The sequence below is a fragment of the Lethenteron reissneri genome, chromosome 29 (assembly GCF_015708825.2).
Source record: "Lethenteron reissneri isolate LAM-NWPU_2019-01 chromosome 29, ASM1570882v1, whole genome shotgun sequence".
NCBI lineage: Eukaryota > Metazoa > Chordata > Hyperoartia > Petromyzontiformes > Petromyzontidae > Lethenteron > Lethenteron reissneri.
The window spans coordinates 9,932,347-10,220,704 of NC_083807.1; the positions used below are offsets into that span (position 1 = coordinate 9,932,347).

Below are 288,358 nucleotides of genomic sequence, written 5' to 3' on the forward strand. Positions count from 1 at the left end.
CATAACAAAAGGCTCAGTCCCATTTACACGCACCTTTACATCAGCCGCACCTAGTTTACACAACAAAGGCTTATTCCTAGCAGCGTGCTTCAGCCGCACCGAACCTCACAAAAATAATATTCAGGGCCTGCCTTGGCTCCTCCCACCCTCAACCAGTATATATACAAGGACTGTTTTCTTGGAATTTCTCTAACTTGATACAGCTATCGTGCTGTGACGGTTCCACACTGATACTTACTTATATGTTTATAGGCATTGGGTGACATGGGAGGCTGGATGAGTTGGGAGGACTTCATCTTACATACACACCAGTGCATCGAGCCAGCAGCTTCATATTTTTGGTTTGACAAATGGCAAATGGACAATGGAGCATGACCTGCTTCGTGTTTAAAATGTTCATAACTGCAGACAGTTTGATGGCTTAGGTATTATTACCAAGAAATATGGCCTTCGGAAATAATGCGAGCATCTCATTCGGTCATACTTATCTCTGAGATAGAGACAGATGGCTGATGTTACTTGTGTAGTGTACTAATTCAGAGACACTAGTAGGAGGCGTTATCCCTCTTGTTTATTCCGGCTCTCACAGCCATAGGGGATATCTCCATACTGAGTTGGGACAGCCAACATGCTTCCAGACCCACAGCTTGAAGAGGCGAAGACCATGATGACAGCATGACGAGTTCCATTCTCGATGGCAGCAGCCCCGACTAAGTCGGAGCTCGCCTTTTATTCTCCCCAGCGTGGCCAGGCTCCGCCCTCGGCCATGCACCCTTCTGGATCCCCCAGAAGGCTCCGGGCTTGGCCCACGGGTCCAACAGGTAGACCGGGCTGCTACCCCTAATTCCATTGTCGACCAATCTCTCAGCACAACGCTCTACAGTGACTCATTCAATGTCACTACATCACCCCCCCTAGAAAAAAAACAGCCATCCCAGCTGACCTTTATACGTCACGTATCGGGACGACAAACACAATATCCATGCAATATTCTCAATGCATGCCAACAATACAACCCCCAAAATAACAGTAACCGAACGACGAGTAGGGGCGGTCATCTGAACCGAACCGTTTTGGAACACATCCTTGTCGCCAGCCCCTCGTATGGGCCCGGCACGGGTCCTCCGGGGACCCCGGGGGTAACCCGAGGATGGCCCAATGAGCGCGGTCCCTCCGGGATGAAGATGGAGGAAGAGAAGAACCGGGTGGCGCCGTCGGCGGTTCCACGGGCGTTAGGCCCTGGGATCCTGCAGATGGAAGAACAGAGCCTCGCTGAGGTGCATCATCCATAACCGTACGTCCAGCTCCGTCGGACACATCAAACACCCGGCCATTATAAAGGTGGAAAATAGGGCTTCAGTCATGACGGGTGCACATACCAACGCCTGCAAACAACCTGAATCTGCACAAAATGCGGCCTCATTACCTCAATTACCTCCACCGGGCCCTGCCATGGCCTATGTAATTTAAGAGATGTGCCTAGAGGTACCTCTGTATCCCAGCGCATTAGTAGCCAATCTCGGAGGACCACAGGGGACATACCCCCCAGACCCTTCCTATTGCTTGGCGCACCAAAGCAGCGCCGTATTTTCAGTAAGGAGGCGTCTTCCGCCTGGAGGCGCCCCCATTCTTCATGCGCAAGACCAATGGTGTTATCGTGTGCCACCTCCGCTATGGGGGGCGGAGCATCCACTGACGCTACAACATTGCCTGGCTCCCCCACCTCCACCTGCTTACAACGGCCGGCACCCATAAAATACGCGCGCACAGGCTCTTCGGCGATAAACGTGACAGAGCGTCCTCATTGCAGTGACACAACCCTTTCCTATAGGTGACTTCAAACAAATAATCTTGCAAAATTTCCAACCATCGCAAGAGTTGCACAGACGGCTGGTGAATGCGTAGCGCATATTGCAAAGCCACGTGGTCCGAGCATACCACGAACTGCCTGCCATAGAGGTACGGGCGGTACTGCTGTACAAAGTGCACGATAGCCAACAACTCGCGGCACGTGACACAATAGCACTGCTCTGCGGAGGACAGCACTCAGCTACCATAAGCGACCACGCTCTCCACCCTGTTCTCCACCTGTGACAATACGGCACCGATCCCGGTATCGCTAGCATCCATATCTAACACAAACAGCAAGGTGAAATCAGGGTACCGAAGGGGGGGTGCGTTCATGAGGCCGTCGCGCAGCGTAACAAATGCGGCCTCCTTCTCCTTCCCCCACTGAAACCTCTGGCCTTTTGCCGTGAGAGCATGGAGTGGCTTTGCGATCGTTGCAAACCTGGGCACGAAGCGGTGGTAATACAACACGAACCCCACAAAAATGCGGACCTCACCAACCGATGTGGGGGTCGGCCACTCACGCACGCAGTCTTTGCAGGGTCCGTGGCTATCCTGGACTCGCTAACAATGTGACCCAGGTAGTGAGCCAACTTTTGCAGTAGGTAACATTTCTGCATCTTGAATTTAAAATTAGCCGCTCGCATTTTAACAAATACCACACGCAACCACTGCAGATGTTCTGGGATCATCTTACCGAAAACAATCACGTCATCTAAATAGATCAAACATAACTCCGAATAGAGCCCCGACAGTACCAACTCCAAAAGTCGCTGGAACGTAGCCGGAGCGGAGTGAAGCCCCATCGGAAGCACGTTAAATTGAAACAGTCCTTGCGGTGTCCGGAACGCGGTTTTAGGTTTTGAACTTTCATCCAGGGGCAACTGCCAAAACCCCGACAATAGATCCAGGGTGGAGAAAAACCACGAGAGGGCATCCAACGAATCGTCCATCCGTGGGAACGGATATGCGTCCGCCACGGAGACTTTATTTAATTTCTGAAAATTCACACAAAAACTGCAAACTCCTGTCCTTTTAAACCAGGACAATGGGAGCACCCCACGAATTGGTTGACGGGGAGATTATATCGGCGGCCAACATCTCATCGATCGCCTGACGAATGTAGTCCTCCTCCTTTGGGCTAAACCGAAATGAGTTCTGATGAATGGGGGCGATGCCACCCGTATCAATATGGTGATGCATCAGGGACGTGCAGCCCACATCGAATTTACCCTTGCTAAATACATCGGAGAATTCCCGAAGCAATGCCCGCAACTCGCCCCTCTGCTCCCATGACAAATCCGGATTACCCGCACACAAAAGATCCATCCACGAGTCATCTGACACCGCTTCCTATTCAACCGCGGCCACGACCCGAGTGGTTATATCATCCGTTTCACCACAACATGCCACTATCGCGTGGGCCAACACGTACCCGCCTGTATGACCACGGTAACTCGCCCAGCATTTCATACTTGCAGGAAGGGCTCCTGATCCCCCCTCACTATCGTTTGGGCCCCTTTCAAAGTGAGACCACAAACTGCTCTATTCGAAGGGGTTAAAAAACCCCACCCCCAGTGATTTCCTGGTCGAGCCGCTTCTGCAGCCTCAAGGGTATGAGCATCTGTACACCTGGGGGAACCCTAACAGTTTCATGCACCAGAGCCCGAACCACAGCATTAGCCATACACAACCCAGTAGGGGACTCCAAAAATCTCAACCGAAGCCCCGACGGTAACTCAACACAATCCTGGTCAATCAAAATCTGGAGGGGCATTCTCTTCATAAAAAAATCGGTCCCCAATAAACACGGCACCGCCAATGAACTTAATACCGGGCCCGTGCATTAAATATCTCCAATCCGTATCGACGCCACAATTTGGCCCACAATACCTAAGCTCCCGCCATTAGCGGAACACAGGGACTACCCACAGGACCAAGGCAATCCACCGTCGACGGCAACGTCCTGTAAACAATGGTGGCGAATGCTCCTGTATCTATGAGCACCCACACCTCAGCACCCTGCACACATCCACTGACTGTGGATGATCCTGCTCTCGCCGCCATAACACAATGTGCCAATGCAGTCCATTGCCCGGATCCCCGTGGCCAACATTCACACACCGAAGCACCATCTTCGCACCCCGTATCTCTATGGGGGCGATGGCGTGAGCACCCGACACCAACTGCAATGGATATGCATGAGGTGGCTGTGTCAACCGGGTGAATGATGTATCGCAACCTGCCTTTGGGTCTAGAGGAGTGGAGGCCGGTGAAGCCAGGAAAAACTGCCCCCAAATCAGCATGGCAGCCCCTGGAGATGTGCACCGTGGGCCACATCGTCATCCCGCGCCGATTCTCCCGAGCGGGCTCCAACTCCCCGATGCGCAGACCTGAGAAGACTCTCGGTGCTCCTCATCGCCCTCTTCTCACAGGAATCAAGCCCAGGCCGCTACCCCGGCACGCCATTGCAGGTTACAATGGGCCTAGATGCATCGGGCGACCTGAATCGAGGACAGGTCGTCTTCCTCCGTGGCCCACAAAAAACACTAATTTCTTGAGCGGCGCCAACATTTTCTCCAGCACCAGAGAATCTAGTCCCGCCTGCTCCATCTTTGGGTACACAGCCTAGGCCAGCGACAATAGTGCGCTGCGGAAGGCGAGGGGTGTCTCGGTCTCCCCCCCGACTCCGCATCACGAATTTCCGCCGTACGTTGGACTTTCGGGTCAAAAATCCCTGCCAACTGTGCGTATGCTTGCTGCAACATCGGCCTGTCCACCTGGGGAATGGCAAAAAACGCCGCCAAGGCATTGTCATCTAGCACGGTGGGAAGAACACGTAGTGCCTCTGCGTCGGACCACCCTGTGCGCTCGCAAGTGGTGGCGAAATGCCGCTGGAAGGCCAAAAATTCTGGTGCCCCTTCTGCACAAGGGAAGGCGCCCCCAGATTAGCTGTCAGCGGCAGGTTTAATTCGGCGGGACTCGATTCCCACCCTTGGTCGGCAGTGACAGCGGAGTCGCCCGTTTGCTGCCACCGAGTCGCAGCCCTCTCCACCTGCTCTTCCTTACCCAGCTGCCCCATCAGCACCGTCACCGCGTAGAGCAGCTCCATGATGCACGTGCTAAGTTCCCGCAACCTCTCTCCAGCCAGCGGCGGTGCGGGATCGTCATCCTTCGCCCGCTGCCTCGCCAGGACCGCCTCTCCGGGTCCCCTCACTGGGGTCCTGGCTGCCGGGGCTGCCCGGGAACCCTTATCGCTCAAGGATCTGCCGATGTGGGCCCTCCTCTTTGTGGATTTCAGAGCCTATTCCTCCCACAAGGATTTAGAAAGGAAAAACTAATTCTTAAGAACCCTCAAATACATTTTTTGTTAACACTTCTTACACCAAATGTAGTGTACTAATTTAGAGACACTCGTCAGAGGCGTTATCCCTCTTGTTTATTTATCCAATAGGGGATAACTCCATACTGGGTCGGGACAGCCAACATGCTTCCAGACCCACAGCTTGAAGAGGCGAAGACCACAATGACAGCAGCATGACGAGTTCCATTCCCGATGGCAGCAGCCCCGACTGAGTCGGAGCTCACCTTTTATTCTCCCCAGCATGGCCAGGCTCCGCCCTCGGCCACGCACCCTTCTGGATCCCCCAGAAGGCTCCGGGCTTGGCCCCCGGGTCCAACTGGTAGACCGGGCTGTTACCCCTAATTCCATTGTCTACCAATCTCCCAGCGCCACGCGCTACAGTGACTCATTCAATGTCACTACACTTGTGTAGATAGGTAGAACCTTCTGTAAAACATCTGGTGACATGAGCCGCAGTACAGTAAATGCCTGAGTCACCAGCTTATGCCCTGGAGTATCTCAGTCAAGTGTTGTTACCTGCCAGGTGGTTATGCACTGCTGTAACGCTGGGGCTACAATGATAGAAAGGCTTCGACTATGATTACCAGTGCCAGTAGCGCAAAGGCAACATTTGAAAAAGACAAAAATGAAATCCTTCATGCAGAATTAATTATGCTGTCCAAGAATATTGCACTGACAGCAAGTCAAAAGATAAATGTTAGACCGCAGCGTATGAGTGTGGGTCTTGGTTGAGGATTGCTCGACTGCTCGAGGTGAAATGGATGCCCTATGATGGCAGTCTGCATGTGCAAGAGGTCTTCAGGCAACACCCTGTCGAGTTCAAATAAATAACCAGCTTATCAGGACTGGTTCCTAGGATTTTATTATTTAAAGACAGTATGGATTCCTGCAGTCACTAAAGCTTCACATCTAGATTTATTTTTTTGTCAAAAACCTAACATTAATGAATCTAATTGCACGTGTCTGTATAGTCCAGCAACCAAAATAACAAGAGCCATTTTTTTTTATTCAGTAAAAAACTCAATATTTCAATAGACGCAATGCATGTGAATAAGAGACGGTCCTTAATAACGTGGCGAAGCAGTCCTTAAAGAGCTGCATGCGGCTCCGGATCTGAAGATTTCTAATCCCTGGTATAGTCATCATACTTTACAGTGAGGCAGCAATGTGTTTTATGAGATTTAGATTGAAGCATTGTGTAATACACGTTTTATAGGGTTTAAAAAAAATCTTGTTGGAGAGACAACTGGAAAAACAGTGGAATGCATACGTACATATTTATATGTGTACGCAATTATTGACAGGAGATCGGGAGTGCTTTTGGAAAAAAAAACATGAATTATATCAAGAAAATTGGCATACTATTGTGCCTGAAGGGGAAAGTTTGAGTTTATGCATAATGACACTGACAAAAACAAATGGGGAAAATAAATATCAGAATAGTGTGCAAATAAGAATGAATACCTGCCATGTTTTATAATTATACTAAGACTGAATGAAAAACATCTGGAAATGGAATAAAATAACATGAATAATGACATTAAGCAGAAATCAAGAACAGATTGTAGTGCTTTTTGGAGAAAAAAAATGAATTTGGTAATGAAAAGGAACATCATAGAGTGCCTAAAGATGTGTTTGGCAATCAACGTATATTGTCAACGGTGGTGAATGGATAAAAAAAGACACACTGACAAAGACAATGGAACAAAAGCTGAAGAATAATTTGCAATTAAGCATTTGCACTAAGATACATAAGTAGGAATGCATCGATTGGGTAGCAAATACACATCAGAGATGTAATATTGGCTGTTAAGAAAATGTAGTGGGTTTGGCAGGACACATTGCTAGGACGGCTTGTGTAATGCGAGCGTATGCTGGGTTTCGCCGCCCCAGCCCCTAAGCCAACCAGGCGTCATTAACCATCGGGGGAAGTGGTTAAGGGTGGAGCCCGCGGGCGTTAGGAGGTGGTATAATCTGGAAAGTTTTTAAGGGGTGTGGTGAAGGGCGGAGTCTGGGTGACGTGGGAAGAGGATATAAGGGGGAGCCGGAAGGGGCTCGTGGTCAGTTGGTGGAAGCTGGAAGCTGGGCCACGTCGGGGGTCTCCGCGAGCCATCGGCCATGTGGCGACGTGTAGACGGCTCCCAGCGCGCCGTCTGCCAGCGGTGCGCGGGAGCGGGGGAAGCGAGAAAGCGGCGCGAGAGCGGGACGTCAGCTCCCGCGACGTGCCGCGGAACAACCGGGAGAGCGGAACGTGAGCTGTCCAAATAACGAAGAAATAAATAGATGGAGACACAGTCGCTTGTCGTCGACCTGTTTTAATACACTTGTGTAGTGAATTCAACTGAGTCGCAGATGTAGTCTTGGAGGCAACACATTTATTTAACATCAACACATGGGTAACTGCCCCTTAACAGAATAACAACCTATGGTGGTGACCACCAGGCTAACTACACTAATTACAACATAACTAGCTACAACAGACCCGACCACAGCTCGGGTCCAGGTCCACGTGTTGGAGACTTGGTAGAAGGTAGCATGTAGATGAAGGCTTCTTAATGATGAACAACCCCAGTCCCTCTGGGGACCCGGCTTATATTCTCTGCAGCATGGTTGGCTCCGCCCTTGGCCACGACCACCTTCCAGAATCCTAGAGCAGGATCTGGACCCAGACCACGTGACCACCCCTAGCCCCCATTTGGGGCCCCTTTGTAGACTTAACCGGCCACGTGTCCTCTCGGATCAACCGGAGTGCCATGGCCTTTAGTAACCCCGGCACACCCACACCCTATCCTGTAGGGCTGGCACTGCACGCCAAGCGTGGTGCCACCTAGCGCTATCAACCAGCGCTCACCGAGCCCCTCTAGGGCCGGTACTACACCAACATCATAGTGGTGTCCGCGATGTCGTTACATTGCACGCCGTGCTTCTCTAGGGCCGGCACAGCATAATTACATCCCGCGATGTCACTACACTGGTAACAGAATGACAGCTAAAGGGGATATTGGACTCAAGAGGACGATCACCACAGGGGGTGGCGATGGTGTGGGCAGGCCTTCATCCAGCAGTGGATAGACTGAGACTCGTGGTGATGTTTAATGCAGATCTTCTTTCACATGTCCCCATTTATATCGCATTATAATATTTTAAGGCATGAACAAATACACGAAGGGGAGAGATCATGCTCTGACTGCAAGGCTCTTTCTACTACACCTGTGCGTTAAATATATTCTTAGAGCTGAGGACATCTTTCATTAATTTTACAACAACATTTTTGGGATTGAAAATGTTTGTGCAGTCATCAGTGACTGGGGTGAAACCATCAAACGCTCTGCATGTTATGTTCTTTGCAGCGGTGACTGTATATTTTTATTTTACTTGTCTGCCACAGGACCAGAACCCAAGTTCTGAAAGGTGCTGGTTCAGTAGCTTGACATGGGAATTAGTCCCGAGTCATTCGGCCGCTTCAATGAATCTGATTATAGCTAAAATGGGAATTTGAAAAGGCTATGAAACAAATTGGGTCGGAAAGTTTCAGAGAAAATAAATGATCCCTTGAAAAACACTAATAGACGAAAGGCTCTGGTCTGTGCATTGCATACTGACAATGCCTATGCCAGGAACTCAGAATACAAAGGGAAGTGAATGTGTCTCAAAATGAAAGAGCTGTTGACATTGGTTGCCACCTGCCCTCGTTTTTTCAGGATCATCCTCTTTTTGAAGAAGCTGCCCCTGGGAAATAATTCACCACTCAATACAATGCACATTTATATATATATATAGTTCTTGACTCTTCTCATCTTGCGATATATTCTTCCCATACATCTCGTTTTTTTTTACATCAGATATGGCAACCCTAGTGTGAGAGAGTCCAACTCTGGTTGACGACCTTGATAGAATGTCCAGTCGTGGAAATTCCACTTTCATACAGGATTAGTTTATAAACAGAGCACGATTAACTTCCCACTGTGGTACCTGCTTCTCAACTTCAAAGTGAAAATGGGTTGAGTCAACCACTGCCCGTGATTTCAGCTCCAACCACGGATCCACTTGGCTAAATTGTCCATGCGTACTGGTATAAAGTGGTATGCACACTGCTTTACTGAACTTTAATTTAACTTGATGGGAATGCTGCACATCACTTGCAAGAGATGCAGCACTTATAATATGGGAACATCACAGCGATACATTCCACTAGTCCTAATGCAGCCATTTAGCTCAACCACCTCAATGTAAAAGTTCAGTTGTTGTTCTGTACCGCGGACCATTCAGCCCACTCCTGGTGATAAAAACCCAATCACATCTCTCTCTAAATGCCAGAAATACAAAATGATTCGTATCACTGGAACATAAAAAACATTTTATTTTAAACACAACTTTTTTTTTACTTGTGAGGGGGGGGGCCTTTAGATATTTGGGTAGTTTAATCCAGATAGTTTAACTTGATTATGAAACTAAACATCACGAGTAAACCATGAATTAATGCTTGAAACAAAAGGTAGAATAAACATTGTCATTATTTCCAGATCAACCTGCATTTGCATCACAGCTACGCGGACCACCTGGAGGACCGTCGCAGATCGCCGGTGGTACAAGGGACCTGGGGACCAGAACCACTGCTCTACATCGACATCAGCCATACCAAGAAGACTGTGTGTGTCCTATTGAAGTGCATGACCAAGGGTTACTAACGAACACATTCATGCGTGCGTGATGTCATCATCAATCTTCAGGTCCACAGCTACGTGGCGTCATTAAGGCAGCATGTGGTGTCTTGCGTGTCATAACCAGTTGCAGACGTTATCGTTATTTTATAATCTCGTGTGACGTCATTTGGAAAGTAATTTGCACAAAGGCCTCATATTAATCACATAAAAAACAAGGGTTTTTATACAGAAACAAACATTTTTTCTCCAGTTATTTGCATCCATAAATTGTTGAAGACATAATTCGACCACTCTTTGATGACTGTGGCCCTCTTTGATTTACACTGGATGTACCATACAGGACCCACCATTGTGACATCTACTTAAAATGCAATCTCACATCACTTGATGCAAGAAGAACTCTACATTGTGCCCTGTTCATCTGAAAAATCTTTATTGGTACATTTTTATATACTTAGCTAAATCAGTAACCCCATTGTCAAACCCACGAAACCTAATACATCCATTCAATTTCCTTTTGAATATCCCAAGGACAAGAATAGGTGACAAAGCATTTTCCGTTTGAGCACCAATGCTTTGTAACAACCTTGTTTCCTCCTTTAGCATAGTAAATCTTCCTTCAAAAAGTATCCTGAAGCAGAATATTAGTGCTGGATACAACTGCATTTGCACATGTGATTTGTAACGTTCATCCATACCCATGTGTAGTGTACTAATTCAGAGACACTAGTAAGAGGCGTTATCCCTCTTGTTAATTCCGGCTCTCACAGCCATAGGGGATAACTCCATACCGGGTCGGGACAGCCAACATGCTTGCAGACCCACAGCTTGAAGAGGCGAAGACCACGACGGCAGCAGCATGACGAGTTCCATTCTCGATGACAGCCAGCCCCGACTGTGAGTTAGAGCTCACCTTTTATTCTCCCCAGCGTGGCCAGGCTCCGCCCTCGGCCACGCACCCTTCTGGATCCGCCAGAAGGGTCCGGGCTTGGCCCACGGGTCCAACTGGTAGACCGGGCTGCTACCCCTAATTCCATTGTCTACCAATCTCCCAGCGCCATGCGCTACAGTGACTCATTCAATGTCACTATACATGTATCCATAGCTCAATTTTAATGTGCAATTGTATTGAGGGACTGTGTTGTCTTGGTGTGGTCTGGGACTCTTCTTGCTATTGTTTTTATGCCTTGCCTAAGCCTGGGAATTGATGTACTTATACAATTTAAACGAATATACTTGGTTTATTTCATGGATTTATTTTTAGTGATTTTTTTTCCTTTCCTATACTTTGCACCCCTTGAGAAAAGCAAACACCAGGAAGGAGTTCCAACCACGCGGGAAGAGGGGGGGGGGGAATGCAAACCAGAATAAACATGGTGATGGAAAACAGCCGGACAAAGGTCAAAAGGGAGAGGGCAACCAAACAGCTGCCCCTTTGTGAGGAGGCGAGCTGAGGTGGAAGATTTTCGAATATAACGACGAGCAGAAACCACGCACATCAGTATTACGAGGGGCAGGCTCCGGGACATGGCCTCGAGATCAACCATGGGTGTCGTGTCTCGCAGAGGAAAGGGACGATGTATTGTTAAGAGCTGAGTTCGGGCATGGACCGACAGAGTATTGCTATTCTACATTGAGTGCGCGTGAAGCTGGTAGCTGCACGCCAAGTGAGAGAGCACGGAGAGAGCACGGAGAGAGCACGGAGCAGTGGAAGGAGCCTGAACCAGTGCAGCCCTGAAGGAAGGGCGGGAGAGGCACCACCGGGTGCCTTCGTGAAGCTGGTAGCTGCACGCCAAGGGAGAGAGCACAGAGCAAGGGAGAGAGCATGACCAACAACCGAGAAAGAGTGTCAGCACTGGCGACCAGCGGACGAGCTGCGAGCGCTATCGGGCACCGCCGAAGACGATCATCGTGCCGACTCAACAATCATCCAGCAGTGGAGAAGCCTGGAGCTGCCACCAAGAGAGAGAGACAGCTGTGTGTATGACACGCCCACACACACACGACTCATCACCCAGCAGGGAACCGAGGTAGCAGTACAAGTTTAATAAAGGACTCGACCACTGTGTCTGTCTTCGTTGTCCTTTATTCGGGTTCTTTACACTTGCCCCACACGGCTCTCTCTCCGAGACTCCCCCGCTTGGCAGCCCGATGCTGCCATCGCTCCCGTAGCCTCTCACTCCACTCTGATGCAGCTCCGCTGCTGATCTCCTCGTGCAGGCCTCCGGCTGCCCTCACTGCAGCCTCAACCGGCTCCCTGTTCCTCCGTGCTCGGTCACCGCTGGCCGACGGTGCCGAGACTTATCCTGGGTGTGTGGCGATCTCGCCACCCTCCAACTCTCCACCCTGCGTGGCCTCACTCTCTATTTCTCTCCAACTCTCCTCTGCTCTTTCGGTTTCTCCCCCTTAAGACTTGATCCCTCTCTCCCACGTGACCTAACTCCTCCCCTGTGACGTCACATCCGCGAGGCCGTTTACGCCCGCATTACACCACCCTCCCCCATAGAGAAAAATCCAGCCGACCTCGGCTGAACAATAACGACAACAAGTAATGCGAGCGAACACGGCCGAGAAACATTGAAGGACAACGAAGCATACAATAAACATAACAGTAAGAACAAGAACACAACAATAAAATTCAACGAAATGTAAGGGATTTCGAGCGTGTGCGGGTCGCCGGCCCATCCCGGACGGTCGGCGGCCCTCCCGCAGACCGGGAACATGACGGGGTTTTAGGAGCGACAGGATGAAGTCCTCCTGTCGCTATTGGAGGCCCGCCAACGTCCCGATCCCGAATCCCCGAAGGCTCAGCGTCGGAGGTGTCCCGCACTCGTGTCTGCAGCGGGGTCGGAAGGGACGCGGGGCTCGGAGTTCCCGCAGCCGTGGCAGGCACCCCCCGAGCAGAGCCCCTCGTCCCCTGCGGTGTCACGGCCGGCTTGTCTGTCCTGGAGGATCCTTCCGCGGCGCGTCTGTTGACGAGGCCTCCTGCTGGGGTGGACCTGGGACACGGGCCCAGCAGTCCCTGGCGTAATGGCCCTTACACCCGCAGCGGAAGCAGTCGATGTCGTTGCGCCGCGCCGCAGGCCCCCCATCCCGACGTGCCCGTGTCGGCGGCGCAGCTCGCGGCCCCGGCCCACTCCAGCCCGACCACAAAGCAGAGGCGGCTGTCAGCTCCTGCGGGCCCCCCCCCCCCCCCCCCCCATCAGGCACGTACACCGCCTTTTTGGGATCCCAGCCCACGGCACCTCCTTCGACGATGGGCCCCCCCGTCCACGCCGTGACTTGCCTCCAATGGCGCAGGTTGAACTGGGCATCCAGACACTTAGCGGCCGCCCGAGATGTCAGCTATTCGTGGCCACACACCGGCATATGAATCCCCAAATCCCGGGACAGCTCGAGCATCTTACCCAAGATGAGAGGTTTGAGCAGGTCAGGCTCCGTCTCCGGGTATGCGGCCATAGCCAACTCCAATACCGCACCCCTGTATACCACCGGCGACTCCTCGGGTGCTCGCTGTCGTTGAACAAACGGGCGATGAGCGTCATCCGGTGGCTCGTATGCATCTGCCATCTCGTCGAAAACTCCACTCAATGTTTTCTTCTTCTCAGCGTTTATAGAACGAAAGAATCTCACCGACTCGTCGTCGAGAAGAGTCGGCAGAACCTCCAATGCCTCAGCATCAGTCCACCTTGCAGAGCGTACTGCCACCAAAAATCTGCAGGCGAAAGCGCTCCAATCGCCACCGATGGAGAATTCCTTAACAGTTGTAAGATGACGACTGCGACTCCTTGGCGCGCCGTCCTCAGCCGATGACTCACCAGGCGGCATATTCAAAATGGCGTCGCATCGCAACGTGTTCAAGATGGCGGCCTCCCGCCGCGGAGAGCGCAAAATGGCGGCTTCCCGCCGTTCTTCTCCTGCCACGCCCAAGATGGCGTCTTCGTGCCGCGTGGCCGATGGCGCCGACAGCGAAGGTAAGGCCCGCGGACCACCATCGGCTCTCCCCAGCGCCGTCCTCGGCGTGACGAGCTCACACAATTGCGCCAGCACGATTTTCAGTGTCTCCAGCTGCGCCGCCATCTGTCCCCATCGCAAGTCCGCGTCCTCCGGTGCAGACGAGTCCCCCGACGCGGCGACATCTTGGACTCCCGGACCCGCACTCGTTCCAGCACGGATCTCCTCCTCCATCGCAGGCAGGTCCACCGCCGTAGGAAGGTCGTCGTCGTCGGATGATGTAGCAGATGATGGCGCAGGAATATTCTTTTTTCTCAGTTGTTTTGACATGCCGTTTCACTTCTGACACCAGTGTAATAAAGGACTCGACCACTGTGTCTGTCTTCGTTGTCCTTTATTCGGGTTCTTTACACTTGCCCCACATGGCTCTCTCTCCGAGACTCTCCCGCTTGGCAGCCCGATGCTGCCGTCGCTCCCGTAGCCTCTCACTCCACTCCGATGCAGCTCCGCTGCTGATCTCCTCGTGCAGGCCTCCGGCTGCCCTCACTGCAGCCTCAACCGGCTCCCTGTTCCTCCGTGCTCGGTCACCGCTGGCCGACGGTGCTGAGACTTATCCTGGGTGTGTGGCGATCTCGCCACCCTCCAACTCTCCGCCCTGCGTGGCCTCACTCTCTATTTCTCTCCAACTCTCCTCTGCTCTTCCGGTTTCTCCCCCTTAAGACTTGATCCCTCTCTCCCACGTGACCTAACTCCTCCCCCCGTGACGTCACATCCGCGAGGCCGTTTACGCCCGCATTACACAAGGAAAGCACCACCTCGGCACCCGAGTCACGCATTTTATTATCACGATTGTAAATACCCCTGGGCAACGAAGCAGAGCCCAATTAGCATAAATTCAGTATTTGCCTTATTACATAAATTAGCATAATTTAGGAACTTACTTATTTCCACTTTTCATTGATTTTTTATTATTTTTCTCATTTTTTAAGACCTAATATATACAACAATTTGCCCGGAACCTCATGTATGCGAGAGAGATTAATGGCTGGACAGACGCACAAGCGCTGCGCAATTAAACATGCATTTGGATGGGCTGGCAGCCGACTTTGTGGAGGCACTATGCACAAGTGCCTAAGTGCATTGGGGTGAATTAATGCACTGCTTCAGCCAATGCTCCAGTGCGTACAACTGTGAAGAGGCGAAAGCAGCGTTAAATGCATGCCAATGCCATTCCGGCAAGGACCGCAGTTAAGCTGAGAACGCTAATGCAGAGCGTGCACCCGGGGTACAATGCCGAGATCATCGACGATCTCACCGCCGAGGAGAAAGTGCAGTGGTTCTTGACCAGCATGGTGTGGTGGTAGCCACATGCGAACTGCCCGCGTCCCCCATTTAATACCCTTGTCGAGCGGGCACGTGAGAGATTCGCTCATGAGCACACACAGTTCTGAGGGTTGGAAAGGGAGCGGGCCATCGCAAACATCCTTCCAGAGGAGGAGGTAGAGGAGGAGCTCACCAGCACCATAAGGATTGGGACAAGGGAGCCTCCGGGAACCAGCGAGGCCACCCCGGGATGGGTGGCGGTTTTACAGACCGGGATAGGAGATGTTGCAGGCAATGTGACCCAATTACACTGGAATGTGACCAAGCTGCAGTCCACAGTAGAGGCAGTCCAGTCCGAGGTGGAAAGATTAGGCTCCATGATTGGGGGGCTAACCGGGTGAGTGTCTTGACTGGAGACAGAGTTCGAAGAAATGCGCATTGGGACAGGAAGGGGGAGTGGGCAAGAGGCCTCCTATGGAGCTACCGCCCTTCCCCGTGCGTGCTACCTGTGTGACCGATGGGGGCATCTCATGCAAGACTGTCCATAGATTGCCTGCGCTAGGTAAAGCGCCAGGGTTAAACCCCAACGCCCCCTAGAGAGTTGACCACTTAGGGGTGCAATTGATGTGGTCCCAACACAAGTAGATGATAATAACAATACCGAGCGAGTGACCCCCATGCAGATGCCTACAACAACACCCGAGAACGTGGTGACTGAGGGCTACTCGCTCCGGTCGTTAGTGGCAGGAATCACGGGGGCCACGTAGTTGGTAGAAGAGCAGGTGAACGGGCGGTTTACCCGGATTCTACTGGACACGGGAGCTGTAGCCTCGCTCGTGAGCGCAACACATTGCACGATGGTCAGGGTCGACTTCGGCCGCCTACAAGCCCCAGACCGCGCATTGTACATTGCGAGTGGAGCTGGAATGGGCCTACTGGGGAGAATCATGCTTGAGTTCCGTCTCAGACACCACGTGTGTAACCAGGAATTATATGTGTTGAGCGTGTTATGCCACAAGTGCATTGCAGGTACTGGCCTCCTGGAAAAATTGGGGCTCAATGTGCAGCCCCACCAGCGATGCGTTACCGTAGAGGGCAGCGGGGAGAGGATACCGTTTTTGGGACAGGAGCCGGATCACCTCCACTTCGAGTCCGTGGCCGCCACCCTGATGTTAGCCATTACCATTGGCCCTCTTGCTGAGACGTTGTTGCCGGTGGTGACGGCCCCCACCGACCTCTCTCACCGACCATCAGGTGAAGTAATGTTGACCCCTCACCTAGAGTTGGCGGTATGGTACGGGATCGTGGGGCCGGCCATGTTGGTGAATGCTGATGGGGGCCAGCTGTTTCTGTGAGTCTTTAACCCCCATAGCACCTCGTCAAGCACCAAATTGATACAGGTACAGCCATAGCCACTAAGCTCCCTGCTTACTGAGTGGGATATGCTTCGCAATAACATAATCCAGCCTTTATCCAGCCCCTGGCCCGCCCCAGTTGTGCTAGTGACAAAAAAGGATGGGTCGAAACGGTTCTATGTCGATTATCGGAAACTGAACGGAGTTACCCTCGGCGATGCCTTCCTCATTCCCCACATCGATGACAATTTTGACAGCCTCGCGGGGGCATGGTATTTCTCCACCCTAGATCTGGCATCCGGGTAATGGCAGGTGGAGATGGCAGAGGAGGTTTGGTTGAAGACTGCATTCACCACCCCGATGGGACTGTTCGAGTTCCGCATGCTCACTAATGCACTGCTAACATTCCAGTGGTTGATGTAGTTGGTGATGAGAGGCTTGCAGTGTGAACAGTGTTTGATTTATCTGGATGACATGATAGTGTTCAGTAGATTCCTGCCTGAACACTGGTCCAGGTTGCGGGAGGTGTTCCAATGACTGTGAGCGGCCCATCTCAATCTCAAATCAAGTAAGTGCTATATTGCGCAGCGCGAGGTGGTGTACCCCGGATACCGCATCAGCGAGGCAGGGGTGCGCACCGACCCGGAAAAGGTACGCTCCGTGGTGGAATGGCCGCGGCCAAGGAACCTGACAGATCAGGTCATTCCTGGGGCTGGCCACTTATTATTATCGGTTTGTGAAGGGATTCAGCGAGATTGCACGTCCACTAACCCAACTCACTTCCCCCAAGAACCCTTAAGTTGGAGAGAGGCGAGCCTAAAGGCCTTCACCACCCTCAAGGCCCACCTCACCCATACCCCCACCCTGGCTTTCCCTGACTATTCTGCAGATTTCATCCTGGACATACCACGCATGCAGCAGCGGTTTGGTAGCCATGCTGTCATAGGTGCAGGATTGGGTGGAGTGGGTCATCACATACGCCAGCCAGACCCCGAGCGGGGAATTACTGTGTGACTTGGCAGGAACTGTATGCCGTGGTCTTCGCGTGCAAGCATTTCCAGCTGTACTTATATGGGCGGAGGTGTCATGTACGTACTGACCATTATGCCTTGCAATTCCTCCTCACCTTCAAGGAGCCATGGGGGAAGATGGCCCGGTGGCTGACACAGCTGCAGGAGTATAACCTGCAGATCGAGGACAGGGCTGGACGGATGCACGCGAATGCTGATGCTCTGTCAAGGTGACCTGTGGTGTGCCCCAAGATACAGGCCGCGGAGACCTACCCGTGTTTTATGGGGGGGGAGGGGGGGGGGTGCTGCCGACAAGTGGCGGCCCCTTTGGGGGGCCCAGAGACTAAACCCCTTATATCAAGTGAGAGTACGTCACCGAGGTCCCTGCCGGGGAGACCGGAGTCCCGGGGGGGCACCCTGCCCATACCCATGGGCCCGGTGGGACACTCTGGCCAACCTGGTAGGATCCAAGAGGACATCGGCTGCGCATTCCCTGGCTTGGACAATGAGCGACCGTGGTGTGTGCTGATCCAAGGTGGGGAGAGGGGTCGAGAAACGGTGGTAAACATCCACCGATTGAAAACCTAGAAGGCGATCCCTGCCAGGGAGGCGCCCGCCTCTCGGGTGCCCCAAAACCCCAAACCCCCAATGCTTCTCATACCTGACGGCTTCACTCAATACATGGGCCCCGCTAGGCCCAAGCCCCCAGCGGGCCTAGGCCCAGCAAAGAGGTGGGCACGGCGGCACCTAAACCCCTCATACGTGAGTTTGTTCCCCAGACAGGTGACATCGCGACCCCCTCCCCCCCATACTAAATACACACACCTCACACACATATAGTGTCCTTACATCGCAGCACCCCTGAATTAGTTTTAGCATAACAATGTAAACCCTCCCAGATTGGCTACGATAAATTAACATTCGGTGGGGTAAAGAAGGCAGGGCAAGGGGGCATGCACTAGTAGCATCAGAGGGATCCGTGGGAGGGGCGACTTAAACCCCTGGGGAGCGTGCGATTGGCCGCACGCAATCACGTGACCCGGTCCTCGGGGTCGAATATAAAGAGGGCCCTGGGGGCGGTAAAGGGAGAACTCATTTTTGAGGGTGCCCAGGAGAAGTCGCGAGCCCCTTCTCTCCTCGATTGACAGCGTCCTTGAGATGCCGACGGTTGCAGTTGTGAGATACGTAGAGAGCACAGGGTATGTTGATTCGGTCGGCAGAGTTAGCCCCACCGCTTTCCACTGCCGAGTAACACCAGTGAGATTGCTGGTTTTTATAGCCCTGTGTTAGCACGGATTGCATGTAGCGTGGTGTTTGCGCTTTCCGTGTGGAGCGACCACGTGTAAGTCCTTTGTGGCGGTGGGTGACCGTGCAGGGAGGGTGAACGCGTGGTGGTGATCGCCTGGTAGCTACCACGTGTACGTGAGGGAGTTAATTGTGTGGGTGGTTGAGCGTCAGGTGGACATTTTGCATCAGCAGCCATTTTGCATCGGCTGCCACGCAGACTTGCTAAGTCGCCGTACGAGTGACCATGTGCTTGCCCGCCATTTTTAACCAGCTGCGGTGGGTGCGTGGACAGTCATTGTGCAGGTGGCAGCGCGTTTCACGCCCTTTTGCTAGCAGCAGCTGCTGTGTGCGCGGGCGTGTGTTTTAACTCCATGCAGCCCCGGCCAACAATAGAGCATGTCTCTTAGGGACGGCGCTAACAAAGGGGACCGAGTTACTTTATGGGCGGGTGACAGGCAAGAGCAGCCCGACGTGGTGGCGGAGGGGGAGGAACGGGCGGATGTTGCGCCCCACACAGCATCCTTCATGAGCCTCCTCCTCCACAGAGGCCGATCTTGATGTTGCGCACTCGAAATGAAGGACGTGGGCAGGTGCTCCAAATCGAGGGCAAACACATTTATTGTGGTAATCTGTAAAGTGCAACAGCATGCGTATAACACAGCAGTTTCCAACCGAGTCACCATTAACCACGTGACTGGTGTACAGGTCAGGTTACTCAATAACAGTTTCCCTTAAACCCATTCTACTATTGAAAACCCATCTTTGTCTTTAATCATAAACTTTACATTTCACTATTCGAATATTACTTTAATCCTAAGCTGTATGTATATCTATACGATGCACTTAAATTAATATCTTACACCGATTATTGTACTGTATATGTATTGTACTTGTCACCATTGTACAAATTCTGTACATGTGTTCTATTATTAAAAGCATTGCAAGTAGTCATACTCTGTGTGCATGGGCATGGTTATAGAATAAACAGTATTAGGGTTAGAGAATTACCAGTATTAACTACAGTATGTCATCCTTTATCGTGTAGAGTGCTAAACCCCCTCCTATTGAACATATCACAAACTACCAATTCAAAGCCAAGCTTGAAGACTATAACATTTGTCTATCAAAAACAATATTTGGGTCCTTTACCTGTGTAGTGACATAGAATCGGTCACTTCGCAGCATAGCGCTTGTTGCTGGCAGGGAAGGGGACCTGCAGTTACAGCAGCCCTGACTGATAGCAGGTCACGTGATAAACCAGAGAGAGGGATGTAGGGGAAAGGTTACAGAAGGGGCACGTGGGAGAAGCCCGGGAACCCGCGAGTAGGTTCTAGAGAGGGGGCGGAGCAAGGCCACGCTGAGAGGATAAAAGGGGGCCTTGAGCGAGAGTTCAGGGCTGTCATTTGGAGTGGGATCCCGTCGTGCTGCTGGAGGCTTCGTCATCGTCACCGTCTTCACCATCTCGGCGTCGTCAGTCAGGCAGTCTGCCAGCTGCCCAGACTGGCAACCGTAGTTACTAAAGTGTGGACTGTTAAGGCTGTTAATAAACAGAATGCCTCTACTCTTAATGTCTCTGATTCAGTCACTACACCTGTAAAATGCAACAGCACGTCTATCACACACAGCAGTTTCCAAATGAGTTCCTATTAACCACGTGACCTGTGTACAGGCGAGGTTACTCAATATCCCTGCCAGTCACCTACAGGCCCAACTCAGTATCGCATGCTGGTGTACACATGCGCATTGATGCCCTGCACAGCACATAAGGACCTTCACAAAACCGCACTTTACTCCATTGCTGCACGAGGAAATAATTCAAAGAGTGGTCCATTCCTAATGTTCCACATTGACACCGCTAGTACTCACAAAAGCACACACACAGCGACTACAGGATTATAAGACGCTACCTCCAAACTTGTTTTCTTTAAAATCACAGAGGGATCACCTTCAGAAAAGTCCCTGTTGAGGTTGAAACCTTGAGGCCTTTGCAGGGAGGCAAAAACATTATTCCAAATGTTCAATGTTATGGCAAAGCTCTTGAGCATCTTAAGTGCAGAACTAAGAGGCAGAGAGGAAGCTTTCCATCAAACATGTAACCGCTTCACTAACTCTCCTCCAGTGTGCATTGATTCTTAAGAGCTTTCATAAGAGCATTTAGGCACTCCTGCCCTCTCCTTTTCTTCTTGTTCTTCATGGGTATCAGAGCTTAGGAAGACACCAGAGTTGTAGAATGTATTCAACAGTTTATTTAAACATGCGGTTCGGACAGGTTTCCATTGCACTGAAAATCCGCAAGGTGTGTCGTGCTGATGTCAACCTCACTTTCATATCCCTGTGTTGTGTACTTGCATTATTTTGTTAATAAAAAATACTTTTGAGAGCTGCGTCTATATTCAGGAACGCAGGTAATGAGTGAAGCTGGACCCCAGATTGAGGTACGGAGAAGAATAAGTATAACCCGTAAAAACAAAGTATTTCACTATAAATCCTTTATATGCGTGGCGACTAGAGTCCTCTCGTCCTCTGGCTTGAGATGGCTGCCACCTATGGGTCAGATGATTGTCTGCGTATTAAACAATTGGTAATTAAATATTTAATTTGTTTTCCCTAAACAGTGTAAAATTTAGGAAACATTTTTTTTCACGAACATTAATTGTCACGCACAACGAGTCTGTGTGCAAAATGTCAGCTCGATTGGATCACGGGAAGTGGGTTAAAAAACGACCGAAAGGTTTGCACGGTCGTAAGCAAGCAAGCACGCAAGCAAGCAAGCGAACTTAATATAAAGGATTTAATAAAGGATTTAAAAAGGGTTGCGCATCGAAGAAGACGACGTTGATGATGCTTGCAGGCAGTGATGCATAGCTGTCAACCCATAGGGTTTACCCCGTATTCTTGTACAAGGAAATTGAGTTTTAAGGTCCATACAGCGTACAGCCGTTTCAATATGGGCAAAACATGTCTGTATTTCTCTTTTGTGATGGGACTTTGCATGATTAACGTTGAGATTTATTCGAGGCACGGGGTGACCAATAAGGTCTGAATTAAGTCTAATAAGGTAGGCACTGATAAGGGGTTGACAGGTATGTTGATGAGAAGGAAACTTTCCACTATTTTAACACATGTAGGCTGGACTACAATGGGAAAATTAAAAGTGTGTTATTGTTCGGAAAAAAAAAACCCGAAAGGAACCGGAAATAGCGAATGACCTAACAGAGAATAGCTTGACGACAACATAAGAATTAGAACATGTAAGAGCCGAATGGCTCACAGGGCTATACCTAATAAATGAACTTGAACTTGATGTGGCACTACTTGAGCTTATTGGCACTCCAAACAAGACAGCGAAAAAAGCGGAGAAACATCACGGGCGAATTTCGACTTAAAGCTTTCGTGACTGCAGGGATTCATCTTCTTGGTTCTTTCGGTAAAGTCACGTAGAAGGGAAGTAATAAAATAATACAAATAAAACATAATAAAATAATTCTCACGACGTTTCGGCCACAACGCAAGCAGCCGTCCTCAGGTGAAGAATGAAACACCACCAAGCTTGGAGCGTACATTTATGCTGGGTTGGAGGGGGGGGGAGGTGGGAAGAAGAGCGCCTAGACAAAATAATTTGCATATCAAGAGGACGCTCCAAGCTTGGTGGTGTTTCATTCTTCACCTGAGGACGGCTGCTTGCGTTGTGGCCGAAACGTCGTGAGAATTATTTTATTATGTTTTATTTTTATTATTTTATTACTTCTCTTCTACGTGATGACTTTACCGAAAGAACCAAGAAGATGAATCACGGGCGAAGTGCCCTCGTGCGGGATCGTGACGACATCAATGACGTCACAACCCCGAACACAAATCCTTCGCGATGACGTCATTTCTCGATAGCGTTCGTCGTGCGTTTGGAGACGTGACGTCACTTTCTAATTTCCGGCGGCCGTCTCGGTCACTTGCGTCTCTGTCGCCCTGTGTGCGAGGGGTAGGCTGTTGTTGTTTGTGGGCTTCCCATTCATTTAAACGACAATTATCGTACGCAGTCTCTGTCAATAGACAACGTTGCAGCAAACTTGCAACGTTGGTGCGGTGGGCAGGGCGGCGATGACGACCCGCTCGGAGAGGGAGAAGGCTCAGAAGCTGAACGAGCAGCACCAGGCCATCCTGGCGGCCCTGCTGCGGCAGGAGGACAACAAGTACTGTGCCGACTGCGAGGCCAAAGGCGAGGCCGACACGCCCCACACGCACAGCACACACACAGCATACACACCATACACACACCACACACACACTGTCCATATACGCCACACAAACCATACACACACCACACACACAGCATACACACCACACGCACACCACACACACACCATACACCCCACACACACCATACACACCATACACACCACACACCATACAAACCACACACATCACACGCACACCATACACCCCACACACCATACACCCCACACACCATACACACCACATACACCACACGCACACCATACACACACACACACCATACACACACCATACACACACACCATCATACACACACCACACGCACGCCATACACACCACACACACCACACACACACCCCACATACACCACACACACCACACGCACACTGTCCATATACGCCACACAAACACAAACCATACACACAGCACACACACCACTCATGAGGCCCCTGTCAAAGGTGTGCGGGCTAGATTAGAGGCACCACCTACGTTCGTTTTGCGCCGGTGGGTTCATTGACATTAACATCCGGCTTGGATTAAATTACAATGGGTTCATGTGTCATGGCTTTACGTGTCATTGCTTGATGTGGCTTTGGGTTAATTTACTATGGGTTCATGTGTCATCAGTTTATGTGGTTTGGGTTCATTTACCATGGGTTAGTTGATCATGTATGGGTTCACGTGTGACGGGTTCATGTGGCATTGGTTAGTTGATCATGGGGTCAATGTGTCAGTTTCATTTACTATGGGTTTGTCACGTTTGAATCTTATCACGTGTTCATAAGTCATTGGTTAATTTACATTAAGTTAGTGTGACATGTGTTCGTGTGTCATGGAATAATTTGACATGGGCTCATTATTGGTTCATGTGTTAATGGGTTCATCCGTCATGGTTTTTATTTTATTTACCATGGTTTCATTTGCGATTGATTAGTGTGCTTTAGCTTCATGTGTGATCGGTTAATATATCGTGTTTTAATTTACCCCAAGTTTATTTGCCGTGGTTAATCTGTTATGGGTGCATGTGTCGTTGGCTCATGTGTTGACTGGGTAATTTGCAATGAGTCATCTGTCAGGGTCTAAATTATCGCGGTTTATTTTCTATTGGTTGATATGTTTTGGGTTCACGTGTCTTGATCCGAGTTCGTGGCACTGTGATTAGAGTGCTGAACTTGAAATTGTAACGCATGAGTTCAAATCCCAGTCAAGGTCAACTCATACCATTCATCATTCAATCCACTCTGGCTGGCAATGAGTGTCATGTATTGTTTTCTATTTATTTACAGAATATGTGACATCTTCTCAAGATAATGTAAGGTGTAGATACAGTTTCTTGTTCATAGGATGCAGTTAGGAGCATATGGCACGGCAGACTGGCTCCTGTAGTGACTGAATTTCCACCACTGGCTCATGGCTTTCAACAGAGATGAGCACTGCCCATTGTGTGTTGTGTTCTTTGTATGCCAAGATTGTTGAGGGCCATATATGATGTTTTGTGAGTACAAAGTCCAGTTATAATCCACATTATACATTTTTTAAATGTTTTAATTACATGTTACTTCAAAAGAATGCGTGACCAGATAATGCAAATATAATTAGTACTAAAATATCCAAGTTAAGATATTGACGGTCTAGCCACTTAGGAATTGATCATTAATTTGTAAGTAAAACCTCATACAGTTGAACTTAAGTTTCAATAAAAAAATGTTAATCAATCATAATCACAATCTTTATTTATACTGGAGGAATCTAATGAGTGATCAAGTTCTTTTTCACACCTGTCCAGTAGGGGCGGGTCATAAAGTTACAACAAGAGTTCACTTGCCTCCCATAAAGTGTACACAAGCATGTACAATTTAAATATGCTGTATATTAACACCCCAGATAGCTGGACTAATTGAGAGGAGACCTGGCCCAAATAGCTTAAATTCCCAGCTACCTGCGAATGAAACAAAAATAAAACTTGCAATTCTTATTTTACATTTAAACACATGGCACAAGTGAAACTAAAGCCCTCGAAACAATTAAAATTAATACAAATGTATTTTTAATCAATTTACTCTCCTGTAAGGACGAAAAACTTCAGCAAATAAAATACAGACTACAAACCGAAAAGTAATGCACTCTTATGTATTATCTGTTCTCTTTGGTTCTTTTGGTAAAGTCACGTAAGTAGTTAAGTACTGTACTCACCACTGAGGTGATGCAGTTGTGGTGATCAGGCACAAAACTGAGTGGACAATGTGCGCTTAACTACTCTACACGGACATTGCACATGGACCATATATTGTTTTATTGGTCAGCCCCAGTCCAGATAAGTGTGAATTCCAGGTCCCCAAGTTTCAGATAGACTGGTAGTTTGCTGTATTGGATTTTAGTGAATTCAGAGGAGACAACTTTTTTGCTTTAGCTTGTATTCTGAGCATATACATTTTCATACAAAATCACATTCTGACCTGGTAAAGACCAGATATTCAAGGGCAACTGCACTGTTTTTTTTAAAGATCGATTTGCATGAAGAGAAATGCAGTATTACAGTACATTGCGTGACAGTGCATGTTTGTGTTTGATTAAGAGGGTTGGAATGTGCACTACGTCGCCATGATTTTCTGGCACTTGCCTGCAATCCAGCACTTTACAGGCAAGGCTGGTGGATCACGCAGGTTTGCGAAACTTCCAAATCTGCTGGGCTGCAAGGTGGCCAGGAGATGGCAGCAAGTTCTCCTTCAACACACAAAGTGCTCCTTAAAACTGTATTAGTCAAATACTCCAATGCAGTAAAGATGTAAAAATCTTGACACTCATTGGCTAAATAACATTCATATTACCCAAGAGGCGTGATTCAGTGATATATCTCTGTAATAGAGCATTGTTTTCCAAATGCTCATTGGTCAGTTCTATGCACTGAGATCTCGCTGTCACATCCCTGTTTCTTGCATTTTTCTGTTTCGTCTTATTTTTTACATCTGAAAACATATTGACAGTGTTATTTATTTTTCCATTACAAACACCTCCCTAAGATATTCCCGCATTTATTGTGAATAAAATTATATTCATACCATACCTTTCCTGTACGTTTTCTGCTGCTTTATTGCATTTGTGGGTTTTCCAAACCACAATGTTTGTTCCATTGTGACGGCTTGTGTTGCACATGAGTTGAGCATCGGTGAAACATAGCAATGTGCCGTGTCCCCACTTATAGCCACGCATTTCCAGTGTTGCGTCTCCACCTCTTCTACTGCAGATATCCCTGCACTTGTGTCTTTCTCCTCTTGAATCGACTTGACCCCTGCGGTCTATAATGATGCTTCCTTGATGACGTGGTTACTATGATGCATGTGAAGATAGTTTGAGACCGGCACAGAATGAGAGATGTATGGAGTGAGAGAAGCAAAGAGTGATGGTATGGAGACAAGGAGTGAGAGAAGCAGACACTTTATTGGAGATGTACGGAGTGAGAGAAGCAGAAAGAGAAATTGTATGGAGTAAGAGATGCAGATACTGCACAAAATATATATTAGGCAGATATAACATAATAGAGAAGCTTTGCAGAGCGTGACAAACTATATGAGAGCTAGTGAGAGACAAAGGGAATCAAAGTATGTATCACAGGCAATATGACATTTGCTTTTTGTCGCAGGAAATAACTTTCTCGAACGGCAAGATGTTGTATTTCCATTGCCCCTAAGAACAAAATCATGATTTTTACTGCATACAGATTCATTTACAATTGTCAAAATATGAAAGATGTTTTTACGTAACCAATGTAATGATGCCCACAAATTAGTTTCTCAGTGAAACAATGTCAAAGTGTCTGTTCGAACTTATCTTGAACTTTCCTTTTACATTCGAAAATGTCTATGGCTGTTCACTGTGATGTAAACGTTGCCTGGCCCTGTGTACTGTTTATCATTGTCACATAGTACTTCTCTCATGGAGAGAAAGAAAATGAAAGCTACATTGTTTTTTTAGGTGGTAGTCGTGCCTGCAGTCATTCTTGCATGCCTGCAGGCAATGAAGTCACTGTTCACGAAAGCAAGCCAGTATGCACCTGAGACTGCAGACATGTCAAAGCTAAAGAAAAAAAAAAGTTTCGATTTAAAGCTTTCGTGACTGCAGGGATTCATCTTCTTGGTTCTTTCGGTAAAGTCACGTAGAAGGGAAGTAATAAAATAATAAAAATAAAACATAATAAAACAATTCTCACGACGTTTCGGCCACAACGCAAGCAGCCGTCCTCAGGTGAAAACCAGGTCCGTCGAGGCGACAGAGTCTGAATGAAACAGCACACGAGCTTGGAGCATATATATAAGCTGGGCGCATTGACAAAGGAATTTGTATATCAAAAGGAATTTAGCATATTTATGCATATCCCATAAATATGCTAAATTCCTTCCACTGACTGTGGATGATCCTGCTCTCGCCGCCATAACACAATGTGCCAATGCAGTCCATTGCCCGGATCCCCGTGGCCAACATTCACACACCGAAGCACCATCTTCGCACCCCGTATCTCTATGGGGGCGATGGCGTGAGCACCCGACACCAACTGCAATGGATATGCATGAGGTGGCTGTGTCAACCGGGTGAATGATGTATCGCAACCTGCCTTTGGGTCTAGAGGAGTGGAGGCCGGTGAAGCCAGGAAAAACTGCCCCCAAATCAGCATGGCAGCCCCTGGAGATGTGCACCGTGGGCCACATCGTCATCCCGCGCCGATTCTCCCGAGCGGGCTCCAACTCCCCGATGCGCAGACCTGAGAAGACTCTCGGTGCTCCTCATCGCCCTCTTCTCACAGGAATCAAGCCCAGGCCGCTACCCCGGCACGCCATTGCAGGTTACAATGGGCCTAGATGCATCGGGCGACCTGAATCGAGGACAGGTCGTCTTCCTCCGTGGCCCACAAAAAACACTAATTTCTTGAGCGGCGCCAACATTTTCTCCAGCACCAGAGAATCTAGTCCCGCCTGCTCCATCTTTGGGTACACAGCCTAGGCCAGCGACAATAGTGCGCTGCGGAAGGCGAGGGGTGTCTCGGTCTCCCCCCCGACTCCGCATCACGAATTTCCGCCGTACGTTGGACTTTCGGGTCAAAAATCCCTGCCAACTGTGCGTATGCTTGCTGCAACATCGGCCTGTCCACCTGGGGAATGGCAAAAAACGCCGCCAAGGCATTGTCATCTAGCACGGTGGGAAGAACACGTAGTGCCTCTGCGTCGGACCACCCTGTGCGCTCGCAAGTGGTGGCGAAATGCCGCTGGAAGGCCAAAAATTCTGGTGCCCCTTCTGCACAAGGGAAGGCGCCCCCAGATTAGCTGTCAGCGGCAGGTTTAATTCGGCGGGACTCGATTCCCACCCTTGGTCGGCAGTGACAGCGGAGTCGCCCGTTTGCTGCCACCGAGTCGCAGCCCTCTCCACCTGCTCTTCCTTACCCAGCTGCCCCATCAGCACCGTCACCGCGTAGAGCAGCTCCATGATGCACGTGCTAAGTTCCCGCAACCTCTCTCCAGCCAGCGGCGGTGCGGGATCGTCATCCTTCGCCCGCTGCCTCGCCAGGACCGCCTCTCCGGGTCCCCTCACTGGGGTCCTGGCTGCCGGGGCTGCCCGGGAACCCTTATCGCTCAAGGATCTGCCGATGTGGGCCCTCCTCTTTGTGGATTTCAGAGCCTATTCCTCCCACAAGGATTTAGAAAGGAAAAACTAATTCTTAAGAACCCTCAAATACATTTTTTGTTAACACTTCTTACACCAAATGTAGTGTACTAATTTAGAGACACTCGTCAGAGGCGTTATCCCTCTTGTTTATTTATCCAATAGGGGATAACTCCATACTGGGTCGGGACAGCCAACATGCTTCCAGACCCACAGCTTGAAGAGGCGAAGACCACAATGACAGCAGCATGACGAGTTCCATTCCCGATGGCAGCAGCCCCGACTGAGTCGGAGCTCACCTTTTATTCTCCCCAGCATGGCCAGGCTCCGCCCTCGGCCACGCACCCTTCTGGATCCCCCAGAAGGCTCCGGGCTTGGCCCCCGGGTCCAACTGGTAGACCGGGCTGTTACCCCTAATTCCATTGTCTACCAATCTCCCAGCGCCACGCGCTACAGTGACTCATTCAATGTCACTACACTTGTGTAGATAGGTAGAACCTTCTGTAAAACATCTGGTGACATGAGCCGCAGTACAGTAAATGCCTGAGTCACCAGCTTATGCCCTGGAGTATCTCAGTCAAGTGTTGTTACCTGCCAGGTGGTTATGCACTGCTGTAACGCTGGGGCTACAATGATAGAAAGGCTTCGACTATGATTACCAGTGCCAGTAGCGCAAAGGCAACATTTGAAAAAGACAAAAATGAAATCCTTCATGCAGAATTAATTATGCTGTCCAAGAATATTGCACTGACAGCAAGTCAAAAGATAAATGTTAGACCGCAGCGTATGAGTGTGGGTCTTGGTTGAGGATTGCTCGACTGCTCGAGGTGAAATGGATGCCCTATGATGGCAGTCTGCATGTGCAAGAGGTCTTCAGGCAACACCCTGTCGAGTTCAAATAAATAACCAGCTTATCAGGACTGGTTCCTAGGATTTTATTATTTAAAGACAGTATGGATTCCTGCAGTCACTAAAGCTTCACATCTAGATTTATTTTTTTGTCAAAAACCTAACATTAATGAATCTAATTGCACGTGTCTGTATAGTCCAGCAACCAAAATAACAAGAGCCATTTTTTTTTATTCAGTAAAAAACTCAATATTTCAATAGACGCAATGCATGTGAATAAGAGACGGTCCTTAATAACGTGGCGAAGCAGTCCTTAAAGAGCTGCATGCGGCTCCGGATCTGAAGATTTCTAATCCCTGGTATAGTCATCATACTTTACAGTGAGGCAGCAATGTGTTTTATGAGATTTAGATTGAAGCATTGTGTAATACACGTTTTATAGGGTTTAAAAAAAAATCTTGTTGGAGAGACAACTGGAAAAACAGTGGAATGCATACGTACATATTTATATGTGTACGCAATTATTGACAGGAGATCGGGAGTGCTTTTGGAAAAAAAAACATGAATTATATCAAGAAAATTGGCATACTATTGTGCCTGAAGGGGAAAGTTTGAGTTTATGCATAATGACACTGACAAAAACAAATGGGGAAAATAAATATCAGAATAGTGTGCAAATAAGAATGAATACCTGCCATGTTTTATAATTATACTAAGACTGAATGAAAAACATCTGGAAATGGAATAAAATAACATGAATAATGACATTAAGCAGAAATCAAGAACAGATTGTAGTGCTTTTTGGAGAAAAAAAATGAATTTGGTAATGAAAAGGAACATCATAGAGTGCCTAAAGATGTGTTTGGCAATCAACGTATATTGTCAACGGTGGTGAATGGATAAAAAAAGACACACTGACAAAGACAATGGAACAAAAGCTGAAGAATAATTTGCAATTAAGCATTTGCACTAAGATACATAAGTAGGAATGCATCGATTGGGTAGCAAATACACATCAGAGATGTAATATTGGCTGTTAAGAAAATGTAGTGGGTTTGGCAGGACACATTGCTAGGACGGCTTGTGTAATGCGAGCGTATGCTGGGTTTCGCCGCCCCAGCCCCTAAGCCAACCAGGCGTCATTAACCATCGGGGGAAGTGGTTAAGGGTGGAGCCCGCGGGCGTTAGGAGGTGGTATAATCTGGAAAGTTTTTAAGGGGTGTGGTGAAGGGCGGAGTCTGGGTGACGTGGGAAGAGGATATAAGGGGGAGCCGGAAGGGGCTCGTGGTCAGTTGGTGGAAGCTGGAAGCTGGGCCACGTCGGGGGTCTCCGCGAGCCATCGGCCATGTGGCGACGTGTAGACGGCTCCCAGCGCGCCGTCTGCCAGCGGTGCGCGGGAGCGGGGGAAGCGAGAAAGCGGCGCGAGAGCGGGACGTCAGCTCCCGCGACGTGCCGCGGAACAACCGGGAGAGCGGAACGTGAGCTGTCCAAATAACGAAGAAATAAATAGATGGAGACACAGTCGCTTGTCGTCGACCTGTTTTAATACACTTGTGTAGTGAATTCAACTGAGTCGCAGATGTAGTCTTGGAGGCAACACATTTATTTAACATCAACACATGGGTAACTGCCCCTTAACAGAATAACAACCTATGGTGGTGACCACCAGGCTAACTACACTAATTACAACATAACTAGCTACAACAGACCCGACCACAGCTCGGGTCCAGGTCCACGTGTTGGAGACTTGGTAGAAGGTAGCATGTAGATGAAGGCTTCTTAATGATGAACAACCCCAGTCCCTCTGGGGACCCGGCTTATATTCTCTGCAGCATGGTTGGCTCCGCCCTTGGCCACGACCACCTTCCAGAATCCTAGAGCAGGATCTGGACCCAGACCACGTGACCACCCCTAGCCCCCATTTGGGGCCCCTTTGTAGACTTAACCGGCCACGTGTCCTCTCGGATCAACCGGAGTGCCATGGCCTTTAGTAACCCCGGCACACCCACACCCTATCCTGTAGGGCTGGCACTGCACGCCAAGCGTGGTGCCACCTAGCGCTATCAACCAGCGCTCACCGAGCCCCTCTAGGGCCGGTACTACACCAACATCATAGTGGTGTCCGCGATGTCGTTACATTGCACGCCGTGCTTCTCTAGGGCCGGCACAGCATAATTACATCCCGCGATGTCACTACACTGGTAACAGAATGACAGCTAAAGGGGATATTGGACTCAAGAGGACGATCACCACAGGGGGTGGCGATGGTGTGGGCAGGCCTTCATCCAGCAGTGGATAGACTGAGACTCGTGGTGATGTTTAATGCAGATCTTCTTTCACATGTCCCCATTTATATCGCATTATAATATTTTAAGGCATGAACAAATACACGAAGGGGAGAGATCATGCTCTGACTGCAAGGCTCTTTCTACTACACCTGTGCGTTAAATATATTCTTAGAGCTGAGGACATCTTTCATTAATTTTACAACAACATTTTTGGGATTGAAAATGTTTGTGCAGTCATCAGTGACTGGGGTGAAACCATCAAACGCTCTGCATGTTATGTTCTTTGCAGCGGTGACTGTATATTTTTATTTTACTTGTCTGCCACAGGACCAGAACCCAAGTTCTGAAAGGTGCTGGTTCAGTAGCTTGACATGGGAATTAGTCCCGAGTCATTCGGCCGCTTCAATGAATCTGATTATAGCTAAAATGGGAATTTGAAAAGGCTATGAAACAAATTGGGTCGGAAAGTTTCAGAGAAAATAAATGATCCCTTGAAAAACACTAATAGACGAAAGGCTCTGGTCTGTGCATTGCATACTGACAATGCCTATGCCAGGAACTCAGAATACAAAGGGAAGTGAATGTGTCTCAAAATGAAAGAGCTGTTGACATTGGTTGCCACCTGCCCTCGTTTTTTCAGGATCATCCTCTTTTTGAAGAAGCTGCCCCTGGGAAATAATTCACCACTCAATACAATGCACATTTATATATATATATATATAGTTCTTGACTCTTCTCATCTTGCGATATATTCTTCCCATACATCTCGTTTTTTTTTACATCAGATATGGCAACCCTAGTGTGAGAGAGTCCAACTCTGGTTGACGACCTTGATAGAATGTCCAGTCGTGGAAATTCCACTTTCATACAGGATTAGTTTATAAACAGAGCACGATTAACTTCCCACTGTGGTACCTGCTTCTCAACTTCAAAGTGAAAATGGGTTGAGTCAACCACTGCCCGTGATTTCAGCTCCAACCACGGATCCACTTGGCTAAATTGTCCATGCGTACTGGTATAAAGTGGTATGCACACTGCTTTACTGAACTTTAATTTAACTTGATGGGAATGCTGCACATCACTTGCAAGAGATGCAGCACTTATAATATGGGAACATCACAGCGATACATTCCACTAGTCCTAATGCAGCCATTTAGCTCAACCACCTCAATGTAAAAGTTCAGTTGTTGTTCTGTACCGCGGACCATTCAGCCCACTCCTGGTGATAAAAACCCAATCACATCTCTCTCTAAATGCCAGAAATACAAAATGATTCGTATCACTGGAACATAAAAAACATTTTATTTTAAACACAACTTTTTTTTTACTTGTGAGGGGGGGGGCCTTTAGATATTTGGGTAGTTTAATCCAGATAGTTTAACTTGATTATGAAACTAAACATCACGAGTAAACCATGAATTAATGCTTGAAACAAAAGGTAGAATAAACATTGTCATTATTTCCAGATCAACCTGCATTTGCATCACAGCTACGCGGACCACCTGGAGGACCGTCGCAGATCGCCGGTGGTACAAGGGACCTGGGGACCAGAACCACTGCTCTACATCGACATCAGCCATACCAAGAAGACTGTGTGTGTCCTATTGAAGTGCATGACCAAGGGTTACTAACGAACACATTCATGCGTGCGTGATGTCATCATCAATCTTCAGGTCCACAGCTACGTGGCGTCATTAAGGCAGCATGTGGTGTCTTGCGTGTCATAACCAGTTGCAGACGTTATCGTTATTTTATAATCTCGTGTGACGTCATTTGGAAAGTAATTTGCACAAAGGCCTCATATTAATCACATAAAAAACAAGGGTTTTTATACAGAAACAAACATTTTTTCTCCAGTTATTTGCATCCATAAATTGTTGAAGACATAATTCGACCACTCTTTGATGACTGTGGCCCTCTTTGATTTACACTGGATGTACCATACAGGACCCACCATTGTGACATCTACTTAAAATGCAATCTCACATCACTTGATGCAAGAAGAACTCTACATTGTGCCCTGTTCATCTGAAAAATCTTTATTGGTACATTTTTATATACTTAGCTAAATCAGTAACCCCATTGTCAAACCCACGAAACCTAATACATCCATTCAATTTCCTTTTGAATATCCCAAGGACAAGAATAGGTGACAAAGCATTTTCCGTTTGAGCACCAATGCTTTGTAACAACCTTGTTTCCTCCTTTAGCATAGTAAATCTTCCTTCAAAAAGTATCCTGAAGCAGAATATTAGTGCTGGATACAACTGCATTTGCACATGTGATTTGTAACGTTCATCCATACCCATGTGTAGTGTACTAATTCAGAGACACTAGTAAGAGGCGTTATCCCTCTTGTTAATTCCGGCTCTCACAGCCATAGGGGATAACTCCATACCGGGTCGGGACAGCCAACATGCTTGCAGACCCACAGCTTGAAGAGGCGAAGACCACGACGGCAGCAGCATGACGAGTTCCATTCTCGATGACAGCCAGCCCCGACTGTGAGTTAGAGCTCACCTTTTATTCTCCCCAGCGTGGCCAGGCTCCGCCCTCGGCCACGCACCCTTCTGGATCCGCCAGAAGGGTCCGGGCTTGGCCCACGGGTCCAACTGGTAGACCGGGCTGCTACCCCTAATTCCATTGTCTACCAATCTCCCAGCGCCATGCGCTACAGTGACTCATTCAATGTCACTATACATGTATCCATAGCTCAATTTTAATGTGCAATTGTATTGAGGGACTGTGTTGTCTTGGTGTGGTCTGGGACTCTTCTTGCTATTGTTTTTATGCCTTGCCTAAGCCTGGGAATTGATGTACTTATACAATTTAAACGAATATACCTGGTTTATTTCATGGATTTATTTTTAGTGATTTTTTTTCCTTTCCTATACTTTGCACCCCTTGAGAAAAGCAAACACCAGGAAGGAGTTCCAACCACGCGGGAAGAGGGGGGGGGGGAATGCAAACCAGAATAAACATGGTGATGGAAAACAGCCGGACAAAGGTCAAAAGGGAGAGGGCAACCAAACAGCTGCCCCTTTGTGAGGAGGCGAGCTGAGGTGGAAGATTTTCGAATATAACGACGAGCAGAAACCACGCACATCAGTATTACGAGGGGCAGGCTCCGGGACATGGCCTCGAGATCAACCATGGGTGTCGTGTCTCGCAGAGGAAAGGGACGATGTATTGTTAAGAGCTGAGTTCGGGCATGGACCGACAGAGTATTGCTATTCTACATTGAGTGCGCGTGAAGCTGGTAGCTGCACGCCAAGTGAGAGAGCACGGAGAGAGCACGGAGAGAGCACGGAGCAGTGGAAGGAGCCTGAACCAGTGCAGCCTTGAAGGAAGGGCGGGAGAGGCACCACCGGGTGCCTTCGTGAAGCTGGTAGCTGCACGCCAAGGGAGAGAGCACAGAGCAAGGGAGAGAGCATGACCAACAACCGAGAAAGAGTGTCAGCACTGGCGACCAGCGGACGAGCTGCGAGCGCTATCGGGCACCGCCGAAGACGATCATCGTGCCGACTCAACAATCATCCAGCAGTGGAGAAGCCTGGAGCTGCCACCAAGAGAGAGAGACAGCTGTGTGTATGACACGCCCACACACACACGACTCATCACCCAGCAGGGAACCGAGGTAGCAGTACAAGTTTAATAAAGGACTCGACCACTGTGTCTGTCTTCGTTGTCCTTTATTCGGGTTCTTTACACTTGCCCCACACGGCTCTCTCTCCGAGACTCCCCCGCTTGGCAGCCCGATGCTGCCATCGCTCCCGTAGCCTCTCACTCCACTCTGATGCAGCTCCGCTGCTGATCTCCTCGTGCAGGCCTCCGGCTGCCCTCACTGCAGCCTCAACCGGCTCCCTGTTCCTCCGTGCTCGGTCACCGCTGGCCGACGGTGCCGAGACTTATCCTGGGTGTGTGGCGATCTCGCCACCCTCCAACTCTCCACCCTGCGTGGCCTCACTCTCTATTTCTCTCCAACTCTCCTCTGCTCTTTCGGTTTCTCCCCCTTAAGACTTGATCCCTCTCTCCCACGTGACCTAACTCCTCCCCCTGTGACGTCACATCCGCGAGGCCGTTTACGCCCGCATTACACCACCCTCCCCCATAGAGAAAAATCCAGCCGACCTCGGCTGAACAATAACGACAACAAGTAATGCGAGCGAACACGGCCGAGAAACATTGAAGGACAACGAAGCATACAATAAACATAACAGTAAGAACAAGAACACAACAATAAAATTCAACGAAATGTAAGGGATTTCGAGCGTGTGCGGGTCGCCGGCCCATCCCGGACGGTCGGCGGCCCTCCCGCAGACCGGGAACATGACGGGGTTTTAGGAGCGACAGGATGAAGTCCTCCTGTCGCTATTGGAGGCCCGCCAACGTCCCGATCCCGAATCCCCGAAGGCTCAGCGTCGGAGGTGTCCCGCACTCGTGTCTGCAGCGGGGTCGGAAGGGACGCGGGGCTCGGAGTTCCCGCAGCCGTGGCAGGCACCCCCCGAGCAGAGCCCCTCGTCCCCTGCGGTGTCACGGCCGGCTTGTCTGTCCTGGAGGATCCTTCCGCGGCGCGTCTGTTGACGAGGCCTCCTGCTGGGGTGGACCTGGGACACGGGCCCAGCAGTCCCTGGCGTAATGGCCCTTACACCCGCAGCGGAAGCAGTCGATGTCGTTGCGCCGCGCCGCAGGCCCCCCATCCCGACGTGCCCGTGTCGGCGGCGCAGCTCGCGGCCCCGGCCCACTCCAGCCCGACCACAAAGCAGAGGCGGCTGTCAGCTCCTGCGGGCCCCCCCCCCCCCCCCCCCCATCAGGCACGTACACCGCCTTTTTGGGATCCCAGCCCACGGCACCTCCTTCGACGATGGGCCCCCCCGTCCACGCCGTGACTTGCCTCCAATGGCGCAGGTTGAACTGGGCATCCAGACACTTAGCGGCCGCCCGAGATGTCAGCTATTCGTGGCCACACACCGGCATATGAATCCCCAAATCCCGGGACAGCTCGAGCATCTTACCCAAGATGAGAGGTTTGAGCAGGTCAGGCTCCGTCTCCGGGTATGCGGCCATAGCCAACTCCAATACCGCACCCCTGTATACCACCGGCGACTCCTCGGGTGCTCGCTGTCGTTGAACAAACGGGCGATGAGCGTCATCCGGTGGCTCGTATGCATCTGCCATCTCGTCGAAAACTCCACTCAATGTTTTCTTCTTCTCAGCGTTTATAGAACGAAAGAATCTCACCGACTCGTCGTCGAGAAGAGTCGGCAGAACCTCCAATGCCTCAGCATCAGTCCACCTTGCAGAGCGTACTGCCACCAAAAATCTGCAGGCGAAAGCGCTCCAATCGCCACCGATGGAGAATTCCTTAACAGTTGTAAGATGACGACTGCGACTCCTTGGCGCGCCGTCCTCAGCCGATGACTCACCAGGCGGCATATTCAAAATGGCGTCGCATCGCAACGTGTTCAAGATGGCGGCCTCCCGCCGCGGAGAGCGCAAAATGGCGGCTTCCCGCCGTTCTTCTCCTGCCACGCCCAAGATGGCGTCTTCGTGCCGCGTGGCCGATGGCGCCGACAGCGAAGGTAAGGCCCGCGGACCACCATCGGCTCTCCCCAGCGCCGTCCTCGGCGTGACGAGCTCACACAATTGCGCCAGCACGATTTTCAGTGTCTCCAGCTGCGCCGCCATCTGTCCCCATCGCAAGTCCGCGTCCTCCGGTGCAGACGAGTCCCCCGACGCGGCGACATCTTGGACTCCCGGACCCGCACTCGTTCCAGCACGGATCTCCTCCTCCATCGCAGGCAGGTCCACCGCCGTAGGAAGGTCGTCGTCGTCGGATGATGTAGCAGATGATGGCGCAGGAATATTCTTTTTTCTCAGTTGTTTTGACATGCCGTTTCACTTCTGACACCAGTGTAATAAAGGACTCGACCACTGTGTCTGTCTTCGTTGTCCTTTATTCGGGTTCTTTACACTTGCCCCACATGGCTCTCTCTCCGAGACTCTCCCGCTTGGCAGCCCGATGCTGCCGTCGCTCCCGTAGCCTCTCACTCCACTCCGATGCAGCTCCGCTGCTGATCTCCTCGTGCAGGCCTCCGGCTGCCCTCACTGCAGCCTCAACCGGCTCCCTGTTCCTCCGTGCTCGGTCACCGCTGGCCGACGGTGCTGAGACTTATCCTGGGTGTGTGGCGATCTCGCCACCCTCCAACTCTCCGCCCTGCGTGGCCTCACTCTCTATTTCTCTCCAACTCTCCTCTGCTCTTCCGGTTTCTCCCCCTTAAGACTTGATCCCTCTCTCCCACGTGACCTAACTCCTCCCCCCGTGACGTCACATCCGCGAGGCCGTTTACGCCCGCATTACACAAGGAAAGCACCACCTCGGCACCCGAGTCACGCATTTTATTATCACGATTGTAAATACCCCTGGGCAACGAAGCAGAGCCCAATTAGCATAAATTCAGTATTTGCCTTATTACATAAATTAGCATAATTTAGGAACTTACTTATTTCCACTTTTCATTGATTTTTTATTATTTTTCTCATTTTTTAAGACCTAATATATACAACAATTTGCCCGGAACCTCATGTATGCGAGAGAGATTAATGGCTGGACAGACGCACAAGCGCTGCGCAATTAAACATGCATTTGGATGGGCTGGCAGCCGACTTTGTGGAGGCACTATGCACAAGTGCCTAAGTGCATTGGGGTGAATTAATGCACTGCTTCAGCCAATGCTCCAGTGCGTACAACTGTGAAGAGGCGAAAGCAGCGTTAAATGCATGCCAATGCCATTCCGGCAAGGACCGCAGTTAAGCTGAGAACGCTAATGCAGAGCGTGCACCCGGGGTACAATGCCGAGATCATCGACGATCTCACCGCCGAGGAGAAAGTGCAGTGGTTCTTGACCAGCATGGTGTGGTGGTAGCCACATGCGAACTGCCCGCGTCCCCCATTTAATACCCTTGTCGAGCGGGCACGTGAGAGATTCGCTCATGAGCACACACAGTTCTGAGGGTTGGAAAGGGAGCGGGCCATCGCAAACATCCTTCCAGAGGAGGAGGTAGAGGAGGAGCTCACCAGCACCATAAGGATTGGGACAAGGGAGCCTCCGGGAACCAGCGAGGCCACCCCGGGATGGGTGGCGGTTTTACAGACCGGGATAGGAGATGTTGCAGGCAATGTGACCCAATTACACTGGAATGTGACCAAGCTGCAGTCCACAGTAGAGGCAGTCCAGTCCGAGGTGGAAAGATTAGGCTCCATGATTGGGGGGCTAACCGGGTGAGTGTCTTGACTGGAGACAGAGTTCGAAGAAATGCGCATTGGGACAGGAAGGGGGAGTGGGCAAGAGGCCTCCTATGGAGCTACCGCCCTTCCCCGTGCGTGCTACCTGTGTGACCGATGGGGGCATCTCATGCAAGACTGTCCATAGATTGCCTGCGCTAGGTAAAGCGCCAGGGTTAAACCCCAACGCCCCCTAGAGAGTTGACCACTTAGGGGTGCAATTGATGTGGTCCCAACACAAGTAGATGATAATAACAATACCGAGCGAGTGACCCCCATGCAGATGCCTACAACAACACCCGAGAACGTGGTGACTGAGGGCTACTCGCTCCGGTCGTTAGTGGCAGGAATCACGGGGGCCACGTAGTTGGTAGAAGAGCAGGTGAACGGGCGGTTTACCCGGATTCTACTGGACACGGGAGCTGTAGCCTCGCTCGTGAGCGCAACACATTGCACGATGGTCAGGGTCGACTTCGGCCGCCTACAAGCCCCAGACCGCGCATTGTACATTGCGAGTGGAGCTGGAATGGGCCTACTGGGGAGAATCATGCTTGAGTTCCGTCTCAGACACCACGTGTGTAACCAGGAATTATATGTGTTGAGCGTGTTATGCCACAAGTGCATTGCAGGTACTGGCCTCCTGGAAAAATTGGGGCTCAATGTGCAGCCCCACCAGCGATGCGTTACCGTAGAGGGCAGCGGGGAGAGGATACCGTTTTTGGGACAGGAGCCGGATCACCTCCACTTCGAGTCCGTGGCCGCCACCCTGATGTTAGCCATTACCATTGGTCCTCTTGCTGAGACGTTGTTGCCGGTGGTGACGGCCCCCACCGACCTCTCTCACCGACCATCAGGTGAAGTAATGTTGACCCCTCACCTAGAGTTGGCGGTATGGTACGGGATCGTGGGGCCGGCCATGTTGGTGAATGCTGATGGGGGCCAGCTGTTTCTGTGAGTCTTTAACCCCCATAGCACCTCGTCAAGCACCAAATTGATACAGGTACAGCCATAGTCACTAAGCTCCCTGCTTACTGAGTGGGATATGCTTCGCAATAACATAATCCAGCCTTTATCCAGCCCCTGGCCCGCCCCAGTTGTGCTAGTGACAAAAAAGGATGGGTCGAAACGGTTCTATGTCGATTATCGGAAACTGAACGGAGTTACCCTCGGCGATGCCTTCCTCATTCCCCACATCGATGACAATTTTGACAGCCTCGCGGGGGCATGGTATTTCTCCACCCTAGATCTGGCATCCGGGTAATGGCAGGTGGAGATGGCAGAGGAGGTTTGGTTGAAGACTGCATTCACCACCCCGATGGGACTGTTCGAGTTCCGCATGCTCACTAATGCACTGCTAACATTCCAGTGGTTGATGTAGTTGGTGATGAGAGGCTTGCAGTGTGAACAGTGTTTGATTTATCTGGATGACATGATAGTGTTCAGTAGATTCCTGCCTGAACACTGGTCCAGGTTGCGGGAGGTGTTCCAATGACTGTGAGCGGCCCATCTCAATCTCAAATCAAGTAAGTGCTATATTGCGCAGCGCGAGGTGGTGTACCCCGGATACCGCATCAGCGAGGCAGGGGTGCGCACCGACCCGGAAAAGGTACGCTCCGTGGTGGAATGGCCGCGGCCAAGGAACCTGACAGATCAGGTCATTCCTGGGGCTGGCCACTTATTATTATCGGTTTGTGAAGGGATTCAGCGAGATTGCACGTCCACTAACCCAACTCACTTCCCCCAAGAACCCTTAAGTTGGAGAGAGGCGAGCCTAAAGGCCTTCACCACCCTCAAGGCCCACCTCACCCATACCCCCACCCTGGCTTTCCCTGACTATTCTGCAGATTTCATCCTGGACATACCACGCATGCAGCAGCGGTTTGGTAGCCATGCTGTCATAGGTGCAGGATTGGGTGGAGTGGGTCATCACATACGCCAGCCAGACCCCGAGCGGGGAATTACTGTGTGACTTGGCAGGAACTGTATGCCGTGGTCTTCGCGTGCAAGCATTTCCAGCTGTACTTATATGGGCGGAGGTGTCATGTACGTACTGACCATTATGCCTTGCAATTCCTCCTCACCTTCAAGGAGCCATGGGGGAAGATGGCCCGGTGGCTGACACAGCTGCAGGAGTATAACCTGCAGATCGAGGACAGGGCTGGACGGATGCACGCGAATGCTGATGCTCTGTCAAGGTGACCTGTGGTGTGCCCCAAGATACAGGCCGCGGAGACCTACCCGTGTTTTATGGGGGGGGAGGGGGGGGGGTGCTGCCGACAAGTGGCGGCCCCTTTGGGGGGCCCAGAGACTAAACCCCTTATATCAAGTGAGAGTACGTCACCGAGGTCCCTGCCGGGGAGACCGGAGTCCCGGGGGGGCACCCTGCCCATACCCATGGGCCCGGTGGGACACTCTGGCCAACCTGGTAGGATCCAAGAGGACATCGGCTGCGCATTCCCTGGCTTGGACAATGAGCGACCGTGGTGTGTGCTGATCCAAGGTGGGGAGAGGGGTCGAGAAACGGTGGTAAACATCCACCGATTGAAAACCTAGAAGGCGATCCCTGCCAGGGAGGCGCCCGCCTCTCGGGTGCCCCAAAACCCCAAACCCCCAATGCTTCTCATACCTGACGGCTTCACTCAATACATGGGCCCCGCTAGGCCCAAGCCCCCAGCGGGCCTAGGCCCAGCAAAGAGGTGGGCACGGCGGCACCTAAACCCCTCATACGTGAGTTTGTTCCCCAGACAGGTGACATCGCGACCCCCTCCCCCCCATACTAAATACACACACCTCACACACATATAGTGTCCTTACATCGCAGCACCCCTGAATTAGTTTTAGCATAACAATGTAAACCCTCCCAGATTGGCTACGATAAATTAACATTCGGTGGGGTAAAGAAGGCAGGGCAAGGGGGCATGCACTAGTAGCATCAGAGGGATCCGTGGGAGGGGCGACTTAAACCCCTGGGGAGCGTGCGATTGGCCGCACGCAATCACGTGACCCGGTCCTCGGGGTCGAATATAAAGAGGGCCCTGGGGGCGGTAAAGGGAGAACTCATTTTTGAGGGTGCCCAGGAGAAGTCGCGAGCCCCTTCTCTCCTCGATTGACAGCGTCCTTGAGATGCCGACGGTTGCAGTTGTGAGATACGTAGAGAGCACAGGGTATGTTGATTCGGTCGGCAGAGTTAGCCCCACCGCTTTCCACTGCCGAGTAACACCAGTGAGATTGCTGGTTTTTATAGCCCTGTGTTAGCACGGATTGCATGTAGCGTGGTGTTTGCGCTTTCCGTGTGGAGCGACCACGTGTAAGTCCTTTGTGGCGGTGGGTGACCGTGCAGGGAGGGTGAACGCGTGGTGGTGATCGCCTGGTAGCTACCACGTGTACGTGAGGGAGTTAATTGTGTGGGTGGTTGAGCGTCAGGTGGACATTTTGCATCAGCAGCCATTTTGCATCGGCTGCCACGCAGACTTGCTAAGTCGCCGTACGAGTGACCATGTGCTTGCCCGCCATTTTTAACCAGCTGCGGTGGGTGCGTGGACAGTCATTGTGCAGGTGGCAGCGCGTTTCACGCCCTTTTGCTAGCAGCAGCTGCTGTGTGCGCGGGCGTGTGTTTTAACTCCATGCAGCCCCGGCCAACAATAGAGCATGTCTCTTAGGGACGGCGCTAACAAAGGGGACCGAGTTACTTTATGGGCGGGTGACAGGCAAGAGCAGCCCGACGTGGTGGCGGAGGGGGAGGAACGGGCGGATGTTGCGCCCCACACAGCATCCTTCATGAGCCTCCTCCTCCACAGAGGCCGATCTTGATGTTGCGCACTCGAAATGAAGGACGTGGGCAGGTGCTCCAAATCGAGGGCAAACACATTTATTGTGGTAATCTGTAAAGTGCAACAGCATGCGTATAACACAGCAGTTTCCAACCGAGTCACCATTAACCACGTGACTGGTGTACAGGTCAGGTTACTCAATAACAGTTTCCCTTAAACCCATTCTACTATTGAAAACCCATCTTTGTCTTTAATCATAAACTTTACATTTCACTATTCGAATATTACTTTAATCCTAAGCTGTATGTATATCTATACGATGCACTTAAATTAATATCTTACACCGATTATTGTACTGTATATGTATTGTACTTGTCACCATTGTACAAATTCTGTACATGTGTTCTATTATTAAAAGCATTGCAAGTAGTCATACTCTGTGTGCATGGGCATGGTTATAGAATAAACAGTATTAGGGTTAGAGAATTACCAGTATTAACTACAGTATGTCATCCTTTATCGTGTAGAGTGCTAAACCCCCTCCTATTGAACATATCACAAACTACCAATTCAAAGCCAAGCTTGAAGACTATAACATTTGTCTATCAAAAACAATATTTGGGTCCTTTACCTGTGTAGTGACATAGAATCGGTCACTTCGCAGCATAGCGCTTGTTGCTGGCAGGGAAGGGGACCTGCAGTTACAGCAGCCCTGACTGATAGCAGGTCACGTGATAAACCAGAGAGAGGGATGTAGGGGAAAGGTTACAGAAGGGGCACGTGGGAGAAGCCCGGGAACCCGCGAGTAGGTTCTAGAGAGGGGGCGGAGCAAGGCCACGCTGAGAGGATAAAAGGGGGCCTTGAGCGAGAGTTCAGGGCTGTCATTTGGAGTGGGATCCCGTCGTGCTGCTGGAGGCTTCGTCATCGTCACCGTCTTCACCATCTCGGCGTCGTCAGTCAGGCAGTCTGCCAGCTGCCCAGACTGGCAACCGTAGTTACTAAAGTGTGGACTGTTAAGGCTGTTAATAAACAGAATGCCTCTACTCTTAATGTCTCTGATTCAGTCACTACACCTGTAAAATGCAACAGCACGTCTATCACACACAGCAGTTTCCAAATGAGTTCCTATTAACCACGTGACCTGTGTACAGGCGAGGTTACTCAATATCCCTGCCAGTCACCTACAGGCCCAACTCAGTATCGCATGCTGGTGTACACATGCGCATTGATGCCCTGCACAGCACATAAGGACCTTCACAAAACCGCACTTTACTCCATTGCTGCACGAGGAAATAATTCAAAGAGTGGTCCATTCCTAATGTTCCACATTGACACCGCTAGTACTCACAAAAGCACACACACAGCGACTACAGGATTATAAGACGCTACCTCCAAACTTGTTTTCTTTAAAATCACAGAGGGATCACCTTCAGAAAAGTCCCTGTTGAGGTTGAAACCTTTAGGCCTTTACAGGGAGGCAAATACATTATTCCAAATGTTCAATGTTATGGCAAAGCTCTTGAGCATCTTAAGTGCAGAACTAAGAGGCAGGGAGGAAGCTTTCCATCAAACATGCAACCGCTTCACTAACTCTCCTCCAGTGTGCATTGATTCTTAAGAGCTTTCATAAGAGCATTTAGGCACTCCTGCCCTCTCCTTTTCTTCTTGTTCTTCATGGGTATCAGAGCTTAGGAAGACACCAGAGTTGTAGAATGTATTCAACAGTTTATTTAAACATGCGGTTTGGACAGGTTTCCATTGCACTGAAAATCCGCAAGGTGTGTCGTGCTGATGTCAACCTCACTTTCATATCCCTGTGTTGTGTACTTGCATTATTTTGTTAATAAAAAATACTTTTGAGAGCTGCGTCTATATTCAGGAACGCAGGTAATGAGTGAAGCTGGACCCCAGATTGAGGTACGGAGAAGAATAAGTATAACCCGTAAAAACAAAGTATTTCACTATAAATCCTTTATATGCGTGGCGACTAGAGTCCTCTCGTCCTCTGGCTTGAGATGGCTGCCACCTATGGGTCAGATGATTGTCTGCGTATTAAACAATTGGTAATTAAATATTTAATTTGTTTTCCCTAAACAGTGTAAAATTTAGGAAACATTTTTTTTCACGAACATTAATTGTCACGCACAACGAGTCTGTGTGCAAAATGTCAGCTCGATTGGATCACGGGAAGTGGGTTAAAAAACGACCGAAAGGTTTGCACGGTCGTAAGCAAGCAAGCACGCAAGCAAGCAAGCGAACTTAATATAAAGGATTTAATAAAGGATTTAAAAAGGGTTGCGCATCGAAGAAGACGACGTTGATGATGCTTGCAGGCAGTGATGCATAGCTGTCAACCCATAGGGTTTACCCCGTATTCTTGTACAAGGAAATTGAGTTTTAAGGTCCATACAGCGTACAGCCGTTTCAATATGGGCAAAACATGTCTGTATTTCTCTTTTGTGATGGGACTTTGCATGATTAACGTTGAGATTTATTCGAGGCACGGGGTGACCAATAAGGTCTGAATTAAGTCTAATAAGGTAGGCACTGATAAGGGGTTGACAGGTATGTTGATGAGAAGGAAACTTTCCACTATTTTAACACATGTAGGCTGGACTACAATGGGAAAATTAAAAGTGTGTTATTGTTCGGAAAAAAAAAAACCCGAAAGGAACCGGAAATAGCGAATGACCTAACAGAGAATAGCTTGACGACAACATAAGAATTAGAACATGTAAGAGCCGAATGGCTCACAGGGCTATACCTAATAAATGAACTTGAACTTGATGTGGCACTACTTGAGCTTATTGGCACTCCAAACAAGACAGCGAAAAAAGCGGAGAAACATCACGGGCGAATTTCGACTTAAAGCTTTCGTGACTGCAGGGATTCATCTTCTTGGTTCTTTCGGTAAAGTCACGTAGAAGGGAAGTAATAAAATAATACAAATAAAACATAATAAAATAATTCTCACGACGTTTCGGCCACAACGCAAGCAGCCGTCCTCAGGTGAAGAATGAAACACCACCAAGCTTGGAGCGTACATTTATGCTGGGTTGGAGGGGGGGGGAGGTGGGAAGAAGAGCGCCTAGACAAAATAATTTGCATATCAAGAGGACGCTCCAAGCTTGGTGGTGTTTCATTCTTCACCTGAGGACGGCTGCTTGCGTTGTGGCCGAAACGTCGTGAGAATTATTTTATTATGTTTTATTTTTATTATTTTATTATTTCCCTTCTACGTGACTTCACCTGAGGACGGCTGCTTGCGTTGTGGCCGAAACGTCGTGAGAATTATTTTATTATGTTTTATTTTTATTATTTTATTACTTCTCTTCTACGTGATGACTTTACCGAAAGAACCAAGAAGATGAATCACGGGCGAAGTGCCCTCGTGCGGGATCGTGACGACATCAATGACGTCACAACCCCGAACACAAATCCTTCGCGATGACGTCATTTCTCGATAGCGTTCGTCGTGCGTTTGGAGACGTGACGTCACTTTCTAATTTCCGGCGGCCGTCTCGGTCACTTGCGTCTCTGTCGCCCTGTGTGCGAGGGGTAGGCTGTTGTTGTTTGTGGGCTTCCCATTCATTTAAACGACAATTATCGTACGCAGTCTCTGTCAATAGACAACGTTGCAGCAAACTTGCAACGTTGGTGCGGTGGGCAGGGCGGCGATGACGACCCGCTCGGAGAGGGAGAAGGCTCAGAAGCTGAACGAGCAGCACCAGGCCATCCTGGCGGCCCTGCTGCGGCAGGAGGACAACAAGTACTGTGCCGACTGCGAGGCCAAAGGCGAGGCCGACACGCCCCACACGCACAGCACACACACAGCATACACACCATACACACACCACACACACACTGTCCATATACGCCACACAAACCATACACACACCACACACACAGCATACACACCACACGCACACCACACACACACCATACACCCCACACACACCATACACACCATACACACCACACACCATACAAACCACACACATCACACGCACACCATACACCCCACACACCATACACCCCACACACCATACACACCACATACACCACACGCACACCATACACACACACACACCATACACACACCATACACACACACCATCATACACACACCACACGCACGCCATACACACCACACACACCACACACACACCCCACATACACCACACACACCACACGCACACTGTCCATATACGCCACACAAACACAAACCATACACACAGCACACACACCACTCATGAGGCCCCTGTCAAAGGTGTGCGGGCTAGATTAGAGGCACCACCTACGTTCGTTTTGCGCCGGTGGGTTCATTGACATTAACATCCGGCTTGGATTAAATTACAATGGGTTCATGTGTCATGGCTTTACGTGTCATTGCTTGATGTGGCTTTGGGTTAATTTACTATGGGTTCATGTGTCATCAGTTTATGCGGTTTGGGTTCATTTACCATGGGTTAGTTGATCATGTATGGGTTCACGTGTGACGGGTTCATGTGGCATTGGTTAGTTGATCATGGGGTCAATGTGTCAGTTTCATTTACTATGGGTTTGTCACGTTTGAATCTTATCACGTGTTCATAAGTCATTGGTTAATTTACATTAAGTTAGTGTGACATGTGTTCGTGTGTCATGGAATAATTTGACATGGGCTCATTATTGGTTCATGTGTTAATGGATTCATCCGTCATGGTTTTTATTTTATTTACCATGGTTTCATTTGCGATTGATTAGTGTGCTTTAGCTTCATGTGTGATCGGTTAATATATCGTGTTTTAATTTACCCTAAGTTTATTTGCCGTGGTTAATCTGTTATGGGTGCATGTGTCGTTGGCTCATGTGTTGACTGGGTAATTTGCAATGAGTCATCTGTCAGGGTCTAAATTATCGCGGTTTATTTTCTATTGGTTGATATGTTTTGGGTTCACGTGTCTTGATCCGAGTTCGTGGCACTGTGATTAGAGTGCTGAACTTGAAATTGTAACGCATGAGTTCAAATCCCAGTCAAGGTCAACTCATACCATTCATCATTCAATCCACTCTGGCTGGCAATGAGTGTCATGTATTGTTTTCTATTTATTTACAGAATATGTGACATCTTCTCAAGATAATGTAAAGTGTAGATACAGTTTCTTGTTCATAGGATGCAGTTAGGAGCATATGGCACGGCAGACTGGCTCCTGTAGTGACTGAATTTCCACCACTGGCTCATGGCTTTCAACAGAGATGAGCACTGCCCATTGTGTGTTGTGTTCTTTGTATGCCAAGATTGTTGAGGGCCATATATGATGTTTTGTGAGTACAAAGTCCAGTTATAATCCACATTATACATTTTTTTAATGTTTTAATTACATGTTACTTCAAAAGAATGCGTGACCAGATAATGCAAATATAATTAGTACTAAAATATCCAAGTTAAGATATTGACGGTCTAGCCACTTAGGAATTGATCATTAATTTGTAAGTAAAACCTCATACAGTTGAACTTAAGTTTCAATAAAAAAATGTTAATCAATCATAATCACAATCTTTATTTATACTGGAGGAATCTAATGAGTGATCAAGTTCTTTTTCACACCTGTCCAGTAGGGGCGGGTCATAAAGTTACAACAAGAGTTCACTTGCCTCCCATAAAGTGTACACAAGCATGTACAATTTAAATATGCTGTATATTAACACCCCAGATAGCTGGACTAATAGAGAGGAGACCTGGTCCAAATAGCTTAAATTCCCAGCTACCTGCGAATGAAACAAAAATAAAACTTGCAATTCTTATTTTACATTTAAACACATGGCACAAGTGAAACTAAAGCCCTCGAAACAATTAAAATTAATACAAATGTATTTTTAATCAATTTACTCTCCTGTAAGGACGAAAAACTTCAGCAAATAAAATACAGACTACAAACCGAAAAGTAATGCACTCTTATGTATTATCTGTTCTCTTTGGTTCTTTTGGTAAAGTCACGTAAGTAGTTAAGTACTGTACTCACCACTGAGGTGATGCAGTTGTGGTGATCAGGCACAAAACTGAGTGGACAATGTGCGCTTAACTACTCTACACGGACATTGCACATGGACCATATATTGTTTTATTGGTCAGCCCCAGTCCAGATAAGTGTGAATTCCAGGTCCCCAAGTTTCAGATAGACTGGTAGTTTGCTGTATTGGATTTTAGTGAATTCAGAGGAGACAACTTTTTTGCTTTAGCTTGTATTTTGAGCATATACATTTTCATACAAAATCACATTCTGACCTGGTAAAGACCAGATATTCAAGGGCAACTGCACTGTTTTTTTTAAAGATCGATTTGCATGAAGAGAAATGCAGTATTACAGTACATTGCGTGACAGTGCATGTTTGTGTTTGATTAAGAGGGTTGGAATGTGCACTACGTCGCCATGATTTTCTGGCACTTGCCTGCAATCCAGCACTTTACAGGCAAGGCTGGTGGATCACGCAGGTTTGCGAAACTTCCAAATCTGCTGGGCTGCAAGGTGGCCAGGAGATGGCAGCAAGTTCTCCTTCAACACACAAAGTGCTCCTTAAAACTGTATTAGTCAAATACTCCAATGCAGTAAAGATGTAAAAATCTTGACACTCATTGGCTAAATAACATTCATATTACCCAAGAGGCGTGATTCAGTGATATATCTCTGTAATAGAGCATTGTTTTCCAAATGCTCATTGGTCAGTTCTATGCACTGAGATCTCGCTGTCACATCCCTGTTTCTTGCATTTTTCTGTTTCGTCTTATTTTTTACATCTGAAAACATATTGACAGTGTTATTTATTTTTCCATTACAAACACCTCCCTAAGATATTCCCGCATTTATTGTGAATAAAATTATATTCATACCATACCTTTCCTGTACGTTTTCTGCTGCTTTATTGCATTTGTGGGTTTTCCAAACCACAATGTTTGTTCCATTGTGACGGCTTGTGTTGCACATGAGTTGAGCATCGGTGAAACATAGCAATGTGCCGTGTCCCCACTTATAGCCACGCATTTCCAGTGTTGCGTCTCCACCTCTTCTACTGCAGATATCCCTGCACTTGTGTCTTTCTCCTCTTGAATCGACTTGACCCCTCCGGTCTATAATGATGCTTCCTTGATGACGTGGTTACTATGATGCATGTGAAGATAGTTTGAGACCGGCACAGAATGAGAGATGTATGGAGTGAGAGAAGCAAAGAGTGATGGTATGGAGACAAGGAGTGAGAGAAGCAGACACTTTATTGGAGATGTACGGAGTGAGAGAAGCAGAAAGAGAAATTGTATGGAGTAAGAGATGCAGATACTGCACAAAATATATATTAGGCAGATATAACATAATAGAGAAGCTTTGCAGAGCGTGACAAACTATATGAGAGCTAGTGAGAGACAAAGGGAATCAAAGTATGTATCACAGGCAATATGACATTTGCTTTTTGTCGCAGGAAATAACTTTCTCGAACGGCAAGATGTTGTATTTCCATTGCCCCTAAGAACAAAATCATGATTTTTACTGCATACAGATTCATTTACAATTGTCAAAATATGAAAGATGTTTTTACGTAACCAATGTAATGATGCCCACAAATTAGTTTCTCAGTGAAACAATGTCAAAGTGTCTGTTCGAACTTATCTTGAACTTTCCTTTTACATTCGAAAATGTCTATGGCTGTTCACTGTGATGTAAACGTTGCCTGGCCCTGTGTACTGTTTATCATTGTCACATAGTACTTCTCTCATGGAGAGAAAGAAAATGAAAGCTACATTGTTTTTTTAGGTGGTAGTCGTGCCTGCAGTCATTCTTGCATGCCTGCAGGCAATGAAGTCACTGTTCACGAAAGCAAGCCAGTATGCACCTGAGACTGCAGACATGTCAAAGCTAAAGAAAAAAAAAGTTTCGATTTAAAGCTTTCGTGACTGCAGGGATTCATCTTCTTGGTTCTTTCGGTAAAGTCACGTAGAAGGGAAGTAATAAAATAATAAAAATAAAACATAATAAAACAATTCTCACGACGTTTCGGCCACAACGCAAGCAGCCGTCCTCAGGTGAAAACCAGGTCCGTCGAGGCGACAGAGTCTGAATGAAACAGCACACGAGCTTGGAGCATATATATAAGCTGGGCGCATTGACAAAGGAATTTGTATATCAAAAGGAATTTAGCATATTTATGCACCATAAATATGCTAAATTCCTTTTGATATACAAATTCCTTTGTCAATGCGCCCAGCTTATATATATGCTCCAAGCTCGTGTGCTGTTTCATTCAGACTCTGTCGCTTAGACGGACCTGGTTTTCACCTGAGGACGGCTGCTTGCGTTGTGGCCGAAACGTCGTGAGAATTGTTTTATTATGTTTTATTTTTATTATTTTATTACTTCCCTTCTACGTGACTTTACCGAAAGAACCAAGAAGAAAAAAAAAGTGCTACCATTTAATTTAGTTTCACTTGGTAACTACACAAACGCCAATTCAGCTCATAGGAAATTAGTTATTTGGGGATAAAACTACGTTTTTGGCACATCAAGCCTGGTTTCCTGAAGTTACTGTCGACAAGTTCCTCATCTCTTGCTTGCCACCACAAGTCCTGCAACGAAATACACACTCGTGCGCACTGGGGGCAATGCACACTTACACAACAGATGCCCCACGTCGCGTCCACCCACGTGGACATCAGTAATGAAACAAGGCCTAAGCAGAAAATAAGCTTGGCGCGATCTATTCCGGCACACACAATCCCACACCTGGCCCAACAGCACAAGGAGCAACAACCAACATCAGCATGAACCCTCTTCCCTCGACCCTGAACGCGAAGGGGGTGGGTAGGATTGGGACTCTTAACGACCACTGCAGGAATCCAGGGTTAATGCAAAGCCTTGTTTACCTTTCAGTTACCATTGAAATCTTGCTTTGCTCTTGAACCCATGTCAGAACATTAAACAGGAAGAGGGAGAAGAAACCAAACGCAGCCCCATCCCTGAACTCCCAAGCATGGCCCCGTCCAAAGCCAGCTTCCCTGCATGCCACCATCCACAGCCTGTTCTACTTCACACACATCATAGGGGAGCTCCAAGCTGCTGCCCTTGACACCCCGACTCTGCTGGCCCAGGAAGCCACCATTGTTTTTGTTGATGAGCCTTGCATGCCTCCAGCACAGGAACCCTTCTTGTATGCCTCCACATTGCACTCCTTGACCCAGGTCAAAGAGGACAATGAATTTGAAGAGGGAGAGGATGAAGAAGTACGAACTAGACTAACGTCACTTCTCTATCCTCTTGTGAGCCTTCTTTGCTCTGCCCCTCTTCATCGGCTACTTATTTTCTGTACACCTCTTCAACCCCCACCCTGCTCCCACGAGAGGCCTGAGAGCCCTCCAGCCCCTCTCCTCTGCAGCAAAGCCCACAACTGTTGCTCCAAATCTAACACCAGGACACTAATGATGCTCTTTGTCAGGTGATTATAAAGTCGCGTACCCCTCCTCTCGCTGCAACAGCTCATTCTCCCAGCCATCGTCCATCGAGAGAGACTCACCTGTCCACCTTAACTCTAGGAGAGAAGCTGCTCCCTCTCTCGAAGGCCCCACCTGATCTGCTGATCCTCCTCTCCATACCCTGCTGATGCTGAAGCTGCCCAGTCCCACCTCGGCATGGGCCTCGGCACTGACTGCCCAACCCCCCCTCACATGGGAACCCCTAAGGAGTGCAGGGATGGTGTGGATTGCTTGAGGGCTATCCCCTTGAGAGGATGAAGTGGACTGATCATTGCAAGCCGTCGAACCCGGGATCTGCCAAACCCCTGCTGATATTCCTCCCCCTTGACATTGGCACCAAATTTTTATTTTTAAATCCTTTATATTAAGTTCACTTGCTTGCTTGCTTACGGCTGTGCAAATCTTTCGGTCGTTTTTTAACCCACTTCCCGTGATCCAATCGAGCTGACATTTTGCACACAGACTCGTTGTGCGTGACAATGTATTTTCGTGAAATTTTTTTCCCAAAATTTTACACTTTTTAGGAAATTTTTTATTATATTTAATTACCAATTGCTTAATGGTGGCAGCCATTCATCTGACCCATAGGTGGCAGCCATCTCAAGCCAGAGGACGAGAGGACTCTAGCCGTCACGCATATCAAGGATTTATAGTGAAAAAATTTGTTTTTACGGGTGAATTTTTTATGAGTCAGGCTGGCCACTTCAGTTGCTATCCTGGTGCACCGTGCCACCAGGTGAAGTCCCCGTGTGTCTTCTCCTGCACCAGCTGCAACTTGCATTGAGCAGCTTCAGCTGCTTAAGTCTCTGCAAGCATTGCAGAGTGCTGGTGATTGAAACTAGTCGCAATACGAATGTTATATGATCTGTGTGTGTATATATGAGACACTTTTTGCTCTCCAAGTGTAAAAAGATGTAGAGTTCAACTTTATTCCACTGCGATTTACAAAAAATTGAACACTGGCAGCCAAAATATGATGTAAGTGCCCTATAAATTATATAATGCAATAATGAGCTTGTGTCCTTAAAGTTATCTATCGCATGGTCATATAATTAAACAGGTATTATTTTGTCAACCATATAATTTGACAGTTTCATAAAAAACGTTACTCTTAACATTACAACTCATGGTTAATCGGATGAAGCTAAACAGACATACATTCTAAAACAGCAGCATGCCAGAAATAAGGATGTTACAGTGACTTGTGGGTAATTGTAAGCTGTTATAAGGCATAGAAGGGGGAACGGAATTTAATTTTGATATTGAATGAGTCTTTGCATAATTTTTTTTTATAATGAAGAAAATAATTGTGCAGAGATTAAAATCCATCTTGAGTTGAGACAGGTTCTTTTGAAAAATGTAAGATGGCAAAACTGTAGAACACTTTTTAAACATGTTAACATTAAACACGCTGACAGAATTGAGCCCCTCGCTTGACACACATTGTTTGATTTTAATCTCTGCAGATGGCACTAAATATATTAAGCTGCATTCATCTTGGGAAGGTCGAATCAAGTTCCTTGCTCTGTCTGAATAGGTAATAGCAATTTCCGGGCAATAAATGAGCCCGCCAGATTGTATAAAGCGCCAAACAGGTGTTGTTTTTGCTGCTAGCAGAGGAATCTTAATTGGATTCTGTGTGAGCCAGACACAATGATTGTAATAAGCTATTTAGCAGCCTCAGAATTTGTATGAATGGTGCATTCTCTTGCGAATTAAAAGATGCTCTTGACCTGCAACAACATTCATCTGGTGCTGGGCCCATCGCTCAGTGGAAATAGGAATGGAATTACCTGTTTATGTAACGCTCAGTCATTGGTTTTAAATTGCACACAGTCTCCTGCATGACATTGAGATGGCGTCCTGGGTGCACTGCTGGCAAGTGGAGGATTGGGGGCAGCGGTGTATTTGCGTCTGCTTGTGCATGCGCAAGTGCATGTGTGTATATCACCATGTGTTTCAACGGAAAAAGGGAGGCGGCGTTGACTGGATAACCAGTTCCGCCCGAATCGCTGTGAGCACGCTCGTGACGTCCCGTTGCATTGGTGAGCCGCGTTGACGTTCTGTGCCCGTTTTGTCACCTGTCAGCGTGCGGTGTATGATGCGCCATTCCCAGGAGGTGGCTCACAACCCGTAAGGCGCTTCCACAGCCAGCAGCATATCGATGCCGTTCGTGATATGAATGTGGGCAACAGCTTATCCTCAATTTACTGATGTTGGCAGCGAATGTACAAGAGCTGTCACGCAAAATGAATTGCACAGGCATACGTAAGGCTGGTCTAAAACACCCCAACAATGTTAGAGTATTATAATAATGTGCACCCACACTTCCGAGGTTTTTTGGATAGTCATACGTAAAATGTTTATACTAATTTTATTCCTAACACGTAGACTTTCGCGACTAATCTATATATATAAAATCGTTCATGTCTGTCTGTGTGTGTGTGTGTGGACTTTGGCCCATACGCACTTTCATTGGACGGCGGTTGCCCCTGGCAACGGCTAGCCACGCCTTCGCCGCTTTCATTGGACCTGGCAACGGCTAGCCACGCCTTCGCCAAGGGCTGCAGTTTCATTGGACGGCGGTTGCCCCTGCCAACGGCTAGCCACGCCTTCGCCACTTTCATAAGCTCCGTATTTAATTAAATAATAGCCATTACACAGTATTGTTGGAGCGCTAGGGGGGGGGGGAAGGAACGCCACCCGTACCCTGCCTCTTCCAAGCCGACAATTTTAGGCAAGGCCGCAGGCTTTGCACGCTACTAGGCCTCGACATCCACCACGCCACTCTGAGGTAAATTCATCAAAGTTTTTCCTACTCTTCACTACACCCCCACCACAATGTGTGCTATTAATATTACTTTTAAACCCAACGCGCCAACAATCGATTACTTTAATGTTCACTGTACAAATACTCATTAAGCTGGGTGAGCGTACTGCCAGTCTATCATGTACACTGTAGCCTGCTTATTAAGCTCGGTGAGCGTACTGCCACTCTATCATGTACACTCTAGCCTGCTTATGAAGCTGAGTGCGTGTACTGGCAGTCTATAATGTGGACTCTTGCCTGGTTATTATAATCGATTCTTTATATGTTCTTTGTACAAACAGTCATTAAGCTGCTTGAGCGACCCCAGTTCGATTCCAACTCACGCCCACCACCGCTGACGATTATTTGAAACGGACCTGGCCCTCCCCTAGGTCCACTCAGCCTCAAAAGCGTAACTGCTGTCGTGTGTGAACATCGTCACTGGGGAGACAAAGGCGGCGGGGCATCGTGGATCCAAGTCCCGGGCGAAGCCGGGTCATGTGTATGTGTGTTTGTGTTTATGTGTATGTCTGTGTGTCTCTATGTATGTGTGTATGTACGTGTGTGCATGTGTTTGTGTGTATGTATGTGTGTGTCTATGTATGTGTGTGTCTATGTATGTGTGTGTATGTGTGTGTATGTATGTGTGTTATGTGTCTGTCTGTGTCTGCATGTATGTGTGTGTGTATTGTGTATGTGTTTGTGTGCATGTATGTGTGTGTTTGTGTGTATGTGTATGTCTGTGTGTATGTGTTTGTGTGTATGTGTGTGTATGTATGTGTGTGTATGTGTTTGTATGTGTTTGTGTGTTTACGCTCGCATTACACAAATGTGTTGCTGGTCTAAGGCGTTCCTCGCACAGCATTGCCGCTTTATTATTTCAGTCGTTTACTGCCTTACGCACCCTGAAAGTCGTGTGTGTCTGCAGCAAGCGCGTGTATGTGTACCTATGGACGCGCGCGCGTGTGTTGTGTAGGGGGAACGGTAGTGTAGTGCTTAGCGTGCTGTCTGTGTCTGTGTGTGTGTGTGTGTCTGTCTGTGTCTGTCTGTGTGTGTCTGCGTGTGTCTGTGTGTGTGTCTGTGCGTGTGTGGTGTGTGAGGAGCGGTGGGTGTAGTGCTTAACGCTACGCTGCGCTACCAACCCGGCGAACCCAGTTCCATTCCCGCTCACGGCCACCACCGGTGACGATTATTTGAACCTCCCCTAGGTCCACTCAGCCTCAAACGAGTAACTGGTGTGGCGTATTAACATCGGCACTTGGGAGACAAAGGCGGCTGGGCGTGGTAGATCCAAGTCCCGGGCGAAGCCGGGTCATGTGTATGTGTTTATGTGTATGTCTGTGTGTCTGTATGCATGTGTGTATGTATGTGTGTGTATGTGTTTGTATGTATGTCTGTGTGTGTATGTATGTCGGTTTTGCCGCCGTGGTGGATCCAAGTCCCGGGCGAAGCCGGGTCATGTGTATGTGTGTATGTGTTTATGTGTATGTCTGTGTGTCTGTATGCATGTGTGTATGTATGTGTGTGCATGTGTTTGTGTGTATGTATGTGTGTGTGTATGTATGTGGGTTTTTTTGTATGTGTTTATGTGTATGTCTGCGTGCCTGTATGTATGTGTGTATGTACGTCTGTGGATGTGTTCGTGTGTATGTATGTGTGTGTCTATGTATGTGTGTGTATGTGTTTCTGTGTTTGTATGTGTGTGTATGTATGTGTGTTATGTGTCTGTCTGTGTGTCTGCATGTATGTGTGTGTGTATTGTGTATGTGTTTGTGTGTGTTTGTGTGTTTACGCTCGCATTACACAAATGTATAATGCGGGTCTAAGGCGTTCCTTACACAGCATTGCCGCTTTATTATTTCAGTCGTTTACTGCCGTATGCACCCTGAAAGTCGTGTGTGTCTGCAGCAATGGACGCGCGCGCGTGTGTTGTGTAGGGGGAACGGTAGTGTAGTGCTTAGCGTGCTGCCTGTGTCTGTGTGTGTGTGTCTGTGTGTGTGTGTGTCTGTGTGTGTGTCTGTGTGTGTGTCTGTGTGTGTGCGTGTGTGGTGTGTGGGGAGCGGTAGTGTAGTGGTTAGCGTGCTGTCTGTGTGTGTGTTTCTGTCTGTGTGTGTCTGCGTGTGTCTGTGTGTGTGTCTGTGTGTGTGTCTGTGCGTGTGTGGTGTGTGAGGAGCGGTGGGTGTAGTGCTTAACGCTACGCTGCGCTACCAACCCGGCAAACCCAGTTCGATTCCCGCTCACGGCCACCACCGGTGACGATTATTTGAACCTCCCCTAGGTCGACTCTGCCTCAAACGAGTAACTTAACTACTGTAGCGTATTAACATCGCCACTGGGGAGACAAAGGCGGCCGGCCGTGGTAGATACAAGTCCCGGGCGAAGCCGGGTAGTACAGCTAGTATCTATATATAAAAGGGAAATTTGTGAATGTGTGTCTGTTCGAAATGTTTAGCATATTTCCCGAAATGCAACAAACTTGAAATTTGGCGTGTGGGTAGCTTCCAGACTGTACGCAATGCAAAAAGTATAAAAATAGACTTTGTATTTTGAGGGGGGGGGGGGGGGCGCAATAATGGATATATTTTGTACAGCAAGTGAGCGGTGACGTCACATCTGTGATGTCACCCGCATGTGGCAGCGTCACACAGTGTGCCTGCTGACGTCACGCATCCCCTCCCCCCACCCCCCGCGTAGGCCGTGTATTAATCCAAGACAAGAATCCAAGTCCCGGGCGAAGCCGGGTAGTAAAGCTAGTTCATAATAAAGGTTTTTGCAACCCTCCACTACCCGACACGGCCAATCAGTAAAAAATGTGTCTCGTTGACAATAGACAAATAGTGCACTACTTTAGCCCACCGGTGCGTTGAAGAGTGAATCCACAACACGTGACACATTTTTTACTGATTGGCCGTGTCGGGTGGTGGAGGGTTGCGACACATTTATAAATAACGCGATCTAACCCAAAAACCTTTATTATGAATAATTATCTTCCTGTGCAGTCAAGTCGTTTTTGAAGTATATTTCTGCTCAAATGAGCAGTGCCATGAAGTTCACTCATTTCCATTCTGCAGTGGGATAGGGTTTCAGGCAAGACAAGGGAAAGTGGTGTCAATGTTGTCCGTAAATGTGTCCTGTGTTGACAATACTCAAACCAGAGGCACCTTTTACTGGAAGGAACCCACTGGTTCCACCAGCCCACAGGGGATTGTTGTGTCCGCCCGTCGTGCAGGGAGGGGCTGGGTGAGGAGGGAGGGGCTGGGGGAGGGTGGGGAGGGGCTGGGTGGGGAGGGTGGGGAGGGGCTGGGTGGGGCTGGGTGGGGAGGGGAGGGGCTGGTCACCCCGTGGTGCCCTTATAAAACTCAACGTTTAACCTACTAACGCCGGCTTGTGCCCGCCCTCTCAGTCGGGCATATTTGCGGAATACACCACGCCGCCGTTGACCCTGGCCATTGACCGAGCAACCCAACGTTCCTACCAGCTCCCTCCGCAGGAATGTGTTAAGGCTCTTCAGGTAAACCAGCGTATCCAGACCGACAGCATAACCACCTTGTTTTTTTGTAGGGTTGCACCGAATGAGCGCTGACCAATATCGTACAGTTAAGAGGGTCTGTCTCACCAGGGAATGTTACTCCTGTACTGTCCATTTGTCATACGGGTGACACCTTCACTTTATTCCCCAGCAAGTGTTGCTCGCTTCACGCTGTTAGCACGCACTCCTGCTGATGCGCTCAATCGAGATTTACGGTTATTTCGTTTATTCATCACGAGCCTATGACCTCGGCTGATGATTATTGCTTCGTAGTACATGACAAGACCAAGCAAGTTTCCGCCTCTCATGTTGATTGTGAATCTATTGTCTGAATGAATCTCCCCCACACCAACCCCCCCTCCTACCCCAATACATCCAGAAAATGCCATATCCTAGAATAGCCATTGCTTCGTAGCTAACAGAATGGAATGTACATTTGAAAATTGTTCCTAAATGTGTTTCAAATGAGGCCATTAGAAATGAGCAAGCGGGGCCTTATCATAGCTGGATGGTCGTGAGTAAAAAAAACTGGCCTCGGGTCAACCCAGCCAATCATCCCTTTATCTACAGTAAAATGGCTAATACCTTGTTGGAGTATCAACAGTCATCATCTACAGATATACTGGCCCTTTCAATAGGGACGTGCATTTGCCATGATTGGCTCAAGGCAACCAGTGTAGACGAGCAACATTCTATGCCCTTAAGAGTCCATAGATAACAATTACTTTTTATGTTCATAAATAATAAATATCTCGCGACACTTTTTTCTTAATAATTTATTGAGCACCAGAGAGCGTTGCGCACCGTCATCCACATGGCCTTCCACGGGACTGGAGGCAACTTCGGAGCAGAGCTAGTTTGACATGGAAGTGCACTGCGGAGGCTGAAGTCAAACACCACGGTCTTGGATTGTGCTCAGCGTGGCATCCTGCTCAGGGATAGGGTCACCTGGAGGCATCCCACGGGGCCCGCTATGATCCAGCCAGGCGCAAGTTGCTACTGATTGATGATGACGCAAGTTGTATATACTGCATTTATTTGATCTCAGGTCATCTTTTACGTAACATCTCTATCAAACTCTGTTCACTGTGTTATACGTTTGTAGTTTAAATGTTGGTAACATCTGAAACATTTTAGATTTGGCATTATGGTTAAAACATCCAATATATTCAGACAAGGTCATAAAGAAGGCTTCTCAGGTGTAGTCCAAATAGTTTCAAAGACAAAGAATATATTATCAGAGCATGTTTGTTTGCATGTTTTGCCACAAGTACGTGTGGTTAATGCAGACTTGATTCCTTGCAAACGGTATCTTTGGTGGTTGAACATCTGAACACCCGTTTTATTGCCAGAAAGGTTAAAACCCCATTGTTATTTTTCATCATATTCAGCCTCCAGCGCCACCTCGAGCGTGTGTTTTGCAGTGCACGCTTCCACACAGCCAATGATCGTGTGCGTTTTGTAGCCCCCTGTCTCTACTCAATACCGTATGGTACGGATGTTGAACTTCTTTCGCACCGTACGAAGCCAACCGTGCTAATCGGATGCACGGGGAAGGACAACAAACTAAACACAAAAAGCAGTTCTAAAGAAATGAGTTTTCAATCTCGATGATTTAAAAGTTCACAGCTCCAGTGACTTCCAGTGTTTGTCTCTTCTGCTTTCTTTCATGCAGGATTTTCTTGCATAAACACACCTACATTCTGAGTACATTACAGTGCAACACTACATAAATACAATGTTCCATTTTTTATTATTATTATTCCATAATGTTTAAACAATTTAACTGTTTTTAGGTTTAAACATTTGTATCTAGCACCCCTGCTCGAAACTATATCAATGAAGACTCACTGCAGGATACACGTGAAATAGAACCTCGCAGCTCATTGGGCCCTTCCTGCTGAATGATAAAATCATCTTAAAATATATTTTATTCAGGATTTGTTTTAACTGCTGACAAAAATATATGACAATTCAACTTAGCAACATCGTATAAAACATCAGCCAGCTCTGTTTTTTTATCATTAGTCATTGTTACGATGAAAACAATGGGTTTTTTTTCCTCGGACACCAACTGACAATGCCGTCCTTTATTATTCACAACTAATTGACGGTGATTGTAAAACGTATTCATCGCAAAAATAAAACATTTGTACTTTTCATTTTACCATTGTTTAGCCACGAAAGCCTCATTAACTCTCGACTTTTTCATTAAAGTCCTGCCAAGTTATCACCAGTATGGGGGCAGTGTTGCTATGTATAGTCCCAAATGAGTAATTATTAGGTTTCTTTTGCACTGGGATGTTTTTTGCCAATACAGTTACATTGTGTGGGGTTGTTGTTGTTTAAGCTGTTGAAGGAAATTGAACTCCTCGGTGAACCCATGCAGAACAGGGGGAGAGCATACTCCACAACATACGGGGGCCTGAAGCACAGATCTCATTTATACTGTAAATCACAAGTGCCATTACTGCACTACCCTGCCGCCCCAAACGTAACTCGGGGTTCACCAAGTGCAGACGTGTGGACACTTGAATACAGACCACCCGTTTCTAGATGGATTCGCCGCTATTAATGCTAGCCCCCCACAGTCCATGCTCTCATTCCCAGAATCATTTTCCTTCGGCAAGAACCAATCTACAAATCCTGTGTGATGGAGCCACTTCGTACGTTATTATTGGGGTTCCGCCTCAATTTCTTGCCGAGATGCAGTTGGATTTACGGGAGCTTTATATAAAGCGTGAGGCTGTGTGACCTTGGGCAGTGTGCTGGTATAAACATTTTTTATATATATATGGCAGATGCACGGAGGTTTTGGGAATGTTTAACTTGGGTTCTGTTTTCCACCAGCCACACCTGACACAACTGTGACCTTGCGATATGAAGATCCTGTGCCATGATGGGTATGGAAAGGCCATGCAATGCAGAAAAATGAGTTGCACAAATTGGTGTGCTTATGAGGCTGATGTCATGGGGTCATTTGGTATGCCGTACATCAATTTCCCAGCACACAGCACACTTTAGGAATGCCACAGAAATGCAAAGTGGCTCAGTAGCAAGTGCTAACCACCAGACTATCCAAGAACATTTATTCCATTTTTTTACTCTTTTTTTATTGTCACATTATGCATTGGTCCTACGTTGCATGCACTTTGAAAGCGTGTCTCCCATTTACCATTCTTAAATCACGGTAAATCTGAAAACAATAGCCTTCATGACAAGAATATTGTTTTGCTCATTTTAAACTTATTAGTTCACAGCATGCCTTGTAGCACCATTTTTCATTTGCATTTGCCGCCTTCATACCCTTTGTGACATTAGCTGTTTGCAACTTGCTTTTGCACTTGGCAAATTATTACGATTAATAATGTGTAATATCATTATCTTAATATTTTCACATGATAACGAAAGCAAAGCATACGTTACCATCAATAGTATAAAGATTACAACTCTAAATTGTCCTGAATTTCACTATGAATCACACTTTCTGTGCATGGCATTTATTGTTCCTTGGCCCAGCTACTTTATCTAGTTCACTCAGGGCACACACACATTTTTTTATCGATGCTCTGGATCAGAAATGTGGTCGTTCACAAAGAAAATGGAACAAAGTTGAAGAGTACACACAGCAGCACAGGGAGGTGCATGCTATAGATTCACCCTTTCCCATTCCGATGACGTATATTTTACGTAAGTGTCATCAGTTTTTCTACCCCGATTCCGTTCCGGTAACGTACGTGCGTTTGTGTCATCAGAACGGAACCAGAAGAAAAATAAAATAATTATCGGTAGACCGAGGCTCCCACAAGGCCATGCAGGAGGGCGTGTGGCACACTTTAGTGCCAGTATGGTTCTCTGCGGTGAGATCAATGTCTTTAAAAACAACGGAGCTATGCCTCTCTAAATAATATTAATGCTGAATCGCTTGTGCATTTTGAGATTCATCGGTGAACGGGACCCACCCTGCAACTTGCAGTTGTCTCGAAACAGAAAAAGTGTTATACTGAGAGACAGAGAAACGCATGACTTACGTAATGTGAGTAATTTGGAGACACTATATTTTAACTAATCAGATAGGTGGGGGAGCTGAAGCAGGACACATCGCTAGGAGGGCAAATGGCCAATAGTCTAGACTAAATTAAACTAACCAGATAAGGCCCACTGAGCTATATAGCCACAAATAATTGCTCCACGAAGTGGCTTATCACGTGAAAATTCATAGCAGCCAAATACTCTTACAACGCATGTTGATTCTAAATGTGGAGGGAAACACCGGAGGACCCGACAAAAAATCCACGCGACCATGAAGAGAGAGACATGCATACTCCAAATATACAGGTGTCAGGGTCAAGATCGAAGCCAATGACCTCCTGCATACTAGGCAAGGGAGTTAACACTCACCCCAATGATAAAGTGACTAATGACGGAGTGGCAGCCAGAGAAATGCACGCATCCGAGAGGGAGACCACCATGGAGATGGATCGATACAATTGGCTCGTGTGTGGGTACTGAATGATGCGTCGAGAAACTGAGATATGGCAACGGCTTAGGGAGGGAGGTCTTGATCCAGTAGTGAATCGATTGTGGTTGCTGATGATGCTTAATGCTGAATAAGCATAGCCGCTAAGTGCTTGCACCTTTCCCCCAAAAGGGACACGTACTACATTATTTCTAATGCATTGAATTTCTCCTTCATAATAAAAACCTTTGATATGATGGCATTAAACTAAAGGAGAAATTTGAGAAAAAAATATTTTCCTCGAGTGTTGAAAATACTTAATTTATATGCAGTACTTTAGAACTGTTGCATTATGTACTGTCCACCTGTGCATTAGTAAACAGACATTAATTCTAGATTTGAAGCTTTCGTGACTGCAATGATTCATACTCTTAGGTTTTTCGGTAAAGTCACGTAGGTAAAAAATTTAATAAATGAAAAAACTAAATTAAATCACGACGTTTCGGGCGCAACACAGAGGGACACTTGTGTTGTGCCCGAAACGTCGTGATTTAATTTAGTTGTTTTCATTTATTATATTTTTTACACAAACGTCCCTCTGTGTTGCGCCCAAAACGTCGTGATTTAATTTAGTTGTTTTCATTTATTTAATTACATTTTTTACCTACGTGACTTTACCGAAAAACCAAAGAGTATAAACGGACATTCCCTAATCAAATCTTTAAAAGGTTAATGTAAACAGTAATTAAATGTGAACTTCCTCTGGTAGTGGATAGCGCTTCGCAAATCACAGTTGGCACATTTTGCATACGGCCAACTTTACTACCAATGAAACGTTTAGCTGGCTAAGTTACTTCCTCTTATCCATCATGACCAGTTAGTCACACACTAACCGTGGCTGGCGAAATGTATTTTTTGCTGCAACTTTAAGAACCCATAAAGGTAAAGATAAACTGCAATTTCAGTGCAATTTATGGGTTGCAATCCTAACGGGCTGCCATTTGCATCACTCTTGATTTAACAATTATTACAGCGTGCAGTCGGCGGCTACGTGAATGCACACTTTTGCGCCTGATTGAGATGGCTTCCAGTTTTTTGTAGTTAGGTGTGATCGCATTTCAACGTGCATCCATTCAGTGGAACGAGTTATAATCCCGTGGCCACATAGCTAGTGCTTTCTATGTGTGTGTGAGCGTGAGTGTGTATGTAGTGGAGTGGTTAGAGCAATGCGCTACAGACCCGGCGACCCAAGTTCGATTCCCGCTCACGGCCAATACCAGTGATGGTTATCTGAATTGGTCCTGGGCCTCCCCTGGGTCGACTCCGCTTCAAATGAGTACCTGGTGGTGTGTGTAAACATTGGCACTGGGGAGACAAAGGCGGCCGGGCTTTGTGCTGGCCACTCAACCCCCTCGTGTGCTGTGCTGGCTTTCATAGGTGCTCGATAACAGCACTTGCCCCAACAGTCTGCTCAGGCTATATGGGGTATCTTTTTTGTGTACGTGTATGTATGCACATGTGTGTGTGCAAGTTAATGTGTGTTTATGACAGGCGTGTGTGTACTCTTAGGCTTTTTCGGTAAAGTCACGTAGGTAAAAAAAAATAGAAATAAAATAATAATAAATGAAATTAAATCAATTAAATCACTATTTATTTTTTACCTACGTGGCTATACCGAAAAAACCTAAGAGTATGAATCCTTGCAGTCACGAAAGCTTCAAATCTAGAATGAGGCGTGTGTGTATGTGCCTTTGTGTAACTTCTTTATTGGAACACCTGTGCCGGCCTGAAACATTCAGGCTGGTGGTGCCTAAGATCCATGCTGGGAATAACCAGGCTGGATTGTGTGACGAGCTCACAGATCATTGAACGTTTCTCCTCCAGTCGGCCAGATTGCATTAGCTGGGTCATGCAGCCCACAATTCCCAGGCACCATATGCCCAAAAACAGCTTTAGTTTGGTTGCATAGAGGAGTCTAAATGGGCACAGCATGGGCTGGAGAGGACATGGATTGATGTTGTATAGGAGAATTTGGAACTGATTGGACTTGCCTATTACTGGTACCAGCACTTTCAAGATTGCCCTCTCTGGAGGAAGCTCGTGATAGATGTCTCCGGGCAATTGGAGGCAGTCGCCCTCCGGCAAAAACGCAGGGCGGTGGAGAAATGCTCACAATATCAAGCAGAATGCCAGACGGCTAATACACAGAGTTGGCACACTGGGGAGCACAGGTGGTATATCTTGCCAGTCATCTCAGTCAGTTGCATGATAACTCCTGAGTCTGTAATACTTTGAATGCCAATGTTTTATTCCTCTGAGAATTTTTTTTTTCAAATGTCGTGCATGTATTGTAATATGACAAGAATAATTGTTAATCATTGCAAGCAATTTAAAACAATGGAACTAAAACATTGTTTTGAGAGCACACTCGAAACGTAATAGTGAACGCATCACTAGATACAGACGAATGGAGAGATGGAATGACATAAAACCAAGTGCACGGAAACCCAACCTTAAAATTCTTCCTAAATTATTATATAAAAGTGAAATTATGCTCATACCGAGGCCAAAATGGAATGCAGCACGTTTGTGAATATAAATGCCAAAGCAAGAGGTCATGTCACTCAATTGCTGGCATAGCGCTGTTGAGTAAGTGGCACATGGGGCCTGACAGCTGAGGTAAGGCAGGGTGGCTCATAGATGTTGTAGCCATAGCTTGTCACAATTGGAGACTGAATAATATCTTATCGCTCATTCTTCCCACCATCTGGCATCATAGAAGTCATTTCTACCCACAGCCTCCAATGTGCACCTGATGAGTTAATGAGTTAATGATGACGTCACCCTGCTGCTGCTCTATATAAGAACGGGAGACACAGCAGAGCCTCACCATTCTGGCGAATTGCCCGATGATGCTGGATGCAATTACCAGCGAAACGTCGTACTCAAATTCTAAATGTTGTGGCTTCAACACACCGGTGGGCTAAAGCAGTGAACTATTTGTCTTTGTCAACGTGACACATTTTTTACTGATTGGCAGTGTCGGGTGGTGGAGGGTTACGACATTAGCAAAGTTAATGGGCCCCAAAGTGTGGATGTTGGGACTGCACATTTATTGATCCCAGAGGCAGATTTGGCAGCAGTGATCTTAGGTGACTGTATAGTACTGACAAACCCTAATGAGGATGACACTAGTCCATAGTTGTCTATGACTGCATCAATGCTGCTCTGAGTTGGTCACATGTGCTCAACATTTTTTTGATGATGATCTTAGACAGGAAATGCTGATGGTTATTTTGCATATGCACACAAGGCTGTGTGCTTTTTACGCATTTTTGAGTCCTGTTTGAAAAGTATGACTTTCCAAACTGCAGTTATTCTCTTTTCAAATTTGATTGGTCATTAATTTCCACCTCGACATAAGGAAGTTTGTCATAATTTCGTTTCCTAGAACATCAATGTGTGTTATTAAATACTTGTGGAAAGCCTGGGTATTATGGCACCTTGACTCCCACGGGAAGGGAGTTTTTCCAAATATGTGCAATCCACCAACCCTCACGACCTCCATCGTGCTGGATTACAGGCCACGTTCGTAGCCTCTACAGCCCGACATAGGGACCTTGTCAACAATTGAGTTCACTCAAGAGAGTTTTAAATCATTTAATCAGAATTCTCCTTGTAGAACGAATACATTCTATCAATAATCGTGGAATGACCTGAATTATCCTTTTGTGTTAACCCACGTTTTCAAGTGTGCATTTTCGACGGTGTAGATAATTGAATTACTGTATAGATTCTTTTCCCACCTATATAAGTTATTAGCTTTCCTGATGAGCTCATTACTGGTTGGTCCTTGAAAATTGCACAGGGCATGAATTGGATTTGAACGATGAATATGACATATTCCTTAGAATAATTTTAAAAGGCCGTATGTCAAGCCCGCATGTTTGACATTATTTATGGCAAATGTTTATCTATATTCAGTTGTACAAAGTGGTGCATTTTAGAAAGGTAAGCGTTAATCATAGCTTCATTATAGGGGGTGGGGGGAATTGTGGGGGCATCACTGCAGTCAATTGCATTTAAAGAGCATATGGGTGTCACTTGATTGCTAAATAAAATTGTTGGGGCCGTGTAAGGTAGCACTTAAACGTGGCATATCGGATTGTTGTTTGTAGCAGGAAGCTGAGATTTCAATTCAGTGAAAGTGATACAAGCCATGTATAATGCATTCAATAAGGGCATATCTCGAAGAGGCCTATTGATTTGGGTTTTGCAATTTAAGAAAGACGGATGGTTTGGGACAAAAAGTACGTGGAAAATAGCAATGAAAATGATCTCCGGATTGAGGCCGACGAGCTGCAATGTATAACCTCGAGAGGCATTCAAAGACCCAGGAATATTTCCATTCCAGCAGATGAGACAGCTGAGTAAGATTGATGGTGACATAAAACTATGAGAGGCTTCAGTGGTCGTGACACAGTTAAGGTGTCGTAGCTGTACACAACTTCTAACACTTGAAAGCCTTGCCTAAAACACCGCTTAAAGCACAAGCATGGATATGAGTTGGAGACGCAACATGTTCACTGTGATCTTTGTAAATAGGCTGTCTGCACAATGTTGTAAATCTTGTGCCCCTTTATAATAACGTGTTGTGACGTATACAGATCTTTGAACACACATGCATTTTGGAATTTGTATGGATCTAGCGGAGCACAATTATAGGTAAAGCGCTTTTATCATAAACTAGCGGGAAGTACCCGGAATTGCCCGGGCGAAAAAGACACACACACATCGACTTAGACACACACAGACATCGACCCACACACACATCGACCTACACACACACACATATGGACTCAAACACAGACATGGACTCACACACACACATTGACTTACACACCAATCCCTGATGATGCCACAGCTAGAGCAATTTTCTCCCTCTGGCGAACCTTAGCGAGGAGCAGGTTGAGAACAAAGGTCTTCCCAGTACCGCCAGGTGCATCAAGGAAAAATATGCCTCCATTTTTAGTCTCAATGTCTTCCAAGATTTTCGTTTGGGCTTCTCTTTGTACATTCATCAGCTTTGGTTAATTTTCCTCAATACATTTAAGAAGCTCTAAACCATCATAGGATATTTCACGTAGCATCTCTTGAGCAAGGGGGCATGCAGGTTGTCCCTGTAGGGTGTTGGTAGTCCGATAGACGCGAGGTCTTTTCCACCAATGGAGTGCAGTTTGTCTTCAAGGAGGATGAGGGCCTGGTTAAAGATGACATCAGAAAAGGTGATGTCGAGGTTTGGATTTTCTCGTAGACCTCTGGAGGATGTCCTCACGCATGCCCACTTTGTATTTTTGCCAGAGTCCAATGGGGTTAGATGGGCTGCAAACTTGAAGACTTATACAGAAGAGCAATCTCAGTTGAGAAGGGGACTGACTCACAGAAGCTTCTGTGATAGCTTTATCAAGACGCTGATCATCCTCAAGAATTCCACAAACATTGCAAGCTTTCCTGTATCTTTGACAAACAACTAATTCCACTGTTTTGAGGTCTATGAAAGATGTGGGCCCTTTGACAACATGGAGAAGCATTCGGAGAAAGTAGCACTCCTGATTCTTGGGATGAACTGTGTAGAATATCCTAAGGCATCAGGTTCACCGTCACCAGCACGTCGCTTCCATTTTTTTAGCAGTGCATGTTTAGTAGGAGGGAACTTCATGCTAGAGCAGATTGGCAGCAAATGGGTCACTTTGGCACAGAACAAAGAACGCCATGAAGGTGGTATGTTGTGGAGCCAGGGCCTGTTGCTGGGCATTTCCTTCGGTGAAGTAGATGCGTTGACCATTTTTGAGGTGAACTGCCAAATGGATGACTGTGGGGGAACACTCATGGATGGGGAAGCCAATAATTCTCCAAATGGCCTCATTCCTTGGAAAAAAAGTTTTATCCTCATCCACAATTTTCCACTCTTTTTGTAAGGCAAAGACAGCCATGTCAGAGCCTTTGTTGATGTATTGACAAACATATTTGATGGCTTTCACAGAATTGCAGATTTCCACATTAATGTGTGCCTCGAACGTCTTGCACGGAAGAGGGCAGTAGGGAACGATGCACCGGTTGTCAACCTTTATTTCAGAGTTAGTGCCAGGTCAGAGCGTTGTTTCAAATCCACCATGCTCAGTATTTCTGCGACGATATAGAGGATAGCCATCATGGCCTGAGTGTCTCAAGAAGTTTCGTGGATGCTTCTTGGTACACCTGCGGTCTTGCATAGATGGCGAATTAGGATTGAACTGCCCACATGGACCATGGACCATTTGCTTGCAGGCCACATCAACAAGGGCAGGGTCTTGATGGGGGTCAAGTAGCTCAGCACTGACAAATGTGTCAATGTCACTTGTATGAATTTTTTCTCTCATCCATCGCAAAATGTGAGCATGAGGAAGATGACATTGTTGGCACTCAATGGTGTGCAAGTTGCTGCTTGTCTTTACAAAGACGCCGCCTTCGTTCGTCGTAATAAGCCTCATGAGTTCATCAACTTTGAGTTTGAAGAGCCTTGCAATGATGTCATGTCTGTCTGTTGGCTTTTGGTTTGGAAAAAGCTCAACCTGGATGTCCTTCCATTGAGGATTGCAAGTGAAGGTGATAAAGAGATCGGTCCTGCCATATTGGCTGATGAACGTCATGGCATCCTGGGTCTTCTCATGCCTGTATCTTGGTCCACCTGTGAAGGATGAAGGCAAAATAAATAATCTGCGCACATTCTGAGCGTTTGCATCTACGTTGGCATTGATAGCATCCCTGAGATGAGCATACTGTTCTACACACAGGTGTTTTTGATGAAGTTGAATGCCAAAAAGGAGCTTACTCTCAATTTTGGCATACTCATCGACAATATACTGGTGAAATAGGTTGGCACACTGTAATATGGGGTTGCCTCCTTTTGTCCATGAACATGAAGGAATAGAAGTCTTTAGAGGAGACAGTTTTGTGAGGCTGTCTTTGCCATGTAGCTTTGATAATTTGAGGAATCTGGATGTGGTACCCATCTTGGATTTGCCACAGTATAATGGGGTATTGTAGGGCATCCTATGCTCTGTTTGTCTCAGGAATTAGTTTGATGGTGTTGTCTTGGTATCGAAGCACAATGTCTCTCTTACCATGTTCCTCATCCACCGTAAGAACAGGAACCTCAACAGATGTTGTGGCATTGAACCTCCCTGCGTGCTCCCCGCTTGGGTGGAAATAAAAGGTGCAGTACGCCAAATTGAAAATGGTTGCTTTTCCCAACAATGTAACAAAATGATCGACGAAATGTAATCAGCTGTCGCAAAGAAAGCCCAACGTAATTAGCAGTATAACATCGAAATCAGCATCGCAGTACTCTATATCAGTAAATAGCGTGACGTGAGCAAACAAAACAATAGAAATGCATTGAAGAAAGAAGCTAGAATAAGTATACATTATAGAGCAGCAGTCCGCACACTTAAGTTAAGAAGCAGGCTACAGTCTAGATTATAGACTGCCAGTACGCTGACTCAATTACATAAGCATTGCTGCAGTCGACATAATAAGCTGGCAATTCGGTCAATAGCTTATAAAGCAGGCTACAGTCTACATGAAAGAGTGGCAGTACACTGACCGAGGTAAAGAACCGGGCAACAGTGCACATTATCGACTGGCATACACTCACCCTGCCTCATAGCAATATTACCAGTGTAGAGAATAGACTGCCAGTGCAGTGACTTTAATTAATAAGGGGCCGTCCATAAATGATGTCACACATATGGGGGGGGGGGGGGGCAGACATTTGTGACGATGTGTGACGAGGGGGGGGGGGGGAATTGAGAAATGTGACGTCACATCTAAATGCGCAACTTTTAATAAATATAGTATAAACACGTTCTACTTAATTAAATATATTTTTAAATAAATGTTTTTTCCTACAACATCAGAGTGCAGCGCCACATTAAATACGCACTACAATGACAATAGTTTAAAGCGATTTGAAGCATGTTTTATTTTGTGGGGGGGGGGGGGGGGCAGAGCTTTGTGACGTCATATTTGAGGGGGGTCTGACTTTTTGTGACGCCGTGTGACGAGGGGGGGGGGGGATCAAAATCGTCCAAAATCGCGTGACGTCATTTATGGACGGCCCCTAAGCAAGCAACAGGCCACATCACAGAGTGCGATCAAGAAGAAGGCTGCAGTGTAGAGAAGTGGAAGTGTTTTATAATTGTAATAGTATTTGTATTAATTTATTTAGTAGTCACATTAAAAATGTAATGGCAATTGGTGTATGTTGGTGACAGTAATGAAAGAAGCAACGTACGTGACGTTAGGGAAAGTTGGAAATAAGAAGTTAAATGAATGTGTTAAAAAAGTGAATTAATAAAGTACGTTGACAATGTTGTTGCTGCATGTTGGTTTGCAATTTGTCCAGCGAAGGCGAAATGGAGATAGTTATTTAATTAATGCTGATGCATTGCAATATAATTTCCAGAAGCGTTACTGCACATTGCAGCGCACACACACATCGAACCTGTTGTAAGGGAGCTGTGAATTCATATGCGTTACCTCGCGCAGTGTCGACACGAAAGTGAAATGGCCCCTCACCCCCACCGAACGCGTGCGAGTTGGTAGGGGCCGTCCCCCCCCACCGAACGCGTGTGACTTGGTAGGGGCCGTCCCCCCCCACCGAATGCGTGCGAGTTGGTAGGGGCCGTCCCCCCCCACCGAATGCGTGCGAGTTGGTAGGGGCCGTCCCCCCCCACTGAACGCGTGTGACTTGGTAGGGGCCGTCCCCCCCCACCGAATGCGTGCGAGTTGGTAGGGGCCGTCCCCCCCCACCGAACGCGTGTGAGTTGGTAGGGCCCCCCCACCGAACGCGTGTGAGTTGGTAGGGGCCGTCCCCCCCCACCGAACGCGTGTGAGTTGGTAGGGGCCGTCCCCCCCCACCGAACGAGTGTGACTTGGTAGGGCCCCCCCCCCCCCACCGAACGCGTGTGAGTTGGTAGGGCCCCCCCCCCCCCACCGAACGCGTGTGAGTTGGTAGGGGCCGTCCCCCCCCCACCGAACGCGTGTGAGTTGGTAGGGGCCCCCCCCCCCACCGAACGCGTGTGAGTTGGTAGGGCCCCCCCCCCCCACCGAACGCGTGTGAGTTGGTAGGGCCCCCCCCCCCACCGAATGCGTGTGAGTTGGTATGGTCAAAAGCTGCGCTATTATATTGAACTAGGTTAGGCGCCCCCCAACAACATAGTATGTGGTTGTTCGGGGGCGCCTATGGCACCCCTGAACAACCACAGGCTGTGGCGCCCCCGAACAGCAGTGGACAGAGCACGCCTCTCCCTCAGGGCAGCTCTCCCTCAGGGCAGCAGTGGAGAGAGTGCGTTTGGCTCCCTCACGGCAGCAGTGGAGAGAGCACGGCTCTCCCTCAAGCCAGCAGTGGAGAGCACGGGGGTCCCTCAGGGCAGCAGTGGAGAGAGCACGGCTCTCCCTCAGGGCAGCAGTGGACAGAGCACGGCTCTCCCTCAGGGCAGCAGTGGAGAGAGCCTGGCTCTCAGGGCAGCAGTGGAGAGAGCGCGGCTCTCCCTCAGGGCAGCCGTGGACGGAGCACGGCTCTCCCTCAGGGCAGCAGTGGACGTAGCACGGCTCTCAGGGGAGCAGCGGAGCGAGCACGGCTCTGCCTCAGGGCAGCAGTGGAGAGAGTGCGTCTGGCTCCCTCATGGCAGCAGTGGAGACAGCGCGGCTCTCCCTCGAGCCAGCAGTGGAGAGCACAGGGGTCCCTCACGGCAGCAGTGGACGGAGCACGGCTCGCCCTCAGGGCAGCAGTGAAGAGAGCGCGGCTCTCCCTCAGGGCAGCAGTGGAGAGAGCGTGGCTCTTCCTCACTCTCACTCACCCGTCTCTTCACTCTCACTCACCCGTCTCCTCTGAGCTTCATGCGATTGTGTGTGAGTGAGTGTGAGTGAGCTGTGTGTATGAGTGAGCCGTGTGTGAGTGGATCGACCGTCAGCTTTCCGTGGCTGTGTCTCCAGCGCTGTGGCCATGATGTTGCTGCTTCTCGGGGCTCCGAGGTGCGGGGCGCACCACAACAACACGAAGTGGGCAGCTCGCGGTCACGTGACGCACTTCAACCAATCCGTGCCGCGTTAATCACAGTCACAGAGTGACAGAATGACAGAGCTGGGTGTTTATACTGGTAGGAACGAAGTGAACCAGCCTACAATAGATTATATCGTCCGTCCGTCCGTCCGATGTCCGATTACGTGTAGCAACATCGCCCCCCACTGCAAACACTTGGCAGGACCCTACAAAAATCTTTAGACTCAGTGAGGCTTTCCTGGCTAAACAAGTGTAGCATTCCCTTATAATTCCCTGAGATAGCTTTTAATTACAACATTTAAATTAAAAATTTGCTCGCAGCGGCCTAAAGCCTACAGCTAGTTCCCTGAGATAGCTTTTAATTAAAACATTTAAATTAAATATTTACTCACAGCGGCCTAAAGCCTACATCTAGGCCTAAAGCCTAGAACTAGGCCTCAAACTCTCCCTTCGTATCGTACCCCCGCGTATGTGAAAGGGAGTTAATGTTTAACAATGTTACATTCCCTGCTGTTTTTAAATAGAAACATTTAAATTAAAAGCTTTTACATAAATAATTAAAACATTTAAATTAAAAATTAACTCACAGCAGCCTAAAGCCTACAGCTAGGCCTAAAGCCTAGAACTAGGTCTCTAACTCTCCCTTCGTATCGTACCCCCGCGTGTGTGAAAGGGAGTTAATGTTTAACAATGTTACATTCCCTGATGTTTTTAAATAGAAACATTTACATTTAAAGCTTTTACATTAATAATTAAAACATTTAAATAAAAAAATTAACTCACAGCGGCCTAAAGCCTACAGCTAGGCCTAAAGCCTAGAACTAGGCCTCAAACTCTCCCTTCGTATCGTACCCCCGTGTGCGTGAAAGGGAGTTAATGTTTAACAATGTTACATTCCCTGATGTTTTTAAATAGAAACATTTACATTTAAAGCTTTTACATTAATAATTAAAACATTTAAATAAAAAAATAACTCACAGCGGCCTAAAGCCTACAGCTAGGCCTAAAGCCTAGAAATAGGCTTCAAACTCTCCCTTCGTATCATCCGATTAGGTGTAGCAACATCGCCCCCTACTGCAAACACTTGGCAGGACCCTACAAAAACCTTTAGACTCAGTGGGGCTTTCCTGGCTAAACAAGTGTAATAATACATTATGTTTATATTCTTTGGTTATTCGTTCCTACCAGCCGACCCCGCAGGGTCCTGTTATATATGTATTACTAGCTTTACTACCCGGCTTCACCCGGGACTTGGATTCACCACGCCCGGCCGCCTTTGTCTCTGCCAAATGGATGACTGGGGGAACGCTCATGGATGGGGAAGCCAAGAATTTTCCAATGGCCTCATTGCTGCTGATGTATCTTCCTTGGACAACATGTTTAACCACATCCACACTTTGCCCCTCTGTTTTGTGAGGCAAAGACAGCCATGTCAGAGCCTTTGTTGATGTATTGGCAAACATATTTGATGGCTTTCACAGAATTGCAGAATTCCACATTAAAGACCATTCTGGCCAGATGGCCAGAATGGTCAGAATGGTCTTTGTGTGCAAACATCTTAGGGTTCTTATGTTCTTCTAAAAGATTTGCATGAAATGCATATTAATTTGATGTGACCATGGCTGGTCTGGATATTGGAAGAATATGTTGCTCATGCATTTGGAAATTTGGGTTGGGGTTAATGTTAATAATATAATAATTTTATCAAGACATACCAACAAGTCAAACGTGCACTTTCTCAGTTAGTACATTTCTATAAATGTTCAGTTCATTTAAAAACACTCAACATTTATATGTTGATGAAGTATTGTGAATGTCTGAAACTATTTATAGATGTCCTGTGTCCATTATGGCTGCATCGTGTCCCCAGGTCACTTGTTCCTTTATTACAAGCATGTGTTACCATGCCTTGCATTAAATTACAATTAATAAAAAAACAGTATGGTGCAGTGTCTGGATATTATCTTGTAAATTATTAATGTCCATAATTTGCTTTAGTGAACTAATTAATTTTAGACATTGATGAATATATAATAATTAAAATGTCTCAGGCTGCTGTGGTATGCATGACTTGAAGGTAAGCTTCTGTTTATTGGTCGGGAGGTTGATAAAGTTGCTTTCTCGTGGATGAAGCAGTCGACATGTAGAGAAGCACACATTTATCAATTAATATTGATTGTAACGTCCAAGAGCCATGCATTGATTCATGCTCGTAAGAATCGATTATGTAAGATTATTTTAAATTGTATGATAATGCTCAACTGAGGCTTTTGCGGTGAAGAAAGCGGTACAAACGAGTAGGATTTTTTTTTAGAAACAGTCCAAACGAGAGAGGAAAAAATACCTGACGCAATACATTTGTTTGTGACCCTGATTCCTGACAGGAGAATTGTCTTGGGGTAGGGCTTCGAGGAGGCGTTTGAGTTGGTATATGTCTACGCGCCTTTGAAGGCATGACTCCTGTTAGCAGAAGCGTTTCTACCGATAAGGATGAGTGCAATCGAAGTTTTGGGAAATCACTCTTATTTATCTGCAGATTTCTGTTTGACATCACTGAGAAACACAGATAATAGACTTCGCAATTGAAACCCACCATGGTTTAGAGGAATTTGGTTTATGTGTTTAATGTTATGAATGTTGTTCAAACAGTGGTGCCATGATGGAATGCTGCTGTTAACGTTTTTTTTCAGGATATTTTATTGTTTTAGAGTAATTATTATTTCAAATAGAATATGTGAAATAAACTGTTTCACAATGCTCAGGTTACTACAGGGACACTGAGGATTTATGATAACCTGAAAGTGCATTAATATAGTATTTAGAGTGAATAATACACGAGAAGCTTGCCTAAGAGCGATTAAAGATAATCTCAATAATTCTGCAGATGTAGGCCTGTTCATTCTTATGGAAATAGCATGGTGCTTTTTTGCAGTAGATAATGGGTATTAAAACGTGCTTTACAATGGCTGCTCCCTTTTCTGAAGAAACGTTTGAAATGAAAAGTGTTGTGATTGTCACAGTTATTAAATTGGCGTTGCTTGCTGCCTAATGCCTAATTTTTTTTTTCAAAACTCTAATTCCACAAAGCAAATATATGTATGTGCCTGCCATTTTGTTGATTAAGTCACCAGATTAAGTGACTTTCAATATCTGTGTAAAGCAAACATCAGTATTAGAGGTGTGGATAAAAAAGTGACATATGCTTTCAAAATGAATGACTATTTGGAACCAGGCAGTAGCTTATAAGGTAGAGCAGGAAATTGGATGCTATCTGCTCCATATAATTTTGAGCACGTACGTTGAGATATGTGCGTGTTAGAGATCTCTTTGGTGATAAGCAATTATGGTCTTTGCTTTAAAATGGTCTTTCACCAATATTGCTTCTTGTGGTAATTTAACATAACCTTATTTAAATTATAAAACTTCTAGTGACAAAGTATCACAAATCCTCACATGTGACATCCTTGGAACATGGTGTCACAGAACTGTCTCATGTTCCTCAATTGACCAACTTAGCTGCCCGAAACAGAGCTTTCATTGCAGTCGCATGTATTCAATTTCGTATACCTTTAAAACTGTTTCCATTGCAAAGGGCAATTTAAAAATAAAATTCCTAATTTATTTTGACTTGTTTGAAACCATCAAACTGACCAGAAATGAATTGCATTTTTCTGCAGTGGTTATTTTGGTCCTTCAATACAGGTACTGCGTGGTGCACCTTGAGATGCAGTGACATTTAGATACTACATGAATGCAAATTGTTTGTTTTAATCATATTGTATAATTAGTGACTTAACATACCTGTTAGCCCCTTGAGCCACACAGTCACCGATCTTACGATTACAACTGTAGATGAATAAGCATGATTTATGCTGACCATGTTTGCTGCTCCAAAATGAGGAGAATAGTGGCTTCCAAAGACATATAGAGCATTTCCTGTGCCAAATGAGTCACTTGAAAGCATTGTTTTCCAACATTGTACCGTTTTATTGATGTTGACAAGAAGCTACCGTTTTGATGAAAATGTAGCTGTTGAGGCACTTTGCTAATTCCTCTGCATTTGAATAGACACACCTTATCTTCCTGCCACTGCTGTTGGAATGAAGCCCTTTTTAAATCCTTTATATTAAGTTTGCTTGCTTGCTTGCGTGCTTGCTTGCTTGCTTACGACCGTGCAAACCTTTCGGTCGTTTTTTAACCCACTTCCCGTGATCCAATCGAGCTGACATTTTGCACACAGACTCGTTGTGCGAGACAATTAATGTTCGTGAAAGAAATTTTTTTTCCAAAATTTTACACTGTTTAGGGAAAACAAATTAAATATTTAATTACCAATTGTTTAATACTGCAGACAATCATCTGACCCATAGGTGGCAGCCATCTCAAGCCAGAGGACGAGAGGACTCTAGCCGCCACGCATATAAAGGATTTAGAGTGAAAAACTTTGTTTTTACGGGTTATACTTATTTGGCATTCTGACACCAACTCTCACACTCGGTCTTTATAGCAACATTATGTGCCTGCTCATTTGTTGAGGCCCCTCTTGACAATAGCATATCCCCAGATTCCCATCAGCAGTGTGACTTATAAAGTTCCCCAGCCTAGCTCCTTATCAAAGCACTTTGCTTTTAATAAAGTCGGTGCCACGTACAAAATGATGTGCTTTAACTTTGCAAACCGATGTCCCAAAGGTCATGTCTAACAAGTAGTGTGTTGCAGACCGAGTTTAGGCTATGTAGTCTCAATGCAGCATTATACCCCGACACACAATTATTTCATATTCTTCTCAGGAGATGGTCAGTTGTCTATATTTGCCATGGCTGCCACAGAAAAATAGTATAAAGGGGCCTTTGACAATGTTTCGCTTTTATATCTCTATTGCATGCATCCCCGTTACACTACCATGTGTATTCAGTCTGATGTGTTTGACTGTTGTAACGTTTCATTCTTCTTAGCATTACTTGGGTCTCTACGTGATGGTGCCCTTTATATAAACACTACCTCGTGTCACTGGCCTTGCATTTCCATTCAGTACAAAGTAGACAAAACCACGTGTAAGACTCTGTTAAGGTCCTCTTTCTCAGACTGCTTGGAGTTTAAATTACTCATGCCTGTTATTGATCTGCACTGCAAGTTGCTCGGATTCTTACACTGCCCAATAATCATTTAAAAAGTGTGTTTTTTGTACTTTTTATATATATATATTTTTAAATATGTGTATATCTATTTGAATATCATTCATTCACCAACATTAGATCATGGAATGTTCCCACACTCTCACTGTGTGTTCTGGGGTGCAGAGGAGGAACAATTGTCCTTTATGATACATTGCATCATATATCAAATGTTCAATGGCTTTCACAAAGCTAGCAATTCGATTTTTCGGGATAAGCAACCAGATATCATTAGCTGTTGTTTGATGTCACCTGTGTACAGGATGTATATATATTCCTTGTGGTTAAGGAACCTTTTATACATATTCCTCAACGTAAGCAAAAGTAAGTTTATCGTGATTGGAATACGATGAAAAATATTACGCTTTTTACCCTACATAACGGTCGTTACAAAAGGACTCTTTTTCATTTCCGATTGAATCTCTGCAAGCTCTCACCAGCTTAAGCAAATGGCATTCCTCTGAGTAGCATGCCTTAGCCTTGTTAAATCTCAACATTTGTGTGGCCTTCACCACTGGAATACTACATCCCAAACCAACAGGAGAGCGAAAAGAAAGGGGCGATAAACCACTGTGAATGGAATAGTCAAGGGCATGACCTGGGAATTGCCTGGAATATAGCTGCAGAGTAAAAAAAAATAGAGCTTTTTTAACTCTTTCCCAATCTCGATGACATTAAAGTCTTTGAAATGTTACAAAGCCAATGTATGTATAGCTCATGAGTAGAGGATTAGATGGATAGATAGTAACAATAATACTCTTATGGTTAATACCACTGCGTTGCTGGTATGGGGTAATAGAGCAGCACAAAATAAGCTATTACTGACAAACAGATTAGTGCTTTGTTTCCATATTTTATGTTGTACATTCAGCCATTTTCTGTTCACTGATGGATGAAGGACTTCTAAGTTGGCTCCATTATCTCTGTTCCTATGCAACTATAATTACTGCATTATGTTGAAAGTTATTACGTGCAGTGAATTGGAGACGTTTTCCATCATGTATCAGTTGTGCTGTTATGCATATATGAAAACCTGCACACATTGGTATGAACAAATTCTACCTAAATGGTAGATAGGGGAGGGCAGGACAGATAAGCTGCCACGGTTATAAAAGATAGAAGGGATTGCTAAGATAGATTGGATAGAGAGGATAGATTGGCTCGGATGGAGAGAGAAGATGGAGCTGACAGATAGGACACACACAGGCACACACCCAGCCAGCGATAATGCAATTGCTTAGCTCACATCCACATTATAAATATATCTAATATCACATGCTTTAATTATGTATGTTGAACTTCTTTCACGCCATATGTGCTAATCGAAGGTGTGGATTCTGCCGGCACAATCCAATAATACTCTAACAATATACTGATTCATGTCTATTCAATGAGATTTGTACGTAAATAATAAATTATTTTTTTGTGTACACTTGCTGGAAACAGATTTTGGGATTTCTTTTAGACTTGGACATGGAGTGTAATAAAATGCACATATATCTATATTTTAACATAGACCTATATGGCAGGTTTGCACTTTGGGTTTTATAAAAGTAGTAAACTCATAATCTGTGAATTTATTTAAGATGATATGTACGTTGAACTTCTTTGGCAATATATAGAGCCAACTGTGCTAGCCAAAGGTGCGGGGCTATAACATATAGCCAACAGTCGTGTGCCTTGTAATCTGCTAATTTTTGCGGATCAATGGCATTGCGTGGTTAATTCCTCCAATAATCCGCAGCCCACCGTTTGGCGTGATTTTTTTTCCCACAGTAGATTATAGTGTAACCTCCCCGGTGGCCCGCCGCAGATTACAGGATTCGCTGTACGGTCCCCCATATCAACGGCGACTGTTGGATTCCCGCTCTTATAAGCCGTATGCAGCACGTGAGATACAGATGTATTTTATACTCAATAGGATTCAAAAGTGAGACATACCCAGTTGCAAATGTCAGTGAGTGGCCAGAGTTTTATGGGCGAGGACACCACAGGTTAACCATGGGTTCAATGAAATCTGCAGCAACAGAATGGTAATATGTTATTTTAATGCCACCCCTGATGGATACATATCTCAGAAATGTGTTTACATACAAATTAATTTTTCTGAACAAGTTTTAAATTCTGCCATAGAAATGCCAATTTGGCTTACATTGGTCCACACACTATTAATTTAATGTTTATATTGCAGCAGACAGCCCTGCCTTATGGCAATTCCTAGGTGGTTATGGCAGGATGGTGCTGTGGTGTAATGCCTAGCACATTGGCAATCCAGTTGAAGTGGTGGTGCTCATTTATAAAATCCCATGATCTCTGTCTACCCAGCAATATTAATGGATTAACCACAGATAGCCGATTGGCAGGTCACGTGTGTATGGTGAGGTAATGTGTGGGTACTCCCTTCCCCCCCTCTTCTAAGGCTCCTGGCAAGCATGGGAGAGTCGGCCAAACACCCTCTAGAGGGGCTCTGCAAAGCTACTTCTAGTGAGGATGTAATTGCAGGGCTGCACCTTTACCTTTCATGGGGAAGTGAACCATCAATGCTGTACATTTTCCTATCTTTTGAAAAATCGGAGTAAAAGGGGTTACACCTCAGTCGGATAAAAGCTCTCTCCTTTTTCGAGTTTGCAGTGAAGCCCTGGGTTTAGGTTGTGTACAAATTGTTGTCTGCTGACCCTAGAGGATTCATATAGGATTTGGGCTCCGGTTACCCACCCCCTCCATAGCATAGTGTTTGCTGTATTTGAGATTTACATCAGTCCAGGGGTGTTTGTATTTGTATTCTAGGCTGCGGCCGCTTTTGTTTTTAACTGATCATTTTGCAGTTCTAGAAAAAAACTTAAAACTCCAAACTTCATCATATCTGTAAACTGTACACTGCTCACTTTAGACTGACAAAAAAATATTTCAGGAATATATTAGACCGTGGTAGCGATCGCATTTCATTCTAAACGATTGTATGCTGTAGTTATTGCCCGGCTGTTTTCACATGGAATTGTGCAAGTAGTGGTGAAAACATTTAATGAGGTGAAAATGTACATTGAAAACATTTAATACACACTCGTAACTTTGGTACACATTCTTACATGTAATTTTTACATACGGACTGAATTCCAAAATTCCGTTTTCATCTTTATGCCTTTTTGACTGCTTACCTCTGCTGCCAACTCCAAAAGTGTTTAGATTTTAAAACATGTCATGCAGAAACGCGTGGCATTTTTTTGCTCGCGTTCCGGTGTTATAATATTAAACGCAATATTTGGAATGTTGTTAAAATGTCAGGCTTTTAGCATCGACATTAATGCTAAAGGTAATGTTAATTTTAAGTAACATCCAGCGTTAATAATAAAAAAATAAGAGATTTACAAATTTATTTGTATTTGAATTGGACAACATTTACAATGCACCCCTCATAATAATCATCTATGGTCAGCATGTAACAATACATTTTCACTTAAAATAGTTTTTAATATTCCCCATTATTGTATAGAACATCGTGTGTATGAACGTATCACATTAAGTTGCTGACAATTATTTGCTCGGGGTAGACACAAGTGATACAAACAGGACATTTTAGTTACAAACAAATAATAAAGTGTATCATTCTTGAATCAAATGTTTACCTGAATCGTAATACGATATTTAATTAAAGTGTCAATGGGGAAGGGGTAAATAGATGCATCAATTCTAAATATGTGATGTTTTTTTACATTCATACGAATGTAACATTTATCAACTATGAGCAAAACATACGCGCTTTGATAATGTAGCTCATCTGGCACATGCATTTGCTTGGTATATAGTGCAAGTGTAGTTACCATTTTACTCAGAATGCATCTGGAACAACACTAAAAGGAAAATGTAGTGGACTTTGCAAATAAATAGCGTGAAGATGACGCCACTCAGGGTGTCAAAGAATTCATGTTATTTTTTAGTCATCTGTAAACTTTGGTTTCAAATGTGCTAATAAATGTAGACAGTAAATGTTGTAATTGGTATGATCTGAATCGGGGAAAGAATATAAAAGAAATTCACACTTTTGGCAAATTGTCCTTTTACAGGTAAGAACAACAGGTTCCACACTGACCACCAGGGATTATTTGTCTGTCTGTCGTGCATAGCCACGCCCTGTATTTGTATTTCATAGAGCGCTCCGGGCGGGCTCAGCACCACGTGACGCGCTGCTCCACGCAGCTTGCGCCGCTCCACGCAGCTTGCGCCGCTTGACACAGATCGCACGAATTCGCTGTCCAACCAAGTTCCTACCTGCCCACTCCAAATGCATTGTACAAGGGCATATCAGATCTGACCTGTTACACCAACGTCCGTAATCGAAGGTGCTCTTTACTTGCCAATGTCACTTGCTGGCCTGCTTGCAAGCGCCCAATAATCATTGCATATTGTTTGAGCACGGAAGTGCAAGGCAATTTCCAATGATGTCACCACTGGGTTCATTGAGGTGTTCTTTCAAAAGTTTGTAGTGAAAATGTTGCAAATGCTGAAAGCCTGCAATTTCCCATAAATGTTCTGGGCAAGGGGAATATTAGATGTTTTATTCATTTTCGATGCACCATTTGGGAGATAAAGAGCATGAAAAACGGACAGACACTTGTGAATTATATATAAATAGATAGTTAAGCAGTATACACAATAGCATTTCAAGTACTACATCGAATTATAATCACTCATTAACACAAGCTGCCTGGTAACTGATAAACTAAAATGTCAACAAGTTATATTTTAGGCAGTTGGCTGTTCTGGCACAGACTTGAGAGCAGAAGACTTGTATTTGTAAATGGCATGTTACAATGTAGTGGCTCAGACAACTGAAACATGCAAACACAGTTGGTATATTGATAGTGCCCATTAGACACTGTCATATAATTCATAATGACAAATACATTTTTCAATGGCTCAAGAATGCATAACACATATATATATATAAAATCGTGCATGTCTGTCTGTCTGTGTGTGGATTTCGGACCATACGCACTTTCATTGGACGGCGGTTGCCCCTGGCAACGGCTAGCGACGCCTTCGCCGCTTTCATTGGACCTGGCAACGGCTAGCGACGCCTTCGCCAAGGGCTGCAGTTTCATTGGACGGCAGTTGCCCCTGCCAACGGCTAGCCACGCCTTCGCCACTTTCATAGGCTCCGTAAATAATTAAATAATAGCCATTACACAGTATTGTTGGAGCGCTGAGGGGGGGGGGGGGAAGGCACGCCACCCGTACCCTGCCTTTGCCGGCTGGACAATTTTGGCGAGGCCGCAGGCTCTGCACGCTACTAGGCCTCGACACCCACCACGCCACTCTGAGGTAAATTCATCAAAGTTTTTCCTACTATTCACTCCACCCCCACCACAATGTGTGCAATTTATATTACTTTTAAACCCAACGCGCCAACAATCGATTACTTAAATGTTCACTGTACAAATAGTCATTAAGCTGGGTCAGCGTACTGCCAGTCTATCATGTAGACTGTAGCCTGCTTATTAAACTCGGTGAGCGTACTGCCACTCTATCATGTACACTCTAGCCTGCTTATGAAGCTGAGTGCGTGTACTGCCAGTCTATAATGTGGACTGTAGCCTGGTTATTATAATCGATTCTTTATATGTTCTTTGTACAAATAGTCATTAAGCTGGTTGAGCGACCCCAATTCCATTCCAACTCACGCCCACCACCGCTGACGATTATTTGAAACGGACCTGGGCCTCCCCTAGGATCGACTCAGCCTCAAACGCGTAACTGCTGTCGTGTGTGAACATCGTCACTGGGGAGACAAAGGCGGCCGGCCATCGTGGATCCAAGTCCCGGGCGAAGCCGGGTCATGTGTATGTGTGTATGTGTTTATGTGTATGTCTGTGTGTCTCTATGTATGTGTGTATGTATGTGTGTGTATGTGTGTGTCTGTGTGTCTGCATGTATGTGTGTGTGTATTGTGTATGTGTTTGTGTGTATGTATGTGTGTGTTTGTGTGTATGTGTTTGTCTCTGTGTATGTATGTGTGTATGTATGTGTGTGTATGTGTTTGTGTGTATGTCTGTGTGTGTATGTATGTGGGTTTTTTTATGTGTTTATGTCTATGTCTGTGTGTCTGTATGTATGTGTGTATGTACGTGTGTGTATGTGTTTGTGTGTATGTATGTGTGTGTATGTATGTGTGTGTATGTATGTGTGTGTATGTGTTTCTGTGTATGTATGTGTGTGTATGTATGTGTGTTGTGTGTCTCTGTGTGTCTGCATGTATGTCTGTGTGTATTGTGTATGTGTTTGTGTGTATGTATGTATGTGTTTGTGTGTATGTGTATGTCTGTGTGTATGTATGTGTGTGTATGTGTGTGTATGTGTTTGTGTGTATGTGTGTGTATGTATGTGTGTGTATGTGTTTGTGTGTTTACGCTCGCATTACACAAATGTCTTGCAGGTCTAAGGCGTTCCTCGCGCAGCATTGCCGCTTTCTTTTTTCAGTCGTTTACTGCCGTACGCACCCTGACAGTCGTGTGTGTCTGCAGCAAGCGCGTGTATGTGTACCTATGGACGCGCGCGCGTGTGTTGTGTAGGGGGAACGGTAGTGTAGTGCTTAGCGTGCTGTCTGTGTGTCTGTGTGTGTGTGTGTCTGTGTGTGTGTGTCTGTGTGTGTGTCTGTGTGTGTGCGTGTGTGGTGTGTGGGGAGCGGTAGTGTAGTGGTTAGCGTGCTGTCTGTGTGTCTGTGTGTGTGTGTCTGTCTGTGTGTGTCTGCGTGTGTCTGTGTGTGTGTCTGTGTGTGTGTCTGTGCGTGTGTGGTGTGTGAGGAGCGGTGGGTGTAGTGGTTAACGCTACGCTGCGCTACAAACCCGGCGAACCGAGTTCCATTCCCGCTCACGGCCACCACCGGTGACGATTATTTGAACCTCCCCTAGGTCGACTCAGCCTCAAACGAGTAACTGGTGTGGCGTATTAACATCGCCACTGGGGAGACAAAGGCGGCCGTGCGTGAGTGGTGAGGGAGGGAGAGTGGTGAGGGAGGGAGAGTGGGGAGGGACAGTGGTGAGGGAGGGAGAGTGGTGAGGGAGGGACTCAGCCGCAAAACGAGTAACTGGTGTGGCGTATTAACATCGCCACTGGGGAGACAAAGGCGGCCGGCCGTGGTGGATACAAGTCCCGGGCGAAGCCGGGTAGTACAGCTAGTTGTACTATAAAGTCTTCAAGTATGTCACCTGACGGTTGCTTGTGTTGCGATTGAAACGTCATGATCAATTAATTTTCTATCAACGTGACTTTACCAAAGGAACCAAAGAGTACACATTCGTCTTGGTTGCCCTCACGTTACGCTATTAAAATGGCCATTGGCCAAAACATTGGTAAATCTATTTATCAGTGATACAAAACAATTATATTTTGAATTGCAATGTTATACAACCATAATACAAGTCGTTTTTTTGAGTTAGATCGCATTAATATATTCAAACGCTAGACCATAGAGCTCAATGTATCTCCGACCATGAACATCTGACCAGTGAACTCAAACACGTACACCAGGCTCTCAAGGCGAATGGATATTCTGACTACACAATCCGCAAAGCCATCACCCCAACCGTGAGGAAGGAGCCATCTGAAGATCCACACAAAACCATCACCTTACCTTACATAGCAGGGATAACCAAAATCTTGAACAAACACAAGATCCAGGTCCGATTTAACACAGTGCATAAAATTCGTGACCAGATCTCATCTGTGAAGGACAAGATTCCTGACATGCAATATCCCGGCGTCGACAAACTAAGCTGTATATGCGGCAGCAGTTACATTGGGGAAACCAAATAACATGTCTCAGACCGTGTTCGTGAACATAAGGCAGATCTGAAACACGGCAGGACCAATTCTTCTGTTGTGGCTGATCATTACCTTAATGCGGCTGGCTCACATGAAATAGATTTCTCTAAGACGATGGTACTTTGCAAGCCGACTGGCTATCAACAAAGATTTGTTCATGAAGCCATCCATGTATACAGACACAGACACAATTTCAATTGAGACGACGGTTTTAAACTCAGCAATCATTGGAAAGATGTCATCAAACACTTTGGGTCAAGACTTGATTTGTGTTTTCTTTCGTGACTGCAGGGATTCATCTTCTTGGTTCTTTCGGTAAAGTCACGTAGAAGGGAAATAATGTGGCCGAAACGTCGTAAGAATTGTATTTTATTATGTTTTATTTTTATTATTTTATTGTATTTTATTGTCCACTTCCACGGTCAGCAGTGTAGGTGTGTGGAGCGAGGTGGAATGCTTTGATTGGTGTAGACCTACTGCCGGTGTTGGGGCCCTCTCCTACATTAACATTAGCTGCCCCGCCCATCTCTAAACCATTATAAATAGCTTGCCCTCAGAGGTTAACCTCCCTGTTCCTGATGACGACCTCTTATTTTGTGATCGAAACGTCGTGATATTTTTTATTTTTTATAAACTTAATTTCATTTTTATTATTGTTATTATTTTTTCTATCTACGTGACTTTACGGAAATTACCATAGAATATTAATTCCTGCAGTCACTAAAGTTTTAAGTTGGTATATTAATAGTTTTAATTACTTGGGCATTTTCCATGCTCATGTTATTTGATTTGGTTTTGGCATTCAATGCCCTGTTGATTTGAGCATTATTGTAACCATTCAATTGCAGAGCTTCTTTAACATGTTTAATCTCACCTCTCAGACTATCACCATCTGACACTTTCTTAGCCGGATGAATGAGCGTCTTGATGAGAGCGGATTTCTGTGTGGGGTGACGATGTTCCTGCATTCAGATAGGCGTCGGTGTGCGCTTTCTTCCGGTAAACGCTGTGTGTTATTTTACCATTTTGACCCCGTCCGAGCAGAATATTCAGAAATGGTAGAGTTCTGTCAGCTTCCACTTCCATGGTGAACTGGATGGATGGGTTTTGCAAGTTGAGATGATTTCGAAATTCGTTAAGTGTATTATTGCTGCGTGGCCAGACCACCAATGTGTCATATCTAAACCAAGCAGAGGGTTTTAGCGGGCTTGAAGCTATTGCCTTTGTTTCAAAATCTTCCATGTACAAATTCGCTATCACAGCAGACAAAGGAGAGCCAATTGCTGCTCCTTCCTTTTGTTTATATAATTCACCTTTCTACAAAAAATAGGTGTTCTATAGACAGTGTCCAGCTAGTCGTGGCATATCTTTGGCTAAACCTGTGTTCGTTACTAGAGTGTCGAGTAATTTAATTGACTCATTGACCAGAATCCTCGTGAACAGAAAAGTCACATCAAAACTTTCGAGAATATCATTAGGGTTAAGCTTAATATACAGGGTGTTTAAAAACATCGACCCGATTTGAAATCGCTATTTGTCTGCAACCACGAACCGCCCATGAATGAAACCCTTACCACTTGAAAGGGCGGGGCGTAGAGTTTCAAATGATTACCGCTAGATGCCTCTCCCAGCGCACAAACAGCCCCTAGCCTCAGTCATTCACAAGACACACTGCTTGAACGTTGGATAGGTCGCAAGGGACCCCAAGAATTGGCGCTACATTCTTGGCCCCCAAGATACCCAGACGTCACACCCTGTGACTTTTTCTTGTGGGGATACGTCAAAGACTGTGTTTTTGTGCCACCATTAGCGACTAATCTGGATGACCTCAAAAACAGAATTCACGATGGCAACATGTTACCATAGAGGTTAGTTAGTTTAACACGTAGACTTTCGCGACCAGCCAGATGTTTGGAAAAATAAAGCATCCGAGTCAGATTTGGCAGGTACATAAAAGACAGAAATTAATATCTGGTACAAAAGATGTATTACCGAAGGTATCAACAGAAGGTGTGTACCGGATAAATTGCATTTATGGCAAATGCTATTCATAATCAACGTTTTTGGGTTCGTTACTAGAGTGTCGAGTAATTTATATTGGGCAAACAGGACGGATGATCAGCAGGAGACTAAAATAACACTAAAGAAATATTAAATTCTCCCAAATAAAACTGTCAGCAGTAGCAGAACACACGTGCCAACAAGGACACTCAATTGATTTTGATAATGTTGAAGCTCTGTGCAAAACTAGCTACTACTGACCAAGACTAATTAAACAATATATCGAAATTGAGATAAATAAAAATGATTTTTACCGTTCGGATAGCTACAGACTTAGTGCTGCTTGGTAGCGAATAATCTAATAATACATTGTTTAAATGCATGCCTATACAGGCCACCATACTTCAATCGGGATTACCATGGGTACGGCTATTTTAGTACACACAATGGACAAGAAGTACAAGATCAATGGGCTCCATAATGCGCATGCATAATGTACGTTAATTCGATAATTCCCCCCCCCTCCCTACTTTACGCAAGAAGAGTGCACAAGTGTTGTCATCACATCTACGCCTCTATTTAAGGAACGAAACAGGTGAACTCCACAAATCTGGCTGTCGCCTGATGAAGCTAGTTGTTATTACTGGTGAAACGTCGTACTCAGATGGTAAATGTTGTGGCTTGGCTCTCCAACCCACCGGTGTGTTGTTCTGGTAACGAATTGGCACGTTATGTTTAAGTGACAAAGCTTACTAATTGGCTGTGTCGGGTGATGGCGGGTTTAAAGACACATATATTTACGTAATCTAACCCAAAAAAAACTGTATTATGGATGATATTGGTCGTGAAAGCCTACATGTTAAACCAATGTTATACGATTTCCATGGATATATACGTGCATGATATGTCATCCCTGATTGCTTTGACAAATAAAAACATTTGAAGATGTTTTAATATATGTGTAGTGCCAAACATTGTGTTGGATCTTCACTTCGGTTGCTGTCTGGAGAGATTGGCTCATGCCATAGGAACGTGGCATTTACACCATTGGTTTAGGGTCATGAACAAATATAAGAACCATTCATGCACTTGTCAGATGAGAGTTTAGACTGTGATTGTCAAATTACCTTACTGCAGGGCAGACCAACAACACCATTTGTACACAGAGCTAATCAAATAAATCTGATTAGAAGTTATGTATTCCTGGGGCATTTATTGAAGGTTAACTGAGATCAAAGATGATGACAATTAAATAAATAGGCGAATGAGAGCAATACTCTTTGGTTCTTTCGGCACGTAGGTAGAAAAAAACAAGTAATAAATTACGACGTTTCGATCGCAACACAAGCAATCGTCATCGGGTACGAAGATACAGCCATAGAACTGCTGAACAAGAAAGGGCTGTTGCAACAAGAGGCTATATATAGGTTTGAGGTGGGTGTCACTCAAGGATAAGTAGGCGGGGTCAGAGATGCGCTAAAGGAGGATCGGCATGTTGATGCAAACGAATCACACTGGGAAATGAGTCCCGTAGTCGCACACGAGCACCGTCGTCGTACCCACAGCAGCCACGAGAGCAAGTTGGAGCCTTTTTGGAAAGCTCAAAGCTTTTGGAAAGCTCAAATTGATAATGTGAAGCAGTGTGCCAATGTGACTAAATAAGATAATTTTACATCAACGCATGTTACCCCACTATGCCATGGATCAGAAACATGGGCACCGATGAATAAGATTGAAAATGTCATCAGTAGCCGAAGAGGCATGGAGAAATGCATGCTTGGAATTACACTGAGAGACAAAACGAGGAACACGCGGATTCGTGAATAAAGTACTTATAATAACATACTGTTAATACTAGTAATAATATCAATGGTTAAGAAAAGTGGCCTTGGGCAGGACACATTTCTGAAAGGGACAATGGTTGAATAGTGAGAATAACGACAGTGGCATCCGCAGGAGATAATGTGTCCGATGCCTATGTCATCTGCGGAGATGGAGCAATGAAATCCACTCGTTGGCAGATGCTGGGTGAATTGTTGCATCGTAGGACTGTGAGAGATGGTGTCGGCTTGGGGAGGCTTTCATTCAACAGGGGATTGATTATGGCTGATGATGATGATGGATTAGTTGTGCAGATGCTTATCCTGCTCGTGCATATCTGCATGCTGTGCACATGCGTTGAGAAGAAATGTCATGCTTGCAGCGCGGTTCCAGTGACATGCCAGTGCAGGGTGACACCCATTAGAGCTGTGAGAGACACTGCATGCTCATTACGAGGCCACTGGAGGAGCGATATAATATATTCAGTGTGCTGTTGCTTTACTTTTAACTGCATTTTATTTTGTCAGAGACATTGCATCTCATTTATGAACCGTGGCAAATATTTGACGTCCCGACAGGCACATCGTTGAAGTGAAGGATGAATGATGGAATGGGAAATGTTAATGTATGTGGGTACATTGTACATGTATCTAGTGTCATATGACATTAATATTTTCATGTATTTATCGTGTGATAAAAAGCACACACATATCCAACATTTTAAGATGTTTTACAATCTCTTCTATAAGATATTATGTTCAATCCAAGTCACACTGTTGCAGCAAGTGCAACAGTCTAGCTGTGAACAGTGATTACAAGTGATTTAAGTCTTTTTTTACAGAGGGATGGCCATGGATGTTGGACTTGATCTTCTATCCCTCTCAGAAAAAAATGGCAGCTGCTGTCATTGGCAAAAAAGGCCAACATTGTCTTAGGCTCAAAACTGTTACTTAATGCCATGCATTTAAACAGCTAAGATTCTGTTAAACAAGGAACTTTTTCAAATGCCAAGGAGGTTGGAGGATGGCCTTCCTCACAGGCTTTCTTTTCATAGCTTTTGATGCAAGCCCTGGGCAATGTACCCATGAAACTTAAAATTGGCTTCTCAGGGTTGCCCTATGACAGCACTCAACAAGACCTGCAGACAGTGACCTTCAACAAATACTGTATATCTCAAGCATTCTCAGGAAAGTAGTAGCCATCGCCAGCCCTCATAGTAAATTGGCCTCCTCTTCATTTGCTTTGTTCCATTTTGGGGAGGTACCTCTCACATTTCTACCACAGATGGAGCTCAAATACCATGAGCAGATGAGCATTATATATCATCAAGGAGCGATACAGACTCTATCTATTTTTAGATCAATGTCCCCCCTGATCACTTGCCCCAGTCAACAATACTTTCTCGCGACCCAGCCCTTTAAACCACCCTGGAGACAGAAGTTCAGATCATGTTGTAGCTAGCAGCCGTCTCTCTATTCACCTGTAATCCTGAGGAGGAAGCCTTTTACATATGCTTCATTGTCCCCAAGAAGAGTGATGGATTCTGAGCTGGGCTGGACCTGAGAATGTCCAACTCATTTCTGAAGGCAGAGCACAAGAATTGGGTCCTTGCAGACTATTCACCTACTATACTAGCACAAGGACTTGGTGATTTATGTCACCCTGTAGGATGCCGCTTGCCCTATCCTGTTTAAGCTCTACACTGATGCTTCTTCAAGTTAATAATGGAGCATCAGGCATTTGAGTAAAGCATCATTCCCTTCGGCTTGGCCACGGTTTATATACAAAAGTCCTAATCTTGCTCATGTAAGCACTGAACGAAGCAGGTCTACAGTTGCATTCCTACCTGGGCGACCTGCAAGATCTCAGGTGATTGTGCCAGAAGCACATGGACATGCGCCTACAATTTCTAGAAGCACACGACCGGTTTGCTCAGCCGGCAGACAATTCATTATTTATCCAACTCAGCAGCGGGACTGCTTTCGGTCCATGGAGCCCCGCTGATTCGGGCTTCCTTCTCCTTGTGGGGGAATAAACGGCCCAGATTCATTGCACCGTTCAGTACCTGACAAAGCCATCGACGGTTCCTGCTGAATCGATCGTGCCCCTGCTGGGGTCACTCACTGCCACGATGGGAGCTGTTCCCTGTGCCACTATGGACAAGTTCCCCACCGGCAATGGCTCCTGTTGGTGCACTGGTGCCCGCTGACAGGGTACAATGGCCCTGCAGGTGGAGACTATTGGGAAGGCAGCGGCGACATGGGATTCATTGAAAACGTTTGCGATGCACTGCCAATTGGTCTTGATTGCATCTTGGGGGGCGGGGGGGGCGGAGAAATTCAGCAGATCTGTTCCTATCAACAACCTCACCCTCATCAGGGTGTCTTGCTTGGGTATGAGATGCTACGTGTTTGGAATGTCATCTGCATGGATACTGATGAATACAAATTAATATTGTTTATATTCGTAAAAGCAGTTTTTTGTTGTTGTTGGTGTCAGTACCAGTATGGGACACAGCCTCCCTGAAAGTGACGGGTTCAAGCTCTCTGCTGACCCATTGGTAGTTGTGCACACACTTGCTCTCACACACACTTTAAATAACATGGATCTCCTTAGCCCCATCGTTCCTGTGCTACTGTGTCAGAATTTCATGAATATAAATGTCAAGTTGTGCATTGTTATGGCTACATTCTTAAAGGTTATATTTGAAATTATGTGAGGTGTCCATTTATGCTAGTATTTGTGTTATAGCTGGGTATGCTTGTTAACTTATTGTTGTGACCCTCAATCATTGTGTGTTCGGGTCGCTTCTGTCTTTAAATATACGTTTTACTAATTATTGGCTGTACTATGCATGAGTGATAGCGTTACAAGGTCACATGTCATAATGCCTCTACGAGTAGAGCATCCGTGTTTTTGTGGTGTTCTGTCTGCAGACGGTGGCTCTATTGCTGCAGGAAGATACTGCCTTTTAAAAATGTTTACACTTATGCGGCTGTTGACACTCACTCGGCTTTTGTCTCAGACAGCAGTATTTTTTTAGTGTAGTCCTTTTGTGACCAGACCAACTACACTCCAGAAGCCACTCTAATAACGACTGACCGTCTTAATTCAACTTCAGCGTCTTGGCAATGCTGGCTCGTCGCTCTGACGTGGCTGCTATGAGCTATGTGAGACGAGGCCTTTCCTCGCGGTGGCTTTGTATGTATATTTTTTTATGCAGGGGCACACACTGTTGTAATTGAAACGATAATTAGATTAATTCGAAAATATAATACTTGGGGCCCACACATTAAATTATTGTTGCGAGATTTTTTTTATTGAATGAGCTAATTGACCACAGGATTCATGGAGAAAAGTCAAAATCTCTCTCTGGCCAAGAAATGCACTGCTCATCTCAATTGGTGGCCTTGAGCTTGTGGTAGGAATTCGAAATTCTTATGGCAGTTGCCAATCTCTCCAAAGTGGTTACTGCTAATTCTCACAAAATAGCATTTTCTGAAACCTGGAAACATATTTTAGTCGACTCCCAACTGGGCGACCTTCAATTTGCACCTTGAGTACAGCGCCAAAGCTTTCCTCGTATGGATTGTATTCCTCCGCGTGACTGGGCGAGGGATCTATGGCATGTTACCCTCCAAACCTCTGCACCGCTATTCATTATTACGTGCGGTAGAATAACGTTGAATGTTCTTTTCGTCTGGTAGGGCCCAGGTGGGCGTCATGGAACCTGGGGGTGTTTATCTGCATCCGCTGTGCGGGAATCCACCGCAACCTGGGAGTTCACATCGCACGCGTCAAGTCGGTCAACCTCGACCAGTGGACATCTGAACAGATACAGGTGGGACCTCACCTGTCAAGACAGTTACCTGCTTAGGCAGTTGTGGAACATTCCACATACCCTCCAGTCTTTCCATCGACGATCACTGTGATGACCGAGCCAACTTACGTGACAGGGAATATATTATATAACAATGATTTATGTTTGTTCAATATTTTCGATTTTCTCGTATGACACAGTTGTTTATTTCCTCCGATTTCTATTTGCTTCATCGCTGGACTTTGTGTTATTTGTTTTTCTTTTATAATTTTGGTGACAAGTCACGCTTGTAATTGAGACTATCCTGGTCTCTTGTGTTACTCACCTGGTTCAACAACATGAACTTTCATCGATATTCATTTTCTAGACCTATGTGGCGTTATTGGATTTGTAATCCTCTCAGAGATTTGAACTCCAAATTTTGTAATTGAGTCGGGCATCTTAAGTTCAGTGCCACCTTGGCTGGATCCACTAGGCCCAAGCTCATCCATGTGTATGTCAACTCAAGCATGCGAGTGATTAATGAAACTGCGATGGAACATTAATATATTTCATATATTACACTTCACTTAACATTTTTATTTCATCAAAGTGTATGGCATTAAGTTTAAAAGGAAAACACGTTTAGGCTAAAGTAAAATCCAATAAGCTTTAATTTTTTTACGTATATGCTACTCAAGGTTATTTTCAATGCCATACATTGGAATGCAGTGTATATCATATTTGCCAAATGTTTTAGTTGTTTATGCAGGCACACACTTAAAGTGAGCTTCATTCATCTGTGTATAACTATATTTTAAAACAGGTCCATCGCCATCCCCTTTGCATGACCCCACTATAACTCCCTACTCCCAGTCAGCCTCGAGGAACCGATGCCATAACTAATTCTCAAAGTGTCGTTAATCCCGTAAAGATTCAGGATGCCTCAAGAAAGGTATAGTCCTTCCTCTCAAGACCTCCCCGGTGGAGTGTATGTCCGATTTTATTTTTTAATTTAACAATTGCACCAGGGATTCTAATGTTATCTTCGTTGTGAATTATTGGCTTTCTTCCAGGCTCACCCTTGAGAGTTGTAGCCTTTCTGCAAACGGCCTATGGATTTGTGCTCTAGTGCTGGTTTTGAGATGAGGCATTGGCACCAGATCAGCCGGCAACACCTCCTTGCCGTGCCATGCCGTGGCGTTGCAGTACAGCCTTTTATTAAGAGAAGACAACAAATGCGGTGTTAGTAACGCGCTATCGGGAAGGCTCTGTGAGACGACAGCTGTAATCTTATGGCCATGGATGAGAGGATGGAAAGCGTTAAGCCCTGCGTTCAGATGCAGGATTTTTTTTTAGCGGCAACTGCTGTAGTGGAATACATTTCGGTGGGTGTCAATGGGATGTACTCAAAGCTTAGTGGTTCGGCGGAAGGGGAGCCTTGCGGTCAGTATATTTGTTGCCACCCTTCATGCACTCAGTGCATGTATACACTCGGTATAATATGGCAGCGTTATGTGGGTTTATGGATGGGTGTGTCTGGGTATGCTTGTAGCAGTGTGCTTATTACCAGCTCCGTTTTTGGCAGTCGAGGTCTCACTCCGTTTCAGTCGAGTGGCATAATTTTTTTATTAGCTGCGCAACACTCTGTGGACGCTTCTTGGCTTGTCGCTCCAAACAAAGCCCTGGGTCTGCTCGGCCACAGTTATGGCCTCTCCTCTCTATGCTTGTGAGACGTGGGGCACTCTAAAGGAAGATCTGCGTTGGTTTGGAACATTCTGGCGAGCTTGCGTGTGATCCATCCTTTGGGGTTAACCAGACTGGATCGTGTTAGGAGCTCACAAATCCTTGAAAGGTCTGGACACAGTCCCATCAATGAGCTCCTCCAGAAAGCAAGGTTGCGTTGGCTGCGCCACGTAGCCCACCAGCCCAGTCACTGCATGCCCAAGCAGCTTCTGTTTGGCCTGATAGAAGGTGCTAAATAGGTGTGGCACAGGCTCGAGAAAACTTGGACTGATTGTGAAACAGAAGGATTTAGAGGTGATTGGACTTCAAATGACTGATACCACCAGTGTCAAGATCGTCCTCTGTGGAGGAGGTTCGTGAAGGGCACTGCTGGGGAGTTGGAGACAGTCGCCCTCCAGCAACAACTGAGGGCAGAGTAGTGATGCTTTCAACAATGAGCAGAGCGCCGGGTGTCTTAAATGCAGAAACTTGGCACAGTGGGGAGCACAGTTGGTGCATCTGCCAGTCATCTCAGTTAACTCATGGCACCTGGGTCTCTTCCGTGATATCCTGCTCACGGGCCTTTGACACGTCACGTGGCCTCAAAGTGCACCTAGCATGGCACAAGCACCGTGATGACATCACAGCCACTTAGTGGTGAATGGCAGTTGTTGTTGTTGTTGTACCCGTGTGCATGGATAGTGGAAGTGTAGTGGTTCTAGAAATTCAAGTTCGATTCCTGCTCACGATATATAACAGTGTCGAATATTTAAACTGGGCCTCCCGTAGGTAGACTCAGTCTCAAATGAGTACTTGGTGTGATGTGTTAACATCAACATTGGGGAGACAAAGGTGGTTGGGTGTGGTATTAGCTACCCACCCCCCCCCCCCCGTATCCCGTGCTGGCCTTCATGGGTGCTAGCTATCAGTACTTGCCCCAACAATCCATTAAAGGCTACATTGGGGGTCTTGGTCTTTGTACTCATGTGTAGCTGCATGTGTGTGGTGTCAGTGTATCATGAGACGACTTCAGAGACACGACTGTAGGGGGTTTCTTATTTATTTTTTAATACTTTAACGACAGGGTCACAGAGTAGCATTAGCGCTGACTGACTTATAGCCTAGCCAACCATACAGCGACAGCGGCGACATACAACTCTATAGCTGGCTGACTATATAGTGATGACGGCGATGAAAGAGATGGCAGCGATGACAGCGACGACAGCCAGGACCCCAAACCCACACACATGACAGCCCCAAACCCCCGTTTGCCTCTCCCTTATATTCACTCAGCATGGCCAAGCCCCGCCCTTGGACACGCCCCTCTTCTCGAACTCTCCCGCGGGTTCCAGGAGCTTCCAGTTCGATCTCCTCTTTGACCCTTGGCCCAGTTATGCCCCCCCTGTTGGTCGCTCGCGTATGTGTCGTCCTATGCTGCACCCACACCCGTAGTTAACACCCATGGCCACTAGATGGTATGTTGTCATTACATATGCATGGGTTTGTGCGTTCTGTGTGCATGCATGTGTCTGCTTGTAGCCGCACATTTGTGTGCTTGTTCGAGAATGTGTGAGTGTATTATTGTGTTTGTTTGCATGCATGTTTATGTAAACTTGTACGTGTGTGTACGTGTGCGTCTCTGTGCTTCGAGTCTTCTAAACAATGGTTGTTGAGCACACCCAGAGGCCTAACCCACAAACCAGCAACAAACAGCCCTCTTAAAGGTATTATAGATATGAGTGAATACGTTTCTTAAATTGAGTAAGGTTATACAAACTTCGGGAAAGAGGCGATGGGATGGAATTCAACGCATCCTTGTTTATGTGTGGGTGTGTGCATGTGTGTGGGGAGTGGTACTGTAGCGGTTAGCACGCTGTGCTACGAACAGAGCGACCCGAGTTCGATTTCCGCTCACGGCCAACACCAGTGACTATTATTTGAACTGGTCGTGGGCCTCGCCTCGGTCGACTCGGCCTCAAATGATTAACCTAGTGCAATGTATAAAAACATTGCCACGAGGGAGACAAAGGCGGCCGGGTGTGGTACTGGCAACCCAGCCCCTCATGTGCCGTACCAGCCTCCATAGATGCTCGTTTTACAGCACTTGCCCCAACAGTCTGTTAAGGCTATATGGGGGGGAATCTTTGTGCGTGTGTGCGTGTGTGGAATTGGCATTTGTTATCTGCAATCTGGGAAAGCAAGACTGACCCCACAGGTGGTATTTTTCTGGCTGTCTCTTCACTGTTTGGACGAATCTCAGCCCGCGGCACGCGTCCATGTGCATGCCGCCAGGCTTTCTTTGTGAGAGACGTTAAGCCAGATTTTGCCAGCCACTCTGCCTTTGAAGGTCATCGAACAAGCAGGGGCCATTGTGTTGCATTGTCATGGCCTTTAAAAAGTACTTCTGGCATTAAGTGCAACGAGTTTGATCTCAAACCAGCCTCTGGTGACTTCACACCAGGATAACAAGTTCATATGCATTTGTTTTCATCCTCGCAGTGGCTTTTGGCTAGCCATCGAACAAAGACGATTACCACATCGCGTGCTTTCAGATGCGCTTCTGCGGCCGTCTGGAATGCCCTTCCTTCCGATATTAGGAAGCCCCTGGAGCTGTGCACTTTTCAATCTAGATCAAAAACTATTTTTTTTTACAACCGCTTTTTTACGTTTAGTTTGTTATCCTTCCTCGCACCTCCGATTAGCACGGTTGGCTACGTACGGTGTGAAAGAAGTTAAACATACATACGTTGTTGTGCTTGCTTTAATGTGCCAAATGATAATTTAGTTAGCTCGACATAAGGTAGATGCTTGTCTGCTTAATTTGAGGAGCATAACGTTGTGATGCAGTATTATGATTATTGGAAGTAGTTGTGCTGTAGGGAAACATGAAGTTATAATGTCTAGGCGGGTTCGGTTATTGATGACAGCGTGATCGGTACATCATTTATTGGCGATAAATCAAATAGGGAAAAAATTACCTTCAGGAAAATTAACCATTTCCAGTTGATGTGTTATTACTGTACATGCAGTGTACAGTATTGTTACTCACGTATATTGATGTGAATGGGCACGTTTTATAACTTGTGGGCGTAATTTTGACGTAAGAAAATGCAAATGCTGACAGCTAATATATTACAGCACGGTATGTTCAATTGCAATGTTCTTTTTGGCAATAAAAAGCAATACATTCTATTTCCTTGGCCTTGAAATGTGACTGCTCGTACATAAAACCAGTGTGTGTGCTACACAAAGAGACTTGTGCCGTGAGGTAGATTTTTTTCGACTAAAACCTTTGCGTGCACGTTTTCTTTTGGCAGGCATTGTAACGGTGTTTTTTTTTTATTACGAGATACCTTGCGGTGCAAATGTCATTTCTCATGAAATATTTAACTCGACCAAAAAGAAACACAAACTCAAATCAGCCTATACGCAGCTCGTGCAACGTTCCTTTCACTTCTGTCATGTTTGTCTTCTTTCTCACATTCGAAACAATGGTTCTCTGAATTGTCCTCGGAAGTGGGGGTTTCCCCCCTTCTTCATCGTTTCGGAAGGCACGGAATGAAAAGAGCAATTTCTGCAACCACGTTATCATTTCGAGTGACATCGCCAAATTTGATGGCTTAAAATATATATTTTGTTCGAGTTATCGTTGAATTGTTTCAATTGATTTGTTTTTTATGTCTCCTTCCACAACAGCACATGCAGGACATGGGGAACGGAAAAGCCAAGAAGCTCTATGAAGGATTTCTCCCCAAGGATTTCCGAAGGCCTGTTTCTGACCAGTATCCTTTAAGCAGAGCTTATGTCTCTGAGCCTTGTGGGGCATTATAATTGTTTCCTTCCCTTGCGCAGTGGGATGTTGAAACCATTCATTATGCTAACATGACATATGCTAGCCCCTGTAATCTTCATGAGTTGTGAAACAGTCCAGCGCCTTAGACATCACTTATGTACACTACACGTGCATACCTATGCTCCGTAATGGCGGAGACAGTGGCGTTGCAACATTACAGCATTAGAATCTCTCACTCAAAACTGTCCATATTACAGATTTTTTTGGTTTAGATCGCGTAAATATATGAATGTTTCGTTAAACCCGCCACCACCCAACACAGCCAATTAGTAAGGTTTGTCACGTTAACAGAACATGCCAATTCGTTACTAGTACAACACACTGGTATGCTGGAGAGTAAAGCCACAATATTTATAATCTGAGTACGACGTTTCGCCAGTAATTACAACTAGCTTCATCAGGAGATAGCCAGATTTGTGGCAGCCAGATTTGTGGCTGTCGCCTGATGAAGCTTGTTGTAATTACTGGCGAAACATTGTACTCAGATTATAAATGTTGTGGCTTTGCTCTCCAACACCGGTGTGCTGTACTAGTAACGAATTGGAACGTTCTGTTTACGTGACAAGCCTTACTATTGGCTGTGTCGGGTGGTGGTGAATTTAACGACACATATATTTACGCGATCTAACCCAAAAAACCTACGTGTTAAACTGACCCAAAACTGTGTTTGCATTAAAAGTTGCAAAGCAAAGCATGTGAATTTGAATAAGGTATATCCGAACTTATTACCTACCTTTAACGCCGATTGCTATGCATTTACACAATCAATATGTATTTACATTGCAATTATAGCAAGAGTAGAATCGTCTTCATTCTATAGAGACCACAATTTCAATTGTTCTTTTTCACTTGCTCGCTACACAGGCCTCATTATCTGTGCTTTGTTCCATTGCTGTCACTGAGTTGTGTATTGTGCTGAACTGGGCATGGTCAAATTAAGTGCTGCTAGGTAATAGATTGTGCGATTGGGATGATAACATTAAGCATACTTAATGTGGAAGTCCCTTTTCCATGTCTTGAATGCAGGCTCTCGGAAGTGTTGGCTCAGTGTTTTCCCATGTGCTCAGTAACGTGCAGTATTTTACACAGCCATATATTAAATTAATGTTATTTAAAGCCAGCGGAGAAACCATTGCATTGAAATATGTGTTTGCAAATTAGATGTGCGAATATCCATTTTTTTATCTCTGTAAAATTATTTTATGCCCTAACCATCACAAGGTACTGTAACCAAATGACATCGCATTTTATATTGGTTTTCTACTCTGCCTTGTGGCTCATATTTTATGTGTCCCCAATAAAGCTTAATTAGGTTATAAATAATGTCTAATTTGATCACTTTCAATTTCGTACATTTCCTGCAAAGTAAAAAAATGGCTGCCAAATGAAATTGCACAGAAATTGAATATACATTATCCACATGTCAATAAATGTAATTCTTTGAGTCATGTTCTAAAATTCATTTTGGTGCCTTGCCTTTACAGATTTGTTTTTTTCTCTTCTGTAAATGGTTAGTCTTTCAACATTTTTGAATTTTTCTAATAAAAAATTAATAGTTTATGGATACGAGTTTTTTGCAGCACTATTAAGGGCATTAATTCCTTTTGAAGGTCAGCTGTAACCTTCCAACGACATAAGGCTTTTGCCTCGAGGATGAACTTCGTGCGTTTGCCTTGCTTTGAAGGTCACCCGTGGATACAGGGAGGTTAATAACTACAACACGAACGACTCCACTGCCTTTAACATATCCATGTTTGTTTCTGAACGTCTGACAAGAAATGCACACGGTCGTTTGCCCTCTGCTGTGTGACGTCACGCGAATGTCAAATTGCGTATGTGTGCGCCATGTGTGGCAGTGGCATGCTGATCCTTGCTCTGCCCTATAATCTCAGTGACCCATATTCCATCCCGGCCTGCTGCACATTAATAAACCTGCTCTCTGTGCTGGGCTCGGGCCTTCCCTAGTTTGACTTGGTATACAATTCAGCAATACACTTAAGTGGAGGAGACAGGTTTGGTGTCTCAAGCACAGATGAATTCTGAGAGAGCTAGCCGCAGGGCAGTGATGTTTTGTCGGAGGCAGTCCACCAAGGAGGCTTATAACCTGTATCATCTGTGCAGAGTTTTGAGCGTTTTGCCCACACACAAAAGTGCAAAACTTTACTAGACAATTTGCCAAAGCAGTGCTTTTCTGAAGTGTGCATTGAGACTGAGGTTATGTAATTAAAATATACTTAAAAAGGGTGTGTATAATAATGTACAGACAAGCCAGCCAACCTATTCAGTGTTAACCTCACTACCCTTTGCTGCAAATTTCAGTAAATATAATACCATTTTAACAGCTTAATCTAAAATGCACTGTCTAATAACCATACATTGCTTAGCCAGGGCTCTGATGCAAGATATAATTTTAATCTTGCTTGGCCATGCTGTTGAGCCATTGAAAAAAAAACATTGTTCATTTACTGTGCATTTTTAATGAGATCTTCTTGGCTGCTGCTTTTTTTTGCATTTGTTCTACATGGCAATGCACATGAGTACTGCCCGTTCAAAGTGTATGCTAACAAGTGCAACCGTGGCAAGCTCTTTGTTGTAGAGAGAGTTGCACTCGGGATTTTTGTTGTTAGGACAATGCAGTTGAATTATTGCCCTCAAAACTTTATGTATATATTAAGGTTGCACCATCACATCATGTATGCAGCTTTGCCTGTTCAAGCTCATTATATTATCTTCATTATTATATTTAATGAAATGGATTGAGAACTTTCATTTGTTTAACGTTATGAAGTTCACTTGTTTCAAAATCTATTTCGTAATTAAGTTCGACTCAAAAAAGCTAGTCATATTTGAGTTTTTGTTGTGAACGAGTGTCGTTACTTTATAACTGTCTCATTTGAAAACGTATAGTTTGCTCTTTAAAGGGCTGCAATGTAAAGCTTCGTTTTCATTGTTTTTGTTTCAAACATACAAAATTAACATCATTATCAGCCATGGTCTATCCGCTGATGCAATGAATTAGCATAGGATGAGAACATTTTATTTAAAAACAATAAAGACACCCGCTAAGCAAAATAAAACACTGCTACCATTCGTATATACGTTCAACTTATTTCACACTGCACATAGCCAACAAGACAACAAACTCAACACAAAAAACGGTTAAAAACGGAATCATACCATATATTTAATGAATAAAATAAAACTAAAAGGAAACAAATTACTCACCAAGTATGCGCAGTTTCCACGTGGGTTACACAAAAGGTTGTGGTTTCTGTGAGAATAGGTCTCCTTTGTGTAGCCTTCTGTACGAGGCGAATTTATTGCATAGTGAAACACGGACAAATACCGGCTACCCAGTCAAGAGTAACAGCGCACGAGCCTGTGACGCAACTGAAATATATATATATGCGCAGGACACGCACCCATTGACCGCGATATAACCAATAAAATAGAGTAATTGTCCTGCTCAAATGGGCATTGAGGGATTGGTGCTCATCTGCTGTTTACAGCCCTAAGCCAGCGGTGGAATTTTCTCGTCCCCTTAGTGGTAGTTTATCCATAGAACAACCACTCTTGACATCCCCATGAAGTGGAACTTATTTTGATGAATCCGGCCACCTCGCCGGATTCAACAAAGTCGGGAACAAATAGTCAGAGCTCCCAATATAGTGCACGAAAAATATTTTTTGCTCATTTATATTTGAATTAAATAATGTATGTATCTACACTATGGAATAATTACACATAGCAATGAAAACTACAAATTTTTTTTATTATACCAGGTCTGCCCCACTGAGCAAGATAGGTCTTTTTCATAAGCGACCTGGCCACTAATGATAGCTTCACCAAGTGACTTATCACGTGGCAATTTATCACAGCCAAATTCTCTCAACGCATGTTTCTAATTGTGGAGAGAAAAATCGGAGGACTCCGATAAACATCGACGAGGCCACGAGTGAGAACGTGCAAACTCCAAATATACATATTCTTAGGTTTTTTCGGTAAAGTCACGTAGGTAAAAACATTAAAAAGTAAAATAAAATAAAAATCACGACGTTTCGGAGGCAACACAAGCTTCCGTCTTCAGGTGGTACCGTCACAGCCACGACAGCTGCATCAAGTAAATGAGAGATTGCAGGAGCTACCACTGCGTTTATATAATGGCTGGATAAGGTGGTGGGGCAAGGGCCGCATACTTATTATTAATATGGTACGGTGAGGCTTGAGACCAAGACTAGACTGCATAACAAAGGCTGAGCCCCTGTTATGGAGAGGTGCGGTTTGTGACTCAACCTGTAACAAGAGGACCACCACTAAACATGGTAAAACAGTAATGGTTGTCTGTCAAATAAGATTGGCAAATAAGTATAGTGGGTTCGAACCTACGACCTCCTGTGTACCATGCAAGAGAGATAACATCTTGCCACAGCTGCAGATTAAACAAATTCGGAAATAAATTAAGTCAGAGTTCCCATTGCGATGATATCAGCTTTTCAATATATAGTGCATTGACGATACATTTTGCTCATTATTTGAATGAAGTAGTGTCTGTAGGTACGTATGTATGTATGCATACTGTGGAGTCATTCCGCACAAAATTAAGGAAGTTTGCATCGTATAGTATAGTTATGCTTTGCTGTTCTGTCCAGATGGTGCTGAAGTCTGCTTGCTTGACCGCAGTTGGAAAGATTGGAGTTGAAATCCCGCTCAGGTGTTGACTCACCCAATCATCCGCCCACCCACATCACCTTTCCAGCTATGGGAGATGTCTGGCATCCTTCAAATAATTAATGTGTGTATAATTGCGAAAGATAAATAACATTTGCAAGTCATTAACGTGCAGTACACATGTTTTAACTCTCAACAACCAAACTTAATACTTTATAATATAATGTACTTTTTAAAACTCTGAGCCCCTTGCCATTACTATAAAGCAGAGGTAGAAGGTCCGAAGAGATGTCGTGATGGAGGTTTAAGAGTTTGTTGTAAAATGAATGTAAAATAAACGTGAGAGAGAGGGCCAAGCAGAGAGCATGTCGACAACCGAGGCGTCCAAGTGCACGCGTTAACCAAATTCCATCCAACAAATAAGTATACACCTATAGATTTGCGAGTGCTAATGTCACGTACCTTTGTAATTCAAATGGTAGTGCGTAGTACGTGACATGTCCGAGGGTAGATGTGCGCATCTTGAATTCCCTACGAATGATTAGTGTGGAGCTTTCCGATAGACCCATGCAGTTGGATTGACTGCAGAATGCCACTTCTCACCGCGTGGAGATCCGTTAGCGTACGCACTCGCATTGTTCCGGTTCGGAAGGTTTTTTTTTTTTGTACATTTAGTTTTCTTGATTTAATTCACCCTTTTCTAGCTCGCTGAATATTCCCGCTTACTTGGATCCAGCTTTGAGAGACTTTACTTAACCACTTTGAGAGAGACTGGTTTCTGCGATGGCAATGTGGAATTTACTCCCATTCAGACGCTGTCTTTCCGAAATAACTGTTCTTCACCTGAGGACGGCTGCTTGCGTTGTGGCCGAAACGTCGTGAGAATTATTTTATTATGTTTTATTTTTATTATTTTATTATTTCACTTCTACGTGACTTTACCGAAAGAACCAAGAAGATTACTCCACAGGCTCAGTTACTGCCATCCAACGAACGGCGGTCAATGCTTGTCTGAGCCTATCATTTTGACCGCATATTTTATTTCAGTATTCCCATAATGAAACAGAAAATTGCTTATATTCCGCTTGTATTGTGAGGATTATGTGGGCCGACGTTGCCAGTTAAAAGGAAGCTGCTTCTTTGTCAAGCATTCAAAAGAAATTGTTATCAGAAAGCGGCATGCTGTGACACTGAGGCTGAGCCAAATGGGCAGACCCTGCTTGCTTGGCATGCCTTGCCATCTATATGTAGTTTTGTCCCATCAAAAGCTATTTCCAATAGCAAAGTGTTGGATAACTGCTGTTCAGCTCTCACTGGGCTCTGTGATTTTGAGATCCCTGCTTTGCAAAAGCAAGGTTTGCCCTTCTCTTGCAGTGCGTTTGAATTGTCCGTTCCCTGGGAAATATTTCTCCCCCCACTGACAATGAATTGAATCTACTGAAGAACTGTTCCCACGAATATATTTATTGCCCAAGTCACACCACCGCTGTTGTTATTGTGAACTATAATCACAGTGTGTGTTAGCAGCTGCGAGGTTGTATTTTTTAATGACGGAATATGGTGATTGGTGTTTCGGATATCTATGTCAAGAATCCACTTTTGAACAAATACAACGACGATTGTTTTATGGTTTTATGTTAGCACATTGTGTTGCGACATTGCATTCCTTAGTGACAGCATCTCTGCAGGGCTGCTGAGGCTTTTATAAGGGACAAGTATGACAAGAAGAGGTACATGGACAGAAATGCTGACATGAGCTCACCCAAGGTCAGTTCCTGCACCAATGAACTTCCCACGTGTGAAATGTAGTTGTAAGGACATTACCGCAGCCGATTAAATGTTACATTATAATTTGAAAATATTCAACACGTTTTGCTTGACTATTAATTCTCGCAATGTCAGCCGAATAGGCTAGCAGTCGGCATGCTCGCCAAGTATAGGTATGCTCGGGGTTTTTTTTTGGCGCCTAGGGAATAGAAAAACGATGTCGTCTGCTGCAAAGTGATATTGTTTGTGTAAGTAGGCCACTCACAAAATTGGGTATTTGGTAAATGCCAAAATTTTGCATGGCTTTCTTCATACTAACTGCGTATGATCACAATGAAAAAAAGATATACCTAATAGGGTTGTCAACCGAATTAAGGACATTTTAAGTACGCATGTAGTTAATTCTATATGATCTCAGCACTCATGTATCACAAAAAAAATTTAAATCTTTGTGGAAAAAAAATAGTTTTCGTGTTTTTGCAAATAGTTGCACGATCTCAAGGGTGACACTTTTTATTTTGTGTGCGCTATTGTATTTGTGCCAAAATACATAATTAAAACCCTTATACGGCTGCCGTGCTTGCATTTTGATATTCAGTTGTTTAAGTTAAGACTGCCCCATTAAAGGTTAATGTTCTAAATATATACGTACGTATAATGTTATTTCCAATGATTGTTGATGCTGTTGTGGAATAGTCTACAAATATTTATCATAGCCAAATACTCTCAACGCATGTTTCTAAATGTGGAGAGAAAAACCGGAGAACCCAGATAAAAATCGACGAGGCCACGAGGAGAACCTGCAAACTCCAAATATATAAGCATCAGGGTTGGGATCGAACCTGCGACCTCCTGTCATTGTAGTTTAACACAATTGTGCAAGGCAGTTCATTAGTTCGCCCTTCGGTTTATTTGCTGAGGCTGTTAACCAATAACTCTTTGCTTTGTTTAACTTTTAATGAGTAAATATTGTTGTGAATAGCTGTGTAGCTTTCTTGAGAACAATGAGTGTTGCATGAAGAGACTGGTCCCCACCAAGCCAAGAGCTTTCAGTGAAGTTGATGACAATCACACTCTTATATTAACAGGAAGACATTGTGGACTTAATTCACATTTACTTTCCCGGAAGTACATTTTGGTCACATAGTACCAACATTTCATGGTAAATTAGTCAATGACTCAAATTCGTATCTCAAGCTCTTGCTGCATTAATCAGGTCCCTTTTTTTACTTTGAATATATGTGTATTTTTACACGTGTGTGCTAACATCTAAGCGTATGTGCGTTGGTAATATTTTACACCGGAGTGTGAAAGTTGCATTTGTTTATAAGTTGGCTTGGACCTCTATCACTTGAATTTGCCCTGTTTGGCATGATGTCCTCTTCCTCGCCTGGTATGCAGGAGGTTGAGGGTTTGATTGCGACCCCAACGCCTGCTGTATATTTGGCGTTTGCGTGTTCTGTCCATTGATCGCGTGGATTTTTTTCTCCGGGTCCCCCATTTTTTCCCTCCACATTTAGAAACATGTGTTGAGATAATTTTGATTGTTTACATTATTTGGTTGCTGTAAATTTTCACGTGGTAAAAAAAGAGTGAATGCTTCATTGGGCTTTACCTGGTAAAATTTTGTTTGTTTTATTTTTTTAATCTTTTGTTACTGATTTGCTTACCTTTCCTATTAGTTGCACTCACTATCGTGTTTGTGTATTGTTTGTTGTAACGTTCTGACCCACCCCTACTGGACATCTTTGAAAAAGCCTTGTAGCTTATCGGATTCCTCCGGTGCAAATAAATATTTCGATTCTGATGCATTCTGCCACGAATGAAACGTACATAAATAACGCCGCTCTCCTTTTGTTTTCTGTAGCTGTACTAACACCACCGGTTGACTCGGTCTTAACAAATGAGCACATGCAGCGCCATGTGTCAGCGCAGGGGAACAGAGTTGAAGGCAGGCGTGAGCCACCCACCACCACCTCGCTGTGCCATCCTTCGCCCCAAACTAAATGTGTGCTCTCATTAACCACGCCGATACTGACGGTCCCTGGGACACGCTGAAGATAGTCTTTGTTTTTCTGCATGTGTACCCAATGCATCATTTTGGCATTTTATATCATTTTTGGCACAACAATTGGATTGCATGCAGTTGAGACTATAACAGGCATCAGCATAATTTAGCTTTTGAACTCGGTCTAGGTTTGGCCCATTGTGATCCGATTATGAATTTGTCTTGATTACATTATGCACTTATTTTTCAAGTGTTTATTGTATTCCTGTTTATTTATTTGATGTTCTTAAACATCACTGCACATTACAAGCTGTGCTTGCGATCAGGTTATGAGCATGGTGTAAGGGAAGATACTCCTAGCATGTAAATTATACATAAAATTAAAGTTTCTTAGGCTCATTTTAATTCTCATCTCTGTGAACTCGTCTAATTGTTGTTGTTCAACATTTGTAAACACGTAAAAATATATTATTTGGTCTTTTTATATTGCAGTTAATGCTTGATAATACATAAAAATACGTTACGCTGCTGACTATTAAAATGCATATTGTGCATCTGCTGTTTCAGGAGAATCTGTTTACGAGTGCTGTTTTTTTTCTTCATATAAATAATGGCAGTTACATTTTCTTTGCAGAGAAATGTTGAAAAGGACAAAGAAAAAGACAAAAAAGACAAAAAGAAAAAGGAAAATAAAAGCCCTGCTCCAGAGAAATCTCAGCCGGTGAGCATTGAAAAGCGCTTTCCCTTACATTGGAGTTACGACACATGCGAACACGGGTCAGAGTCTTAGATGTATAACCAATGTGGTTATATCGCGATCGATGAGGCAAGATCAGATCGCACTGCATTGTATCGCAGAAGTTGTTATACATTGTCCGAGTTGAAATATTACGCGGCAGAATGCAATGCGATCGAGTGCAATACTGCTGCAAAGTGTGTTGTTAGTAGTCATAAAAATAAAAGTCATACATAAAATAAAGATCCCCCATATAGCCTTACAGACTTGGGGCAAGTGCTGTTAGTGAGGACATATGAAGGCCGTTACATCACGCAAAGGCAGTGGGAGGCCAGGACCACGTCCGGCCACCTTTCTCTCCTGAGAGGTGATGTTTACGCATTGCACCAGGTACTCATTTAAGGCTGAGTCGGCCTAGGGGAGGCCTAGGACCGTTTCAGATAATAATCACTGGTGAAGGTGGCCATGAGCAGGACTCAAACTCCGGTCACCGGATTCACAGCGCAGCGCATTAGCCGCAACACCGTTCCACACACACACACACGCCGACATGTACACATGTATACACGTGCACTTATCCATCAACAAAGCATATATGCACATTTACACCAGGCCCAGCTCCAGCTCCTCTTGGATGGGAGGGCCGGCAGAGCAGAGCTGTTCAACAGTAAACTTTCGCACCTCCGATCAGCACGGTTGACACCATACGGCGCAAAATAAATTCAACATCCTTACATACAACTTGGGTGAGGGGGGGGCAATGAGCCATTGTGTGGTGCAGGGCCCGCCATTGTGTAGTGCAGGGCCCGCCCCAGCAAACTCCTACGTGTATGATTCGCATGCACATAAACGAGCATACACAACAACCTATAAAGCAAACATGCACACATTGACCAACGTGCACGTACATGGAGCACACTCGGAAAGAAATCTGCACGCATACTGTCTCTCAACAACAACCGCCATTCACCACTAAGTGGCGGTGACGTTACCACGGCGCTTGTGCACTTTAAGGCTACGTGAAGTGGCCTTAAAGTGGTGGATGTGCCATGGGGGGAAGGCCAGTTCAATCAGCCTTTCCACTCATAGTGCTCGTAGCCACCACAGCAGCCAATGGGGGCTCTGGACGGGTACGAGGGGCTAGCAACTCATCCACCTTCAACTTATCACTGAACCACGTAAAAAATATCACCATACAGTCTCTCACACACGCACACGTACACATGCACCCTTTGTGTGCACACACTTATACAACACATATGCATATTCTCGCAGTAATACAACTATTCTCATACCTACACACATACTCCTATTGATAATAATGAGTGGTCACGTTATTCCAACTTGCTCCCTGGTTTTGGGGAATGTTTTATTGCGATCTCACCTGATTGCAAATATTCGACCCTGGCACAATCGTTTGGGTGCAGAGTGGGCAACTGTATCGAGACCTATTGCACGTTGAAATAATTACGCCAGTCGTATGTCTATACTGATGCAACCAACAGCCTTAAATATAAGTAACAACTAATGTTTTCATCCATCAACTGATTGGTTCTCGAGACCAATATTATCAAGCAGCATCTTTTTTTTTTCAGCAAGCAAACTCTGGACTGGTCTCATCAGCGGAGCATCATTGGTTTGAAGTAAATATAAGCACGTCTCTATATTGTGTCTCCCATCAACCCATTGACTTTCTAGGTCGAGATTAAAGTGGAGATATTATCAGGCACCAATAGTATCTTGTTAACAGTGTACATTGACCGGAAGAAAAGTCTCATTCAGGATGTTCTACGAGAACACTTTGATTTACAAAGTTTGATCCTATGAAATGGTCGAAGCCATTGTGTATGTTTTGCATAATTCCGTATGCATACTGTAGATGAATGCAACATTTTCTACCCATTGTCATACAAGGAAAATGAGTGCTGTATGAAGTAGCTGACCGCATCGTGGTCTTGTGTGGCCTGGCTGTTGATATGCGAGATAGTTGACAAATCTGTGGCATAAGGTAGGAGTGGTGCTGCAAAATGTGGTACTCGTGCAGTTAAAAGTAGATAATTTGAAGAAGGATCACTCAATTGCACAGGCATTAATTAACCTTGTTATTTCTATAAGCGCATTTGAAATCATACAGTTTGTTGACTGTAAAAATGTATGCATCAATATACATATATATAGGAGCTGAGAGCAGTTATCCAATGTGTTCTATGTATGACATCACCTTGCATGGAATAAATATATGGGAAGCAGGGAAGCATGGTAGGAGAATATGCCCGTTAAATCCCTTGGTGAAGAAGTAGTGTGCAGAGTTTAAATGTGGAAGAGAGTCTCATAAAATTGAAATATGATCTGGGCATCCTTCAACTTCCAAAATTCAAGAAAACGTCAATGAAATTCGCGATTTTGCCATCTGACTATGAGACAGATTTCTAATGGTACAACATAAGCCACATTGATTGACTGATGAGCAAGGTGTCAGCAAGATGGGTCTCCAAAAATATTGACCATTGGCTTGAAGTGAACTATCATCAGGTACAGTTGGGCATCGTCATGAGGCACCATTGCACAATATCTTCCACATGCATAAGGCTGTAAGTGAGTGATGTGAAGACCAAGTCGAAGGGGTTATTTTGGGTAGGGGTTACAATTTTGGAACATTGATGGACCAAGCACATTGCATTTGAAGGGGTTATGTATAAAAGTAACGGTTTCGTCAGAGGCCGTTATTACTTTCCATGTCAAGCCATGGGCATTTTGATTCTCTCACCCTGTCCACCCCCAACCCTTGTACATCTTCTGAAATAATCTGGCATTTGTGGCATAGCATAGCTTTCTGCAAGCATTAGTCTCAACAAGGCATCTAGTTGAAGCTTGAGACTGTTACTATATAAGTGTTCATGTTATTCCTGTAAAAAAGGTTACTTTTATCCCATAGCGTTTGTTCAGCAATAGGATGTTTTAAATTAAATAACAGGTTATAATGATTTGATACGTAAGTTGAAGCAAGTTATTGATGTGAGCAAGGTTGGTTGGGGACATTTGGCCACCGCAAATCAATTACTCTGAAGTCATTCCTTTATTTTGTTCTTGACTTTTTTTTTCCTTTTAAATAAAAAAAAATCATTGTTCCATGCAATTGGGATCAGGTGGGGTCATTTTAGCTCACCGTACCCCTTCATGATGGCCTTTCATCCTAAAATGCTTAGCTAAGCCCTCTCCTGGACCCAAAGCGCTGCACCCATAAAGGCAGTGTGACATGCATTCTATCTTAATTTACCAGGCTCCAAGCACAGGCCTGAACTATGATGCCATTGGGTTGCTTATTAAATTGCGAATGTCACCGAGAATGATTACTCTGTCGCTAAAGCGCCAGCGTTCTCGCTGAAGCAAAAGCATCAAACATGGTTAAGGCGTTATCATTTGTCTGTACATGTCACTGATTAATACTTTCAGATACATTCACCTTGCTGAATATCCATAAGTGGTATGACAACAAATGCAAAGGAAGCATTTACGACTTTTCTTGCTTTTCATTTCAAAGCATGTTTTTGATAAATAGAATTTGATGTTTGAACCTTATGACGGGACCCCGGGGTCCCATATGCACCCGGCTTTCATATAAACATTATATTATATTCTTTGGGTCTTTCGGTAAAGCCACGTAGATAGCAACAAATTATAAAATGATCATGACGTTTCGAGCGCAACACGAGCAATCGTCACTAGGTGAAAAAATATAATGAGAGAGCTGCCAAGGCAGGAGAAAATACAGCGGGGAGAGATGCTGAAACACGAAGTTATATAGGCTTGAGATGGGCTCAGCCCAAGGGTAAGTGGGCGGGGCTAGAGGTGGAATTTGCATGTCAATGTAAGATCGGTGATGTACTTCCACGATGACGACGCAGCTGTGAAGGTGGCCATTGTATTGTGAGAGATTAGCATGTCATTGTAAACGAACCAACGCAACGGTGGCTATGCTAGTGAGACATCCAGCTCGTTAAAAAACGAGAGACAACACCACATCGAGGAAAAGGAGCAACGGTGGCTGTGCTAGTGAGACATTTAGCGTGTATGTCACTCAGAGAGATGGAAATAACTGCTAACATCGGCAAGTAGGATTAAAACATCACAGCAAGTTATGACTTAAACTGGTTAATAACGTCCTTCCAATGATTGCTCAGTTTGTATCCATCTTCTCGGTTGAAATTGTGTCTGTGTTTATATATCTGGACTAGCTGTACTACCCGGCTTCGCCCGGGACTTGTATCCACCACGGCCGGCCGCCTTTGTCTCCCCAGTGGCGATGTTAATATGCTACAGCAGTTACTCGTTTGAGGCAGAGTCGACCTAGGGGAGGTTCAAATAATCGTCACCGGTGGTGGTCGTGAGCGGGAATGGAACTGGGTTCGCCGGGTTGGTAGCGCAGCGTAGCGTTAAGCACTACACCCACCGCTCCGCACACACCACACACGCACAGACACACACACAGACACACACAGACACACGTAGACACACACAGACAGAGACACACACAGACACACAGACAGCACGCTAACCACTACACTACCGCTCCCCACACACCACACATGCACACACACAGACACACACACACAGACACACACAGACACACACACACAGACACAGGCAGCACGCTAAGCACTACACTACCGCTCCCCACACACCACACACACAGACACACACAGAGACACACACACACAGACACACACAGACACAGGCAGCACGCTAAGCACAACACTACCGTTCCCCCTACACAACACACGCGCGCGCGTCCATAGGTACACATACACGCGCTTGCTGCAGACACACACGACTTTCAGGGTGCGTACGGCAGTAAACGACTGAAATAATAAAGCGGCAATGCTGCGCAAGGAACTCCTTAGACCTGCAACACATTTGTGTAATGCGAGCGTAAACACACAAACACATACAAACACATACACAATACACACACACATACATGCAGACACACAGACAGACACATAACACACATACACACACATACATACACAGAAACACATACACACACATACATAGACACACACATACATACACACATACATACAGACACACAGACATACACATAAACACATACACCTGATCCTGCTTCGCCCGGGACTTGGATCCACGATGCCCGGCCGCCTTTGTCTCCCCAGTGACGATGTTCACACACGACAGCAGTTACACGTTTGAGGCTGAGTGGACCTAGGGGAGGGCCAGGTCCGTTTCAAATAATCGTCAGCGGTGGTGGGCGTGAGATGGAATCGAACTGGGGTCGCTCAACCAGCTTAATGACTATTTGTACAAAGAACATATAAAGAATCGATTATAATAACCAGGCTACAGTCCACATTATAGACTGCCAGTACACGCAGTCAGCTTCATAAGCAGGCTAGAGTGTACATGATAGAGTGGCAGTACGCTCACCGAGCTTAATAAGCAGGCTACAGTCTACATGATAGACTGGCAGTACGCTGACCCAGCTTAATGACTATTTGTACAGTGAACATTTAAGTAATCGATGTTTGGCGCGTTGGGTTTAAAAGTAATATAAATAGCACACATTGTGGTGGGGGTGGAGTGAAGAGTAGGAAAAACTTTGATGAATTTACCTCAGAGTGGCGTGGTGGGTGTCGAGGCCTAGTAGCGTGCAGAGCCTCCGGCCTGGCCTAAATTGCCCACCCGGCAGAGGCAGGGTACGGGTGGCGTGCCTTTCCCCCCCCCCCTAGCGCGCCAACAATACTGTGTAATGGCTGTTATTTAATTATTTACGGAGCCTATGAAAGTGGCGAAGGCGTGGCTAGCCGTTGGCAGGGGCAACCGCCGTCCAATGAAACTGCAGCCCTTGACGAAGGCGTGGCTAGCCGTTGCCAGGTCCAATGAAAGCGGCGAAGGCGTCGCTATCCGTTGCCAGGGGCAACCGCCGTCCAATGAAAGTGCGTATGGTCCGAAATCCACACACACACACACAGACGGACAGACAGACATGCACGATTTTATATATATAGATGGCTTCATGATTGAATCTTTGTTGATAGCCAAGAATGGTAACTTGCCATCCTTTTCCACCTCCATGGTGAATTTGATGGCTGGATGTTGTGGGTCGCTGCTGCTCTTATCCGCATGGCTTAACCGCAAAAAAAAATCTATCTGCACAGATGCATACGGACAAGATACATATTATCAAACAGGAGGAATTAACAGTGCAACGTATCTAGCTGCTAAATATCTGCAGGTATTAGGATTGTCATCGATTGGATAAGACTTTATCATCATGAGGCCTCCTTTGCCAGTACCAATCAGTTTCAAGGACAATGCATAAATTATCAGTGTTGTTTTTTTTTTCATTTGACTGCAAGTATTGTGGTTAATGTTAACATGATTCCTTGCAAAAGGTGTCAGTTTTGTTGCCAACAAAAGGGGAAAAACCCTATTCGTGGATAAGACTTATGATCCTGCCCATACCCGAGCATGGAGTGCATTCGCTTGTTCAGCTCTTCTGCGCATTCGTCCTCGCTGCGCTTGGACGACATGACAACAGAATGATCCGCGCCAGGTGGGTCGCGGCATTCATGTGCGCAGTGGAACGGAATCGCCAAAAATAAGTAAATTAATCATGATTTTGACTTCTGTTTATTCGGGACCCCGGGGTCCCGCCATAATGTTCATTTATTTGGTTTGGACTGACCTAATAGAATTCTGTTTAGCTTGTGTCATTACATTGTGTAGCAAATTGCATTTGAGGGATGATAGCAACATTTTTATGGTGGAAAAACAAAGCTATTCAGGCATACAAAACATAATATATCTTAAAGAAACAGCGAGAAGTTACATAAAAACGATCAACACTTTACTGAGACATATTTAGAAGAAAGGTCAAGCCTGCTCATAGTGTTCACATCACTGAATGTGAGGAGCATTGCTCAGTTGGACAGACATTATTTTTGCTTGAGATGTGTGTGGATGTTGATGGTAATAATGGTTTTATGTGTGTGTCTATGCTGCTGGTGGTTGTGTGGAAAGTTTGTTGTGATGCCAGCAGCCCAGGGTTCAATTCCTGGCCATAGATCAGAATCAGAATATTTATTTATGCTGTCGGAATCCGATGAGCTATGAAGCTGTTTTTCACATATTTCCAGTATTATTACCAGTGATAATATGTTCAGGCTGTGTGCAGATCAGGAGATTGAATGACAGCACGAGGATTGAATTATTTGTATGGGGCTTATTAGTATAAGCCTCATAAAGGAGTTGTGTTTTCCACATATTTCACTTTTCCCCCACATGTCAAACATCCATTCATGGAATTTGCCAAACATTCCAAGACAGAACAATCCTGAAAAAGAGTGACGAGACTCAGTGATATTTTCTTGGATAAACAAAAATTATGATCTGCCCCCCCCCCCCCTCCTCTCCTAGGTTAGCTCAGCCTAAAAGGAATACCTGGTGCACTTTGTAAAGAGGAATTGCCCTGGACCCAGCACCCCTTGTATACTGTGCCTTGTTTCTTTATAGATCCTCACTAAGCAGTGTTTTCTCCCGGGAGCTGTATGGTAAAAAAAATAAAAACGAGTTATCATCCTTGTGTATTTCTATAAAAGTGTGTGCATGTACATATTTAATGTAAATGATAATTAGCATTTCCAAATGATTTAAAATCCCCACAAAATCTGATGGTATTTATGTTGTTTCCTGAATACTTTTTTAATTAAATTGGCTTCTGATGATGAAAAAGCTTGGTCGTTTTGCACACATGAATAGCGGTTGAATATAGCAGCAATCTCCAGCTGCCATTCATTGCTCTCTGTGGAGAAATATCTTATTATTGAGTCACTCTGGCAAATAAGCGCATCGCTCATTCTGCATCTGTTCTTAAATGTGTAAAATGTGCATTCTATTGGAAGATATACGCAGAAACACACTTGCCCTTACACTCTAAATGTGAATCCAATCCATCACACTCAATTAGGAAATGCAGAGGTAATTATAATAATGATGCAAGTCGTGTGCAATTACTTAATTACAAAACATGAAGAATATTTATGAGGAGGTTTCTGCTTAGGACATCTGGAAAATCCCATATTGAGTATAAGTATGAAAGAAAACTCGAGTACCCAGAGAAACCCTTGCGTACAAGCAGAGACGCTCAAAGTTTTCACAGATTGGGCAACATCCCACTTCCTCCGCTACGTTACTGCCATACCTCTTATTCATATTCTTAGGTTTTTTCGGTAAAGTCACGTAGGTAAAACATCAAAATTAATAAAAATAAAATAAAACAAAAATCACGACGTTTCGGAGGCAACACAAGTCTCCGTCATCAGGTGGGACCGTCACAGCCGAATTAGCTGCATCAAGTGAGGCAATGATTCAATGATTCAAGATGTAATCCCTTAAAAAGCAAGTTGAGGGGGAGGAGAGGGGGGGGGGGCTCATCAGAATGTGGTAGCCAATGAATGGAACGTATCGGGAGGGAGGGGGGCGGGGCTCAAAGACGGCACGGAGTGCCAACGTACAACGCATCGGGAGGGGGAGGGGGGGGCGGGGCCAAAAGAATACACGACGGCGTGGACGCGGTTGCTGCTGTACAACGCCAACGCATTGGACAGAGAGGGGGAGGGGAGGCCTGATACACATGATAGAAAAAGAACGAAAATGCCCATGTTTATACCAATGCTGGCTGAACAAAGAAGAGAGTACTGTTAAACACTGGGGATGTTAACACTCGGTAAAGTAAAGTAAGATAGTGCCTGTCAGATAAGATGGTCCAAAAAAGTGTAATTAAGTCTTTTTTGCGTGGTTGATAACATCTTTCCAATGATTACTAAGTTTGTACCCATCATCACGGTTGAAATTATGTCTGTGTTTGTATATTTGTATGGCTTTGTGTACAAACCTTTGATGGTAGCCGGGAGGTTTGCAGAGAACCTTGGTCTCGGAAAAGACAATTTCATGAGAGCCCACCGAGTTGTAGCAATGATCGGCAACGGCCGAAGAATCAGTTCTACCTCTGTAGGGTAAGCCATCGTGTGTCACACACGTAATTGATCTTTGCATTATCCACGAACTCCACCTCTGAAGTGCAAGAATTCTAGCCATGGTCTGCTCACCTAGCTTCATGGAAATGTCAACTGAAAGCACAGTGGCTAAGGAAGAGAACTGCAGGGATATGTTCTGGAAATGTACTTGAATCGCATATGTCACGAATAATGATATTGGCCGACGAAAACCTATCTCTTGATCGAATTGCCTTAAATAACGACAAAAATAAGCTATAAAATACATTAAAATTATCATAATAACACAAAAAATGTGCTTAGAATAAACAAAGTAAGTAAAAAATAAATATGAAAGTATTCAATAGTAAATCTTGACTTAAAGCTTTCGTGACTGCAGGAATTCATATTCTTTGGGTCTTTTGGTAAAGTCACGTAGATAGGTTCAAAGAAAATAACCTATCTACCTTAAATGATGACCATGCTGCACAATAGTATCATCACTTTACCCCATCACTCTATGTCTCATCACTTGATTTCTCTCTCGATGCAGTCGTGTAGAGTTCCAGATGCAAATCGCGGATAGCCAAAATCGTGGATAGGAAGTTCGTGAATAAGGAGAGAATACTGCACTATATTTCACATGAACTGCACTATATTTAACATGAACAACCAAGAGAAAACGGGCTAACAGTCTGCTATATTTGTAAGTGTAAGTTGTTTTGTTATTCAACACAACCAGGAGGCAATTATGGCATTCACTGAGCAGTAGATACACAATGCTAATGCGTTTTTTTGTAGAATGACATGTTCAGAAATTATGAATGCTAGAAAAGAGAGTAATTTTATTGTCCATTTAATCGTAGCATAAATATTGATGAATTTTCTTATTTATTGTTGTTTATAAGTGGTTTTCATATATTTTAGTGCATCCCCTTTCTATGAGGTTTTCTTTCTTAAGCTGAACAAAGTGCTATGCAATTATAAGCGCTGCCACTGGCTCATCCTTTCTGTAGAAGCCAGATAACCTTCCGCTTAGTCATGTTGTCGAAAATTAATGTGAGAGTACTGTTAGCCAGCCTTGACCTGACCTCAATGCGGGTGAAGGCTGTGAAGAAGGGTGGCTACATCATTAAAAAGAATAAAACCATTGGAATGGCCAAGTTTTCTCTTCTTTTAAGCGATTGTAAGAGAACCACATTTCTAAAACTCCGCCAGAGAGCGCGTTTAACACGACTAAAACTGAATACATAATCGCGAAACTTGTGTAAAAAAAACACCTTAATTTAGCTTATTTTCATTAAATAATACTCCCTTCATACCCTTCCTGCATTCAGCCTCAATGCATTATGTTTTATATTGCTTGTGTGGCATTTAACATTGTTGCACGTTGTTTAAAGGCTTTATATATATATATGTCATGTAAAAGTCAAGAATGTCTCAGACTAGCACGGCGTAGTGCTCAACTCCATGTCAGTCCTTAGCCAGTGCTGGGCATTGCACATTTCCACAATAGGAGCAGGCAATGACAACCATTGTTGACCTTTCACAACGTAAGTGTTTATTTTATTGGCCTGGGCTTAAAGAAAGTCTCAGTTGGCCCCCATCTGGGATTTGAATCTGTCACCCTTTGCCTGGATGTATCTCAGCGGGACCAGACCCACGTCATGCACGTGGCCTAGAATCACTGAGCTTCATCTTCCAAAATGGAATTGCTCTCTAACACCAGAGAGTTAAAAAGGGGAGAGAAAAAAACCACGCAGAACGTTGGTAAGGGAAGTATTGGATATCTGTGGCATACACTCGTCTATGGTGCTGTTTTGTGTAGCGTTTCTCCAAATTAGGTTTATTCGCTTTATTCGTAAATATGGAGCTCTATCTATTGACCTATAAAAATAAGCTTCACATGTCTGTCTCTCCACGTAAAAAATGCAAATATGTCTTGCACAACCGATCAACCCCACAACCTACTGAGAGTGCAACATTTTCAGCAGCATTGTTTCCAGTTGTTTGCAAACAATGGCCCACTTATTTATTTTATTTCTTATATTCTCCACAATGACACTGATCATTTTGAGTTATGTTTTATTGAGTCAGAGCAGCAGTTCAGCACCATTGATTCAAGCAATTCTGACTGCTGATGAAACACTATATGTCGAAACTGGTCTTGAGTTTGTTTGTCTTTAAACGATGCTGTTGGATGCTGTAAGAAATATTTTCTTTTTTTTTGTGGGCAGACGAATATTTGAAGGGGACATTTATTGTCTGCTTTCTTATGTTGTTATTTATATTCTCCCCACTAATGCTAATTATTATTTTGAGTTATGCTCTATAGCGTAAGTGTGTATTTTAGAGTGATAATTCAAGTGGAAACGCATTATATTGTTTACTTGGAGCTCACAAGATGTTGTGAGCCATTGAGATGACATTTGTACAGAAAATAACGTCTTCATAACACATTGGATTTGACTTGCAATATTCAAAATATCTGACAATTAATGAATATTATTTGTGTCTGATAAGTAATGAATATTATTTTTCTTTTCACACAAAGGAATGGTATACTTTACACCTATGATTGTTCAAACAGATACATACATATATGATTCATAATATGATTTTGTGTTAGGTTAAATATGTGTTGTAAGACCATTCACCACCACCCAATCTGGCCAAACAAATGAAATCATCACATGGTGTACAAGAGTTAAACGCACCAATTGTTATTGTTTAAGCTCACAAGTAGTGAATGTGATGAATGGCCCGTTAAATGTTTGTACACCACGTGACAATTGTATTTGTTTAGCGATGTTGGGTGGTGGGGGGGGGGCTCTTACAACACATATATGTCCAGATCATTATTTGACCTAACGCAAACATAAATTACGAAGGATCATTTTAGCTGTGGTAGCTTTGTGTCTAAAGTCAATATGTAAGATATTTAACACAAAAACTCAACACATTTGTGAAATGCCGACATAGCATCACCAAATAATGTGTTTAATATATGGTATATACTCTTAGCTTCTCCCTGCTTCTCTCTGGCATCTCAACTTTAAACTACCCAGCTCTGAAGCCCATGTAGGAAGTGTCCTTTGTGTGGAACAGAAACAGTGAGTATATGGACTGCAACAATCTATATATATAAAATCGCAAATCTGTCTGTCTGTCTGTGTGTGTGTCTGTCTGTCTGTGTGTCGCCGGACCATACGCAGTTTCATTGGACGAAATGTGAGGGATTTGCGAGATGCGATTGGTCCGTTTGGTTTTCCACGGCGGTTGCCCCTGGCAACGGGTAGCGACGCATTCGCTGCGGGGTGGACGCCATTTTTAATTCCCGTTAAAAATATGCGCACGCATTAACACGCGAGGCCGGAGGCTCTGCACGGTACTAGGCCTCGACACCCCACCACACTATAGGCCGTACATATTACTGCACAGCGGCCGAGGAGATCGTGGCTGGGGGGGGGGGGGGGTGCAGGGGTAGCAGCCCATCTGTGTATATATGTAAGGTTATTAAAAAATATATTTTTCACCCGGGCAACGCCGGGTACTTCTGCTAGTGTTCATATGAAGTAGGTGGTCCTCATTAAGATATCAGTCAGAGGGAAGAGGCTGGCTAGCACTTGGATTTCCTCCATGTGAATCGCCACTTGTCTTTTTAGAAACGTCAAGAAACATCCCACACTCCACTTTCAACTTTAGTACGCACAACTTCGAATTATTATTCTGTGCAGCCCTTTGTCAATCCGTCGCTGTATGGCACCGTGTCAGTCGTGGTTGTTCTTTGACCATACTTCAACACGTTTTGGTGAAGGGGGCCCCAAGACTTGTTCATAAATAATTCCCCACTGATTTTAAACTCGGCGGGGAATCAAACTGCTGGACAACAGTCCAGTCCCTGGTCATGGTGGTATGTAAGTATAGTATGTATGTGTAACATGTATGTATGTTGAACTTCATATTATTGGGTCTTTCGGTAAAGTCACGTAGATAGGTTCAAATAAAATAACAAAAAACTACGACGTTTCGATCGCAACACAAGCAATCGTCATCAGGAGAAAAAGGAGCGGGAAAGCTGCTGAGGCAGGATGTTTTAAAGGTTTGAAATGTGTGTAGCCCAAGGGTCATAAACGAAGTGGGCGGGGCTAGTGATGTTAAAGTGAGAAATTTGCAGGTAAATGTAAGGTCGGAGAGCTACCGCCACGACGACAAAGGCGCGGAGGTGGCCATTGTATTGTGAGAGATTAGCATGTCAATGTCAGATGGCAGAGCCACCGCCGAGGACATGAGCGACGGTGGCTGTGTTAGTGTGAGACATTTAACCTGTTAATGTAAAACCAGAGAGCCGAAAATAACTACTAATATTGGAAGGTAGGATGGAAACATCACAGCCAGTTATGACTTAAACTGGTTAATAACGTCCTTCCTTTGTTATTTTCTTTGAACCTATCTACGTGAAATTTCGATTTAAAGCTTTCGTGACTGCAGGGATTCATCTTCTTGGTTCTTTATGTAAAGTCACGTAAAAGGAAAATAATAAAATAATACAAATTAAACGTAATAAAATCAAATTCTCACGACGTTTCGGCCACAACGCAAGCAGCCTTCCTCAGGTGAAAAACAGGGCTATCGGAAAGACAGCATCATTCGGACGCTGTCTTTCCGACAGCCCTGTTCATTCTAACACCAGTGGCAAGTGATATCTGAACCAGTCCTTCTCCCCGCCTCCCCACCCCCACCAATGTGCCAACTCACACTGACCAATGTGGTGAAGTATGGTGAAACATAGAGAAGCCTTCATCCACCAGTGAATTGAGGGCTGTAGATTATCATTACATGTCATATTTACATGTTGCATCGCTGTATTTTGCAACACCAAAATGAAGACAGAAAGCACAAACCAGTGCACGGATGACAGACCGTTATTTGTGCTATAACGCAATGATATTGGGTTTACATGCCTCGTTAAGTTGCCTTCTGATACCGAGTACAAATCTATTTGTGAGCCAGAACACACGGTGAATGATCTGAACAATGTGAAACTTCTCTCGCGTTCGCTAAAACTGAGCACCCCCTTCATCCAGTAGGGAACGTTCAGACACCTTTGCCATGAACCTGTAGCCATGCAAGTGCTCTGTGAGCCGAGTGTAACCGAGTCAAGTGTAGGCACACTTTTTTCCCGAGAGCGTTTTTTGTGCAGTCATCAGTGACCGCAGTTGATGCCATCGGTGACCATCGATATCACGAGAAGCGTTTTTAAATTGAAGAGATAATGGTTTTTGATTGTTCACCCTGAGGGTTAAAGTAGAAATCTTAAGAACTGTGGACTCGATGTGCTGATATAGGCATTACCCTCCAAAATCACCGATCCATCGTATTTTGATGTTACTTTTTGAATAATGTCAGCAATATGAGCTGCGTATGTAAGTGTTCGTGCGTGTGTGCGTGTGCTTGCGCAACCTATACTTTATGTGGCCATACAGAGGTTCTTTGGCTTTGTGTAATAACGGATATTTTCGTAAGTGTACATATTCCTACAATTACCTGCTTCATTGTCAAAAACGTATTGCGTGTATTTACATGATTGCCAGAACTGTTCCAATACTCCCAAGGGCGACGGTGCAGGTGTTCCTGTGGTCCAAGCTTATGAAGATAATTTAAATATTGTGGTTTTGTATTTCAATTAATTGCTTTGTTTCGTGATATCACGGGTAATGATATTGGCCTTTGGAAACCTTTTTTATGAATTACCTTCAATAAATACATTAATTATCTATTACCTTATTTTCCCGCATATAGCCCGCATACGCATATAACCCACATATGCATATACCTTGCAAAAATAGCGTTTTGTGTAAAAAAATGTCAGATAGCCCGCACCTCCATATACCCCGCATGCATTCATATCTTTAATGTCGTTACCGCAAGCTTAATTCCATTATATTAATACAAAGTTTACATTTGTAATACATTACAAAATCAATTGTTAACATTAAAATCATAACATGCACAAAAAACTAAACTAGCCGGAAACGAGTGAACTTAAAACAGTAAATAAGTAACAAAAGTAAATATACAATAATTAAGCAACACATAACTGGTAGATAAGTAAGTAAGCGTACTGTTAGGCTTACCAGCATTCTACCTCATCATATTACAGCTACTGGACCGGTAGTTACCCCTATACAGTTTTAGCACTGGTAGATTGCACATTGTGCAGACAATTGCGGCACTACGGTAACGCCATTGCCTCCTGGCAACAAAACCAATGGAAGTTTGAAACAAAGCTCATGGTCGCGACTGTATAGTACTCAGCTAATAGCAGCGGCCTAAGGGACTCAGCAATTATGATTCTGCGTCTGGTAGACACTTGTTAAGGTCCTTCCCATTGTGCAATCCATAGCCTCAGCTAAACTTTCGCACCCCCCTACAGCCACTGAAAGTATTACGGTAAACAAAGTGCGCCCACTTCAAACATTGTCGTTTCATTGTACAAAAATTCGAATCATTAAAAACGTGTTAACATGTGCAATTTTAGTGTGAGTGGTTTATTCAGCAGTGCTTTAGTCAAAGGTAAGTGTTGCATAGTGGATAGTCTTACCATGAAAAATTAAACGAGTTATGACATGTCACACGTGTAAAATATTTTTGGGATAGCCTGCACCTCCATATACCCCGCTGGGTCTTGTTTTGTTTATAAAAAGTGGTATACCCCGCGGGTTATATGCGGGAAAATACGGTAAATACATTACAATTATGTGTCTGTCATATTTTTATCTCGTCACTTTATTTAATCACTTTATCTCATCACTTTCTCACATCACATTCTCTCTCATCACTTTATCTCTCATCACTCTTTCTCAATGCAATCGTGTAGCGTTCCAGATGCGATTTGCGGATAGCCAAAATTGCGGATAGCAAGTTCGTGAATAATGAGGGAATACTCTATTCAGGTCCAAAGGTTCAGAGTTAGAATTTTTATTTAGATAGAGGTGTTTATTAAAAAAATTTAAGTTATGACATTAGAACATGGAAGCCTGAGGATGGCTCTCAAGGCTCTGTAAATTGTTCATATTGTGTGCAGTATTGCAGTAGTTTACTTCATGTGTGACATGAATCAAGAGGTTCACCTTCGATTCCTGGCCATGGGCCCTCTGGGCGTTCCCTAGGTTGACTCGCCCTGAAACCAGTATCTGGTTTGGTGAGTAAAAAGGTGGCCATGCATGGTGTTGTTCACACTGCTCGTAAAAACCTAGGTAATAAAAGTTGCACATTTATTCATGTGCTTAATACCCCCTTGTTCTCCACACTGGCCTTAATAGCTGATCACTAACAACACTTTCCTCAACAATCTATTTAGGCTACACGGGGGATCGTTGATCTTTTGTCTATAGGAGTGGGGACGCAATGCTGTGTTATTTCACACAATGCACTTCCCTGTGACCTGGGTTTATTCTTGGTCAAGTACAATACAATTGCCGATGAATACTTTATCTGAGACTGGCTTGATCAGATCTTTCAGCCCAGCCTGAAATGGGGACTTAGTTTGGTGTGTGGAACATCTGCAGTGGGAAGTCGAAGAAGGCTGGGCATGGTATTGGCCATACCACCCTGCGTTGTGCCCTGGTAGCCACAGTGATTATTAAGAGCTCTGTGATTGCTTTGTGGATGAAAATCAAGTAAACACTCGTTGGACCCACTTGCAAGATAATTTGTCGTTTTCAATTAATTGAACCTCATGGCAGGACCCCGGGGTCCTGAATAAAAAAAAATATTTTTGGAGACTTCGTCCCACCGCGCACATAAACGCCGCGACCCACCTGGCGCGGATCATTCTGTTGTTATGTCGTCCAAGCGCAGCGAGGACGAATGCGCAGAAAAGCTGAACAAGCGAATGCACTCCATGCTCGGGTATGGGCAGGATCATAAGTCTTACCCAAAGCTGCTCAAACTGCCGACACGACTTAAGTCCTTTATTTGTCACCACGGTATGCATAATACAGTGAAACTGCTCTCTTATCTTCATTGTTAGTTGTGACCTACCAATGTCTGCATCCAGGATCAATCGATGACAATACTATTACCTGCAGATATTTAACAGATGAGATGCGTTGCACTATTAATTCCTCCTGTTTGATAATACTTCTCTTGTCCGTATGCATCTGTGCAGATAGTTTTTTTTTTCCGGTTAAGCCATAGTCCCCACATACCTCTCGTATCAATGCAGATAAGAGGAGCGGAGACCACACTACTCTGTAGAGTAACATTTATATAAACGCGTGTTACAATATGAACAGCGCAATGAAAATGCGTACTATTTCATTTACTGTTTACAAAGTGTGTTCACAAATCCACACTGAGAAACACGATGATTGACAGAAGGGTGTAAATATTTTTTTCGATAGTGTATTTAAATAGAGGTACTGCAGGTAAGTAGGTATATAGGTAAGTAGTTTTCAGTTTTAAAGGCATAGTTTAACAAGATAACAGTTTCAGTTTTCAGTTTCATTTATTTGGTATAGCCCTGTGAGCCATTCGGCTCTTGAATCGGGTGAAACCGCAACAAACAAAAAACAAAAACATGAACAAGAAAACATCTTAAAGTGACTATGCGCAAACAGAAAAATCCAGGAAAAAACTGTCTTCCAGAAAAAAAGCACCGTACACCAACGCTGTGCAAAATCCCAGTGGGATGCAAGTCAAACAACAACCACAAGACAACTTAGATTAAAGCCATCATTCTAACTCCGTACTACAACAAGCAAACATCACCAAACCAAAACACTTTTCGAAATCACCAAAATAAAGCCATAAGCAATGTGACAGTGATCATAGGAACTGTGACCGAAATTTCACAATTAACGACATCAACAACATGTACCACCACACCCTGTAGCCATAGCTGGCTGCATGAGTCACTCCACAACAGCAGGAGCCACCATCCTTCTAACCCATTGGTGAAAAGGAGCAAAGTTTTTGTTTGCATTATAATTTCATGTTTATGTGAGAGCCGGGGGCCTATTGGACCCCGGGATTCCGCCATGAGTTTCAATTGTCAAAACGCTAATTTTGTTGAGCTGACCTTGTCTTTCACTTTTTTTTGTATCTGCTTTCAATGGTTCATTAATTGTTTACTAATTGAATTATCGTTCATGCCACAGAGTAGCTATTTAAAGTTGTGTGTATGTTCTAGGTCGTATGCCCTCTGCACAGCAGAAGTTAACTGTTGCCAGTTATATTTAAGCAAATGTGCTTAATTATCCAAATACCATCGCAATATATTTTCCATCATCAGTTGGAAAGTTTACATTTTGTAGATGTTGTTAATAATGTCCTATAACATTTGGGGGGAGGGGAGTGGGTGGGGTAGTAAAGGTTTAAACACATGAGTATCTAAGTCTCTTTTCCACGAAAAACACTTTTTTCTTCTTCTAGAAAACCAAAGTGTGGATTATATGAATCGGCACTGTCCAGGACCCTCAGAAATTACCCACGTTGTATTCATACTTTTCAAGAGCCTTCATGTTCGATTAATGGCATCTTAGCATCCTATTTCTGCACATCTTTCAATACTGTGGATGCAACACACATGATCATGTCAGCATGCTGCCATCGTGTAATGGGTAGCGTTCTGCACTTGCAGTCCTGAGATCGCAGGTTCGATTCTACCTCCTGGCACGACAGTTCAAACAAAGGGGGCAACGCTTCTTAAATCCTCCTGCCTACAGTTAGTCAATTTAGAGAATAGGCCAAACATCCTCTAGATGGGTACTCGTGAGCTTCCTCTAGTGGAGGTCATTCTGCCAGCATTGGTCTGAGCAAGTACATGCATTGTGTGAATGTGGAAAATCCACCACCGGTGCAGAATTGCCAACAGAGGTGAGTATTTTTTACTCCGTGATTATTTGAGCGTGGAAACACAAAACAGATTGATTTTATTTTTGGTTCGACCACATGAGTATTATGCCAGCATTTACAAATCAGGTCAAATATATATATTTGTTTTTCAACAAAAGCCCGATACACAGCATGAACCGCAATGTACACGGAGGGGCACAGAAACTCGGCGGGTAAAAAATTACAAAATCTATGCTCCTGCAAAAGTAACAAATATTGTTAAATGTTGTTGATTGCGCTGCATGGAAACACACGTCACCTTTTGACAAGATGAATCCACTTACGTTACAAAATCACCTTCGCTTCAAACACAACCCACTTGTACGTGTGTATGTTGAACTTCTTTCGCACTGTACGTAGCCAACAGTGTGCATTGTGGGTTGAAAGTAGGTGCAAGTGTCAGGGCACGAATGCGCGCTTCTAATTGGGAATGGATCCATGAATTAAATATTGCAACGCAATATCTCATTGATTCTTACAATAAATACAGTGTAACAACTTGGCAGACTGTATTTTAAATGTGTCTTTGGCTAGTCTCATTGCTAGAGTTGATAGGTATGTCTCTACTGTTGGATACAATAAATTGGTATCTTTTCATTCAGCAGTGAACTGAGAATGGATATTTATGATTCATCCATAATAGAGGTTTCTGGGTTAGATCGCATAAATATAAATGTGTTATACTAGTAGGAACCTCCTGGTTACACCAGCCCACAGGGGATTATTGTGTCCGTCCGTTGTGCATCCAAACATGGGAGGGGTGGGGCTGGGTGGAGAGCAGAGGGTGGGGAGGGGCTAGGTGGGGAGGGTGGGGAGGGGCTGGGTGGGGAGGGTGGGGCTGGGTGGGGGGTGGGAGGGAGGGTTGTGGAGCTGGGTGGGGAGGGGCTGGTCTCCCCGTGGTGCCCTTATAAAACTCAACGTTTAACCTACTCACGCCGGCTTGTGCCCACCCTCACAGTCGGCCATATTTGCGGAATACACCACGCCGCCGTTGACCCTGGCCATTGACCGAGCAACCCAACGTTCCTACCAGCTCCCTCCGCAGGAATGTGTTTAAACCCGCCACCACCCAACACAGCCAATTAGTCAGTTTTGTCACGTAAACAAAACATGCCAATTAGATACGAGTTCAGCACACCGGTGTGTTGGAGAGTAAAACCCACAATATTTACAATTGAAGTATGACGTTTCGCCAGAAATTACAACGAGTCTCATCAGGCGAAAGACAGAATTGGGTGGTGGTGGATTTAACGACACATATTTCCGCGATCCAACCCCAAAAATCTCTTATGTATAATATTGGTCGCGAAAGCCTACGTATTTATGATTCATGATGGTAACTTTTAAATATGCCATACATTAAACAATTGCATTGGAATGAAACAAAACAGAGCTACGTATAACAATAGAAAAATGTACGTGGAGTGTTGCTCATCCAGCATCAGCAAGAGAAATGTTGATGATAATGATGATTATGATGATGAATGATGGAAGGAAAATTACCCCCCCTGATGGGGGTTAACAAAGAATGTTCCTCCTCCTTCTTTTGCACAGAAGCCGCAAGAGCAACAAAGCATGGGGACACCAGCTGTACAAACGGCGGCCGAACCCGCCATTGATTTATTAGGACTGGGTGAGTAATGTGCACATTACATCCCGTGCATCTGCCAGAGCATAATAATTTCAGCGATCGCACTCAGCCAAGCATGTTTGATTCCGCTCGCTTTGTGTGCCCACTTCCGTTAATTGAATGGAAGCAGAATAATACGGCAAACCGCTTTCGATCGTATCCAGATAAAACGCCCCTGGTTGCGTAACAGGCGCTGCAAATTGGAAATGCATCAAGCAAAAACAATAACGCAAAGAAAAAATATACAGGTTTGGAGGAATTAATTGTTTTGATAAACAATGGAGCATATAAAGGGAGGCATATACTCGAGATTGTTATCAAAGCTTTTGTCACAGTTATGGAATGGTCACGATTTGCTTGTGTTTGTTGTTTATCTTTGATATATCCAGTATTGTAAAGCATGAGGTGTGGACCATCTGTACTTTGGTTGAGCTAAACCCTCCTTCCCAAGCTGCTTCATTTCATCTTTCCACATGAGCTGTCTTTCTTATCACCTGTCAGTTGGATAACGAGCATTGTGCACATCTGCCAGTTGTTTGACAATCACTGAGCAGGATCACGATAGTTGCCCATTCCCTACTTGCTTATTGCTATGCAGCGAGACAATACAGAAAGGCAATTCACCTGAATTATTTCCCACAATGCGCTGTGTGTACACATCCTTTATACATTACAGAGTTGCTATTTTGTCTTTGCATTGACTGGGTTATTGGAGCCTTATGTTGGCTTGGCATACTTGATAAACAAAAACATTCAAACAATGTTTTTTCTCAAGGTCACTTGAACTTCTCAGCTCTTTGAGTAAAATCCTTCGTTTTATTTGTGAAACCCCATCTTGGGGTATAGATCCAGGCAGTGAACATTACTCAGCATCACATATCACCTGACCCTTGGTCTGCCTCAGCAAAATGAAGACTCGATTAGGCACAAATATCTGGGCTTGAAAGCCGTTGAATCATGTTTATTTTGGCTTTATTTGGCACTGGTGAAACCGATTGGCCAACAAATGCTCTTTTTCATTGGGGTCCTGGGTACTCCGTATAAACCTGGTGACAACAAAAACGAAAGATCAACAAAAACAATCCAAAAACAGCTGTGTACATGGTCAAGTTCCAAACGGCAAGGTCATGCATAATTGTCATGACAACGAGCAAAAAATGTATAACCTCTCAATTAAAGAAAAGACAATAGGTCATTGTACATTCTGTCTTTAAATGACCCCCCCCCCTCGCCGCATACATCTGCTCCCACTTTGAAACCTGCAGAGTTGGTGCAGGCAATCACACGCACTCGCGTTGAACACACTTGGGATTTATGAAGTCTTTCTCCGTGGGCATTGACCCTTCAAAGCCCGGAGTGTTGGATATCACCGGAGCATTTACGCATCCTCGTGTTTGGCTGGCCTTGCCGTGACAGCCGTATGCTCCCGCAAACAACAGGACATCAAACATGAGTGCTCCTGCCTATTTTCCCTGCTCTTTTATCTCCTTTGCTCTCTCTCTCTCTGTGCCTTCTGTCGTATCCGAGTATTGTAACTCCAAGAGCAATAGCCGGTCACTCTATTCACATGATCGGGCTTCCGCAGTGTTGAATGAGTGTTGGTACAAAAAAACAAAAACTCTTGAGTATGCTGCAGTACTCTGGATACTGCCACATTGCACTGCCGCAAATATGGCAGTATATTGGACACTAATACATGTCAAAACTCAACACATAATATGTTTTAGTATTGTTTTTTATTGAACAAAAGCCCGGTACAAAGCACGAACGACGGCGGCGGGGAGGGGTACTGGTGTTCCACGGACGACAAGCCAGAGGCCAGGTGCCCACAGGGCAGAGGAGAGGGGACATACAAAACAATTCAAAACAGCAAATACACTTTGGGATTAAGTGACCTAAAATTAAGCTTAATCGAGGAAAGCGTGGACTGAGGCACCTGTGAAGGCTACGAGCTTTTGCTTCGTCTCCCTCCATTACGAAGCATACGTAACAAGGACCGGCTTGTAATGTGCTGACAGTGCCACGCTGCCACGAGAACTCATTTGCGTCATCACCCAGCCAGTTTTTCTCTGTCACGAACGCGAGCAGGAAAGCGTTTTGTGTGCTCCAATTGTTTTCCGCTCGCCCCCCCCCCCCCCCCTTATTTATCAGCCATTGATACGGGGCTGAAGGCACTTCGATTTTTCCATACCGTAGGGGACACTACGATAGGCAAATGTATCTATTCTCAGAGGCAAGAGTGCTGTGCTCTAGTACCGGTCAATGATCACAGGGATTACAAGGCACTTTTTTGACAAATTTTCCGCTGGATGCTGAGGGTCACTGAACCACGTGAGCGCCATCATTCGTGCCTCGGGAGGGCGACCACAACGTTTGCAGGTGCATTGTGTTAAGAGGCCCCGCTCATAAAACCTAGCAGGCACAACCATGCTCTCACACCCCACTTTGTTGAGATGTTAACTACTTCGCCTGGTATACAGGAGGTCGTAGGTTCTATCCCGACCCTGACGCCTGCTGCGTATTTGGAGTATGCATGTTCTTCCTGTGCTTGCGTGGAATTTATTTTTCCGGGTCCTCTGGTTTTCCCCTCGCAATTATCAACATGCGTTTAGAGTAATTGGCTGCTATACATTCCCACATTAGCAATCATTTTTGGCCAGGTCGCTTCTGAAAATGAGCTATAAAGCTCAATGGGTCTTCCCTGGTAAAATAAAAAAAAATGTTTACTTGACCCCAGGCCGCAACGTCGCATCAGAGTCAGGTGGTGATACCCCCTGGCTCACTTCCCTTAGCCCGGGTAGGAGGTTCTTTGATGAACGCCACAACAACAATTTACGGGATGCCTGCAAGGCGCTTCTGGCCCTCCTTGGGCCATAAGCGCGTTGTGGAGATCCAGAGGTCGCCGTTTAAGTCTCCTGGCACTACTGTTGAAACAATGGGCAGGCTTTTTATTTTGTTCTTAATAAATGGGCAAGTTTCTTAAATGCCCTCACCTCTTGTCCACACAGCAGTCTAAATGGGTACACCAGTTAGTCGATTGGCAGGTTGCATGTGGTGGGGTAAAGTGTGGCTACTCCCGTCACTGGCCAGTTTAGAACATTCGGCAAAATGCCCTCAACAGAGGATCTCTAGAGCGGCTTCTCGTATGGGGCTCTTCCACCGGCAGAGATAAATTAATTAAAGGGCTGTATCTTTATTGAGATGCTTGCTTATCCAAATAACAATCTATGTCATGGACTGTATTTGGACAGCATGATGGCACAGTGCCTCATAGTGCAAAGGGTCTTGGTTCAATTCTCGACTGGGCTCTTTGTGGAGTTTGTAGGCTCTCCCCCTGATTTGCGTGGGTTTCGCCATGTTCTCTAGTTTGCTCCCATAGCTAAAAACAAACATACAATGTTTCTAGTGTGGGCCAAAGATCTCAATGCTGATAAAATACCTGCAAATTACTCAATCGGGATTACACATGGCAACATCACCCACTACGGCGAAAACTAAACTATTTTATTTTACCATGTAAGGCCCACTGAGCTACGTAGATCTTTTTAAGAAGCGACCTGGCCACAAATAATGTCTCAACCAAGTGACTTGTCATATCAGCCAAATATTCTTAATACATGTTTCAAAATGTGGAGGAAAAAAACGGAGGACTCGGATAAAAATCCACACGACTGCGTGAAAGACATTCAAACTCCAAATATACAGACATCAGGGTCGGGATCAAACCCACGACCTCATGTATACCGGGCAAAGTCGTTAAAATCTCATCACCGTGGCACCCAGTTTGCAGGACCGCCCTTAAATAGAGGTGTTTAGACTCTGTGAGGCGTTCCTGGGTAAACTAGCATGATCATGATAATAACTATATCCTGGCCATATTTAAATGTTCATAAAAATCTGCTTCATTTAAAATGGTGACCTAATTAAAGTAAGCTCATAATGAGTTTTACAGTCTACATTTTTTTATGCCAGTATTTTTATAATTAGTGATACCGTATTTAATTATCGGTACATTTCATCCCCTGAAACCGTGTGTATTTTTATTTTGTTTCCGTTTCGCCAATACAGGTGTCTGTTAATGACTAATTTTCTAACACTCATTTGAAATATGACTTACTCTTGTCTGGATTGTGTCTGTCATGAAAGCAGTCCCAGTTAATTAGCCAAGTAGCAACCTTTCTCACATGTGTTGACTTCATTAAGAGGTGCATTCTGTCATCAGTGTACTGGCATTGGGGTTCAAGCATTGCAGGGACTACATTTTAATGGCAAGACAGCGTTGTGTTGGGCTCTGCGCTTCCATGCTGACAGACTTGAGGCAGATATGGAAATTCCACGTGATTATGGCACAGACCAGTCTTTCCATGGAGTAACCACTGTAGGTGTGCAAGAGGTGGTAAAGCACACCAGCCGGTTGCCATTTAGCTAAATTGATCCGGGACATGATTTGACTTCTTGTTTTCACATGATTGTTACTATTTTTTGGCCATGCCTTTTGCTACAGCTTGAATGGCTTGCATAAATGTCACAGTCTAACAGCGCTATGCATAATGGGATTTGTTCTTCATATCCATCTGCCTTCATATATCTACTGCATTAAAGGGTGTAGCTGTGGTGCAGTGCTATGAACCCAGCCCTCTTGGGTTTGATTCTTGGCCATGGTTAGTGTCAGTGTCAAGTGTTATCCGACTCGGTTCCGGGTCCGCCCTTCACCAGTCCGCACTGTTCAGCTTTGTGAGTGACGGACGGTGACGTAAAGTCAAACAACCCCCATGATCAACACAGTGTCAGGAGGCCTTCGTCCAGCAGAGGATTAGCAAACGATTGAGGTTGACCATTGTTAAGTTGGACGATTTTTACATCACGTGACTGCTTTTCCAATGAGAGTATGGAGTAATGAACTGAATGGTGCAGGATGAGATGATATAGCTGCATCTTTGAATACTTTCAAGTATTTGACTAAGAGTAGCTCTAATGAGGAAAGACAAGACCAGGAGAGATGAAGGGTAGCCTGTGCAGAGGTGGTCTCCCACTGTTTAAATGATATCGGGATTGCACCCAGGATATGTATGATAAATTGTGCTGCTCTGGCATGGTGACAAGTGTTAGTTCTGTATAATTTCATGGGTAAAAGGATATAGAAATGTACAACCATTTTTTCTTGCACCTTTGTACTGGATATACATAATGCCTAAATTAAGAATGGGCAGTTATGATTCAGTTTATCACTTTTAATTAGTTGATTGGAGTTTGGGCAGTTGATTTTTTTTTTGTAAGAGCTCCTGCTGGGAATAAACCTTGATCAGTTTGTGGCTCCCATTTATAATTACGTATTTTTATTTTAGTAATTAAGTGTAAGTGGAGTGATTAGGGAATCATAATCGTGCTTAGTAGTGGAGTACTTCTCTATACAAACCCATACATAAAACTTAGATGGTCTCACGCATACGGTAACTGGATGCATAGTTTTCTTAATGCCAAATTGGTGATATATTTAAGAGCATTTTGTCGATCAAGTCAGGATTTTGAGAGCGACACTCTCGTACTGCCAGAGTGACCTCAGCCAGTGACCTGACCCAGGTCACTCTTGCAAATGAGCAAATCCTGCCCCTTTTGAGTCCTCATCTGGTTAAACAAAATAAACTTGGACCTTGCACTTGGTATAAATGCATCCTGTTGAATTTCTGTTTGAAATGTAAATTTGCACTTGATAGATTCAGGTGGGTTTGTTTTTAAATAAACAAATCAAAATGCATGAAAATAAGCGGGGCACCTATTCATCTCCACTTCAGGGATTTAGGCGAGAGACAATTTTCGGGCCAAAAGGATTTCAATAAAAAGTAGCTGCATCCAGTTGCCTCATTTTGCAAAGCACAAACTACGCCTTTGTCGAGGGATTGAACCCCTAATGCATAATTTAGCATAGCAGTTGGCTGGGAAACATCGCGTTCCCAAATAGGGATGCTTTCCTCGCTCAAAAGAAAACCTGCAAATTTCAATTGGTGTCTAGAGAATGCCCCTGGCGCAATAATAGGCTTTTAAAGCACGGGGTATATACACTTGCTATTCCCTTGGCTTTCTCCGTGTTATTTCAACTCAAGGAACCTTATTTCAAAGTACATTTTTGTGGACGAAGGTCAGACATCCTATATAATAATGAGGCGCTCATTTATTTTAACAGATCAAACCCGCCGCAGTTGCTCGTCTCTGAAGGGCCCCGAGATTCTACAATGATTTAACTTAACTGATCCGAATGGAATGTTGGGTTTCTGTTTTGAAAAGGCATCTAACATTCAATATAAATTCTCAAATGTAAGTGACATTAGATTTTAAAGGTATGTCCAAGTTTTTGTTGTTGTTATTATTTTAAAAAAATCTCATTCCTTGTTGACAAGTATTGCTCAATTGTTTGGCCAACAGGACTCTAAGGCATTAGACAATCCACAGGATGGCAAGCAGGGATGCCCATCATTCCCGTAAAGATTCATCACTGTGCCATATCAGTTACGTTGTGGTTGTTGTCAGTAAGAAACTTCCTACTTCAGGGCAAAGGCCTCTCCCACTTCAATTGCTTCTTTTCCATCGTTGCTCGCTGTTCGGCATGGGCCTCTCAACTCCACAATGTAGTCTCGCTGCTGCCATCTCTCCCGCCGTCTTCCTCCGTTGTCTCCACCTCGTCGTTAGTTTTGTGTCTTGTCTCTCCTCAGTCGTTCTCATGCCATGTCCTGCTCTTTTCCACTTGATGTCTGTTGGGCTTTAACAACGGCATCGGTGACTCCTATCGTGCTTCTTATTACTTCATTCCTTAAGCTGGCTGTTCGATTTAATCCTAACACATTTATTTACATCGCTCTTTATTAAACTTGTGGCTTTTTATATTATTGGTTCTTTCGGTAACGTCACGTAGAAGGGCAATAATACAAATAAAACATAATAAAAATTCTCACGACGTTTCGGCCACAACGCAACGGCTGCGTTCAGCCACAACGCAACGGCTGCGTTGCGTTGTGGCCGAAAGGTCGTGATAATTTTTATTATGTTTTATTTTTATTATTTTATTATTTCCCTTCTACGTGACTTTACCGAAAGAACCAAGAATATGAATCCCTGCAGTCACGAAAGCTTTAAATCGAAATATGTGGCTTTTTGCTACATATTTCTCGGTTTACGGCTATGTCTGCAAGCTGAACATTAATTCTCGCAAAATGCACATGATCCAGATTTTAATTAAAGGCATTCATTCAAATTATCTATCTATCTTTCGTAGAATGAGATAGTTTTGACCCAAGCAATTGACCTCACGAACGTAATCAATTTCACTGCCATTTATATTCACCATTTCTTGTCATTATTTTAGTCGTCGTTGAATTAATTCTAAGTCCAGCTGCTTCTCTCTGCTCCGTATGTATGTTTGTTGAACTTCTTTCGCATGCTACGTAGCAAACCGTGCTAATCGGAGGTGCGGGGTCTGCAATCATAGTTTCATTAGAATGAAGTGTCTGTTACTCAGTAGAACATAGTGGGCCCTATTCCTGAAGGGGTGTATTCCGATTTTTGCAGTGAATATACAGAAAACCTGTTCCTCTTGGAATACTCTTGCCATGGGTGAAAATACGTACAGCGAATGACAGCCATTTCCAAACTAAGAGTTGATACACGAGGTTTCTGCCACTGCTTTGTTATTCCCCGCCCACAGATGGAACCGACATATCACTGCTAGATCCGCCTGCATGCAATACTGGCTCTGCTAACAGCGCAGAAATTCTGCAACAGCAGATTCGTCGCGCAACACACCGCATAGTCTCACGATTTGCCGAACACACCCTGCAACTTGCGAACGGGGGTTGCACAAGTTGGCAGCGGTAAAGTGCAATTGTTTTCATATCCTATGTACATACACACGTGTCCTATATATGTGATTTAAGTCAAGTCAAGTGTATTTGTTTAACCAGATGAGATTTCAAGAGATCGGGATAGTCTCATTTGTAAGTTAACTGTTTCACAAATATTGAATGTCAAGATGTTTCGTGTCCGAGAGGTCAACACTGCAAATGCAACCACACCTTGCCATTGATTCCTTCCTTCTGCTTAATCTGAAATCAATAACTGACCTCCAATTACAGTTCTTATAATATCACCCCCGTGGTCTTCGATCGATGGGTTCTGCTCCAATGACTGTTTCCATAATTTCACGATCACTGGAAACATCATAGATTTTGGGGACATGCATCTGGGCTCTGGTGCTAATCCTGGGCCAGAAGCGATCTAGAACTGGCCCATTTCTGGGCCAACAGAACCCTCTTCCAGTGATTGTGTAAACAAGGAATCTTTCATGAACAAGGAATATTTCACCAATATGCAGGTGTTCTCTATCCATCAGAACTCCTTCGATATTGCAATCAGTGTTGGCCTCGGCAAAAGTTATTGTATAAGTCTCTTAGGTTTTTTCGGCAAAGTCACGTAGGTAAAAAATTAAATTAAAATTAATAAAAGTAATAATAGAAATAAAATAAAATAATAAATCACGACGTTTCGGAGGCAAAACAAGTCTCCGCCATCAAGATACAGTAATTGATACAGTAAATCTAGCTGTGACGGTCCCACCTGATGACGGAGACTTGTGTTGCCTCCGAAACGTCGTGCTTTATTATTTTATTTTATTTCTATTATTACTTTTATTAATTTTAATTGAATTTTTTACCTACGTGACTTTACCGAAAAAACCTAAGAGTATGAATCCTTGCAGTCACGAAAGCTTCAAATCTAGAATTGTATAAGTCATTGATTAATGATTATGATTTAATAACACAACATCAGACTGGTATCTCGATTCATTATCGTAGTCACTAAGCATTATTTTTCTCTTTCTCAATTGTATTACATTTTTGTTGTGGACATCATGTCACGATATGACGGAACTTTCCATTCGGAACTCCGACACAGCAGGGCATCATCTCATGCTAGGAAATGGCCCAGGGAAGGTGATATCAGAAACCTACTTCTGAGATCTTGTAAAGTGATTTTATTTCCACTGGGATTGCATAACTTACCTGCATGCCTTTCTCTAGACAGATGTTAACTGCATGACAGTCTACCAAACGAAATACAATCTCCGGAGTTTTGCCAAATTACATTTTATGTTATGGTTCTAATTGTGTAATCCTTGGCGATGATAGTTAGACCATCAACTTTGCACACTTGAGAACTATTTAGCCATGGGTGGCCACCTGGATTAGAACCCAGATTTCAGAGCTTTCCGCTTAATGCTCTGACCTCTGACCCACTCCACCCTGTCATCCCAACTGATCTGCTGATCAAATACCATAACTATTTGAGCGCTATAACCACAACACCGTCTGTTTAGAATGGGCAATGTTTTGTCATGACGGATTCCTTTGCAGGAGTTACGAGACGCCCGCTCGTATTTTGTGAACATGCACGTTTTTGAACGGTGAATGAATTGTGGAGAATGGATTACCACATCCATCCCACATGCCTTTGAGCAGTGCCCAAGTCCGAAATGCTGTGATCCTGCCACCAGAAATTGCTGTTCATATGAATTGTGTTCAGTGGCTCTGGTTTACTTGTTTTTCATTTCCCATATCTATGCCTACTTCATTACACGCTGAGGCACAGTTGAATCTCATCTACAGTCGAACCTGAGGGCCCTCCGTGATTTTTTAATTCCAGAAACGGGCCAAATCAACAAAAGACATGGCCATCGTTCTGCCAAAAGAGGATTGAATGATGGCCAACAACCTTGTTAAATTAGTATTGGCAAAGAGTTCTAAAGCTTCTTTTTGAAGCATTCAAAGAGTGGGGCTAATGCTCGTAAGGGGAATATTTTATTGCTAAACATTACATAGCTGTCAAATTGTTGAATTTGCATTGTGCAGTTAAGTTATTTTTTTTTAGTGGATGCAAAATAACAATTATTTAAAGCAATTAATTTTCATAACAGCTCTGTGTCTCCTACTATTCTGCTTCATGTTTTTTCTCATAAAAGCAGCCAAACTACAAGAAAAGAAATAAAATTTACATTTTTTATTCTTACAAGATCTCTGATCCTTCGCCAGAAAGTTTCTTGAGAGTTTAAAATAAGCGGCTCATTAAAAAACCCTGCGCTTTTTGAAGGAATGAAAAAAAACATTTAAAATAAATATCAGCATCATTTTTTCGTAGTATTTGTGTGTCATGACGCACATGTTACTTCGATTAAGCACATCTTCCCAGTATTTCATCTGCATCTAATAGACGATCAAGTTCAACTTAAGAATCATGAACATGCATGCGTAGGAATGTATTTGTGTACGTCGTGTGTATGGATTTGTTGACCGGTTAACATGTATGTTCTTTCCAATTATAGATGGCTATATAGTATATGCAAATAATAAAACATCATAATTACTAAAGTTACATTATAGTTACATGTAATTAACCTCTAAAACATGTTTTTAGGGATTAATAACTTAACTATGAATTTAGTGGTTGTAGCTACGGTTATTATATAGTTATTATGTATTTATACATCTTCAAATTGTAAGTCGGTGTGTATATTTACATCACAAGACTGTTGGGATGTTCATGGAATTTAAGTAGAATGTTAATGATTCCTACTCTTCTGTTACCATCATTGTGACAATGAATACACTAAAACAATCCTCAAACAAGAAAGTAATTCTCATTAACTCTTCCACAATGCAAAATTAAAACCAAAAACAGAAAATCTACCCAGTATTGCCATTTTGTAGTAACTCCAAACAGACAATTCTACTCGTCTCACAAAGCTCCTGCTGTTATAAATATGCAAAAAAATGCGATTATATTCTAATACGAGCTTTAATAACCGGCTTCGCCCGAGACTTGGATTTTTGTTCTAGATTTGAAGCTTTCGTGACTGCAAGGATTCATACTCTTAGTTCTTTCGGTAAAGTCACGTAGGTAAAAAATGAAATTAACACATGGCCTACGCGGTGGGGGGGGGGGGGTGACGTCAGCAGGCACACTGCGTGACGCTGCCGCATTCGGGTGACATCACAGATGTGACGTCACCGCTCACTTGCCGTGCAATATATATCCATTATTGCGCCCCCCCCCCGCCCCCCAAAATACAAACGTCTATTTTTATACTTTGGCATTGTTTACAGTCTGAAAGCTACCCACATGCCAAATTTCAAGTTTGTCGCATGTCGGGAAGTTATGATAAACATTTCGAACAGACACACATATTCACACATTTCCATTATATATATAGATAAAAATAAAAACGGTCAACAACATCCCCAGACACTATTTAAAGAATGGATTTGGGCTCATCCTAAGCCATTCTCCTGAATCATTGATGAAACTGCCATATTCTTGTGGCAGCAATCAGTATCCCGTTGCTGTTTTCGAACCAAATGGTTCTCCTTTTACTGAATCCACAGGGATGATTTTGTTGGGCTAAGTAAACATAACCAAAATTTGAACTCATTATCATGAAGCCCCTGATAAAAGCGAAGTGAGACTAAAATCAGAAAATCGTGCTGAGTTTTGGCTTCCAAAATGCTATTCTTATATCCTAGTGTGTTACATGACATAAAAGGGCACCATCGCATTTGCTTATGGAATTGGTGTCTAATATATTTGTCATTCAGCACTTATGGGTTTAACTGAATCTGGCAAAAAAATAAAGACGAGCAGATGCACATTTTTCAGCGTAGGCATTTTCTTTTCTCACGCGCATGCCGTATTATTAACCCATAGCTAAGTGAGATAACGATGCCTATTAGTATTTAACATGATTACCAATTGCTGCCAAAATTATTTTAACGTCGCCCATAATATAGGCGTGCAGAGTTGTTGCTCGATATGTGCGAGGCGGGCATGGTTTTACATTAAGAAAGCTTAAGCCAGGTCTGGAAAGCTAAACATGCCAGTGTCACTCAACATTATTAGTTCTTAGCACTGCGATATGAAAGCAGCTGCTGCAAAAATGACACTGGACAGCAGCACGAAACCCCCGTGTGCATTTTTCAAAGGTCGAGCAAACACGTGGCGTATCGCAAATCCCTCCAGCATGTGGCACGGTGTTAGGGGCTCGTGTTATTTGGGCGAACACGGGGCCACGCGCAAAGCACTCGCCGATGCTGCCCTGGCTCCACGCGTGATCATGGATGTGTGGCCACACAAACTCTCAACTGATGGATGAGTGCACACTGGCCCCACGTGTGTCTGTGTGTGTATGCACGCTGCGCTACGAACCTAGCTACCCCGAGTTCGATTCCCATTCAGTGATGATTATCTGAACCCGTCCTTGGCCCTCCTCCCCTGGGTCGACTCAGCCTCAAATGAGTATCTAGTTGAGTATGTAAATATTGCCACTCGGGCGTGGTGCTGGCTACCCACTGTCCTAGTGTGCTGTGCAGGCGCTCATAGGTGCTCGCTAACAGCACTATTAAGGCTATACGGGGGATCTTTGTGTTTGTCAGAGGTATAATCTTAATGCACCAAACGTACGAGCACGTTTGCGTGAGGAGACGGTGTGTAACTCATGCAGCCATACAAGTGTTTTGGTTTTTCCTTCCTGCATTTCGTATCAAAGTGCAGCAAACAAAAAATGCGCAGTGTATATAAATGTGTTTTTAATGGTTACGTGTGTATTTCCGCGTTGAAATGCACTTGTAACCAGCTGTCTTTGAAATACACTTGCCTGCATGCTTTTCCTTTCATCATTGCTCAAATCTTCCTCCAATCAAGACTGCAGAAGCCGTGCCTGCGATAATGTCAAATCTTATTTCTCCGCTTTTGTTTTAGAAACAAGAATAGCAAGGCGCTTACCCCGAGGATGGGAAAAATCAGCCACAATAGAAATTAAGGGTTCAGGTAGTTTGTACACATACACTTTTCACTAAATATTAATTAATGTTACGAAGGTATGTGTGTAGCTGAGGCAGTTATTGTCACGAGTAAGCTACACAACATGTATGAATATTTGTCTCTGTTGTTTTTCTCTATTCGTTCTTCCATCCTTCCACGAATGAACGAATTCATAATGTATATGAGCCACACATATTCAAGCTGACATATTCAAGCTGAGAATAAGAATGGCCGGCAGGGTACTTCATGCTGTGCAGGCGTGATAACGAACTGTAGCATCATATTTAAACGCACGTACTCTGCAAACGCAATGTACGTCAAGCACAACAACAGAGTCCCTCTGACTAAAAATACCTGCAGCTCTGGTAATATATCAATCCATCAAGTCATTTATACCACGGGAGAAGCTGTTTTTTTCTTTTTACAAGGGGGAGGTGGTTATGGGGAATGAAGAAAACTGATCAAGTTTAAAGGGGAAGATATTATATCTTGCTGATCTCGTCAAGGAACAAAAGCCATCACATAAACTCTGGTCATCCTTGCAGCAGCTTTTGGATAGCCATTGAACAAAGACGGTCACTGCATCGGGCGCTTTCAGATGCCCTTCTGCGGCCATCTGGAACGCTCTTCATTCTGATATTAGCACTGAAGTTAAGCAATTTTAAATTTAGATTGAAAACTTATTTCTTTAAAACTACTTTTTGCCTTAATTTCTTGCCCTTTCCCGACACCTCTGATTAGCATGGTTGACTACGTACCGTGTGAAAGAAGTTCGACATATAGACGTATAAAGGTTCAAACCTTTGTTGTTAACTATCTGTTTTGCAGCTTAAAAACGTGTATATATAATAGTTGTATGTCTGTGCGTGTGTGTGTCATCAGCAGCTCTTTTGAATACGCTCGTTAATGCCCTCCCAGTGCCTACACTACGCGGCCGCGTCGTGTATGCGCACACAGGGGCGGTTTCTTCATTAGGGCGATTGGGCGACGCACCACCAATGTCATTCAACCACAGAGTCACGCTAGCCGTCACTGTGCCTCTGGATATAGTCCAATCAGCGTCATGCTACGTTCTGTGGAGTACCGCCTCTTTTTGGGCGATTTCCCTCCAGCTGAGAATCGCCCCGAGTGGCCCCATAGACTTACATTCAAAGATGTTTTTTTTCGAACGGGGGCGCTGCAATGCATTCTCTATGGCTTCCGGGAGGGCTCGCCCTAACGTGCTTACGTCATCATACGTGCTTACGTCATCATACGTAAGCACGTTTCATCCAACAATATAATGTGTTGCTACCTAGTGGAATCTTTAATAAAATAAACTTGAGTGGTTTGTTTTAATAGTGAGTATAGAAACAAACAAGATGTATTGTAAGAGTCACTTTATTTTTCATTAATATTAAAGAAGTGAAGTTGCCTTTACATGCTTAAGCTGTTAATTTATCCATTGCATGGGTGGACCTTATCCTTATCAATCATCCAGACATTTGCCCCCCCTGAGAGATTTTGCAGGAGCCGCCACTGTGCGCACATATATTATGTACGTGCACATGTATATACAGAAGTAGTAGTTTCCCGACCAGCGGGTTTGTCAGCGGATCCCATAGGTGTCCGCGAGCATCATTAGGGGATCCGTGAAAGACGAGAAGACCCACAGGTGGTCTGCAAAGTGCCAAGGGGTCATCGGTCTATATTTTGTGAGCAACCGTTCGTGTGACTTACACATACGCAGCATGAAACGGCAAGCACTAAGTACAACAAGTTTCCAGAAATGCCCATTGGCACGTACAGAGAGGGTTGCCCTCTGTGTGCATTGGCTGCTGTGGCACTGCAGAAGCATGTTGGAGCTTACAGAAGTAAGCACCCTTTTCCCCTTAGCCTCCTTCCTGGGACCCCCTGGGAGCTCGCAAGGGTGCCTTGGATATGTATTATGAATACGCAGACATGAGCACATGATACATTATGCATGTACTGTACGCTTGTCACTGTGTAGTGTACATTCTGGATGCAGGTGTTTGGTTTATTTTTGGCGCAGGTAAAACCCATTGAGAAATATATCCTCATTGTCGACGAGGCCTTGGTTACACCATAGAAACCTGGTTACAGAAATAAATCGTGAAGAAAACTATCCCGTAACAATGGTACATGGTCAGGTACATGGTATTAATGGGCGTGTGTATTGAATGTTACTCCTATCTGTACGCTTTTTTATTCCAAGATTGTAAATGCGTGTAAATTGATTCCCGTTCAGTCATGCATTTATTTAGCATCGGGGTTGAATGACGTGTGGATTCGTCGATTAACATTGATTCTTGAGCACGTTATAAAATGCATCAAATTTAGTTTATGAATGGATCGTGTTTCTATTCCTATGTTGGTATATATTCGGTTCCTGTCAACTCTGCAGCCACTTGAAGTGCTACCATTCGCCGTTGTTGAATCAAAGTGCGTTCACCCAATCGTGACAGTTCATCAAATGGCCAGGGCGGTGAATCATTCCACCGCTCATTTTTTTAAAATTTACTTTAACGCAAACAGTGCACTTTTACAGTACCCATAGCGCCACCACTGAAAGGTGCATTACAAAAATGATGACGGCAAAGACGAGGAATTTAAGTTGCCGAGCCGGTACAAACCGCTCCCCCAGTGGCAAGCAAGCACCACCAGCCTCTCCAGCGGTCCCGTTGTTGGGGCGGAGGGAGGGAGGGAAATAAATAATTATATATTCTGCCACTGTTCTTTCATCCATGATGCACGTGCTGGTTGCAAAGGAACAAGCTCAGTCGGGTGGAAAATTACACGGGCAGCTTTCAGTGCGATTGCTGTGCCCGTGTGGATTAGCTTTCCGGGGAAATCAGAACGGGATGGCACGTTTACGGAGGTGGGAGATTGGAGGAGCGTCTGGCAAAACAGAGATTGTCAGGCAGCTTGAATGACACCTGACCTGGCTTTTGCAAGTTTACTATTCTTATTTTGTTGAGGTTGTTTCCCAAGAGTGAATGTCCTTATATTTCTTATCATTCGGTATTTTCACGTTGTTTAGTTTGCCTTCACAATTCCCTGTTGTATGAACTTAATCCAACAAGTCTTGCCACGAGCGCCTAGGGCACTCACAACTGCGGGATTTGTTACTGATTTAAAATTATATTCTGTTTTTTTTCCGTGGCTTTAGAATGCAGCAGCATTCTACAAACATGAATGCACAGAAGCAATGAACAAAAGACTTTAAAAATGCAGCCATTAAATTTTATGACAGGTGTTAGACTTTATGTGCCCATTCACATTGGTTGAACTCCGTTAGCTCTGTGTAGACTAAATCTGGCAGTGTGGCACCATTAATTGCTTTGTGGGTTATGCCCCCTTGATGTGAAATCAGAATATAATTAATAAAAATGTTGATTACAAGACTGCTTTTCCCACCATTTTAAATCTGACAATGTGGAATATCCATCACTGCTTCAAAACAATCGAGTCGAGATGAGTACCACCCAATGCACGATTGAATGTGAGGACACCGATTTAGATATCATAGATAAAGAGCTGGAATGACATTAGTATATATTTACAAATTCTATTTATAGTTTGTAGATGTACTTAATTGTGAGCTAAACAGTGCTAATTATCTGCAATTGAGCAGTTGTGATGATGATGATAATAATGGTTGCTTTGAGAGAAACATTGTTTTTGCTCGATAAACCATAATAATTGATTTACAGTGCGTATAACTAAAGTGTGCCGTATTTAATGAGAATGACGGCATTGTGTTTTTTTGTTGTTGCTGACAAGACTTGGTAATGTGGGCTTTATATGTAGTTACAGTGTTCACATTCTTCCAAATTTCACAAAACTGGCATAAAACGTAACAAATAAATTAATCGTCGGTAATGACAATCTCGTTTAAACAGTTTCAGTTAAAGAGACGGTAGTTATCTACAAACTCTTAATTACAATACGGTCATGTATTTTTAAAACATACGTAATCACATGATGTAAGAGTGAATTGTGCCGAGCTGAAAGTTTAGGTACAACAGAGCAATCAACTGTTTACGCAAGGCGTGAAAGCAGATATAAAGAAAATGTCATGTTCACACTTCTGCTTCCACATAGGAAACGATCTGCTCCGTTGTTATATGTGGCTTTACACCAGGATTGTGATGAGAAGTGTATGCATAGAGGCATGCCATTATCTCTCCATAGGAACGTCTTTAAGGGCGTTAATAATAAACATAACAGTAACACTGTGGGTGAAAGTACACCCACATTCACGAAGCAGGCAGCGAATTGAAGAGAAGAAGAAGAATAATAATAAGAAAAAAACACTTAGTGTGACATTTCATATTTGCTGTTATAGGCAAATGGTGGCAGGGGGCGCGGGAGTGCAATTTTATGTATTTATATAACCATAACCCCAGAACAGTACACGGATCACACGCGTGTACTGGGACCTCCGGGGCCCACTCTCAATTCCTGCGAGTGCACCGTGGTATTTGGGGTACAGTTCATTGCGCCCGCTTTCATGTACGGACGGTCGATACTGTTCGGTGATGAAAGGCCCCGCTGCGACTTTCGGAATAGAAACGCGCCGGGGATGAGAGAGCCGGCGACCATCGCGAGCTCAAAAAATGGGGGGCCACGCATCTTCTTCAGAGGGCGCGAACACTCCCTGGGAGCCCGTGCCTTCCTGATTAGAACAAAGGGAGACTTAATCGCTGTCTTCACACGGGGACGTTAACCCTTTCCCCGTTGCGAGGACGTTTGCAAGTTGCAGGGCGGGTCCTGTTCACCACCAAATCTTGAAACACGCAAGCGGTTCAGCGTTTTTGTTTTTTTTATTCGAGATCACCGTTGTTTTTAAGGCATACGTGCCGCAGGGAACCGTAGTGACATTACCGCACTCTACGATAGCTGGCGCCAAACTGTGCCACACGCCCCCCCCCCCCCCCCCCCGCGTAGCCTTGATGGAACCTCGGTACCGATGAAGTAATCCAGATTGAAGTAATTTTATTTGGCTTTTCTTTCACTTCTATTCCGATGACGTATGCACGCATGTATGCACGCGTGCGTCATCGGAACGGGAAAGGGTTAAGCCGATGTCTCGGTCATCTCCGTATGTTCTTGGATTCTATGATGTGGCCAGAGTTATGATGAAATTAAGAAGCCATAAGTATCATGATCTCTCCCCCTCATCTCCTCAATCATAAAAAAACCGAGTCTGGCTTCCTTTGTTTAGTTTGTTAATAGTTTGCATGCATGCAGAGCACTTCAGCACAAGATAGAGCGTCTTTGCTGTGCATGGGACTTCATTGGGTTTGCTTCGTACGCTCGGCAGTGGTGCAAGATCACCACTTCTACCCAGTTCCCGGCCCTCTGTTTCATTCGAAGGGAATTTAACCGGAGCAATGTTTCACCGAGTTGAGAACGGCCTCGAAGTGCTCGATTATGCATCGTAAGGCAAACGGAGCACTCTGGCACAGTTATTTATTAATAAACCATTGATATTTATTTCACCGAATCAGCATTTGTTTGTGTAATTGCTTACCATATATTGCTGCAACATTTGCAATGATCGATGGTGTTTATGGATGCTTGTAATGCACGTGAATCTCTTTGTATTCTGTGGTGGTAATAAACCTGCTGGCTGTGGTGTGCTGATAATCTCGAGTGAAAGTGAATCCGGTATTCTTGTCATTCACTGTCCCCTTTACTTGTAATTAAAGCAAGGACGTATTGATCGGAATGTTTTATGTTAGATTGCTTTTTTTCAAGAAAAAAAATCCTCACTTTGATTTATACACAAGCACTACATTAAACGTATGATTAATTCAACGTGTTAGACCACAATTCATAATTAAAACGATGTCCAGGCCATTTCCAGTCAGCTGTTGTATGTATATTAAACTTATTTCGCTCTATACTTAGCTGACCACGCTAATCGGAGGTGCTGGGGAAGGACAACAAACTAAACACAAAAAGCAGTTTAAAAAAATGAATTTGCAGTCCAGATTTCAGAGTGCATAGCTCCAGTGCCCTCCTAATATCGGAAGGAAGAGTGTTCCACATGGCCACAGAGGCGCATCCAAAAGCGTGCGATGCAGTGACCGTCTTTGTTCGATGGCCAGCCACAAGCCACTGCGAGGATGACCGGAGTTCGTGCGTTGCTTTATGCTCCTGTTGGGTGCCGTGTTGGTCGTCGCGGTTGTTTGACCCCCCGTTGGTTTACTTCACCACGCCCGATCAGTACCGCTCAGCGAAGGGGGAACCCAGTGCCCATTCAGATATCACCCATCACTGACGTTAGCTATCGCCTGGGAATCGAACTCAGGTCAACAGGTTCACAGCCCTTTGCCCTAAACACTGAACCACCACCCCACCCCCATCACCATTTTAATATTTGTTTGATTAAACGTTAGTCTGGGATAAAGGAGTGGTGGTGCAGTGGTTAACATACTTGTTTTGAACCCAGATACCTGGGTTTGATTCTCGGCCATGACTAACACCCATAGTAAGTGAAACCTGAACTGGCCCTGACTCCCCACTCCTCCTCTACCTCCCACTTCTCCAATCTGCGTGGACCATTATGATGAGGTATATAAAAAAGCATGACTCACGAGGCATCAGGGGCAGTTTCTTCATTAGGGCGATTGGGCGACGCACCACCAATGTCATTCAACCACAGAGTCACGCTAGCCGTCACTGTGCCTCTGGATATAGTCCAATCAGCGTCATGTCACGTTCTGTGGAGTACCGCCTCTTTTTGGGCGATTTCACTCCGGCTGAGAATCGCCCCGAGTGACCCCATAGACTTACATTCAAAGATGTTTTTTTTTCGACCGGGGGGCGCTGCAATGCATTCTCTATGGCTTCCGGGAGGGCTCGCCCTAACGTGCTTACGTCATCATACGTAAGCACGTTTCATCCAACAATATAATTTGACGCCACCTAGTGGAATCTTTAATAAAATAAACTTGAGTGGATTGTATTAATAGTGAGTATAGAAACAAACAAGATGTATTGTAAGAGTCAATTTATTTTTCATTAATATTAAAGAAGTGAAGTTGCCTTTACATGCTTAAGCTGTTAATTTATCCATTGCATGGGTGGACCTTATCCTTATCAATCATCCAGACATTTGTCCCCCCTGAGAGATTTTGCAGGAGCCGCCACTGCGTGGCATGAAAAGGTCTTCTTCCAGAAATGTTTATACACAGACTGCAGATTAATTTACCTGAATATACCTTTGCACAGTTTACATGGTATCCTGCTGTAATTTTTGGTTTAGAAATGTGCTTACATTTACCATTGTCATTTTTATTGTAGTAATGTGTTTCCACATATATGTGTGAGATATACATTGTATTAAGCAACGCTCTGTAAGCTAAAATCAGGTAAGTGACCATTAAGATGAAATTCGGTTTTGCAAGGCCTGGGATAATATTAAATAAAACATTGATTTTTTAATGGGCTTTTTCAATTAGCTGTTTTGCACAAATTCATTATTTTCAACAATGCATTGCCTCTTTTTTATTTGGTTCTAAATATCCAATGTGATTTGTCTTGTTTTTGATTCATGGATTTTTCACATCCAGTTTTCGAACATGTGCCCAAAGCACGTGGTAACAGTGAGTGAAACATGATGGGAAAAAAACAAAGTTGTAAACAGACTGCCGAACATAAGCATTATTGTTTTCGCGGTCAAGCATGCAAATCTACCATTTGGCTATGGGAGTTGAAGCTCAGGGAACGTGATATGGAATATTAATGTCTGATTTCTTTCATGGGTTCAACCCTGCCGATGGCTTAAAAAGGGAAGGGAAAAAAAATGTGAGCTGTTTGATCGCTATTTATGAAGATGCTTTCAGTGAAGGAATGAGCTGCATACTAAATATGTGGTCACGGTTAGAAATGAAAAGTCAACGTTGAATTATTTGTTACTTCTAATGTCGTTTTTATTGGCCTGGGCAATAGATTTGTACTTACTTTAAGTGTAATTTAAGTTCCTGGTTATACAATATCTTTGAAAAATACAACTATCCGCACGGTAGGTATGATGTGGAGTACATGTTTTTTGTTCGTATTAAATAAACGCACCGGCGTTTCTGCAACTACATACATTGCATATAAACGTACCACGTGTTTTTCTTCCATTAATTATCACGTGTCTTAGCACGGGCTAAAAACACCACAGGTCCATCCTCATTGACTCTTGCCTTAGAACAAAAGATAGTAAGCCACGATTATTGTGCAGTGTCCCTTTCTGAGTGCAACAGGGAGAGGGCAATGAGACTATTTTGAATGTGGCATACTTTGAGACAGCATTTGTAAGAAAAGTTGAGACGGATGATTTGTTGTTGTTTTTGTTGTTGTCAGTTAGATAATGTTTAGTTAGAGCATGTGAAAAGTTTAGCATTATTGAACAAGACGACTTAAACTTTGCAGTTGCCCATGAAGTTTTTTTTTATCTTGTTTTTATCTGATAATTCTAATCGTGGCATGCACGATGATAGTACATTTACCGACCTTAATACTTACCCCATTGTAAAGAAATACATTGTATTTTTTTGTTTAATTACTTTTTTTTCTAATTCACTGACTTTTGAAAAGTAATTTGCATGTCAAGAAATAATAGCCGCAAAAATAAACTGCCTGTACGTACATGTCAACAAAATCACGTGTGTAAACCACACAGCGAGAGCACGGGGTACCGTTTCCATCACATACCGAGTAATTACTTTTTATTGTCGTGCCGTTTTGCAAAGTAAAAATTAGGAGAAAACAAAGACATCGTTTCCGATTTTAATTGGAGGGAACGGGGTGTTTAATGTGTCTGTGTATATGCTGTCCTACTCACAAGTACACAAAGATAAGAGCAAATAAATGCAGGTACCTGTGGGAGCTCAAAACTAAATTAATGTTTGTGTGTACGTAGACGATTCACATTGCATGAACACACTCATCCACACACTTAGTTTTTTCGGTAAAGTCACGTAGGTAAAAAAATGAAATTAAAATTAATACAAATAAAATAATAAAAAATCACGACGTTTCAGAGGCAACACAAGTCTCCGTCATCAGGTGGGACCGTCACAGCCAGATTTGCTGTATCAAGTGAGGCAGGGATTCCAAGATGCAAGTTCTTAAATACAAGTTAACGGGGAGGAGAGGGGGGGAGAGCTTATCAGAATGTGGTAGCCAATGAATGGAACGTATCGGGAGGGGGGGGGGGGACAAGGCGAGAAGACAAAGACAGCCTCAACAGACTTTTGGGGGCAAGTGGTTTTAGTGAGCACCTATGAAGGCCGACACGGCACACAAGGGGGTGAGTGGCTATCACTTCGCACGTGATGCTGGCTAGAGAATACAGGCAGGAGCACACCCGTGTTGATAAGCATCAAAGAGTGTCCATATGAGTGTTGCGCAATGCTGAATAGAGTCAGCTGATGCTGCAGGAATAATCTTCGATTCCCATAATTCTACCCTCGATGATTCCTCGAGGAATAGTGATTCTTTTGTGATTCCCATCTTAAAATATCCATTCGTTGGAATGGGATTTTGAAACATTCTGCCATGTAAGGGAATTTGATTTTCTCGTGATTATAGCTTAGCTGACAATACAAATGTAATTATAGGCTAGGCTCAGGTTAAAATCACACCCAGAACCTCCGTGACATTAGGTTTGAATCCATGTTTCAGCCACCATTGATTCAACCAATAACTGCACAACAACCAATCTATTACATTTGAGTTCTCAAGCAAATTAGCTGAATTCCAGCTCGGGTAATTAATATCGTTTTGACTACCAAGCTTACTGCGTTTCATTGCAGCAGGGCATGTGAGAAATTGTACCCCCTAGTATCTGGATAAAAAGTAAGGGGACTTTAAGGGATCTCAGAAGTAGCTCTATGAAATCTACTTGTATGGCCCATTTTCTTTGATTGGTTATGCAATTGCTGTGAGATTTTTGAATTGATACTTTACCTGACAACGTGATGATAAAAAAACAAGTTGGTCATTTTTGATCAATCCATAGTGCATTCAGTCAGTATAATTCAGTACGAACTGTGAACAATAAGTATCTAAGTTCGTAATTGAGCTCATGGACTTGTTAATTGCTGTGTTGATGTTTCAGTGTGCAGGTGCATAGACATACGTTTTAATGCACATAGAGGAACACTTGTGATTTGTGTCCTAAAGTTTTCCTGCCTCGACATCGGAATTGTGCTCCTACTGCAAATGTGCTCATCTATTTTACAGATTGTGTGTGTGTAAAGTACTGACAATAGCGGCTCCATGCAGTCAATCCGCTTTTGTAGCAAAGCTCGGGCATTTCATTTTGATTTTTTCCAACAGAAAGCCAGAGAAATGCCATTTGTAAACGTCAAGGCTTGGTTTAAACGTGAGTAGGCAGAATGGCGCATGCAGCCTTACATTCATTTCGGTTCTTTTCAGGTTCCTTTATTTAACCAGCATTTAAGCCAGAATAATGGAATTCATCAGTTAGCTTTGACAGCTGTTATCACGGAGTAACATGTTGTTTATATATTGTTTACATTGGAAACCTCCTTTGTGTTGAATGATTGCTGTCAGTGAATGGCAATTTATCATGTGTTATGCACACTCAATATAACATTTCTTTTCAGGAATTCAGTGCAGTAATTGTCGTGACATTGAAGCAGTGAAATATAACATTTATGGTCACCATTCTACCTCAATTCAGCTGCTCAAGTTTAGTTCTATTTGCAGACTAGTAGAAGCTTCTAAAACCTTAATATCTAAGCATTTAGATGCGATTTTAAGAGACATTATGCCTGGTACAAAAATATGCCATCTTCTATGTTTAAACAATTGCCACGTATTACTCACAAATCATGTATTTTGTGGTTACAATGTGCATTTCTTTGAGATGTAATAGTAAGTGTTGGTTCTGGTTACTTATACACAAGCGATTATCTTAGAGGTAGGGACACAATGCATTGGTATGCATGGAATTACAATCATCCCATTGTCCTCATGGTAACTTTGCCCTATAGATTCTAATAAAACGTGTACAGATCCCCTGTATATATGGCTCACTCCAATTGGGCCTCAGGGCCATTCTCTCTTCAAATTTGCATATGGTACCCAAAATGTAACCCCCCATTGTGATCTTCTATTCAACATACATCAATACACTCACATCACTGCTCACTATTAGCTGGAAATAATATTAAGCCGTTATGTTTGCACAAGCGTTTACATTAATATTTACCAAGAATTAAATTCAGTTTGTCTCTACTCTGAGTTAAGTATGCTTTGCTCAACACTGCAGCCACTCGACAGCGAGTCATAATGATCAGTATTGACAGTAGGGCATCAATTCTGGCTGAAATAAAAGTGCTTCTCTACTTAATTTGGGGTTAACATGTGCTCTGAAGGGCTAAGGTAAAGCTCTTAATCTTTTGGTCATCTAGGGACCATTCTTGACAGCAAAGCCTTTGAATTCATCAAGGAAGAGAGATTCCAACTTCCTGACTCCTACTGTGTAAAGCTCTCTGTCAATACCTTGGTATTCCTGAATCACCTAGTGCATTTAATGAAAATGCTATTTTTGGTCGTACATTTTAAGTGATTGATCTATTTGATATTGTCTGTGAATAAATATAAAACGCTGCACCAAGCATTTTTTTCTTCAGTTAATCTCGACCGAATTAACTTTAAGTTTGCTTAAAATGTCAGGCAGTTGGGATACACGTTTTTTGTACTAATCAAGTTTGTCACTGCATTTAATATATTTAGCAGCGTGTTCAGTCCAATGGCGGAGCCAGGGTTTTCAGGTAGGGGGGGGCAACCCCTCCAGCAATGAAAAATGATAGGAGTTGTTAGTAAGTAAGGACTTGTCCCTTGCTTTTTATTCGACGCGTGTGCGGCGATGGCGCAGCCATCGATCGAGGGTCGAATTCGAACCGTGTTTGATCGGCATCGCGCTCGCTGAAGGTGAATTGCCTTCAGGGAAGTCGTGTACTGTATACGCAACTGTGCACAATTCTGTGAGTCACTTATAACTGCTTTGTCGTTACTTATTGCCAATTATGGACTCAGTCTATTGTCTTATCATCTCATAGAGTCCCTGGCACGTAATAATATGCTAAACAGTGGCAGTGGGGGTTGCAAAATGCTGATTTATTACTAATTAACCCCAATGATCCGATCGAAATTAGGGATTTTGATCTCATCATTGCGGGGGGGGGGGGGGGCACCTCTGCTAAAAAACAATGATTGTGTATGTTTGAATGTAACTGGTAGATATGTACAGTGATCCAACTGTGTTTATTGTCTGATGAATACGTGGTGTGCCTCATCTCGACGCTCTAAAATTAAACAACCATCAAGTTCATTACATTTATTTTAAATAGGCCTTCACCACTGCCATAATTTAAGAACATTACAGAGAGTGTATTGAAACAAAGAGGCCTTTACATTAACATGTCCTAGAAAATTGGATTACTAATTAGACATAGAAAAAATAGCCGTGAGTTGTGTGCGTAATTTCTGAAAATTATGATCATTATGGTAAGCTCTTAAGTGCACCAGAAATTACAACTTTTTTGTATTTGTTTCGTGGGGGAGGCCATGTTATGTATTTCTCAAAAATCCAACACAGGCAGGGAAATGTGGTGCAGATGGGCTCGTGAGAAACATTTAAAATGTTCTATGGTGGCTATGTCTGTCTGAAAATATTATGTTGTTTCAGAGTCGCCAACCGCTGCCAGCAATGGTGATACTCAGTCTGCAGCGCCTGCCAGTGAAGATCAGGACATTTTTGGACCAATGGTTTCAAATCCCCTGCCGCAATCCACACAGGTATGGAGGTCACACATGGCACTGTGTTGTGAATGTGTTATGCAAGTGTGATGAATCGACAGGTGTAACTTCATGCAATCATATATATTTTTTATACTCTTTGGTTCTTTCGGTAAAGTCACGTAGGTAGAAAAAATAATTGATCACGACGTTTAGATCGCAACAACAACCGACCGTCTTCAGGTCGATTGTTGAAGACGGTCGCTTGTTGTTGCCATCGAAACGTCGTGATCTGTTATTGTTTCTACCTACGTGACTTTACCGAAAGAACCAAAGAGTATGGATTCCTGCAGTCACGAAAGCTTCAAATCAAGATATATATTTTTGTATGACCATACTTTCGGGGTTGTGATAACCCAATCATGATGATAGTTGATCTTCTACGCTTCCAGAACATGAATTGGATACAGATTTTGTTTTTAGATTGTTCACGCTATTGCTTATGGATTTTGGGTTATGATATAACCGTGATATTGAATATCTGTTCTTTCTAGATTTGAAGCTTTCGTGACTGCAAGGATTCATATTCTTAGGTTTTTTCGGTAAAGTCACGTAGGTAAAACATTAAACATTAAAATTAATAAAAGTAAATAAAAGTAAAATTAAATAATATAATAATGTAATATAATAATAAATTTTAATGTTTTACCTACGTGACTTTACCGAAAAAAACCTAAGGATATTGCATATCTGTTTTATCTCCATGTGTATTGTTTAAATAAGTCTAAGTGGCTGCAAGCTGTTGCTAAAAGTATGTATAGTTGGTTAATGATAACAGAAAGCTTATGGTAAATTCGATAAGTTATGAGTTCATGGTAATATCAAGCATCATGGTTTAACACTTTGAGTTAGGTTTGTAGGGTTTTGCATTGTCATTAAAATATGCCATGTTTTTAAATGCACTCACAAAATTCTCGATTGGGGTTAGGCACGTCGCCCCCAAACGGTGAAACCACTCCAGACTATATGAAACATAGCGCCTCCATGATAGTTTTGCGTAGTAATAATAATAATAATGGCACGAATACCAAATGTACTAACTACATAGCTTGTTGAAAGTTGTGGGTTCGTATTTGGAGACATGGATTTTGTCTCAACATACATGTATACATTTAAGACTTAACTAAATGTATACCTTGTTTCCATGGGACATTGGCTCTTGTTGTCTTTAGTTAGTTCTATAACTCCGAAAACTCGAGTTAAATTAGAACTAAAGTTGGTTGAGGACGTGGTATTTCCTTGATTTGTGTCACTCGTGCTATCACATGAGCTTATCAGATCTTTCCCAGAAATACTTTGACTAAGACTTTCTGAGAAATGCTTGTGAGCATTGCTAACACAATTAAATGCTAATTGTTCAATATTAAATTAAATCTAGATTTGAAGTTTTCATGACTACAGGGATCCATACTCTTCGGTTCTTTCGGTGAAGTAATTTTATACCCACGTGACTCTACCGAAAGAACAAAAGTGTATTAAATTAAATGTTACATTATGTTCCCTCCACCGACAACATTTTTTATTATTTCAAGTCCCATTAAGTCTTTCTTCTCCACCTGAATTCTGACGTTGGGAATGTCGGTCTGCCCATGAAGTGAAGTCTGCCCAGAGAATTTGGACTCCAGGCCAAATTAGTGGCCAGCTTGAGTTGCCCAAACATATAAAAGCGTCCTCCCAAAACAGCCACTCAGGTTGTTAAGCTCATGAAAATGCAGATTTATTGCTACATGTGTGATTTATTATTCGTAACTTTCCTTATATAGGCACATAGATATACACAAATCAAGGACAAACATCTTCTTGGTTCTTTCGGTAAAGTCACGTAGAAGGGAGGACGGCTGCTTGCATTGTGGCCGAAACGTCGTGAGAATTATTTTATTATGTTTTATTTTTATTATTTTATTACTTCCCTTCTACGTGACTTTACCGAAAGAACCAAGAAGATGAATCCCTGCAGTCACGAAAGCTTTAAAACAAGGACAAACAATATAGAATACAATTGCATGAGTATCTTTGATTGTACTTTTTAAGTAAATAATAATGTTTATCGGCATGACCTTGTTCTGAATTCACCTTGATGCCAGTGGCCAGCGAACCACTGTGAATCGATTCTAGATGTGAAGTTTTCGTGACTGCAAGGGTCCATACTCTTTGGTTTTTTCGGTAAAGTCACGTAGGTAAAAAAAAAGGAAAATAAATTAAATCACGACGTTTCGGAGGCAACACAAGCTTCCGTCTTCAGGTGGAACCGTCACAGCAAAATTGCTGTATCAAGTGAATCTATCTGTCATAAGACATGAGGGACATTGTCATTGACTATTTACCGGCTGGTTTTAAAACACAGTCTTGGAAGTGGGAGGGGAATTGGAGGGAAATGCGAACAGAATTGTAGACGACTGTACAAGGGGAAACTGAAATAGTTCACGCTCAACGCCCTTACTGTTGGGCTGATTTGCATGAAGTCAGCAATTTACCTTTTCACAGCTGCCTGTAGCCTTTGTGTGACATTTACAAGCATGCCACCGACTGTAAAATTTCCATTTAGACCCTGCGACGTGAACGTTTCCTTTCAGTAGGACAATTTGTACACTCTTGCCGTAGCGCGATATCCGATTCTGAAAATTACTGGTAAAAACTCATTGTAACAAATGTATAACACCTGTCCCTACTTAACTAAGGTTTCATGTTTATTTTTTTTAAGAGAACTGATATCATATATCACGTTAATTAAGTGAAAAATTCAATAAAGAAGTCATAATTACATTTCCCTCGCAAAAATATATATTTATTTACGCACGTTTATCTGATTAGGAAAATTACCGAAGGTTTTTGTAAATTCACACGGAATGCCTCTCAGAACTGTGTGCTCCAATGCTGCATGTGCTGCCACTGAATTTGTTTAGTTCCATGCACTGCATTCTAAGCTGCTGATAAACAGGCCCGTCAACACAGCAAGAGCCACTGCCTTGCTGATCTGACATTATGCTCGGCTTGTCACACAGGTCGCCATGGTGGCAATATGTTAACTACCTCACCTGGTATGCAGGAGGTCGTGGGTTCAGTCCCGGCCCTGCGACAGTGCCTGTATATTTGGGGTTTGCATGTCTCTCTCTCAGTGGTGGTGTGGATTTTCCTCCGGGTCCCCCCGGTTTTTCCCTCCACATGTAGAATCAACATGCGTTTCGAGTATCAGGTTGCTGTACATTGCCGCATGATAAGCCACCTCGTTGAGCTGTCATTTGTGGCCAGGTCGCTTCTGAAAAAGAGCTGCATAGTTCAGTGGGCCTTACTTGCTAAAATACTGGTAGGAACCACCTGGTTCCACCAGCCCACAGGGGATTATTGTGTCCGTCCGTCCATCGTGCAGGGAGGGGCTGGGTGGGGAGGGAGGGAGGGGTTGGGTTGGGAGGGTGGGGAGGGGCTGGGTTGGGAGAGTGGGGAGGGTGGGGCTGGGTGGGGGGTGGGAGGGGTGGGGCTGGGTGGGGAGGGGCTGGTCACCCCGTGTTGCCCTGATAAAACTCAACGTTTAACCTACTCACGCCGGCTTGTGCCCGCCCTCACAGTCGGCCATATTTGCGGAATACACCACGCCACCGTTGACCCTGACCATTGACCGAGCAACCCAACGTTTCTACTAGCTCCCTCCGCAGGAATGTGTTAAATAGTTTAATTTAAATTTTAAAAAATGCTTAAACGAGACGCACAAAGTAACAAGTCGCACATGTGCTCAAAGGGCTCGCCATGCCCCCCTGTTGCCCGTGTATTTCTTTACGCAGCAGATTGTTACTTAGCACAGCTGCTTTGAAATTGCTTGGGTCATACAAATTGGCTTAGATGCATGTTCGTGCCAGCGCTGTTTGGGGAGCCAAAATTGCTTACCTTGTGTTGTTCGGTCGTTTAAACAAAAGGAGCACAGCAGGTGTGATTGCATTTTATGCACTCTTGGCAGTGTGTTGCATTTTATTTCTTTAGTAACGCGGTTTAATTATTTTTGGATGGAAATATGTATTAATGCATTTGCGGTGTGATATGTGTGCGCATGATGTAGTTTTGTTTTGTGTTAAGTGGCCAGATGGACTGTTTTTAGCACGCTTGCCACGAAGCCTGTTTGTTCGTGTAGCGGGTTCCACAGAGGCACACACTCGAACTTGGAGGCAACACGTTTATTCTGAATACAACGGGGTAAATCATATAACCACTGAACGGGATAACGATATAGAGTGGTAATAACCACGCATAACTACATCACAACTCGACGGGATAATGACTTAGGGTGGTGACCACCACGGTTAGCTACGTCACCACTCAACGGGATAACTATATACTCGGACCAGGTCAGCTAACTCACTGCCTGGTCCACGATGCCGTGCGTGAAGCCCGAAGACCGAAGACTTAGCCGGCGGATTCCATTCCCAGAGACGAACAGCCCAGATCGCTCTCGGGACTCGGCCTTTATGGGCTGTGGCGTGGCCAGGCACCGCCCTTGGCCACGCCCCCTTCCAATCTTTCTCGGAGACTGGGCCCACATCACGTGTCTCTCTCACCACCTCTTTGGCCCTCGTTACTACCTCATCCGGTCACGTGCTGTCTCGGGTTCACCCAGACTACCATGTCCTCACCCGACCTCTCTCTCGCTGTCACCCGAACCATGCCCCTTAAGGGCCCCTTCCGTTCCGTACTCATCCCAGTGCTAGAGAGAAACTCCACACCTACGATACTGGCGCTACACCACAGAGACACTATTCACGCCACTCCATATGGAATCCGTGATTTCTAATTCTATATCCACAAATTAATTTCCTTTTGGAATTAGTAGGCATGCTGATGACTATTGAAAACAATGAATAACCTGTGGAAGCATTCACAAGAGCAGGGCCTTGGTTTTTTCTCATCTAATTTCCCAAATTATAAATATTAAATCACCCAAAACCACAGTCATGAATTACAAATGTCACTTTATCCCCATGATTACTCTTTTCTTTCTTGCAAAAAAATCGATTAAAACCCCCTAACCTGGTTAAATGCTGCTGTGGTGCAATGGTTAGCAAACTGAACCTATGATCCAGATGTTCCCTGTTTGATCTTCCGACTTTACATTTCAAACAATGGAGCAAGTTTATTAAACTCACACCCCCCCCCCCCTGTCCACCCGGCGGTATTCATGGATTGACCACATTCGATCAGCTCGTCACATGTGGTGGTTGTACAGTGTGGATACTCCCACTATCTTCCAAGACGTCTGGCCAGGGTAGAAAATTAGACCAAAATACTCTCGATGGACTCTTGGGTTTTCCGAGTGGACACTCTTCTACCAGCAGTGGTGTGAGGAAGCAATTGCAGGACCGGACCCTTGCCCATTATGTGGTTAAGTAATAGACATTTGATGAAACAAATGGCTCTTTCATTGGTATATAATGGACATCAATGTTATGTCACTGTTTTGTACAAATACGTTATTTACAACATTGGTGTTGGTGGTTATCCTCTGAGACATTGTCTTTATCCCAGTGAGTTTCTGCAGGTAAGCGTCTCCACAAATAAACAAGTACAAAGGTAGCGGGCCTGCTCCCAATCTTTCTACCCCTGCTTTTCATAACCGGTTTAGCTTATATTGATGGTTCATGCACACATCGAAACTTGCTGTAACGGACCCACGTGTTGCCTTAATAATAAAAACAGATAAACAAGTACGAAGATGCACTTTAAACTTATGCAGACCTCTGTTGGTGAGACCTGCACTTGAAAGGACACTTCACAGTTTGTGCTCGACTTTGTGTTTTAGGTGACCCAAGACTTTTTTTCTGTACGTTTTTTTACTCAAAATTTGCCAATCTTGAACATGAGCTGGGGCATGAAATCTGCCATTGGATAAATGGGAGGCTGCAGGCAGGTGTTTTTTCCCCTTTCCCTTGTTAAGGGTGCGTTCTAAATCTCATCTCGAGAACCGTCGGATGTTGCCACTCATCACATCGGGTGGCCTGTGAAAAATGGCCATGCTTGAGTCAGTAGCACAGGGCAAGGGCAAGCCATCCCTCAATGTCACTCCTTCGCTGGATATAGGTAGGGCAGCAACTCAGCACAGTTCTTCTTTGGCTATGGTGATAATTAAAATGTATCCTATCTATATACTGGCCCCTGTCATAGGAGTGTGCAATTTTCACCATTGGACGAGGTCTACCAATGAATACCAACACCACCCAGTACTCGTGTGGAGATAAGAGACACTTTGGGCCTTTTTCACGGAACATTTGTTTTACTAACAAAATCATGTAAATTAATATGTTTACTTGAAACAGAGAGCTCATTGAGATGCAGTGTCCGCCATTTCAAGGGAGGTCAGGTAATTGTCATAGTCGAGGAATTCTATATAATAATGGTTGCACGGTGGTGAGATGTTAACTACCTCGCCGGGTTCGATCCCAATCCTGACGCCTGCATATTTGGAGTTTACATGTCTCTCTCCCTGTGATCGCGTGGATTTTTCTCTGGGTCCTCCGGTTTTTCCCTCTACATTTGGAAACATACTTTTAGAGTATTTGGTTGCTATACATTTCCACATGATAACCCACTTCGTTGAGCTATCATTTTGTGGCCAGGTCGCTTCAGAAAAAGAGCTATATAGCTCAACGGGCCTTACCTAGTAATATACAATTGTAAAAAATAGTTACAGTAAAAATATGAATACACAATTCATTTGATAAGCAATTACAGAATGAATAAAGTCTGAACACAAAGGAATAACATCACATGAGGAAAGTAAAGAATACAAACACTACATTTTAATAAACATTGCCTGAAAATAAAATAAATCACGATGCAAGGCACCCGTTGGATTGCACGCATGCCTTTGGATTGCACCACTCTTCGATTTTACATTAATATGCTAATATCTCACATTAACATAACCACTTCTATGCCCTCGTCAAGGAGGCCGCTTTGGATTGCACCACTCTTCGATTTTACATTAATATGCTAATCTCTCACATTAACATAGCCACTTCCGTGCCCTCGTCGAGGAGGGCACTCTCCTATCTTACAGTTACACTAGCTGTACTACCCGGCTTCGCCCGGGACTTGTATCTACCACGGCCGGCCGCCTTTGTCTCCCCAGTGGCGATGTTAATACGCTACAGTAGTTAAGTTACTCGTTTGAGGCAGAGTCGACCTAGGGGAGGTTCAAATAATCGTCACCGGTGGTGGCCGTGAGCGGGAATCGAACTGGGTTTGCCGGGTTGGTAGCGCAGCGTAGCGTTAAGCACTACACCCACCGCTCCTCACACACCACACACGCACAGACACACACACAGACACACGCAGACACACACAGACAGAAACACACACACAGACAGCACGCTAACCACTACACTACCGCTCCCCACACACCACACACGCACACACACAGACACACACACAGACACACACACAGACACACACACAGACACACACACACAGACACACACACACAGGCAGCACGCTAAGCACTACACTACCGTTCCCCCTACACAACACACGCGCGCGCGTCCATAGGTACACATACACGCGCTTGCTGCAGACACACACGACTTTCAGGGTGCATACGGCAGTAAACGACTGAAATAATAAAGCGGCAATGCTGTGTAAGGAACGCCTTAGACCCGCATTATACATTTGTGTAATGCGAGCGTAAACACACAAACACACACAAACACATACACAATACACACACACATACATGCAGACACACAGACAGACACATAACACACATACATACACACACATACAAACACAGAAACACATACACACACATACATAGACACACACATACATACACACGAACACATCCACAGACGTACATACACACATACATACAGGCACGCAGACATACACATAAACACATACAAAAAAACCCACATACATACACACACACATACATACACACAAACACATGCACACACATACATACACACATGCATACAGACACACAGACATACACATAAACACATACACACATACACATGACCCGGCTTCGCCCGGGACTTGGATCCACCACGGCGGCAAAACCGACATACATACACACACAGACATACACACAAACACATACACACACATACATACACACATGCATACAGACACACAGACATACACATAAACACATACACATGACCCGGCTTCGCCCGGGACTTGGATCCACCACGGCGGCAAAACCGACATACATACACACACAGACATACACACAAACACATACACACACATACAAACACACATGCATACAGACACACAGACATACACATAAACACATACACATGACCCGGATTCGCCCGGGACTTGGATCTACCACGCCCAGCCGCCTTTGTCTCCCAAGTGCCGATGTTAATACGCCACACCAGTTACTCGTTTGAGGCTGAGTGGACCTAGGGGAGGTTCAAATAATCGTCACCGGTGGTGGCCGTGAGCGGGAATGGAACTGGGTTCGCCGGGTTGGTAGCGCAGCGTAGCGTTAAGCACTACACCCACCGCTCGTCACACACCACACACGCACAGACACACACACAGACACACGCAGACACACACAGACAGACACAGACAGACACACACACACACAGACAGCACGCTAAGCACTACACTACCGCTCCCCACACACCACACACGCACACACACAGACACACACACAGACACACGCAGACACACACAGACAGACACAGACAGACACACACACACACAGACACAGACAGCACGCTAAGCACTACACTACCGTTCCCCCTACACAACACACGCGCGCGCGTCCATAGGTACACATACACGCGCTTGCTGCAGACACACACGACTTTCAGGGTGCGTAAGGCAGTAAACGACTGAAATAATAAAGCGGCAATGCTGTGCGAGGAACGCCTTAGACCAGCAACACATTTGTGTAATGCGAGCGTAAACACACAAACACATACAAACACATACACACACATACATACACACATACACACAAACACATACACACAGACATACACATACACACAAACACACACATACATGCACACAAACACATACACAATACACACACACATACATGCAGACACAGACAGACACATAACACACATACATACACACACATACACACACATACATAGACACACACATACATAGACACACACATACATACACACAAACACATGCACACACGTACATACACACATACATAGAGACACGCAGACATACACATAAAGACATAAAAAAACCCACATACATACACACACACATACACACAAACACATGCATACACATACATACACACATACATAGAGACACACAGACATACACATAAACACAAACACACATACACATGACCCGGCTTCGCCCGGGACTTGGATCCACGATGCCCCGCCGCCTTTGTCTCCCCAGTGAAGATGTTCACACACGACAGCAGTTACGCTTTTGAGGCTGAGTGGACCTAGGGGAGGGCCAGGTCCGTTTCAAATAATCGTCAGCGGTGGTGGGCGTGAGTTGGAATCGAACTGGGGTCGCTCAAGCAGCTTAATGACTGTTTGTACAAAGAACATATAAAGAATCGATTATAATAACCAGGCAAGAGTCCACATTATAGACTGCCAGTACACGCACTCAGCTTCATAAGCAGGCTAGAGTGTACATGATAGAGTGGCAGTACGCTCACCGAGCTTAATAAGCAGGCTACAGTGTACATGATAGACTGGTAGTACGCTCACCCAGCTTAATGAGTATTTGTACAGTGAACATTAAAGTAATCGATTGTTGGCGCGTTGGGTTTAAAAGTAATATTAATAGCACACATTGTGGTGGGGGTGTAGTGAAGAGTAGGAAAAACTTTGATGAATTTACCTCAGAGTGGCGTGGTGGGTGTCGAGGCCTAGTAACGTGCAAAGCCTGCGGCCTCGCCTAAAATTGTCGGCTTGGAAGAGGCAGGGTACGGGTGGCGTTCCTTCCCCCCCCCCTAGCGCTCCAACAATACTGTGTAATGGCTATTATTTAATTAAATACGGAGCTTATGAAAGTGGCGAAGGCGTGGCTAGCCGTTGGCAGGGGCAACCGCCATCCAATGAAACTGCAGCCCTTGGCGAAGGCGTGGCTAGCCGTTGCCAGGTCCAATGAAAGCGGCGAAGGCGTGGCTAGCCGTTGCCAGGGGCAACCGCCGTCCAATGAAAGTGCGTATGGGCCAAAGTCCACACACACACACACACAGACAGACAGACATGAACGATTTTATATATATAGACTAGCTGTACTACCCGGCTTCGCCCGGGACTTGTATCTACCACGGCCGGCCGCCTTTGTCTCCCCAGTGGCGATGTTAATACGCTACAGCAGTTACTCGTTTGAGGCAGAGTCGACCTAGGGGAGGTTAAAATAATCGTCACCGGTGGTGGCCGTGAGCGGGAATCGAACTGGGTTTGCCGTGTTGGTAGCGCAGCGTAGCGTTAAGCACTACACCCACCGCTCCTCACACACCACACACGCACACACACAGACACACACACAGACACACACACAGACACACACACACAGACACAGGCAGCACGCTAAGCACTACACTACCGTTCCCCCTACACAACACACGCGCGCGCGTCCATAGGTACACATACACGCGCTTGCTGCAGACACACACGACTTTCAGGGTGCGTACGGCAGTAAACGACTGAAATAATAAAGCGGCAATGCTGTGTAAGGAACGCCTTAGACCCGCATTACACATTTGTGTAATGCGAGCGTAAACACACAAACACACACGAACACATACACAATACACACACACATACATGCAGACACACAGACAGACACATAACACACATACATACACACACATACAAACACAGAAACACATACACACACATACATAGACACACACATACACATCCACAGACGTACATACACACATACATACAGGCACGCAGACATACACATAAACACATACAAAAAAACCCACATACATACACACACACATACATACACACAAACACATGCACACACATACATACACACATGCATACAGACACACAGACATACACATAAACACATACACACATACACATGACCCGGCTTCGCCCGGGACTTGGATCCACCACGCCCGGCCGCCTTTGTCTCCCCAGTGCCGATGTTAATACGCAACACCAGTTACTCGTTTGAGGCTGAGTCGACCTAGGGGAGGTTCAAATAATCGTCACCGGTGGTGGCCGTGAGCGGGAATCGAACTCGGTTCGCCGGGTTGGTAGCGCAGCGTAGCGTTAAGCACTACCCCCACCGCTCCTCACACACCACACACGCACAGACACACACACAGACACACACACAGACACACGGAGACACACACAGACAGACACAGACAGACACACACACACACAGACACACAGACAGCACGCTAAGCACTACACTATCGCTCCCCACACACCACACACGCACACACACAGACACACACACAGACACACACACACAGACACAGACAGCACGCTAAGCACTACACTACCGTTCCCCCTACACAACACACGCGCGCGCGTCCATAGGAACACATACACGCGCTTGCTGCAGACACACACGACTTTCAGGGTGCGCACGGCAGTAAACGACTGCAATAATAAAGCGGCAATGCTGCGCGAGGAACGCCTTAGACCTGCAACACATTTGTGTAATGCGATCGTAAACACACAAAGACATACAAACACATACACACACACACATACACACAAACACACACACACACATACACACACATACATACACACAGACATACACATACACACAAACACACACATACATACACACAAACACATACACAATACACACAGACATACATGCAGACACACAGAGACACACATAACACACATACATACACACACATACATACACAGAAACACATACACACATACATACACACACACATACACACATACATACACACACACATACACACAAACACATACACACACGTACATACACACATACAGACACACAGACATAGACATAAACACATACAAAAAAACCCACATACATACACACACAGACATACACACAAACACATACATACACACATGCATACAGACACACAGACATACACATAAACACATACACATGACACGGCTTCGCCCGGGACTTGGATCTACCACGCCCGGCCGCCTTTGTCTCCCAAGTGCCGATGTTAATACGCCACACCAGTTACTCGTTTGAGGCTGAGTGGACCTAGGGGAGGTTCAAATAATCGTCACCGGTGGTGGCCGTGAGCGGGAATCGAACTCGGTTCGCCGGGTTGGTAGCGCAGCGTAGCGTTAAGCACTACACCCACCGCTCCTCACACACCACACACGCACAGACACACACACAGACACACGCAGACACACACAGACAGACACAGACAGACACACACACACACAGACACACAGACAGCACGCTAAGCACTACACTACCGCTCCCCACACACCACACACGCACACACACAGACACACACACAGACACACGCAGACACACACAGAGAGACACACACACACAGACACAGACAGCACGCTAAGCACTACACTACCGTTCCCCCTACACAACACACGCGCGCGCGTCCATAGGTACACATACACGCGCTTGCTGCAGACACACACGACTTTCAGGGTGCGTAAGGCAGTAAACGACTGAAAAAATAAAGCGGCAATGCTGTGCGAGGAACGCCTTAGACCAGCAACACATTTGTGTAATGCGAGCGTAAACACACAAACACATACAAACACATACACACACATACACACAAACACATACACACACATACACACACATACATACACACAGACATACACATACACACAAACACACACATACATGCACACAAACACATACACAATACACACACACATACATGCAGACACAGACAGACACATAACACACATACATACACACACATACATACACAAAAACACATACACACACATACATAGACAAAGACAAAGATCCCCCGTATAGCCTTAACAGACTGTAGGGGCAAGTGCTGTTAGCGAGCACCTATGAAGGCCGGAACGGTACACGAGGGGGTGGGTGGCCAGCGCCACGCCCGACCGCCTTTGTCTCCCCAGTGGCGATGTTTACACACCGCACCAGGTACTCATTTAAGGCACACACATACATACACACAAACACATGCACACACGTACATACACACATACATAGAGACACGCAGACATACACATAAAGACATAAAAAAACCCACATACATACACAACAACAACAACAACAACCGCCATTCGCCACTAAGTGGCGGTGACGTCACCACGATGCTTGTGCCAGGCCAAGTGCACCTTGAGGCCACGTGAAGTGTCGAAAGCCCGCTGGCAGGAGGTCACGGGGCAGACCCAGGTGCCACGGGTCGACTGACCGAGATGACCGAGATGACTGGCTGATGCACCCTCAACAGCTGGCACTTCAGCCAGCCACTCACAGGGGGTGACCTCTTCCAATACACACACACATACACACAAACACATACATACACATACATACACACATACATAGAGACACACAGACATACACATAAACACAAACACACATACACATGACCCGGCTTCGCCCGGGACTTGGATCCACGATGCCCCGCCGCCTTTGTCTCCCCAGTGACGATGTTCACACACGACAGCAGTTACGCGTTTGAGGCTGAGTGGACCTAGGGGAGGGCCAGGTCCGTTTCAAATAATCGTCAGCGGTGGTGGGCGTGAGTTGGAATCGAACTGGGGTCGCTCAAGCAGCTTAATGACTGTTTGTACAAAGAACATATAAAGAATCGATTATAATAACCAGGCTACAGTCCACATTATAGACTGCCAGTACACGCACTCAGCTTCATAAGCAGGCTAGAGTGTACATGATAGAGTGGCAGTACGCTCACCGAGCTTAATAAGCAGGCTACAGTGTACATGATAGACTGGCAGTACGCTCACCCAGCTTAATGAGTATTTGTACAGTGAACATTAAAGTAATCGATTGTTGGCGCGTTGGGTTTAAAAGTAATATTAATAGCACACATTGTGGTGGGGGTGTAGTGAAGAGTAGGAAAAACTTTGATGAATTTACCTCAGAGTGGCGTGGTGGGTGTCGAGGCCTAGTAGCGTGCAAAGCCTGCGGCCTCGCCTAAAATTGTCGGCTTGGAAGAGGCAGGGTACGGGTGGCGTTCCTTCCCCCCCCCCTAGCGCTCCAACAATACTGTGTAATGGCTATTATTTAATTAAATACGGAGCTTATGAAAGTGGCGAAGGCGTGGCTAGCCGTTGGCAGGGGCAACCGCCATCCAATGAAACTGCAGCCCTTGGCGAAGGCGTGGCTAGCCGTTGCCAGGTCCAATGAAAGCGGCGAAGGCGTGGCTAGCCGTTGCCAGGGGCAACCGCCGTCCAATGAAAGTGCGTATGGGCCAAAGTCCACACACACACACACAGACAGACAGACATGAACGATTTTATATATATTACATGCTAATTTCTCACATTAACATCACGAGACCCAGCCACTTCTTTATGACCCTTAGGCTACACCCATTTCAAACCTTTTAAAACAGTCCGCCTCAGCAGCAGACCATGCTTTCCCACCTGATGACGATTGCTTGTGTTGCGCCCGAAACGTCGTGATTTATTTTATTTTTATATCTTCGTGACTTTACCGAAAGAACCAAAGAGTATGGATTCCTGCAGTCACGAAAGCTTCAAATCAAGATTGCCTACAAAAATTGCAATTAAACCATTTTGAGAATTTTCTTTGAAAAGAAAATCACAAAATATTTTAAAGAAATACTCTTGCATGAATTATTGAGGTAAAATTCGATGATCGAGGTATTTTATTTCCGTGTAAACATTTTCTTAAATAGTTATCTCACCGTTGATGATGTTCACGCTTGTACCATGTGGTCCAGGAGCTTCCATATTTTATACTGGTAGGAACGAAGTGGACCAGACCACCAATAGATTAATGTGTCCGTCCGTCCGTCCGTGGGAGGGGTGGTGTTGAGGGTGGTGTTGGAAATGAAAGACTACGAGTCTTTAAATCTCACAGCGTTTCTTGTCAAAACAAACACTTTTAATTAACGTTACACTAGAATACAGTATTTTTTTCTTTAACTCCTCTATACCCGGTCGATATCTCTGTACCGGTACTAAGTATTATTCTTACCAGCCCACCCCGCAGGATCCTGTTTTCCGCCATTCACAGATGGCGATAAAACTGACCGGAAGGATTACAGACCAATTATTTCCTTATCGCACGTATGTACGCTGTTCACAAAGATCACTGGGAACAGAATAATGGGAAAACGTAGATGCCATACAACCACATACGCTTGCTATCGACCACATGCATACCATGAAGCTGATTCTGGAAAAGAAGAATGAATATCAAATACCATTATGCCTGTCCTTTGTAGACTGCAAAAAAGCATTTAACTCAGTGTGAATTAATGCAGTTATACGATCTCTCACAAACCAAAGCCTAAATAAAATATCTTTAGAAATCATTAAAAAAAGCAGTAAACAACGGGTTTCATTCATAAAGTAACAAAGTACATATTAGCATTGGAGTCAGACAAGCAGACATTCCTAAACCAATTTTATTCACGGCGACAGAAATACAGGCGTAAACATGCATGAAGTAAAATCTTAACCATTTAAGATTTGCTGATGGCATAGACGGTATAACAACCAACTGGAAATAACCATATGGAATGGTTAATGTCTCGGCCTCGCTGTGCGCTGTGTTGCACCACTATCCGAGTAGTTAACCTCGCATTCAATGAACCTTCAGAGCCAGGGTAAACATCTGGCTCCAATATATTTCATGAATAGAATGAGGTAAAACTGTGGGAAAACACAGCACAAAATACAGCATCTGGTAATACTTGCAATATCAATACAATTAATGAACACTGCAGCATCATAACATTGTCTTAGATAACATGAATCTCAATAATGTCCTGGATGGACCAGGCACCTACATTAGCACTGAATAGCTATACAAGAGAATAAGCTACTGTGTTAAATAAGGTCACTTTGTGTAATCAACATACTGCAGCCCAAATGTACAGTGTTGCATATAACACTGAACTGTGGATGAGATACTTCTTCATCCTTGCTCTCAAGATCACATAATGTTACATGGGCACAAGTCTGGCTTGACTTATCCAACTACAAATAACATTCAAAGTCATGCAAGTGGCAGGCTTCGTTGTTAACTCGGCCTCATATTTATCATACCAATTTAACAGCATTATAAAGGCATTTACAGCATTATAACGGCAATCCTAACATAACAGCATTCCCAGTATTATAAGAACATAAACGAAATATAATAATAGGGTTGTTCCCCTTTCTTTCTGGCAACGAAACTGAAACCTTTTTACAAGGATTCATGTCTGCATTAACCACAATACTTGCAGTCAAAATGCAAAAAAAACACTGACAATATATGCATTGTCCTTGAAACTGACTTTAAACTGAACTTACAGACAATGCTTATTAAAGTCACAATGAACAGATGCACCTGTCTTTACTGAGAGGCTAATTATGCCTAAATTTTGTACTCTGTAATGGCTGATACCCCTTCCTCGTGGCTTAGAGAACCTTAAAGCAGATTACCTGCTGGATCTCGTCTCTGTTTCAAAGAACAAATTTGACCTAAGGTCTACACTCATTTACCAGCTTAATATTCCCTATTGCCGTACATATACTGGAGGAAGGGCCTTTGCTATTGATGCCCCCAGGGTCTGGAATGCTATTGCAAATAAATTGAAACTTGAGTCACTACCTATGAGATCTTCACTCAAAACTGCTTTAGAGGAGTTGTACACCCCTAGCTGCCAGTGCTATTCAGTGACCTAAAATAAAATGTTTCGCTCTGGATGATCGCTACAAAGTATGACCTGTGTTTTGATTTAGTGTGCTGATCTTAAAGGTGCATTGAAAATTTACAATACTCCGATTGATGCTCCTGCTGTTGTGGAGTGACTCATGCAGCCAGCTATGGCTGCAGGGTTTTGGTAGTACATGTTGTTTATGCCATTTATTGTGAAAATTCCGTCACAGTTCCTATGATTGCTTTTTCATTGCTTTCATGGCTTTATTTTGGTGATTTCGAAAAGTGTATTGGTTTAGCCATGTTTGTGTTGTTGTAGTACAGAGTTAGACTGATGGCCTTAATCTAAGTTGTCTTGTGGTTGTTGTTGTTGTTTGACTTGCATCCCACTGGGATTTTTGCACACAGCGTTGGTGTACGGTGTTTTTTCTGCAATATTTTTGCTGTCTTTTCTTGGATTTTCTGTTTGCACTTAGTCACATATTCACTTTAAGATGTTTTTTGTTCATGTTTTTTGTTTGTTGCGGTTGCACCCGATTCAAGAGCTGAATGGCTCACAGGGCTATACCTAATAAATGAACTTGAACTTGAACTTCCTGGTCACGTGACCAACTCAACACCATATGAGGAAGTCCCTGTGTAAGCACACCCCCATAGCTGCCGTGGGGCAGAACAGTTAAATAACCTAAAGAATTAAGGCTGCAAAGTTGGTTCAAGATAAATGTGAGCGATCCCTCCCACTCAAAACCATCCAATTTAAATGTATGCACAGAACATGCCTCACCAACCAGAGGAGGGCAAAATTCTCCACCACCATTTCCCCAGACTGCCCCAGGTGTTCTAAAGATGCCACCCAGACATACCTCCACGCCATTTGGTCATGCCCGGAGATCATTTAATTTTACTTACACACCACGAGGCATTTCAACAGAATATGTTCCACAAATATCTCACCCTCAATCTATTTCTCCCTCTGGGGCTTAAACCCCCCCCCAGCATATCGAAGCCGCAGCATACCCTACTCCAGGCCATCAATATATTATTTAAACTGGAGGAATCCAATGAGCTATGAAACTCGTTTTCACAGATGTCCAGTACGTCCAGCGGGTCAGCAAGTAATATCACGGCAAGGGAATATCTACTAAGCAATTGGAAAGACCACGAACCCCCATCTCTGACACATTGATGCTACTCGCTGTAAATACTAGCAGCGATGGGAACACCTCAGCAATAAATTAAAAGGAAAGGAGACAGAATTTGAGGCAATATGGGATCCTTTCCTCAACAGCCCCCTCCACCTAGTCCCCCTCCCTGGAAGCCTCCCTAAGAGGATAGAACGAGAGTGGAAATAGGAGAGGGAAAGTGAACTGCTCCTGAAAAGACAGACCAGCATCGAGGGGAGAGGACAGGTGGAAAGAGATTGAGAATAATGACACCCCCCACCATCCCCGCACTTAGTTCTGGATTTTCTATTTTTTTTTCTCAACTCCTCCACCACGAATATCAGAAAATGCCCCCCTCTCACGTGACTACATAATCTACAGGGAGAATCACAATCCCAGAGGACACAACGCGCAGATCCACCCCGAGGTGTTTTCCAGCCTGTAATCTGGCGGACATGCAATGGGTTCAATAATAGTTACATAAATTAATGTCACTGAAATATTGAAGATAGTTGTTTGAGGATATGACAGGAAAACACATCGCACTATTTATCCCTTTTTGCAAATATTTAATGCAGGCGGTCCATGAGAGCAGGTTGGAGTGCTTTAGAAACACTGAAGTTGATCATGCAAATCAACAAACCAATCTGCCTAACAAAGGATGTTATAATTATGGCTTAACATGTAGGCTTTCGCGAACGATATTATTCATAATAAAGGCTTTTTTAGTTACATCGCGATCTAACCCAAAAACCTTTATTATGAATAATTATGGCTAAATACGACATGCATCACAAACAAGGACATTGACAAAGAAAATATGAAATCTCAAAAGGGCTCAAAAAGGCATGGGGAATTAAATGCTTTAAAGTGCACTGAGATACAGCAAGAGGAACACATGGAACGGAGAACATACGCACGCTGTAGACATCGTACTGACTGTTAACGTACCATATTTTGAACTTTTTTCGCACTGTACATAACCAACCGTGCTATTCGGAGGTGCGAGGGAAGGATGACAAAAGTAAAGCGTGTGCTTGGGCAGAGCACATTGCGAGTCGGGGTGATGGCCAGTGGTCGACACTAAGAAAGGAGTGGCAGCCCCAGAGAGGCACATGTCCGTTGATACATCCAAAATGGAGAGCCACCGTGGACACCAGGCATGAATTGATACTGGTAGGAACCTCCTGGTTACACCAGCCCACAGGGGATTATTGTGTCCATCCGTCCGTAGTGCAGGGAGGGGCTGGGTGGGGAGGGAGGGGCTGGGTGGGAAGGGGAGGGTTAGGAGGGGCTGGGTGAGGTGGGTGGGGAGGGGATGGGTGGGGGGAGGGTGGGGCTGGGTGGGGGGTGGGAGGGGTGGGGCTGGGTGGGGAGGGGCTGATCACCCCGTGGTGCCCTTATAAAACTCAACGTTGAACCTACTCACGCCGGCTTGTGCCTGCCCTCACAGTCGGCCATATTTGCGGAATACACCACGCCGCTGTTGACCCTGGCCATTGGCCGAGCAACCCAACGTTCCTACCAGCTCCCTCCGCAGGAATGTGTTTATTACGGTTGATGACTCAACTAAGTAATATAATGCATTGGGAGGTTTTGTAATAAACACGTTTGAGTATTCGTGTTAAGCCACTTTTGAAAATGTGATGAGAGTCGTCAGGGATGTAAAGACATTGAAGTGGCAAAGAGGGTAATTCCATCATTGTATTGAGTTCATAAGTTATATGTTGATAAGGAGCAGTAGCTATCACCTAAACTTCTCACCGTCTTCTGTGCACTGATTGCAGCAATTGTGTTAAGCTGCCCTAGATGTCTTACATGCAGACATGTATCGTTAAACATTGATAATGTTCACCCATAGTGTATCCACCTCTGATGTTAGGGAGCTGGTCTCTTTGTCATGTAACTTAACTTCGACCCCCATCAGACACCAAGTTCAAGCTGAGCCTCAGGGCACATGACCCAAAATAAAATAAGAACATAAACTTTGTCTTTCTATTACAAACCGTTAAGCGAAGTGACCATTATGGTGTCTGTGGGATTTGCCTTGACAATTACATTTGGATTATGTTTTCACATCTGATTATGTTCTCTCCATGTATGAGCTATCAAAACAGTTACGCAACATGTATGAAATGAGGATTTCTACAGAGAGTGTGCTGTGCATATGGTTGCTGGGGGTGGGGGGGTGCCATGTACAAGGGCTGTGAAAGTCGTGCCACCTTCCTGTGTGTTTAACACGTACAGTGAGGGAAAAAAGTATTTGATCCCCTGCTGATTTTGCACGTTTGCCCACTGACAAAGAAATTATCAGTCTATAATTTTAATGGTAGGTTTATTTGAACAGTGAGAGACAGAATAACAACAACACAAAATCCAGAAAAACGCATGTCAAAAATGTTATAAATAGATTTGCATTTTAATGAGGGAAATAAGTATTTGACCCCTCTGCAAAACATGATTTAGTACTTGGTGGCAAAACCCTAGTTGGCAATCACAGAGGTCAGACATTTCTTGTAGTTGGCCACCAGGTTTGCACACATCTCAGGAGGGATTTTGTCCCACTCCTCTTTGCAGATCTTCTCCAAGTCATTAAGGTTTCGAGGCTGACGTTTGGCAACTCGAACCTTCAGCTCCCTCCACAGATTTTCTAGGGGATTAAGGTCTGGAGACTGGCTAGGCCACTTCAGGACCTTAATGTGCTTCTTCTAGAGCCACTCCTTTGTTTCCTTGGCCGTGTGTTTTGGGTCATTGTCATGCTGGAATACCCATCCACGACCCATTTTCAATGCCTTGGCTGAGGGAAGGAGGTTCTCACCCAAGATTTGACGGTACATGGCCCCGTCCATCGTCCATTTTATGCGGTGAAGTTGTCCTGTCCCCTTAGCAGAAAAACACCCCCAAAGCATAATGTTTCCACCTCCATGTTTGACGGTGGGGATGGTGTTCTTGGGGTCATAGGCAGCATTCCTCCTCCTCCAAACACGGCGAGTTGAGTTGATGCCAAAGAGCTCCATTTTGGTCTCATCTGACCACAACACTTTCACTCAGTTGTCCTCTGAATCATTCAGATGTTCATTGGCAAACTTCAGACGGGCATGTATATCTGCTTTCTTGAGCAGGGGGACCTTGCGGGCGCTGCAGGATTTCAGTCCTTCACGGCGTAGTGTGTTACCAACTGTTTTCTTGGTGACTATGGTCCCAGCTGCCTTGAGATCATTGACAAGATCCTCCCGTGTAGTTCTGGGCTGATTCCTCACCGTTCTCATGATCATTGCAACTCCATGAGGTGAGATCTTGCATGGAGCCCCAGGCCGAGGGAGATTGACAGTTCTTTTGTGTTTCTTCCATTTGCGAATAAAATCGCACCAACTGTTGTCACCTTCTCACCAAGCTGCTTGGCGATGGTCTTGTAACCCATTCCAGCCTTGTGTAGGTCTACAATCTTGTCCCTGACATCCTTGGAGAGCTCTTTGGTCTTGGCCATGGTGGAGAGTTTGGAATCTGATTGATTGATTGCTTCTGTGAACAGGAGTCTTTTATACAGGTAACAAGCTGAGATTAGGAGCACTCCCTTTAAGAGTGTGCTCCTAATCTCAGCTCGTTACCTGTATAAAAGACACATGGGAGCCAGAAATCTTTCTGATTGAGAGGAGGTCAAATAATTATTTCCCTCATTAAAATGCAAATCAATTTATAACATTCATGACATGCGTTTTTCTGGATTTTGTTGTTATTTTGTCTCTCACTGTTCAAATAAACCTACCATTAAAATTATAGACTGATCATTTCTTTGTCAGTGGGCAAAAGGACAAAATCAGCAGGGGATCAAATACTTTTTTCCCTCACTGTATGACTTACCTTGCCTCATCACACCTTCCTGTGTGATGAGGCTAGGTAATGTCGTTGCATTGACACATGCTGCTCTGCACCTGTGACTCAGTGTCGCCAAATGATGGATAATGAGGATAAATAAACGTGACCATGAATAACTGTCAAATATTTACAACTTTCTGAGGGTCTCAACTCAGAAACACACTCGTTGCATATAAAAAAAATCTTACATCACAATATGAGCCTTGCTTCCGGTGGTTACTACAATCTAAAATACTAAATTAGGAATTGACAAAGCATCTCAAGCAGGGCCATCTTTAAATAAAAATGTTGAGCCTCATTGAGACTTATATTATTATATATCCCATATAGATCCTCAATCCTATCCCTGACCACCAATCCTATCCCTGACCACCAATCTCTTAAATGTAAGGTACATGTGTATATGTGTTTCTGTTTTTATTGCAACACAACGCGAGCCCGGTAGAATCCGCCCATCGCAAACGGAGGGGAACAAAAACTCCGCGAACAGAAAATCCTGACCTTACCCGCACCCCCTCCGTAGGACGAGGGACCACCTGGTCCCAAACTCCCGTTCCCTCCCCCCATGTGATTACGTGTGTTTAATTACGTCCGTCATCTGGTTGACAGACTCAAGAAAGCTGGGTGGAGTTTGAGGCTCTTGGGATTCAAAGTTGAGGAACTGCAGGTGGAAGATTGAGTGCTCTGGCAATTGACTTGACATTTCTCAGAATCACAACCCTGGAGTTCATGCCTCCTTTATTTTTTTATGATGGTAAATTAACAGTTATCACTCCAGGTGGCGCTATAAGTGGGGAAATAAAAACAATTCCCACCTTGAAATATGGCATGACGGAAATTGAAAATCTTCCCTTTTTTATCATATCGGGGGGATTTCGTTCATTAGCATGGCTAACTTGCAGACAAGTGGTATCAATTGTGAATTTGTTTTATCCTTAAAACATTGATACTTACGAGTAGGTTTTTAACGACTTTTGTTTTTGAGACGTAAAATGGTGATTGAGATAAAAATAACTACACATTTGGGGTGTATACATATTTATTCAAAGTGCTCATTGAAACATATATTATTGTGCATCATGTTCTGCCATTGACTTCAAACGTTATCAGTCTATGGATGATATGTATTTAGCAAATATTATATTCAAGTCTTAAGTTTAATTTGTTTAACTGGTGAGGACTCAAGAGACATAAACAGTCTAATCTTTAAAATCACAACAAAACAAAGCAAAGTAAAAACAAAACACCATCACATGAGCAATCAAAAATATTGCAAACATGAATTAATGTAAAATCAAAAGCTGAATGTTAAATTCTCTGCATTGCAATTGACTTGGGCAGATTACCTCCAGGCTGATGATAGCACACATTCTAAAACTTAGCTGCATAAACATTAAGCACATGTTGGTTGATCATATGACTATTGACTAATATGTAAGCAAACCAGGAAATATGTAAAAATAAATTGCAAGTGAAATTAGAACGAATTGACAGTGGATCATCAAGTTGTGATTTCGGTGGTAGAGGAACCAAGAGCATTTTTGAAGCAAAGGAATACCTGCTGTTTGGGGCATGAAAAGCGAATGATTGAGAACGACGTGAGTGCTTTTCTCCCTGGTAAAATGCACTTTGTGCTGTGGAATATTTAAAACGTTGAGGATTCTTACTTTACCCCCTCCGGGTGGCACCCTGGCTTTTTTGTGGCAGCGGGCCTGCTGCTCCCCATCTTTCTACCACCTGCATTATAGAACCCAGTTGAGCTCATGTTGTTCGAGTACGTGACACAACGTGATGTAATGCCCCCCCCCCCCCCCCCCCGTGTTGCTTTTTAAAAAAAGAAAAACAGTTAAGGATTATATTCTTGGTTCTTTCGGTAAAGTCACGTAGAAGGAAAATAATAAAAGAATAAAATATGAAATAATTAAAATTCTCACGACGTTTCGACTGCAAAACAAGCCATCATCATCCGGTGTGAAATCCACAGCAGGAACAAATTGTGCATTTCACACCTGATGATGATTGTTTGTTTTGCAGTCGAAACGTCGTGAGAATTTTTATTGTTTTATATTTTTATTATTTTATTATTTCCCTTCTACGTGACTTTACCGAAAGAACCAAGAATATGAATCCCTGCAGTCACGAAAGCTTTAAATCAAAAGTTAAGGATTATGTAACGATTGTTTTCATTGAAGTAAGCACACAAGCCAGGTGCAAAGCAGCACCCAGTGGTTTCTGGGTAAGAGGGGCGGACAGAAAAACCACGAAGGAGGAGGGGAACTTTCTGGTGCTCGGTGCTCACCCTGAGGGGGGTTATTCCGAGAGGTCGTGAGGATTCTGATTCTTAACAAACTTTGGATCGTGAAGGGACTGAGTCAAACATTATATATAACCATACATTTGAACTCACCTTTATTTACGTGTTCGCATGGTATCAAGTAATATTCAAGATGCACCCTCCGTGTTTTATTCCTTGCTTAATATTATACAGTCTCTTGAAATATTATCTTGTGTATTAATGTTTCTTTTTTACGTCGAATAGGATGCCAGTGAAAACGCTTATTTATAAAATACTGCTTTTTGTTCAATATTGTACTTTAATGTTCATAGAAAACAAATGCCCATTATTAAAAATTTAAACGTAATTAATCGCGTGTAAAAGCTTCAAATCCATGTCAATACTCGGGTTTGATGTTTCCACGATCCAGTGTTCTCCACTGCATGATGAGGCTTTCCATTTCAAAATCCCCTGCTGAGCTCCTGACCCTATCCCACGTGGGCTCCGCACACTTTTCCCCGTCATTGTAAAAGATATTGGCCATCTGTCTTTGACACAGATCTCGGTGCTTTGAGCAAGAAAGATGGATGTCTGCTCGCATCCAAATTGCTTTGATGATATTGCTCGTCTGCCCGGGCAATTCTGGCATTTGAATTCATCTTTGGTACCTGTTATGCCAAACCCCACAGGGCTGAGTTGCTAATGAAAGCCCAAAACTTTCGATGGAGTTATACTTCCTAGCCTGAACTGAAGGCAATGCAGTCCATATCCTGGATAATGCACGTGCATATTTTTTTATTGCCGTGCCTATTCCAAAAGCACTCTCATGTCTGTCTGTGTATTTAATTTATGAATGATGAATTTTCACTTACTGAATGGGGTTTTATTGTTTATCCCGGGTGTGCCAGGAATTTAGCTGCATAAGGTGTACTAGGGCTGGGGAATCATATCCAATTCCTAGGATTCCACTAGGTTTTTTCACAATACAATCATCGTTCTCCACGGCATGATATTAATTTTCACAATACGACGATGATCACGAAATCAGTTTCTCATAACAATAATTATATTTCACAATTTTATGTTCTAATTTTTGCGCTCTGTTGTACTTCCAGTACAAATAAAGATTATTGAAAGGTTTTCTACTTTAGTTCGCTCAAAGAAAGCTTACCCTGAGTATTTAAATTACTGCAACTTTACAAGCTATAGAGCGTTCAACACACAAGCTGTGAGTTATGCTGGAATTAATCAAATAATTACCTGCACTGTGGATATGATGAGGTAATTTAACCACCATTCCCATCAATTACTCTGGAAAACATTTTGCAAAGCACTAACTTTGTTGTGCTTTCGTGAGTTAAAAAATAATTAATTAATAAACCAATTACTGGGAAAAAATATACGAGCTTCCATAATGAATTCATCATGATATTTTTCAAAATATGTGATTATCATACACCGTATACGATGCATTGAATTATTGCCATACGACAGTAACCTTATAAAATGACTGGAGACATTGTGATTCCCACCTTGAAATCTACATGAATTTGAATATGATTCTAGCAGGGATTCTGCCATGAAAAATGTGTAAAATGAATTAATTCTTTATCACTTACATTTGCAAATCTAGCTCGGCTAAGCCACGGCTATGTACAGCTTAGCTTGGCTCAGTTTCGCCACGTCCAGCCAGCCAGAATGGAAATTCAGCCTGAATCGTGCAGCTAGAATTCGCAGTAGAAATGCATTGCGTATTCATAGCGTGTGGACTTGGCCCGATTCCACCCCAATTCCAGCAAGGCATTCAGGCAAGAAGGCGTTGGCCCATGGGGCCTCGACTGTCTATTGTAGGCTGGCCCGGGCGCAGTCCTTACCAATACCCATTCTCGGCCGGGGATCCATGGAACAGCTAGAGCGAAGGCTTGATATACTTGTAGCTGTCCCATATACTCAGTTAGATAGTTGGTTGTTCCCTTTTTAGCCTAGGTCATCCTGATTGAATATCACTCTGCATTATTGGGGGAATCGGGCCAATTCTGCATGCTTGTCCTTGGCAGGTCGGCCGAGTGGTCGTAGCAGCTGGTCTCAGTTGTAAGTCCGAGTAGTTCCACTGGTAGTCTTGATGACCCCAGTGGTAGTCCCCTGATCCCAGTGTTCTTAGTGGTCAGTCAGGATGGTGCCGGTTGACTGGGTGGTCATCCTGAGATGACTGTGTAATACGCTTCAATGTCGATTCTGGTCAGTACTGGGTTGCTACATTGAATCCAATAGCTGATGCTTTATATTTCCATTGCAAATTCCACTTTGGATGGCCAGACCCCACAGCCCTTGACCTCTTGCCTGACCCCACAGTCTCTGCCCTCTTGCTTAGGCTCCATGCAGAATGCCATGCCAGGACCAAACCGTAATTCTACAATTATGTCAATCACATAGTCCTGCTCAGAAATGTATTAGATTCCAAAAATAGAGTTGTAATTTCAGGCTATAAATTGTGAAAATCTCCCAGTTGTAATGCACACAAGCTCACACGCACTTCCATTGTGTTTGCTGTTAATTAAAAACGACCGTCAGTTCAGAACGTAACGGTGGTCGCACACATCTTATTGACATTTTCACTTAATTGTCTCTGCGAGGGGAGTGTGCACGTTTTTAGTTGCTGTGCAGCAGCAAATCCAGGAAAGTCTCCTCTACGTGACCATGACATAGATATACGGCCCTACTCACTATGCCGTGCGGTTAGCTTAACTCCCTGCTGCCAGAGCAAATGCGTGCAACTTGTGAGACGAACACGCGCACGCCTGTTCGTGCTGCCGTATGTATGGTGATGCAATCTACAGCGACCCTGAAACAGACGCTACATTCTCCCCAAACCGTGGCCCATCACCACCACTCGCCATGCGTCCACGAAGGAGACACTCATAAGCAACCGAGTTTAAGTGTATTCTGCCTGGTGGAGGCTTTCAGCGGTCGCCCACTGCAAGCTCTGTTTGCCTGCAATCTTGTACTAAGTTTCGGCTGCGTTGGGTAAGTAAATTGAGGTGACCAGGGGGAAGGCGTCAATCAGGTTTTCCTATCAAGCCGAGTTAGATTTAGATTGTATCTATTTCAGCAGGAAGGGCCCAATGCACTGTTAGGCTCATGGACGTCCTGTGACGACAGTACATATGTTTGGCAGTACAGATCTTAGTTGACGTTGTTAAGGTTTTCACTAGACACGAGGGTAATGTAACCCAGTGCCAACACGTATTGAATTAAATGTACGGTGCTTGTTTATTTATTTACCTCTTTACTTCGCATGCTTTCTTCGCAAACCCTGGAGGGGGGGTGGGGGGAGCACGCTGCATTGAAATTTTCCCAAAATTCAAAGCTGGCGTGTGCTACTTACTATGCTCCTGGCACGTGAAAGGATACAACGCACACACACGCACGTGTGGTTCTTCGTGCAAAGATAATCGTCACATTTTCTCCGAGCGCTTCTTTAGATTAGCTTTCCAAGAAGGCAGTGATGCATGTCACCCAAACGATTGCAAGCACACGCATGCACACAAATGTATAGAGCTCATTAACTCCATATTCATGATTATATATGCATAACCCAAAATGAGCAACAGCTCATGGTTGAGGAGTTCAGGCGTTTATAATTATACGTTTGCTCGTGTGATTTTCTCCATAGCATGTTAAGTAGTTTTTTTTTGCTGGGGTTTATTTTTAAATATTTATGTATGGTTGATGGTGATGATTGTAGATTGATGGGGGGGGGGGACTGGTTACAGGGTTGGAGATGACAAACATGGTAGTGGTACATGTGCTTATAGTGATGATCTTATTGTAACACAAAAATTATAATGTTAAATGAAATAATAGATCCACTTGTACAGTGCTGCACAGCCTAGTATTCATGAATGACTATCATGCTAGTGGGGAGAGTGGTGGCACAGTGGTTAGCGCACTTCCACTGTGAACCTGGTGTCAGTGGCGAATGAAATCTGAACCTATCCTGGGAGCACCCCCTACCATCCGCTCCCACCCCCTACCATCCGCCCCCACCCCCTACCATCCGCCCCCACCCCTGACCATCTGCACCCCCATCACATCAACCCATACTGACCAGCCTGGTGAAGTAGGGGCACACTAACTCCACAACAAACATGGTGTGGGGGAGGGTCTCTATTTAGTGAATTGACAAAGGAAAGCAAAACCAAAAATACCAATTTCCATAATATAATTCAAGAATACAGTAATGTATTTCGTATTAGAGTTGACTGATTATTTTACTATTAAACCAGATAAGAGCCCTTTGAGATCCATGATACCTGTTACAAAGGAGATCCTGGTGACTTCAGATATATTTTTTGTAATTGATTTAAAGATTTTATTTTCATGGTACACAATGGCCTATTACTGAGATCCCCACGCAAGTGTCTCATTAATTAGCTGAAAACACCTTTATATATACAGGCCCGCAGAACTTTGGCAGTTGTTGGTGGCGGCTAATTGCGTGGCTGCCTTCCTGCTTGCTCGTATGTGATTCCCTGTGTCCCCGAGTCGTTCTTTCTCTACGAGAGTGAACGAATACTGTTCGCGTCACAGGTTGAAGTTATTACTTAACATCCACTCCACACCAGACGAGTGCAATTTTATAATTTTCCTTGAAGTTTCATGCACGTTACTCCATGCGAGAACTGGCTCTATGAGAAGCTCGCCGAATACCCCTCCGTGTGCAGGCGGAAGCAGACGCTAGCCCAGCATCAAGTGCCGACGATGCAGTGAAGCGCCAGCTGAGCAAAGACTCCATCCTGTCGCTGTACGCGTCCCAGCCCCCCCCGCCCGCCACAGCTGCTGTCAACTCTCAGGGTGAGTGGTTGAATGCACATGCATGACTGGGTGGTGTCTACAAGTAATTATTTTTACCACCTACAAATCAGTCGGTTGATTATAATGGATTTGACTCACGTTTGGGGGTCATACGTTCAAATTCCACTCGGTGGTCAACTCCGATTTTCACTTATCGAGGAATGAAAAAAAGTGAGGTACGGTAATACCTGCTGTTAGTGTTGGGTGTGCAGTGGAAAGTGGCAGTGGCCTGCGGAGGTCTTGATCCAACAGTTGATTGATGTTGGCTGATAATGATGAAAATGTCTCGTAGTCAAACGAAATAAGGGCAAGGGATTTATGACGCTTCGGATAGTCCAATATACAATTATTTTTTAAACATTGACATGCTACATTTAATTAATTCTAAACTATTATATTTAATTTTCATGGAATAACTATTACCAAAACACTAAACTACGATTTACAATTCACAGTAAAAACATTGCACATGTTCCTACAGTTTATTCTGACTCACTTACCATCATCACCTTTTCAATTGTGGAAGGCTTATAAATTAGGTACATTTGAAAGTAAATTTGATCAATCTCGCAGTGAATTCAAGCCCAATGTCACGGACTTACTGATTGCACCCATCTACCATGCGCTCTGCAAGTCACAACATGATAATTGGTTCTTTACCCTTCTATCTGGCAACAAAACTGACACCTTTTTGCAAGGAGTCATGTTTGCATAGACCGCAATACCTGCAGTCATAATACAAACAAAAGAACATAACTCTGATAATGTGCACTGTCCTTGAAGTTGATTGGTCCACACCCGAGACAGCTTTCCTTCGAGCCTAGTCTCATATGGGTTGGACCAGATGACGCATGGAGCCCCAGGCCGAGGGAGATTGACAGTTCTTTTGTGTTTCTTCCATTGCGGCCTCTCATCATATTAATGAGTAAAAAGTGGATATTTGAATGATTTTTTTTTACGAACCTTTCCGGCATATCCCAATATCAGGATTTGAGAGGATTCATTGTACCATGTTTCTGGGAAATTTCACAGTGGTTATCCTATGGAGCTATTGGTTCTTGGCATAGAATCATGGATTTTCCACAACCAGTTTAGGGGCTGCCAATAGAAATGAAGAACCATGCACAACTCACTTGAACATGGGGGCACGTACGTAAAATAATTACTCTTCTCACACGCCCTATTTGGACAGCATAAAAAAAAACAATGGGGTGGAGCTTATGGCATTGTTATCTGTGACAATTTAATTATTATTTTTTGCAGGTGTTTTTGGTTACGGCCAGCCAGGCATGGCGTTCCCGGGACCTGCTGGAGTGTACTCTGCCCAAGCAATTTCTGGTGTCGGTGTTGGGGGTGGAGGTGTGGGGATGCCACCAGGAGTGCCTCCGCCGGGCTGCACAAGCGCAGTGGGAAATCCGAACCCAAATCCCATGCAATGGGGCCTTGGTCAGGTGAGTAGAGTGACATTACTGTTCGTGACTCCATACTACCTCCCTTATCCCTTCATATGTATACTTATTTTTCTTCTTAACAACATCATATAAAACTTCCCCTGTAATTGTGCTTGTACACGGAATACATCTTATCAGTATTAGCATCACCGTGCACCCTTGGAACACTGCGTGTTATCTATTGTTTGAGACGAGATTAGAACACAAGATAGGCAGGGCTGATCTGGACCCAAGATTGGTGCTGCAATAAAATTGTTCTTCGGAGAGTGGCCAGGCAAGCATTTGGTGTTAATTCCTCGTCAGATCCACCCACAGTTCAGTAGCCCAGTTAATGCCTCTTGCCAAATAAACCAGCGTGCAAGGGTAGGAGCTCTGGATGTGATACGTTTAAGGCATCCTATCATTTTTATAGGACGGGGCAGGCAAATGAACCTCCCATGCACTCATCCTGCATTTCACAATTAACATTAGTGATATTTAACACATTTAAGTGGCGGACATTTGAATGTCTTTGAGTAACTCAACGTTTTTTTCATATTTTAATTTTGTTAAATTAAGTGATATGTTATCATGGTTAAATGTCATATGCTGGCTTTGTATAAAAATAACTATATCGGCATTTTCGTTACAAATGAGCATTATTTTAGGTTGAATTAACAATATCCCATTGGAAGAATAAAGGTATGAATCTTGAGTGGCTACTGTTAAATGTGAATAAATGTTTCTTGATTAGCAACCGGCGGTTATGTCACCTGCATCAATTGGTGGGATTATTCATTGGAATGACTCGTATGATGCAAATTGTCCACAACAAAATTCATACAAAAGGAAAATTCCATGTCAGCTGGACCAATAATTCAGAAGTGGAACACCTGAACGTATCAGAATTTCTTGAAATAAAAAGCAAGAGATCCCTACTTATTTCTTCAAACACAACCACATTGTCAGTTCTCTGTGACACTTCAAAATGTGGATTCCAAAAAATAACTCTCGACTGGTTTTTAAATATCCATTACATTTCTTTAAACTAGAGCCTTGAAATGTTCTGCTAATTTTGATCTAATCGTATTAGAAATCTATTCAGAATTATGATGGCTGTTATACTGACTAAAATTTTAAATTACAAACGTTCATTTATTTTATTTTACATGCATATAATTTTAAATGCATGGGACCCAAGTTAAAAAAGTATATTTTATCAGCATGGGTCACTTTGCCCAAATTAATGTATTACAGATGGTTTTGAGGATAACATAAAAAATGTGCCTATCTTCTTGAACATGTTGTGTGTGGGACTTAATTGGTGATATATAGAGTGAATGAAAATGACCAAATTTCACCCGAAATGTCTTTAATATGGTATTAAACTGTTACGTGTTTAAGGGTGTTATTCAACTCCGTCATAGAATATATATTTTTTAAATGCTCATTTTAGTTTATTGAAACGAGTTTATATATGTTCAATTTCATCAGATGAGCAACCCCGTGTGCTTTTCTAGACATTAGTGAAAGTCCTAATGGATTACTTTACTTGCATAAAGAGACACAACTTTAGATTCACCAAGATATGCTGTTTGACCCTCTTATCCTGTAAGTTCTCGTGCGTTGGTGCAGGACACTATGTTCACAGGGAAACCAGCTTATATCCCTTCTTGTTGGCCATTTCAATCTTTTTTCTTCTTCAGAGAATCTACATGAACAGCATGTTGTTGTTCTAAACTTTAAATAATATTGCCATCTGCTATTTATCTTAATTAATAAAAGCTATGTACCTTCCAATTTGATATTTTTTGACCATCGGAGTTCAATGAACCCTTCAATGTGAGGAAAACTTTAGAGTGCAACGAATCTGAATTAATCTGCATTTATTCTAATCTGGAATGAAACGATAATGTGAATCCTAAATTGTAAAATGTTGTGGCGCAGCCAGCTATGATTCATTCAGTGGCATGGGATATTAAGGGCCAGTTATGTACATAAATTGGATAGTAATACCCGTTAAAATCCACAAATTCATCACTAATGAATAATAAACATCAATGTGGCATTGATAAAGTAGGCTTGGTTTCATATGGGGGTGTAATTAAAAAAATACATGATCTTCATAAAATCAAAGTGCATCATTAAAAAATATATATTACATAGTTGATTAACACCTTTGAAACATTTCCAGTTAGTTAATAACCTATTAAAGACACTCCAGGAGGAATGTGGTAATTTTTGTTAATTCTCTACATCACCAAGGTCAGCTCATGAAGATTGGTGCATTCATGCAATTGTCTTCAAATGACAGTTTTTTGTTACAACTATTGTCGTGAGTATGACATTTAGTAGATCATGCTTTTCAGAAACCCATTCAAAAGTGACCCATTTTCTCTACAAAAGATGCATGTTTTATCATGGGTCTCATGCTTTTTCAATTACAAGCATGCAAATCATTGCAAATCAGTCATAATATTCTATACATTTAACATTTGTAATTTTAACTGCTAGATCCTTTTATACTTTATGCATAAAGATCCGGTAAAAATTAGTCAATATACAAAATACTCAGAATTTAGTTTGATTACAAAGCACTTATATGGTGATATAGAGACACACCTTTTAAGGAGCATATCTTGGCCTAAATATTGTCGAGGGGGTCTAATTTTGCCTATGTTAATATTTCATAAGTATGTAAATTAAAATCTTAAGATTGCCAGATATGGACCTCTGCTGCCTTTGACATCCAATAGCCCATAAAGAGTTTGTGCAACACCAAGTAAGTCACAATCAACTCCTGATCAACTCAATGTAAATTGGGCTATATAAAAAGTATTGTTTATCTACTTAGAATGGGGTTTAAGATTCAGAATGAGGTCATCATTATTACTTGGAACGATACAGAGAATACGTGACATCCAGTCAATTGCTACACCAAGAGGAAAATTCAACAATTACATTTGCTTGCGGGCGTTCGTTGTCTTGTGGCCACTGAGTCATTGGTCCTGGACAAGCGAGGAACAGCTACTAATAGAAATATATTTACAAGCATAATTAATCCACAACCCGGCAGTCTGCCGACAGGGTAATCGAGAGTTACATGTAGATGCATGTTTTAGATTGAAAAAGAATACAATCTAATGATGAACTATTTTCATAGGAATTTCTCAATCGACCCTCAACACATTTCAGAAGTGTCGCGATTTGGATGTTTGCTTTGTACATTTTTGAGTGTTTTAGTATTTTTATGACATGTAAAAACCAATTCTATTGTATCACAATTTTAACAATGTGCATGAAATGGCAACTTTTACTTAAACTATTTTTCTTGTCATTTTGCATTCAAGTGCTAATTGCGGTGGGGGGTGGGTGGAGAGATAGGGTGGGTGGGGGGCGGATCCCTTCTGCCCTGTTCTCCCAGCACACACACGAGAGAGAGATGCCTCTTAAACTCACAAGCTTCACGTTTCAAGTTATTCTCAAAAGACAGACACGACACAAACGCTGCTCAGACATCGTAACGAAGCTCTTGCGCGCCGGAATGCCCACGTCTGCTGCTGCCCTCTCTCCCGCCCGCAGATGACGGAGCAGATGAGTGGGCTAGGCCTCGTTCCAGCCGGTGTCACGGTTGGGGGCGTTCTCGCCTGGCCCCCGGGTGCCAGTGGAGGTCCAGGCTGCCCCGCGCCTCCCGCAGCTGGCCGCACGCTGAGCACCCAGCTCTGGAAGTGACGGCCGCCTTCCCATTACCCTTGCCCCCTCACTCTTAGCCGCCTTCTCTACCTGTTATCTCTCCCGCCCACCTTTGAGCGGTGCAGCACAAAATGTTCATGCAATAAGCGCCACGTCTGCGGTCCATAACACGAAATAAGCTTGAGTGCAAAAAGCAAGTGGGGGAGGGGCGCGGGGAGGGTACATTTGAAACTAAAGTATTAAATGTGTTCAGCTGAAAGTGATACCGTTTCCCAAAGTATAGTTGCATTGTTGGTGATAGCAGCTAGTAGTGTAAGAGTCATTTCCCTCACCACCGAGCACGTTTACACAAGGTTAAATGGTTGGATTCATGCAGGCCTGTGATATTTTCTGTCGGGAGTTAGCTGTCAGTCAGATCGCATACGATATCATGAGCAAGAACACTTAATTTTTGCTGGTCTTGTAGGCAAGGATTACCCCCATGAGATAGTGTCTAACGATCCCTTTGAAATAAAGAAAAAAATGTATTCAAAGGAATCTCACTTGCAATAAAGTCTATAAATACATCCGATTTTATTAATTTGTGCAATTAAACAATGGTGATGGCAGTGATGATGAGAATAAAAACAAGCTACATTACTGCCACTGCACTGAAACGCAATGAAAAGATAAACTGAGAAAATAAGCACAGTCATAAGCTGCTATTCACGTCTGAGCTTACGATCAGAATTTTTCAAAATCTTTTTCTCCCATTCTCCTAAATTCAAGCTTTTTGCGTATTGTACAATGTAAGTTCAGGTGTCAATTGGTGTTTAAAAAGCTTAATTGTTTTCGTTTGAGAACTGGTGCTTTATGGGTTGTGTGCTCAAGGTGCTATCTCCCATCTGTCATCACTGATGACGTTTAGCCATACATACCTTAACACTGAGCCACCCGCTGGGCAGACTGGAAGGTGTAGTGTTGTGTTGCTGTATGGTCAACTCTTCGCTTGCACGTCCTTCCCAAACACTACAGACCGGGTTTGTGTGTGTTTTTTTGTCCACCGGTGACGTGAATCCAAGCTGACATTAACCTCTTGCGATAACGTTTGCATAAAGCAAATCCCGTAAACTGATGGCGGACTCGTAAAGCTGTTATTTGGAATTGTATTCGTGAACTATTGGATTGCTGCGATTGAACATTTTTACCCATAATTCTTCTTTGTGCCATTGCTTAAATAGAAGCAGAATGTGTGTCGTAGCAGAACAAAAAACACCGCTTAATCACAATCGGTTAAATTATTACTACGGTGTATTGTACAGTGGTGTTTTTTCGGTGTCGTACAAGATTACTGTGGAATTACGCATAATGCAGTTCAAGGTTCTGGTTAACACGATGTATCGTACGTTGCATATCATTGAAAATAAAACCCAAGTGTGGCAATGATCAAGGGTAAAAGTATAAACAGAATTTGAGAGTGAACCACAGAAGGGGAGAGTATCACCAAAGCTTCTGGTCAGCCTTCCAGTCAGCGAACACACTCCCAGAATGAATGCATTTAACGAGGTCCATCATGTTACCATCCTCTGAATCAAAGCTAATGTATATTTTATGTTTGTTTTCTGCATCGTGTAAAGTTGAAGTGGTCTCTTAATGCTACTAATTTCGTCTTGGTCTTGGTGCATACATGGAGTATTGCATATATATAGCACCTACTGATTTTACTGCCAATTCAGTTTGTGTAGATGTGTCTAAGCTATAACAGGGTAGAAACGCATACGGATAAAAACACTAGCTGTTAGTACAATGTCAATGCTCATTGGTTGCTTACGTCTATAGATTTGCATTCCCGTTGTTAAGGGCCAATAGAACAATAAACAGTCACTTAATTACTTGATAGAATAAACCAGTTTGTCATTATAACGTCTGTTTTTGTTGTGTTACTATTATATTAGCTACCTATTCTCTGTGTGCTGTACATATAGGCCTACATGATCTGTCGCCTATATTTAATATTTCCAGAAATCGTCACTTTTATCTCTCAAGTTTTTGGTGCTCCCACTGCAACCTGGTTTCTACGCTGCCGACGTCTTGGGCCATAGAAGTGCTCAGCTTGTCAGCCGATGATGAATAATAATCACCCCAGCCGATTTCCACTCCCCCACTGGAATGGGGTCAGTTGAGTTGAGGTAGGCGGGAGTGCGGTGCACCTCTTCAATTCCTGTTAATATCAAGCAATGCAGATGTAGAGTGAGGCAGAACATTCTGTCAGCGTTACTCGCCTTTCACTTACACCTTTTGCTTGATAACATAACATTGCTTTTACATGCTAAAATGTTAAACAGATTGGTTTATTCGCCTCTTTCCAATGTCATCCCGTCTTCCCAAGATTGTTTTCCTTCTGTCTTCTTACCCCGTATCCCTCATCTTTCTCCCCACCTTAGCCCGTTTCCGTGCGTGGTCCCAGGTTGCTCTTGGCGTATTGCACTCATGTAACTCAATTAACTTACTCGGCTTTCGAAAGCACAATTTTTCTGCAAACCTTTTATTTGCATTTGTGTTGCTAGTTTGCACTGACATTAAAGAAGGGCACTGCATTGTGTATCTATGTAATATCTGTGTTTTACGTAGTTTCTTATTGGTCTTGTTAATGGTGAAAAATTCAGCCTTTGTTTCCTTGAACATCAAGATGGGAGTATTGCATGATATTTGTCTCGGCTGTACCGGACCATAGGGGTGAGATATGTACGAGTGGCTAACGTACTGCAAAGATTCCAGTGTAACTGCGTTCAATGTTGGCCACAACGCCAACGTTTCAAGGCAAGTTTGTGCTGAAGTGAGTTCCTCAGAGGGATTCTCCCATTTGAACCCCAAACAGGTATCACGAGTAACAACAAACATGAAGTAGGTGTCTTGTTGTGGTGCATCCCCGGCCAACGTCCTGTGTGCTCCTGTGTGCTAATCCAGAATCAAATGTGAAGAGTGCTCAACCCCTATGGACACGCACCATGTATAAACACTCTTGCGTTGAATATACTGTGATTTATGTTTTGTTTCATATTGACCATTCTTCCTTTAACAGCCATTCGGCTGTAGACCTTGTAACATGTGCTTCAGATATATATTCCATGTGGTATTCTTGGTTTGATTCGTTATTCACTTATATAAGTAATCCTCATACTCAGGAAGGCTGATGTGCAACCATTATTAAATGTTAGAAATTGTATTATCTTCAGTTTTATCAATACAATGGTTAACGGTCCAATATTGAGACCCTGTTAGATTGGAAAACATAGCCATTTGCACTTAGCATCATTCAGCACATGGCAAGAATGTCCCATTCCATCAGTATAACTCAGCCCAAAGTAGGCCGCATTGCAATAGTGAGTTGGTGTGTGCATATCACAGCTGCTTGTGCATTATATCAGTGAAACATTGTCCGAAAAAAAAAAACGTGTCAAATAAAGTGTGGTGTTCTCTCGGCTCTGCGCATGCCTTTGTGCATATTTGTGTGCGTGTACGTGTGGAGAGCGGTGGCGCAGCGGTTAGGGTGCTGCGGTACGAGCCCAGCGACCAGAGTTCGATTTCTGCTCGCGGTCAACACCAGTGACGATTATTTGAACCGGTCCTAGGCCTCCCCCATGTGTACCTGGTGGGGTGTGTAAACATCGCCGCTCTGGAGACAAAGGTGGCCAGGCGTGGTGCTGGCCACCCACCGCCTCGTGTACCGTACCGGCATTCATAGGTGCTTGCTAACCAGCACTTGCCTCAAAGGTCAGTTAAGGCTATACGGGGGGTCTTTGTCTTTGTTGTGAGTACTTGACTGTGTGTGTGGCTAGAACTGCACTTGCCCAAAAAATCAGTTAAGACTTCTCAGGGGGTCATTGTCTTTGTTGTGAGTACATGTGTGCATGGCTAACATCAGTGGCAAGTAGTATCAACACTTTTTCTGGCCTCCCCTATGCCTACTCAGCCTTGAGTGCGTAGAGTACCTGGTGCAATGTTTTTTGCAAAATCTCAGCGGAATCAAAAAGCCGTTCAGCAAGGCCATTTCCTCAAATTACAGACCTATTCCTCCATGCCTCGGTCACGTGAAATGACAAGTACAGCCTCTGCATGTGTGGCGTGTAACGATTCTTCAGTGTGTCTCTTAAAATTGATTCTTATGCTCACATTGAATTGTGTAAAAAAAAACATTTAAAATGTACACATTGCACGCAAATCCTATGTGTATGGTAATGTATGGCTGATGGAGAGAATTAAGCTCGAAACAGGACAGAATAATAGGATAAATTATGCAAATGAGGTGGTACTAAATATAAAAGCGCAGCCCTGAAAGTACCTACTCAAGCCACGTTTGCCAGAAGGCTTGAAGAACCCTTCAAGAGAGCCTTTCATGAGGCCAAGCTGAGGCGACCTGCCAATCGATTAACTGCGGTTCATCCATTTACAATTCTGAGTGTAAGAGATTTAATACACTTTTACCATTGTTTCATCTTCTGACGTACCTTGGATTGTAAGCCCAGTGTGCAAACAATTGCACCGTGACAGCGTCCCGTCAATAATAATAATAATGAGACATTGAAAACGACGTGATACTGACACGCGGGGGATGAATCCGCTCAATGCCAAGATGTCCATCAAAATATTAACCTCAAACTGAAACCAGCAGGGAAAATCTTCCTAGGGCACCGTGGGAGAAAAAAAAGCGTTTGACGGTAGTGGCTGGGCAAGCGTTTGCGCAGAAATTGGACGTGCAACTTTCCCCTTAAGCCAGCTTGAGTTGGAGTAAGGTGAGGCACAACACTTGAGCAGGACGGGCAGCAAAATACGGAGAGCGCTTTTAATGTAGTCATATGGACCTTGCAGTGGAGGCCACTGGTCAACTAACAGTTGTGGTTCAGACCTTGCATTGTTCACACTTCTCCAAAAGCCACACGCACTATTAAGACATTTGTTCTGCTGTGCGTCCGCCATCGTAGTCTCAGCAGTGGTCTTTATTTAAAAGGATCGTAGCAATGATGCATTGCTGTGGTGGGTGCGCTGAGCGTGACGTTGAGCTGACAAGGTCTCCAGTCATTCATTCATTCTTCCCGTGCCGTTTTTTTTGTTTTCCACCCCCCGCTGCATGAGCAGATCACAAGACTTTGTAAGATTAGCTATTCGAAACACGTTTATAAGCCACAGAAGATGCATTTCACACGTTCCTTTCTCAACCCTGTAACTTTCCATAAAAATCATTTGCAATTACAATTTGTGTAATGTATTTAAAAAAATTCAAAGCTGGAAAGGAAGCAGAAAGCCAATATATGACAACAATCCATTATCACAGACTACCAGTTGTATCAAAAGACTTCCTTTAGCCGTGGGTTCTAATGTAAACTGTGCAAAATTTACATATAAATAGGATCATTTTCCATCTTACATGCAATATTAACTCTCTAAACTGTGCCACATAGGAACCAACATACGGTATGTACAATTATGTAATGACAATCAATGACACTCGTATTTCATCCTCCAGTGACAGATTTCATTAATATGTAGAGAATAATGGGACTCCAAACGTATTTTAATTAGGCTGAATTGTGCACATTCTAACATAGCCCTGAAGGGAATTGAGAAGGGGAAAAGGTGATCCATTTATCCCTTGTGAGGTTTACTTTGCATTTGTTGCCTCTTTCATTTTTCTTTCTTCCATTCAGTGTTTCAGCATGAAGTCGTCAAGCGTCGCTTTCACAATAGTCCCGGCGATTTCTCAAAACAAAACTGGGAAGGGGCTTGAAACAATACGAGGTGGGGAGAGGGAAAGTGTGGCAAGTGGGTTGGCATTCCAGTTGTTTTGGGAATTGGGGGAATTGCGCTTCAGCTTTATTATGTCGTCCCAGCAGTGCAATAAGCATTATTTTTCTTCTTAAAAGTGAAACGTCGTCCATAAGGCAAAGGGGAAGAGTTGGCAGCTCGCCTGAGGTGCCCTCCGTCACACCTCGATATAAATCTTTTCCTGTTTATCTCGCGATTCATTGATAAGGTTTGCCTTCTCTGTCCGCGTGTGCCACACGAGAACCTGGAAAAGAGCAACGCTTCGAGTTAAACGGAGTCACAATTCGAGATGAATCGGGCAATGCAAACGTGTAAGTGTGGTGAGGGAGCGAGTTGGTCGATTGAGGGGGGGGGGGGGGGAAAGATGAGCTTACGTATACCTGAGAGCCGCAACATTTACGTTCAGAATGTGAAAACAAATGTACTTTTTTTATTGGCTTTAAGCATGCATATTGACCATTAAGGTTGGGAACAGAAGAGCAATAGTTGGACAAAAATTATCATGTATGTATATTCTTTGTGTCTTTTGGTAAAGCCACGTAGATAAAAAAAATAATCAAAATAATAATATCACGACGTTTCGATCGCAACGCAAACAATCGTCTTCAGATGAAAAAAATAACCCGTAAAAACAAAGTTTTTCACTATAAATCCTTTATATGCGTGGGCATCGGTTTTTATTTTATTCATTTCTGTTTTTCTTGAGTAAGAGTTTCATTTTTATCACATTGGTATTTTAAATAAAATATGAAAAAAATCCTAAAAAGTGGAAAATTTTGGAAATCTTTTTTTCACGAAAATATATTGTCACGCATAACGAGTCTGTGTGCAAAATGTCAGCTCGATTGGATCACGGGAAGTGAGTTAAATAACGACCGAAAGATTTGCACGGTCGTAAGCGCGCAGGCAAGTGAACTTAATATAAAGGATTTAAAAAGAGGGGGAAATCTGCCGAGGCAGGCTGTTTATAAAGGTTTAGAGATGGGGTGGGGGCAGCTAATGTTAATGTAGGGGAGGTCTCCGTAACATGCAGAAGGTCTCCACCAATCAAAGAGCTGTTTACAAATGGTTTAGAGATGGGCGGGGCAGCTAATGCCAGTGTGGAAGAGGTACCACGGAGCTGTTGGGGGGTGGCCATTGTATTGTGAGAGATTAGCATGTCAATGTAAGAAGAGCTCTTTTTAAATCCTTTATATTAAGTTAAGTTCGCATGCTTGCGTGCTTGCTTGCTTACGACCGTGCAAATCTTTAGGTCGTTTTTTAATCCACTTCCCGTGATCCAATCGAGCTGACATTTTGCACACAGACTCGTTGTGCGAGACAATTAATGTTCGTGAAAAAAAAATTCTAAAATTTTACACTGTTTAGGGAAAACAAATTAAATATTTAATTACCAATTGCTTAATACTGGCAGACAATCATCTGACCCATAGGTGGCAGCCATCTCAAGCCAGAGGAGGAGAGGACTCTAGCCGCCACGCATATAAAGGATTTATAGTGAAAAACTTAGTTTTTACGGGTTATACTTATTTAAATTCTCTTAAGTATATGCACTGTAATTAATCTCAACGCAATTTTAATTTTCACCAAAACAAATTAAGTAAATGATGTCTCTCTCAAGGTATACATTTTCCTGAATATATTGTTAAAAAAGTATTTTAATATACAGTAAGCACATGATTCACATCTCACCAGTAATCTTATGGCCATTATGACAGGAACTAGTAGCCAATAGCCATTTTTTGTTGCGTTCCTATGAAAATCAAATCTTCTAATTCTCACATGACCGACAGTTATTAGCCATATAGGACATGAAATATTCTCCGGTATGTGACTGTGATCACCCAAACCGGACAATGAGTCATACAACGACCCAATGCCCGAATCTTAAACGCGAATGAGGCATCACAGCGATAAGACTCTACGACTCCTGATGCAATTGTTTGACTCAACCAACTCACTCCAAAATTATTCTTGTTGCTCTACATCAGCGGTCGGGAACCTATGGCTCGCGAGCCATATATGGCTCTTCCAGTGACGGCATATGGCTCCCAGACAATTTTGAGTTGAAAAATAATAATAAAAAATAAAAAAATCAGTTTGGAACTGATTTTAAAATACTTGTGATATTTGCTGAATAATACCGTGTCATTTTAAAGTAAACAGAAATTAGTTTTGAAGATAAATTTCACGGGTCACGCCTGCATGAAGCTCAACCTCACCACGTCGTATGAACCAGACTACAAGGCCATCAGCAAAACCATGCAGCACCAGAAGTCGCATTAAAAGTAAGACATATTTAACTTATTATACGTTAAAAAATACTATATGGCTCTCAATGAAATATATTTAGAAATATTTCGCTTTTATGGCTCTCCCAGTCAAAAAGGTTCTCGACCCCTGCACTACACCAACATCAGCCATACGAATAAGATGGCCGCGATAGTGGGCGTGGGTGTACAGATAAGAGTTTGTGCGCCCAACAGATTCCCATTGCAGCTCCGAGCTGGTGGCAATTTTACACAAGGGGTTGGCGGCAAGGTGCAGGTAGTGTGGCGCGCGCAATGAGCGTCGCGCTTCTGTCTCAGTCACCCTCTGAGCCCCCATTCGTCCAGCGGTCACCGTGCTCCCTGGCCCCATGCACCTTCCAGTGAATGCCGTTGTTGTACTCGCTAGGGTCGCCGCGATGTAATATTTCACGAGATGATGACAATTTTCACGTGATGAGGGATTGATGGATTTTCATGGTATCAGTTTTCCAATACATTTGTAATAGGATTTAGCATTTTTATAGTCTTGGTTTTTTTGCTTTGTTGTACTTCCAGTCTGAATTTAGGCCTGCCACTTGGCAACCTTTAACGCACTTGCTGTTAGTGACACAAGGAGTGATTAAATAATCAACCCAACTACAAAATTATAACTACTGAGCTGTCAATTTATCCAGAATACATTGTTCTCAGCACTCAATTATTTAGCAAAAGCTATATATTTAGAAGTCTCAGTATTGTGCTTTTGTCGTTTCAGAACTATTTGGTTAGGGAATAAAATAAATAAATAAACAAGCAATGACAAACACAATATAACGAAATTTTGCAAAAACATTATAATTATCACGTAGAAGGGAAATAATAAAATAATGTAAATATAAAACAATACAAAATATTTATATTTTATTATTTCCCTTCTACGTGACTTTACCGAAAGAACCAAGAACATGAATCCCTGCAGTCACGAAAGCTTTAAATCAAAATTATAATTATCGTGGACCTTATAGATATGTGATGTCTCCATATCACGAACCAAACTGCTCACTGTGGCGTTGCAAGGTGGCAATGATGCGCTGTCCATGGTACCACCAGCAGCGACGCTTGAGATCAAGAGCAGTGCCTTCCTCGTAATCCATGGGCGAGCGGGGAAATTGGTGCTGCCTCAGGTAGTAAAAGGTGAGCCAGCGCCATTCTATTTATACGGCTATTCGCTTCAAATTGTTATCACATAATTCACTGTTATTGGCCGCATTGAGCATTTGGAATAGCTAAAGTTATGCCACTTGAGGTGGTTTTGACAAGTGAAACATCCAGTCTGGGCTCGCAGACTAATGGTGCTAAACATTTTTGAAAATCATTTCCATTGTACGCGCGTAGTATTTCGCACCAACACCCCCGGACAGCCAGCGCATGTGTCGGCTCTATCCGTTGTGTTTCTATTATGAGGGTCTTCGCCGTAAGGCAATACTACAATTGACCATACAGCACAAGGTCCACGATAATCATATCGTCCGTTTTGCTAATTATCGTGACCGTTTTTTCGATATCCTTTATTCTGGCAAAATAAATGTCAAATAATAAAGACAACAATTAGATGTATGCACGAAACATGCTTGTTTTCCCGCATCACAGCTTACAGTGAGCCTGGACTATTGCAGTAGTTGATTTAATTAGTTATTTCTCGCATCGGTGACAGCGTGTGCGTATTAAGCATTATAGGTTGCGAAGTTGCAAAAGCAGTTCACTCAACATAATACACCTTTGAGTCATCTTTATTTGTAATGGAAAGACAGCAATACACAAAAAACAATACAACAAAACTGCTAAATACTAATACAAAGTTATAGGAATCGGATATCATGGTACTGTAATTGTCATATTGTGAAATTTTATATCGTATTGTGGAAAATGAAATCGTCACAACCGTAGTGATTGTGTGGTGGGCATAGCATGGAAGGGGGCAAGGTGTTACCGACTAGGCCAGGGGTCGGCAACCTACGGCTCCGGAGCCGCATGCGGCTCTTTACGTGCTGCTTCTTGACGATATGTACGTATTACATAGATGCATTGCGGCTCTTGAAATACTGAATTTTGTACCGAATTGGAAAGAAATGGCTCTTCTTGTTATTTTGGTTGCCGACCCCTGGACTAGGCCATTACGAGGATCTGAATGTGGTGCTTGGAAGCAGCGAGCAAGGGCGCAGCCATGACAACTCATTTTGGCATTGGCAGAGAAGTGAATCACGCCCTAATTATTTTACCATTCTAGGGAGGTGGGGGTGGGGAAAGAAAATGCATGTTGACAAATAATAGTATTTTTTAAATACATTTTCTGGAGGAGGAAAACCACGAGTATGTTATTTTTGTTGGGTAAAAAAAAAAGTGTTACAAAGATTCTTAACACGTAATATTTAATTAAGCAAATATACGTGATCAGCTGCTTTGTTGTTTTCAGTGAAATATGACCCTGATAATTTTCACGTTTTATTTGAAATTGAGCCAATTTAAGATACAGTAACTTTACATATTGTTATTCATTTAAAAAAAAACTCACATTAGTATGCTGTGAGAATGTAATAATATGATGTCACATTGGATTGCGGGTAATATATTTAAATAACAAACAGAAAAGGAATGCCATAAAATGAAACTTCAACATTTTAGTCCATCAACCTAAGGCCCTTGTGGGCTAATTGTTACTGGCAGAATTTAAGGCCTGTATCCTGACTCAAATGATATTCCAGAAGCGAACATGCTATTTCCATTGCTAGTAAATATGTCCATGCATCCATTCGTCAATCTGTTTGTCCAACTTCACATGCGTTTAACAAGTTGATTAACAAAATCCCTAAACCATTTGTAATGTAGTTTATCTAACAATATACAAATATCAATGGGCTAAATAGGCAGGATAAAAAAAGTTTTTTTAGGTTATTAAAGGTCCCATTTTGCATGCAAGCAATAAAACTTGTGTCCATTGATGTACACGTGTGCATCTAATGTATGCTTCATGAGACATTGGTGTTTGCCTCTATCTGGGCACAACTCTCTTTGAAGAGTCAATATCGTCAATTGAAATGGCTTCCAGCTTATTTTATTTGAATGTAGTGAAACATGTTTGGTTTGTTATTTTACTAGCATGTTGTTTTTAGGTAATATTATTTGATTTAATTCACAATAATATTAAGCATGCACCACAGCATTGGTTTAGTTTTCAGTTAATAATACAAAGAAAACAGCAGGCAATTTTCAGTCTGTTTTTCCAAAGATAAATACGAATTTATTTTGCATTGCCAATCAAAAAAGGTACATGGGTTGGGCGTGTATTTTTTCACGTATTTTTTTCATTTAGTCACGATACGATATGTAGCGTATATAGCAATTGTCATCACAACAATGAAGGGCTAAGGCCATTTTAGCAAAGAACAATTACAGAGCTGTATATAATGTAATGGTCCAACGATTTTTCTTAAACTTTTTATTTTATTTAAAATAAAGTGCAAGAGAGGATTTTTTTGTCAGCATTTGTAAAAAAAAACAAGACTGTTACACAAAAAAAAGAATTATGCATTTTTTCTAAGTAAACGTGACATCAGTTTGCAACATTAATAATGTTGCATATGTCATAAAGGACCTATTTATATATATATATATATAAATAGAGGACAATGTGGCTGTTTTTGTGAAAATACATAGCAGGATTTAACATTATTGGGTTTTAACGTATTTTTTTTCAATATAGGTATATTAACCATAAAGACTACTTTATTGTGAATATTCACTTAAATATAATGAGCATAAAATTAGGTCGTTTGTCATAAGGTCGCTTGTGGCCAATGAAACAGGTTAGTATTTAATCACCAAAATTAGATTACATTTTTTTTGGCGATAAGTATATCTTTTATATCATAACATAACTTCTTTGTTATTCTGAAGCTATCTGAAGGCTTCCTCCACACCATACTGGCCAATGTGGGTTCGTGAAAGAGACGCTAAGGACTGCATTAGTTGACACTTTTAATGGGCCACGGTGCCATTTTTCTGAGATTGTCACAACCATGTAGATAGCAAGTAATATTTTATATACATATTGAAACAGTGTTCGTACGATAACTAGACAATTATTTATAGCAAAAACACAATTTAGGGAAATGTTATTGGTAATTTTTTTTATTAAACATAAATCACAGACCTTTGTAGATGTTTTAGATTAATTTATTTGTACGTTTTTTTTTCAGAAAAATATTTTTTTGTGATAGTTTGGCAAAAGCCATTGGCCATCCCTCACTACCATACAACAATACACCTAGTCCCTGCAACAGGATCTGATTCATCACTCTTCATTCGACATCCTCTTGGGTGTGTTCACTCCTTTAGCTGCCACTCCATCATCAGTCTTGACCACCGGTGATGATTTCCTCTTGCAGCAATGTTCTACCCACGCTAACTTACTTCTCTTAACAGTCATTTGAATGCCTCTAATTTGACTCTAACTCGCACGTATTCTCAAATTCATGTGATCCGCTTAGGAAGATATTGGAGCTATGCACTCTTCAATCTAAATCGAAAACTAATTTATTTAGAAATGCTCTTTGTGTTTATTCTGTTGTCCTTCCCCGACACATCTGATTAGCATGGTTGGTGACGTATGGCGCGAAATAAGTTCAACATACATACCTGGCCATACTTCTTGGTGCACTTTTTAGAAATATTTCCTTTTTTCTTTGTCAATGTCTATCCAGGTAATCGACACTGATTCATACACGTTATTGTTCAGGCACGTTGCTATGTTTCTGTTCATTGCTAGGTTCAGTTTTCCAACCGACCTCGTCAGCCTCTTGATTTAATGTTTTATCCAAGTCCACTTTCTATAACTACATTGGATGTGTACTTTAATGCTCACATACATTCCAAGTCCCACTTTAAAGCGTTATTCTATAATTTCACATCGTTCATGACTCATCATCCACTCAGAAATGGCTCATATCTTATTCAATTATGTTCATGCCAATATTACTGCAATGTAATTTTCAGGACACACATTCTGATGTCGCCATGGATAAATTTGGCAAAAGTGTATCTCCTTGTCTTACTCCCTTATAATACGTACGTGTGTTTTCATGAAATCCCAGTGTTGCTGTTGTATTTTTGTAAATGGTTCAAAAGTATGTTTTATTTGAGGCCTCGGTTTGTGATATCTTGGATGATTGTCAGTTTTCACGAATACAAATGGACTTGAATTGTCTACTAAGGCCATTAATAATGGAATTTGATATTCATTTGTATTTCCCATAATCTCACAGTATATATATGTGTGTGTGGTCACTGGTAAACCTGGCTTTCTCGTGATTAGTTGGCCTTTCCATTTTTGGTTATGATTTTGCAATAATATCAGTGGACAATGAATACATTTGCAGTAAGAACCCAACCGGTCTTGAATTTGTTAAATCAGTGAATAATGTAATAATTGAGTCCTTGTTCTGTGATTGGGGCATTTCATTTCTCTGTATATATGTAGGTCGTCAATTCTGTGTGAACAACACAGTTTTAATGTAACGAAAATAAGAAAAACGTGTGGTTTGTCTGGGTGTATCATCAGTGTGGGTTGTAATTGGAAACTGCACAATCCCTGACCAATCCCATCTACTTATTTGAGAGAGCGGCTTAATATTTCTACAATTGAATACGATCAAAATGAAAATCAGATTGTAACAAAATTATTACATTGGGTTACGTCCAATCTACTGGTTTTTTAAGGTTGACATTCATTGATTTTTACATTAAGGGAAACACTAATAATAACGCACTATAAAATACATTCACCATCTGTCCATAACACATAAACTAAGATTTAATAAAACCAATTGTTTTTTACGTGTCTAAATATTAATATTGTGATTCAATTGTGGCAGAGAAAAACTAAATGTTAACCATAATTAAACAGTCGATATAAAATAGCAACCAGTACTTTACCTTATCCTTGCTTGCAGGCATTGCAATTATGCTCATGCTTACAATGTCTGCGAACATGTGACTACCAATCAGCTAGCTATGAATATGCCATTGCCAAGGTTCGACATCACAAATTAATGCCCAGATATCGACTGTTGCTGTCTCACTCGTTCGTTTTTTGGCGTCTTTCTCCTTCTCATTAGCCTTAATGTAACATTTTCACATAATTAACATCGATTACAGAGACTGCAATCGTTTCTCACACACTCAATTCCACGCATGCTTAATCCGATTAATCGATTCCGGTTCAAAAATTGATCACAGCCCCATTGTTGAGTGGGCCACGTGATTGTATTAAAAATCCACTGACCTAACACCGCATAGTGGTTGTTATGTTGCTTTTTAACAATTTATTTTTGTTTTATTTGAGTACAATTTGTAACTAAATAAACGGCAGAGCTTAGCATATTGGCTTTTGTCTTAAAAATATTGCTTCATGACTGTGTTTTCTACCAATCAGCCAGCTACGACTCCTTGTAAAAAAGGTGTCAGTTTTGTTGCCTGATAAAAGGGTAAAAAAAACAATTATCATATTTGCTACTGGCAAAGGAGGTTCCAATGGAACATTGCCTCACTTTTTATTCAATATTTCCGTTTTTAAATATGGCCAAACAGCAGCCATGTTCTGAGAAGAAAAAAAACTGCCATGGTGTCAGTAAGGATTCTATTTCCCTTGTTTCATATTTTAATTTATAATAGCATGTTGTTTAATTTTATCTCAATATTTTTATGAAATTGACAGCGTATGCGAGTTAATATAATTTCGGGGAATGTTTTTTAATGTGTTAGTATGTGATTTTTTAAAGTGAAACATTCTCATCATCATCATCATCATTTAAAAAAGCAATTATATTTCTAATTTACTTCTACTACCATATATTTAGCAAGTATAACTTGATTCGTCAAAATTGTATCACTAAAAAATATAACTCATTATTATATCCATGCAAAAAAAACACATTATAGTGGCTCAAAAGTAATTGTAAACATGAATAATTTTTCTTCTTGTTTCTTTCGGTAAAGTCACGTAGTCCCTTCTACGTGACTTTACCGAAAGAACCAAGAAAATGAATCCCTGCAGTCACGAAAGCTTTAAATCGAAAAATGAATAATTTTGCATAAATTTACTGAATATTCAGCATGCATCTTTCACGCTTTTTTGATATGTAATTACATGAAAAGATGTTTTTTTTGTTTAAGTAGCGAGCGTCTCACCTTGGTGCAGTTATCTGCCTTGGGCTCCAGCTCCTCCATGGTGGTGATCTGCTTGAGGAAGTCGGACTCCTGCATGCCGGGCTGCGAGCCTCTCCTCTTGAACACGGCTTTCGGGTTTAAGAGAAGGACCTCCAGATTGACTGCAAATCCTGGTGGGCAAAGACTACCACTTTGTTGGATGTTTGACTGTGGACCATGATAGTAATGATTGTGATGATGAGTATTATTATTCTTTCTCTACATCTCAATGTGGTTGTTACATCACCATCAGTGGTGTCCTCAGGTCCAATCTTTAACAAGTTGATAATACGTTAACAAGGTTTACAGCAATAGTTCTGTCTGCAGCTTGACCAGCAGGGGGCGAGATTCTGAGAGAGCAATTTCGTGAAGCGGTCACACACGTCTTCTTGGTTCTTTCGGTAAAGTCACGTAGAAGGGAAATAATAAAATAATAACAATAAAACATTATAAAATAATTCTCACGACGTTTCGACCACAACGCAAGCAGCCGTCCTCAGGTGAAGACCAGGTCTGTCGGGGAGACAGCGTCTGAATGAGATGTGGACCATGATAGGCTTGGAGCGTCTTTTTAAAAAGGGACAGAAATCGGAACACGTGGATCACAGAGCGTGCACAAGAGAAATGGCCTGGGGTTGTCATTCAGACTCTATCTTCACGACAGACCTGTTCTTCACCTGAGGACGGCTGCTTGCGTTGTGGCCGATACGTCGTGAGAATTATTTTATTATGTTTTATTTTTATTATTTTTTATTTCCATTCTACGTGACTTTACCGAAAGAACCAAGAAGAGGAATCCCTGCAGTCACGAAAGCTTTGAATCGAAATAATATTCATAATAAAGGTTTTTTTTTTAAATCTGACCCAAAAACCTATATTATGAATGAATTGTATTCGTTAACTCGGACGGGATTGGCATTGTGGGTTTAGCACGTAAACATTGGTTATCCCTCAACCCAGCTCGGATTAAACAACAATGTCCATCATCATCATCATCAGCCATTGTCTATCCTCTGCAGGATGAAAGGCACCCCCATGCCGTCACTATTCATTGAGGTTCAGAAGCAATGCCCCGATCTAACTCGCTCCTGCACATAAACGAATGGATTAGCAGCTGTGGAGAATACCAGTCCGTTACATTACATCGTCTTCAACTAAGCGCCAGAGCAAGAACATAAATATCCTATTTGATATCATTAGTCAACATAACTGTTCAAACCCGCTGAATGTGAACGTGTCTAGAGGATTGTTACATTTACATGCTTTATTCCAGGATCAAATATACTTGGTGATTTTTACAGTTGCACTGAGGATGCCATCGCCATGAAAAAAATGCACCTTTCCCGCTGAAAAACAAGGTCAAGAAGGGGTGAGCACGAAAGGGGGGCCTGAGGTTGAAAGGAAAAGGCAAGGGATGCAAGGGTGATACGGGCTGGCTGATGAGTGATCAATATTTGCAAGGATAAAGAGGGCAGGGTCGGGCCTAAGCCAAGCATAGCTGCTTTGTCGCTATTCAACACTGCAGACAAAGCAATGCTGCACGACACATAAACATGTACACAGATTCATGCAGTAACGTGCAGAGAGATAGACTAAGGCACCTTTATTGGTATTGGGATTCTTTTGCAATTTTGCCAGTCTCAACGACTAAAGACACACCTCTAAGATGATTAAGGTTCAGTGTTAATTACTGGTATCAAGAGCGGAATGGCCATGGGAAATCAAGAACAGCGCATTGCGGCTTTATACAATTCATATGAGAATGTAGCTGTGTTACCTTACATCACGTTGTTGCTCTATACGACGCGCTTAGGATAATGTAAATGCACTGATGCGTTTCAGAACCATGGACAGCGCACTGACGCACAACATCAGCCTGACAAGCGTTCCTCCCTCCCTCCCCCCCATACGTTTCCACATTAAGGCAACCCGAGCGAGTGAATGAGCACGAACTTCGACGAACCTGCCATATCGGTGGCGAAGGGCCGGTCGGGCCGCCAGCCCGTGTACCACCCCACGACGCGGCCTCTCTCCACCAGGGGCCGCTCGTAGCGTCGTCCGCCCACGAGCCCCACTGGCCACACGCCCACCTGGTGGACGCTGCGAATCTGCGGGACAGAGAGAGGACGAAGAGGCGGAGGAGGAGGCTCAAGTTGAGTACCGGGAGCAGCGGAGAAAGCGGATACGAGCCACACCTTCTGCTCACGCACTGTCGTCTAGTGTCGTGCCCAGCTCGTGGGCAGAGAGAGGGGCTGCAGCATTGATCCTGTCCTAAATCATATTCCCGTGTAGAGTTCACTCTATACAGGGTGCCCCAGGAGTTAGGACATGTTGGGTTGTTATATGTCTTTTAACAAATCACATAGGACGTTTTCATTTATATGAAAATAATTGAAATTGACTTCCATTGACATGAATGCACGCATGGGTTCTGTTTTGAAATGAATTTAGGACTGTTTTAAAGATTACCGGTGTAATCCTTGAACATCCATCAATTGCGTTTTGTCTCAATTCGTTCAGAGTTCTTGGTCGAGTTTTATAAACAACTGCTTCGAGGTGACCCCACAGGGAGAAGAAACTGTGATGTCATTAATCATAGATAAAATATCAACTCAACTTAAGGGATGATCGATTAAACATTTTAATGGCAGTGTTAAACTAAATTAAATAATCCTACCTTTCCTAACTTTTGGGCCATTGTGGATCTCTCGTTCCCATTCAGCCTTACACTCCAGTGTAAGTTCACACGTTGGTAAATATTATCTGGGATTTTGCCATCGGGTAATATCATTCTGGATTTCCGAACCCAAAGATCGTTGTTTCGCAAGTGCGCTAAATGTCCCTGCCTCTGTTCAAGCAGCAGTAGACATGGCGACACCACATTAAGTCTGAAATGTGTGTACTCCGAAGCCGTCTCGACAGCGTGGAAGAGTAGGCCAAATACACCGAGCTCCATCTAGTGGAGATATTTTTGCCAACAGTGGCATGAGCAAGGAATTGCGGCGTTGCACCTTTACATAAATCTAAGCGTGACATGTTACTTGATCAACCGCGAAGAGCTGCATGTGACTGATATAACCAAAGTCACGCTCTTGAGCAATTTCTGTCTTATTAACGCATTGTTTAAGATATGAAATTTGACGCTATGCAACTGCACTCGTCGCGAGAAGGGATAGTGACCGATGGTCAATAATAATTACGGAGTTTCAACCAATGAAGAGAACAACGCGTCCGAGAGAGAGGACGCCCATTGAGGAGATGAATTAATTCATTTCATGTGCAGGATTTGGATGGTTTATTCCATCGCGGGATCACGAGTGGTGGTGGTGGTGGCGGCGGCGGCTTGGGAAGTCATTCATCCAGCAGTGGACTGACCATACCATGGCTAATGCTATGAAAACTGTGGACTTCGCGGTACAGTATATAGCTATCAAGAGCAATAGATAGTACGGATGTTGTAACCCTGTGATGATATACCGCCCGCTAAGCCTCGCTGGTTTCAGAGCGCGGTTGCAGAAATTGGTTCTTTTTTTTTGTCTACAGCGGTTGTTCATTTAAAAAAAAAGTCGATGAGCGTGGCTACGGCGCGATTGCGTAATAAACAACCTTGCCGGGATGCTTCAGAATGGGCCAAATTAAGCATGTAGGCGCAATTCAAATGCTCCGTGAGATTAGCGTACATTTGCAGCATGTTCCACTCCACATGAGCATTGCATTTTTTTGATGCACATTGTAAAAAAAAAGCTGTTGCAGATTGTGTTTTGAATGTTCTTTTATGTGCGTGTCTCTTGCTCCATACACTGAGCGGTGACGCAGTGGCGAGCGCACTGTGCTACAAACCCCACCAATAAACAGTGGTGACAATTCGAACGGGCCCTGGTCTTCCCGAAGGTCGACTCAGCCTGAAATGAGGTTGCGGTGATGTAAACATCAGCATTGGAAGACAAAGGCGGCTGGGCGTGGTGTCGTGTGTAGTATGCCGTGCCAGCCTTCACGGGTTGTTCGTTAACAGTACGTTAATAGCTATATGGGGGATCTTTGTCTGTACACTGAGCTGTAAGTATTACAATGCGCATGACTAAGTTCTCGAGAGGATTGCAGTGTGAACGTGCGTGGATACGTTGTGGTATGCATGCAGCAAGCAACACATTCACACTCAGTGACAATGCGATGAGTACATTCGTTCACACTAAAATTGGACACATCGTGGATTTTCACATGCATTGTGTGTATATATAGTGCGTGTAAAACACGCTCCGTTGTTAGAGACTGCTATCCGCGTGCAGTTTGTGTTGAAATGAAAGCGTATATATTCGTGTCTCTGATCTGCTGGCTGGCGTCGTTCAGGGTCTGTTTATTAGTCTGCGTGCATACTTAAATGACCCGGGTCTGATTTGCCGCTCACGGCCAACACCAGTGACGATTATCCCAACCGGCCCTGGGCCTCCCCTAGGTCGACTCAGCCTCAAATGAGTACCTGGTGCGGTGTGAAAACATCACCACGAGGGAGACAAAGGCGGCCTTCATCAGTGTTCACTAACGGCACTTGCCCCAGCAGTCTGTTAAGGCTATACGGGAGGTCTTTGCCTCTTGTCATACTTAAACGAATGCCTGACTTTACATAGGCAAATGTCGCATGATGTAGCTGCTCACCCCGAGCTATAAATGCCCTGATCGTGCCGTTCGCCTTTTGGCGTCCTCTGGTCTAACACTGTTTGAGACGAGGCTCAAAAGAAAGCTGTCTCTGGTGTGGACCAAACAGTTTAAAAGACAATGCATATATTGTATCAGAACATGTTTTTTTTGTTTGCATGTTCATCACAAGAACGTGTGATTAATGCAGACAATGTTCCAGTGAAAAATGATTCTTTTTGGTGTTTTAACATCTTAACACCTGCTTTATTGCTAGAAATGGTACAAGCCTTTGTAATAGACATAGGCACTGGGGAGACAAAGGCGACCGGCCGTGGTGGTGGACACCCACCCCCTCGTGTGCCGTGCCGGTCTTAATTGGAACTCACGAACAGCACTTGACCCAGCAGTCTGCGTTAAAGGTTATTCGGGATGGGGGGTCTTTGTCTTTGTGCACACTTGAGCAGTCTTGCTTGAGCCTGGACGCTTTGTGCGAAGTGCACATCGCGTGTATCTACGCCTCCGAACGCGTCCGAGAAGACTTCAACCTGCTCGGTTGTTAGATTTTCCTCGCAAGATCGAGAGAGATGTGGCGACATCTCGGAGAGGTGGTCTTCGTCCAGCAGTGGAGTGATCATTTCTAGATATGAAGCTTTCGTGACTGCAAGGATTTATAGTTTTTTTTTTCCGGTAAAGTCACATAGGAAAAAAAAAATAATAGAAATAATAATAGAAATAAAATAAATCATGGAGTGATCATGGCTGACAATGCAATAGATGCCCCCCCACTTTCAGCCCAGGTTTTATTGTGTGAAATATCATATAATAGGTATGTCTATTGATTTACGCGTGTATTAGGGAGCCAATGGAGAAATGCACTTTTAAATCTAGATTGAAAACTCTTTTTTTTAGAACCCCTGATTGCGTTTAGTTTGTTGTCCTTCCCCGCACCTCCTATTAGCACGGTTGGCTACGTACGGTGCGAAAGAAGTTCACACATACATATAAACATGCGAAGTATGTATGTCGGTAAGAGAGTGTGTGTGTGTAAATACGTCTGTTAGATAACTTAGCGTGGCTCTAGCTGCAGACTATACGCTGATCCAGCTGTATGTATCAGTATGTAAGGTCTATAGGGGTTACGTGCATTCTCTTCTGTCCCATGGCCTCGTGCAAGAGCCTCAGGCTGTGCGTGTGTGCGGCGCATGACATAAACGGCATGTGTGTTATGAATTACAGGAGTACTACAATAACAATGCACAGTTGTTTGCTAATCGATAGATCAAGGACATCCCCCAACTTGTCGATCGTGGGAGTTGTTTTGACCATACTTCACCACGCAGGTTAGTGCGGGGTGGTTGGTCAAGGGGGTGCAGAAGACCGGTTTAGATAATCACTCTGCATTGACCGTCAGCCAGGGTCTACAGCAAAATTCATAGTGTGCGGTGCGCTAACCGCTGCACCACCGCTCAACGTCACGTAGCGTATGTGGATGCATTGCGTGAGTGGCGCATGCCCGTTATGTCGAATATCTGCACGCTGCACATGCATGGTAGTCTATACATCACGCCTATTCTATACTGTGTGTGTAGCATGTTGCATGTTGTATGTGTGTCAGTGCTCTCGCCTCGTGGAAGAGCTCCAGGCTGTAGGTGTTGTCGTCGTCCGCGAAGAACACGACCCCCCGGTCGCGGGACGCGGCTCTGTTCCTCCGCAGCCACTTGAGGCCCTCGTTGCGCTGCTCCGTGGCCCTGGGCTGCCCCGCTCGCTTGAACCTCCTCGGCGTGGCCACGTTGAGGTGCGTGTGCGCCACGCCGCAGCCGGCCAGCAGGGCGCCCACGAGGGCCGTCTTCTGGCCAGAGTCCTCCACCACGAGCCAGTGGAAGCGCGGCACCTGGCGGAACGTGTTGGCCAGCCGCGTGAGCTCGGCCTTCTGCACGGCGCGGCTGTACGTGGGGGTGATGCAGTACACCACGGGGACGAGCGGTCTGCTGCTGCTGCTGCTGGCGTTGCAACACTCGTTCCTCGGGGGGCCCCGCGCGTGGTGGAAGTAGCCGTGGCGCAGCCGGCTCTTGCTCAAGTCCAAGTCGCTGACCAGGATCACGACCAGGACCCAGGGGAAGACCACCAGCAGGCGGCTGTAGACGTACGATTTCATCGTCCCGACGGCGGCTGGGTGCGCGGCGGCTGGCGGCGGTGCGCGCTGCTGCTCATCGTAGGCGCGTGGCGACGCTCATGCGTAAAAGGCGCCTCCTTCATGCTCTTCTTCCACGGCGGTTGTTGGGAGACGGAGCTCTGCTTCTGGCTGATGGTGTCTTCTCGAGAGTATCGTCTTGTTTGTGTGTGTGTGTGTGCGTGTGTACATATATACACACGCACACACAGACACAACCGCGCAAACAAAACCACAAGGTATCCCCCCCCCCTCCCAAAAAAATTTTTCTCCACGCCTCGTCCCCCAATTTCCCTCCGACCGCTCAGTTCAGCCGCGTATCCCGAAGAGCTGTGCACACGCACGGCTGATGTTGGATTTGTTCCGTCGCACTGTTGATGTGATGTGCAGCAACAGCAGCAGCAGCCGTAGCAGCAAGAGCCCAAATAGCCACCGAAAAGCTGATCTCCTCTTGAAACGTGCCTCTGTCGCTGGTAGAGGCTGGCATCCCCAACCCCACTTCAACAAAAAAAAATATAACAAAACAGCCGAACAAACCACACACACAAAAACTGCGCCCGCTGATCGACTCGGTGCCGTAGATCTCCGCGCGTCTCTTCCACCGTGCGTGCGTTGTGGGGGAGGGGAGGAGCGCCGCTCGTACGAGCTCGCGGGGTGCGTGAACGACCTTACAATGCACGAGTGGCAGCGCCTTTTATACACGAGACGCGCGGCGGTGCTGGGGCCGAGCACCCCCCCCCCCCCCCCCGATATGCGCGCCGCTGCCGACGCTAGCTGGCGCGCAGAGCCCACGAGCGACGCAGGCAGGAGGGGCAACAGCCTCCTCGCACCCGCTCCATCTACGCAGCTCATCCACAAATTGCACCACCCCCCAACACCAGCACCACCTCCTCGCTCGCTCGCAATGCACGCACGCACGCTCGCCACCCCTGACAACTAGCGTTCTCTCACGATCATCCCCAACATTGCCATTCCACCACTGACATTCCAGCGCTGCCATCCTTATACCACTGCCATTCTACTATAGCTATACATCCAACCGCAACCACGAATACAACTATCATTCCATCACTACCATCCCATCACTATCATTCTACTGTTACCATCCGATTACTGTCATCCTATCACGACCACCCTACCACTGCCAATCTACTCCTGCCATCCTACCAATATCATCTTACCACTCATCCCATCGCCATAATTCCTACCACTACCATATTACCACGACGACCCATATGATCACCATCCTACCATTACCACCCTACCACTACCATCCCATCACTACCGTCCTTCCACTATCATTCTACGGCTGCCATCCTACTACTACCATCCTTCAACTGCCATTCTACAATTACACTTTGTAACATAATTTTTGTTCCTGGATAGTAAGCATTATTTCGTAATTTCTCATGCCTAAAAAGTATTTTTAAAAATGGCTATTATTCCCCACAAACTTTGCTTTTATGAGCAGGAAAGTTATATTTTGAAATATACATATTTTCAATGAGAAAACGGGCGAGTTTGTGTCTTTTCGTTCACATAAAGTCAGAAAAAAACAACACATTAATCATTGCCTAAAGTAATACAAAAATTACTACTTAAGATTTAGAAGAAAAGTAGTTTTTCGAGATTTACGATTATACTGTAAATCATTTTCACGAATCAGCCCCCAAATGTAGTCTCCCATCATGTTCTCGTTATACTGTCCTTGGTAGTGGCGTTCACAGCCCAGTATGTCCTGGTGGAAGCGCTCGCCTTGCTCCTCCGAGTACGCTCCCATGTTCTCCTTGAATTTATCAAGATGAGCATCAAGGATATGGACTTTGAGGGACATCCTACAGCCCATTGTGCCGGAGTTCTTCACCAGTCTCAACCAGCTCCACATAGTTTTCGACCTTGTGATTGCCCAGGAAGCCACAAACCACTGCGACAAAGCTGTTCCCAGCCGCTTTCTCCTTACTAGTGAGCTTCTTGTGGAATTCATTACACTCCAGGATCTTCTTTATCTGTGGTCTGACGAAGACACTGGCTTTGACCTTTGCCTCAGACACCTTAGGGAATACGTTTTGAAGGCACTTGAAGGCTGCCAACTCCATATCTACAGCTCTGATTAATTTTTTCACAAAGCCCAATTTGATGTGCAGTGGTGGCATCAGCACCTTCCGGCGGTCCACCAGTGGCTCCCACTTGACGTTGTTCCTCCCCACAGAGAACTCGGTCCACTGTGGCCAGTCCCTGCCTGTGATAGTGCGCCTTGGTGTCCCTGCTGTCCCAAAGGCAAAGGTAGCAGGGAAACTTGGTTAAACCGCCTTGGAGACCCATCAGGAATGCCACCATTTTGAAGTCTCCGATGACCTCCCAGCCGGACTGATCACACTTAAAGGCGTCCAGCAAGGTCTTGATGCTGTTGTAATCCTCTTTGAGGTGCACCGAGTGAGCCAGGGGAAGAGACGGGTACTTGTTACCATTATGGAGCAGCACGGCTTTGAGGCTCCTGGATGAGCTGTCAATGAAGAGGTGCCACTCATTCTGGTTACCGGCGATTCCGATTACCTCGAACAGACTGGTCACATTGTGGCAGAAGCAGAGCCAATCTTGACGGGTGAAGAAGCTGCAAAAAGGTTGGCGACGCTTCCTCTGATCTGCGACTTGCACACTTTCATCCAACAAGTTCCACTGCTTGAGCCTTTTCGGCGAAAGCTTTGCATTGGACTTGGTGAGACCAAGATCTCTCATCAAGTCGTTGAGGTATTTTGTCATCTGGATCTACAACATCTTCCTCGCTCTCTGACTTACTGCTCTCTTCTAAAGACGGCTGCTCTCTCTCCGGAGGAGTGGGTGCTGGAAGCTCATGGCAGTGTGGCACCGGGACAATGGATGAAGGAAGGTCCAGATACGTGATAGCAGGTGCATTCTTGCCAGTCCGACGTTTGGAAAAATAATGGTTTCTCTATAACAGCTACCGCTTGCTCCGTATACCGATTATATATTAAAGCATTGTTTTTACAATTGCATCCTGGCTATAACGATAGCTGGATTAAATGTATTATGTATAGCCTATATTGATCTAAACTCATCACCGCATCCTAAATGGGTTTCCAGTAGAAAAAAACAGTTTACAAAAATTGCTGTCTCGATCGGGAGTAGGATTCGTTTTTGCAAACGTGTATATTTGTAGTCTTCACCATGATTTTACAAATTTCAGAAAAGCGGTGCTCGTATTAGTGACCCAGAAAGGATGATGAGATGCGGTTGTATTTATTTAGACGCTACATGAATCTAAATTGTGTTGTAATGTACCGAGTTATTCCATGTCCAAGCTATGAACTCTCGTATCCTGATTGTGGTCTAGAGTGCTGAGAGCCTACTTGCTCATACCTCATCAACCATCCGCGCCACAGTAAACACGCGAGGAAGGATTGATCATCTATCTGTGCGGAGTTCGAGAGTTCTACTCTCACGGGCGGACAGTTTCTCTGGGTACTCTGGTATCCTTGTGAAGCGAAACAAAAATGATGCCTCAACATCCAAACAACATCTCCTTTCTGAAATATAAATCTAAAGACTCCACCAGGTTCTATCTGGATGAATATAATTTTTTGAAAGCTGTAAATATTTCACGTTGTGAATTTACAGGTTGCGCGATAGATGTATATTGTTTTACATCAAAATATATTGTTATGCAGCTATAGGTTGTGTTTGCTACATGCTGATATTAAAATAACAGTCAATTGTACACTTTTTTAATGATGACAACGGTCCGTTACCACTGTCTGCACTGATAATGCCACAGCTTAAAAGTTTACTTTGTCCAGTATTGAAATTAGTTTGACATTGTATCCAATATAATGTGTTCATGATCAGATTTACCAGATCTATACTATTATTGTACAATATTACTGCATTTTAATATCAGCTTCATTAAAAAAGAAAACATTACTTTTTAAAGACTTTTTCTTTAATTATCAATGTTATATTACACAGTACATACATAGTACATATGTGCTACTTGAATAATCGTTTGAATTAAATGCGCGGCACGCATGTTGAGCCATTATTTTATGATGTTAGTATTTGCATGGTTGGCCAGTAATCGTGTTCCCCATAACGACCTCCCCAAACCCCACGGCTCTCTGTTAGTCTATTCTAATATAGAGCATAATGCCGGGTCACTTAGCATTTGGTGCAAATACACGACACTCGGCTCGGAGACCTAATGCAGCCATTACACGAAACACGTTTTGGAAACGCACGATCGCGATCTGTCTACCTACAGGGTGGGTGGTTCACACTGGGCGACCACTTAACGAATGTGACTTGACGTAACGCCCCCCCCCCCACCTTATATTTCCTATATTGAGCCGTATATTGTTATTGTTAAACGGTAAATTGAACAAACAGCCAAATAAGGGGGTGTGGGGGGGGGGTCAGAGAGCTCATGGCTCGGAATATTTTCCAGTAAAAATCACAAACCACGTGACCTAAGCAACAAGAGCACCCTGGGTGGTGTGACGAGGTTTGTCGCATAATGTACCACGGGGCATGCGATGCGAGGGGCATAACATTAGCGCCCACTGTGTATGGGCACACAGGTGTAATGATTGTGCTTGCACTCGTGGCAAACTATTGTGGCAATTGCACGTAATTGCCGCCTTGCAGTGTTAAGTTGTGGTGGAGCAGTGCTTACAGGCTGTCATCACCCCAGCCGTAATAATTCATCTTTGCCACACCGATATTGCGTGTAGTAAAATGTCTTTACCAAAGATAATAGCCTCTCCAGGTCTTGTGACTCGTTTGAAAAGGATCCTGTATATGTTCTGTGGTCAGTGGGTGAGTTTGCGCGTAGAAAAGAACCAAGGTTGTTGGAGAAACACATGCACAGTAAAAGGGCATACACTCACACTCCACTACACGAGTCGGTAACCAAACCGACTTGCTATGCTGCCTCTTACATGTACCTCATTGTCTTCCAGGTGGGTGTTTCGTGCAAATGATCAGCCACCCTGATTCATAGGCTTAATCACAGTGTTGCTTCATCATTACCACCACCAGACAAAAAATAATTTGTAACTAAAACAGCAATAGCATCTACAGTGAGGGAAAAAAGTATTTGATCCCCTGCTGATTTGGTACGTTTACCCACTGACAAAGAAATGATCAGTCTATAATTTTAATGGTAGGTTTATTTGAACAGTGAGAGACAAAATAACAACAACAAAATCCAGAAAAACGCATGTCAAAAATGTTATGAATTGATTTGCATTTTAATGAGAAAAATAAGTATTTGACCCCTCTGCAAAACATGACTTAGTACTTGGTGGCAAAACCCTTGTTGGCAATCACAGAGGTCAGACGTTTCTTGTAGTTGGCCACCAGATATGCACACATCTCAGGAGGGATTTTGTCCCACTCCTCTTTGCAAATCTTCTCCAAGTCATTAAGGTTTCGAGGCTGACGTTTGGCAACTCGAACCTTCAGCTCCCTCCACAGATTTTCTATAGATTAAGGTCTGGAGACTGGCTAGGCCACTCCAGGACCTTAATGTGCTTCTTCTTGAGCCACTCCTTTGTTGCCTTGGCCGTGTGTTTTGAGTCATTGTCATGCTGGAATACCCATCCACGACCCATTTTCAATGCCCTGGCTGAGGGAAGGAGGTTCTCACCCAAGATTTGATGGTACATGGCCCCGTCCATCGTCCCTTTGATGCGGTGAAGTTGTCCTGTCCCCTTAGCAGAAAGCACCCCCAAAGCATAATGTTTCCACCTCCATATTTGACGGTGGGGGTGGTGTTCTTGGGATCATAGGCAGAATTCCTCCTCTTCCAAACACGGCGAGTTGAGTTGATGCCAAAGAGCTCCATTTTGGTCTCATCTGACCACAACACTTTCACCCAGTTGTCCTCTGAATCATTCAGATGTTCATTGGCAAACTTCAGACGGACATGTATATGCGCTTTCTTGAGCAGGGGGACCTTGCGGGCGCTGCATGATTTCAGTCCTTCACGGCGTAGTGTGTTACCAACCGTTTTCTTGGTGACTATGGTCCCAGCTGCCTTGAGATCATTTACAAGATCCTCCCGTGTAGTTCTGGGCTGATTCCTCACCGTTCTCATGATCATTGCAACTCCACGAGATGAGATCTTGCATGGAGCCCCAGGCTGAGGGAGATTGACAGCTCTTTTATGTTTTTTCCATTTGCGAATAATAACACTAACTGTTGTTACCTTCTCACCAAGCTGCTTGGCGATGGTCTTGTAGCCCATTCCAGCCTTGTGTAGGTCTACAATTTTGTCCTTGACATATTTGGAGAGCTCTTTGGCCTTGGCCATGGTGGAGAGTTTGGAATCTGATTGATTGATTTCTTCTGTGAACAGGTGTCTTTTATACAGGTAACAAGCTGAGATTAGGAGCACTCCCTTTGAGAGTGTGCTCCTAATCTTAGCTCGTTACCTGTATAAAAGACACCTGGGAGCCAGAAATCTTTCTGATTGAGAGGGGGTCAAATACTTATTTCCCTCATTGAAATGCAAATCGATTTATAAAACATTTGACATGCGTTTTTCTGGATGTTGTTGTTATTCTGTCTCTCACTGTTCAAATAAACCTACCATTAAAATTATAGACTGATCATTTCTTTGTCAGTGGGCAAACGTACAAAATCAACAGGGGATCAAATACTTTTTTCCCTCACTGTATATCTGAATCGGTTCAGGCCTCACGTAAATTGCGTGACTTATTTGTGGCCACGCCTTCCGGATCTGTCCCCTCTTCCCCCCACCCCGCGTGAAAACAGACGCGTCTCCATGGGGCTCACTTCTAATCTCTGCTTCCTTCTCCCCTCATCATCACCCTCTCATCCCCGGCATCTTGGCGAAGTCATTCCTTCTCCCTCTGCTGATCATCACCTTCCCGTTCCTCTCGCTTCTGTCCATGCACCATAACCCTGACTCTACTCCGCTTCCAGTGGTGTGCCACTCGTAATAAAACGGTTTTCATGAGGAAAATATAAAAAAAATGATAGAGACAATTGCAATTTGGTTGGCAATGTAATATATATTTGACACCGCATTAAATCACATGCTCTGCAGTTAGACTTGTCATCCTGCTTATGTTTCAGTTGCTCCTTGAAAGACGAACAAGGCGACACTCAAACACAACTCTCACAGATGGCCGACCAGATTTATGAATATTATATTCGTAGTAATATCGTGTAAAAATCCCACAAATAAAAAGTAAGTGCTTATTAAAATAATTAAATGGCTTGCACCAATGTCCCAACTCTTCGCAAACATGCCAAGCCAACTCTGCCCACTACGCAGTTAATATTCTCTGGGTATGACCATGATTTTTTCTGACAGGCTTGAAATGATTAAAATTATTGAGCAGAACAGGGTCACAATAATTAATTGTTTGCTGGACCACACGCACGAAACGCAACGCGAAACATAAACGTTTATCGCCAGAGAACATCCACAGTATTTAGTCGAAGGCCAGTCTGTGGTTTGCACGAACAGCTCAAGATGTAAATTTCGATTTAATGCTTTCGTGACTGCAGGGATTCATCTTCTTGGTTCTTTCGGTAAAGTCACGTAGAAGGGAAATAATAAAGTAATAAAAATTAAACATAATAAAATAAAATTCTCACGAAGTTTCGGCTACAACACAAGCAGCCGTCCTCATGTGAAGACAGAGCTGTCTGAAATTGGAGCGCTGTCTTGCCACTGGTAAAGGAGGTCTCATAGAATATAAACATCTGCAATGTGTTTTCATGATCCAAAATGTTTGGCGACATCTCCTAACAGTATAAACGTTGGGTCTGGAGAGCATGAAAAAGTTACAAACAACAGACCATATTCAATAACCTACACGTTGTCAGCTTACACAGATGCACCATATTCTGGTAAATATACGCATCTGTGCACAATAAACTTGATGTATGGTCAACTCATTTCAAAACAACCATTGCAGACATATTATGTGGAACGGGGTTTGTATGGTCACACATTACTTTGTAATTACATTTTTTTTTTCGAGGGATTAATAGTTTCAAACTTTCACCGAATCGGAGCATTAATTATTTATGGCCAAAGCTACATGTGTAGCCAAATTATTTTGTTTGCAGATTGATAGGAAGTCTCGATTCTGATCGAATATCAGTGGCTTCAGTGTCCTGGTCCAGGGAAGTAAAATCAATAAATGGAATGAAATAAAAAATGTGTAGCTTTTAAATATACAATTATCTAATTATATATATTTCTATTTTATAGGAAAGAATTACATAAGTTCTTTTACATATTAGATAACTAAACAGGTAGTGTGGATGCACACACACATTGCATGCACTTGCATGCTTATGCACTCACACACATCTGGCCGTGAACATCCATAATTTCACCTTGTAAAATCTCAGGGGAGAGAGATGTTTGCGAGCACCTATTAAGACAGACAAGACACCCGAGTAGGTTCTGTGGCAGGCATCCCATGCCTTACTGTCAGTATATGTTCAGTGCCGACATTGACATCCTAAAGCGGCAATTCATTTTAGACTAAGTAAGGCTCGAAGAGGGTGGAGTGGTGACGCACTGGGCAGTGCACTATGAATGAATCTGGTCACCTGATTCGATTCCCATCCTTGGCTCACGTCAGTGGAGAGTTATACAGTACCTGTATCTCTATTACACCCGCCTTTGCATCAACCCCTGCTGACCAGAATGATAAAACAACCACTGTGACTGATATGCCATAGGGAGATTTCCATCCAGAAGTAGAATGACAAAATACCAAGAAAAAAATTGTTAATATTATTGTTAAACTTGAACGATTGTCAAGAATAATAATGGCGTGGCAGCCAAGGAATGGAACGCGTCAGAGGGCACTTCCACCGGGGAGATGAAGCAATGACATCAGTTGATGTGACTGGGAATCGTAGCTTTGTTACTGAGATCATAACACATTGCACTAATCACTACTGCCACACACACATACGAGCGTTAACACATTCCACTTTCATAATTGCTCAAAATACCATTATGTTTAAACTCCTCAAAAGATCAACAATACTAATTGGAGAGACTATTATTACTTTGATAACATAATAAAATTATTTTTAACTTGAAACTTTCGTTACTGCGAGAATTCATATTCTATGATTTTTTTTCTCTTCTCCTGATGACGATTGCTGGTGTTGCGATCGATTATTTTTTATTCACTTTATTTTTATTATTTAATTGTTATAATTTTTTCTATCTACGTGACTTTACCGAAAGAACCATAGAATATCATCAACTAGCTTTATGACCGATTTCCCGCACAACCGCGCACCTGCCGCATATAAAAACCAGCATGCAAACACACGCGGTGCCGCGCCAGGCCCAGGGTGAAGCTTGGCACGAAGAAGGACAGAGAATCAGTGTAATTACACATGAGGCATGACACAGGTGGCCCCATCGCAAGGCGACGTCGGCTGATTTCCACTACACATCGGTGTAAACACATAATCATCTGATGACTTGATTAGGTGTGGCATGCAGAAGCCACTCTATACTCGGCAAAATGGTAAATAAACGGTTGTGTGGCATCACACGTTGAATAGCAACAAAGCATTTGCAAGCACACGGTTGGAAATGCAACAGCCACATAACGTATACATTTATTGACAATGGGCGAGGCTTATACGAGTTTTTTTTCATGAAACGTCAATACATTTTTCTAAGTGTATCAAGCAAATAAAGAAATATCTAAATGCATAAAAAAAGGAAAATGTTAATAACATGTTGTGCCACTTGAACTGGGTATTCCAAGTCCCGCAATAATTTTTCAAATAATTGCACCGTTGAAAAATCCTTCACAGCATCGATTTTACTTGCCTGTTTCTCAAATGTGCCATGCGTTCGCTTATATGGCTTCATATTTATTCCTCTGGTTTTTTTTTATTGAACACCTTTCATTCAGACAATTTTAAACAAAATGATGTTGTAAACTCTACGGTGATGTGTTAAGAAGTTTTTACTGGAGGTCGGCCATCGAGACTTTGACTTTGAGATATAAGTTTCATTCCACGTGTGTGCATTACATTTAAAATTGACCACATACAATACGACCCTGGTGATTTCCGGCCTCACTCAGATTCCAATCGGGACTGACTTTGGTTCCAATCTGCTATTTCAAACCCTCAATGAAAGTTGTGAAATCAACTGTAAACATAACTGATGAATGTGAATGTAATGGTTCCCGATAAAATACTGGTCGAGGAAATTAAGAATTTCCTTATTGGTTAATCGTTTGAATGCTGAAGGCATTTTGACTATGTGTGCCACATTTTAAAAGCATTGGGATCTAGTGACAGGGTGTTTAGTTCACCGAGCGAATGGATTGGCAACGTGCAACCTCAGTGGAAATTGATATCTTAACCTGTCCTGGTCATTCGACTGAATTGACATCTTAAAATGATTGCACGGTGTGATGTGTCCACATCAGCAATGGAGAGTCACAGGCATTGGAGAGTACTGATTATTTGATGATGCTCTATTGGCATCGGTAGAGCACAAATACAATTAAAAACAATAAAATACAACACATTTGTCAATAACACTGCCTCAAAGGAAAATTATATATATAAATGTGATATCGTTACGCTTAATCGCCCTTCTTCATATCACATAAATGTACTGGCATGTGCTCACTAACATAATTTGCCCAAACATTCCAAAAGGCTAATTGAGTGATGCTTGACGTTGGTTTGTATTCATTAAATATCTGCCCAACATAAAGGTTTGTTTAGGCAACAAGTAATACTATTTATCTTGATGACTGCAATGCCTACTTTGGCAAAAATATAATTATTGAAATCACAAATGTGATCACTGCGATGCCTGTCTGCTTTGTGGTACCCTTTGTTCATCCGTAACATTTCACGATAATAAACCAGTTGAGGGTTGAGGTCAAGCGTTCAAAGTGCACCATGGTTTCTCTCTGAATCCTGCAGTGAAGCCTCAGCGCTAACATCTGGAGGCCGAAGCTTCCTCCAGATCGACACAGCAAAGAGTGAATACTCGTTGAGAGACAGGCATTATGTGGGGATTAAAGTCAACTCTAATAGGCATAGTGCTGGCCGACCACAGGCTAAGAATAAAGAACCAGCCAGCTGTGCTTCTCCCTCTGGTCTGTGAAGCGAATTAATAATTTTAGTTTTCTCATAACTTTAGTGTAGATCCAGTTTAACGGCACCTGTGGATATGTTATAATTGCATTTTTTCGTCTTTTATTTTACTAAAATAGATGTAAATGTAATTGCATTTGTGCAAATATTAGATATTTTACCATGTTACGTTACATTGTTACATATACCCATCAAATCATTACTGGATATTGGTAATTTCTGGATGTGTAGCAATTTTTTTTGTATCGTTGCAAATGGAAGGAAACTAGCATCCAGCGAAAACACGTTAATTATGGGAGGGTAATAATGCGAGAATGATGAAACCTACTTTTATATTCTTAGGTTTTTTCGCTAAAGTCACGTAGGTAAAAACATTAAAAAGTAATGTTTTTACCTACGTGACTTTACCGAAAAAACCTAAGAATATGAATCCTTGCAGTCACGAAAGCTTCAAATCTAGAAAAAAAGAAACCTACTTTCTTTGCGGTATCCTACATGCAGCTTGACTTGCGTAACATCACAAGTGGCTGACTGGATTTGAAACCAAAAAGAGCTCAGCAGAGGCAGCCCAGCACGTTGACCTCTGCATCACCCAGCCAATTCAAGGAATCGGCTCTTGAATCATAATGCCAAATTATGGCAATTTATCAAAACGTTGGGAGGTCCGGAATGGGGGAAGGATGGTGAATCGTTATATACTTAGCCTAAATGTAGATTTGTTTGAAGGCGATTAAAACAAAAAAACAGTTTTTGTGTTTATACAGATTATGTTTAGCATTATAAAAGAACAGAAGTTTGATGTGTCTCAGCGTGTGCCTAAAGAAAGGCATCTTAATTGGAAGGAGAGATATTCTCACTGAAAGGCAGCCGGCATTGTAGCGCCCTTCAAAAATCATGAATGGAGTAAAGCCAAGTATCAACGGGAAATCGCCCTGTGCGTGCGCCTTCGGAGAGCACTTTTAAATGCATTCATTTATTCCCCACTGGCGAACCAAATTCACGCACTTCCACGAACTGTTTTACAATGACTGTGTGCTTTCAATGCATTGTCATAGGCATCACTAGTTTGGCTGATAAGCAAAGCAAGATAAAACGGCGCATTGTACAAAGAACGCTCCGTTTGGAAATTATTTATTCACCTTCACCCCGTTTGCGTTGTTCAGCACATGCATATTAAACAGCTGTTTGAGATCAGCTCTAAAGGCATTAACATTTGTGGAACTAAATGCCACAGACACAAATATGACTCTGCCTCAATAAGTGTAGATCTTCATGCATAGCAAGACCAACACCTTCTGAAAACACACACACCACCTTGTGGTGCCCTGCGCATGCATAAAGAGTACAAACACCATGTATGATTCATAACATTAATATGACACGTTTTATCCACGCATAGGCAGTGCGTTACTTATTTATTCTATCTATAATGCATTTCTAACATATATGTTGGTAAATATATTGAATGTATAATATTGTATATGATTATTATATTTGTATTGTTTTACCGCGTATATATATGCATTGTATATAAAATACTTATGTACGTACAATATGCACGTGATATGTACGGAGAGTGCATGAAAACATGGCTGCTGGCCTCAAAAAGATTGTGTTTTTCATTTTGAGCAAATGTAGAATATGCATGAAAGACTGGCATTTGACAAACAAACAAAATGGAACTCGACAGGCCCATTCATTTCATGCTACGGAATATCAGCGTGAATGTCAGAAGAGGCACACGGCGCTAAATTGCCACCTTTGCAGAAAAGGTGGTACTTTGGCGCTGCACGTTCACAGAGTGTCATTTGTATGCACGTGCTACGGTGTGCGGTGGAGAAGTTTTATATTTAGATTCCCGAGTCTATGAGAATGAGCAGCAATAGCCTTTCGTGCCAGCTTCGCTTTTCTTTCGTGAACACGTTGAGAAAAAGTCCCCGGTAATGCTTTGAAGACTGGCGCCCGCAGAATGGGGCATGTTTTACACGGTTGAAAAATATTGCACGGTGTTGGCGCCCTCCCCGGTAATTTCAACGCGGAGAGCACGAGGTCCACGCAACCGCGCACCGCGTGCGCGTTGCTCGTGAATAGGGTTTGTTGAGTGCGGAGTAAGGGGAGGTTAAATGGGTGGAATGAGGGTCAATCGAGAAAGCAAAGCAGGCTGGGGCTTGCCATTGGCAGAGATTTCGCTGTGGGAAGCTGCACTATTCAGAGAGGGCTTTCTTTCTCGGGGGATTAAGTTTGCTTTTCAAAATGCACGACGTTTGAACGGTACCATTTTTCATTGGGTATTTATGTCACACCCCCCCCCCCCTCACCCCCCCCCCCTAAATAATTTTCAGCAAAATATTGAGTGCCGTCGTTGAAAAAACATGCTTGTGCGAAGGTACTGCACTGTAATGATGGTGGAAAAATGGCCACCTGACAGGCAGCACAGCAAATAGGTTCATTATATCTTTCTGTTGGGAGTGTTTTCCCCTCCTGTGTGTGTGGATTTTCTCTGAGTACAGTGGTAGCTTTTCGACACGCAAAAAATGACCCCACAAAGATCGTGGCCAGAGATCTCAAACACTGAGCTCATGGAAAATGGTCTTGAGACTTATTGAGGGTACACAAATAGACAAACAGTCTTTATATTTATTTGATGGCAAGGGATGAAAGGCGTCTGGAGGGATGTCCATTGAGGAGATGGAACGATTTAAAAAATATATATATGCTGAGTGGATTGTTACATAGCAGGATCATAAGATATAGTGGTGGCTTAGTGTGATCTTGATCCAACAGTGGACTGACCAATGCTGCGAAATGATTATGCAATGATGCATATTGTTTTTCACATTCTGGTTAATTAAACTAATTTAAATTTACAAATTAAAAACATCTGTCGCGATGAAACCTTGTTAACCTAATGTTGTAATCCCACGTGTATGCAGTCGTGATGCGACATCACGGGGATTCAACCTCATCCTTATGTATCCGGCGCTGTGTGGTCATGCACATACATGACAATAAATATTCGTGCATGAGAAGGAATGCACTGGAGGGCACAACTAAAGTGGATTTGGAGTGATGAGAACAAGGCACGTTTGTTTATCTGTTATTTATCTGAAACATTTATTCCAGATAGATCCACTGAGATTAATATGTCTCATTTAAAGGACTGTCCAGCATCAACCCCCCCCCCCCCAGCATACCCCCCAAAGGGGGCTGAATTTATTTTGAGAATTAGCTTTGCAGCCCGGGGAATTTGGACTGAGTAGAAATCTTATTGACGTCCATTGGGGGTGGTTTATACAGGACATCGCAGTTAACACGTGTAAGAATAAGATGGGTGACTTCGACAAGCGGCACTATAGCCAACGTGGGGGAGATTTGAACAAAGGACCGGGAATAGGCTGATGATGAGGATGCATGTGAAGTAGGACGATAGATGGTTCGATACTTGACCTGGCCTTAACGTGCACACAGCCTGGCACAAGCGCCGCGGTGACGTCGCCGCCACTTTGTGGCGAATTGCGGTTGTTGTTGTTGTTGTAGATGGTCTCCAGTGGATTTTTTCTGTCTTTAAATAGGCTATTGCTTATTTGAAGTCTGTCTCCGACACTGAATATAATATACGTCATCATTAACAGCAGCGACCGTGATATATCCACTGCTAGATGAACCCCTCCCAACAACATCGCCAATCCCTCGAGATGCTCTGATGCCGCAATCGATCTCGCTCCTGCACGCGAGCTGATCTCATCACTCCATCTCCACAGTGGTGGTCTCCTTCTTTGAGGGCAGGGCTCGGCAACCAAAATAACAAGAAGATTAAAACAAAATTCGGTTAAAAAAACACAACTCAGTATGTCAAGAGCCGCATGCGGCTCCGGAGCCAATCACATCCATTGGTCTTCTTCCCACCACGTGATGGCGGGGTGCCACGGTGGCGAGATGTTAACTACATCGCCTGGTGTACAGGAGCACGTGGGTTCAATCCCGAAACCTTGGTGCCTGCGTATTTGGAATTTGCATGTTCTCCCCGTTATCGTGTGGATTTTTCCCCAGGATTTCCTGCCACATTTAGAAATATGCGTTAAGAGTATTGCGCTGGAATACATTTCCTAATGATTAGCCACTTCGTTGAGCTATCATTTGTGGCCAAGTCGCTTCTGAAAAAGAGCGATATAATCCAGGGGGCCTTACCTGGTAAAATAAAAATAGAAGTAGTTTTGTTTACCTTTCTGAACGGTCAATATGATGTCTCCCTCTTCACGTCTCACCAACCATTCATTTTACGACACTTGATTCTGCAATTTCAGATTTAGTTTAATTTGGGAGTGTCCATCTTTGTCATATAAGTAATACCAAGGGATATGCACTGATTGAACACTTTATTCTGTCGGTTAATTTGTTTGTTGCTGTTCATGCAAAACATTTAATGGTTGGCGCTTACTGCTCTATTTATTCATTATTATCTTTCCGCATCTAACATCAAAACAAGTGATCAGCGAATTACATAATGGTGCTTGTACACAACTGGCAATGTAGTGCCGCAAAATAATTTTTTTGATAAGCATTTTGATAATTTTACGAAAAAAATATGCATATATGTGTGTTTCTATTTCTTTAATTGAATGGGGCCTTGCTAAAACATTTAAATTATGCATGACCACCTTTTAACTGTGTGAGCTACCTTGGAGATTATGAGAGGAATATTTTTTGTACACTTTTAAAGCACATTTCGTAAAATGTCTCAAGGCACCATGAACAAAAATAATAACGATGAGAAAGAAAGAACCGGGTGACCAAATGAGAACCAAATGAGAACCCCAACCAATCAGTACAAACGTTATTCTTTTAAAGATAGGTGTATAAACCACGTTCCATTTATCTATTCAGGAAAGCCACACCGAGTCTCAAGACCCATTTTTATCAGAAGGGTCATGAATTGGGATATTTGGCCAGTTCTATTATTGAGTGTTAGTTGATTGAACCTCACACATAAGTGCCCCCTTTTTGTTAAACAGAAGTGCATGAGAAATCGAGCCCCGTGTATCACACCACGAGCACTTGAGATCAAGGCTATGCGAATACCCACTGAGCTTCACTTTTGTCCACGCGTATGGGCAGTCTGTGATCCCCCCCCCACACACACAACACAGTGCATTAACAGTCTCGAAGCTATGGAGTATATCCTTGTCTGAGCTTGCTCTGAAATAGGAGGAGGTGGTGGCAGCTACTCCAAGCATTCTTTCTTTGTCTTGTGGAGTGGCCCCCAGTCAAGGAGGTTATCGTATCAGCACGTGCGGCTTATAACCAGCACCACCGGGCGCAGGTAGTCACGCTGTCCTTGGTAGTGCTTATTGGCCAAGTGTGGGTTTTGTGTTTATCTGGGCAAAGCAGGAAAACTATAAAAATGAAGCTGGCTGAAAATGCGTAGCCTGGCCTACACGTGTCCCGAATACAGTATAACGTTGCATAAATGCTCGTCACATATCCGTCCCGATCAATTAATCACCCATACCCAATGCAGTGTTTGTGTACGGTGTAACTGTCATTTTCTTTTTGTGAGCGGTAATGTAGCGGTGAGTGTGCTATGCTACGAACCCGGAAACTCAATTCCCGTTCACGGCCAATACCAGTGACGATTATCTGAACTGGTGCTGGGCCTCCCCTAGGTTTACTCAGCCTCAAATGAATAGTGTGCCATGTTGGCCTTCATAGGTGCTCGCTAATACCACTTTCCCAAAGAACATGTTGATGCCATTGGGGAGGGGAGGGATCTTTGTATCTTTGTCCTTTTTAAAATAAATGTTCACAAATATGGCCTTTTTACGTAAGTATGTTCTTAATTTTACACACTTTTCTCTTACTTTTAATTAACAAAAATAAAACATTTCCCCCATGTTTAAAGCAGTTTGCATTTTATATTTTTCTGATGTTAAGAGGCAAATAATCCTGTTGCATTCGATTGACAGCAAGGCTGTGCAAGGACATAATATAATTATTTGTGCCCACAGTATAGCGATGAATACTATTTTACTATAAAAAAAAATCTTGCAAGAAATAACTTATTCTCTATGTGCTGATTAAGACATTCCTTGTTTATAAGTGCCATAACACTCATGTATAGTAATACCTCAATATATGAAGTAGATGTGTTCCTGGAGCTTCGTTCGTATATTGAAACGTTATATATTGAATAACTTATAACATGAATACTATGAGGATGCGTTTACAGTCTTCGTATCTTACCATTTCATCCTATAATGCGCTTATAACTTACTATTCAAATTGTAAAACAAGGATTTATATTGAAAATAATATTATATTTCATACTGCACAATATTAAAATTAAAAACTAATATAAATAAAAGAAACATCGGAATCCACAAAGCTCAACAATCAATTTACTATTATAATAGCAGTTATTTATAAAGAACTTTAGACCTAAAAATGTAAAATGCATTCATTCTTTTTTGTATATTTATTTACGATTTTACTTTATTTTCACCTTTCTGTTTAAAGTAATGCTAATATGTATACCGAAAATGTTTCCGTCGAATATACGCATACTGAGGAATTATTGCACTCACAACTCCTGTGGCCGCGGTTACGAACGCCATGCGAGTTCCACTTTGCTGGCAAGGATCCCCATTGCTCAAGATTTTCGCTTGCCCGTAGCGTTTTGCCACTCACGGCATTGCGTGCTGTGTCTGTACATCACTTGCGGAAAATAGTATTTAAAATATAACATCGGCGCAGTTTGTCAGGCGATTGTGAGATGCATTGGGACGTAACACGTAGTTCCATGATTTATGTTACAAATGCAGGGTGAAAATGGAATGGGAAATGCACTTCCGTGATTTTACATTTGAGCCATATGAATTGCTTCAAATCATAAACTCTGGGGTCTATAAATATCAATAAAATATACACATTTCATAAGTTATGAAATGTAATTATACAGCACGTGCTATGACAAGTAAATAAAAAACACTGTGATCCGGATTCTAGCAATGTTCATTCAAGGTGCACAAACACATTTTGTACAAACAATAATTGATGTTAAACGATATAAAGTGTTTCCCCGCATACAATACCGATTGCAAGCCTGAACAATATCCTATTAAGTATGCGCATACGCAATAATTATTACGTCGTCACATTTTTCTGCTCTTATAAAATGCCGTTGGCTCGACGTTTTCAATTATTTATTCAAGCCTCCCCATAAAATATGACCTCATTTTGCTGCGCTAGAAATAAGGACCATTCGTTACGAGTGCAAGAGGCAAGTCACTTTGGAAATGGAACCGTATCTCATCACGATAAAAACGCAATGCCTCATCCAGTTGCATGAGAGGAGTACATTGTAAATATGCATTCAACATTGTCTATTATGTTTAAATATGCCTCATATATGTATCAGTAGCTTTATTTTGTTTATTAAAAAAAAAACACGTATTAATTTTTCGGGTAAGGATTTTGTTCATTTAAAAAAATGTGTCTTTTAATTGTTGTATTATCTTTACAGTGTCAATTGCCTGCTGGGTCAAGCCCTCCCCCCCACACACCTTGACTGCCATGTGGCGATCAGTTGACCACACTTCACCGCGCTCATTGGCGTGGGTTAGCAAAGTAGACCGTCACCATCACCAGTTTACATGATGCTACTCGCCACTGGTGGATGGATTGGAACTGAGATTGACTGGTTCATAGCGCAAGTGTGCAAACCACTGTCACCCGTTGCTCTACGACCACTCCACCAGCACTCCACCCCTTCATTATACCATGACAACGAGTATTGTGAGAATTTTAGGTGAATGTCAACAACGCTTTTAGTGGGTACTGCTTGGATTCCGCGTATTTGTTTAACATGCACCCCATTTAAAAGATGTTTATTTACCAGGTAAGGCCCACTGAGCTATATAGCTCTTTTTCAGAAGCGGCCTGGCCACACACGATAGCTCAACGAAGTGCCTTATCACGTGGAAGCTTAAAGCAGCCAAATACTTTAAACATGCAAACTCCACCTTTACAGGGTCCGGATCGAACTCACGAGCTGCTGTATACCAGGCGAGGTAGTTAACATCTCGCCACCGTGGCACTATTTGCCTTGCACACAGATTTCTCATGAAGACTCCTTCAGTGCCTGAACCAGCAAGCCTACCTCGTAGGAACAAAGGCATACATCACCACAATTGATATAGGCTCGGGGTGCTTTGAACGTATTTGCATATCAGTATAATTTAGCACTTAATATATCATTTACTATATCACTTACAAGTAATGTAATGTCTGAAATTGATTGCTTGTGGAGAACTGCTGTTAAAAGTGCATTGATGTGTTTATTATTCGAGTCTGTGGACACTTTTTGCTAAATCCAAGCTTTGGAGGCTAAAGCTTCAATCATTTGCTTATACGGTAAGCATCAGTGTTACAGTCACGGTCAAATTTGGACACAAACTCTCCATGAATCACGCCCATAATCTCTTTACAGCCGTATCCCTCACAATTAAAGTAAAAACAAATATCACAACGGTCAGTTTGACCACGTATACGAACACAATGTTGTATTATGATTTTTTAATTATATTATTTATATTAACTCACAACTTATTTGTAAGAACAAGCGTCAGACGTTACGTATTTCTTACCACAATCTAATTTGCTATTAACTGACATGAAGCTGACGTTGCATTGAATTACCAAGAACTGACATTCACCACACACAAAATGCATTGTTTTGGATGGGGTAGAACGGTGAAAGAAGTTTCCCATTGAATGTAAATGCAAAGGCGTGTAGCCTGATTCCCTGCAAGTCCCTCAAAACAAAGTGGTTCTCTTAAATAAGCTTCAGGGATTTGAGCTGTGTTAAACAGTCACCCGAACACTTACCCCAGCTATCTATAACCAATGCCAGTGACAGCCCATGTGACAAGCAAGGGAAGCCAACGTAATACTTCTATTTCTGGAAGAACCAGGACACTCGGACGTAAAAATCCCGCTGCAATCGAAGAGAAAATCCTGAAGTAATGACAATTTTTTGCGGTTACAGTATTTTATATACAAATTCCTGCTTTTAATGGATTTAAGTGCAATGTACAATTTATGGTAGGAATTTAATTTAAACATTGGGGAAATCACAGACCTGTTATCACACCTTGTGCTCTGCTAATACTGCGTATTACAATTTTGATATGAAGCTGTCCTAGTGATTTAATGAATTTTCTGCCAACTAAGCTCCGTACAAACTCACTCGAGATCCAATCTTTGTTGAGCTAATGCAGGTCTCGGATATTTTTTTTTACGAATTTCCACCACACCATTCAAACAACGAGATCACGTATTTGTACAAATGCATTGTTTGCAGGCTGTCGTTAACCCACGCGGCTGCCATTCGCTGATCACGAGGCTCAGGTCAACATTGTCACTTTGGGTCAAACTGATTTAGTTCCATTATGTTCACTAAATTGTATCTGTAATGGAAATAATTGTGCACCGGTGACAAAAATGGAATTACCTAAAGAGGCATCTATCTTTCAGCTGCATAATAATACAAATATGTAATTTCCTTTTGCACAAAATGTATATTTATTTTGGTGATTTCGAAAAGTGGATTGGTTTAGCCATGTTTGTTTGTTGTAGTACAGAGTTAGACTGATGGCCTTAATCTAAGTTGTCTTATTGTTGTTTGACTTGCATCCCACTGGGATTTCTGCACACAGCGTTGGTGTACGGTGTTTTTTTCTGCAATATTTTTCTGTCTTTTCTTGGATTTTCTGTTTGCATTTAGTCACATATTCACTTTAAGATGTTTTTGTTCATGTTTTTGTTTTTTGTTTGTTGCGGTTGCACCCGATTCAAGAGCCGAATGGCTCACAGGGCTATACCTAATAAATGAACTTGAACTTGATATTTATATATATGCCTATTTCAGTGATGTTTGATTGTTGATAAAACTATTTTACTTCTTACAAAAAAAACAGCACCAGTTTCAACTCAGTTTTCATTTTGATGAGAAAAAATATTTTAGATATTGTTTTATTTTAATGTATCTTTAAATATCTCTCCCTTAAATGCTGCCGCACAATGACAATTGCACGGCAAAATATGCACCACGCGTGCCTCCGGATTCAAACACGCTACACACCGAGATATTGGAAAGGGTACAACACCATGAAGAACTGCAAAATGAGAAACACGAAACGTATTACGGACTCTAGTTGTTTCATTCACAACACCTGCACAGTGAGTGAAAGCAGAGGCACGCTCCACGTGTTTCGGTTTTATTTTGACGTGCAGAAAGTTCCACCACCGGTGACAAACCTTCTCGTCGTGGTAAATATTTGATCAGCTGCCACTGAAAGTTAACACTTGCTTATCATTCCGGGGCGAACGCAACACGCACGCATAAACCCCCTGCGCGAATGCAAAGATCAGAACCATCCGCTAAAGGGGGAAAGAGTCACACCCTGGCGCTCATCCTCATTGAAAGAGGGTGGATGTAATTTCCACGTTCCTATGACAGGAGCCATTCTCTACATTCACCAAAGACAAAGACCCCCCATGTTGTAGCCTTAACAAACTGTTGATGGAAAGTGCTGTTAGCGAGCATCTATGAAGGCTGGCGCGGCACACGAGGGGGTGGGTGGCCAACATCACGCCTGGCCCCCTTTGTCTCCGTAGTGGCGATATTTACGCATCGCACCAGGTACTAATTTGAGGCTGAGTCAACCTAGTGGAGGCCCATGACCGGTTCAAATAATCATCACTGTTGTTGGCCGTGAGCGGGAATTGAACTCTGGTGGCCGAGTTCATAGTGCAGAGCGCTAACCGCTACACTACCGCTCCCCTCTTACATACACCAATAATAAAACAATAGTTTTCATTCCATATACTGTAACTCTGATGAATAACGATAATGGGGAGAGTCAACTCCTGACGAAGAATATTACTGAGCACCTACTTAGTGTGAGTTGACAGCTGTAACCACATCACCACCTCGTCAGAAGGTGCACAGCCAACCATGCACTCATTTGAATGATTATGATGATGACGATGATCAGTAACTCTGCCCACATGCTCTCATCATGGGCGTATGATCGTGTACCCGAGTGCATGCATATGCATAAAACGAGGGTTGTTTGAATGAGGTTACTTTTAATAATAATTCTGCAAATTTGATAAAACTAAAAACTTCGATTAAAAAAAGCATTTCATAGTGAATGAAGCATGACTGATACTCACGTGAATATTTTTGTTTCTTCATGTTTCACGAAGTGATTTCAAACAAATATATACATATTGATATAAGTAACTATAAATGGCGATGCCCTTGCATAGCTGCACATTAGAAGGCTAGCGATCTGTTGTTCTATATTGTCCTCGAGGGCTGTGACACGTGTAATTCAGCAAACAATGAAGCTGAAATATGGTAATGACTTTATGGATCGTGATGTACTATGAGGAATTTCCATAGCCCGAAGTATACTGTGTATATATGTTTTCGGCCACACTATTGACGAATGTATTGAGCTCATATGTTATGAATAGTGGCAAAGTTTACAATTTGATGAAGTAGCTGCAATAAGGATGTTTGTGTGTGCGTATTTGTGATGTTGACAGAAGTGGTATTCCAGACACTGATTTTACTCCAGCCAACGTTGATCACGTTGAGAGGTCGGGTATGGATGACGAGTGAGTCGGAAAAGCACACACCAGCAGAGCTAGAGATAAATACGGGGAAACGTTCATTCAATAATCCGTGACAAATTGCATTTTCCAAAAATGTTAACAGCAGACCATATAGCAAACACGATATGCATTTGTTGTGCGTGATTGGTCCGATTCCTACCTGAAGGCAAATCATTGTTGCCCCAATGCAGCTGTAGCACCCGGCAGATTGACGTTCACTTAGATGTGGTGTCACGACAGATGGGACTCTTGATGAATTGCAAAGAGTGAAACTGCAAAACTGTGCACTATTCCCGATATACATAAAGTTTATCGTGTTAAAAAGTTGCTCTGGGTCAGACACGTGTGAAGGATGGAGGATGTCTGCTTGCCAAGACAAGCTTTGGAGTGGTCTCCTCCATGAGTCTGCGACCAAGGGCAAGACTTGAGAGCAGATGGTGGGTTACTATCAGGGCACATCTTTGAGGTCACGTGTTGATTGTGCAACATCTGCGGGGGCTGGCGGAAGGTGGACAGTGGCGACAAGGTTGTGGTGGCATCGGCGGCTGGCAATTTCAATGTTACAAAGGCTCATTATAATATCGACCCATGTTTAGTATTTGACCACTTAAAATATCTTATTTTAATTCTAGTTTTAGCATCTTTTATTTCACGTGCCATTGTTAGAAGGGGAATACTTCTCAATTTAACATTTCTTAGAATATGCAGCCTGTTGGCTTGACTCAATGGCATAAATGTACCCATTAGCTGCCTCTTCTGTCCCAACCTTAAGTCCGCTGAATACTAAACACTTCATTTATTATTTTGTTATTGTATTTAACCAGCACACTTCAAGCATTCCTGATCGAAGGGAAGAACCTTCCAGGACACGGCATTTGTCTCTAAACGCCATTGCTCCTTTCTCATGTTTTTTCTTAATCTGTCAAGTGTTGGCCACAATAGCCTGGGCCAGGCATATAGTGTTTAAATATTCATTAATTCAGGCACAGACAGTACCTTGGTAATTCTCACAGCAGCCAGTGCAGCACAGCAATGCTCCAACATTCAGGAATAGATGTAACATTTTGCTCCTGGAAAGAGAAGGCTGGTCGTAGAGATATGAATACATCGCATCTGGTGTTACCTTACTGGAAGTTGTTTATCTGTTTTGTGATAAAGGAGCTGATACGATCTCACATTATCCTCACGAGGCATCTCACAGATATCACAAGCAGCGAAGTCTGTGGTTGTGGGACTGCTTTTTGCATGAGATTTTCCTTTGATAAAATAATTATTATAAGCTCCTGTATTTCGCGGCCACATCAATGGAATGTCAATCAGCAACCTACTTGTTCTGCTGCCACGCTCTGAGACGTACTGCAGGTGGCTGCCCCTCCTTAAGATGTACCACTGCATGGGAGGCGCAGTGTAAATAATACATGACGTTGACAATGATCCCTGTGTTTTCCACCAACACAACCCACAAATCACTGAGTTTGTTAATGGGCGTGCTTAAAGGTGATGACATTAACCATTTCGGTTCTAATCACTGGTTGTCGTAAGTGCCTCTGACCCCATTACACGAACATTTTATTCTGCTAAGAAGTGATTTGGAAGCACTACACTTAGGAAACATGGTTACTGCTCCAAGTTCAAATTATGACATCTGAATAGAACCACTTTTGGATTTTAAAATGCTTGCCAAAAAAATACGTGTTCCGACACTTAGCACAAAAATGTCACATTTGTGTAACCATCAACAGTGTTCTGAAGGCAAAGGGAGTGTTTAACGTTTAATGGCACAGTGTGATGCACGCCATTTCAATTTGACATTTTATATACACAATACATTTTTTCCACCATAAATAAAACTGGATCTAGTACTTTAAACAACAATACCATTCTGAAATAGTGCCCATAGCCTAGCGACTCAATGCAAAGTCAATGATGTGCCAGTAAACATCATTTTGAAAAAAATAACGAGCTATCTGATGCCCTATGTGGAAAATAATATGTAAATGAACAACAAAAATATATTAAGCATTATTTAATTTTTCAACACATTTCTCTGGAATACGTAGCATCTTTAAACATGCATGAGATTTCACGAAGGTATGTTTAAAATGCCTGGTGGATTTGACTCCCCCCCCCCACCACCATGCAAAGTATTACATTTGATACAAAGGATCATACATATATGAAATTTGAATGCAAAAATGAGGCAAATACAAAATGTCAAGATATGGAAACCAGATGAATAATAAAACCAAAGCTATGCACCTGGAATGTAATCTTCTTTTTATTACCAAGCAAACAAAAAAACACACGGTCATTATTTATGCAGTACATACATATCGTGCTATTATGAAAACAACTTCACATCAATAGCATTGCAAGATTGTAATGTATTCATGAATTATGTTATACTCGTGAAGAATGTGAGAGAGCTCTGTGGGTCAAAGTTGTATTAATGCACATTGGCTATTGAAGTGGAAATTGTTTATGAGATTCTGGAATTGGTTACTCCTACCTAATTCACCTGCGCCGATTTTCCTCCTTTTCAAAACCATAACATTTTGTTAAAAAAATCCATTCATAGTTGGGTGTATATGTGTTTTTCTAGATATATATAACTTTAGAAATGCCAGTGGCTGTAATAAGAAATGTTATTTTCTTGGTAAATATACATATCGCAGGTATGGAGCATTAAACATATACAATTGCAAATTACATTTTGGTTTCATGGTTGGTGCTTGACGATACTCCAGTCCAGTGTATAACAAACCCACGTAGGTTTTTCTTCTGTTCACTCACGTAACAATCCCGTGCAGTCTTTGAAATTAAATGTATGTCAAGCAAAATTTTTTTCCCAGCTCCCACCATTTCTCAGGGTTAAAACAAACAGCTATTATGGGCCAGACATTGATGGATAATGTACTGAAGAAGGCAACGCTGGCAAGACGTAACGAGAAAGGAAGTAAAAAATCCCTGCCAACCCTCGAATCGCTCAGAGAGCTTCCCACTTACCAGATGCGCTAACGCTTGTTAATACCGCGGCACAAAATTGCTTCTGTCATTGCAGGACACATGTACCGAATACTTTTGACTAATGCACCTGGGTCACGTGTTACCTCCCAGAAGAATCCTACGTCTGATTACGGGTAGGATAGAGCACTAAGCAATGTTGAGAACTGTGAATCAGATGAGCACAGGTGGAGGGGGGGGCATAAAACAAGATAATATCTGCGAGTTGTTTAAATAAATGTTTATTGCCGAGTACACGCTGCGCTCTTTGACTGTGAATGTAGGTGCTGATTTTCTCCAGACTGCAGAGAATCTCTTCTTCGCTGCAGCCCGAGATGAGTTACCATGTAGAAGGCCCAAGGCGTACACTGTGGATGCATCTGGCGCGGTAAGTGCAGGAACATCAGCTGTTTAAGAGACGTTTAAGGCAGCCGCATAACTCAGTTGCCTAGATCCTTGGCATTCAACAATTCAATCCCACCACCGCTCCAAAGTGATGCATTCAAACTGTTATGATTTGGGGTCGTGATTTGAATCAAGCGTTGATTCTTATCTTCTCATGTCAAATTATTTCATTGTACTGTATTGCGTCTAAATTGTGAGCGCACGTTTACAGTTTTGTTCTCTCTGTCAGCAGCAATATAACCCGAGCATAACAGTTTACGTGCAATTTCCTTGAATTCTGAATCATACATTCATGAACATGAGAATGGGTGTTTAATCGATGCACCGATGCATCGTAACATGCCTACTGAGTTGCCATTTCATGACACTCAACCACCATGGCTGAGATTATACAGTTATTATATAGTAATCTCAACCCCTGGATTATGCTCTCGGCCCATAGCGGCCGAAGGAGAGAATGGACCTCTCCTCTGGCCGCTATGGGCAGTAATTCCACACAACTCCCCCTCTGCCCCCCCTCTCTCTCTATTTAAGGTCTCGACAGAGACGTTGTCTTTCTGTATGCCTATGTGTGTGTCTCTGTTTGTCTCTGTGTGAGTCTCTCTCTGCTTGTGTCTGTCTGTGTCTCCGTGTCTATGTTTTGTCTCTCTCTCTCAAATGTAGCAATCTTTGGAAGAACATAATCAACCAGGTGGGGTGTTGACTGTTTTGTTGGCCGACTCTCTGTTGTATTGCATTATATTTCCAAGTTTACTATGTTTGTTTACTCATTCATTTGTACCTAATGATGGTTGCTTGTGTTGCAATCTAAATGTCTTATTTTATTATTATTTTATTTCTTTCTACGTAACTTTACCGAAATAACCAAAGAGTAAAGCCTGATATCGCCATCAACCTATTCTCAAATTTTATCTACAATTTTTTCACCGCACGATGGAACGTGCTGCTTGTCCATAAACACGTAAAGCACAACATAAAAATAACCGGTGAGCCATCGGTCCCCCTTTTTAATGCACACTTTTAAAAATATATGTAATAAAGCACTTCTATGACGACTTATGACTTCCGTCTTTTTCTTTATTAATAATCACTGCTCAGCTCCGCACCCCCTTTCCAGATGGTCACTCTCTCCCCGCTGACTGGCGTTGCGCAGGGAGTAGAGAGGGCTTCGGGCCCAGAGGTTGCCACGTGGCCGGTGGCGTGACGAGGTGGCGGAGATGCAGTCCGGGACTCCAGGTTCCCACACCGACCCCGAGTCGTCCCCCTGCCTCTCCTTATATCACTCTCGGCGGAGCTAAGCCCCGCCTCTAGTCACGCCCCCTCCTGGAACCTTCCGGACGCTTCCCCGAACGTACCCCCAGAGCTCCGCCCATTACCATTGGCCCAGATGGAACCTTTAGCTCTGATTGGCTACGAATAACCCAGCAGTGCCTATCCAGCCCATTGTCGTTCCTCGGTGGCGCTCTCTCATTACATTATTTTAAACGTTTATTAGCCACACTCTTGGACACTTGCTCGCGTCGGTGCTAAACCAAATGTGTTTGCAAGCGTACACAACAAAACTCCAAATATTTACGAACTTGGTCCTGTGACTCCTTCGGTGGCTCCCAACCTGTGGATCTGTGGAACTGTTACAAATTCTGAGATTGAGTGAAGCTTACGTTTTTAAATTATCTTGTTTGTGCGTGGCGGTCAGTGACGACATGTTGAGGGTTCAGTGATCCAATGGTCCCGAATGGTTGGGTGCCACTGCCCTCCCGTTTGTAAAGAGGCCCAAAAAAATCAATGGTAATGTATTAAACACATTATTTGACGATGCTGCTGCGTCAGCCGTGGTGTGGCCGCACAATTAAGAAGAAAGAAAAAACGACACCCATTCGTCAATAACATTGCCATAAAATGAAATGAAAAATATAAGGCAACGTTCGGGCAATGGCCCTTTTTCATAGCGTACGAAAGTAATGCCATTGCCTGAAAGGTTGCCGAATATATACACGTATATTGTTTTACTTGAAGGCAGTGTTATTGACAAATGTGTTGAGGTTTTTAGAAATAGATTAGTCTTGTCTGTCTACCTGACCCCACAGAAAACAATGACCTTTAACATCGACAAATAGCAGGGGGTTCCATAAATGGCAGGTCAATGAAATAAACAACAACGAAGTTATATTAACCCATACATTACACTGGTCAACACACTTTTTCTGGCACAAGGTATTCCAACGGTTTTAAGGTAATTTTGGGGTGCTGATTCCAAATCTGGCATTAGTTTTTGTCTATCACATCACGTTTTTGAGATATCAAATATTGCATTTTCAATAAAAACTACAGAAGAAAAATATTAAATAAATGTGGATATCTACATAAAATTATATTATAAACACACTATCCTAAAAATGCAGCATTACATTTTAACACTAAAGCACTCACTGACTCGCAACAACTTGCAATAATCATAAGTGACAGAGTTAATTTCGGGTAAAATCAATCAAAATGGGGTATGCCGATAGCATAAAAATGAGATGTGATAGAGCAAATCTGAGATCAGATTTGGAATCAGCACCCTGAAATTAGTCTAAAACAGCTGCAAAAGTCCAGGCTAGAAAAAATGCTTTTTTTTGACCAGTGTTATAATTGACGATACTATGTCTTTGCTTGTTTATCCAGGAAAGCCTCAATGAGTCCGAGTATTCTTTTTCAGGAGGGTCCTACCAAGTTTTCACAGTAGGCGGCAATATTGCTGCTCTGTGTAATCCCAATTGAGTAATTTGCAGGTGATTTATCAGCTTTCGCCATTTGGCCATTGTGAGTATTACATGCAAACTAAAATGCTAGAAATTCCTGTTCCGAGCACGGAGTACGATTGCACAGTCTATGGTGTTGGTGGTGAGCATAGGGATAGGTGAAAGTCGCAGCCCTGAAGTTGCTTGCTCATGCCACTGTTGATGGAAGGGCCTCACCACAGACAGCTCGAGCAATAACACAAGGAAAGCAAGTACTGAGGGTATTTTGTGTTCACACAATATGACACATCATAGAATGATGTTAACACTGACAAAATGCAGATTATGACAGAGGACGTATTAAATGAGGTGGCTCTTCAACTCGGAGAAAGAAAACAATTGGTTACAAAACAATAACACACGTATGTTACATCCAAATTATAATGTTGCCATTAATTGCACGTTTGCTAATGCTGCAGTTTAAAAAGGACATACATACTTCTTCGCAATTAGCCCCCAAAATATATAATAAATAGTGAATAACATGTAAAAAAATACAATTGCAAGATAATTACCCAGTAGCAATCCAACCATTCATTTGTTTTACACTGCAGTTAGACATTCATGCCTTTTCTCTTGCGCACCACAATTTACATACTCAAAGCCGAAACAGATTTTCACGTGCTGAAATAATGTATAATGCGACAGGTATAAATGATTAGTTCTACATTCAATTAAGTCCGCATTTGATGTTACCTTGGTGTTGTAAGGCACAGTGCGAGTGCGCGGCGGTAAATTCTGGAAGCATTGCATCAATTAGCGGCGGCGTATGCTTACTGTGAAAATTAATGAGCTCCTTTAGAGTTTATTTTTTTTCTCCCCGAGGTTGAATAGACACCACTTTATACATTTACACTTTTTTTTTTGCTAAAACAGGGATAAATCCCTATCTACTTCACGATATCTTTGCATTCGAGGTGATCAATGTCATCAATCAAATTGGTCAATTCACATTGTTTTCAAGCTGTCGAGTTTCTAAGTGTCCAATGAGCCAATCTGTGGTTCGATTTCCAGCAATTTCCTATAATTTATATGGGAAAATTACAAAAGCACCCCACCTATTGCACTACTGTGGATGTTAAGGATCCTGTGGCGTCAATATTTGATGACACCGCTGTGCTGGCAGCGCTGCACAAGCACCAACAAACACTCAACATTACACTTTAAAAGGAAAAAGCATATAATAGGTAGCATTTCGGGCAATGGCCCTTTTTTAAAGAAAATAAAGAGAGATATTTTGATTTAAAGCTTTCGTGACTGCATGGATTCATATTCTTGGTTCTTTCGGTAAAGTCACGTAGAAGGGAAATAATAAAATAATAATAAAACATAATAAGATAAAATTCTCACGACGTTTCGGCCACAACGCAAGCAGCCGGCTCAGGTGAAGAACAGGGCTGTCATTAGGACGCTGTCTTTTCGACAGCCCTGTTCTTCACCTGAGGCCGGCTGCTTGCGTTGTGGCCGAAACGTCGTGAGAATTTTATCTTATTATGTTTAATTTTTATTATTTTATTATTTCCCTTCTACGTGACTTTACCGAAAGAACCAAGAATATAAATAGAGAGGTCAAGAGAGAAAAAGAAGACAATGCGTATGTTGAACTTCTTTCATACGCAGCCAACCGTGATAATAAGATAAGGGTTGGAGACAACATCTTACGCAATGGGGACTCATGAAGGTAAAATTGCGTAAAAAATTCGATCAGTTTTTGTGCCAGAACCAAACTAAAAATGACTCGTCTCTGAAATGATTTATGTACTTAACATAATGCCCCCACGTAACTGTAGTGACCCATGTTTCTACTCTTGAGGATAAACACTTACAATGGGTTATCACGCGGTTGAAAGAAGGAATAACACCTAAAATTAGTGTCGATGTGACAATCAGCCAATGGCCAAATGAAAACAGTGCTGTAACCACCATACCGTGCGGGAAATGAAGTTGTTAACAATTGGAATTTTGGTGTCCTTTTTTTTAGATCTATAAATGGTGTCTCATGGTTGGTAAGTAAGCTGACAAAAACATTCTCGTGAGATAAATATTAAAATGATAATTACATTTGTTTAATCTCTGGTCGATAATTGTCCTTGAAAAAAGTAAATGACCAAGAGTCAGCTATTCCATTCGCAAAAGAGGAAAAATATAAATACGTATTATAAAGGTGCAGCCCTGCAATTTTTTGCTCACTGCTAGCCAAAGGACCTCAACGCAAGAAAACTCTAGATGGTAGTTGTCCTACTCTTCCACGTTGACGAGACGTATTGCAAGAGGTAGGCATACCCGCACTTTACCGCACCACACGTTACCTGCCGATCGGATAACCGCGGTGCACCCATTTATGCTGTTGGGTAAATAGAGGTGGGGGGAATTATAATAACTTTCCCATTGTTTCAACTGCCAGACCAAGAGATGGAAGCGAACAGGCAACCTCTCAATTGTTAAGTCGAGCGTGGTAACCATAACACCACGACCGGATCCCATATAAGTATTATTCAAGCATATAAATATATGATTTTAAGCTTTCATGACTGCAGGAATCCATACTCTTGGTTCTTTCAGTAAAGTCACATAGGTAGAAAAATAATAGATCACGACGTTTCAATCGCAACACAAGCAATCATCATCAGGTGGGACAACCACAGAAAGAAAAAACTGCTGAAATAGGCCAGAGATCTGCCGTGGCAAGAGGTTATATAGGCCTCGGCAGTAGGGGGGGAGAGAGAAGGGGGGGGGGAGGCGGATCAGAAAGTGGACCCCGCAGCAGCACCCGGGTCAATGGAGTAGAGATCGGAGAGAGATGCACAGAGAGAGAGAAAGACACACAGAGAGTCGGAAATAACAGCTGACATAGGCAGGTAGGATGGAAACATCACAGTCAGTTAAGACTTTACCTGGTTACTAACGTCCTTCCAATGATTGCTCAGTTTGTACCCATCTTCTCGGTTGAAGCTGTGTCTGTGTTTATATATGTCTGAATGGCTTCCTGAACAAATCTTTGATAACAGCCGGTGGGTTTTCAGAGTACCTTCGTCTTGAAAAAGTCAATTTCGTGTGAGCCCTCTGCGTTAAAACAATGATCAGTAACGGCAGAGGTCCTACCGTGTTTCAGATCTGCCTTGTGTTCGCGAATGCGGTCCAAGACATGTCGTTTCGTTTCCCCGATGTAACTGCTGCCACAGCCACAACTCAGTTTGTAGACACCTGGGTATTGGATATCAGGAATCACATCCTTTACAGATGGGATATAATCACGGATTTTGTGTACTGTGTTGAAACGAACCTAGATCTTGTGTTTGTTAAGGAATTTGGAAATCTTTTTGGTAACCCCTGCTATGTATGGCAAAGTGATGGTATTGGTTGGATCCTCAGATGGTTGTCTCCCCATGGCTGGGGAGACAGCGTTGTGGATTGCACGGTTAGAATATCCGTTCATCCTGAGGGCTTGGTGTACGTGCTCCAACTCACTGGCTAGGTGGTGCTGGTTGGAGATGCAACGGGCCCTATGGTGTAGTGCTTTGATAAGGGAATTCTTCTGGGCTGGATGGTGGTGGGAGTCAGGCTTTAGATAGGCATCTGTCTGGGTGGCTTTCCTGTAGACAGAGTGTCCCAAAGAGCCATTAGGTCTCTTCTCGATCAAAACATCCAGGAATGGTAGCTTGCCATCCTTTTCCACTTCCATGGTGAATTTGATAAATGCGTGTATGGAATTGATGTGGTTGAGAAATTGGTTCAGTGCTGTCAGGCCATGTGGCCAAATGACGAACGTGTCATCTACGTATCTCTTCCACAAGGAAGGACGTAGGATGGATGTCTGAATGGCATCTGTCTCAAATTTCTCCATGAAAACATTCACTACCACTGGCAATAAGGGAGAACCCATTAGGGTACCCTCATTTTGTTTGTAGAATGTACCATTCCAGGTGAAGTAAGTGTTGGTAAGGCAGTGCCTTACTAAAGTTGGTACATCTGGATTCAGTCCCTGTTGGACCAATGGTATCAGGTAACAGTCTGCATCAGCAGCAGACCATGCTTTCCCACCTGATGACGAACGCTTGTGTTGCGCCCGAAACGTCGTGATCTATTTTATTTTAATCTTAATTTTGGAGCTTTCGTGACTGCAGGAAATATTCTTTGGTTTTTTTCGGTAAAGTCACGTATAAAAATAAAATAATAAATTAAATAATAGCATACGACGTTTCGATTGCAACACAAGCAATCATCATCAGGTATAATGAAATAGCGACATAGAATATAACCAGAAAACTATAGACAGACATATAAGCAGACAGATATCACCAAGATACATAGAGAGAGCAACCCAGGTACAGAGAGAGGTGATCGTCTCTGTGGGGTGGCCTTAAATAGACAGAGGGGGGCGGAGGCAGAGAGAGGGAGGGGGGTAGGGAAAACATTTACATGTCAATGAGTACGAAGGGAGGGGAGTAAGGTAAGCAGGCTTAGAGGGAGACAGAACACACTAAATTAAATAACCTAGCAAAGTATCGAAATGTTATGTAAAACGACACAGAGAGTCGGTCAACACACAATTAACGCATTGCCTGGTCGATTACGTATTTCAAAGATTGCTTAGCAATCTTTGAAATGCGTTAATTGTGTGTTGACCGACTCTCTGTGTCGTTTTACATAACATTTCGATACTTTGCTAGGTTATTTAATTTAGTGTGTTCTGTCTCCCTCTAAGCCTGCTTACCTTACTCCCCTCCCTTCGTACTCATTGACATGTAAATGTTTTCCCTACCCCCCTCCCTCTCTCTGCCTCCGCCCCCCTCTGTCTATTTAAGGCCACCCCACAGAGACGATCACCTCTCTCTGTACCTGGGTTGCTCTCTCTATGTATCTTGGTGATATCTGTCTGCTTATATGTCTGTCTATAGTTTTCTGGTTATATTCTATGTCGCTATTTCATTATACCTGATGATGATTGCTTGTGTTGCAATCGAAACGTCGTATGCAATTATTTAATTTATTATTTTATTTTTATACGTGACTTTACCGAAAAAAACCAAAGACTATTTTATTTTATTTTATACCTACGTGACTTTACCGAAAAAACCAAAGAGCAGGGAGACTACATCAAAACTGACAAGTAAATAATCTGGAGACAGTGAGATGTCTTTGATTAGTTAAGTACAGCTGAGGTGGTCTTGCCCATGAAAGGAAGCAGGGTCTCAGACAGAAATCGGGCCAGTTTGTAGGTGGGTGAGTTAATGGTGGAGACGATAGGACGAAGCGGGGTACTTTCTTTGTGGATCTTTGGAAGGCCATAAAATCTGGGTGGTCTAGCAGCCAAAGGTTTTTAGAGAGCGCTGCTTGATCGAATCGATAATCTATGTCGAATTAGTGATGATATTGTTTTTTGTAGCTAGACGATTGGTGGGATCTCTATTGATTTTGGTATAGCTGCCATCATTAAGAAGGTCCTGAATTTTGTTGTTATAAGTGGTTTTATCCATGATGACACTGGCATTGCCCTTGTAGGCTGAGAGGATGACTATGTCATCTCTGTTTTTTAATACAGGGAGGAACAATGTTCCACACTGCCCACCAGGGATTATTTAGCTGTCTGTCTGTCTGACTGTCTGTTTGTCTGTCGTACATAATATATAATACACACAGCTCTTTGATTGGTGGAGACCTTACAAACAGCTCTTTGATTGGTGGAGACCTACTGCCGGGTACGAAGAGGGGAGGTGCCTAAGGGAGGAGGGTCAGGGGAGGGGCCTAAGGAAGGGGGGAGTCAGGTAAACAGCTCTTTGATTGGTGGAGACCTACTGCCGGGTACGGAGAGGGGAGGTGCCTAAGGGAGGAGGGTCAGGGGAGGGGCCTAAGGAAGGGGGGAGTCAGGAGAGGGGCCTGAGGGGGGGGGGGGGGGTCAGGGGAGGGGCCTGAGGGGGGGGGGGTCAGCGGAGGGGCCTGAGGGAGGGGGGGTCAGGGGAGGGGCTTAAGAATATGGGGGGGGGGGTGCTCAGGGGAGGGGCCTAACAGAAGGGGGGTTAGGGGAGGGGCCTAAGGGAAGGGGGGTCAGGGGAGGGGCCTGAGGATATGGGGGGGGGGGTGGTCAGGGGAGGGGCCTAAGGGGGGAGGGGCCTAAGGGAGGGGGGGGGCGATAGTTCAGGGGGCTGTCTGCCTGGCTACCTAAAGTCAAGTTATCTTGTATACATACAGGTAGGAACAACAGGTTCCACACTGCCCACCAGGGATTATTTGTCTGTCTGTCGTGCACGAATGCACTGTCCAACCAAGTTCCTACCTGCCCACTCCGAAGGAACGTGTTTGAGAGAGTTCAAAACGCTCGTCCTTGCTGATGTTTCTAATGGGTTTCTTAGCGTTTTTGAGGATAGCAGCGATTTCAGATCTAGCAATGTCTGACGGGATGTGTCCCAAGCCTTTGAAGGCTACATCCATCCGGGCAATAATATCATCCATTGAGATGTGTTTAGGGGTGAATGCGAAATTCACCCCTTTAGCTAGTACCGATTTTAGGCTGCTGGAAATTGGGATGTTACTGTGATTGATGACAATCTTGTTAACATCTAACTTTTTAGCATGTGGCTCTGGCTTATTTTTTGGCAGGAGGTTGAATTTAGCAATCAAGTTACGTTTACATTTGGTTGACATTGAAGTAGCTGAAGAAACTGTCATGTTATCTACATGGTCTCAATCAGATGTGGACATTTTATCTGTTAATGCTAAGTGTGATTGTAATAGAATCTTGTCTAAATTATCGAGTTCAAATCGGAGCAATCTTATTCTCTCTGAGATTAGAGCTAGGCTAGCCCTAAACAATATCCGTCTAGAGTTAGGAAAAGTGACAGCAGCAGATAAAATGTCCCATCTGTAAAGGATGTGATTTCTGATATCCAATACCCGGGTGCTTACAAACTGAGTTGTCGCTGCGGCAGCAGTTACATTGGGGAAACGAAACAACATGTCTCGGACCACGTTCACGAACACAAGGCAGACCTGAAACACGGTAGAACCAATACCTCGGCTGTTGCTGATCATTGTACACAGTGGGCTCACACGAAATTGACTTTTCCAAGACGAATGTACTCTGCAAATCCACCGGCTATTATCAGAGATTTGTTCATGAAGCAATCCAGATATATAACCACTGACACAACTTCAACCGAGAAGATGGGTACAAACTGAGCAATCATTTGAAGGACGTTATTAACCAGGTAAAGTCTTAACTGACTATCATGTTTCCATCCTACCTGCCTATGTCAGCTGTTATTTCCGACTCTCTGTGTGTCTTTCTCTCTCTCTCTCTCTGTGCATCTCTCTCCGATCTCTACTCCAGTGACCCGGGTGCTGTCGCGGGGTCCACTTTCTGCCCCGCCTCCTCCCCCACCTCCTCTCTCCCCCCTACTGCCGAGGCCTATATAACCTCGTGCCACGGCAGATCTCTCGCCTACTTCAGCAGTTTTTTCTTGCTGTGGCTGTCCCACCTGATGACGATTGCTTGTATTGTGATCAAAACGTCGTGATCTTTATTTTTCTACCTACACGACTTTACCCAAAGAACCAAAGAGTATGCATTTTTTTTATGTGTATATAAATAACAGCATGTATGCATACCCCAGTAACGAAATGTTTTCTTGAAACCTTCATAAACAATAAGGATTATTTTGAATCAACAGGAACAAGAGCTCAGCACAAAGTGGCTTTGCATCTGCAATTAAATCTCCGTGTACATTCATTCTCTACAACATGAGCTGATATCTAGGGGAAAAAAATTCACGAAAGGTCTCGCATTGGGTCTCTGATTTCCATATTTAAACAGCCGCACTAATTAAAAGCAGCAAAGGGTCCATGGAAAAGTCCTCCGTGTATTTTGAATATTATAAATGGGTACAGCTGCCTTTAAATGAAGAACTAAATATGAGATAATTACTGCATAGATTTTTTGCGATCTTGCTGTATAGCTGTCTCATGCATTTTCTGGTTGCACTACTTGTTGTTCGGCATGATGTCCGACAGTTCATTCCACGTGCTGGGGGAGCTTTTTCAGGAATTGGCGAGGCTCCCCCCAGCACGTGGAAGTGAAACGTCGTCGGACAATGAATCAATTCCTGAATGATGTCCCGGCACGTGGAGAAAAATGTCGCATGTCGCGCCGAACAACACGCGGTACTGCCCGAAAACAAATCGGAGAGCATATACTGCACAATCGCGAACACATTCGCAGTAGTCGTCTCACGTTTGGGTTTTCATTTCAAGCAGCTGTGTCTCATTGAAGCGCTCAAAAAATTTGGAAGGATTTTTCATGGGCACTCCCCTTGCTTTTAATCAGTGGACCTGGCAAACACCGAACACTTTCTCTTCCTACTATCGTTGTTTTCATACGATCAGCATGGTGGGTTTGCGAATTACTCACGCGTCAACCGAAAGTAAAATTCTATTGAAAAACAAATAACTTTCGTTTTATTATTCAATCATATGAAGCCTAACTTTGATTTTGTCGTAATACTTTATTGGGTAAGCAAAACGTTTAACATTTTTTTTATAAGGCAATTCCATGACTGCCTTATGATTTTCATCAGCAGTGCCTGGCGAATACATATATATATATAAGCAAATTTTACTTTCACACAGAGAGACCACAAACATTCATGACCTCCAAGTGAGACTCATTATTAGGAACGCTGATGCATGCCCGTAAAAATGTACTGGAGTGTGCTCTGACATTGATTATAGGCTAGCACATGGATGTTTTGAAAGTTAACATACAGGTAACCTGCAGCGGTTCAATTCAAATAGAATGCATTTTATAAGAGAGAAGGATTTATTACTGGCCCCGGGGCTGCCCAAGGGTTATGTTGTGCAGCTGATGGTTCCGCGTTGTTTTACTATGATATTTTTAAAGCACTTTAGTCCAGCCTAACCCATTAAATGGAAAAGGCCATTGGCTAAATGGATCAACCTGTCATCTCTGCCCAAATGCTTAAATCTCTGCTACACTGCATTAACATGCACAAACAAGGAGATTATATTAAATTGCTTTGCTTCAATTAGAAATTAGGTCAATCCAAAATGTTTGCCTTAAACAAGAAAAACGCCAGTTTGAAATGTGTGTAGAGTATTTTGTCTTGCTCAAGGATGCGCGATATTGTCCACGTGTGCAACACCCAGCATGAATACTAATAATGCGTTTAAATTGAGCAGTCCATGAACCATTAATGTAAATGTCCAATTCTGTTGACATTTTCTGGCCAACCATCCCCATTTGCACGCATTATTTTTCCTTTTATGTGCGTGTATTTGTGCATACAAGGGCTTATAAACTACTCTACCATGTCATGCATGTAGCAATCATGTGACATTATGAAATTACATATTAATATGGATGAAGTATGCGGGGCATGGCGAAGGCAATGGTTATCACACTGCACCCTGATCTCAGCGACCTGAGTACAATTCCCGGCCACGGCGAACATCCGAACTAGTCCTGGGCTACCCCTTCACCAATCAGCACTAACCAGTGTGGTGAAGTATGGTGAAAGCCCACCACCCCTTGACCTGCATGTTGTACCAAGCCGTTCATGCAGTAGTGGATGGACCAAGGTGACGGCACTTCTCTTTCTACTTCTTCCCTCGCACTTGCAACTTTGGAATTCAAACCCATCGTCTCTTTTCCCAAGCTCTGTTGACCATTTTCAATAAAAAAAATAACTTTGCTATATTGTTCTGTATGAAAACTACACAATATCCCACAGTAGCTTGCCCATACAGGACATCTATTAAAAAGAGCTTCATAGCTCATCGGATTCCTCCAGAATAAATATATATATTCAGATTCTGTATGTTGCTGGTCGTTTGGCATTTTGGGTATTTGGGCCTATGCTTAGCAACAGTGATTTAAACACAATAATTTTGATTATCATTACTTCTTTTAATTTCACAATTTTCACCAATCTCCCATCTTGTGTACATAAGTACATGAGTGTAAATGTCCATATCATCAACACATTTTGAATGTGGATTCAGTACACCTATTTTATAATCTGTGAATATTGCAGCTGCACCAGCATATACTTAAGTACATGCCCTAACTCACCTACGAGAGAAAACATTATGGCTCCTGCCCCCACAATTGATAATTAAGATTAATGAATACAAACAGTTGTGGGAGTAAAGGCATACATTTAAGCATGCTGTAAGAATTTATGTGAACAGCATCTGCTGTGGCATGATGGTTTTTTTTGTCGCGATGGATCTGAAAGCTATACTGCCGCTGTGTCACTTCACTGCGTCGCTGTAAGGAAATGCTCAATGGAATTTGTGGCATAACCACAGATACATCTATAGAACCTCCAGAGATGTGAATATATATTTTATATATACATACATTGGTGTGCATCTATATTGTCTACAGTGATTGTGAATCTTTAAAAACCTACAGTGGTGTGATTCTATAGCATCGACAGTGATGTGAATATGTCGAATATATAGTGGTGCGAGTATGTAGAATCAACAGTGATTCATATATGTGCATTATATGCAAATTACGTCACAATGCTAGTGTCATCATTCAGCACTTCCCGATAGATAGATCCAGAAAAAAATACGATGTATGTCTGTTGAGTGAAACTGACACTCTGGGAAATCGGAATTGTAGACTAATATCGCATCATATTCTTGGTTCTTTCGGTAAAGTCACGTAGAAGGGAAATAATAAAATAATATATTGTTTTATGTTTATATAATTTTATAATATATTGTTTTATATTTATATTATTTGATTATTTCCCTTCTACGTGACTTTACCGAAAGAACCAAGAATATGAATCCCTGCAGTCACGAAAGCTTTAAATCAAAATTTAATATCGCATCGTGGTAAGGATGTGTTTGAAAATATCTATCCCGGAATAACTTGGGAAATCCTTGTATCGGTTACATCAATCAGTTAATTCTAAAACTTAATACAATACAGAAACTTCCATAACGGGCTTACACAAAATGCAACCACAATAATCGATGCACTAATGTGATGGATTCATAAACATGAATTATATTACTGCCAATGGTAGAGTACCTTTAAAGGCTACTTAGATAAGCATTCAGCATCTGCTACAAAATTTGAGATACGACAGTGTATTGTAGTGGAATCTAAACAGCATGTGTCATCATGAGCATGCAGGAGGCGTTCTCTCTCGCCAGATCACCCAGTGGGGTAAAAGGTGGGTACTCCCACTTTTTCTAAGACGTCTAGCCGGCATGACGAGAGGGGACCTCTAGAGCTCCCTATGGTGGAGGACTTTCCACCAGCAAGACATTGCAGGGCTGTACCTTTACGATTGCTTTAACCCAGATCACCCAGGTGTGTTGCATTTTTGGCCAAGCACAGTTGCATTCGAAAGTGTGAAGAGGTTTACACCTGCACGTGTGTAAGGGAACAAATTGTGTTTTTTTTCATCTAACCCCAAGATCAGTCTGAAAACCTCAAGAGTCTAGATTTGATGGGCACATGATTTCAGTGACGATGTATACGTCCATGGGAAATTCTATAAAGGCAGTCTTGTGAATAGAAGTAATCTTTTTGAAGAATTGATCTTTAATGGAGGTTACCAGATCAAACATCACGGAGGGATAGGGTCCTGGTTCAGAACTTTGTACAGACCATAACTGTGAAGCCAATGGAAGTAACTTTGTACCTTGAGTACAATATGGTATTTTTTATTATTTATTTAAAAAATTTACATGAGTTATTTTCTCATTGTTTGAATGGTATATATATTTATAATCCCATCTTAATAATTCATATTTCAACAATATTAAAATTAACAAAATATTTCAATTGCTGCTTATTACGTAACAACAAATACATTTTACGATATTGTATTAATTCCAAGGGCTATAACATAAAGGACCAGAATGATATGTAGATAATTGAATGGTCTCCAGCTGAGGTTAAATACTTAAGTGCTTAAAGATCTTAAACTTGGCAAAACAAGTTATTTGCTGAGAATCAATCCACACAAACTGGCAGGGATAATGTTAAACATATTAGATAACTTCAGCTGTCTTTCAATTTGAACGCTTACCTTTTTATTTAGTAGATTTCAGAGTTTGTACTTTTTATATAAGTGAACCAATATATGGCATACTGTAGCTCTCATCCGTGAGACAGTGCCGGATTAAGCTCGTGCGGGGCCTGTAGCATATGTTATGAAGGGCTCTAAATAAAATAAAAACACATAAATATTAAAACACATATTTTTCACTTGCGTAGTAAAGTAATTGTATTTTTTCATTTGCTATACAGCCAAATAATACGACAAATCGCTAACCTTAAACACTCAGTCGTTCATAAAAGTTGAAGGCGGTATAGTACTATAGTAATAGAGCAAGTGCAGAATCACTGAACCAGAATTGATAGCTTGAAAGCATTTAGCGCGGGGCCCTTGAAAGTGCGGGGCCCGTAGCACATGCTACTTTGCTACACGGACAATCCGACACTGAGTTGAGAGCTGGCTTTTGGCCTTGCAAAGAGGTCACAAAAATGATTCGAGGGATCATAATTTACATTATAGATTTGAAGGGCTGCCATGAACATGGCATTACTGTTTGTATCGTTGCCTTTTTTTTTACATGTATTCAGTAGAATCAGTTTTTCATTACACTGCATTACAAGACCTGGGTATTCTTTGGGTCTTTCAGTAAAGTCACGTAGATAGGTTAACATTTTTAAATAAACACGTAGATAGGTAAATAAACCTATCTACGTGACTTTACTGAAAGACCCAAAGAATATGAATTCCTGCAGTCACGAAAGCTTTAAGTCAAGATAAAACCTGGGTAGCTGCATTTTATTTTGGGCCATGACTAAAATCAGTAGTGAGACCTGAACCGGTCCTGCCCCTCCAACTCCTTCTCTCCCCAACTCCTAAACTTAACTAAAAAGTTTTTTATTTTTTAACCAGGTAAGGCCCACTGAACTATGTAGCTCCTTTCAAGAAGCCACCTGTCCATAAATGATAGCTCAATGAAGTGGCTTATCATGTGGAAATGTATAGCAGCCAAATGCTCTAACGCGTTTTTCTAAATGTGGAGGGGGAAAAAACCCATTAATGCGACCATGGGAAGAAGATGCAAATTCTGACTATACAGGCATCAGGGTCAGGATCGGACCTATTGTATACCAGGCGGGGTAGTTAACATCTCACCACCGCACTCCTCATTATCCCACCTGCCTCTTCATCAACCCCTACTGACTAGCGAGGTCACGTATGGTCAAAAAACCACCACGACTGACATGTACAACCATGCCCCATTAACAACCTGCAATGACCAATGTGGTGGAGTGGAAAGCCGAACAAACACCCATGACCAACAGTCTGGGGCGAGGCGTTAAGACGACAGTGCATTAACAAAGGGCTGGGAATTATTATGATAGCTTTTGTTTATAATTGATTTAAAAATATATATCTTTCCAGGAAAGCCTCACATGTATGGTGGCGTAATGCGCGCAGGGTTTGCAAACAGCGGTTGACAGCAGACAGAGAGACGCCAGCAATTAGGGAATGAGGCAGTGATTGGCAGGCTGCAAATGCAAACGCGGAGTAGGCGCCACGGAGGCGAGAGATAGTGGCGATAAGGGGGAGAAAATGTGCGTGAGGCGTGGAGAGGATGCCGACTTAATGAGGGCCATCTGAGGACACTTAATGAGGAGGGGGATAAAAGAGGAACGTGTGAGGCAGAGGAGTTGAGTTGGTTGGAGTGAAGACAAGAGAGAATTCAAGAGAAGTCTGGGACCCCGCTCGCCACAACTCGTCCTCTCTAGCGATGTTGGCTGATCCCCCGCTGGAGGCACGGGCGAAGTCGGAGGAGTGAGGGTAGACAGGCTAGCAGTAGAGAGGCTAGCGGAATCCTGAGTGTGATATGGCTAGCAGTAGGGAAGCTAGCAGAGTGTATAGAAATAGGCGAGCAGCGGAGAGGCTGGGAAAGTGAGAGAGAGCGCAGGCTAGCGGAGCGAGCGGAGCATAGCAGGCGAACAGCGCAAGCGGAAGAGTTGCTCTGGAGAGACGTGGTGTTGGAACGCGAGGAGTTCTGTTCGAATAAACTGATGCAGGAGTAAAAGAAGAAGTTTCCCGTGTGAAATAACACCACTACATGCATACAATATGTGACCTGAATAGCAAGAATACAGATTAAATACATAGTCGGGCTCAGTGAGTCTCAAGACAGGTCTTCAGGATGGTCCTGCTTGGAATTTGCATGTTTGGCAACCCCCCTCCCCCCCCCACACAGATACGATGTGAGCTGAATGCTTATGGGTGTGAAGCTGTGCTCCTCTGAGCAGCGTGAGTGGTGTGAGACTAAAGGCTGTTAATGTATTATGAATTGTTTATTAGGCGATGTGTAAACACAAAAGGCTGCCAGTTAATTGGAAAATCTCGATTCCTGACAATATAATCTAGTATTGTGATTACAGAGCAATCTGTTCGATCCCGTTTGTTGCGTAGCGTCTAATTAAAAATAAACAGGTGATGCTGAACAAAAGGAAGGAGAGAGGTGGATGGGCGCATGTTTGTAAATAATGCAGTAATCCACGGGTGACTTTTCAATTTTTACAATATGAATCATAACTGTACTCAAATAGCTGAAGGCCTGCCAAGATAACGACTGTACAAAATGCGCGTCATGGTTTTGTTTGGCTTATGAAGGAAATGGACCCTCCATTTACAATTCACTCATCTCTCTCTCTCGCTCTCCTCGCTCTTTCTCAGAATCAGAATCTTGGGGTAAATGGTGCAACAATTCCCACATCACCGCTGTCTTCAGTGCACCTCTGGGGGGGGGGGGGGGGGGGTAAGAGAATATGCACGAGAAGGCAATTTCTTTAATATAAATGCGCAGTTTAGCAATGACATCAGGCTTTGTAAGCTGCGCTAACACATCGTCTTACATTCCAGTGGCCTTCGCGCAGTGCAAATTTCATCATGGATTTTTCATTACCCCTTGTATCAATTCTTATAGCTCCCCCTTTTTGAGACAGTACATTTGCGAATATAATAATTAAATTTGTACATCTCCATGTTCTATGCTTTAACAATGAAACTGATGACAATAGCCCGAATATAGTGTTTATTTCACCTGAACAAAGGTCTATATAGCCGTAAATGATGTTATTATCTTAACTGAGCGTCGTGCATTAACAATGAGTGTTGCATACTATTATTAACAGTTACAGGGATCGATGGTTAAACAGTGTAACTGTATCTTGACCACTTGGCTAAGCGTAACTTCTGCACACAACCTCACTAGGAAGTTGTGTGTATATATATATTTTTAAACACATCTTTATCGACTTTTCTATTCAAGCATATCTGGAAATGTTTTAAATTCTGCATATCAAAATGGAACGTAAACATGTGATCTACATCTTAGGAAAAACATACACTCGTTATACATCCTAACACAAAAACATAACAAATTTAAGTGCAAAAAATGCAGTGTTCAGCCTTATAAATGTTGTAAGGCTACGATTTTTTTTGGTAATTTTTTTTGTCAAAATCATAGCTGAGGCACAGGGAGAAAAATAACAAATTACGGCCAGAATTAGGTGGGGTAATGTCCACCACTCTGCACCCTTCACCCCCCCCTCACGCCCGCTCCCTCCGCCTCCTACACGAAGGCTGTTTTATTGTGAAGGAGTAAACGATTCGCCGAATCTAATGTGTTTCATACAGGCCCACCCTACACCCTCCTCCCTCGATGTAATGCATTTTTTAAGCGAAATAAAAGAAGCGCCTAATCTAATGTGTTGCTACAGCTTTTTTCCAAGATTCATGGACTTTATTCAAATTCATTATATCCGTGACCTCCGTGAACCTAAAACCGTAGCCGAAGCTATTTAACTCGTTTCCAACAACCAAATGGGAAGGAGGCTCTTGCTGGCTGATACTGGCTCGGGATGGACACCAGGGTCTGAGTCCATTTTCCCAAGAACCAATTGTGCAGGTTTCACCAAGATCATGCTCTTTTTGAGGGAGCTGCTCTGAGAAGTATGTAAGTCTTCCTTGGATATGAAATCCTAGGGCTTTGTCAGTTGCGTACTAATGTACCATCCAAGACAACGCACTTTACATGTAGTTCTCACCGCTTCCAGTGTTGTGAGATATTCTTCTTCTGATTATATGTTCGAGTTTTTTGTACCTGAAAAATGTAAACCTTACCTCGTATAGCTATAGACCGTTGGAGCAAGCGCTCTTAGCGATCACTATCAATGACAGCAGGGCGCACAAGCAAGTCATGTGGCCAGCACTGTACTCAGCGACCTCTATCTTCGATGCATCGATTTATCAATAGAAAAAATCGTCTAAATACGTCTGAACCACCTGATTGGATCCCATTAGATGCGAACTCTGTGCCCCTATTGACCACAGATGCACTTCAATAGAACATCTATCAATGAGATTGATACAGACACATTTTAAAGGATCTAGCTCATGTAAATCAATATCTGCAGTGACTGAAGGAAAAAGAAAAAAAAACATCATAGCAAATTTGTTTCTTGATTTAATTTACCCAAAAAATACAGCTCTGAACTTTTTTTGTTAGATTGCCAAGAAACAAACAATCTTCTGTCTCAGAGTACGTGGTAAAGTGCCATCAATTAGAAAGCTCAATATTGCAGTACGTAATTTCTCTAGTCCAAGATTAAAATGTAAAATTACAGTACTTGAAAAAATAATTGCTTCATAGACCTCCCTCAAATGGTTTATATTCCTGGGCTCTCATTTTAATGCATTTAATAATATAAAAACTAACACGTGATGAACATAAAGTGCCATGCAAACATATTGTATATATTGTTTAACACGTAGGCTTTCGCGACCAATATTATTCATAATCAACGTTTTTGGGTTAGATCGCGTTATTTATAAATGTGTCGTAACCCTCCACCACCCGACACGGCCAATCAGCAAAAAAGTGTCACATTGACAAAAGACAAATAGTACAAATTTTTTTTGGAAATGTTGTGGTTTCATGCTTCAACACACCGGTGGGCTAAAGCAGTGAACTATTTGTCTTTTGTCAACGTGACACTTATTTGCTGATTGGCCGTGTCGGGTGGTGGAGGGTTACGACACATTTATAAATAACGCGATCTAACCCAAAAACGTTGTTTATGAATATTGTATATATAAATGAAAAGACCTATTAGGTAAATGCTAATTTGGTTGATAAATGTCCACTACACTATTTTAATTTATTCACTGAATTGCTTATCTTCACGTGTGTCTAAGGTAAAGGTGCTGCTGGTGAAAGTACATTTACTAAAGGGAGCTCCAGCAGGCTACTCTAGAGGATATTGTAGTCAACTCTTCTATGCTCTTCAGCTATCTTGAAAAAGGTGTAAGTACTGTTATTTTACCCCACACACACATGTCCTGTTAATCGACTGTGGCGTATACATTTCAAATGCCACGCTGGGAGATCGATTCGAATTTGCGACCTCTGGAATGAAAGCTCAATGCGCTAACTATTATAAGTAAATTAATTAATTAAGAAATTGTATTAATTAATTTACTTATCTTCTTAAATATAATTCAGAAGTGAACGCTTCAAACAACAGACACAGGGTTTTATTTATGTAATTACTTTTCTTGCGCTTGAAGTTCTATGTCACTTTTGATTTTGATGCCATTATGTATTATTCATGTACTTGGACCAGCAGGACATTCAGCCATGGGACATAAAAAAAAATCAACAAACAATTACAATCAATAAATACACAGCAATTGATTTGCTTTGTTTTTCTGTAATTTAAACAACAAAGTCATCGCTGATATTGACAACGCGAATGCATTTTATTTCTTGTCCTCGAGTTTTTTTTTACATTGGTACTGTGGTGTTTAAAAAGAAATAACAATAGAATACAACGCGGCCGAGTGCACGTTCACCGAGGAGATGGAATGATGAAATCAGCTCGTCTGCAGGTGCTAGGTGGATTGTTACAATCGCATGACACGTAAAGGAGGGAGATAGCTCAGGGAGGGAGGCCTTTATCCAGCGGTGGATTAATCGGGACTGTTCACGGTGAGACATAGTAAAACATATATAGATAGACAGACAGATTGATAAACAGGCAGTCGATAAATTACAGCGTGAGCAATTGGTACATTTTACCTGTTTATAATAACCCAAGGTGCTACGTTGTTTGGCATTTCTAGAAACGGCTACATTTCCTATTTCGAATCATATAATTGTTTGCTCTCTCCATAGTTAAGAGGCGCAGACCACCAGTGATGGGTTTAGCTTCAAAGCTGTGTCTGTGGGATTAAAGTGGTTTTTGAAATGCTAAGCATGTAACCCAGCTTCCGGCAGAGAGCCAAGCCAACCTTTGTCTTTCATTATTAGCTAGGGATCCGCGCAGATAATTGTTTTTAAAGCCACACGGCTCCGTGGAATGAGAATGCTTCCCTTCCCCCCACCGATTCCCGAGTCATTCATGTGCGTGTGCTCGCGTGTGAATGTGTTTTTAGCTGCCCGATGCATTGCTTATTGTTGTCATCACTACTCCCCCTCCGCCCCCTGATGTTGTTGACAACAGAGACAAATCGTGCTGTGGAGGAGTGGACTTGGCACGATTCCCAATCACCTCAGGTTGAAAATACGTAACACCTGACCCACGCCCATGTAACCTCCTGCCAGGGAGCGTTCACCCCCTCTGTGTCTTCCTCGAGCTCACCAAACTTGGCAGAAACATGAAGATGTCTCTACCACTAAGTGGCCAATAGGCGACTACTGCTGTCACTGTGTTTGTTGCTACGAGCTAAAATAACACTTTCCCAGTGCATTATTGTCACCAAAAATGCATGAATCAGCACCTTTAACTTGTATTTTCATTCGTGCCTGTTATATATAAATATATACTTTGAACAAAATTATCGTATTGCAAGTCTACCAGTTCTAAAAGGTCAGGGACCGGCCTACTAATTCCTGCGGAATGTTATTGTAATAAACCTTCTCGAGACGGCTCTTGGAATCAGTTCTTTATTTTTCACTTCCACAGTGACACGCACTCCCCGTTGCTGGCAGGCAACGGGAAGCGGGCAGACAACCAGCTCAGTCAGTCGCGCACGTGGCACTCAGAGCCCCGTACGCGCGTGGCTCCTGCTCTCTTCGTTCCCAGGTCTGCTCCCGACTCCCTCGTCTCTCCCCCTCTTCATCCCTCGGTCACGTGGTACCCCTCCCCGTCAATCCCGGGACCACGCCTCTGATCCGGCTTCCCATTAGCTGAGGCTCAACTTGGCCAAGCCAATGACCCTAGCTAACATGCCGTGATCACGCCGAGGCCATGCTCCCTGGCTCTCCCCTTATTGGCTACAAAGCGGGACCGGCAAGCCAATCGCCACGTGAGCCATACATGGCTCTTATTACATTATGAATGAATGGGCGAACGGACAGATGGCAGGGCTCGCGTGACTGTGATTGGTCAGCGGCAGCTGACTGACGGCTCACTACGGCTAAGGCAAAATACGAATTAAGGTCATCGTGTGGTTCGTTCTCAGTTCGAAGTTAAAACAAACAAAAAAAGGCCAAGGTTGCCAATTTCTTGCTCATGCCACTGGCGGTGAAAGGGCATCCACGAGAGGCAATCTCTAGATGGTATCTATTCTACTCTTCCACGTGTTGGAAGAGGTAGGAGTACCCACACTTTTTCTCCACCACACGCAACCTGCCAATTAATCGACTTTACAGTACCCATTACTATTGCACCATTGTTTCAACAGCTGAACCGGGAGATGAGATCGAATCAGCGACCTCTCGATTGAAATTCGACAATGCTAATTATTACACCACGACAGCAGCCTGCACGTATTTATCAATCTATGTGTTATAATATTTTTCAAAAATGTTAAGTTGTATGTAGTGCAGTTCATGCAAATTGCATCTGAAAGTTTCTAAGGATTCACAGCTGGAAGGGAGCCAGGTGGTGAGTCGGCGCCAACTATTGCCCGAGCTCTGGTTGACAGCAGCGGCAACTGTGGTGGACAGACAGCACACACGCCGGTGAGAGTGTGCACGGGCGTGTTGGCAGGGCGGAGTAACTGGGGCAAGGGTCACAGAGGGCCCCATCTGGAGGCCTCTGGAACCTGCTCGCAGGTTCGAGAAGGGAGGTGTGGCTAGGGTGGAGCCAGGCAGCGCTGGTAGCATAAAAGGAGCCGAGAGCGGGGGCTCAGGGCTGCCGGTTCTGGGATTGTACTCGTCTCGTCGTGGCTGTCGTCTCGTCGCCGTCGTCGCTGCCGTCTTCGCTTGACATTGCGTGGCCAGATAGTTGTTGGCTGTCTCCGTCAGCGCCGTCAATGTTAGACGGTTCGCGTTGTGTACAGGCGAGGCGAAGCGACTGTGCAGAGTGTGCAGGCGAACCGTGAATGTTCGAAATAAAAGAAGGTTCCTCCTACAAACCTCGTCTCCGAATCACTGACACTACATATATAGTAAGATGTTTTCAGCCAAGTAATGAGTGATTATATGTTGGAGGAAACTGGAGCACGAAGAGAAAAGCCCACAGGTGCCAGGGGGCAACACTGTTTCTCATTCTGAATGGACAGGCGATTTTATTCAGCACTTTGCTGTCCCACCGGGGTATGTGAAGGGAGTTTCACAACATTTTTGCGATCCAACAACCCTCGCCTCCACAGTGCTGGATTAGAGGTGTGCACCAACACCACCACCACCACCACTGCCTGGCAATCATACACATTCGATTATCATGGTTGGCTACGTACGGTACCAAAGAAGTTCAATTTACATATATACGTATTATATATATACTCCTTGTTGTGTGTGTGTATATAGTAGAAAATACGTACATAAATAAATGCATACACGCGTAGAGACCATTTTCATGTTGTAATGATTATCCAGTTCAGGATTATTTTCTCTTAGCAAGCAATGAAAATGGAACAATTTAGTAATTTAGTAATGCTCCCATTTGGCCAATTTGGCTCACAATAGCCTGCTCCTGGACAACAACATGGGACATTCATGTCCCCCACAAATTAGCTGACCATGCTCTTGTGTGATAATGTCCCCAAAGTACACTATCAGGGAGCTGGGGTTGAATACTCACATTTGAATGCCAAATAGACACATTTATTTACATATATTACCCCTAAGGTTGTTTAGGTTTGGCCTTGCATTGTCTATGTGTGACTATTATCTCACTATCCTCATACATTGCCTATTTTTTTAATATTGTGCATTTATTTGCAATCCAAATACTGTTCTGTGCATGCTCAATCTGGCATCATGCATTTTAACTCTAACGATATTGCGATTCGGGAATTTGATATTTGTATTACTTCTAGAAAAGTTGAAGTCCCAGTTGGCGGTTAGCTTAGCCCAGGGGTCGGCAACCTACGGCTCCGGAGCCGCATGCGGCTCTTTACGGGCTGCTTCTTGACGATATGTACTGTATGTACAGTATGTACTCAGATGCATTGCGGCTCTTGAAATACTGAATTTTGTACCTAATTGGAAAGAAATGGCTCTTCTTGTTATTTTGGTTGCCGACCCCTGGCTTAGCCCATCGTCCCTCTGGGGTCAATAGTATACGTAAACACTTTGTGGGGAGATCAACAGTGGTTGTCCTATAGAGAGACTCAGCCCCTGCCATAGCAATATGGAATTTCCACCACTCAGGGCTATAGACAGCAGGTCAACACTCCCACTCCAGTATAAATCACTGTGTGTTCTTTTAGTGTATATTGTTTTATGATATTAATTATAGCAATTCAAGCGTTACGTTGAAAGCCATTGGATTGGCTGCTGAATGTGCATGTCGTTGTTTTGTCAAAGAAGGATGGCTACTGCTAACGTTATACTTTCAAAGTGATATTTAGAATCGGAGAGAAAGCTTTGATTTATACATCAATGAGCAAGCATCTGCTCTGATATAACAAGGCCACAACCATTTCCTGCGATACGTTTGATATGACGCGCACACCTGTCACTTAAGTATTTTTAAAATGCCAGTGTTGTTATTCGTAACTGTATTCTTAAGTTTTTTCGGTAAAGTCACGTAGGTAAAAAATTTAAACTAATAAAAGTAAAATAAAATAAAAATCACGACGTTTCGGAGGCAACACAAGCTTCCGTCTTCAGGTGGAACCGTCACAGCCCGACAGCTGTATCAAGTAAATGAGAGATTACAGGAGCTACCACTCCGTTTATATAATGGTTGAGGGGGGGGCAGGAATTGCCCACTCTTTATTATTATGGTAAGGTGCGGTTTGAAACTATGAATAGACTGCACAACAAAAGACTGAGCCTTTATTATGGAGAGGTTCGGTTTGTGACTACGCCTAGCCTACATAACAAAAGTGTGAAAAAAGAAAGCTAAACCTGGTAGAAAGCTAAACCTGGTAAAACAAAACTGGCTGTCCATCAGTAACCTGCAATAGTTTTCTGTCAAATAAGATGGTCCAAATAAGTGTAGTTAAATCTTTTTTGCATGGTTAATAACATCTTTCCAATGATTAAAGGTGCGGCTTGAGACTATAAATAGACTGCATAACAAAAGACTGAGCCTTTATTATGGAGGTTCGGTTTATGACTATGCCTGGCCTACATAACAAAAGTGTGAAAAAAGAAAGCTAAACCTGGTAGAAAGCTAAACATGGTAAAACAAAACTGGCTGTCTATCAGTAACCTGTAATAGTTTTTTGTCAAATAAGATGGTCCAAATAAGTGTAGTTAAATCTTTTTTGCATGGTTAATCACATCTTTCTTTTTTCACACTTTTGTTATGTAGGCTAGGCGTAGTCACAAACCGAACCTCTCCATAATAAAGGCTCAGTCTTTTGTTATGCAGTCTATTCATAGTCTCAAGCCGCATCTTACCATAATAATAAAAAGTGGGCCATTCCTGGCCCTTCCCCCCCCTCAACCATTATATATACGGAGTGGTATCTCCTGTAATCTCTCATTTACTTGATACAGCTGTCGGGCTGTGACGGTTCCACCTGAAGACGGAAGCTTGTGTTGCCTCCGAAACGTCGTGATTTTTATTTTTTATTTCATTTTACTTTCATTAATTTTAAATTTTTACCTACTGACTTTACCGAAAAAACCTAAGAATATGAATCGTTGTAGTCACGGAAGCTTCAAATCTAGAATTCGTAACTGTCTTTTGTGTTTTGATTGAAATACATAGTGGCTAATCAAGTACAATAACATGGCTCCGTGATTTAAGGATGATGCTAAATACACGTTTGCGGAACACAGGAGGAAACTTCATTGCCATGTCCGGGAAATATGTCCATGCATTGATTCGTCTCTCTGAGGGCACTTTTTTTATGGAAAAGTACAAAACCTATACATTCATCACCATGATCACTCACCACACAGATTTGAAATAACATTGCTCACATTTGCATTGATGTCGGAAAAAGGTTGGTCAAGAGATACTTTCAATAAACTGTCAGGGGAAATAAGAGTACGCTGGGCACCACCACGTGCACCCTCCAATGCGCGTGTGCCGGTGTTGTGCAGCTAACGAGCACAACACAAGACATCTTACACCTGCAGTGAGGGGCTGTCGCTCACTCGTCACATGCTGATGACATATTTCTGGTTGTATGTGCTCGCGTGCATTAGTGCGCATCCTAATTGTATGTTCGTTTCGAAGCAGTATTCTTGAGGATTGCTTTAAATATTTCTCCACACATTTGATACGTATGTCGGATATTGCGCCATTATTGTACAAATAAATGCCACTAGGGGCGATGTTGCGATATTATTTTAACCATTTAAATACTTTGCAAGTAATTTTCAAGTTTGGAAAATTTAAACCATGATGCACACATGGCTTATTTTTTATATAATGGCATACACCTGCATGATTAACCAGGGCAGCCACTCAGCACGAACCTGTGCAACATGTGGCAAACGCGCTATCACTCGGTCATATGCAGAATACACTGATATCTAATGTTATTTGCATATAAGAATATATAGCCTAGATTATCTCCTTAAAAATTAAAGTCCGCTTCATGGGCTGGCTTGCCAGTTTGTTTCCAATTACCTATAAAGGCCTCATTGATGCTACATTGTCATGACCACTGAGAAGAGCCCAGTTAGCAAACCACAAAAGAGCGCTATGCTGCGATTCTCACATTACCAGACAAGTTACCACCAACTGGGCCACTTGCCCAGCATTTTTTTTTGCCACGTGGCTCCGTTTCCTTAGCAAGCTGCATGACTTCACCGGGGCCACTCCTCGGGACCAGTTGTGATGTCATGGGGAGAACACTGAAATTAGATTCGCAGTAAGTGGTGTCTCTCAGTTAGGACAACTTCAGAGTCGCCTTTATGTTAAACGGTTGAAAATTATGAAAATGTATAGATTTTGGCTTTGGATAATTCAACGGAAGGATTAGTTAACCCTTGTTCAAAACTAGTATTGCTTCCCTTTGGATGTAGCGGGAAGAAACATGGAATGTGTAGACAGTTGCATTGGGACAAGAAAATAACTGTATTGGCCCGGCCCGGCCTGGCCCGGTACAGCTTTGATTTGCTATTTAGTGGTCGTGGAAACCTAGCATGAGTCCTATTTTGGGAAGTTTGAAAAATGTCTCGAAAACGTTTGCACAATGTGAGGACAATATAAACCGATGCAGTCATCTAAGCTCTCATAAGCCAAATCCTTGATAAACAAAAACCTAATTATGAAGATGCAAATTACGTAAAATGTAACAAAACACAGCTCAGAACATATCTTAGGCTAGGCGATACGCTTTCTGCAATGCAATTCACAGCAAAAGTTGATATTACAAAAAAGATATTGGAAAAATAAAGGTCGTGACATTAATGGAATAATGTATTTCCCATTTCGCATCAGCGAACCATAATGGACTACAGGAAGGGATTGAAGAACTTAAGCAAATAAAAAAGGCTGCAATGCTGGACTTGAAGATAGTTACCGAACAAAGAAACAGTTGTTTACAAGTATGCTGAACAAACATGAATAATTATTGGACAGACACAAACTGGAAAACACAATCATGTTTATCGAGGGTAATTATGGAAAGCAGACAATATTCCAAAGGATAAAATTTAGGGAAGCTAGAACAGGTTAGGGTTTTTTTGTGCAATATAATTAGATAATCAAAAAGCGAAATACCAATGTGCCTGAAAAAGAAAAGTTTGAAATCAGTGAATTTTGTCTGCCATGACATAGATAATTTGAAATTTGTATTGGCAACTAGGGTGGTAAGGGCGGACAGTTGATTGTCAGTGATATCCACTGCATTAATGTGGAGACGTGCATACTGAAACTACACTGATATTCGAAAAGAGGAACGTGGATATCAGAGCAACAAATGCTAATTAGTGATGCCATATTGACAGTTAATAAATTAAGCAGGTGGGACAGGAAACATCTCTGAAAGGGATGGTGGCCGATGCACGAGACTGGTGATAGAATATCAGCCAGAGGAAAGAACAGATCTGAGCGTATGTTCGCCGTCGAGCTGGTACGGTGAAATGATCACATGTACAGTGCAGGGATGAGATGGATTTCGACATCGCAAGACAATAAGAGACGGCGGGAGACATGCGGAGGTCTTCATCTTGCAATGTAATGGCTCATAGCTGTCGATGAGAATATGTAACGGCCTGAAGAGAAAAAAAAACACATACCGGATAACAGTATTTGCTGTACAACCACATACAAGCACGTTATTGCCCTGTGAGTGCATTACACGTAATAAAATGCATCTTTGTGTGGTCCACCAACTCCCTCCTCCTCCCCCACCATAAAGCACATAAATTATGTCACTTGCATTTATTCACGACTGTGCCTTTCCCAGCGAAACTGGTGTTGCTTGGCATTGGACGGTGTCACTTTGTCAAGCATACAGACACGCTACATGATTACAGAATGTAAATTATTTAATATCGTCTTGGTTTTTTTTCTCCAAAACTCATCTCAACTGTATACCCATAAGTGGCATTCATCCGTTCAGAGCGGAGTAACCAATTATGACTAAGGGGGAAAAGAGGCACATTTTGATAAGTAGTGTTAAAAATAGATGGCTTCAGTCGAAGCAGTTTGCTGAGAGTGCAACAATTATTATAGTTGGAGAACATCCTGACCTCAGAAGATGGTTGCAATTATATTTGGCAAAAATGTTTTTGGGGGAAATATGAAATGTGATTTTGGAGGAGAGATATTTTCGTAGCCGTATTGTTCCACGACACAAAACCATCGTAAAAGAGCCTTTCGGTGGGATTTGTTAAATGGGAAGGAATCGGACAAAGGAGACCCAATGCCTGTCTCATCGTGTGGCGATTTAATCTGCAGGTGAAAAGAGACGAAATATGTAGGAATGGAATTACTTCGGATAGTCATCAATAATAAAGGCAGCCACTAGTAATGTATGAATTCATATACAGTTGAGAAATTATATTTTGATTACAAAAGGCATATGTGAATGGGCAAGTTTAAATGTACAGAAACTGCAATGATTCGTAGAACATGACATATTTTGTAATTATATATTCAGATTATTTGGAATATTTATAGATTAGATACAAAATATTAGATGATTTGAAAATTCTGTTCCGGACTGATTCGAAAGTATGCTGTCAAAGTACAATGACGTCACTTGCTTTTAATCACTTCTGTGCTTTTTCCACCAAAAGTGGTTTTCCATGGCATTTGTTGATGTTCATTTTCAATAAACCCTTAAGATTAATCTTGTTAACCCTTAACTCGAATCACAATAGCATTGATTTTCAAACTTGGTTGTGAGAGCAATACACCTTGTCACCAATGGCAAAATAGATCCACCTTATTACACTAACCTGCCAGTCACAACCAATCAATCAACTAATACTAAAATAAGATCACGTGCATGACTCTGCCGACGACGTCATTACATCTACTTAAGGACCCGCGATCAGCAACCGCTTTCACTCCAGATCTGAGCTCCTGTTAACAGCCTAGCCTGATGACTCTAGATTTAATCTCCAGTGAAACATCCGTACCCATGTACAATGTTGTAAAATAAAACAACTATGAATCCTAATATTGGCCGTGAAAGCCTACGTATAAAGTGTAGAAACGCAATAAAGCAGAGACACGTTAGATTATTACATCATTTAAATAATTTGCAATGTGTATTTATTTCCAAAACTCATCCCAATTAGTGTATTCAACCATTCAGAGCAAGTGTGCTATACCGTGTATACATAAGCCACCCACATTTGAAACTTTAAATGAATTTAATTAGGAAATATATGATCTGTATATTGAATGGTTCACTAAAATAACAATAAACTATCTCTACTCGTATGTTGTAGTTTGCGTTTTATTTGTTACAAATACATTTGATATACTATATACTGTGGAGAGTGGTGGTGCAGTAATATAGTGCACTGCACTATGAACCCAACGATCAGAGTTCGATTTCCAGCCATGACTAGCATCATTGGCAAGTGATATTTGAATCAAACCTGGGTTACCACCTCCACTTCAACAACTCACATTTACCATATTCATATTCTTGGTTCTTTCGGTAAAGTCACGTAGATAAAAAAAAAATAGAAAATAATAAAAGCAAAAAAACACAATAAAAAAATTTGTAAATTAAAAATAAAAATTTATAGAAAATAATAAAAGCAAAAAACCCACGATGTTTCGATCGCAACAAGCGGTCTTCATCAGGCGGAGAGAAAAGAGGGGGCAAGCCTCCAAAAGTAACTGCTTATAAGGGTTTCCAAGAGCTGCATAAGCAAACCGAGCTGCATGGGCATCACGCGAATGCAAGAGCAAAACAAAGGGGGAGTTGGGCGGAGGTGAGCTTGTGCAGCGCAAACAGCATGGGCGGAGCAGCCAGTCAGCCAGCGTTAATGTAGAAGCAGACAATGGGGGGGAGAAAGGGGCAGAGACAGGGAGAGAGGGGGGGGGGCAGAGATAGGGGTGGAAAAGGGGGGTAGAGATGGGGGGGGGGGACATTGCATCTCACTACACACATCTACACTACTGATGGTAGAGGTTGACAAGAAAACACAAATAAAGTCATGACCCAAAGTGGTTGATGACATCTTTCCAATGATTGCTGAGTTTAAAATCATCGTCTAGGTTGAAATTGTGTCCGTGTCTGTATATATAGATGGCTTCGTGAACGAATCTTTGTTGATAGCCAGTCGGCTTGCAAAGTACCATCGTCTTAGAGAAATCAATTTCATTTGAGCCAGCCGCATTAAGGTAATGATCAGCCATGGCAGAAGTATTGGTCCTGCCGTGTTTCAGATCTTCCTCATGTTCACGAACACGGTCCGAGACATGTATTTTGGTTTCCTCAATATAACTGCTGACGCAGATACAGCTTATACTCTTAGTTCTTTCGGTAAAGCCGCGTAGGTAAAAATGAAATTAAAATTAAAAAAAATAAAACAATAAAATCACGACGTTTTGGAGGCAACACAAGCTTCCGTCTTCAGGTGAAACTGTCACAGCAAAATATCTGTATCAAGTGAAGAGAAGTCCCAAGAGGCACAATCTTATATACTGGTTAAGGGGGGAGGAGCCAAGATGGGCTGCGGGAGAGGAAGAGTTGTGAGATGGTCAGTACTGCTGCTGGAACTGAGCCTTTGTAATGTAGATGGCAGAAGTAGAAAAGCCAGCTAGGATTAAGCCGCCTTTTGTTATGCTGCTGGGTAGGTAAAATGTATTCACTACCCAGGTGGTATTAATCAGAGATGCAATTAGCCAATGAATGGAAACGCTGGGGATGTTAACACTCGGTAAAGTAAAATAGTGCCTGTCAGATAAGATGGTCCAAAATGTGTAGTTAAATCTTTTTTGCATGGTTAATAACATCTTTCCAATGATTACTAAGTTTGTACCCATCATCACGGTTGAAATTATGTCTGTGTTTGTATATCCGAATAGCCTCGTGTACAAACCTTTGATGGTAGCCAGAGGGTTTGCAGAGCACCGAAAGAACCACGAAGATCAAAGGTAAGTGTTGCATAGTGGATAGTCCTACCATGGAAAAATTTAACGAGTTATGACATGTCACACGTGTAAAATATTTTTGGGATAGCCCGCACCTCCATATACCCCGCTGGGTCTTGTTTTGTTTATAAAAAGTGGTATACCCCGCGGGTTATATGCAGGAAAATACGGTACACGGAGCAACATCACTTCTGACTGCAAACAAACGTGTCAGAATCCTCGAGACGATGAGTTTAAAGACTCGATGAGGGAACTAATGCAAAGACAAACAGACTGTTGAGGAAAGTGCTGTTAGCGAGCACCTATGAGAGGGTGGGTGGCCAGCACCACGCCCGACCACCTTTGTCTCCCCAGTGACGATGGTTACACACCGCACTGGGTACTAATTTGAGGCTGAGCCAACCTAGGGGGGTGGGGCATTATCGGTTCAGACAATCGTCACTGTTGTTAGCTGTGAGCAAGAATCGAACTCGGGTCGTTTGGTTCATCGCACAGTGCACCAACCACTACGCCACCGCTCCCGAAAATAGGCAATGCCCACCCTTACTGAGACACATCACTCAGAGGGAGGGAGAAGCATTCAATTATAACACATTTTTTTCACACTTAGCAAGGACATTCCAAAGGCACAAAACTGCAAATCTAGCATCGTTTTATAATCCCTAAACGTTATTGATCAGTTTGAAAGCATGCAGGTGCGGGAAACTGGTGAGTGGGGGGGGGGGGGGGTTGCTAGGAATTGGAAAAGTAATGATTAGATAGAGGTTAACGCCCTGTAAGTCAAACGCACGTCTCGTGTGTGGCATCGAGCTCACGCCGCCCATTCTCCACGCTGCCCTTCGACTCCTTTGGGAACGTTAAATCTGCCACCCATTGGGCAACATCGCTGGTGAATGGAGCCATCGCTTAGCTTTCACGGGTTCCTCCGATTAATGTAAGCCACTTTGAAATTTAAAAAAAATCGAATTTGGCGGCCGTGCGCCATATTGCATTACTCTTGGATCTGAAACGTGAAGTTGCAATATTTTCCTCTGTCATGGATGTATTTTCGCCGTGGCAAAGCGTGTTCCGAAATGGTGCAGTGTTGCTTTTGGCATTTTCTGAGTCGTGTTGCATTAAATCTCCTCAGTTAACAATATAACTTTTTACACCTCTGCCAAATTGTAGTCATACATCTCGATAGCTGTGACTCTAATGGGTGGGTGGCTGACGGGAGGCAACAAATGCGTACGTGATGCTCTTATGTAAGGCTGAAATAGGGCAAGGGGAGGCAAAGGGAATGGAAGACGCTTGGTGTCAACATGGCGAAACTCAGCCTGAATACAAGGAAATTGGGTTATTTTGTATAAGGATGGTGTACACCAAGGTAGAGTTAAAATGGGTAAAACACTCGGTGACATTGTCTGTGACCAGGGTTTATGGTGGGTGGAGTTCCCATTTCCACAACGTAGTGAACAGCGAAGTTGATACACGGGCAAGTGGCTTCATAGAAAACGATGCACTCGTGACATTGTACCACAGGGGTTTAAACAAAATCAATCAAGACACGTTCAAAAAACATATGAGCTAATACAAGCACAAATTATGAATTAACACATATATTTCTCAATGCATTATAACATGCAAATAATCCGAAACGACGGAATGAGATAGTAATGTCAGAGATTGATATCAAGCACCGTGAGGAAATAGCATCAAGTGAAAATCCAACCCCGAGAAACCTGTCAGGAAACTCTGTTGGAATTTGTACCCGATGTCATGCCGGCTAACTTCAGTTTGATTTTTAGATTAAAGAACACATCACACGTGACAAAAAAGAAATCTCACGTTTATCGGAGACCGCCGGTGTTGCTTTGTCCGAGCGCTGCGGGATCAGCCGCAAGGCAGTTGCAGGCGCAGCGTGTGGAGTGAGACGTCTTTCTCAATCAAACGGGCAAATAAAAAATCGCTTCCAAAAATCCCTTGTTAAAAAGTCAAAATGTCATGGGAAATGTTATCCTTCATATTTTAAACCCATGATGTCAAGTCACCTTTTGGATTGCCTCGTTGAATGCTTGTTATATTGGCCACTGATACAATAAGTGCCAACGGATGAGATGTGTGGCAGGTGGACTTGAGCAATTTTCAGGGTGGCTGAGTTTAAACCCAATAAAATAGGACAGTCTTTGTTTTAAAACGGTATTTTCCAGCAGAATATGTGAATGGTGGACACTCGTAACAAGTGTTAAGCAAACAAGGTATAGTTTAGCTGAAAGGTCCACACACAATCTTGATGGAATTTTATGGCTCCAAAATTCACTGTGTGTGCATTAGACAAAATGCCTCAATTTAAAACATGTCTTCTTTTAATATCAGCCGTGTTTAAAAACTGGTTTTGGGTTGATGTGTTAATGAAAGAACTACATTTTTGAAGAAAAAATTGCAGCCTTTAGCAGATAGAGAAATGTGTCCTATTAATCACTGGCTAAATGTTTTTCCTGGGTGCAATCCAAAAGTAAAGTACCAAGGGAAATTAAGAAGAAGCGCGGCTAAGAGTGGTTCAGATGGTGGTCCCAGAATTAAAATTAAATCAGCATTATATTTTTCCATAACCTATGCTCCACCTACGAGATATTAGATTTTTCCATGAAAATTCTACGATACATTGTTTTGTGTTAATGTGTTCCATTGCTAGTGTGACATTAGCAATGGAACAGTATACGTCATATTATCCAGGAACAACCTTATGTGAAAACATTAATTTTATTATCAGCATCAGGGCATGTGCATTAACCTCATAACCACACAATCACCTAAACATATTTGTACATCATGCAGGGGAGCAGCTGTATTGTAGAAGTTGGGAGTTTGATATGAGTGAATAGGTTCCAGTGGTCACTGATTACATTACAGAGGGGATCTGCAAAGTTCAACCCCCACTTTGTCAGAGATTGGAGGCATCGTATTGCACTATCCAGCAATTAGATTAAATCTACCCAAGGACTGGCTACTCAGTGCTGAGCCAACCGTGCTTCCGTGACTGTGTATATAAAGATATGTTATCAGCATAATCAGCATTCATGACCTTTTTGAAGGGGTAAAGATGCACAAAGTCTCACGATTTATTTTCTTTCCAAAATGTATTTGGCCACATTTAAACACGTTAGGGGTGTCTGGACACCCAACACACCCACATTGGCTGTGCCATGTGTGTAGTACCAGCCCTAGAGGGGGCTTGGTGAGCGCTGGGATAGCGCTGTGGCACCACGCGTGGCATGCAGTGCTGACTCCTACCGGAGGGAGTGTGAGAGTGTCAGCCATTGGATGCGGAGTGATCTTATCCCGTCCTCAGGTGCCACGCGCCTGACGTCCCCCAAGCCGCAGCCTGCACCATCTCCACTGGATTCGGGAGAGGAGAACCCGTCAACCCGGCCGACTGCTCTTTGTGAGGAGCCGGGATCGACGGGACATTTGCATATTCCCCCCGGAACCTCCAGGGAGAATGAGTCCACCTCCCCTGGAGGCCCGGCCATGATGACTCGTTCAAAAACTCTTCGGGTTTCATGATCCCCACGCACACACACTCCCACACCCTTTGTTGGTTCAATCTTAACTTTGGAGCTTTCGTGACTGCAGGAATTATTCTTTGGTTCTTTCGGTAAAGTCACGTATAAAGATAAAATAATAAATTCAATAATATCATACGACGTTTCGATTGCAACACAAGCAATCATCATCAGGTATAATGAAATAGCGACATAAAATCTAACCAGAAAAAATTATAGACAGACATATAAGCAGACAGATATCACCAAGATACACAGAGCGGGCAACACAGGTACAGAGAGGGGTGATCGTCTCTGTGGGGTGGCCTTAAATAGACAGAGGGGGGCGGAGGCAGCGAGAGGGAGGGGTTAGAGACAAAATTTACATGTCAATGAGTACGAAGAGACGCGTAGAGAAGTGAGCAGGCTTAGAGGGAGAAAGAAACACACTAAAATTAAATAACCTAGCAAAGTATCGAAATGTTATGTAAAACGACACAGAGAGTCGGTCAACACACAATTAATGCATAGCCTGGTCGATTACGTATTTCAAAGATGGCTAAGTTAGAATTTAAGTGTGAAAATTTCAAAGAAAGACAAAACATAAAAACAAGAGGAACGGAGACACACAGACAGAGCAGAACCTAAGAACGACAAAAAACGAGTGTAGACAGAAAAAAATAGACTAAATAAACAGGCAGAGAGAGAGAGAGAAAGAACCAAAGAATAACCTTTGTTGGTTGTCGCACTCGGTAAGCTGTATCGGTTATTGGCTGAACCGAGCCTTTATTGTGGGTGTTGTTACATGGTGAGGGTGGGAGACGTTAGCGATGAAGGGGATTCCGAGCGTTCGCGGTTCACTGCACTGTTTTTTTTAAATCCTTTATATTAAGTTCGCTTGCTTGCGTGCTTGCTTGCTTAGGACCGTGCAAATCTTTCGCTCGTTTTTTAACCCACTTCCCGTGATCCAATCGAGCTGACATTTTGCACACAGACTCGTTGTGTGTGACAATTAATTTTCGTGAAAAAAAAATCCAAAATTGTACACTGTTTAGGGAAAACAAATTAAATATTTAATTATCAATTGCTTAATGCTGGCAGACAATCATCTGACCCATAGGTGGCAGCCATCTCAAGCCAGAGGACGAGAGGACTCTAGCCACCACACATATAAAGGATTTAGAGTGAAAAACTTTGTTTTTACGGGTTATACTTATTTCTCTCTCTCGTGTTGTTCTGTACTCACACCATCCTCCCCGTGGTTAATATACATTTGTAGGTCGTGTAAATATTGTATAGGTGGGTTTGGGTATTTCATTGGTAATTGTTATTACTTGTTGAGGCACACTTAGCGTTAATCACTTTTTACTCATCTTTTATTACCTTACTCACTTAGTTCGTTTCAAGGGGGAGTTGATAGCCAGGAAGGGGGGGTGATGTAGTGACATCTCAGATGTCACTGTGTGGTGCCGGCCCTAGAGGGACACGGCGTGCGATGTACTCACATTGCGGACATCACGTATGTAGCGACATCGTGAATGTCGCTGATTAATGCCAGCTCTAGCGAGGCACGGTGTGCGATGCATCGTCATCGCGGACACCCCATAAGTGCTGGGATAGCGCTGTGGCACCACGTAAGGCGTGCAGTGCCGACTTCTACAGGAGCGAGTGTGAGAGTGTCAGCCATGGGATGAGGTTACCCTAGGCCATGGCACCCTGGTTGACCCCGGAAGGCACGTGACCAGTAAGATCTACACAGGGGCCCCAGGCGGGGGCTAGGGGGTGGTCACGTGTCAGGGTGAGATCCTACGGGAAGTGTCTAGAAACCACAGGAGCTTTCTCGAAGGTGGTCGTGGCCAAGGGCGGGGCCAGCCACGACCCGGGAGTATATAAACCGGGTCCCCACCAGGAACCAGGACTCTGCGTTGCTGTCATTGTCTGAAGATCTACGTTCTACGTCCAAGAAGAAGTCACCATCACGTGGACGAGGACCCAAGCCAGGGTCCTGTCCGTTGTAGCTACTCCCAGTAACGTAGTTAGCCTGGTGGTCCACCACCATAGGTTATATGGTGAAGGGGCAGTAACCCCTTTGTGTTAATGTGTTGGTGTAAATAAATGTGTGTTGCCTCCAAGAAGTACGTCTGCGACTCAGTTGAAGCCACTACACTTGCATAACGTGCTCTAGACGAACTGTGCACGTGAATTCTGCTATTGTTAATTTGGATTGTTTCAAAATATCAACTATGGTTAAAACAACTCTCGAGTACAAAAAATATGCCCCCTATGACTGCATAGTAGAATTTCTCTCGTACTGTTATACAATCTGCTTGCAATGTGAATTACGAGCTTCATATGCCTATATAAATCCCATATGGGCTGTAAGCAATGTAACAATAATGCCTTTCTGTATGCTTATATCTACGTCTTCTCTTAAGAAATGACAACAAATGTCCTGAATGAATGTATACACAGTTTTGATGGCCAATGTTGTCATCAATAATTCAGCTAATTTCTTCAGCTAACTACAGCTTTAGGATGAAGGTCACCACCCCCCTCTCTTTATTAAACTGTTGACATCCATTCGTAATAGGAAGCGATATTATTGTTGTGCAGTGTAAAGCCCAGAGACTCTGATGATAATCTCTTTAAATACATTTCCACCTGTTAAAATGGCAGTAACTTAATTTAGAACTGAAAGTGGTCAGCCTATCAATGGGAATTTCAAACGCACAAACTAGCAGCTATGCTAGTCAATTATATTTGATTGTGCTGCAAATCATTAGCATATTGTAAGCATGTTGCAGCAAATGTGCGAATTTATTGATTGCTGGCGAATTACCTTAACTGCACTATTGCCTTTACAAAACGTAAAGGATTAGATACTAAGAAAATGTGGGTGTATATATATGAACGCACTTTAAATAAACAGATCAGACAGAGTACAATATAGATGAATTGTATATGCATATTTGTTACGTGTGTATTTTCTACAAAATTACTTATTTACCCAGGAAAGCTTCACTGATGTTTTTTTCTTTTTTTTCAGGATAGTCTTGCGTTAGCTGCTTGCACCTGGGAGAAACAAGTAAAACCTTGTAGTCTAAATAAAAACGTCTCAAACTGTGCACAGATATGTCAGCAGCCTTGTCGCTGTACTGCCACTATAAAAAAAAATCAAGGAGGCAATAGCACAGGTGGATTTCCTGCACGCATGATATCAGCACAATCTGCAAGCCCCCTCCATGTCGCAGTCGCTATAACTTAACTCTCCGATTTGTTGTCGGGCTGTAACCGTATGTAATGATCGGCATGATCGCTCACATTTCGGTCCAAGTGCTGAGAGCTGCTTTTGGAAGGGTCAGTTCCTGAAGAATTATATCTGCGAGAACGTGAAACTGAGCTTCAGTTCGTGAAGATCCTCCACAAGTGAGGAGTGGCAAGTCGTTAAATAGTGTCAAAAAAACTCATAGTACACGCTATCCAGTCGCATCCACTGCACTTGTCTGCAAACTATAAGTAATGCATTTTTACTTACGTATACGTACTGTACATGGTAACACAATGTATACTTGCGGAGAGCTGAAGAGAATAATGTAAGCGATGATTAAAGAGACGAAAAAAATATGCTCTAATTTATTAACCACTAACAGTTTATATTTTGGGGGCTTCTTATACACGTATCTTTCCAGACATGTGGGCCAGCATGGAAAGAGTAAGCCAAAATTCGCCCTTGCGGGGTTCTCGATAACGCTATGTGGCAGAAACGCTCCCACCATCCGTGGCACGAGCAAGTCATGACAGGAATGCGCCTTTAATTAGAAATAAGACCTACACTCTGACCTTTTTATTGCTGAATAGATGACGATTTGGGCCGATACACCATTGTTTTCTCGCAGCAAAGCATTTTTCACGTGGAACGGAGGAATTTTACGTAATTACTTGACACGTGTTTTGGCAGAAGCCTTTTGAGCACCTGCTCGAAAGCAAGAAGCTGCGGGAGAAAAGCCATTTGTCCACTTTTCAGCAATCTGATTAATTCCTTGAATCTGCCGAAAAAACGCGATCTGACGCACACTGTGCCTAATGGCACTTTTCCTTTCTGTGTGTGCTGGTGTGTGTTTCAGTTGTTATCATGAAGCATGTGACGTAACACTCCACACGCATATACATCGCAGTGCTGAATGTTTTGTCGTTTTATTTTTTGTGGTGGCTGTCGTAAATGAAAAATGCTTTCCTCATTCGGTTCAAGTGTCGATCTTTTTCAGTATCAGCTACTTTAAAGTATATTTGCCCAGTATATGAGCACAGAAGACTACACGGCAGCAGTGTTTTTGTATTACGATATGTGTATATGAAAGTGTCAAATACATTGGACGCAAAAGTGGATACTCCAGTATAACGTCAGCCAATTCAGATCCTGCATAGAAAACATTTTCAACAGGCATCACAATAATAGTATTGCTATTATAAGATGGCATGATTATAGATGTAGATAGAGACATTATTTGAGAGCCCATTGTGAAAAAAAGCACATCTTTCATTCAATACCTGGGTCACAAAAACAGTATAGCATATGCAGTGCCTGACTCAGAGACATTAAGAGTAGGAGGCACTCTGTTAATTAACACGGCCTGACAGTAACATTTAGTAACTACAGTTCCTAGTCAAGACAGCTGGTAGACTGCCTGACTGGCGACGCCGAGATGGTGAAGACGGAGACGACGATGAAGACTCCAGCAGCACGACAGGAACCCCACTCCACACGACAGCCCCGAGGTCCCCTCCCGGGGCCCCTCTTATACTGTCACCGTGACCTAGGCTCCGCCCCCAACTACGCCCCCTTCTGGAACCTACGAGCAGGTTCTCGATGTGCCTCTTCCCTAACCTTTCCCCTAGATCCCTCTCTGGTCTATCACGTGGGGGAAAAGTGTGTCATATGATCGGGAGAATACAGCATAATGTAACCAAATTAAATATGTAAAACGATGTGCTTGGCTGTGTGCTAAATATGTGACTGGGTAATCAACAATATCTACGTTCATAATTTCTGTAACATGAACAGTCTCAGACACTAAAAATTATTTTCCCACCATGTTAGACTATAGTGGGAAAATATGTAAATGCTGGATTACATTTGAGTTCATTAATTTGAAAAAAAATTATATATAACGGTGAATCTTTTAGCCTCTATTGAATGTAATGCTAAACGATAGCTAGAACAATTATCTCATGAATCCTCTCATGATTCCTCCAATCTTTTTGTTACATTATACATGATCGAATTCTAAACACAAAACCTGATCTGCTCATCAGGATGTGAACCAATATTGATAAGGACCCATGTCTAATAGAGAGGGTTCTTGCTTAGAACCATCCGGCAGTTCACCAGTGATTGGTGTTAGCTTGCTTGACTGATGATTAGACACTGCATGTCAAAACCGGTTCAGAATTTGCTGGTACTAAACCAATGCTGCTGAATAATAATCATAATAATTACCAGAAGGCCTTGATGCTGATGGAATGTGTAAAACACACGTTATTATGTTGCACGATACATATGAGAATGAGGTATATTGCCTGCTTATTTATTTTCTCACAATATTGATCAGGTCACTTACCGATCCAACTATGGTCATTCTGATTTACGAGAGCAATGGTGTGATCCAAATCTGAATCCAACCAACCCAACAGTATACCCATTGTTCCTACCCAGTGCCCTGCCTGGGATTTAGAAGGTATTGGTTGAGAATCATAGACCGTCACTTTAAGCATTTGACTGTGGGTGGCCAATCAGATGGAGCCAACAGCATCGGCTGGTTCGCCTCACCTTATTGTCAGTTGAAAATACATCTTGAGCTGTTCTCATATATCCACTGGTCTGATCATTTCTTGCCTCGCACCTCCGATGAGCACGGCTGGCTACGTATGGTGTGAAAGATGTTCAATGTACATAAGTCACTATAATTGGTTGAAAATGTCAATGCGGTTTTCACCGTTGCCACGACATTGCCAACAGCTGTTGAGCTAAAAAGAAAGTGGTTCTCGCTGCAAAACATGCTTTCTAATATTTGCTTTGTTATATTAAACTGAACAGGCTTAGGTATGATCAGAAATCAACAATGGGGGTTTCTCAATGGAAGATTGATGTGAAAATGAGGACACGTTGATTCGTTGGGATCGAATGAGATATAGGACGTGGGGCAGCTTTGAGTCACTTTGGGGCTGAATGGAGAAACGTCAAAGGCATGGGCTAACTCACAAAATACTGAATGGGCAATGGCACAACATGATTCCTCGCGAGTTAGGTGAAGGTAGAGGTGCAGCCCTGCTATTACTGGCTGTTATAGAGTGTTCTAGAGAAGCCTTCTGGCCAGACATCTTCAAAGAGGTGGGATGACCCTCCCTTTGCCCTACCACATATGACCTACTGATCAACTAACCGTGGTGCACCCATGTGCACTGCTGGGTAGGCAGAGGTCGAGTGACGGATGCCATTCAGGACAACGGCACAGGAATATTTGTGCAAGGAGAAAGAATAAACAAGCTGCGATTCGCGGGCGACATAGATCCGATGGAAGACAGCTGTGCAGTCCTGCAGGAATATGTCAAGAGAGGATGCAGGACTGAGGATTAATGTGGCAAAGACAAAGACGTTGGTGTTTGGAAGGGAGGACATTGAGAGAGAAGTAATACTATAAAGCAGCAAGATTGTGAATGTAAAGGAATTTGTATGCTTGGGAAGTAGACTGGTATGGGAAAACAACTGCACCAAAGACATAAGAGTGAGGAATCAAAGGCAAAATGAGTAATGGCAAGATTCAATAATATCTGGAGAAGCAAGCAAATCAGCTACAAGAACATGCGTGTTCAGTACAGCAGTGTATACTTGCGAGACTTGGACACTGAAAAAGGCTGACAGAGATAAGATATTGCCATTCGGGATAGAGAGTGACCAATGTAGAAGAGTGACCAATGTAAGAAAAATGTTTCACAAAGATAGAAGATCTGATGCAGGTAATGATGAGAAGGAAACTGGCACTATTTGAACACATATGTAGAATGAACAACAACATGAAAATAAAAATTGGAACCGGAAAGAGAGGAACGCTCAACAGAGAATGGTTTGCCGACAGTATCATGAGAGTTTGGTGCCAGAAAGATGTGGCACTACTTGAGCATATTGGCACAAGACAGAGGAAAGTGGAAACATGACGAAATGTTCAGTGGACACGTTCGGGCTATCTGCCTACGGATCGTGATGATGATGAGACAAAGGTGGGGGAAAGGAATTTAAGAATCTTGCCTCATTGCTTCCACTGCTATACCAGGAGATCCATGTGACTCTACGACTGCTGGTTTGCAAGTCCAGCGTGCTAACTGTTATACCATAGAAGCATTCCTTCTATTGAATTACTGCGAACAATATCAACAACATAAATAAGAAATTTGCAATACAGGCCATACATTGTGCCAGCTGTGATAATGGTCAGGGCAGTAGTAGGTGGTACGGTGGTACGGTGGTGTGTGTGGAACCTGCTGATTGGCCAATTATCTCCTGCGCTATTGAGTTATACTGCTGCTTCTGATCAGGTGCTTCAGTTCCGAGAGAGTTTTATGAGGCTAATCCATCATACATGCGTACCGACAAATTACTCACCCATCACTTCATACAGCTCAATGGCAATGCAGCCGTCAATCATGCTGTCGAGGTCAATAATGGAGAAGACAAAGGGCCAATCAATTTGGCGCTCACAAAAGTAGCGTGAGAATTACCACGGTCTTATTAATTAATCAGAGAAATAATACAAAATATACTAATTCATTGTTTTTAACGCCAGATGAGAGAGCACATGAAGATGAAACAACTCAGTTTGCATAAATATCTAGATTGTTGTAACGATTGCTTTACCAATAGCATTCCAATGTAAACTGATTACAAGGAATCTATTTACATAGACAGTCTCGTTAAATTAAATTAATTAGCGCTTTTTAGAACTGGGTGAATGCCAATTAAGACCAATATCTCGTTTTACTAGGGAGATGATCAAGATGTCATCTTGGCCAAAACCATGGATGGCCACCAGCGAGGAAGACTTTGGGTAAATACTGACACGGTAGCAGGAGTCGTGCAGAATCAAATAGTACTAAATTAGTGCAAATTCATATCCAATCGGGTGTGGTAGCAATGTGGTTAATCTACTGCTCGATGAATCAGGGATTTTTTGTCTGTCTGTCGTACATAACTAAATATATAATATCAACAGCTCTTTGATTGGTGGAGACCTTCTGCAGGGTTCGGAGAGGGGAGGTTCCTTAAGGGAGGAGGGTCAGGGGAGGGGCCTAAGGAAGGTGGAAGTCAGGAGAGGGGCCTGAGGGGGGGGGGGGTCAGAAGAGGGGCCTAAGGGAGGGGGGTCAGGGGAGGGGCCTAAGAATATGGGGGGTGGTCAGGGGAGGGGCCTAAGGGAAGGGGGTCAGGGGAGGGGCCTAAGAATATGGGGGGTGGTCAGGGGAGGGGCCTAAGGGAAGGGGGGTCAGGGGAGGGGCCTAAGGATTTGGGGGGTGGTCAGGCGAGGGGCCTAAGGGAGGGGGGGGGGTCAGCGGAGGGGCCTGAGGGAGGGGGGGGCAAAGGGAAGGGGGTGGGGCCTAAGGGAGGGGGGGGTAAGGGGAGGGGCCGATAGTTAAGGGGGTTGGCTACCTGCCTGGCTGCCAGCGTGGTGGGGATGTAGCTCAGTGGTACAGCGCACGCTTTGCATGTGTGAGGCCCTGGGTTCAATCCCTGGCATCTCCATGTTGGAACCTTTTAGTTAATTTATGTTTCCAACAAAGGTTGATTTCCAAAATCAATTGGCTGTGTTAATGTCCCTGGTATAGGGGTGCACATTAACTTTCGTAAATATTACCCTGAATGAACGATACCTTCTGTTGATTTCAGGAACTTGCTATTTGTATAACGAGCGATGCACACAGTTATCAAATGGTTTATTTAACAATTTGGAGATGAAAACAAGCGCTTAAAAGTATCCAAAACATTTTTTTTAATTTACGAATTTAACACATTCCTGCAGAGGGAGCTGGTAGAAACGTTGGGTTGCTCAGTCAATGGCCTGCAGGGTCAACGGCGGCGTGGTGTATTCCGCAAATATGCCCGACTGTGAGGGCGGGCTCAAGCCGGCGTGAGTAGATTAAACGTTGAGTTTTATCAGGGCACCACGGGGTGACCAGCCCCTCCCCACCCAGCCCCACCCTCCCCTCCCCACCCTCCCCACCCAGCCCCTCCCCACCCTCCCCTCTCCACCCAGCCCCACCCCTCCCATTTTTGGATGCACAACGGACGGACGGACACAATAATCCCCTGTGGGCTGGTGTAACCAGGAGGTTCCTGCCAGTAATATTTCCCAGAATAAATAAATTGGGAAAGCATTATAGGATCCATCCCCGTGTATTCTTGTTATTTATTTTTGTTTCAAAAACATACATTTTGCTTGACCTCTGTGCAGAATCGATGGGTTCAGGGCGCAGGGCCAACAGGAGAGTGAGTGGGGTGACAAGGGAGAGGAAGAGGCTGATGACGAACTTTCACCCCATACCGAGGGGGAACTGCGCCCAGGTAGAACCACCATTGGGATGTAGATCAGTGGTAGAGCGCATGCTTCGCATGTGTGAGGCCCTGGGTTCAATCCCCGGCATCTCCACGAGGTGATACAGGTAGGAAAAACAGTTCCACACTGCCCACCAGGGATTATTTGTCCGACTGTCGTGCATAGCAAAGCCCTCGATTTGTATTTCATAGAGCGCTTCGGGCAGGCTCAGCACCACGTGACGCGCCACCCCATGCAGCTTGCGCCGCATGACACGGATTGCACGAATACGCTGTCCAACCAAGTTCCTACCTGCCGACTCCGAAGGAACGTGATATTTTGCCAGTGGACAATTTTCCTCGAAGGAATATGCGTGGCTTGTTTTCATTCGTTATGGTTGCTGAGCACAGATCCAGAAGACCAACATGTCATAGGGTCAGCAATGAACAGCACTACAATCAAAGTTGTAGTCGATAAGAGTTCACATAATACAGGTAGGAACAACAGTTCCACACTGCCCACCAGGGATTATTTGTCTGTCTGACGTGCATAGCCACGCCCTCGATTTGTATTTCATAGAGCGCTTCTGGCGGGCTCAGCACCACGTGACGCGCCGCCCCACGCAGCTTGCGCCGCGTGACACAGATCTCACGAATGCGCTGTCCAACCAAGTTCCTACCTGCCCACTCCAAAGGAACGTGTTTTCGCATCGTACGTAGCCAACCGTTTGAACACATGTGTAGGATGCCTCCCCGATAAACTCCCCCTAGAACTCTACCGGGAATGTCCCACTGAGCGAAAACCCCAGGGCCGGCCCAGGACACGCTGGCGGGACTATGTCGCTCGGCTGGCCTTGACCGCCTGGCAAGGGAGGTCTGGACCGCCCTATTCAACATGCTGCCCCCGCGACCCTCACCAGGACAAGCGGATTGAGAAACGAACGAACGGAGCCAACTGTGCAGATCAGTTCCTATCCAAGGTTAATTTTAGTGGTGAGCGATATTTGAACTCGTCCTGGTTTCTGCACTTCAGCAACCGTGCACTGACCAGAGTGGTGAAATATGGTAAAAAAAAAACCTTGAATGACGTGGCATGGGGAACGCCTTTATTAAGCAGTGGATTGACAAATAGCTGTACAGTATATTATTATTACTATTATTATTCTTAGCTCATAGACTTGTATACTGCTTAGACACAGGCAATATGCCAAGTGAATGAGGGAATACCATATCTGGATTATGTTTCACAGAATCAGGCCGTAACAACATTGGGTAGTCAACAGGTCGACATAACTAAATACATACTTGTTTTATGTCCTACAAATAGTCAGATAAATGACCTACCACTGCTGCATGAAAAAAGGATAATAAACAGTTGATGGATATAAACAGCATGCCTGTAATTTTAGTACTTGCAAGCATTCCACAAGGAAGCTTGAGCACGGCAGAGAAGACATGTTGTGTTATGGCTAATATATTTAATGGGAATTGAATGAAAACCTATAAATCACTTAATAAATTAAATTGGATGAGTGCCATTTGGAAAATCTGGTATTACACATTAGACTCCTGGGTTGGATTTCAGGTCACTGAAGTTTCATTTGCAGCAAATCTATAAAGGGAAATCAATGTTTTTGTTTTCAAGAACATGCTGTATCAGATAACTATTAAAACGTTGTGAAATAAATTGTGGTGGCAAAATATGTAAAACCACATTTAAAAAAATTTGTCAAATCAATATATATCTTAATAAATAACTACATTGTTATCTTCACGAAGGGTTGTCAGGCCTTGATTTCCATCCTCAATGTGATTCAACATTCCTGGTTCATCAACTGGTGTTTTTCGAATGGCTTATCAGTGCAAACTGCTGGTGGCTCGCAATCAGAAGGTTGCACACTTCAATATTGGTTGGGTTTGGCTCAGGCCACAATCCCTCCAGGGTTGGCATATGTCTCCCTTTGTGGGAAAGTCAAGAGTGGGCGTCCTATGGATAGCCTCTCTCCGGGCATGAGAATGTCGAATTTCCACCACTGTCTCAGGGCTGTAAATGGGTACTGAGCACCATCTCATTGTTGGTTTGAGCAGGAAATCACTTTTATTTTATTTCCTTCTGAATGGGAATGGAATGTTGGAACAGTAGTATCCCAAACTTTTACTTGAGTCACAGGCAATAAACAAAATGGAATCAGCGTATACTCTTTTTGTCACTACAGCAGTAACAAATTATGCTTGTGAGTGGAGAGCATAAATGAGTGTAGAATGTGAGTGTCGAACGTATGTTGAACTTATTTCGCGCCGTAGGTAGCCAAGAGTGCTAATCGAAGGTGTGAACATACATTAGCTAAACGTAAAACCTGGTTTACGCAGCACCATTAGTGATTCTTAATCGGATGTCCGAAAATCACCTGAAGACTACCACTGTGAAAAGATAAACACCACAACCATGCTATATTTTATTGCCATGCATTAGAGTAGGTCGATGCAGAACTTGGCACACTTTGTTTCAGCGCATTCATATGGGTAATTAAGGTCTTCTGACCAATAATATTGTGGTGACACGTTCATCACATATGCAAGCAAGCAATTTTTATACTGCAGAGCCTAGGTTATGAGGCTGAAGAATGGCCTGAGGGTTGCAATAATATGCGATTTTTGTGTCATGCCTGTATCCACAATCATACTCTTGCAACCTAATTGCACTGCCATGATGCAATTACAGGCTCAGCCGTGAATCAAGCGCTGGGAATTCAAAGTCAATTCACACCCTTGGTCCGAATTTGCCATAAATTCCCTACAGTTCCAGCGGAAGGATAGATCCAATGATAATGATGCTGTGGTTACTTTAAAAATGCTAAATTTCAAGAGGTGACTAGGTGGCTCTGGGGGATAATGTCCTTGTCAAGGTACTGGGTCAAAACCGCTGACATCCTGTGTTCAAGCCCCAGGTACCACTCGGGGTGATAATGGGATTTATATGCGGTGGGTTTGACAACCTCAGCCCTATTCGCCAATTACATATCCACACAATATGACGTGAGACATTTTACACTTCGGATTTTGATTGTATTTTCCCATGTGTAGCTATGACCACTAATCAAACAAAACGACCTACTGCATATTATGAGACGCCACTTGTCGAAACTGGTCCGGAATGTGCTCGTATAGAATCAATGGTGCTGAAGTTATGCATTTAAAGAAGACCATGGGGACGACGGGTTGTGTAAGAAATGCTTTAAATTGTGAAGTAGGCATATTTCTGATGATCTAGTGTGTTGTTTATATTCTTCAAATACGACCCTCGTGATTCCTTAGAGTGGTGTGCATTGAGCAGAGTTCTACTCTGCAGGTATTTGTTTTTGTTGATGGAAAATTTACGTGGTGCCTCATTGTTGCGGATCATTCATGAGCAGTTTTAATTCGCATGCGTCACTGCTCAGTATGGAGTCTTGATGATTAAAGAGAAACATCACTCTTTAACAGATGCCGGTTGCACGTATATTTTCTTTAGGAAAATAAGACTGAACATATTTAAGTATCAACTGAATTGGTTATACTAGGTTTATACTATCAATGTGTTCTTCAGGAGTTTTTTTGTTTCTTGTTTTTATACGTAAGTGTCAAACATGGATCTCCATTCCATCCACTAAAGTAAAATTTGCATGGATTTTTGTTATGGTTTTGATTGAATGAATTTCTGTCAGAAATGTAAAAACATGCTGTGAATAAACTCGATTTGAAGCTGTGAATGTTTAGGTAGTACTGGTGATTTTAATTAATTTAGCGGGAAGTAACCGGCGTTGCCCGGGTCAAAAAAATATTTCAAACCTCCTATTAAAAATCTAACAGCAATACATACTGACTGTGGTGGTACCTGCTATGATTACAGCAGTTCATAGCGACTGTGGTGGTACCTGCTATCACTAAAGTAGTACATACTGACTCTATAGCAGTATTTATCGACTTTATAGCACAAAGTACTCACCTGACAGTGGCATAGTGAGGCCTAGTCCCGTGCAGAGCCTCCGGCCTCGCCTAGATTGTCCAGCCGGCCGAGGTGGCACCTTGGCAGGCTGGGGCTGGGCTGCCATCCCTGACCCCCCCCCCCCAGCCACGATGTCCCCGGCCACTCTGCAGTAATATCTACGGCCTATAGTGGTAGCATCTAGCGACTTTATAGTAGTAATAACTGCATGCATCAGGGTGGGGGGCACATCACACAGTGAAGAATTAACGTCAGCGTTTAGTGTTTTTTTAATACATTTTAAACGCGAAAGAAAATGTCCCCCTCACTCCCACCGAAGGCGTGTGACTTAGCATGGGCCGTCCCCCCCACCAAAGGCGCGTGAGTTGGTATGGTCGTGGACACGTCATAAATAAATAAAAGTACAGCGCACAAAAATCGCACTAAATCGCTAATTAAATTAATTTAAAGTTGACGGATGTGAAAAAGGAATAGCGCTTGCTCACCGCGGGGCTTACGGCGTGGCACCTGGCTATTTAATTGTTACGTATACCCCACTGTTGGAGATGCAAATCGTTTGCAAGCGCGCGAACACACAAACAAAGCCACAAACCGACACACCGAGACTTGGATTCTTGTCTTGGATTAACACACGGCCTACGCGGAGGGTGGGGGGGGGGGTGACGTCAGCAGGCACACTTTAACGCTACCGCATGCGGGTGACATCACAGATGTGACGTCACCGCTCACTTACCGCGCAGAATATATCCATTATTGCGCCTGCGCCCCCCTAAAAAAATACACAAACGTCTATTTTTATACGTTTTGCATTGTGTACAGTCTGGAATTTACCCACATGCCAAATTTAAAGGTTGTTGCATGTTGGGAATTATGCTAAACATTTCGAACAGACACACAAATTCACAAATTTCCCTTTTATATAAATAGATGTTGCTACCATTGTAAATCTTTAACAATATATACAATTCCTTGGGGATATATTTATTATGTTGCGTTTATTTCAATATGACAAATATGGATAGAATACAATTCCTAGTCATTATTAATGAACGTCGCATTGAATTCAAATGAAGAAAAACTTGCAACAGCAGGTAGTAATGAAATGTTATTGCATCTCATTACCTGCAAGCGGTTATGCTAGTTTAACAGTTCATAAACTATTAGAGTTGTGGTTATAGATTAGGTACCTTTATTATTAATACACATCGAGTGCCATACATATAATTACTCACAGCAGTATACGCATGTGCATTGCTCACATTCACATTTCAGCATTTATAATGGCTCAGCATCCTTGTGCAAGTACGATATTAAAAACATGCGAATAAAAGCAATGATGGTGTGTACCCAAAAAACGCTTGAACAGGGTATCAGCCCTTGTTTTCTCGTGGCAATGCTCGACCATGATTGGAAGAAAAAAACACATTTTACGCGGGAGGAAACTGGTCTGCATGAATAAATCCAGGTAAAACCGTTTACACTCCGCAGACAAGTCAACAACCCATTTCCTGTACTGTCTAATACTATTTCAGTAAGTAAACATTGTCTGGTGATACTGCTTTGGCAGTTATGCACAAGGACAAATAATATAAAACGCAATACTTTCGCCAATAACATTGTCTTCAATAAAAAATATAAGAAGCAATGATTCGGATGATTTTCCCTTCTTCAAAGAAAATAAATAGAGGCCAAAAACAGAGACATTAATTATTGGAGACTGCATTGTACACCATGTGGCCTAACAAGAAATACATTAAAAAAAAACATGTTTCCTGATTAACAGTTTTAAATTGGCATATGGAGAGTTACCTGTTAGTAGATATTGAGTAACAGAAAAGTATATTGTGTATATGAGCTCAGAACAGCCTCCATCAAAGCACCCTCCAATTTGCTGCATTAAGATCTGTGCACCACAACATCCCCATAAAATAGCAAGTTCATCATGAATATAAAATAATTGTACTTTTTGCAAGAAAAATAAAAAAAGACGATCACCCATTTTTGAGAAATTCCATGAAATAACTTGGCCACAGCATTAATGTGACATTGAAATGTGATAACAATTGACAAGGTATGCATTTGCAGTTGCGGCAGAAATATAGTGCCACTATTCGCCCTTACAGCCATATCAGAGTGCATGT

The 288,358-nt window shown here is 43.6% G+C and overlaps 2 protein-coding genes and 1 non-coding gene across 5 annotated transcripts; 2 read left to right on the forward strand and 1 right to left on the reverse strand.

Moving 5' to 3' along the window:
• Nucleotides 1–46,396: 46,396 nt before the first annotated feature.
• On the forward strand, nucleotides 46,397–192,441 carry LOC133349230 (stromal membrane-associated protein 1-like). Of its 2 annotated transcripts, none has more exons than XM_061562553.1 (10): nucleotides 46,397–46,674; nucleotides 93,799–93,932; nucleotides 99,312–99,397; nucleotides 105,825–105,903; nucleotides 108,546–108,632; nucleotides 129,116–129,194; nucleotides 154,774–154,883; nucleotides 183,722–183,851; nucleotides 185,115–185,302; nucleotides 188,864–192,441. In XM_061562553.1, the coding sequence occupies exons 1-10, from the start codon at nucleotides 46,557–46,559 to the stop codon at nucleotides 189,011–189,013; spliced, it is 1,161 nt and encodes a 386-aa protein (XP_061418537.1). In that variant the 5' UTR covers nucleotides 46,397–46,556; the 3' UTR covers nucleotides 189,014–192,441. The 2 variants fall into 2 exon arrangements, with proteins under 2 accessions (XP_061418537.1, XP_061418538.1); XM_061562554.1 differs by having other exon boundaries at nucleotides 129,119–129,194.
• Nucleotides 192,442–193,902: 1,461 nt separating this feature from the next.
• Nucleotides 193,903–211,757, reverse strand: LOC133349231 (galactosylgalactosylxylosylprotein 3-beta-glucuronosyltransferase 2-like). 2 transcript variants are annotated; one of them, XM_061562555.1, is made up of 4 exons: nucleotides 210,548–211,757; nucleotides 206,252–206,396; nucleotides 204,271–204,419; nucleotides 193,903–195,020 (listed from the first exon to the last, which is right to left on the reverse strand). In XM_061562555.1, the coding sequence occupies exons 1-4, from the start codon at nucleotides 211,076–211,078 to the stop codon at nucleotides 194,934–194,936; spliced, it is 912 nt and encodes a 303-aa protein (XP_061418539.1). In that variant the 5' UTR covers nucleotides 211,079–211,757; the 3' UTR covers nucleotides 193,903–194,933. The 2 variants fall into 2 exon arrangements, with proteins under 2 accessions (XP_061418539.1, XP_061418540.1); XM_061562556.1 differs by lacking the exons at nucleotides 193,903–195,020; nucleotides 204,271–204,419 and adding an exon at nucleotides 205,202–205,634.
• Nucleotides 211,758–281,371: 69,614 nt separating this feature from the next.
• TRNAA-UGC (transfer RNA alanine (anticodon UGC)) lies at nucleotides 281,372–281,443 on the forward strand. Its single transcript has one exon. It is a non-coding gene; the product is annotated as a tRNA-Ala (tRNA).
• The last annotated feature ends 6,915 nt before the right edge of the window (nucleotides 281,444–288,358 follow it).

Excerpts from the sequence above, each read along its gene's own strand:
- LOC133349230 (XM_061562553.1), top strand. The coding sequence starts at position 46,557 with ATGACGACCCGCTCGGAGAGGGAGAAGGCTCAGAAGCTGAACGAGCAG. Across the intron at positions 46,675-93,798 it reads TGCCGACTGCGAGGCCAAAG|GGCCCAGGTGGGCGTCATGG; the intron begins GCGAGGCCGACA and ends TTCGTCTGGTAG. Across the intron at positions 93,933-99,311 it reads GGACATCTGAACAGATACAG|CACATGCAGGACATGGGGAA; the intron begins GTGGGACCTCAC and ends CTTCCACAACAG.
- LOC133349231 (XM_061562555.1), bottom strand. The coding sequence starts at position 211,078 with ATGAAATCGTACGTCTACAGCCGCCTGCTGGTGGTCTTCCCCTGGGTC. Across the intron at positions 206,397-210,547 it reads GCCTGGAGCTCTTCCACGAG|ATTCGCAGCGTCCACCAGGT; the intron begins GCGAGAGCACTG and ends TCTGTCCCGCAG. Across the intron at positions 204,420-206,251 it reads CTTCGCCACCGATATGGCAG|GATTTGCAGTCAATCTGGAG; the intron begins GTTCGTCGAAGT and ends TTTGCCCACCAG.